Source organism: Lonchura striata, chromosome 2 (assembly GCF_050655825.1).
Source record: "Lonchura striata isolate lonStrDom1 chromosome 2, ASM5065582v1, whole genome shotgun sequence".
NCBI lineage: Eukaryota > Metazoa > Chordata > Aves > Passeriformes > Estrildidae > Lonchura > Lonchura striata.
This window is the reverse complement of record NC_140704.1, coordinates 4816925-5103313: the sequence shown is the minus strand read 5'-3', so window position 1 is coordinate 5103313 and position 286389 is coordinate 4816925. Positions and strand designations below refer to the sequence as shown.

The 286389-nt window shown below is 46.0% G+C and overlaps 7 protein-coding genes and 2 long non-coding RNA genes across 15 annotated transcripts; 4 read left to right on the top strand and 5 right to left on the bottom strand.

Annotated features, from left to right (window-relative positions):
• The first annotated feature begins 70687 nt into the window (after positions 1-70687).
• LOC146768098 (uncharacterized) lies at positions 70688-74322 on the top strand. The gene is made up of 3 exons (XR_014950461.1): positions 70688-70795; positions 71634-71695; positions 72425-74322. It is a non-coding gene; the product is annotated as an uncharacterized LOC146768098 (long non-coding RNA).
• A 4237-nt stretch (positions 74323-78559) lies between these two features.
• On the top strand, positions 78560-114617 carry XIRP1 (xin actin binding repeat containing 1). Of its 3 annotated transcripts, XM_085563172.1 has the most exons (7): positions 78560-78702; positions 79909-79963; positions 81930-82337; positions 83092-83173; positions 100891-101036; positions 102269-102322; positions 103920-114617. In XM_085563172.1, the coding sequence occupies exons 1-7, from the start codon at positions 78575-78577 to the stop codon at positions 111594-111596; spliced, it is 8550 nt and encodes a 2849-aa protein (XP_085419298.1). In that variant the 5' UTR covers positions 78560-78574; the 3' UTR covers positions 111597-114617. The 3 variants fall into 3 exon arrangements, with proteins under 3 accessions (XP_085419298.1, XP_021410956.1, XP_085419289.1); XM_021555281.2 differs by lacking the exons at positions 78560-78702; positions 79909-79963; positions 81930-82337; positions 83092-83173 and adding an exon at positions 91127-91306; XM_085563163.1 differs by lacking the exons at positions 78560-78702; positions 79909-79963; positions 81930-82337; positions 83092-83173 and adding an exon at positions 91336-96665.
• A 3685-nt stretch (positions 114618-118302) lies between these two features.
• On the top strand, positions 118303-122316 carry LOC146768097 (uncharacterized). The gene has a single exon (XM_085563186.1). The coding sequence runs from the start codon at positions 119221-119223 to the stop codon at positions 122308-122310; it is 3090 nt and encodes a 1029-aa protein (XP_085419312.1). The 5' UTR covers positions 118303-119220; the 3' UTR covers positions 122311-122316.
• Positions 122317-125524: 3208 nt separating this feature from the next.
• LOC110484544 (solute carrier family 22 member 13) lies at positions 125525-137953 on the top strand. The gene is made up of 10 exons (XM_085563264.1): positions 125525-125906; positions 127211-127314; positions 127754-127908; positions 128018-128186; positions 128612-128732; positions 129304-129398; positions 129897-130111; positions 130864-130972; positions 131092-131302; positions 131433-137953. Exons 1-10 carry the CDS (start codon positions 125535-125537, stop codon positions 131457-131459), a joined length of 1578 nt encoding a protein of 525 aa, XP_085419390.1. The 5' UTR covers positions 125525-125534; the 3' UTR covers positions 131460-137953.
• LOC110484537 (solute carrier family 22 member 13) lies at positions 137951-146298 on the bottom strand. 2 transcript variants are annotated; one of them, XM_021555269.2, is made up of 10 exons: positions 144691-146298; positions 143623-143726; positions 143131-143285; positions 142628-142796; positions 142083-142203; positions 141417-141511; positions 140892-141106; positions 140317-140425; positions 139990-140200; positions 137951-139520 (listed from the first exon to the last, which is right to left on the bottom strand). In XM_021555269.2, exons 1-10 carry the CDS (start codon positions 145060-145062, stop codon positions 139425-139427), a joined length of 1647 nt encoding a protein of 548 aa, XP_021410944.1. In that variant the 5' UTR covers positions 145063-146298; the 3' UTR covers positions 137951-139424. The 2 variants fall into 2 exon arrangements, with proteins under 2 accessions (XP_021410944.1, XP_085419350.1); XM_085563224.1 differs by having other exon boundaries at positions 137951-140200.
• Positions 146299-146437: 139 nt separating this feature from the next.
• OXSR1 (oxidative stress responsive kinase 1) lies at positions 146438-233832 on the bottom strand. Of its 3 annotated transcripts, XM_021555329.4 has the most exons (18): positions 233485-233761; positions 214521-214633; positions 205356-205464; positions 194599-194740; positions 180333-180388; positions 171138-171247; positions 167702-167803; positions 164919-165052; positions 163016-163064; positions 160357-160422; positions 159994-160116; positions 155504-155539; positions 153740-153913; positions 152197-152273; positions 151263-151315; positions 150876-150944; positions 149940-150004; positions 146438-149104 (listed from the first exon to the last, which is right to left on the bottom strand). In XM_021555329.4, exons 1-18 carry the CDS (start codon positions 233552-233554, stop codon positions 149030-149032), a joined length of 1623 nt encoding a protein of 540 aa, XP_021411004.1. In that variant the 5' UTR covers positions 233555-233761; the 3' UTR covers positions 146438-149029. The 3 variants fall into 3 exon arrangements, 2 of the variants coding, with proteins under 2 accessions (XP_021411004.1, XP_077645647.2); XR_014950457.1 differs by lacking the exon at positions 214521-214633 and having other exon boundaries at positions 149855-150004; positions 233485-233832; XM_077789521.2 differs by lacking the exon at positions 214521-214633 and having other exon boundaries at positions 233485-233832.
• Positions 206917-214514, bottom strand: LOC146768096 (uncharacterized). Its single transcript, XR_014950462.1, has 2 exons — positions 211787-214514; positions 206917-207029 (listed from the first exon to the last, which is right to left on the bottom strand). It is a non-coding gene; the product is annotated as an uncharacterized LOC146768096 (long non-coding RNA).
• A 9450-nt stretch (positions 233833-243282) lies between the features above and the next one.
• On the bottom strand, positions 243283-255073 carry MYD88 (MYD88 innate immune signal transduction adaptor). The gene is made up of 5 exons (XM_021555302.2): positions 254684-255073; positions 250276-250407; positions 248499-248679; positions 247904-247995; positions 243283-246324 (listed from the first exon to the last, which is right to left on the bottom strand). Exons 1-5 carry the CDS (start codon positions 255018-255020, stop codon positions 246170-246172), a joined length of 897 nt encoding a protein of 298 aa, XP_021410977.1. The 5' UTR covers positions 255021-255073; the 3' UTR covers positions 243283-246169.
• A 2009-nt stretch (positions 255074-257082) lies between these two features.
• LOC110484556 (cryptochrome DASH) lies at positions 257083-275775 on the bottom strand. 2 transcript variants are annotated; one of them, XM_031504158.3, is made up of 14 exons: positions 275657-275775; positions 275374-275546; positions 274239-274332; positions 273828-273958; positions 272678-272826; positions 271642-271730; positions 269562-269635; positions 267859-267948; positions 265783-265862; positions 264413-264472; positions 263220-263377; positions 260289-260408; positions 259183-259359; positions 257083-257999 (listed from the first exon to the last, which is right to left on the bottom strand). In XM_031504158.3, exons 1-14 carry the CDS (start codon positions 275720-275722, stop codon positions 257904-257906), a joined length of 1557 nt encoding a protein of 518 aa, XP_031360018.1. In that variant the 5' UTR covers positions 275723-275775; the 3' UTR covers positions 257083-257903. The 2 variants fall into 2 exon arrangements, with proteins under 2 accessions (XP_031360018.1, XP_085419374.1); XM_085563248.1 differs by lacking the exon at positions 260289-260408 and having other exon boundaries at positions 257597-257999.
• Between the last annotated feature and the right edge of the window lie 10614 nt (positions 275776-286389).

Below are 286389 nucleotides of genomic sequence, written 5' to 3'. Positions count from 1 at the left end.
GAAATGAGCAAATGAGCTGCTTCAATAAATCCTCAGAGCCTGGAGGAGGGTTTCCTTAGTTTGTAGATTTTTCTAACAGTTTTGGTCTAATAAAACAATTTTGGTCTTATAAAAATTAACATCTTGACATGCAAGAGTTGCCTCACTTGTTTCTCTTGACCAGCAGTGTTCCAAACCCACCAGATGAGATGCACCAGCTCTCCAGAAACCAGGTGTGTCTCAGACTGCTGGAAACACTCCACTTCCTGAATTCAGAGCAGTTGTAATAGGAGGTTTTACCCACTACAGGGGTCACTTCTCATCCTTGGTTCAAATCACCTTTAATTCTGATGATTGTTGGTCAGGCTTTTACTCTAATTTATGTATACATAAAGCTTAATGAAAAGCCCTTGTCCAAAAGTGGTCCAAAATGTGTGTTTATGATACAAAGGTGGATCGTGATGGTTTTTACTTGATCTTAAGTACAGTATGTGGCTTTATTTCCTGACCTCGTGCACATTGTTATAATGTGCAGCTACTCCACCACCAGCTCATTAGCCCGTTGTAAAAATCTCTGAGATAATTTAAGGGTGAATATAGTGAGGGGGAAAAAAAAAAGAAAAAAAAAGAAAAAAAAAAAAAAAAAAAAGCTTTGCATGTGAAAAGGAAAATAGTGGGAGGAGGGTAAAATCACCAGGGTGAAGTACAACATGTTCAGCAGACTCCCGTCCCTTGGCTGCCTGCCCGGTGACTTTCCCGAGCGGAGCTCTCCTAGCAACCGGTCCCCAGCCACTTGAATTTTTATGTATCGCTATGTCGGCGGTGATGTCACAGTTTCCATAGCTACTATCAGTTGGAGGAACGATGACACTTGTGCTGCTCAGTAACTGAGAGGGGAAAAAAAAAAAAAAATCAGAAAAAATAAAAATTGTCCTGACTGAAATATTCCGCGGAACTCTGGGAGCCGGCGAACGCGGAGCGCGCGGCCGAGCGTTTTGCTGATGGAGCTTCTCGCTCCTCGCGCTTTGGGCAGGCACATCGCAGCTGCTGCAATATTCATCCTCTCCTAAGTGCTCCATTGTAGAAATTAAATATTGTTATTAATTAAACTCCCCCATCCCACAGGCTGCCCAGCCCTGTCTGGTTAGAGCACGCTTGTGAGAAGAGAGCAGGCAATCCATTTGTCATGCGGTGACAACTTCTGGCATCGGGAATGGAGTGTTTCAATAAGAGAAGGCTTTGATCCTATTCATAACAGAGTATTTAAATAATTGCTAACCAGGCAGAGACTTCAGGCATTATCCCAGGGAGTGTTGCATTATTGCAAAAGGTTAAACTGAGCCATTGGTGCTCAGGCAAAAAAAAAAAAATAATAATAGGAGGGCTCAAGAAATTTGGTCAAGGGATTAAGTTTAAGGCATGGCTTTGATGATGTGAAATAGAGCAGAGACCAGGAGATGGTCTGGACACAGCGTTCCCTGAGAATGAGCCTGGAACATGGCACAGAGGAAAAAAAACACAGCACTTGCGATGTCACAGCCAATTGTTTGGATTGAAGTAACCTCCAGACTCAAGTCAGGGAGCTTTTGACAGTACTTGGAATTTTACAAAAGTACAAAATACTGAATGTTCCCTACAATGACAATGTTGTTCTCCTCCACATTACCAAACCTTGCTCACTGTTTTGGGGGGGCTTCACATATATTAAGTGATTAAATGCTACTAATCAATCTCTCAGGTATTGACAGCAAAACTTTGAAGAAGAGGCAGCTCCCTTTTCACTCAGTCAAGCCACATCTTTCCCACTAGGATTAGTCTTAGCATCATCTATCAAGAAAATCCTCCAGAAACAATACTGGGAAAAAAAAATCCTGAGAATAAATAATACTGAGAAATAACATTTTGGCCAGTGTTTGACAATGTGTGGTTCTCACATGGGATGTTGAAGGGACGAAATAAGCTGAGGGAACCCTCCCTGTGGTTTGTGTTTGTAACTCTTTGGGATATGCCTGTGAAGGGAGTGAGCTGATCAGCACATGCTCTTCCCCAGCCTCACAATGCAAGTCACTTCCCCCAGAGATCATGTCCACCCTGGTGCTGTGACCACCTCTGCAGTCTGTCTCACAGCTCTTCATGGAGCTAGGACCAACAGCAATTCCCTGGGATTAAGATACAATTTAGGCACTTGCAGGTAAATGTCTGACATCTAAATGCCCCTTGCAGTGGGAAAAGAGCAGTTAATAGAGCTGAGACTCTAGGGTGCTGCTCAGGTTCCCAGGGTAGACACACCTGCAGAGCAAGAGAGAGAAGTTTCCATTACAATACAATAAATCTTCTTCTGTGCTAAATATTCTAATTTTCACTAAGCAATCTAGAACAAGATACAAATCCTATAGTATTTACATGCAGCCTATAAGAATCATTACATTGCCATACTGTGTAGCATTTTAAACCCTCTTCAGACCCCTTCTGTTGAGCTAGTAGGTTCTGCTCTGACACTTGGACCTGTCTGCAAGCTGAGGGTATTGTTTCATCAAAAGGGGATTACTTTCAGTTGGCCATACTATTGTTTTCCAGTTATTCAGTAACCAAGGCTTGGTATCTCAAAGCTTACTTTCATTTCAATCTCGCCTAGAGTTTCCATATTCTCAAAATCTTTTGCCAAGCAATCATTTATATAAGACTTTCCTGTTTCATCTTCCCCAACAATCAGGTATTTCAAATTTCTCCAGAATCTTCTTTCCTAGTTCTCCACATGCTTGTGGACATCTTCATGCAGCTGTCATAGCCTCTGAGGTGCTTTCCAATTGTGTTTTCTACGATAGCTGTGGCCAGATTCAGTTCTCATGTGTTGTCATGCACCGTCCCCTCAGGTGCCCTACACGTCCTCTCTGGTCTCCAGCTGCTGCTCCAAAACATCATAGGTCTCCTGTAAACCCTTTGTTCTCATCTCTCATCCCTTATGGCTTTCCCTGTGTTGTTCCCACATTGGAGAGCTTCCCACAGAGATTTCCAGAATACAGGCCATGCCCTTGGTCCCTAATTCAATGCTCACCATCCAGGCTTTGCTGCAGTGCCTGAGCAGCCTCAGTGATGCTGCTCCACCTGTGTAAGACATCCCCATGTGTCCTTTAGGCCTGTGTCCCACCCTCCAGCCAGCTGTGCATGGCACCAGCCTTCCTCTGCCAACCTGGGGACAGATAGACACCTTCCAGACAAGTCAAAGGAGAAGGAAGGTGGAAATTGCACCCATCAGTATCAGAGGTGCTGAAACAACCACGTTCAGCCAGATGAGTCATTTCACCCGTGTAACACTGTCCCTCTCTGAGCAGTGAGTTGGGAAATCAGGACATGAATTCCATGAATTCTCACTGTGTCGCCCTTCCTTGTTTTATTTGAGATCCCTCACAGGCCAAGGCAGAGCAAGGTGGGTGATCTTCACACGATCAGACAACTGCACACTTGGCAAGGGCACTGTGATTCCACAACCTACAGGAGTCACAAATCCACATATCATTCCCCTGAACGGTGGGACAATGCCTACACTCACCTCTGAGCCTTTCACACAGGCACTGGTGCTTTATTTCCCAGGAGATAATTAGATTTGCTTGCAACCGTGTGCCTGCTTCCAAGTAATGCTGGATATGCTATTTTCAGGCATGATTCAGAGTAACCTACAGCAGCAGCTCAGGGTTTTTTTGGCAAGTGTTTTGCAACAGCACAGTAAAGTTTTTAATGTGCCATCATTTCATTTCAGTTGTTAACACAGATGTCTGTTGAAAGATAATGTTGCACATTACAATCTTTCAGGCACCAGCACAAGGCCACTTTCTCCGAAAGGCAAGTCCTTGGCAGGATTAATCCCTGAAACTCCCTCTGAAAATGTGTGGGAGCATTTCTCACAGTCCTGATGACTGCCTAGATAAGACCAGGCTTGTTAAAAGTGTGAATGTACACATCTGTACATTACACAGGCGATTTTTTCGAGGAATCTCTGTAATTGCACTCTTCCTGCTACGATCTGCACGTGGGAATGACTCCCTGCATATTCACTTTGGTCATTTGCAGAGGTCCTTATGAGGAGCATATGTAGAACTGTGATTGCTTTTGTGATCCAGAGACGTGACCAGCAAATGCAATCACCAGACAGTCCAAGGCTCATTCAGGAGGAATTAACCATTGATGGAGGATGTGAATGAAGGAATAAACCAAAGTGAGCATGTGCACCTTCAGGCTTTAATGATCAGGCCACCCTGGCTCAGGCATGGAGAAGAAAGCCTTCCTCTGGCTTGGTGCCACATAGAGGGCCATCAAATGTCCCCTGCACATTACCCTGAAGCCCAACATTGTGATTTTCTACTGTCACCAGTCAACTCCTCTGTCCTTATGCATAGGAACAACAAAAGAGAGCAGTGGGCAGCAGAAGCAGCTGGAGAAAATTCATCCTGGAGCTGGTGACTGCAGAAGAGAAGCCACAGGAGTTAGCTAGTGAGGCTCTAGTGCCCCTCGTAGGGTCTGTGTGCTGATGTCTGCCCCTCAATGGCACAGCATGGCCGGCAAGACTTCATGCCCATCTCCCTACCCTGATTCTCCATCACCTTTCACCACAGCTGTATTGTGCTCCCAGTCCTTGGTCTCCTGCATCAGTGCACAGAGGACGACCCTATCCACATCCCTCAGGCATCTTTTCTCCTCTGGGACAGCCCCTTGTCTGAGCCGAGAGTGAGAACAACACTTGCAAAGTGAGACACTCCTGGGTGAGAAAATATCCTGGACCTCCCCATCATTCTCACTCCGTGCCCTCTCTGGGTGTCTCCAGCTATCCCAGCCGGCAGCCCAGCCCCTCCATCCCTGGGAAGCAGGATTTCCCCTCGGTGCTGCGGCATCCCGAGCCTCCCGGCGGATTCCCCGGGGGCAGCGTGCCCGGGGGGCTGCCCGGGGCTGGCACCGCCCCGAAGGAAACGCTGCTGCCATTGTCACCCGGTGATGAATGGGCCATCAGCGAGCCGCAATTCTCTATTTGTTTTAGAGGTCAGTGTCACACTGAAGGGTATTCTTCACACACCCAACCGGGGGGTTGGCGCTGACGTGACCGGAGTGGTAAGTGCACCGGAGCCCCCGGTAGCTCCCATTGTCCCGAATAGGAACAGAGCTCTTTTGAAGAATTTGCCCATAAATTATGCGATACCCCCACTCCCGTGCTTCCCCCACTCTCTGCCAGCTCCCCACTCGTGCTCTGATTCAAACCCCGGCTCAGAGGTGATGGGCTTGTGGGGTTTTTTGGGTTTGCTGTGCAGCACCTGGTGTGAGCCCCCAGCCCTAGTGAGAGGATATCATCAGCTGGGTGGTGAAATTCTTTCTTTGTCTCTCTTTTCTCCCCCTCCTACATCTAAGCATCATCTAACCTGATCTGACAGCCCACGGGGGAATGCACAGTGCAGGGGCAGGGAACAGCTGCTGGGAAGTCAGCATCAAACAGGACAGGAGACCATCATTTTGCCTGGCTTTGGAAAAAAAGGCTGTTTAGATGTTTCTTTATTTTCCTTTTGCTGCTGCTTTTGAGATTCCCACAGGAGCTACAGTCTGAGAGACCACATGTTGGGCTGGTATTTCCAGACAGGGCACACATGGGACTGGCTTGGTACAGGTATGTTTAAATCCTCACCTCTTTCCCTTCACAGGCACAGGGAGGACCTACATGCTGAGCTCCACCTGTCCAGCCAAATTTTGAAGAGGTTCTATTTTCCCCAGTCTTTGTCTGTCCTGGCTGCAAGGGAATACATCGACCAGGGACCATGTAAAGCAGAGAAGGGGACGTTCCTCCTCATTTGGCCTGAATGTAACAAATCAGACACACAAAATGGATGCAGAAGTCAATATTTTTGAGGACTAAGTTGAGACATAAAGCTTTCCAGTTGCCAGACCCACATTAGTTTGTTTAAATTTAGGATGATGCAATGCCAAGTCCAGATGCCCATGATGCCTGAGCAGGAATGCCTACAGATGGAGAAGGCTCCCGTAGGCTTAAACCTGATTCCAGTACATATTTCTTAGCATTGAGCATACCAATCACTTGTCATGGCTCTGCTGTGCAGAAAGTCATGGGCCTTTGCAGTCAGACAGGTTAGAGCCAATGGATTTCCCTGGATTTTTCTGTATATCCCATTCTTGGAGAAGAAATGACCTTGATTGCCAGCAGGACATCCATGGTTCCAGAACATCTTCCCCATTTGGCATAGCACGCCAGAGTTGTTGGAGCTTTCTGCTCCTTTGCACAGTAACATTTGCTGCCATGTTTCTTATTGAGAGTCAGGAATTTGTGACCTTTTGCAATGCAAAGATCTGGAGATTACTTAGCAAAAATAGTCTATAAACTCCAAAACTGCTGCATGTGCATTGCTGATAGAGAAGAACAGCGAGGCACCTCTCAGTCCAGCCCGATAGGATCTGTGGTTGGGGAGGGAGTGTGTGTGTTGCACAGCAGATACTCAGTGTGGGGACCATGAAAAGCCTTTTTTCTTTTCTCTCTGGTGGCTTGTGTTGCTTCAAAGGAGTATTTCTGTCAAAACAACCTGGCCTGGTGGAAGTGTGATTAGATATGGCACCTACCCCAGTGAAGATATCTGCACGAGGGGTACAGGCTGTGGTGGGAAGGGTAGGGTGTGTGCTAATCCTTCCATTGCTGGTCTCCTCTTTGAGGCCTCAAGGCTGGCAGAAAGCATGGAGTAATCAAGTCCATGTCACAATCAAGTCCTTTCTCATGTGCCTAGCTTGTCCAGAAGAAGTAAAATGTCAATGAAAATACAATCATGGGTTTTTTCCAGTACAAGAATTGGGGGCATCAGAGTGGAAGGAACAGAAGATCTGTTCAAAACAAGCAGCAAAAAGTTCTTCAGTCTGTGCAGAGCTGCAGGTCACCCAAACCCATGCAGTCAGCATACCCCTGTTCAACTAAGGAAGTAACTTATGATACATTGCAGCAATTTATTTAAAGTGGGGGTTTCTCATCCCCCAGGACTAATTCCAGGAGATAGGACACGTCCTTGGGTCCATGCTCTCGGTGATTTTAGCTAGAATGCAACAAAAAATGAAAATTAAATCACTCCAGATAGCCTGTGTTGACAACATCAATCAAACAGATGAAACAGGGAGAGAGGAGCAGGTAATTAGACAAATGAAGAGCTCATGGCCCACTGAGGCTCACGGGGACAATTCTTTGCAGAGTCAGTAAAGGGATGTAGGTGATCACAACTTCCCCAGATGATGTCAAGGCTGAATGAATTTCCAGTGCTGTTCACTGCTCAGAAAGCAAATATTAACACCGGGTGTGTAAAAAGGGGGAAAGATATGACAGGTACAACAGTGAGCATTGTCTTACCTGCACATGAGCAGGTCTGGGAACCCAGGAGATCAGGGAAAAGCTCCAGTGATAAGAAATCTGGAAAACACTCAGAAATATCAATCCCTTTATCTTATCCAGGATAGTAAAAAGTAACTTGAGGGTCCCTTCTGTTTCTGTGGGGGGCTGCAGGTGAATGCCAAAGCAAGAGCTGGCAGCAGCCAGAGGTTAGAGAGATGTGTCAGGCAACATTTGCCTAAGTGTAGGCAAACACATCTCACTTTAGTTAGCCCTGGTATTGCAAACAGATCCCCAGCCAAGAGTGAGATTCCTTCCAGCCTAAAGCAAACAGGTGAAACAGGGAAGATGGAAACCACGACCAAGTGGTTTTTTTCCCCCTTTGAATCAGAAAGGACTCTCAGGCAATCAGTCCAGCTGTGGACATCTACACTGTAAACACCCAGATTTAGGTAAGATGAATCCCACCAATTCAGGCTAGAAATGATGTACACACCTTCTGATGGCAAAGGCAATGAACCATTGTGACAACAATGGATTTTCCATCATCCAGGGATTTTAAATGAAGACTGAGCATGATCTTACAGAAAATGCTGTAGTTCAATCCGATGATGAAAACCAGACACAAAGTGGCCCTGGACCATAAACCTTTCCCCTGTGTTGCGTGGGGGTCTGGCAAGAGCCATCTTTTCCAGTCTTAAAAAGATTTTGAATCAATGTCACAAAGAAATACTAAATATTTTACCAGTTTAAGATCTATGGATCATGTTTGGTATTCAAATACACCTTGTACAAGGCCACTTGGAAAATTAGTATTTTCAGCCTCTCACACACTCCTTTTCCTTTTCTAAATAAGAAAGCAAAGAAAGCAAGAGGACTACTCTGCCTAACTATGGCTTGGGTTTTTGCTAGAGTTGAAATTATTTGTGTCTTGTCAAAGGTGCAGCAAAAAAAGTAGCAGTGGTCTTGTAAAAACCAACATGAAAAGAGCATTTGGTTCTGTCAGGTTTTTCCTGTGGTGCTTTGTTTTCAAAAGTTGCCTTGTTTGACAGAGGGAAGCTGTTTGGCCACAAAATGCAACTGTCACGTCTTGCAACCCTGAGACTTTGAGCTAAAAACATCAGTGGGAAGAGGGGGAGGGGAAAGGATAGTACAGCCTGATCTTGAAAAGTGGTCTATTTAAATTCTCCTCCAAAACCACAGGGGAAGGGGGCAGCCATCTCCATCCCAACAGCCAGAATTGTGCAGAAATGCTCTTGGCACAAAGGACTTTTCTCATTTCTGGAGTGTCCTGTTGTGGGAATCACACCCACACTGTGCCTGGATGCGGATTATCTGCTAAATTTTTTTACTTAAAAAGTGCCAGTTAATTGCACCTCTGGCTTTCAAGGAAGTATCTTAATAAGCATGTCCTCTCTGCCAGCATGGCTTGTGCCACAGGTGTCCCTTCAGCCACTCCTCTTGGAACTGCTCCACTGTGCTGATGGCTCAAAGCCCACTGGAGATTGGACTGGGATCTGCCACACACCGTGCATGAAGGAAAGAGGAGCTGACACACGCTCCAGCTTTCACAACAAAACTGTCCTCTCCTCCCAAGTTTATTTGTATTTTTCTGAGGTCAAAACCCCAACATATTCAGATTAAGCAAACTCAGAGGGCTTTTTAGTGTAGCATCAGCTCCTGGCTTACAGATAATGTGATTGCATGTAAGAATCGTGCTTGGCTCACCACATCTTTCTTGCAAGCATAACAACAACATGATGGTGAGGAGTGACCACAGTTGGATCCAGAGCAGCAGTGCTGTGGTGAACAGTCCTGGATGCAGTTATCTTTTGAGTCACTCTTCCTGTCAATATTTATAGAGAAATAAAAGGCTCTGGCTGGAAATGAAGAAGGTTATTTTACTGGAACAACAGGCACATTTTGGCTGCTAAAATCATCCACAAAGCCTTTTAAAAATGATTGCAGGCTGTGAATTTAGCACTGGGCATGGTGACTTAGAAACAACCTCCACAGCTTGAAACACTGAAATGTGGATGGAAGGCTTTTTTCCATATTAGTGGGGAAATCTCACTCAAGAGGAACAGTCAGTTCTACACCACTTTTTCTCTCAGTTTTCTGGTCTGTCACTGGCTTTCCAAGGTATGATTTTCCATGCAGGTTTCAGACAAGACTAGCAGACCTGAAAGCTGACTGCAAACCTGAATACCATGGAATAATAGAACCATCAAATTATTTGGGTCAAGGGACCTTAAATATCACCCTGTTCCAGCCCCTCTGGCATGGGCAGGGACACCTTCCACTAGACCAGGTTTCTCAGAGCCCCATCAAACCTGGCCTTGACCACTTCCAGGCATGGGGCATAATATATCTCTTTTCCTCATGTCAAGGGGTTCAAGAAGCCCTGAAGCGGGAGGAGGGAGCTATTAAGATACTTGGCTGTGACCTTGCATCTTTTCTGCACTGATTGCACACCTTGGCTGGAGGTTCTTCTAAGGTGGTTTCTCAGTCTTTTTTAAGGACAGTTTCACTTTGTCTGACCATACAAACATTTTGCATTCAAGAGTTCCTCACAGAAACAAGGATATAAGATGGTAGAAGATGAATATTCTACCATACCATGTGAGAGACCAAAGTGAACAGAAGAATACAAACAATTCCTCCATAGATATTAAGTGGAGAACACACCTCTCTTACCAAGTAAGGAGAGGAGCAAAATATGGGGTTCTTGCTATTTCTGGCCTGATCTGTGGTAGTAAAACAGGCAGTGCCAGGAAATGTTCCCTGCGTGTGGAACTCGATGAGCCATACTTTTAGATCATCAGCACAGTCCCTGGCTGGTTTATGCTCATGTAAACAACACTGTCCCAAACAATTCCTGGAAAGACCCATTTCCAACAGTCAGCTGTGAACTCCCTTTTCTTCGAATGCTAAACCAAGATTACTAAAATAAAAATGGGATGTTCCAGGCTGGTAAATTTTGCTATCTGGGTTTGACTCAATAGTACAGGCAAGCTGCTACGGTCTTTTGGTTTCTTGCCCAGATTCATCCCCTTGTGTCAGGAGTGAAGAAAGCACAAGACCCAGGTAATTCTGGAGCTGCTCACACCAAGGGAATTCCTTCCAGAAGTTGGGTATGGGTTGTACCCTCAGCATATTTTAGGGTCAGGAAAAAATAGAGCAGGACAGACTATCTTTCCCCAAAGTCTAGTAAATAGTGTCATCAAGGCCTGGGAGATGTTCAGCTCATCAAATATGGGCAGCTGTGGGCTCAATGGAATTGCTCACATACAATGTGTAGATGTCCAGGGGCACAAACACCATGTTGGTTCCAAAGGTGGATGGAGAAGTTTCTCAGTGTTGGATCCCAAGCAGAGCCAATGCAGTGGAAGGCTCTTAGCACTCATCTGTTTGTGCTGTTGTATCTCTAAAACATACAGGAATTTAAACTCTTCCAGTTACCATCTTGATTTCTTTTGTGTATAAATATCCTCATTTATTAAAAAAAAAAAAAAAAAAAAAGACAGTTTGTTTATTCTTGGGATAAATCTGTACTGGTATAACCAGTATTGCATAAGGGAGTGCTACTGGCAAAACAAGAGCATTCTAATTAAACCAGCATATAAGAAAAACTAAACTAAACAAACAAAAAAAAAAAAAACACAAAAAACAAACAAAAAAAAAACAACAACACACTACGCTCATCAGCTGTGGAAGCAAGAGATAACAGCTGCTCTCTGCTCTCCTAACCAGAGTGGAATGAATCATGGCACTCAACCTGGATTTACATCTAATTCAACTCTCCTTGTCTTCTCGCCCAGTGACTGGGTTGAAGCCCATCCTGCTCTACACAGTGAGAACATTTTACCTTCACCCAGCAATTCCCCAAGCTAGCATTAAACTTCCCACTACTACAGAGGGCTTTAATATGTTTTTTAAATGACGAGCAAAGCTCTGCAGAGCAGCAGCAGCAGCAGCATGACATCTGCAAGCAGCCAGTCTTATCCCTCCAGCTCATTTTTCAGCTCTAGTATGGTTCTTGGCAAAATCAACTCAGCAAATGTCCAGATTTATAGAGTTCAGCCACACAGCAACCTTTTTCAGGGCCGCATGAACAGCTATTATTTAAAGCCTTTTACTGTGTTCGTAGAAAGGAACAAAGTGCACTTTCCCTTCAAAGATTTAGAGCCTTTTTGTGGCAAAGCACATGTCATCCTGAAGGACATCTTGGGTCTTGCATATAGATGCATCCTGTGCAACTTCTACTGCAGGACCAATGGTTTGGTTCCTGGTAGTGGGAATATTTGGGAATTCTGATCTTACCATTAGGTTGTAGGACAAGATCTTTCTCAGGGCATTAGGAAGTGTCTCCCACACTTGTGTAAAAGGGGGTTTTATTCTGCATTGCAGAGGAAAGCAAAAGCACAATAAATATATTGGGGACATGAAACAATTCCCCATGTCAATGCAGTGCAAGGCATAGACAGACATTTCTGGGCACATATAGTTAGGGGGCATTAATGTGCTGTCACTTCTTCAGCAGTTTGCAACACCCTCTGCTGAAGGGCACTGCTCCCCACCCCTGAGACCTGTGAGCATCTTTAGCATCTCCTGGATTATCCTGGCTGAACAACCTTTACCTAGGCCAGGCCAAGGCAAATGAAAGAAAATGGGAGAAAATGCAGTTTTTCTGCTTTTCTGGGACTATAACCAGAGCTTGAGCCTGCAAACTTGGCCTCACAGATATTTTCAGCTCACCTGGGCTTGAGGAGCCTGTCAAGGTGTGCTCTGGGGGAGGATCCAGGGTGGATTCTATGCTTGCTACAGAGAGCATCCCCCTTAGGAGCAGAGCTGACTTAACCTGGGAAAGAGAAAGGGGAGGAAAAGGGTTTGGGGCAAGAATAGGTTCTGCTCATCCTTGTGTTTTGTCCCTCTCTGTGTACAAGCATTCCTATGGTCTCTTCATTCCAGAGGAAGTTGCTGGCAAAGGGAAAATCTTCCCTGCAGTCTGCTTCCTCCCAAAGGCATAGATAGAAGCAAACCACCCCCCCACCCCCCCACACTCTACTCTTTATCCTTTCCACCTCCCATTCCACAGCATTTCCTAGGAAAGCTCGATGGGAAGGTGGGGGGAATGTTTTCGTAGGGCTTTTTCCTTAAACACAGCTCAATCCCCATTTATCTGCATCCCCTGGGCTTTACTGCACACAGTGCTAATGGAATGCTTCCATGAGGAGCTTATTCCCAGCTCTGCACGGTGTGCACAGTGGGGCAGCAGGAGCAGGCACTGGGTCAGCACCTTGACTGATCACCCCTCTCCCCATTCCCTGCCCGGATGGGAGGGTGGGGGGGAGAAGAACAGATTCCCTGCCATGACAGTAGTGATGCCAGTAGGAGAGCTTTAGTGACTTAAATGATGTACGTGATGGGGAACAGCTTGATTAATTCATGTGAATTGTAACTACTTAGGGCTCCATTCATCTGGAATGATCTGTGGTCCTGTCTGCTGGCAGAAGTCACAAAAGGTGCCCAGCTCCAGCTGCAGGTGATGCATCAGTCACCCCCTCCCCAGGACAGAGGGCACAGAGAGGTGTTTTGTTGCTAAATCAGTCACTGAGAGCAAGACAAGCACCAGGGATCTGCTCCACAGCAGAGAAGGATGGTGAGCCCCACCAAGCTCCTCTTCAGGGCTTCAGGGGGCTTCAGTCTAGGGATGTCTAAGCCCAGGTGGATCCTTCAGGGTGAATGGCTTTTCAGAAACGCTGCTGACTATCTGAAAAATCAGCTGGCAGCAGGTACATCCTGTGTGAGGACATCTGGCTGAGGCTGAGCCCTGGCCAGACACGGCTTCAACACTGTGCTCATGGCATCATTGAGTTGGGTCTCATTCCTCCCACTCTGGAGGGAAGAGTTTGGCCACAGGCCCCAAGTGAAGGATGAAGGATGGGTCCCTTTGGTGGCAGCTGCTCTGGGTGGAGAAGCCAAGGTCACACACACACCCTCACCTCTAACCAGAAGCTGCTTGGCCTTCTGGTTATGTAGAGGAGACAGGGTCTTCCTCCTTAAATATAAATATCTTATCAGCAGCAGAAGCAGCAGTGGGCACGTCCTGGCCAGCTGCTGAATCCAGCGTGTCCCTCGCGTCACCTGCAGCATGAGGAAGACGTGGCTCCCGCTGGCAGCGCTGCTGCAGACAAAGCCAAGCCCTGGCGGAGCTGGTGCCCTGGCGGAGCTGGTGCCCTGGTGGAAGGTGTGGCCGGGGCTCTGGCTCCCGGCAGGGCCCGAGGCTCTCCCAGCCAGGCCGAAGCCGTCGCACAGCGTTGCGGAAGGGCTCGTACCGCCCTGCGGCGGCGGTCGCCGCTGTCCCCGCAGACAGCAGCGGCGGCAGCCCGGCCGCTGGGGCGCAGTGCCACCGTGTGGGCTCCGCCAGCCCCCCGAGCACCGAGACAGCCCCGGGGCTGCTCTGGCCTGGGGCTGGGCACCGCCAGCCGCTGCCCCGGGGACCAGCGAAACAAAGATCCCAAAGCCCGGCCTCCCGCGGGATGCAGCGCTCCTTGATTGGGATCGCTTTTCCCCACTCAAATCCTGCGTGCTAAGGGCAAACATTTGCTTTTCTTGCAGGTTTCTTTAGTCAATCCTTGAGGCAGGATCCTCATCAAGGTCTCCCAAAATGTTACCACCCCTCTGCTGGGCTCGGTGTTGAGGGGCAAAGCCCTTCATCACCTGTAGATCAGCTGTAGGAAGCTGTACAGATGTAGGGCTGGGCTAAAAGGAAGCACAAAGCCCCTCACACCCTTCAGTGTTTGGGACTCTTCTGTCACCACCCCATCTGCATAAACCCCATGCGTGCTCTCAGGCAAAAACACCCTTCCCTTGTGTATTTTAATACCAGCCAAGTAAAACCATGTGGCAACGCTTTTGAGCTATTCTGCTGCTACCTAAGGGACCTGCACTGGGAGCAGTTTTCCTCCCAAACCTTCCAACCCTGTGCACATGCCTGGTGAAATCCTGCTGCAAAGCTCAGCATCTCTGGGTGGGCCCCAAGCACTCTTCAGAGCTGGCACTCATCTTTAAAGCCAGCACAAGACCTGGGTCTGCAGCAACTGGGAATCAAAGCAGCAAAATTTAACAAAACAGAACTGAGCAAAAGAGATCAATTTCTTTAGGTCTTTTTTGGAGGGCAAAGAATTGCTCTCCACTGACCATTGCCTTTGTAATGGATGGCCCTTCCCTTCTTCTTAGCCCCCGCTGTCAGGACAGGCTGCAGAGTGCCCTGGTCTGCAGCTTTCCAAGGACCTGTGTTCCCTCTTTGGAGCCACAACAACATCAAAGTGTCCAGCCTGCCCCCTGAGATAGCTGCAGAAAGCCTTCAGCCTTGGTGATGGTGGCCTTGGTGAAGGGAAATGACAGAAGGTGCCTGGTCCTGGCCAGGAGGGTCTGCTGTTGGATCTCCTGCCACTCTACTCATCCTTGGTGCAACAGCTCTCTCTGAGCCTGTCATCACCAGGATTTTGCTGCAGGGAGTCTCTGGAGAGAGCAGCAACACTTCCCATGCCACAGTGCTGAGTCACCAGCAGGATTCCCAGCCAGGGCCTTCCAGGGGACATGAAGCTTTCCTTCTCCAGGCATTCCAAATGTGTCAGCTTCTTGGAGACTCTCAGGCCTGGAGCTTCCCCAGGAATTTCCCAAGGAGCCTGGCTGGGCTGGGACTCAGCACCTTCAGATGATACTGACAGCAGAAGAGGCTCTGCAGCCCCCAAAAACACCACTTGCCCTCATTGCCGCAGGTACCTGACCAGCCTCAATGCAGCCATCAGTGAGGAAGGAGACAGCAAAGGCAGCTTTTACCTCCAACCCATCCCACTCCTGCAAGAATTAAATAAAAGTTGAGTGCTCCGTGGCTGGCACAGCTTGTGTCTGAGCTGCACCTCTGGGAGATGCCCCCTGGAAGTTCTCCAGGGCACAGCTCCAGCTGTGGGGTGTGTCTGGCCAGGTAGCACAGGGAGGATGTTCTGGGCTTTCAGAGCTGCAAGGACCTGCCTGGTGCTGTCCCTCTGCTCTCATGGACAAGCTGGGCAGACCCTGTGGAGGAGTAGAGAAGTGGAATTGGAGATGTGTCAGTAATTTGCCTTCTCACTGCAGAACAGGCCAGTGAGTGACAAGGATGAGCATTCCTTGGAAGTTTTGATGCAGGTGGTGTGAGGTGGGGCAGAAAGTGAAGGGCAGGAGGACACTGAACTGGGAAATTGGGGGCTTATGCTAATATTGGCTGGGAGCGGAGTGTCCAGACTGGTGACCCCATGAAACTCAGGGTTGAGGCTGAGCTGTCCAACATGCCTGGGGCTACCAGCATCAAACACAGCACTCAGAACAGCTCCCCTGTGCCCATTTTCTCATATTTTGGCATCCATCAGAAAATTCCCCACTAGGGAACATAGTAGGGTGGTTTTTAAATCATGAAAAATATATAGTGGTTACAACAACCATGACTTAAGACCTCAGCTCTCCCCCCTGGGGCCCTGTGGTGAGCAGCCCCCACAGCTGCCTTGCAAAGTTGTGACACACAATGTGAGCTCTCATGAGCAAAGAGGTGGCCTTGAGGTTCTTGTGGCCAAGTTAAACTCAGCAGCTGCCAAAGCCCTTGGCATGCACAGCCACAGGTGAGTCTGCCCTGCAGCAAGCCCAGAGAGCTCTTCTGGAGAGCAAGCAAGCCAAGTGTGGGATGTGGCAGAAGGCACAGCACAGACACAAACTGCACCAGTCCAGCAGGAATGAGAACAGGCTTCACTTGACATTTGCATTCATCCAGCTCTCCTTCCCAGGAACTGTCCCTGGAGAGCTCCACACACAGAGACCAGAGCACTGTGGCTTTTTTCCCCCTCGTTCTCTCTGCTCTGGAGTTCTGTCCCTTTCTCACCTGCTCACAACATGAAGCATCAGGAATTCTTGTTGGAAAGGGTCACAGCCTGAACAACGGATCCAAGATTATTTTCCCCACACTTTCTGGCAACAGCTCTCACTGAACTCATCCTTTAAACCTATCCATTCTTACAGTCTTTGCTACTTAGCCCTTAATCAGGCTAAACATCAGATCCCATCCTCACCCCAAGACTTTATCTCCCAACTTTTCCTGCCTATTTCCCTACCTTGTGTCCACCTTGTTGCAAGGGTTACTGACAGCTGTAGCTGTGTAGAACTCACCAGCACAGAATTCAGGTGCTTCTTCTGCAAAAATATGGGTGAATAATTATTTTTCAAGTTACTGTCTTGTTATCACGTTTACAGCAGGCCAATAAACTTCAGAGTGAAGCACAAATAGGCTTGAAGGTGTTTACAAGCTTCTCCAGGCATCCACCACTCTGGCTTCTGTATGTCACCTCCTCCTGCTGGGGACAGGATTTGTAGGGAGGTTTTTCACCAGTTTGGATGGTATTTCCTTATGGAACAGAGCAGTTGCACTGAATTAGGGCTGTGCAAGGAAGTACTGCTGCAATAACACCTTTAAAATCCCCTCTCTCTGGGACCTCCTGACAGATTATTCCATGTTTTGTGGTGACTTGCAGGCCAGGATTAAGGAGGCATCACACATGGCTGGATCCACTGGCCCTGCTACCATCTAGGGCTCCTGGCATCCCTGTCTCCCTCTAGCAGTGCAGACAGGAGTCCTGATGCAGTATTTTATTAGTAGAAAGGAAATACACCTCCAAAAAGCTTCCAAAGAACTTAAGGATTTAAGATGCTAAAGAAACCATAATTCATAGGCAACAAATGCTGGCAGACTGAGTGCCAGAAGTGCCATCTAACAAGAGAATGATGGAGCAACTGCTCCCATTCCTCATCTCCAGCACCCAGGGGCTGTTGTGTGCTCTAATTGAAAATGTGAGTGTAGAGGATTATGCTCTGTACAACCTTCTCAAGAAAAGGCCTATTAAGTTTAATAGATCTCAAGTGTTCCCAAAATCTATAAACAATGAGTCCTCAGGGAGCAGAGGGAGAAAGGGTCCTTTAAAGCATTGATCACTGGAACTGTAAACCACAAAACACAAATAGTGAGTGCTCTATTTAATTTAATTCAACTATTTGGTAGAAGGAAACTTCACTAAAGAGTTGTGCCCACAAACCTACCTGGTTTTCCCAATAGTATCAGATGGTGTGGGAAAAACTCATCACTTCTGTCCCTGTTGTGTGCTTTATCAGGAACAGCACAAACCAGTGCTGTGCTTTCTTAACTGCACCCCCACATCCTTGTGTCATAGCCTGAGAGCTGAATCCTCCAGGGAATCAGGATCCTGTGCACTCCCTGTGGATACTGCAAACCTGAGAGCATCCCAGCAGCTCTGCAGCCCATGCTTAAAGCTCCCACAAAGTGCTAATTTTTCCAAGGTTAGGGATGATGTTGTGAGTAGCAGTGATCAGAGATGAGAAGGTTGAAAATGCTGAGCTGCCCATAGTGTAGAATCTAGAGCAGCTCATGATAGATGCAGCCCTGATGCATCCAGGGGTTTTGCTTTCCTCCAGAGGTTGCATCATAGATGAGGTTGTTCCAGGCTGTGAGTTTTGCTGGAGCTGTAGCTCTCTTCAAGGACAACTGAGGAGTGCTCTGGGTCACATGATGGAAGAGTTAAAGGAGCTGCTCTGTAGAGCTGGTTCAAAAGAATCCTTTTCCTTGCCTCATTTGGGAAAATGAGCATTTGTTCTACTTTAAATTTCCCATTAATTAAAAAAAAAAAAAGTCCTCTCATTTAATTTACAGGACAATGTTCACAACTCTTCAATGGGAGGGCAAAAAATGCACAGAGAAAATTGATAACAAATGGGCTGTGTTGCATGTGTTATCACTGTGATTCTGTGATCCCTGTTCTCCATAGCTCTACCAGCACATGGATACCTACAGATCAACCTCAGGGGCTCACACCTTGGGCAAAGGTGTGAGCTTTTTACTTAGCCTGACAGAGGTGAGAGGTTTTCACAGCTGGAACCAGGGGTGAGCAAACAGAAGGGCAGGAACACCATGATTTGGGAGAAGACAGCTGTCCCCAGCCTTTTATACTGGGACATTTTTCACTAGCATGTACAGCCAATCCTTTTATCAACTGGGAAGCCAAAGCTGACTCAGTCCTTGGGAGTCCCTCCTGCATTATTATTACACTGCAGGCTACTGTTTGAAGCAGAAGTTTGATCAAAGGGTGGGGAAATGAAGAATAGTGGGAAATTGCCATATTCAGAGACTTTTAAAAGAAATAGGTGCTGACACACAAAGCATTGTACGGGAGCTTTCAGTGTCACCTTGGCAGAGCAGGCTGGGCAGGGAGAGCTCTGCCTGGGGCAAGTCAGGTACCAGCTGCAGAGACTCTCCTCACTCTTCCCAGCACCAGGAACCACGCAGGGCTGCTGTCTCCAGCCCTGATGCCACAGTGCTGGGCACAGCATGGATGGAAAACAAATGGCAAGATCATTTATTCTGAAAAGACCTCCCAGTCTAAATGCCCGGAGACACAACAGGGAAAAAATTCCTTGACTGAGCTGTAATCCTGTGCACAGGATCTGGCCACACAAATGCACTCCATGTGGCAGTGCTGCTTGTGAAAATGATGGATGTTGCATCCTCTCCTTTGCAGCACACCAGAAACAAAGCTCAGGTGGACTTCTGTGCTGGGAAATCTGTGCCTGCTGCCCAGGCAGGAGCTGTACCTGAGCAGATGTGCTCCTGCCATCCCTCACTGTCAGACCACAGGGAGCTGAGCTCTGGCTGAAGTGCATTTGCAGGAGGACTTTGCAGCTTGTTCCCAAGGCCCTCCCTCGTGCCTTTGTGGCTTTTCCAGGGTGGGACATCATTGTTCCTTACAGAAAGGCGTTTCACATCTCTGAGTTCACATATGTGCCATATATTTGCTCGGTGAGCAAGGACTTCAGCTTCCCAAGGCCACAACTGTGTTGAACACAGGCAGCTGGCAGGGAGGGGCAGAGGGCTATGTGAAATATGGCCATGGTGGGAAACAGTCTTCACTTCACCAGAGCAAACCCAGAAAGGCTTCTCAGGCACCCAGGCAGTGCTGGGCATTTTCAGAGCCTGGGGACACCACACCAAGACTCTGCTTGGAGTCCACAGCATCAATGTCTTCCACAGGAGGAAAAGCCTCTTGGGTTTTCACCCTCTTGCTTAAAAGTCTATGGAGAGGGAATTTCCAAAGAACTGATCATGTTCCTGTGCTATCACATATTGTAGCCAGTGTGCAGCACTACACTTTTTTTTGTCCTATGCTGGAACTTGTGGCTCTTTCCCTAGTATTTCTTCCAAATTTTCATTCTAAAATCCCTTCACTGAAAGGACTGGAATCTGTTAGTCAGGCAAGGTTATGTATACCCAGCAATCCTCTCTTTCATAAGCATCCTTGCCCTGGTGCAGCTACTTGGACCATCACCAGGAATAAGTCCCTGTCTATTTGGATCATGAGGGAATGTGATCTTTCATGTTGTAGGAGATTTACATATGGCATTTTCTCTACAGCAACATAACAAAACCCCACCCAAAGTCTCAAAGCTTCCAGGCAGTTCAGATACAAATTTTACAACTTGGGACCTATTTTTGTTTGGCTTTGTTTTTAAAAACCCTTTATTTTCTCCCTTTGATGATTTTCCCGGCTGTTGAGGACAGATGAAAAGCCATCAGAGACAGCACTTTGTGGTCTGGAATTGCTCTCCAGTGCCCTGGTCCAGCTCTGCACCCCCTCCCCACCCCAGCTGTGTGCTGGGAGGAGGCAGGGAGTGGCATGTCCCCTTCCCCAGGCCACAGTGGTGAGGTGAAATGTGTCCTCACGTCTGGATGATCAGGGGACCACAATTGCACTTAATCTACACTCTGGATGCCACCACTTCAGATGGGAAAGCAGGAGGGAAATGATGGCATTTGCAGGAGAAAAGTATCCTCTACCCTGGCAGGGTAGCACAGGTCTGAGCTCATTTTCAAAATATGCAAGACACAGAGAAAACCCTCAGGATTTCTGTGTCAACAGCTTCATCTCCAGAGCTCTCCAGAGAGGAAAAGCCTTGGTGTGAGAATGTTGTGACAGCACTTCACAGGAGTTAGGCCAAGATCAAGCCGTGTGTCCTAAAGCCATCCCACCTGCAGCTCGCCCTGGCTCAGCATCACCTGGGGCTGTGCAGGACCCTCCAGGCTGGGGTGCAGGTGTGTGGGCAGCCAGCAGGAGATGCACCCCTGCCTCAAGCTGCTTCCTCCCCCATTTCCCACCTCCTGGCACAGGAACATCTGTCACAGGGAGAGCAGCTAATTTGTCACAGATGAAAGCAAACAGAGAGGTGTTCTCTCCCATCTCCTCCTCCCTGGGGACCCTCACGGACAGGGACTGTCTGCAGAGGTGCTGAGAAAAGGAGCTGCTCCCTCACTGTCTCAATGAGAGCATCCCCAGGAGAAAAAGAGGTGAGGAGTCCAGATATCTGAAACTTGGTGTGACTTGGCTGTTCCCCTGTGGCCTAGACACCAAGAAGACTCTTTGCCCCATGCAGCTGGTGTCCACAGGTGTCTATTCATAAAAACTATAAAAATTATTCACAGGGATTTGTCAACAGTCTATGAAATCTCAAACAAGCCCAAACCTTGGAGACCTGATGACTTCATGCAATTTCCCTCCTCTCACAGAATCACTAGGATGAGCTCAATACAGGCTGAACCAAACCAGAGCTCTGCCTGGGCTCTATGTAAGCACAACTGTAGAGCAAGTGTCATAAAGTGCCATAAATGCACCCATAAAGTAGAGCCATCTATCTAAACACATGCACACACACCCACAAAAGATTTTTTTCTTCTGACATTGTATCTGCACATCATCAGCATTTGGCTTATAACATGATTTCTGTTATCAGAATCTCACTTGTAAAGTAATTTGTCTGACCGTCGGGTTTCTGTGGAGAATAAAAATGCAACTTGGGGAAATGAGAGGGAGGAGGCAAAGTGTTTTCCAAGTGATCTCAGTGGCTGATTTTTTTTTTTTTTTCCCAAACTCAGTAATGGGTACTGCTAGGGAGAAACCTTCAAGAGCACATGAAAACATTAATGAAGGCTGGAATGATGTCTAGTATCCAACCCAATAATTCTCCTCCCAGTAATTTCTTTGAGCCTCATACTTGGAGTTCAGTGGGTCATAAATTTTGCCTACTCTGAAGTTAACTGGATCCACAAGATGCAAATATATTACTCATACACTGGTTAATTTGTATGCTCATTGCTTTCCAACCTCTCCACAAATTGATTTTTAGATTCGTTATTTAAGCCAGGAAAATATTTCCTGCCTCGTCCCTCAGAAGGTCACAGCACAAAGTGGTGCTGCTGGCTGCCAAGGGGAAGCAGAAAGTCAAGCAGAGGGCTGGAGAACAAGTTTCCCCATCTCAGGCTCGGGCAAAAGTCAGTCAGGATGCAAACTGCACCTGGGAGATGCCTGTTTGGAGCTGTGCTGGGGCAGGGAAGCAGAACTGCTGGGCAGAAGGGAAGCAGGGCAGTAAAACAGCTGGGCAGCACAGGCCTGGCTGAGAGGGGGCAAGCTGACAGCTCCAGGTGCCTCCTTTCCTCTCACTTTCATCTCTCTGGATTCATCTGCCACCTTCAACCCCACTGGTGGCTTCTCTCTCTTAGTAGGGATATACCGACTTTTTAACCCATTTGAAGGGTGTTGTGCAGGCTGTAAATGTCCTTGCTGGCATGCTGCTGTCTCCATAAGTTGTCCATAGTCCCCCTCTGCACATTTAAAAGCTGGCTTGAGATGCTGCCAGGCACTGAGGTGAGATGTCAGTGCTTTCCTCAGGCAGGGACTGGGATCCAGGACCGTGGTCTGACCACGGGGTCAGCTCCAGTGCTGCCAGCTTCCAGTGCCTCTCTGGGAAAAGCTGTCAGCACTTGGAAATGTGCAAGTCCTCCAGCTTGGAAGCAAGGCTGGAATATGGCTCCATTCCAGGCCTAACCTCTCTGGCTCTTTGGGATGATTAACCTTCACCTGGAAGCAGAAGATTGTAACAAAAGGGCACAAAGGTCCAGAGTATCTTCAGACTTAATGAACTGAGTCATTAGCAGAGATTCACCTCTGATTTGCCTCAGACACAGACTAAAAAGCCCTGGAAAGCTCTCCTGCATCTCCCTACGTATTCCTATTAAAGAAGTTCCTCAAATACTTTAAGGAGTGAGTTTCACCTTCTCACAGGTTCTCATTACTTTCCTCCCTCACCCTCTCTGGGCTGTCACATCCATGTCTTGGTCTCTGCTTTTGCTTTCTTTTCTCATCTGATTACATTTTCACAGTGATTCTGCAGCCTCTATGCACTGGCTCCTGCTCTGTTTGTATTCTAGGAAACATTTACTGCCTGTGTGCCTTGCCAGCACTAGGATTGCTCACCATCCCTTGGGAGCAATGAGAAATGATGTGTCAGGACTCACCCGCTTCCCAGCACTCCCTGTTTACTACGAGGACCCCATGGGCAAGAGAACAAATAGATTACTACAATTTATATCTCTCTGGATAATGTCTTGCAGCTTATCTTCCCAATTGGGATATTGTTCACCCTGTTGGGCCCCTTTCAGCTATGGAATTGTGTGGTAGTGGCATCCACAGTGGTGAAAAATTGCTGGCCTGAGAGCAACAACATTGTGGGAAAACCAAGATTTCCCCCTTTTTCTATACTCAGAGGTGCTTGTTATAATATGGTGTAAATTAGGGCTTGCTGGGAAAAGGTTTCTGGGTCCCATTAAACCTTCTAATTTTTTCCAAAGGTTCCCCATTCTTCAGTGAGACAAAGCACAGACTTCCACTCTAAGATGGAAATTAAATTATTCTCTTGGCCAGGACCCAGCATAGTGACAGGTTGTTTCTGCCCCACTCTGGGATGCTGGGACTCAAGTCCCTGTTGCTGATATGTCCAGAACAAATGGTGAATGGACCAGGGTGGTTTTTGGTTGTCCTGAAGTGGCTCTGCCTCTTAAACTGCCTGCTGGAGGTGCTTCATTGTATATTCAAATGTCCTTTTGAAACCATGACTTGATGCTGGGATTTTCACATCCCTTGTCACTGAAGTTTTGGAAAAAATATAGACTGGTCAGTGGTATGCAGATCTGAGTAAGGTCCTGCCTGTCCCAAAAATAATTTCCAAGACTGCATAAATTTGTAGTTGGCCTCAATGTTCTTAAACGCCTTTTCCAACCTAAACGATTCTATGGATAAATGTTTATAAATCTCGTGAAAAGTGGTTTATGACCACCATAATTTTCTACAGAAAATAGATTTGTCTGAAAAATTCTCAACCCACTCTAGCAACAGTATAACTCAGCATGTATTGAGTGATTAGTGAAAGTCCTCCTCCCCTTCATCTTTTACCTGCTGTCTTTATTTTCCAAAATCTTCCTAAAACTAAATCAACAGTCACTCTCAGGGTCCCCTTCACCTCTCAAAATACCTTCAAGTTCACCAAGTGACCATGTCATCATGTTCTGCCCTAAGCCACCATCGTGGTGGTCTCAGGTGATGTCACAAGCCAGGTGGCCTCATCTCTCTTCCTCTCAGACCTCAGCTGGGTCTTTGGCTATTGCTGCCTCCACGGTAACTGGAGTTGGGAGTTCTTTGACTGACGACATTTTAATTAAACCCATTGTGCTCTGCCCTGTCAAGATGGGTGGTTTGAAGGAAACAGTGAGAAAGGAGGTGGCTCTTCATGCCCACAGAAACCTCTGCTGCTTGTTTAGCCTGCGAATTCCATAAAGAAATTTCACTGGGAGAGCTCAGACTCCCATTGTCGCTCAGCCTGCCCTCAGTGAACACCAACACCCTCTGCACCTCCCAGCCTGCACAGCACAACTCATCCCTCCCCACACTCACCTGGAAAGGCCTGAGCATCCTTGTCTGAAGGCTCCTGATGCAATCAGTTGGCTGGAAGCCCTCATTTAGCATTGCCCTTCCTGCTGACAGGGGCAGCCTGCCAGGCCGACAGCCCTTTGCGTCCCTGAGGGGCAGCGCTGACACGAGGAACCCTCTCTCCCACAGAAGCCATCTCCTCTGGCAACCTCATCCACTCTGCCCAATCAATCCCAACCCCCTTCCCAGCAAGGAGGCCTCATTAATCCTGCCAGGATGGAGAAGAAGGTTTGTGGTCCAGAAGGTTTTCCCGTAGGAGCAGGAGCGAGACCACCAAGCCTTGCCCAGTGACCACCCAGGTGGAAATAACCTTTGGCCAGCGTTGGCATGGGCTGGGCTGGATGTTGGATGTTGGACACGGTGCTGCTGAATAGAGGGTTTGAAGCTGTCTGGGGGTGAGGATGCAGGGAGACTGTGGGGAATTGTTTAGGAGAGCTCTGAGAAATATTGGTTGAGTGCTTCCATTTAATTATTCACTCTGCTTAATTTGCTCTTGGACAAGATGAATCGTTCATTGACTGCGCAGTCTGGAAGCAAGTCCTTCCTGACTAGAGAGACTCAGCATTAAATGGTAAAATAAATGAAGGCTGAGCAAAGAAAATTCCTCTTCTGTGATTGATCATGTCAGAGCAAGATTTTTTTAGGGAATCCAGAGGTGATAGAAATATAAACACAAATTCTACCACTTGGCAGAATAACTTTCTCCAGTTTTTCCTTTATTCCAGTAATAGATTTTTTTCAGGCAATTTTGTTTTTTCAGAAAACACTGCACTGACAGTGTTTTCAATGTCACTACAGATGATGTCAGCTGGATGTCTAGGTGGCTGAGTAGCAAAGGCAGAGCCAATCTAAAAATGTTGGGATTTATTTTGGCTGGGGTGTCAGGAAGCATGTTGGGAATCACCTTTACCTGCTTCAAAAACCTGGAAAGTAGAATTTTCATACTGTCTTCAGAAATTCTTTCAGAATTTTCCTCCTGTCTTTATAGTCTTCATCATCTCTGTTTACAGAGAAGTAGCAGCCCTGTGGGGCACCTCATCTGACACTTCCACCTCAGGGGTCTGTCTGAGGACAGGAGAAATCACCTTCTGGCTCATCTCAATGATCTTGGCTGCAACCACACAGCTGCAAATTTCTGGTCCTGTCAGCTCTATTTTGGGGCTCCCCTCCTGGATCAGGCACTGGCCACCCACTGGCAGGACATGGGCAAGTTGATTCCACCTTCTGCTCCATCCTATGGAGCTATGAAATATTTCAGGGCATTTGCTAAATAGCTGCAGGTACTTATGGGCTCTCCAGCCCAGCAGGATTCCCCTCTACATTTGGCTTCAAAGCAGTAATTATATAAATAATGGATGGGTGGATTTACACAGGAGTAACACAGCAACATCTTCAGCCCTTGATTTTTAACCACTGACTACCAACAAAGACTTTCTGGCAAACTGGAATTATTCATTTGCTAACCTCAACCCTTGAACTAAATGACTGGCAATCATAACTCCAGTGTGAAATCATTCAACCCTCATTTTCAGGTTTTTAAAATAAACAGGACCAAGCTTCATACAATACAGATGTGAAAATTCTTCCAACACAAATGTCTGAGCCCAGCACATGCTACATTAATTTTATTTTCTTTCTTTCATTCTGATTAAACTGTCCACTAGTAATTCTTTGCCTCTGGCCAAATGCAAACACAACTCTGCCACTAATAGGAATTGAGTATGTCTGCATAAAAATACAATTAAAGTAACAGTACACTTCACATTTCATGCCAGTCAAATTCTCAAGTAGGTCTGTTATTACAGGATTTCTCATGCATTGTTAGATTTTTTTTTTTTTTTTGCATTACACTCTAAGCAACCAATTTTCTCCTCCGGTCAATCAGCATTAAATATAATGTCATGCCTTATCTTGGCTTGAAATAATAACAATTAAAAAATGCTCTCCCAGATGTTTAAGATGTTTTTTCCTCTTCTGAGAAGGGTTTAGACAAGTGAAAGATTTTCCCACCCAGCATTTCAAGAGACCCATGGATTTTTATATTTTCTGGCAAAACCCAGAATGACTCAGACAGTTACACATTAAGGAAGCTCTGATGAGGGGAGTGAAGGCTGATTTTCAAATCGCTGCTCTGAGCAAGACAGAGAGGAGGTTTGATCCCAGCATCTGTAACTGGAGAGAAGACTGCTTTCAGCACTGACCCAGTTATCTCACCACAAGAAGGGAAAGGGATGAGCCTTTTCCTCTAGCTTTAATTCCTACTCTGTCCCCAAAGCCATTTGGACTTGGGAGCCAAAGCTTTGGCTTTGAAAATTATCATTTTGTAATGAAAAAAGGGCTGCTCAGAAAACTCTTACCCAGCAGTACTGGCATCTGAACTGGGCCTGGCAACACCAGCACAGCCAACCCAAGGGTCAGGCCTGTCCTTCAAAGAAAACTTCTCCATCCCAGGGAGGAGAGCTCAGCCTTCAGAGCTCTTCTTCCTGCGCCCATCTCTCTAATTCAGCACTCCCCGGTGCCTTTCCATCACAAAACATTTTGCACCCTACTAAAGTGCTGCCACTTGGGATGGGGACAACCCTGCATTCACACGTTGCAGCAGGGGCAGGTCCATGTACTGTGGACAGTGCAGAAAAAGCTGCATTTATTGAGGTTTGGAAAGGTCTTTCTTCTAAGAGCCTTTCAGACATGACACTGAACAGCTGTGAAGGAAGAGAAAGAGCTGGACAACCAAGAAAAGGCTGGGTGAATGAGCTAAGTTGTAAGAAATCTTTGGCTCACGTGCATGAGGTTAAAGGCCAGAACCTCTGCAATGTTTATGTCAGCCAGGTGTTGTTTAAACACTTGTGGAAAATTGTAGGTTTATCTGTACTGGGTGCATTAAAAAAAAAGCCTCGATGCAGCAACTCATCTCACAGCTCCCTCTAAACAACCTCTGAACCTCATTCTATAGCAAATTAATTCAATTGCTTCTTTTATATCTGCTGGAACCAAACTTGAGCAAAAAAAGCTCAGCCACCCTTTTTATCTTCTGCCAGCACACAGCAGTCATCAGAGAAGGTTCCAGTAGGTCATAATTTAGTCAATATTTTACTTTGCAGAACAGATGAAAACCCTTTGACATCAAAAGCAGTAGATTTACAGATGCTGGGCATTTACAGATATGGCTGTTCTGCCAAACTATGAGCATGATCAGATTAAAGGTCTGGTTTTGCCTCAGAGTGGAAATTGGCTCTCGTCCATCGGTTCCCCAAATTCAATTCCACAGCTCCTACAGATTGCAACCATGCTTCCTCTCTGGCTGGCCTGTGCCAGGGTCAGGGGTACAGATGCAGGGGTCAGATACCTGCCAGCCCTCAGCATCACCCAGAGCTGTGTCTTGTCCTTAGCTGCTTCACAAATGCATTTGTCTGTAAGTTCACATGTCATGGAGTAGTTGGGTAGGATGCCTTAACTGGAAGCAGATGCACAATTAAATGTCCTCACGTCCCCAAGGACAGACTCCCCCCAGGTGTCTGGTGGTGCTGGAGAAGACTCAAGGGATCAGGACAGTGGAAAAATATTCCTCACCACATCAGGAGCTTTTTGTCAGTGCATTTTACAAAATGACAGTGAATAGGGTGGGGAGGGATACGGATGGCCCATCTAGCACAGCCCTTTACTTACTGCATTTCCATTAAGGCATGCAATCGAAGAGTTTTAATTTTATGGTGTCTGCATTGGGGGCAGAAAAGCTTTTCATTTCCCCTTCTCCATTGATACTTTGTGAACCAAGCATTAATAAGTAAGTTTTGCTGAAGATGCACCCACCAGTAAATTGCTCTGATAGTGGGACTAGAGTGGATGGATTTCAATTTGCAGAACTCCTGGCTTCTGTTTCAAAATCTGCATTAACTCCTGAGTTGACCCTTGGCCTATCATGAGCTGAAATCTTCTTACCTTATTGAAGTGGCAAAGAAGAGAGTGCCAGTCTCATTAGACCCTTTCTGAAGTAATTTACTTTGGGTTCTACCTGCAATATTTCTCTCAAGTCTCTATTTTTACTATATTAAATTTGTCTTGGAAGGGAAGAGCTCCTTTAATACCTCACTTGGCCCAGTGCCACTGGGCTTCCTTCCCTCAACAAGGACAGGTGATACTCCAGGTCTTTGCCCTGCTCTTCAGCAGTCTCACCTGTCAGCTTTGTTTGAGGAATTATCTCAGAAGATGCAGCTCTGTCAGTGGCAGCCCAGCACCACTCTTTGCCCAAGCAGGTTTTTAATGATGCTTCTCTGAGCCTATCATCTTTTCTTCATGGAAGCAGAGACCCCACCAACCCACCAGCAACACCCCAAAGTACCTTTTTGGGTGACTGCTCCTGGCATTTAATGAAGAAAGGCAGCATGTTTCTCCTTCAAACACTTAAAGGGTACAGAAAATCTTGCTCCACCAAGCCCTGCAAAGCTAAAGGTCTCATGTTTCACCTGCAGGTGCTACCCCAACCAAATCCCCTCTGCCACTATTTTGTGAGAGCTGAGATGCTGTTTTCCAGAGGTGCATCATGGTGAGGTGCAGATCTGCTCTGCCTGGTGTTCAGTGGCTCACAAGTATTGTAAATGCAGGTGAACTCGGTGGGAAGAAATGCTGATGTCTGACTCCAGTTCGGAAGGCTGAATGATTTCTTTATTATAACTATACTATAATACATTAATATACTATTTAAAGGAGATACTAAAACTACATACGTACTTCTTCTAACTACCAACTCTAACCAGCTAACAACTCGTGACCCTCTCTCGAGAGTACAGCCCCAAGTGGGTTGGATTGGCCATCATGCTCAAACAATCCTCACCAGAACCCAGTCAAGCAATCACCCCAGGTAAACAATTCTCCAAACACATTCCACATGGGAAAAACAAGGAGCAGAAAAAAAAATTGTTTTCTCTTTCTTCTCTCTGTGTTCCTCTATGAAAATTCCTGAGAGAGAGATGAATGTGCCTGCCACATACAAAGGCTCGTGCAATGCTGCTACAGGATTTATTCTGCCCCGAGTTTGTTCTCAAAGTCCCTCAGCCACACCAAGCAGGTGACTTCACACCTTCATGCCTCTCCTAAACTTCATGCATCCATTTCCTAGACACCCTCTGTCTTTATTGCTGTCCAGATCCCACCCAACCCACCAGAAGACCCCCTCCACCCCTTGAAAACCTCCCGGTCCTTTAGCAATCAGTTCAAAGCACAAGGCGCCGCTGAAAGCCCAGTGATGGAGCGCGGTGCCGGCAGAGCAGATGTGCCGGGAGGCAGCGGGGCAGGGGGCCCTGGCAGAGGAGGGGATGGCAGCTGGAAGACAGACGGCCTCTCCACAGCCTCGTGCCAGGGATGGGGGAGCCTCTTCCAGCCTGTCCGTGCTGCCGCTGCACGCTCGCGTCCTCGTTAATAACATCCAGCGGATGTGATGGATGGGTAGCGCTCGGGGACGAACCACGGCCAGCTGCCTGGAACTGCCCTGAGAAAACCCTATTTAGCCAAAAGGCTGGCGGGATATTGTCCTCATCCTGCCAGGTTTGGAAATACAAGGGATATCTTGGATGATGTTGTCCCCATCCTGCCAGGTTTAGAAGTACAAGGGACATCTTTGCTGATATTGTCCCCATCCTGCCACGTTTGGAAGTACAAGGGAGATCTTCAATGATATTGTCCCCATCCTGCCACGTTTGGAAGTACAGGGGCATCTTGGATGATGTTGTCCCCATCCTGCCACGTGTGGAAGTATAAGGGATATCTTGGATGATGTTGTCCCCATTCTGCCACGTTTGGAAGTACAAGGGACATCTTGGATGATGTTGTCCCCATCCTGCCACGTTTGGAAGTACAAGGGACATCTTGGATGATGTCTTCCCCATCCTGCCAAGTTTTTAAGTACAAGGGACATCTCTGATGATATCTTTCCCATCCTGCCAGGTTTGGAAGTACAAGGGACATCTTGGATGATGTCTTCCCCATCTTGCCAAGTTTTTAAGTACAAGGGACATCTCTGATGATATCTTCCCCATCTTGCCAGATTTGGAAGTACAAGGGACATCTCTGATGGTATTTTCCCCATCCTTCCAGGTTTGGAAGTACAAGGGACATCTTTGATTCCCTCGCTGAGATGAAGTTATTTGAACCGCCTCGTGTTTCCCATGGGGTGATGCTGTACTCCAGAGAGCAGACAGGGTTGCAGCTGGATCTCTTTGTGCCAGAAAATAAGGAATAGCTTCTCCTGAGTGGCTATGCTGCTGTTAGCAAGGTGTTTTGCTTCTCAGTACACAAAAACACCTCTTAACTGGGGAAATAACCCCCAAATTTAAATATTGCTGTTTCAAGATGTTTGTACCTCTGATTTTTGAGCTGCAGATGCGTTGGTGAAGATCAGAAAATAAAAGCAAACCAAGCAACTAAAAACCCACACAGACACACAAACTGGAAGATGCAGGCATGAAAATTATAGAAAATTAAATCCATGAAGTCCTCCATGGTCTCAACCAAGTGTGCTATATCATGGGTAAGCATCATCCTCCTATGGGTCTTCTTAACAGGAATGTTTGTAAAGTTCACAGTTTCACACAGGAACTGGATATGATGCCAATACCATGTCAAATTGAAAAGATTCATTGAAACAGCTTTAAAAGTTTATTTGCTTCTCTGAAGCAACTCTGAGGATATGCAGAGTTATTTCTGACATGAGAGTATCATGGATTCAAGCAAGTATAGTCCTGCTATCAAAAAATAAAGAAATAAAAAAATAAACACAAGTGCATCAAAGTTCCCCTAAAATAAGATATTTTAGAGGAAATGGGATAGATCTGCCAGTGGTGTAAATGAGTGCCTGCACACTGAAGCAAACCAGCCTGTGCTGATTCACCTTATCTGAGCATCTGGTTCTAATTTCAATATATTTTATATATGAGAGTGGCAGACACTGAAAATAGCTGTCTGTCTTTAACAAGGGGTTGTCATTGACCTGAGCAGATGGGAAGATGCCAAACAGTGCTGCAGAGCTCATTGCTCCTACCTGGGACAGGCACAGTCAGACACAGATCTTGGCATCAGCTGGGGTGTTTTGGCATGCAGGGGCTTGGGTGGGAGCCCTGGAAGGTTTATTAAATAAAATGGATATGTGAGTGACATTGGCAATGCCATCATATAAATCACCCTCCTAGCAAAGCTGATTTTAATGCTGCTCTCTCTGTATTCCCACAGCCCCTCACCAAGGGGCTACGACAACCTTAGCACCTCCTCTGTGGAGTAAGAAATAGTGGACATAAGGACATGAATCCCAGAGCTGGAAACAGATCCCTCATGTCAGGGTAATTATAGGACCCTTTTGGGAAGGAGATAGTCTGTCCACTCTGAAGTTTGGGAAACTGAGGCAGGGATGTTACATCTTGCAGGTCCATCCACCAGAAACTATTCCTTCCATTTCCCAGGGACTCTCTTCCTCTGCCAGGAAAGTTATTTCTTTTAATGTCATCCCTGCCAGACCTTGAGAGAGAGGCCAAGGGGTCATGATCACATGGGGTTTGATTTCATGGGAACATAGGATAAAAACACACCGAGATTTGTATTTGATTCTTTCATTTGCAACTGATTTTGAAACCTTTGGAGTTTTATTTCCAAGCTTTTCATGCAGAGAGCAAAGCTGTGAGTTTTCTTAAAATATATATTGCACAAAGCAAGGAAACAGATAGTCCTCAAAAATCTCAAGACTCCAGGAGGTGGTGATTGAAAAAAGAAACACTCGTTCCTGCTGCTCTCTGAAACCACACTGTAACCACCACATCTACCAAAACAAGCAGCCCTGCAGCACACGCTCCCACCGCCCCATCTCGGGGATGGGGATGGTGCTGGGGGATGAATGCTGTCCCTAAACCCAGCTGGCAACTTTGGGACACTCACTTTATCCAGACAGATGCTCCCAAGGGTGACAGGTTTAGTGACAGCCCACACTGGGTCAATCCCTTTCTTCCTTCCCCGTCCAGCTGTGTGGGATCACACACCTACACCTACCCCACCTCTCTAGCACAGCATTGTGCAGAGAGTGAGCTAAAATTAGCTGGGTGGATTTGATGTCACACAGCTTCCCTCTGCTTTCGAGTGCTCGGCTTCCTGCTAAATTTAAATCAAAGGCAACTGGTAAACAAAGGTTTGGTGCGCTCGGCTCTGACAGAAATAGGCACTGCAGCTATTTTTATCCTGCAGCCTACACACAATGTGTGTCCAAGTTACAACCAGCAGCAGTAAAAATATCCCAAAGACAGTCAAGACACCACTGTGAGCAGTGAACAGCAATGAAACCACTCTGCTCTCTGAATGCCAGCGAGGAAGCCTTATCTAAACCCTAATTTCTCTCTTTGAGGCTCATCACACAAAAACCTCACAGGAAGGAGATGAGGTTGTATGTCATGCTTTGTATGTTTGAGGGTTTTTTTTTTCCCTCAGGTTTTGTATTTTAGCTTAAACTGAATGGTGGACTGGAAATATTAAAGCATTTGATCATAGGCTGGATCCACAAGGGCTATTTCAGCTCTGTGCAGTGCTGACACACATGGATGAGATGCTCAAGATGAAGAAAGAGGTTTTACCTTTCAGGTGACTTTCAGGAGAGGCTGAGGCTCAGATGGCCAAGGCAAAGGCAGGAAGTGGTGTTTATAGCACTCTTAGGGTTGATGGTGTTTATTCTGCTCACCCTGGGGTGGCTGCCCTCGTGGGACATCACAGGCAGCGCTGAGCAGGACAGAGTGCACTGACCTGGGAAGTCACACGCAGTCACCTGGACACCTGTGACAGGAATGGACATTGGATTCAGACCCTCTGGGAGAGGGTACAGAGCACTGATCAGCTGGCCAGGACTTCCCATCCTGTCTGGCAGGAGAGTCTGCCCTCCTGTCTCAGTCCCCACAAGGTCTTAATGTCATGCCAAGGTCAGGCACATCCCTGGCCTTCAGCAGGGCTTTGTGGAGCATTGCAAAGGGGTCAGACCAGACAGTGCTGTGTAAAGATTTTTAATTTTCTTCCTAGTAGCTGGTGTAGGACTGTGGTTTTGATTTAGGATGAGAATAATTTTGATAACACACTGATGTATTGGTTGTTGCTAAGCTGTGCTCCTGAATCACAGACTTTTCAGTGCACAAGAAGCTGGGAGGGAGCATGGCCAGGACACTGACCTGAATTCCTGAATGGACCAGAGGGACATTCCATACCACAGAACATCCTGCTCAGTGCATAAACTGGGGGCAGCTGGCTGGGAGACCCTGATTGCTGCTCAGGGTCAGGCTGGCACCAGGCACTGGGTGGTGGGAAATTGTGTTGTGCACCATTTGTCTTTCTTGGGTTTTATTTCTCTCTCTCTTTTTTGTTGTCTGCCTTTTCACTACAATTACAATTTTTATATTTTATTTTTTTTATGCTTTTTTTTAATTTCAGTTATTAAACAGTCTTATACCAACACATGGATTTCACCTTTTTTTGCTCCAATTCTTCTGCCCTTACCAGCAGTGGGGAATGTGAGCAAGCAGCTGTGTGGTACTTTTAGTTGCCAGCTGGAACTAAATCTCAGCACCACCTTGATTTGGACTTGCCTCTGGAGATTCCAGGCCAGCTGTCCCCAGGCAGCAAGCCCACATCAGAGCAGAGATGGCTTCTTCCTTTCTCAGCCCTTTCTTCCCACCCTGGAGACCAACCCTGTGCCTGCCAGGGGGGAGCAGGCGGTGATGGAGGGGTTGCCACCTCTGGCAGCAGCTGGGAGGGCAGTGCCCCACAGCTGGCACAGCGGGCACAGCTCAGGGCTTGGGAAAGGACAGACCTGGGTCACCCACCAGCCCTGGCTTCTCCCTTGGCTCTCATTTATCACCAGTACAGGCACAGCAGGGTCCTTTTATTTTATGCAGCAAATCATTAAGAAGAAAAGAGGGAGAAAAAAAAAAAAACTTTTAGTAACAACTGTAAAAAAAAAAAAAAAAAAAAAAAAAAAAAAAAGGGGGAGCAGGAGGGAGGCAAGCATGGAACCACAGACAGATAAATGGAGTCTGGTTACAGAAGGCTGGAAGTTCAGCTGGGAAAGGGGACCATAAGGAGGGTGAAGCTTAACAAAACCCCCCTGGGGCAGGGCTGGTCTGGAGCCAGCAAAGAGACCCAGTCTCCTCCTGGGGCCCAGCATCAGCGATCACAGACACACGTGAGCCATTCTGTGTGACCCTTCAAAGGACATCTGAGCTCATCAAGACCTGCTGAAGGCACACAGGGAGTAGACAGAGTGACCCACTGAGGATGGCTGGGGCAGCATCACTGTGAGGCATTTGGAGAGGCTTGGCTTGCTGCACCAGGCTTAAGGTAGGGCTGTGGGAACCTGTGTGAGTTTGTGGGGTACCAAAGAAATAGATCCAGGTCTGTTTGCAGCAGAAGATTCTCACCCATCTGCAGCAGGCTCCTTGCACAGAGCCACGTGTCTTGTTCACCCTCCCAAATATTTAGCAAAGTCAATGCCCTGAGAAGGGCTTGCTGGGTTGGCTTTTACAACCACTTGGGACTAAAGGCTGGGGTAGGCAACTCTCAGGATCTGTCATTACCCTCTTTCCTGCTCCTTACCAGCTTTATTTTATACAAATTTTTATTCCTCAGTGTAAAAGCTTCCCTAACTAGTCATTAACCTCAGTCACGGGACACAACCATTAAACATTATTGTGGCTGTAACATGGTACATTGCTTGCAAGCATTTCCTCCAGCAAGGGAGAATAAAGAGACCAGCATTAAGGTCAGAATTCTCCTGCACATGTATTAAATCAGCATCTGGCACCATAGACCTGTTGCAAGGAGTGTGTTTGAATGGGAAGGACATTTCATGGGAAGAATGCATCTTTCTTAATTAAACACACAAGTGAAGAAACCCATCTTCAGTTTCATCTCAGAGAGCAACCCAGGCATTCAGATCCCATACTCAGCTTTCCCCATGACACCACAGCCCACTGCTACGTGGGTGATATGTCCTCGTGGAGAGATCGTCCTTAAGTTGCTCAAAACCTGTACTCACAACCCTTCCTGGGCTCTGGAAATAGCAGCTGCTACAGGAATCAATTTTGTGAATGGGACGTAGAGGGGTCCTCTGTGGCACACACTGCTTGTAGACAGCAACTGAGGGATTAAAAGTTGCTTTGAAGCTTACAGTAGACACAGCTTTTGCTGCCCACCAGCTCTGCAAAACCCCTGGGGGGGATCTCACAGTCCTGAAACACGAAAAGAAGGAGGGATGGTCGCTACAGCCATTCCTTCACGTAGCATTCTGTGCCAGCTGGTGCAGCAATCAGCTGTCTGGGAACGTCCTGCATTGTCCAGGGAGCCTTCCTGAGAGGAAGACAGCCCTCCTGTGTCTCGGTGCAGGAGGGAGCACAGTACATGCCCTCCTGAAGTGAAATCTCTGCAGACACAGCCCCGGGTTGACGGGGAGCGGTTGCGATGGGTCCTGCCCGTTCCCATCCGTCAGAGGACCCAACGAGACATGACTGATGTGAGCGGAGCTGACAGAGGCTGAAGACCACTTCCCCATCTGGGGACGTGCCACCAGGCTAGGGGGGAAAGGCTGCCTTTTCCCACGTGGGGGCTGTTCCATCCAGCAGCTCCCTCTTGATCCTGCTGCAACAGGAACAGCTGCAACACCTGCCTCACAGGCTTGGTACGTGCTCCCCTTCCGCCCCGCTGCCTCCAAGAGCACATCCTAAATTGGAAGTGGCATGACATGAATGGTTCCCCCCTCCAAAGCAGCCTCCTATGGCAGGCTGGGGATCCCCCTGTGCTCCTTGTCACACATGGATGCCCATCAGGGAACACGGCCCGTGACTGACAGGGTTTAATGAAGACCTTTGATGTTCAAGGGAAGCAATGGCTGCTTGGCAGGGTCGGTTGAGTCAGAAGAAAGGGGGAGGCTGAGGCTGGCCAAGCTGAGCCCCTTGTGCTGGCAGGGCCCCATCTGGAACACTTAAGAGCTGTCTGGTAAGAGCCAGGCAGGTTGGAGGTGGGAGTTTTGGGGGGTGGTTTGCCACTAAATGCCGGCTCCTCCCCGAGTTACCATCCCTGTCACTCACCTGGTGCCAGCACCACTGCCTTCAGGTCAAAGCCTGGAGTCCTCTCTCCTTCCTTGTACCCCACAGCTGAACTCACACCTGCTTTACAGAGAGTATTTAATATCAGTATTTAATCAGGGAAGTTGTTAACAAGAAATCTCATCAAGAAAGACCTGGGAATTCCAGTTAATGACCCCACAGTTTCAACCTCTCACTGGGGTCATTGATGTGGTGAGGGAAGCACTTATCTTTCTGCAGGCCCAAAATATGACTCTGTCCAGTGAAACTGTTCACATTCAGAAACACACATAATCATGGGATATGATTATATGCAGGTGCTTTTATTAAGAGCTCTGGGAGTCGGGGTACAAACCCAAATCTGACTCCGACACGGCTTTCGAGCTGAACGTATTTTATATTCTATCGTTATATAACTTACACATTAATTATTAAACTTATATTGTTCTATTGTATACATTGACATGAGCTTCTCGTGATCTTTCTTAGGTCCCTGACCACAGTTTCTCATGATTATTCTTATGATTAAATAGTAATTATATTTAATTACTAAATGATCATCACATCTAACAATTATATCATTTATCATGTACTAGCTACATAGTGCAGTTCTAGCAAGTACTAGTTCTTCATGTGCTTAAGGTATTTATTTTTCCAGGGCCTACTAAGCTTATTTTCCCGTTAACCCTAAATCCCCATGATTTTAAAATCCTTTTACTATCAAAACGAAAGAGCATCGCCCATCCCTGTGGCTGAGCACGCTCCGTGCAGGTGTCCAGCTCAGTGTCCATGCTCCCACACACGTGCCCCATCCCTGGAAGTGTTTAAGGCTGGGTTTGTTGTGGCCCTGGGCAAACTGATCTAATGGGTGCCACCCTTGCCCATGGTGGGGGAGCTGGAACTAGATGGTCTTTAAGATCCATTCCAACCCAAACCACTCTAGGATTCTATGATACCTTTCTATGATTCTATGAGTTTAAGGCTCTTACACAGCTGCAGCAGCTTTGGTGGGAAAATGAAGAAAAGCCCTTGTTTTGCCCAGCAGTCTGGGAGTTTTCCTGGAGATGAGAGGGTAGATGAAAAATTCCTTTAAACAACAGGGAATTTTGCTTCCTTAGAGCACGAAGACCAAGTCCATTCAGAAGTTTGAATTAGTAGCTGTAGAAAGAGCCATCTGGATGTTTCAGAAGTATGTAATTTTTGTCTATCATAAATATTTTTTGACAAGAACAAAGGAAAATTAACAAAAGACACAACAGCAGTTTTTTGTCCAACTCTGGTGGTGACATATTTCAAATTTTTCCCCTGACAGAGTGTGTTTTAGCTACTAATTACATTCCCATGTCCTTTCTAAGTGCCTTTTTCTTGTCAGCCATGATACAAAGGCAGGAGATTAAGGCAGAAGAGCAGGCCAGTTTTACCATGATGGCCAAATCTACAGGAACTGCACATCAGGAGAACAGGATCTTCTCAGAAATAGCAATGTTTGCAAACAGATAAATATTTTCAGCAAAAGGAGAGGAGCTGAGACAAGTTTGAGCAGGACTCCAGGCATGACATGGTAAAGCCAGCAATTGTGGGTTTGCATGTCCAGAGCAGGAGAAGGGCACAGATGGAGATTTGTGAGTAGTGAGCTTTGTGAGATTTGTGAGTAGTGAGCTTTGTAGGTTTTTCCAAGATTTTCTGCCCAAGTCCACCACGTGGACAAAGTACAGGCGGAGAGACCCAGCCCCACCAAACTGCAAAGGACCTTGACTTTCCCTGTTAAACCCCACACGACTCCTGTGAACAGTTCATTTATCACTCAGAAGGAAGTTAAAATATTCCTAAAACTCCTGGTGTGGTTCAGGCAGTGTCTGAGCACCCTTTTCTATACAGGCTGTGGAGGAAGGTGGTCACTGCTCACACTGGTCCTGTGGAAGAGGCAGGTTGGGGTTCTTCTCTGAGTCAAACACTGAGACTGTGTTTGGGGGAATGACATGGACATCCCCTGCTCCAGGGGAAAGGGCTGAGTGCTGCAAAGGGTCAGGGAATTCCTCTGCTCTTGTCACCAACCTCATGAGGTGGAAGAAGGTGCTGATGACAATTTGTCTTGTAATTTCTGCTTTGGGAAGTCATGTCAGGGTAGCATTGCATTAAAACCACCTCCAAGACATTTCTGAAGGCTTTATTACAATTTAGAAAGAATTTTGGCCTAGTTCTCTGGGAGAGTGAGGCTTCTATGACTCTACTACCTGTCTGTGCATATCTCAGACATGGCTTTTCCAAAATCTCCCAAAACCTTTGAGCAATATTGGCCACTTCACCACCAGTCCACAAAGACATGAAGTTGCCACCAGCTCATGAATGCAGGTGGGCAGGGAGAGGAGGGAGGCACAAGAAGCAACACAAGCCCAGAGGCACCAGCAAAGAGCAGAGAAGCCTCCTGGGTGACAGACAAATGCTCTGGAGATGTTCCAGTCAGAGCTGGTACCCCATGAGAGGTGGGACACTCCCTCCACAAGGCAAAAAGCCATGGGAAGACTACACGAGACCTGAATAAACATCTTCCTTGCTGAAGAAGAAGGAACCTGGCTGGCTGCTCATGATGGTTTGGGTCTGAGTCCTTCAGACTGGCCCCACAGGCTGAGGCAGGAATTCTGCTCTCCTCCCTGCACAGGCTGGTGGACAAGTGATTCATGTCACGAGAGGGGAAATGCAAGAGCAGAGCAGAAATGAATCACCCTCCGCCGCAGGTCACTTAATTCATTCTCCCTCCAGGAGGCAAGTGCTTCTGCACACTAATTAGATAGTTCATCCTAATGGCAGCTACATGATCTTTTTCCTTCCTTCTTTATAACTTTCAGCAAAATGGCAAAAAAACCTGATGGGTGTTTAAAAGGAAAAGAGGCAGTGCTACCCTGAACAATCCCCGTGTGCCATGTGGCTGAGACAGGACAGCTGAAAAATCCCACAACGTGCTTGCTCCATGGGTTGTCTACACTGTAGTGCTCTTCTCTTCTCACTGCATCCTCTGCCCTAGTTCCCAGACTTTGGGGTATAATTATAGAAAAACAGCAACTGAAGCTGGTTTAAAAAAGATGGCCTTTTTCCATGGAAAAAAAAAAAAATACAAGAAAAAGCTCTGAAGAAAATAACAAAAAAAAAATCCTGGCAATGTGTTAATTTCTTTCTCTCTTTTTTTTTTTTTTCTTTCCTGAGATTAAGAAAACAGAACTGTTCTATCTTCTTCCCCCTCCCTGCCCACCTGTTTTTGGGAGAAAGTGAGAGAGAAGGGAAAATCCCTATGTTTTAAAGCTTGTTGTTTTCAAAAGCATTAGAACATTTCTACTGAAGCTGACACTTTCTGCGGAAATTCTCATTTTACCTGAAAACCCCACTTTGAATTCAGGAAAGCACAACTGCTTGTCAGAAGAAAAAGAAGAAGAAGAAAAAAAAAGCCTGTTTTTTAACTTTCCTCCCCAAAGCTATTGCAAGGTGGCACTGAAAACACAGACACTTCTGGATGAGGAGCCTTAGAATGCAGATTGTGCAGCCTGGCAGGTGAGGAGTATTTTCCCTATGGATAAGATCTGCTGAAACTTTACCATCATGGGGAGACTTCTGTATGGGGGCTGGCAAGGCTTAGTCTTTATTATTTCAACCACATTTTGTTGAATTAAGCACAGGATTTGGGGCAGAATCAGGGTTCTCATGACTGTTTGAATCTCAGTTTGGGAGGTTGCAGAGCCAGCAGGGTCCATCCAGAAACTCACTGGGGATGCAGAGGCTTCAGGTCCTCATTCCTGCTGAAAGACACCAAGAAATGCCTGGGTGTAGATCTGGTGGGAAGAAGGCAGGTATGGCCCCACAGGGATAAAAATCACCTTTATTTCCCCCAATAAAGGATGCCTGAGCAGCGCTGTATGATCCATACAAGGCTTTGAGACCCCTTCAAGGAGGGTTCAACGCTGCAGAAGGGATCAGTCACCTCAGGCTTGGGTCTGCTCACTGCTGGGTGCCAATCCATCCCATAGCAAGCAAAGCCATGGGCTGCAGTGCCTGCCTCTTTCTCTCTCATCTGCACCTTTCCCTTCCCAGCAGAACACTGAGGATTCCTGCTGGTGCTGCCCCTCATGGAGGACATCTCAGACCACCCCTGGGCTATATTTGCGTTTCTACCCAAGTGATGAATTTATTGCGGGATAAACAGAGGAACGCAGGGAAATGGAAACCAAATTTCTCATGCATGAGCCATTCCCTTGCAGAAGAGGACACAGCCTTTCCCCACACCTTCAGAAGGGAAACAGGTGAGTGTCCAAGCCTAAACCCACCAGCACCAAGCCCTACTGCTTGGAGGCCCTGTCCCCTCCATCCAGGTGTGGGCTGGGAGGACAAGAGCATTGCAGTGAAAGCAAGGCTTCTTGCAAAGGTTTCCCCCAGCAGCTCCCACACTTGGAAGCACAGTCCCAGCCCCAGTGCCCTCATCCATCTGCCTGGAGCCCTGCCCTGCCTTTGATGGATGACTTTCATTAACATTTCCCTGCCGAGGCTCCCGCCGCCACTGCCGTGCCAGTGACACTGCGCGAGAACTCGCAGAGGGGTGGGTGACAAGTGATGAAATGTTGCTGGTCAGGCAGAGAAACACATTTTTTGGGACTGCCCAGTGCTGTCCTGTGCGTGCTTGGGTGGGACTAATATCAGCCAGTCTGTCAGAATCTGAGGTATTGATGATTCTGAGATTGTAGAGTCTCTGTCTGTCAGCCCCGCTGCCAAAGCAGAAGCCATAATTGGTCTGTGCTGGTTTCCAGGTTGTTTATTCTGTTTATCTCTCACATGTTCTGCTGCCCTGCCCAGCTCTGTCCTGCAGGGCAGCGTGTGGGGCTCTGCCCTCAGTGGGATGTGACAAACATTAAATACCAGAAACTCCCTGGGCTGCATTTACAAGAACGTGCCAATATCTGTCACCTACGTTGGACAGTGTGTCCCCAGCCTGAACCAACAGAAAAATGCCAACACCACAGTGAGACATGGAGGGCATGAAGAAGGAGAAAAAGGACAAGACACACCCAATTTCCTCCATCTTGTCCCCCTTTGGACCCCTAATCTAGAACCCTAAAATTTTACTTTTGCACCCGTGTCACACTTAATTATTACTTATATCAACCACTCAGAGCTTGCAATTAATCCTGTAAGATTGCAAACTCTTTTCCATGGACAGAGATCACAGCCAGTGTCTCTGGGGGCTCTGTCCAGGGGGGTTCCTGACCCCTGCCAGGGTCCCAGACCTGCCAGGGCAGCCAGAGGGAAGCTCTGGATTCCCACACCAGTCCACAGAGCAGTCTCTGATGGGAGAGGGAGGGGTGATGCTACTCCAGCTCCAGCTGTGTCCTGCCTCAACCCTTCCCTGGTTGATCTGATGCCTCTTCTTCACCATGGGGATTGTCTGTAAATCCCCTGGGGACAATTAAAGCCCTGCTGCCTGCACATGCCCTGCATTTCTAATGTCCTTCTGCCCTCCACCGACAGAGGATGTACAGCTGCCTCTGGGTCACTTGGAGGGATTGTTGCTCCCTGAGGAATAGAGTGGTTTACAGCATTTTATTTGGTTTATTCTCTGGTTTTGTATCACCAATTCATCCCATTCCAATGAGAACAATCAGCCATTGGAATAATCTCCCCAGGGAAGAGTTGGATTCCCCAGTGCTGGACATATTTAAGATTCAGCTGGGCCATCTTTTACAAAGAAAGATTGAACCAGCTCATCCTTTAAGTCCCTTCCAACCTGATATCCTGTGATTCTATAAAATTGTCCTCTTAGGAATAAAGCAGTAGGTTAAACATTGCATCAAAATTTACTTCTTCTTCTTTTACTTTTTTTTTCTTTACTTTTTTTTTCCTCAAGGGAGTGCCAAGGAAAGCTTATATTTATGCATAAAAACTTTTCAGCCAATACATTTGGAAGTCAAAAGAACCTTGCCAAAAAGGTGCAGAGAATGTGTTTAGGAAATGTCAGAGCCTGAGAGGTCACAAAAGGCCCCTGAGCCACACCAAGCCACACAGGAGGCATAAAGGAAGTGCAACAGCAAAACCCCGGCGTGTTTTACAACACCCTCTTCAATTGCTTAGCACCCAGGTCTGACATTTCACACCTGAGCCCTCCAGCTGCACGGGAGGAAAAAGCTTTTCAGTGGGATTACAGCTCCTAAAAGGCTGATTATCACACACCCCAGGCTTTGATCCAGACTTTCCCCAGCCTCTCAGGGGACAACCTCTCATCTCTGCCCTGATGGGCACCTTGCAGGTGTCTTGTCTGGTGTCACCAGCACTGCTGTGCCCACGCTGTGCCTCCCCAAGCAGGAACCCCAGGAATCCCAGCACAAAGGCAGGACCCCATAGGCTGAAACAAATCCATTTGGGAATGTGCACCTGGATTGAGCACGAGCTGTGCTGATCACAGGAGGGACCCCTGCTCCATCCATGGTGAACACTCCCAGCTGACAGCCCCAGCCTCACACCTCCCCCACAGAGAGCCATCCCAAAACTTAAAAGGCTAAAGCTCTTTCTTCAGCCTGGGAAGTTTTGTTTCGGAAACTTTCAAAAGTGGCATCAGTTCACATAACACCCAGATTTTTTTCCATTTCTCTGCTACAGCAGAATCTTGGCAGCATAGCAAAGAGCCCCTGAATCCCCCTGGGAAAGCAAAAGGAGAGAAATGGGAGTAAAAGATGGGCTGGTGGTAGGGCAGGAGGGTCTGACATTTTTCCCTGATCCAGAAAACTCAGATTCCCTATGCCTTGTTAGGAGGCTGGAAGCTGCTGTTCAGTCAGAGCTGCCAGCCAGCAGTGCTGGCAGGAGATGGATGAGCTGCAGCGTGGCTCTGCAGAAGGTGCTGTGGAGCCAGGCTGCCCTGAGGAGCAGCTTGGGCAAAAGGCAGCAGGAGAAGGCTGAGGCAGGACTGAAATGTCAGGGAAGGGACTGTGTGACACAGCTGTGTACAAGAGCCACATGCTCCTCAAATAGCCAGAGACAGCAGAGCTCTGGGATATCTTCAGGCTGAGCTGACAGCTTGGCTCTGGGGGGTCTAGGTCCCACCCTTGGTGCCTCAGGATCTTGGTCCTGTCTCCTGCAAGGTGCTGATGGGCCCTTGGTTATAGTCTCCAGTAATCCATTTTTGAAGAGAAGGGAGATGTGTCCTCCAGCATGTCCCAGCAGGACCCCAGCACACTTCCTGCTGCCAAACCTTTATCCCAAACACAGCATCTCAAGGCAAACCCACAAGACAAAGATGCTGAAAGTTCTGCTTTATTTTTTAGAGCGTAACATTAATTAGGAATTCACTTTGACATTCACTGCACTCCTAGGGTCAAGGATGTGATTTCTCCCTGCCCTGGACTTGGGTACAATGCTGTCACTGCTCTGATGCAAATCTGGAGGTTGCTTTATTGCTTCCCTGTGATCACTCTCAAGACATCTGACCCTGCCTTTCTCAGCTCTGCAATGATGCCCTTGTCACACTGCTGGTCTTTGCAGGACATCTGCAGCTGCCCTGATGCAAGCCCAAAGGAGTCAGTGATCAGTGGCAGTGTAATTGTGCTCCATGAATTGTCACTGAAGCGCCTGGGCTCTTTTGTGTGGCTGTTTCTGAAGCAGAGGCTTGACTTTGTTTACACCAGATGTTCAGAGGCTTTGCCCTGTCAGTGTCCCCAATCTGTTCTGGCCAGGAGAAGACCTCCTGCATGGACACTTCTAGGTGGGAGAGCAAGTGCTGACAGAAGTGTGCTTTGGGAAACAAGAAAAATATTTGCCTCTTTTGTATTCAGGGCACACACAGCCCCTTCCCACCCCCAGGACCTCCTGCTGCAGAGAGAGCCCTCAGTCCACATCTGAGGCAGCCTTTAAAGCTGCAGCTGTGCTCCTGCACCAGGTCCTCTGCTGGAACATTGGTGGGGTAGACACTCCAGCTGAGAAGTAAGAGAAATCTCTGGCTAACACCTGCCCTGGGATTTGAGAGATTTTTTTTTTCTCTGATGTGCCAAAAGTTCCCAGTGACTTAACCCATCAGCTCCTGGTCTGTAAGAGAGGTATTGATGTGCCCATCCCTCTCTGCCTGGAGACCTGTGTGAGATGTTGAGGCAGCAGCCACAGAGGCAACCTGAGCAGTCTGGCAGAAAGAGACAACCCATGCCCAAGCCTTTGATCCTGCAATGGTCTCTGAGAGTAAAATTCAGCCCCAAACTGCTCAGGAGTGATCTAGCCATGGCTTGATCTGATCTGATCCCCGCAGCATGGTTTGTTTTCTGTTTGGCTCCTGCCAGATGTTTTTCGTTGGGAAGCTGCATTTCCATGAGGGTGGGATGTGTGGTTCCTCAGTTTCACAGTCAGGGTTTTGCTGAACAAGGAGACCATGTCTGTACCAGTAAATAAATGGGGCTAAGAGTAGTTGTGCAGCCAGATGGCACAGCACAGTCCTACAAACCAAACCCTCTTCTCCTCTCCAAACCCTAACCAGGGTGGCCTCAGCCATGCTGACAGCTGGGGCTGGTCCCTGCCCCATGAAGAGTCCCCAGGCCCTCTCTGGGAGAGGAGGACACCGTGCCAAGGAGCTTGATGACAATTTAACAGTGTGGACCATTGTGAATGCCTGGTGCCTGGCTTAGTGCAGAATTATGCATCTTGCCTCAGAGCTTTGGGGTTCCCCATTGATGCCTGTCCTTTTGTGACATGGAGGTCTTCAGGTGGGCAAACCCAAGCATGAACCAAGCTTTGGGGTCCCACCTTTAAACCCCCTTTGTGGGCCTGCACAGAATTCCTGCATCATGGAGCAGCAGGATGCAAACCTTTTACCCTGACACAGTGCAAAGGGATGGGGCATCCCACTCCCAGCAGGTTAAGACTACGGGCCCAGAGGCTGTCACACACAGAGTTTGGCAAACACTTCCACAAAAACCTGCCTCTAGCTCTGCTCCACAGCTCCACTTCTCTCCTGCTTTGAATCTTCTCTCCTTTCTACTTGAGAGGTGTTATTTTTCCCTGCTCAGGGTATCCAGGATGGGGTCTGGAGGGGTTACTCAGGATACCCAGGATGTACAGTCAGTGTATCAATTGCCTTACTCACAGAATCACAAAAGGGTTTGGGTTTAAAAAAGGGATCTTAAAGATCATCTCGTTCTCAGTCCCTGCTGTGAGCAGGGACACCTCCTGCCAGGCCAGGCTGCTCAAATATGTGCAAACTTGCCCAAAATGCATCTCCTCTCTCAGGGGCATGGCACGTGCACTTTGCTGTTCATCTCCATTCACCCAGTGACTGTTTTTTCCAGAAGAATCCTGGGTGAATGTGGCCAGGAAAATCCAGATGCAGCAAAATCTAAAGCAAGACAGGCACCTCTTGGAGTGCTTTACAACCCATTTGCTCAGCTCAGAGGGGCACGAGCTGCAGCACAGCAAAGAACAGGGATCTTGGTGTCTCTCTTGGATCAGATGCAGACAGTAGCCCGTCTGGTTACAGAGAGCACTTCCTTTGATTAAAAGCTAATAAATATTCATCCCTTTTCTCTCCTGCCATCCCTCCCAAATCCCCAGAGACAAAACTTAGACAAGCAAAACTGGTGCATTTGTGATGTATTCCAGTGCATTGCTCCAAAACACTTGGAATCCTTCCAGATAACAGTGCGTGGCTGCAAGGGCTGTGGATCACCAAGGAAAGGTCCAATACTTTGCATCCACTTACAACAAGGCCCAGGTCATAAAGGACATGCTCATTATTAATGGTGTTGGGAAGCAAAGTATAAAGCGTACACAGATCCTTATCCACAGCTAATTCCTCAGTAAATTGGCAGAGATACATCACTGCCTGCAGAGCCAGAGACAGAGAGAAATTGGATGTTAAGGACAGCTCAGTTTCCTGGGAATACAGATGTGCCATCAGCTGATGAAAACTACGGTGAGGAGGAAGGGGAGAAGATATATCAGTGGTGAAAGCTGTCTCCTTTTAAGGCAAGGAGAACTAAACTCTCACCAGGAAAGAACAGATGCAAACAGATGGAGAGATCGTGGCTGGTGTGACAGCGCAGCGCCCGCTGAGCCCATCCTGGTGAAACACAGACTGCCAAACCAAGCCACTGTCACCCAAGAGGAGACCAGAGCAGCCAAGGGCTTATTCAGCACAGAGATACTGCTGGAGAAAACCAGCCCCAGCATAGAAATATGGAATAGATGCAAGACTCTGCTGTCTCAATGGAGATTTAAGCCACAGCCCTGCAGGGAAAGTCCCCTGAGGGCACCAGAGTGTGGATGGAGAAGAGCTTCCCATCTCTGCATGGAAGCCTATCCTGTAGTTATCTCTGAAGCTGCCATAAACCTCTGTTTTTCCACTTCTTGACTTCCAGTCAGAGTACGGAGCAATTATTTCTTGGGGAAGGGCTGCCTTCACCCCATATTGGTCAGTGGGTCCAGAAGAGATCAAACAATTATTAGTAAAATAGTATTATTAGGATAATAATTGATATATAAATAGTAATAGTATATATCAGTTATAATAATCTATAACTATAATTCTATTTCTTATTATAATTACATCCAAGCATCTGAATCATGGGAATGTGGTGCTGGAACCCCAGGCTTGGTCTGTGCTCAGAGTGAGCAGTGCCATGTTATCCATGTGCTTCTGCAACCCACCAGCCCCCAGCTCTGCACAGCACTGGGCTGGATGCAGCCCCACCAGAACCCTCAGCAGCCCAGAGACAAACCTCCATCCCATGATCTCCGTGCTGTTTAGGCACAAGTAAACCTGTGTCCACTGCCTGGCCTTGTAGAAAACAATCACTTGTGCCTTTCTTGCTCAGGCTTCAAGCTAGAGACTGACAGCAGAAGTGGGTGGAAGATGAAGTGTTGCAATTTTCCAGCAATTTTCCAACTTTGTGGGGGCTGTTGGGCAAACAAGAAGCAAGCATCTTCATGGTTGGGTTTCAGCTGGCACGAGCTCTGCAAAGCCCATACCATGGGCCATTTTCTCTGCTGAGCTAAGATTTGCTTGGCACATCCCTGTGGTGGGTCCTGAGGGAGCCCAGGGCTGCTCTCTGATCCTCCAGCTGGGTCCCAGCCAGGCTCTGCCAAGACATCCCTGGTGTGGGGTCAAGCCTTGTCTCAAAACTGATCAAAGCAATAGAGCAGGGAAAAAATAGTGGTAAACTGAGGATCCTCATCACTGAATGGAAAGTCACTCCCCAAGGATAGTATCCAAACACCCAGGTGATACTATGTGGCAAGCACATTTCTCTCCCTCTCAGGATTTTTCATAGAGGTGCACAGAGAGAAATGAAAGAGAAAACAATTTCTATTTCTGCTCCTTGTTTTTCCCGTGTGGAATGTGTTTGGAGAATTGTTTACCTGGGGTGATTGCTTGGTTGGATTCTATTGAGGATTGTTTGAGCCTGATGGCCAATCCAACCCACCTGGGGCTGGACTCTAGGGAGAGGGTCACAAGTTGTGTTAGAGTCAGAGAAAGCAGTATGTAGTTTTAGTATCCTCCTTTTATATAGTATATTAATGTACTTTAGCATAGTTATAATAAAGAAATAATTCAGCCTTCTGAATTGAGTCAGACATCATCATTTCTTCCCATTGGGTTTGCCTGCATTTACAATAGTACTGGAGAACACAAAGGCACCACACGCATGGCAAAGGGACTCTGGTCCTCAGTTTGCAGAGATCCAGGCTCTGGGGTAAGAGCAGGAAGCTTCTTTAAAAAAAAAAAAAGCAAACTCTGCCCTTTCAAAGAGCTTCCCAAGGAAATGGGATGCTTGCAGTGATACCCACATAAATAATCCCTTTTTCAGAGCCTTCATGTTCCCTTTGCCCATATGAGCTGAAAGAGCTCTCAAGGACAGAACAGCCCCATGAAATACATGGCCATGCCATCATTTTGGAATTTAAAATGATCAGGGGGAGAAAATATAAACTTTTTTAAAATTTTGCTACAGTCACTGTTCACTTTTTCAAAGCCTTTTTGACATTAGCTTCCCCTTCCTGTATGGGATTAGTCAGATTTCAGCACTTTTAGACCTCTGGTAGGATCTCTTCATAGGGGTGTCCTACAGCACAGACCTCAGGACTCTTGGAGATGCTCTGTGTGTTTCTGGGACTCAAGGGTGGGACAGATCTTCTGTACCAGGGAGTCAGTCAGCTACACTGGGAAATCTGTGCTTTTCATTTCTTCTGTGTACCCCAAGTTAACAGGCTGGCAAAATTCTTTACTCCTTTGCAGGACTCTCCTTGATGTCACAGAAGAAAATCTTGGAGCAACTCAAAGAAAAGCACTCAAGGCTCCTCTAGGGCTGCCAAAATCAGTACAGTTAAACATCATGCTTGACTTCATCTTCAAGGTCCTCAGCTCAGCAGGGCATAACAAGGAAATTCCTTCACTAAATCTGGCAGGGGAAAAGTAGATTTGGAGGGGTTGGGGGGAAATGCTGTATCATCTCCTAGCTAACATCTTTTTTGTGTAGTCTGTATATGCACATATGTAGTTGTGCATGTATATATTTACATCTATATATATATTATATATATGTCATATTCAAGGCTGTTAGGCAGGTCAGATTAGTTCATATGAGTAATTTGCACAGCTTTGCTTAACAGAAAATATTGTGTCCATCCACACGCTTAAGAAAAAAACCCATGGCTTTAGACTGGCAAAAATTAATCTTGGATGGGGACAATTTGCTGAAATATTCTCTAAAAGGTCCCAGATGTATTTTTGCATTTGTTTGCTGTTTTGCAAGACCCTGGCTATGGTCCTTTTGTGTTCAGAAGATTCAGACTTCACAAATGGTGTGGTTTAATGCATGATTGTTAATGAACTTATTCAGGATTTAAACCAGCACCAGAATCTGACCCACTGCATCTATATGCAAATACACTCTCAAAAGTACTGTGCAGAAAGTGACCTGCTTCCACTAATGCCCAGATAATGAGGAAATGAGGATTTATGCCACCAGAGACACTCCCCCTTGGAGCACATCTTCTGAGACATTCAGTCAAGGAATCACTTCAGCACAGCCTCCAGAGGGAAGCTTGATCATTAAAAAATGACATTTCTGCACTGTGTGTTGAATGACAATTGGGCTGGCAGCTCAGCTTTCATCCAGGCTGAGGATTCATCCCACCAGAGCACTGATGGCAAGAGAAACAATCCCTTCCATTTAGTGTTTGGGCCAGGCTTTAAATACAGTGAAGAAGGGCGAGAGCTTGGTTTCCTGGGAGTCCCAGGCTCTGTTGCAGCACATCCTGAAAACCCTTCCACAAACTGCTTTGAGTCTCTTTTCACAGCTCCCAAAGCAGGCATGTCCCAGGACATCACAGCTCATACAGCCCCAGCAGTGTCAAATTCCAAACCACAAACCACTGTCCCTTTGCACCCTAACCAAGACTCTTGAAGGTGGACACTGGGGTCAGGGCACCTGGCTCAAAATCTGTGTGTCCCTCACAGCAGGCATGACACATCCAGAAGGGCAGTGGTTTGATACAGATCCCAGCTAGGAAACACAACCATTCCCCAAACCCAGATTGCCTGGGACAGGAGGACAAGTTTATCCTTTGCAAGGTGTCAAAATTCAAAATGCCACTCAGACTTTTTTGGAAGTTCTGGGTCCAGGTCAGAAGCATTTGAGACCCTGGCAGGCAGCTGGAAACAGCTGTGATTTTGGGTTTGAACAATGGAACAATTTACCAACCTTACAGGAAGAACAAGAAGTCACAAAAGTTTAGATATTATAACAGAAGTAGTCACAAAGTAAAGGGAAGAATTTTTGAGTGCTGTACAGGGGGGTTTTGGTCTTGTACATGGAGGTCAGAAGTTTTAAGATGGAGGGATTTGGGCCTGTCCTGTCCTTCCTCTTTCTTCTTCCTTACCTCCATGTTCTTGGTGATGTTGGCACTCACAGATTGGTTTAGAGTAGAAAAGCACCATTTAATATAGGTAATAGGCATTGGGAAAAACTGTAACCATGTAACACGTAATGTACCATATAAAAGATAGAAAAGCACCATTTAATATAGGTAATAGGCATTGGGGAAAACTGTAACCATGTAACACGTAATGTACCATATAAAAGACAGCAGCAGCCCTGGGTGGGGAGAGAAGAAGCAGTCGGGGTCAGAGAGGATGTCAGGGTGTGTGTGTGCCTCTGCCTGAGCTGTGAGCAAACCACAGCAGCCCGAGGAGAAAATCTTTTAGATAACTTGCAATAAACAACCATGAGACTGGACAACAAGAGGCTGCTGAGTTTTCTTTGGAAGCATGGGTTGGAGGAGAGACTTTTCCACCACACAGAGCCACTCCTGAACTAGGGGTGAGCTCCAGTAGCAAGGGAAAAATTGGGGCACTGTTGTGTTGGTGTTTCCCTTCAGTGGCAGAGCTGGGGTTCTGGTGAGCTCAGACATGATGAGTTGGGAGCCAGGGTGGGACAGGCGTCACCCAGTGAAAGTCATATGGGCTGATATTGTCTTTCTGAACACCTCACATGGGACTCCCACTGGAGACAATGGAGAAAACCAGATCCCTGCAAAGATCCCCCCACTTTCTTCTGCTTTGGTGCCATTTTAGATGAGAAGAGTCACACTCTGGGATGGACTTTCACATAAAAAGGACTGAGGGCACCAAATCCAATGCAGACCCTGTACCTATCCCAGAGGTGACTCTGCCTGCACATCCCACCTCAGGCTCTGAGCTCTGGAGGTCCTTGTCCTGTTTTGGAGGCCTGTCTAAATTCCCCACCAAAACCAAGAGCCAGCTCATTCTCTTCTTGTGCTTCAGCACAGCTGGGGCCCACCAAACTTGCTTTTCATCCCACCAATTCCTCTTCATGATCCTGCACATCGAACAGCACTGAGCTGCCACCAGACACTCCAGATGCTGAGATGTCATAACCAGCCTTGTGTCACATCCTAGGCAGGACCATTCCATCCCTCTAAAGAGGAAGACACTTAAAAGTGTGAGGAAAGAAGAAAATCCAGCTGTGGTAATCCTGAAGTGCCTGCAAAAAAAAAAAAAAAAAAAACTGAAACCAATATAATTGGATTATTTAAGACATTCTTAACCATTTTTTTCTGCTTTCCTTCCATTGCAGCTGGAGGTGCCAGATCCCATCACATTTGGTAGTGTGCAGAGCAAGTTCTGCATGGTCCCAGGAAATTTCTTTATTGTCAGTACATTGCAGACCCCTTTGGAGATTCCTGGGCTGCTTAACTCAGATGAAGAGTGATATATTGAAGAGTTCTACATTTTTTAATTGCCGGTCATCTGGAAAAAAAAAAAAAAATGTCTGTAGCCACCAAAGCTCTCAGACACTTTGAAATGGAAAGTTTTCCCCTTTGCACAATCTTCCAAGTATTGCATGTGGCCTAATTCTATAATTACGAAATAGATCTGAATTGCTTCAAAGGAGCTGTTGTGTTCCAGCAGGTACATAACAAGTTTATAGGATCAGCTAACTGCACTGTTATATAAGGGTTCAAATGACTTTTGAAACCAACAGACAGACCTTCCAGGTATCAAACATATATTTGTTTTGTTTGGGGAGTTTTTTATTAATACCTCATTATGAAGGTAACCTGTGCTTTCTCCATCCTTTCCAGAGAGGATGTAAAGGTTAATACTGTGCAGAAAGCATTTGTCTTGATGGATATCATCAAGCTGGTGCACATCATCTCCATTGACCTCAGTGGTTAATTTTAGACACCAGCAAAATCCAAATAATGCATGTATGTCAACTGCTCAGAGCCCACGTTCACCAGAGCTGTGGTGGCACCATCAAATGGGAATTACAATGGTTTAAGCATCTACTGCCAACTGCTGTCCATCTGGAGTCAGGCTGGTTTGAGCTCATGTCTTGAGCCTCAGGTGGGAGCACCCAGCTGAAGGGGACAGCTGGTCTGTCACAGCAGCTCAGTCATACCCAGCTGTGACCCCGTCCCCTCACCCAAAGAGGACATGGGAATAAAGGTGGGGTTTGCCACAAAGAAACTCTTGCAGTTAACCTCTCTCATGGGTGAGACTCTTGAGAGCTCTGGGTCTCACAGTTATGAAAAAAAACAGTTTTTTATAAAGACCATCAGGGCCAGGCACCACTTCATCACACAGCCTCAAGGATAAATGGCCAGAGTGGATCAAACCAATACAGAAGGCCCTGGGAGGAGTCACAATACTTAGCAAATGAGGGACAGCATCCTGATTTTCTGCCTGGCTATCCACACATAGAAAGTTCCCTATCCAGCAGGTACCTGGGCATTACGTTCAAAGGAACTTGAATTCCTTCCCAAGCCTGAATTCCCCATTAGCCCCCATCCCTTAATATCTCCTTAGAGGGCACTTCCCTGCTACAACTACTGCCTGTCCTGGCTGTAAAGGAAGGTGAAATCAGGAGTCACCCCATCCACCTCCTCAAAGCTGCTGTGATGTGAATCCAGCACAGCGTGGAGGGGACCCTCTGGCCCAGAGCACACATTTGCACCTTGTTATCAGCTGCTCACCCTCCAGAGAGCAGCTGGGATTCCCCAGTTGCAATGGGATATCTGTGGAGTTATAACTTTTTAAACTCAGCTCAGCCTTTCAGGAAGTGATTTCTAATTTTAATTTTATCCGGGCCATTCATCCACCCTTAATTTGCAACAAAAAAAAAAAAAAAAAAAAAAGAAAAAAAAAAAAAAAAGGAAAAAGGAAAAAGAAGCTGTTGCAGGGTTATTATTAACTATTGGCCAAGACAGAATGAACTCCAGGCTTGGCTGATTCCCTCTTTGGTACAGAGCAATTGCACAGACAGCAGCCACATTGCTGGTTTGCTTCCCAAACGTTTCTGCTCCTGAGTGAGGATGTCTGAAAGCCAAAGCAGAAGGAGAACCTTCATTTCACAGGTGTAGCTGTGTTGTCCAGGCTCTACTTCTGCCAGCTGGGTTTGGAAACTTCAGCCAGCCTGGAAACGTTGGCTCAGCCTTGCTCCCCTTCCACATGTTTATAATGCCCTTGCCCTGCAGAAATGAGTGGGAAAAGTCCCCACTGACCTCACTCAGGCTCTGAGATCAGATCTCAGACACAGGGAGTGGATTTTTACCATCAGCTTGTGAGGGTCATGTGTCCCCACTCCCCTCTGAACGTTCACTGAGAGCTCAGCTCCTTGTAGTACAGGAGGACAAGTTCAAACTACTCCATCAAACACACAAGATAATCCTGGGCCTTGGTAGCAATGTTTTAGTCTTCCCCAGCACTGTTTGCCAGGGCAGAGATGTAAAATTCCCTAACCTGGATACCTAGAACCAGCCAGGAGAGGATCTCCAGCCATACCCCTCATATGCCATTAGTCTGTATGCTTGTGACAGGTTGGCAAGAAGTGATTAATGTGTTAGTGTTCAGCTGTGAGAAGTCTTTTTAATAAAACAGCTAAAGTAACAAATAATAGCAGAAAGAAAAGTCAAGAAATCCACATCCTTTTTAGCTGAGGTGGTAGCCCAAAGAGCCAAGAAAACCCACACAGTCTTAACCAGAAATATTACAAAGGTTGTTACCTTTTCCCTGGAGTATCCCAAAAAAACCCTAGCTATTCTTATGTCCATTTTGTGGGATTTGCCACTTGCTTCATTTTTTTTACTTTGATGAGATAGAAGTTTTATCTAGATTCAGCTTTTAGAACATAAGGAATTCTCAGAGAGAGCCTACAATGTAACATTTTAAAAGCACTGATACAGGGCACAACAATTTATCTTGAAGAAATTACTGCACAGCTCCTTTGATTTTACGTATTTTTGTAATTCAGGTTGCCCTCAGCTGATTATCACAAGTCAGGTAATGTGTATCTATTTATTGTAAACATAAAGCCCAACACAATTGTAAGTTATTCTTTCCATACAGCTGCAAGAGTTTGTGATGAAATATTTTTGCTAATGCTACTTTTCCCCAAATTCACCCTAGAAAAATGTTCTTGCTAACACAGCAGGTAATCCCATAGCTCCAGCTGCTCTTGCTTGCGTCAAGAGAGGATCCACACAGCACCCAGGAAATCCTTCACCTCAGACATAAATCAGTTTGCATCCCACATCCATCTGAGAACCTCACCCCAGAACTTCCTACCAAAATCTCACCAAAGTGAGAGGGGAGACAAATCAGGTCCAAGAAAAATGCACCCTGGATATGTGAGTTTGCAAAGCTGTGGGACCTGGGGACTTCCATGGTAACTCTGTGTATAAACAGGACCAAACAGCTTGAAGTAGCTGCTTTCCTTGCAAGGCCAATGAACAAAATATCTCTGTAGCTTGGCCAACGCAGCAAGCTCCAGCCAAATGTAAATAGCCCGTGGGGCTTTTTGGCACTTTGCTCTCTATTTTGCATACAGCTGGTAATGTTTTAAAGGCCAGGCCCAGCCAAGGGTAATGCTTCCAAGAACAGAGCAGGAAACATTTTGTGTACAGAAAAGAGTCCCAGGAGAAATCAGTCAAATCTTAAGGCCTTTTGTCTTTCTTTCTCCCTCCCCAAATCAATCAAATAATTTTTATGTTTAAAATTTCCAGAGCTCCAGGTAGATGCGGCCGCCTCGCTCCATGTTGAGGTTTTTGGTGGGAAAAGGAATATTTTGGCTCCTGCAGGCACATAAACATTTGCTGTGTGTAGGCAAGTCCTGCAGGGCACATCCATGACATCCTTCAGGGCAGAATTTCTGGAGCTGGCTGGCAGGAATGCCAAGGATGAGAGACAGCATCAAGGGAGGAGCAAGGCTGTAATAAACATCTGGTGACACTCCTTGAGTCTTCCACAGGAACAACACCAAGGAAATACCACAGTGTGGGAATCTGAGGTATTGATGATTCTGAGATTGTAGAAAGTCTCTGTCTTTCAGCCCCACTGCCAAAGAAGAAGCCATAATTGGTCTGTGCTGGTTTCCAGGTTGTTTATTCTGTTTATCTCTCACATGTTCTGCTGCCCTGCCCAGCTCTGTCCTGCAGGGCAGCGTGTGGGGCTCTGCCCTCAGTGGGATGTGACAAACATTAAATACCAGAAACTCCCTGGGCTGGATTGACAATAACGTGCCAATATCTGTCACCTACGTTGGACAGTGTGTCCCCAGCCTGAACCAACAGAAAAATGCCAACACCACAGTGAAACATGGAGGGCATGAAGAAGGAGAAAAAAGACAAGACACACCCAATTTCCTCCATCTTGTCCCCTTTGAACCCCTAATCTAGAATCCTAAAATTTTACTTTTGCACCCGTGCCACACTTAATTATTACTTATATCAAACACTCAGAGCTGGTAATTCATGCTGTAAGATTGAAAACTCTTTTCCATGGACAGAGATCACAGCCAGTGTCTCTGGGGGCTCTGTCCAGGGGGGTTCCTGACCCCAGCCAGGGTCCCAGACTTTTCAGGGCAGCCAGAGGGATGCCCTGGATTCCCACACCACAGTATTTCCAATTATCTGGATATCACTCAGCATTTTGGTAAAAATTAGCAGGAGCTAGGACTCAGCACGGGTTAGTGTGATAAAGTGAGGCAATCACTATTGAAATGCTACTAAACATTTGCTCTCCAGGGGCTTATCTTTGCAGGTGGGATGGGATTTCCCTCTTGATAGAATGCTGAAGAACTGGGATTCCACTAATTTTTTTTTTGTCTAGCACCACTATGTAGGGCATGGAAAGGACAAATCTGGCTCTCCTGCAGCCTCTCCTGTGTGCAGAGGGCTGGGGAGGGGATGCAGATGAATTGAGCAGAACCACACTGAGCATGCAAGGCTTAAACAGGCATGATATTGCAGCAGAAATTTTGTTATCATGTGCTTAAAATCACGGTGTACCATCACACACATTTTGCCCACCTGGTCCTCTCCTTTTCAACCTCATTTTGTGTGAACACATTTGAACATCAGGACCATTGTGTCCTAGAGGGAGACTGTCCTTCTGTTAGCTGTCCCAGTCACTTCATTATTCAGGTTTGAGAGATGAGTGCTGGCAGATTTAGCAGCAGCCATCAAAGCTGGCAGCAAAAGGAAATATATGTCAATAACTCAGAAAAGGGAAGCAGAGACAACTTGGAGAAGAGTCATTGCTACACCCACATGAAGTGAAATAGAAAGCCCTGTTTATCAGAATTTAGTGTCCTTTACATTGCACCTTACAGATGTCTGTCCTTCCACAGGTAATTCATATCTGCAAAGCCAAATCACTGCCCTGCAGATGTGGCTGGGGCACAATGGGAGTGTCACACTGCAGAGGGACCCCAGGGGACAGATGGCACAGAGGGCTGTGCTTTCATGTCTTTGTGTTGGGGCTGCACATGGTGGGCCAGCCAGGGAACAGAGAAATGGGGGGAAACAGAGCTGAGATCCATAATGAAAACCATGCATTTGACCCCTCTGGCTGGGGACATGGCCAAAATCTCATTGTTGGCTTTCAAGATGACAGAATCATGTCCTCTACCCTCAGTGCTTTTCCCTCTGACTGCATTTGACAGATGGGTGCTGGACCTTCCACAGGATGCAGAAACTCTGGTACTGCCAGATCTCCAGGAACCAAAGTGTCCTTGGCCGTGGGGACACAGTGAAACACAAACATTCAGCCAACACCTCCTTTCCAGAGCTGGTACCCACAGGCTGCCCAGAAAAGGTTCAAGATCTCATCAGGCTGCTGAGCAGGTCCTATCCCAAACTGCTGAGAGAGGCCGGGCTCAGCTCAGCAAGGGCCTGCAGAGCTGCTTGGCTTGAACCTATAGGAAGCCAGCATTAAACTCAGTTGTCCTTTACTGATGCCAGAAGAATTTTTGCCTGGATGTGTCAAAGCCCACCCTAGGTCAGGGGTGGCTTTGTGTGGTGGAAAACTTTTCCTCCAACCTGTGCTTCCAAAGAAAGGCTCAGCAGTCTCTGTTGTTCAATCTTAAGGGAGTTTATTGCAAATTATCTAAAAGATTTTCTTCTGGGGCTGCTGTGGTTTGCTCACAGCTCAGGCAGAGGCACACACACACCCTGACATCCTCTCTGACCCCGACTGCTTCTTCTCTCCCTGCCCAGGGCTGCTGCTCTCTTTTATATGGTACATTACGTGTGACATGGTTACAGTTTTCCCCAATGCCTATTACCTATATTAAATGGTGTTTTTCTATCTTTTATATGGTACATTACGTGTGACATGGTTACAGTTTTTCCCCAATGCCCATTACCTATATTAAATGGTGCTTTTCTATCTTTTATATGGTACATTACATGTTACATGGTTACAGTTTTTCCCCAATGCCTATTACCTATATTAAATGGTGCTTTTCTGCTCTAAACCAATCTGGGAGTGCCAACATCACCAAGAACATGGAGGGAAGGAAGAAGAAAGAGGAAGGACAGGACAGGCCCAAATCCCTCCATCTTAAAACCTCTGACCCCCATGTGCAAAACAGAAACCCCCCTGTACAGCATAAAAAATTCTTCCCTCTACTTTGTGACTACTTCTACTCTAATATCTAAACTTTTGTGACTTCTTGTTCTTCCTGCAAGGTTGGTAAATCATTCCATGGTTCAAACCCAAAATCCCAGCTGTTTCCATCTGCCTGCCAGGGTCTCAAATGCTTCTGACCTGGACCTGGAACCTCCAAAAATGTCTGAGTGGCATTTTGGGTTCTGACATGTAAGTCTCCAGGGAGCTCCAGGGCTGCCCAGCACAAGCTACAGTATCAGAATTCATCCCTTTGCTGGTCTCAGGGAATGGAGGTGAGATGGCCTTGCAAGACAAACAAGCACATACAGCTAAAAAAACCAAGATAAATATGGGACATAAATATGTGATGGTACAGGAGGAGGTACCATAAACTTATTTTATTGCCACTTGTCTGCAAAGGCCAACATAACTCACTCCCTTTGCCTCACTCTGTCACTCCTGAATAATGAGATAGCCCAAACACACGCCAAGAAATACTTCCTCACACCCTGCACCTGGGTGAGGAAACAAAGGAATGGGGATTTTTAATAATGATCAGTGCCCTGCTCTCCACGTCCTGCATATCTGATGTGGTTTGTATTGATTCCCAGTACAATCTCAGGCTCCTCTCAGGCTGCCCCCTGACTTACCCCTATCTCAGGAGTTCTTCAGGGGTGATCCAAGGACAGCAGAGCCCAGGTTCTGCAGGCAGAGGATCACAGTGTCTCATAAACAGCTCTCAGCAAGCACTGCCCATGCACTGGTCTGTGCAAAGACAGCCAGCACAGTGGCAATACCTGTCCTGAGGCTGAATTAACCTCTCCTGCCTCTCTGTGGGGCTTCTGGTTCACCACAAGCCATGCAGGAGTGCTCACAGAGCCAGGCTGTGCCCAGAGGTGCTGACAGGTGCTGACCTGTGCCTCCAGCAGGAGCAGGGAATCTGCCTCGTGGTTTTGGAGAACTGCAAACACTGTGCTAGCCATACTGGCAGATGAGAAATTCATATTTACTACACTTCAGCTGAAAATCATCTCCTTCCTACCTGCCCCAGAGGACTGTGAACACGGGTGGTGTTCTCCTCCCTCCTGCCCTGGCCAGCCACAACCCACAGCCTGCTCCAACCAACATAACATACTTCCCTGCATAAACCAACACACAGCAGGAAACGTGTCAGGATGTGTGGGATCAGCTGTGCCAGAGCCAGAGGGGACAAGGATGGATGAGGTTTGCAGATCTGCAAAGGCACAGGGGGGCTCTTGGTGACTGTGGTGGGGCTGCCCACCCAGCCCATTGCCCTGGCACTTGGGTGTGGGGCATGGCAGAGCCCACATCCACCCCCAGCCTCTGCCCAAGGGCACAGCAGAGATGGAACATCTCCGTGCTCACAGCCTCACAAGCAGGAGGACTCTGAGTCCCTCTCCTCTGCCAAAGGGCAAAGCAAGAACAAGACAGGGACAGGGGTCAGCAAAGGGAGCAGGGCTTTTTTCCAGAGCCCACAAGGGAAAATGGCTGTGCCACCACGCACAGGGCATCAGTGTGCAGGAGGTGCCTGCTGGATGGGGCACAGGCACAGGCTGGTCCCCAGCACCAATCCTCTTTCCTTGTGGATTCCTCTCACGGGGTTTCTGAGGGTCAGGGTGACCCCAAGAGAGATCCAAAAAGAGTCTTTCTTTCCCTAGCCCAAACGCAGTTAAATGAGGAGTCTTGGAATGCTTCCAGTTGTGCTTTCAAGGTTGTTTATTTCTACTTATCTATAATATTTTCTCTCTGGGCTGCTGTGCTCCACCTAGTACAGAAGCCATGGCAGTCATTGCCTTGAGTCCTGGGCGGCTCCCACATGATATACTCAAAATTATGTGTACCATATTTACAGTTCCCATACCAATACCTAAAATCTATGTTGGACAGTGTGTCTCTATCTTAAACCAACAGAAAAGTGTCACTATCACACCAAGACATGAAGGACAATAAGGAGAAAAAAGGCTGGGACACACCCAAATTCCTTCATCTTGTACCCCTCAATTACATTCTAAAAACCCCAAAATTCTACTTTTTCACCCTGTGTTAGTTTAAATATCACACTACTAAAATGCTTGTGACTTGTAATTCCTCATTCAGCGTTGACAGCTTTCCATGGGCTAAAATTGAAGCCACAGATGTTTTTTGACTTCTTGCCAGGGTCTCCAAGACCCCTGCTATGGTCTTGAGACATCCAGGCCAGCCAGAGGGATGCCCTGGATTCCAACATTTCCAACATTCCAGCACTTCTGAGCCACCTCAGTCCCAGGGACAAAGGAAAGCAGGCAATTCTTGCTGCCTTCCCACAGGTGGGTGACAGCAGCATTTCCCCAGCTTGCTGGGGCTGCGTCCCCTCCTCTCTCTGGGCTGAGAGCTGGAAGCTGTAAATCAAGTGTCCAGTGGAGATTGTAAGGGGATTAAGCATCCCCAGTAAAATTTCTCTGACTAGTCACAGCTGAGATATCACTTGATGAATGGCAGCAGAATTCCCAGTGCAAGGTGATGGATTCTCCATGGCTGTGAGCAGACTGAGCTCTGGTGAGGCTGACAGGGCTTTAGGACATCTGTCACTTGAGCAGGTACAGGTGAGGATGTACCCAGCCACACACCCCTGGGGTGTCCCCCTACACCCCTCAGCAGGAGCAGCACAGGTAGCTTTTCTCTCCCAGTCACCCCCAGCTAGGGAGAGCTGACTCTGTCATTGAGCCATCAAAATAGAATCATTAGCTTTGCTCCTGTCTGGAGTACTTTTCTCTGCCCCACTTCATGGTCCATGTAGATAAAAAAGAAATAAGTAATTGCCTCATCTATCAAGGGTGGTTTCTCCAGGGCGGAGCCAACAAGAAGTGACAATCAAAATGGGCACCTCAAAATGGTTTGATCTCTTTTAGACTGAAAAAGTGTTAAAAAGTGGAGCTACATGGACCATGACACCCACACCAAGTGCCAGGACATGGGGCTCACAATTTATCAGATTATGTCCCTAGAACTGGACCCAACACCACAGCTGAGCTCTGCTGTGATGGGAAGGTTCCCAGGGGTGAGTTCAAGAGATACAGGAGAAAGTTCATGTCCTGATTAAAACCAAGAACCCCAAGGGTTATTTTGAGCATGGTGAGAATGTCCTTGGTCTCATGGAACAAGCTCCAGCCAAATCAGGATGTACAGCCACCCTGCAATAAATCCTCATCCCTGTTTATGACATGATTATAAATGCTATAGCAGGAACTGTAATAGAGAAAATAATCCCAGATATGGCTTGGAAAAAAAATAATCAGAGCAGGGCTTTCCATTTCTTTTTGCTTTCCTGGAGATACCAGGAATTTCAATAGATGTGCTACATCTCTGAGATATTCTGATTCTCAGAATATCCTGAGAATTGAGCAAGAGTCTTAAGAATTATTTAGGCTATAAAGAAGTGAGGTTGTCATAGGCATCTTCTCAGAACTAAAGAATTGCATTTCAACTTCAAAACCATTTACAGCATCTCAAAAATAAAATACAGGTGCCTAAATTCACCCAGCTGGAGCACATATTGGGTGGGGTTTACTTTGTCTGTCTTCTACCTTCACATTTTTTCTCTGCCACCTTCATGTGCCTCAGTGTCCTGACTTTTTATCTTCCCTCTGGGGACATGTACCTGGCACTGCCTGCACAGAGAGGTCCCACTAAGAGCCAGCTCTCACCCAAAGAACAATATCATGGCCCTGATCTGCTCATAGCACCAATATGCCCACGTTGCTCTTATCAGACCCAGCAAAGAATTATCTTATACATTGGGAAAGATTTCTGAGAGTCCCATTTTTCAGCTCATGACTTCAGTGCTCAGCAGATGTGCTTGGTGGAATAAGAATTCAGGCAAAAACACTTGATTCTCACTAAAAAAGAGGTATTTTATTTTTGGGAAAGGTCCAGTGTCAGTTTGTGACTGGCTGTGGATGATGCATAACTCCAGCATGCTGGAAAACCAGTCTGGTTTGCACCAAGGGACAAAAATGTGCATTACAGCTGAGGACTTTCCATCCATATTTCTTTTCTGCCAGGGCCAGCCACAGAAGCTTGTTCAGCTGAGAAGGAGAGTGGTAGAGCAGCTTTGACGAGTGTCTGGCATCCAGTCAGGGTCAACACACTGCAACATGCTACAGTGATGCTCCAGCTACAACCTGCACTCAGCAAAAGTCCATAATAAACACCACTGCAAGGCAATCCCTCTAATTTCAGTGAGAGTCTTCTCAAAGAAAGCAAAAAATTTAAAATCCAGAGGTGCATGAAGATATCCACAGACTAGGATGACACTTGGATCAGGTCCTGGGTTAGGTTCTATTGGTTGGAGCAGAGATCCAGCTGTGCTGTGGGATGTCCAGACCCCCCAGGTGAGGGACTTCTGAAAGTGCCATGAGCTGCTGAGCAGCATCTGGGAGCTACAGAAAGTTACCAAGCCTCCTAAACTCTCTTCTTTCTTCCTTTTCTGGGTGATGAGGAACTTTTTGGAGGACTGAACAGACCTTGTACTTCCCTCCCTTATCCTTCCACTCTCACTGTGCTCTTCCCTGGGTTTGGTACCAATTTACAGTGGCAGCACATAACTTAAGTGAGGGGAAGGGTGACATTTCCTAAGCACTGGGACTTTCTGAGGTTTGATAGAGATGACAAACTTCATCAGGATGAAGATCTGGGCTTTCTTGTGTGTGACCCTAAAACATCTTTGACAGAGAGGGACACCAAGGTGAAATTTCTATCTGGCACCAAGTCCCCAAATAATCTCCACTGGTGTGAAAACCACCTCCTTGGTGAGCACCAGGGTCTGCTGAGGGGGCTGAGATGTATAAGCATCTCAAACAGGGGTCAGCTCAGGCACTCAGGAGGATCTCAGCTGTGCTTCCTAGCAGATGATGTTCAAGAATTACCTTCTTCTGACAGACATTGAGTTGGAGATGTAATCTGAAATCTGTCACTGCTACAGAAGCTGCTGCGCAGGGGAAAAAATCTCATGTGGCTCTTACCCTTTAGCACTTTGGCTTTATCTTCACAGTAGCTTGCCTTGCTGCTAATATGGATTAGATTAACACTGACAAGGAACATGATGGAGTCCAACCACGTCAGGCAGCTGGAGAGATGCTCTGATGATGTTTAAATCAACCAGCACATTTTGGGGGGGGATGTTGGTTTTGGTTTATTGTGGAGGACAGGGACAACCCAAGGCAATGGGAATAATGGGGAGATGACAGTTTTTTACAGGCATCTTTGCCTATATCTGTATTTTTTTCCATGCATTTATACGCCCTTAAATACTTTAGCCAAAGTGGGAAATTCCTAGAAATACCTCTTCCCTTTTAAGATACCCTCTGTCTCCAGGGTCACATCATCAACTGGAGTACATAGAGCTACTCTGAGAAACTCTACACTGAGGGTGGGGAGGCACTGGAGCAGGGTGCCCAGAGAAGCTGTGGCTGCCCCTGGATCCCTGGAAGTGTCCAAGGTCAGGCTGGATGGGGCTTGGAGCAACCAGGGGTAGTGGAAGGTGTCCCTGCCATGGCACGAGATTGGAATTAGATGACCTTTGAAGTCCCTTCCCACCCAAACCATTCCATGATTCTGTGGTTCTATTGCAGAGGCAGCTTGGAGTCTCTGAGATGACAGAGATTGGTGTGGAGCATCTAAGTTGTGCCAGCTGGATACCAAAGAGGAAGAGTGATTATTCCTGTGGGGCATGAAAAGGTCCTGGGCTCTTTGATGGGATCTGTCTATCCCACATTAGATCAAAACACCTAAGGAATCTAAACAGCTGTTTTCAGAGGGAGTGACTGCAGTAACCAGCCTTACAGACTCAGCTGCCACTTCCCAGCTGCTGGAAGAGGTTATCAGAGATGGTCAACTTTAAGAGTCTGGGATTTGTCTGAAGCAACATCTGAAAATCCTTCAGTGCTTTCCTTGGACTTTGGCCACTCCAGGCAAGATCCAGGTTGGCACTGCTGCACTGCTTTCTGCATTGTTTTGATGTCTGGCTACAGTCTGCTTTGAATAAGTGAAAGATGCAGCCCTGATCATATGTTGTAGTCATTTAGGTGTTGGCCAGGGGACAAAGGATTAGGACTGGCCTTGGAAGTGCTACTTTTTTATCCCTTTTACTCTTCCTGTGCCAGGTGGCCTTGGTAAACTCACTCAACACTTCTTTTGCAGCATCTCATTCATAAGAGGAGCATTGCCCTACTCCATCTTTCCAAAATTTGTCCTCTTTCAGTGTTAGGCTTTATTATTGATATTTTTCCTGTGTTTGGGTAAAATACTAAAAGGTTACATCTTTTAAAGTACTAAAAGGTTGAGGAACCTCTTCTCCTTGCTGCATACTCAGGGATTGGTGTAATTTAAATAAAAAAGGGGGTTGGATGAGAATTCCAACCTAATTACACATTACAATGGTGTTGTGCTGCTTCTGGGAGACCAGCCAGGCATTTGGAAAGAGGTTCAGCTCCCAGCGGGGGTGAACTGACAGGACAAAGGAGAGAAGGCTGGAGAGTAATCAGACATAAAATACAACCAGAGGAGGGTGGCCCAGCTTCAGCCAGGAGCTGGCAATATTGCCCACACCAGGCAGCATGGACACAGCAGGCACGTGGCCAACCTTAGAGGTAAATCTGGGTCACAGTGGTTTGAATTCTGGTGCCCTCACCTCGCTGAAAGCCTGGCACCAGGAGCACCCTCGAGTCACAGCTGAGCCTCTCCCTTGCCAGGGGCCACCTCAGAAGTTGTTTCAGTCACCCCAGCACTGTTCCTAAGAGCTCTGCTCCCTTTGGAACACCTCAGAGGTTGTTTCAAACAGTCATCCCAACACAGTGCCAGAGTTTTGCTCCCTCTGGAACATCTTGGAGAACCTTTCAAAGTACCACCCTAACACAGTGCCCGAGACCTCTGGTTCCTCTCTCATCGACGCAGCAGCTCTGCACGTTCTGGCAGAACCTCACACACTTCCAAGATGCTGTTAAAATCATCTCCCAGCTTATCCCTCTTGCACAAATTCCCAGGGCAGAGATAGGACTACAGGACCACCTTCCTCATATTTTCCCTATATCCACAAGGTTTCCCAGGCTGAAACCAGCTGCTGAGGATGGTTTATAGGCACTGAAATCGTGTCCCTTGCAGGTCTGGACCTTCTCAGCATACAAAGCACAGAAGAGGGGTGTCCTGCAGCTGCATCTGAAAGCTCTGCTTAAGTGACTGTGAAGGGCCAGATGGATTCCAACCCTGAAGACCTGAGTGCCCTGTTTAGTGGGGATGCAGTGAGTTTTTGTGTGCAGGCTGTCTCAGTATTATTCTCCAGCCCTGGTTAGGAGCACTCCATCCAGGCTGGATCTCCAGATCCACTCAGCCAACACACTGCAGGAACAAGTCTGGTGAGCTGAGCAGAGAGGAGCCAACCTATTTCACCAGCCCTTCAGATGGTAACAATCCTTTCCAGCCAAGACCATGAGCAGAAGAGGGGAAAAACTCCAGATTCTATCCTTAATTCTGAAAGTTATCCATACTACCCCTGTTACCCAGCATTAGGAAGGACAATGTTCCCTTATATGGTGAAGAAGAATTGGGGAATATCTGCAGTACATTCTCACATCTGGGCTCAGCTGAGCCTGGCAGCACATCCTTGGGAATGCAGAGGTTGGAACCGCCAAGAGCTGTGGAGCAAAATGCCTCCACCCTGCTGTGAAGAGGGGGATGAGCAGATATGGGTGGAAACGCTGCAAAATGGGTCACGTTGAGCAACGCTGCTCCATGGGTCTCTGGTATCTGACCTGGGATGTTTTCCCCTGCAAGTCTGGAGCCCAATGAAAAAGGAAAAAAGTCTGGAAAAGGAGACTTGCAAATGTGAAAACAACTATAAAAACCTACTGCAGGGCCAACTCTTGGAGAAGTCACTAAAATGTGGCATGTAGATCTTCAAAAGACCCAGAAGGAAACTGGTCCTTACTGAAACAAATAGATGTGGGTTCCCCTGTGGCAAGCACATTTCTCTCCCTCTCAGAATTTTTCACAGAGAGAAATGAAAGAGAAAACAATTTCTAGTTCTGCTCCTTGTTTTTCCCATGTGGAATGTGTTTGGAGAATTGTTTACCTGGGGTGATTGCTTGGTTGGATTCTGGTGAGGATTGTTTGAGCCTGATGGTCAATCCAACCCACCTGGGGCTGGACTCTCAGAGAGGGTCACGAGTTGTGTTAGAGTTAGAGAAAGTAGTATGTAGTTTTAGTAGCTTCCTTTTTATATAGTATATTAATGTACTTTAGCCATAGTAATAACAAAGAAATAATTCAGCCTTCTGAATTGAGTCAGACATCGTCATTTCTTCCCATTGGGTTCACCTGCATTTACAATATTCCCCTAATGAAATCCTTCAACATCTTCTTGTCTGACAGGAAGGTCAAGGTTTGAAATTGTGGAGGCTTAGGAGGAAGAAGAAGGGTTCATAAAACTTCTCCAGGGAAAAATGGACAAGACCTTTGGGGAAATCCTTCAAGCAGATAGCATTAGGGATATAAACAGGGAGATGTTGCCACATTTCTCTGCTGACTGAGAATTTTGGAGTTTTAAATACCAATACCTCATGCATGAGACACATCTGAAGGGTTGCCCAGGCAGTTTTTGCCCAGTTATTGACAAAGCTCTTCACCATATTGATTTCTCACACCCAGATGTCCAACCCTCTTTCAGAAAGGATCAGCTATTCAGTAGAAGGGTTTAGGCTTTGCAGGACCCTTGTATGTACATTAAAAAGACTTAAACATATTTTTAAGTGCAGACCACGAGTCTGAGAGTCCACTGAGACAGCAGAGAGGAATGTTCTGTTTAAGTCTCTTGCAGCTGGCTGAAAGAGGCACACACAGTTTCAGAACCCAGCAATGCTGCTCAGAAGCCGTTCACCACCTCTGCCCCCAAGGATCTACAGATACTCTGGAAATCAGAGCCTGTGTCAAGCTCCATATTTAAAAAACTAAACAGAGACATTCTGATTTTCAAAGATGCCAAACACTTTCAGTTCCTTTTTCTCCTAATGGCTTTTGTTGCTTTTTTAAAAGTAGAACACTTGAAAAAAACCCTTTAACATGTAACTAGTGTTTGGGGAACATCCTGTTCCAGAACACAGCTCCACACATCAGAAAATGGTCCCACTTTCAGGAAAGACCTTTCCTCCCATAAAGCAGTTTTTGAAAGGCAAGCATCTTAAAAGTATCTGGATTCAATAGTCTTTAAAAAAAAGCTAATACCAGGCAGTGACCCATCCAATCTCACCCAGCACAAAAGCTCACCACCTCCACATCCTGCAGAGTATGCAGCCCCAGGAAATCCTAAAGCCCCAGTATTGTGATGAAAGCACCCCAGCACTCTGATTTTCTCCTGCAGGTTGTATGAGGAGATGTGTCTGGCAGCACACTCTGTGCCTTCTCCAGGTCAGCCCTCTCGGGCTGGAAAAACTTTGTCCCTTTCTGCCAGCTCTGTAGCAAAAACATCCCAGTCCAAACACCTGGAGGGAAAACTGCTTTCCCTGTGTTGCGACAGAAGTTATAGGACAAGGGTGCAGAAGAAAAGTTGGGTGCTGGCTAATTAGGCTTTATTTACAAGCAGGTAATTAGGTGCAGCTGTATGTTGCAATGTATTCCTATTTCATGGATTTCCCTCAACTCTGTAATTCTCTAGGAACAGCCCTGAAGGATGATGGAGGAGGGAAAGCAAATTCCAAGGCCCAGGAGTGAGCTAGCACAGGAAGGAATTCTGAGACTGCCTGTGTACAGCCCCTGCTCTGCAGCCTGGACTTTCAGTCTGTTGTTCAGACTCCAGGTATGGAGCTCTTGGACACAGCAGCAAATAAAAAGTTCTTTTCACTGCCAGTGCCATGGTGTGTGTGTGTGTGTGTGCACTGCAGGTCAGCCTGGGGCTCAGGGGTGCTGTGCTTTTCATCTCCTGAGCATGGCTGGGTCCAGCCACCAGCAGGAAAAGAACACTGGGGAGGAAATGGCCTGGGTTAAATTCATTCAGGCAGGTTCCCCAACCTTTGGCAGTTTTCTTACCTGTTCTGCCTCCTCCTTGGTGGGGGATGTCACATGTGTGATGTGCTCACTGCACATCCTCTGCTGCCACACCCAGCAAAATCCATTCCCTCTCCCTTCAAAGGCTCCCAACTCTTGTTTTTAAACCAAATTTCTTCTGGATCTGTCAGTTCTGTTACAGTCAGAGAGGATGCCAGCAGTGATGCCTTGACATGTCTGTGTTTCTCACAGTGAATAATCAAAACCAATGACATGTCTCAGTGCCAAGATCCTCTGAGACATCCTCTGAAAATCCACCAGATCCTGAAGTGGAACAATCCCTGTTTCATGCACAAAAATACGATTTCATTTGCTCTGTGTGAGGCTCTGGGGATGCTGCAAGGATGGAGCTCCTCTCAGCCTTGCAAACACATCCAGAGACAAGTTCCCTGCTCCAAGGACCTTCACCCAACCTTCCCCAGCTGATGGGGTGAAGGCGAGGGGAAATCCTGCTGAAGAAATGCTCCCAAAAAATGAGGTGGAAGCGCCCTCTTGTGTTATTGGAGGAGCTGCGTGGGATCTCTATCCAAAAAATAGGTGGGTGGGTGCGCGTTCTCTCTCCTCAGATCGTTTTGCAGAAGTGGGAAACCTTGGCTACCTAAAGGAGAGAAGGTGGAGGACAGGGAGTGCTCCCAGTGTGACACCGTGTGATGGAACAGAAGCAGTAAAGGCAGTGGAAAGGACCTTGCAGAGGTAGAATGGAAATGGGCTCTGTCACATCAACACACCCAGCAAAGAGCCCACCACACTCAGGCAGAGAATGTGGGCAGGAAAATGCCAGATGGGGGACAGCAGCGAGGGGGTTTGTGAAAACAAACTGCACAGAAAGTTAAATTAAACTACAATTATGTTTTCAGAGTATTTTTACCTTCTAAATCCTTTCCAGAGTGGGATGTGGTTGGGAGGCTGGCTCGGGGTATCTGCCAAGGAAGATTTTATGCCCTGAACCAAGCAAGCTGCTCCAGTACCTCCCACTGCCCCATCCCTGCTTGGCATAGTTCTCCTTCAAGTACAGGGAGAGCAGGGAGGTGTGGAACACTGATGCTCAGGGGGAAAGGCCCTGAGCAAGGCTCTGCCTGGTCCCTGGACACCTTTGCAAGCAGGACACCAGTGGAGGAGCCAAGTTCTGGGCTCTGTGCCCTGTGCTCACACAGCTGAGATGCATCAGGGGGAGCAGCTGGGTGCAGGTCTCCATGCAAAGGCAGCAGCAAACCCTGGGCAGGTGGTTCAGGACAATCCCCACTGTAAAAAATCTATTTGGGAAAAGACCCACCTGGAAGCAACACTTTGACAGCCCCAAAAACCTACCATTTTCAATTGTCTGAATGGACAAACTTCCCGAATGCACTTTGGGGCACCCTTGGCTCTTTTCCAATGGAGCCTCTAAAGTCAGGGGAGCAGTGAGCAGCAGTCCTTCGAGGTGAAGAAACTGTAACAACCCAATATTGATTATGGAAAAGGTGTGCAAATCTCATGACAAGCACCCTGTTTAGAGGATTTGCCTCTGCAGGCATGAAGACAAGCCAGAGAGCAGGGCTGTAAACAGAGAAACAAAGCTCAGAAATGCAAGCAAGGAGAAGGGAGAATGAATCAGGGCTTTGAGCCTCTGCAGCTGGGGGTTTATCCACAGCATCTGTGCACAGGTAACTCTGAGTTTCCCATGCTGACAGCAGAAATGTGTGGTTGAGCAGAAGGAAAAACCCAACCTTGCCCCTGCTGTTTGTGCTCTGGGCTCTCTGACCCCTCTCCATCAACAGCCCAAACGTCCCAGAGGGTTTTTGTCCTGGCAGAGGCTGCACAGCCTGCCAGCACACTCCTGCCTGTGTCCCCACCTGGCTGCAGACAGACTCTCTCTCCTGATGGGGACATGCCCAGAAAAAAGGAAGAGCTAGAAGCAATCTCTTATTTTTACCTTTTCTGCCTTCCAGAGACTCGCAGAAGCACGCCACTGTTAATAATAACAATAATAATAATAAAAATGCTGAATAAATCTCTCTTGAAGCCTACTTTGGTATGCAAATGCTCACTCCTTATTTGCATCTTTCCAAAGATGAATGCAGATATGAAACCAGATCTATTCCTTAAAACTTGCATAAGGTTGGCATGTGAAGACCTTCAAGATAATTATGTAGGATTCAAGAGTTCAGCTCTTCAGTGATGACTTGCAGGCATTAAAGTGAAATAAAACTGATACCCAGCCAGTTCATCTACGGTCTGCAAGCCCTTGCAGCAAAAAACCCCAACCATTTGCACCTTTCAACCTTACAGTTCCATCTGATATCTGATCTTGAAGGTCAAACTAGGCTTGATGGAAGAAAAAAAAAAATTTTTTTTAAATTTAGAAGGCTGGTTTTTAGGCTAACAACAGCAGTTTGGAGTGCTGGCACATGGAAGACTGATGCAATTCAGCCCCATTCCCCATCCCCTGGCCCAAACCCCTTTTTCTGCTCCTAACCATGCACCAGGAGGGAACTGAGCAAGAGGAGCAAGGGGATTGAGGCAGGGACAGATGCCAGGAGCCCTGGCCAGCTGGGGAGAGGCTGAGGATGGAGCAGGGCTGTGAGCTGGGCCCTGGGGAGGTGCCCCAGCACCCCTGGGAGCTGTGCTCAGATGCACTCAGGGTCAGCCCAGCTGAGAGCGATGGAGCAGCACAAAATCTTCCTCCTCCTGAGACCAGGGACTCAGGTTTGCTGCCAGGCTTTCAGCAGCAGGGCAGTGATGCAGGGCTTGGGCTGCTCCTTGGCTCCCTGCCCACCCTGCTGAGCCTGGAGTGGGCAGCAGCTCCTTCCCACCCAGATCCAGCCTGGCTCACGTTGCCCAGGCAGATCTTCACTGATTTCTCACCTCTTTTCTGCAAGGCTCGTGGTCAGGGCTGGCAGGCAGCAGTTGTTCAGCCAGATCTCCCAGAGTTGCTCCCTTTCTTCTGAGTCTGCACTTTCAGGTACAAGAGTTTGGGCTGCCAAAAGTTTCTAGTGCAGGCACAGGGAAAAAAAAAAATACACAGTCATGGTCACCAAACCTTTGCACTCTTTTCAAACCTAAAAATGCACTGCAAACTGTGCACAAGGACATGTGTACCAGGGATGCTGAGAGGCTGCTGTTGCCTTTCCCCTTCCTTTATCATCAATCAGGGCAGTGTGTATGCTCCAGGCCCTTAAACAAAACAGGGATAAGCCTTATATTGTGTGGCTTTTGCCTCATATTTGCCCAAAGAGTACAAAAGCACAGGGTATGCACACTGAGCAGTTTGCAGACACACACACACACACACACACAGAGCCCCCATGGTGTCTTAGAGGCAGCCAGGAAATATTTCCTCCTCACAAGAAATGTATTTTTGCTGGTTTTAATTTTCAGAGCTTCCCAGGGGGGAAGTAAAAAAAGATACTTTTCAATGAGAAGCTGAAGCCTGAACAATCTGTGGTTTCTCATTTTGCTGGGTGGAAAGAGGGTGGAAGGAACATCCACCTCCATAAAACCATCACAGGCAATCACCCCTTTTCACAGGGAAAGGCCTGTGAAATAAAAACATGATCAGCCTGAAGGGACACTGCAGCCCCACACAGTCAGAGTATGATGGGTTATACACTAAAGATTGAAAAAATGAGGTTTTCCCTTGAGGAAAAGCAGTGCCTGGGATGAGCAGAGCACTCAGCATAGGAGACTTACCCAGCTTTTAGCTGCGTGGGCTTATTGTGTTCAGAATTAAAGGTAGCTCTGGTTCTTCCTTTCTGTCCTCATTTTCTTCCTTCTTTCCTTCCTTACTTCCATATAAACAGGAGTTTCCCTGCTGTGATAAGTGAGTGAAGACTTAGGGGATGTGACCTGTGCCAATGGAAAGGTATGGGAGAAATTAAGGGGATTTGGGGGATGGTGATTTGACTCAGAGCAGCTCAGGAAAGGGTGGGGAGCTGATCCACAGGCATGGTTGCAGCAGTGTGTCCTGCTGTGTGGGGGAAAGCTGATGCTCCCCTTCCCAACATCAGCATGGCAGATCCATGGTCAATCAGTGGATCCAGGTGGGGTGGATTCAGCTCAGGATTCTCCCAGACTGACACAGCCCTGGGGGTGGGCATAGAATCCACCTGGGAGCAGGGCAAAGAAAGGTTTAAGCAGCACCATTTTGGGGAGATGAGTCATGTTCTACAAATTCATGTTCTAAGAAAGAGATCTCATACCCCTGGGATTAAATTGCACCTGAAGAGGTGCTGGGCACTGAGAGGAGCCCATCAAGGTGCAACATCTGGCCATGGCTGACCTGCAGCTGCCTGGCAGGAGCACTAGAGAGGCAGGGATTGGTCTCTTCTCTCAGGTAACAGGGACAGGATGAGAGGAAATGGCCTCAAGTCGCACTAGGAGAGGTTGTGGTTGGGACAATTTCTTCACCAAAAGGACTATCAGGCTCTGAAAGAAGCTGGCCTGGGAAGTGGTGGGGTCAGCATCCCTGGAGGGATTTAAAAAGTGTGTAGATGTGACATCTGGGGACTTGGCAGTTCTGGATTGATGACTGGATTTGCTGCTCTCAAGGTCTTTTCCAACCTAAATGATTCTCTAATTCTCTTTCATTCAGACAAGGTGAGACATCATCAGGTGTTGCTCGAGGCCAGTTCTGCTCCTCAGGGAGGTGGAAGCTGTGTGAGAGCAACCCCACACCATCAAAACCAACACCAAAACCCATCAAACACCAAACAGACCTGCTGCTGCCCCACAGCTTGGTCCTGTGCACCACGAGACAGTCATATTTGGGCAGCATTTTAGACTGCTATCTACTCACAAACCCATTTTAGGATTCCATCTACTCACAAACCCATTTTAGGCTGCTATCTACTCACAAACCCATTTTAGGATTCCATCTACTCACAAACCCTGTCAGGTCCTCCAGGCTGTGCCAGTGCTGTTCTCAAAATCAGAACCTAAAACCCTAAACTAAGGGCACCAGAAGCCTTCTCCTTCAGTGTTTCATTTCTTACAGTTCAGAATGAACTTTATTTCACACACCCTGTGGTGGTGAGTGGATCTATCACTGATTTCCTGAGAGCCACATCTTGGCTCCACTGAAGTCCAAGATTTGCTGCATTTCACTGACTCCAGGAGCTGGAGTTGCTCTGGGATGTCTCCATACCCCAAGCCCTACATCCTTGGCCATCTCTGCAACTCAACCACCACCTGAACTTGAGAGCATGAAGTCCAAAAAGCTTCAAGATTTGTATATTTTCATTACCCTGGAGAAGCCAGGGGCTTCTTGAAGTAGAAACTGCCACCACAAAACCCAACAACTAAAAAGATCCCCCCAAAAAGTCCAAGTTTTCCACCCTGCATTAAAGAAAAACCTGGCAACCAGGGAATATTGAAAGGGAACGTGCATTCATGAAGGTTCTTGTAGCAGTTTCCCCATGATTCCCACAATAAGGCATTTGTGTTCCTAAATCTTGGGATGAAACTGGAGCCCCACAGTCCCAGGGGCACAGGGAGAGCACACGTGGGGTCCCTCCCCAGCACGTGCCAGGGCTGTGGAAGCTCATTAAAATGGACCAAGAAATGTGCCAGCTGCAAATGCAGAGACAAGCCTTTTCAAATAAGCCCAATTAGTTCCACATGTGCATTTGATAGATAATTTTTTTTTTCTTTTTTTGGTTATGTAACATGAAACCAATAATTATGGAAATGAGTGTGAGGATCCAGATAGTCTCCAGAAAAAGAAGGCAGAGACAGGGAGAGTGAACAATACCAGAGACTTTGCAGGGATTTTTTTCCTCCCTTAATGCACCCATCCTTAGCAAACTGCTGGTGCAGAGCCCTGCTCAACAGACCAAAGGAGAGGAATTGGCTCTGGGAGCTTCATCTCCCTGGAGCAGCACAGGGCCTTCAACTGCAGGATTAAAATCTGGCTGTGCAGTCACATACCCAGCCCTGAGGCAAATGGCTCTCCTCACCCCCAAAAAATGTGGAGAATGTGCTGGAAAGAGTGCAAAATCTGCTGCTTCCCTCAACTGCTTGTAGCTAGTTTGCTGTGAATTCCTCAGTTGGGGATTAAATCTGGAGGAAACAAACATCACAATCAGTATTTTTCAGAAAACCATTTATGCATCAATCTGTTTATAACAAATAGCAGATCTCTATTCACACCCAAACTGATTTATTCTCCCATGCTTGCTCACACTCCTCTGACAAGCAGAGTACAAATCTGCGTGCAGCAAAGCTGGGCACATGGGGAGGAAAGAAAGAGGAACACGCAGGTTTTTAGTGGGAATACAGCTATCAAAACAATGTTATACAATTGGGGGGGGGGGGAGTTAAGAAGGAAAAAAAAAAAAAAAAGTAGAGGTGATTATGTAAACTGCTGTCCCTGTCTGGTCAGCACAAATCTCGGGTGGGCTTAGGTCAGTCTGTTTGACACAGTTGTCTGTGTTAACCATGAGCAGATGCCAGCTCAAAGTTCCCTGTGAGCTGCCTCTGCTCCCTGCCAGCATTCCCTGTGTGCCTCAGGCAAGGTGAAGCAGCACTGCCCACCCCTGTCCATGTCCATGGCCATGGAATGAGGCACCAAACCTCCCCTCCCAGCTGGATGCTCCCCACAGAGCAAAAAAACCAAAAAGCAGAGCTTGTTGTTCTGAGTGCAGTGGCCAGGAGATGTCCTGGGCAGGCAGCGAGGCCTCAGAGTATAAATAAAATACTGGAATAAAACTCCAGCCCCCCTGGAAAAGTCTTGGGATGCAACCACAGCACAAGGAAAGGTGGGTAACAGGCAAAGGTGTGATCCAGAGGAGAAGCATGGAAGTGGCATCAGCTGCTGCCTGTGGAAACATCTGGAGGACTTTTTACCACCCTTCTCATATTTTGCAGAGAAACCCTCACTGTTTGAGGGGAAAGGGTGGCTGTTTGTCACTAGAGGAGAGAAAAACTGGAATTCTTGAACCCTCTCAGCTGCCTTTTCTGTCCAGGTGTCATCAGGATAGAGACACACAGAGGTAACGTGGTTGTTCCCACCTTTCTGCAGGAAACTGAGGAGGTATTTGAGCTTGGCTGCTATGTCTATCTCAGCCATCAGTTTTTAATTAGAGTTAAGGACATCTGGAAAGGACCTTCCAGAGGTACAGTCAGTGCTGAACTGTTTGTTCCCCTTGGAGACCAGAGCAGTGTCTGGTCAATCTGTGTCCCAAATATGTCAAAGGTTGCTGGAAAGAGCATTTGGGGACCACAGAGGTGCTGAATGATCCTCACAGCACCTCTTTACCCCTTGTCCTCCACCTGGGGTAACTGCTGAAACTCAAAAAAAAATCACATCCCAGCAAAGTTTCTTCAGTGTATCACTTCCAACTTCTCACAAGGCAAGACACAAACCCAGGAGTCTTCAAGAGTGATTGTTTCCCTCCCTTGGTTGTTGGAAGAAAAGTTGTTTTGGGGACTGCTACATCCAGTCCCTCCATCCTCCTGACTAGTCCCCCAGTGCCTTGATTTGCTACTTGGAGACAGATCAGTGTGATTCAGGCCCCTCTTCCTGGCAACATCTCAGCATCATGAATTCCTCCCCATCTTCCCACAGATCCAAAGCCAGAGCACCACTAATGGTGAAGGCCATGAGATGAGCAAGACCCCAGCAGAGACAGTAGCTGAGGAATCCTCCTGAGGCTCTGTAATCCTGGCAAAAGCAGTTTCAAAACACACTTTATCTAGTGAGGGTGCCTCAGAGCAGGGAATTGTTTCCTGCAGCCCTTTCATGGAGAGAGGAGCTGGAGAGCAGTAGTCCCTGAAATAATTTTAGCAGCCTCTATTGCTCACTGTTGGAAGGACTGAAGTGCTCATTGTTTCATTCTGGCAGCCAAATCCTCCTCCACTAAAATAAATAATATCAAGGCTGCATCCCAGCTTCAGAACTTTGGGTTGCCCACAAAATTAAAATCCTTCTATCCTCCATCAGGTTTGTCTCTTGATAATCCAGCAGCTGCTACAGTCACTGGAATGTTCCCATTGCCACGCAGGGCATCCTGCACAGTGCTCCAAGAATTGTCCATCAATTCAGGGAAACCCTGGGAGAATGTCTGGCACTGACCTGAGCATGCACAAAGCCAGGGCTCAGCTCCAGGCTGGTCTCAGGCCCTGCTGAAAGGAACACAAGTGACACCATGACCAGAGTCCACCATGTGGAACCAAACCTGTTTCTGTCCACAGGACAGAGAATTAAAACCATTCGTGCTTCTCAGTTGTTTTAGATGCTGAAATAAAAGTTCAGGAAGGAGGCTGGTTCCAGTAAGAGCTGAATCAGAACAGATGGAGAAGTGCAAGCTATTATTTCCTATAGCAGTGACACGGACACTCTGTTTGTTTATCCAGATCTCTGCCTTGCCCTGACTCACTGGCTTCCCATCTCAAAGGTTTCTTGCTTAGCTTAGTCATTTCTGGGTAAATTATTTTCCAACTTTTGATGTCAAATGAAGCTTTCTTGTTCATTATAAACCAACACAGTGATTGTCTCTTATTTGTGCACTGGCTTTGCTGCTTGGTCAACTTTCCAGCGTGAGCAGAATAAATCTCAGGGAGAATTTTGCAGTAACCCAGTTATTGTTAGGTGAAAAGCATCTCTTTTTGTGCCATGGTTGAGGAGGCAACTTTTGCCCAATTCTGACTTTATTCCAACTTAGATTTTGGCTAAATCAAATCTCCTCAGATGGTCCTGCCTCTGTTTCCCCTAATGGTGAATTATTTCAATTCATTTCATCTGGACCCTGGCCTGCCTTTCATTTTTGCCAGGAGGAGCAGTGTGTTCCCTGGAGCTGTTAACACCCCAGAGAGAAGCCTTCTCCTGCAGCTCCTGCAGAACCTCCCCAGCAAAGCCATAAGCCCAGGGGAACAGGAATTGAACTAAAACATTCTCTGGTTTGGAGTATGAGTGTATGACCCGTGCCAGAAACATCCATTTAAAAAATCCCCTTATTACAGTGGAGCTTACTCTGAGACAAGGTGGAGACAAAGATCCCAGCAGCTTCCCACCTAAATCAGACACCAGCTTTGGGTCTAAATGGCTGTGAGTGCCCAGCCAGGGTCTGGTGATTTTATTGGGAGGAAGGAGACCTCAATAATTGGCAAAAACCTGACAGGAGGAGGGAGGAGGCTCCATCTCCTCTGTTCTTCAGTGTCAGCTCTCCAATTCAACACCATCCCCATTTGCACATCAGCTTTTAATATTTAATTGCAGCTCTGCCAAGGGACTTTGCCTCCTCTCCTGCACAGGAGGGGGAGAGGAAGGAGGCAGCAGCGTGGTGCTGGGGAGCCCCAAGGAGAATATCAAATGGCAGATCTCAGGCAGAGGGAAGCGCTCTAGCATGTAAGTGATTTTACACAAAAAAAAAAAATCCCTCCCAGATCACAGGAGATGGAATGAATTAATATCAGAAAAATCCTGTAAACCCTTAGCAACTGGGGGGGTGCTGTGCTGGCTGTGGGAACTGCTCAGGGTGGGCTGAGAGAAGGGTATTTTCAACGACTGCCTGTATTTAAAGGAAAGGAGGGATAGGGAATACTGCTCCCTAACAGGCTCATTTTGGCACAGAGTAAATCCCTGGCGGGCCCTTAACCTGGAATTGTTTAATGTTAGACACCGCCACAAAAATGGAAAACAACCCCTTAACTGTGGGAGGTGGGAGCCTGTGATCTGACAGATCTGTCTCTCCTCTAACACCATGGGAAATGGCCTGGAAAACAAAAAATAGAACAAAAAAAAAAAATTTAAAGCAACTAGTGAGAGAGGTATTTCCCTCCCTCTGGTCTTTATTTTAGATGTCTTAACAGGCATAAGAAGGGTAGCAGATATTCACAAGTTGCTGAATTATATCCTTATCTCCCCTAAAATCTGTCTCTTTTGACTTCGTCTGGAAGTGGACACCCAAACATGGGTGGACAATGACTGCACACTGAATAATATTCAGGCCAGAGCCACAGAAACTGCTGATGAAACATTTTTTTACGAGCAACATGGCTTTTAGAACAAATACTTTCAAAATGTAAATACAAGTACTTCATAATCCCATAGTTCAAATGTCTGTGTCAGTAATTAAAAAGCAATTACATATAACTTGTAGGTCCCCAGAGCTCTGTCTACATTCAGAAAATGAACCCCAGATGACCTAATGTACTTCCAAGTGTCAAATCAGTCACTGCAAATACAATGCCTGAGACTTCTGCCACACATTTTTGAAGTCTGGAAAACAAGAACATTTTTGGCAGAAGAGGCCAAGGGGTTCTTAAGTCTCCAGTAACTGTCTGAATCCAGAGCTGCTTCAGGTCTATGTGACACTGGAAACATCAGAAAATTTTAACTGGTGATGCATATGCAAATTACATTAAATAACTTTTAAATTATTTAAAGCTAATTTTCTTCACGTCTTTTCCTCCTTCACATCTCTCACTGTCACAGACATGATCTTGGGGTTCTAAGAGAATGAGATAAGTGGTAGACAGAGTAGAAAAGACAATTTCCCTGCATTAAATGTGATTTAGTTTGACTTGTGTCTGCTTTAACCCCATTTTTTTTTCCTAAAGTGAATTTCAGTGGTGAGGTTTGCAGATGGATCCGTGAAGGCAGCATTTGTTCCACAGCCTTTTACTGATGCCCTGCTCCCTTGAGTGGAAATGGACACACCAATTTTTTGCCTCTTTTCCCTGAGTCTTCACATCCAGCACCATAACCTTTGCTCTCTTGTTTCAATGGCAGCAGACAGAAAACATGGAAAAAGCTGAGAAGCTGAGGCCAGCTCAGTCCTTCCCTTCCCTGAGCCATTCTCCAAGGAGCAATCCAGAGCTCAGGGCACTTCTGCTGAGGAAAGCTGTGTCCGTCTCAGAACTGGTTGCCAGGTGGGTGATGTTTAACCTGTGGTTGAAGTTCACCTCAGGTCTGAGGGGTTCCAGGGAGGATTCTCAAAATCTCACTCAGATAAGACCTTTCCCAAGCACAGCATCCCAAATTGTCAGGTCTCAAGCGAGAGGCGTGTGCTTTCTGTCACAAGTGCTTCAATCTGTTCCATATTTCCAAATTGTGTCTTGAAAGGCAAGTCCTGATTTAAAATCCAGACACGCTCGACAATCTTCACTAAATAAAATGACACAGAGGAATTTGCCCTTAACCCCAAGGACTGGAGCATTCCCAAGTGGACAATTAAAGTTTTTAATATTGGTGGTTTGTAAGGTGCCACAAGGGAAAAGAGGAAATGCTGGCGAGATGAGCTGATGGGGAGGAAAGAGGGGTATGGGCACTGCATCCCCTCCTGGTTTCCCTCAACTGCCTCTTACCAAAAGGCTCCAGGGAGAGTCACATTTCAGCCCAAGCCTCTTAAGGGCTGATTTCTGTTTTGTTACAACCCATAACTGAGATCAGACCAAAACGCTGCCAAGCGTGAGACAAGATTAGGAACAGAACCCGAAGTGCATCTCCCTCTCTGTAAGAGTGACAGAGCAGCTGTCAAGTCTGTCTCTTGAACTTCCCCGTGGGACAGCTTGGTTCCAAATATCCCAAAATTGGTTAGCTTCCACTGCAAATAGCCATCTCTCTGACAGGGTCTTTGGAGAAAGCTGAGAGTGCACTCCCCAGAGCACAGGAAGGTGTTTTATTCTTCAAAGGTCTCACTCACCACTGGTGTAATATTAGGTCAGGCATCAACTTGATAAATCCTTTTACATTAGGTTAAAGCTGAATAAATCGACCTTCTGGAAAGCCTGGCTTCAGCTCCAAGCTATAAATCAGCAAAGTGCAATAATACACCACGTTCAGGCAATGTAAACCCCCTACACATCCCCCACCAGTGGGGACATGGAGGCTCCAGGGACACTTCTGCATGGAGCTTGAGAGGACAGGGCTCACAATGGCTCTGGCAGTACAGCCCTGAGCTAAAACCAGTCCTCTTTGGGACATTTCTCACCTCTCTGTCACTCTTCCCCTTGGAGTCTGTTGGCTTTGATATTTTCCAGAGGGTAGGGGAAGGCAGAACAAGCCAGTCCACAATATGCAAAAACATATTCAGGCTCAAAAAGGGACTAAGGTGCCACCTCCTGTCTTCCCTGCAGGTACCAGCGCATCCTGAACGGTGAAAAAAACATGACCAAGCAAGAACATGCCAAGGTGAGAGCCAAAGGCTCAGAAATGTTGGTGTGGGTTGTCCTCACAACATAAAGCTGCAGTCCTTGGCAATGAGGGACAAACAAAAACCCAGCATTTTCTGCAAAAAACAGTCCTGACAAACAGGACAGGTCAGACCCAACTGCCTCTTAGTATGTACAGATGGACTGGCATACATAAGATGCCCCAGGATGGAAATTTAATGTCTAATATTCAGATTGCTGTGGAGTGAAAAAAATGGTGGAATTAGAGAATAAGAGAAGACAATCAGGAAGTGAAAGACCTGACAGAGGATTTAGTGCTGGCTTGAAAGTCATTAAGGCAGCCAGAGAGCCACACTGGGCTGGCAGGGATGATGCTGGGGCATCTCTGCCCTTCTGCACCACCAACTAGAGGTTTTTTGATGCTGCCCTCTGTGCTTGTTTCACTTCTGCCATTCTACAACACCATTCTAGCACTTTCTTGGTGTTTTTTACTGTAATGGGACTTACACATCAAGTTCATGGGTAGATTTTACATTTAGGGGTCTGCAGTTCAGGATCTTAAATGGAATTTCCCCCAGCCAGAAGCTGTGACTACTGTTCTCACATCGTGGCAAGGGACACCTCCCACCTGCCAGTGTTCCTCATATTTTGAGTGCAAATTCACTGGCATAATGTGCAGTTCTCAGCTCTGTGTTTGCTCATTTGACCCTGCTTTGTGATAAGGGGCCTCTTACAACCTGGAATAAAAAGGAGAAGATAACACACCGGAAGCCAGATATTCTGGACTTTATCCAGCTTTTCTGCCAAAAATTGGAGTGATTCCCACTGGCTACAGAAAGATGAATTCCACCTAATTAAACAAAAGGCAGAATCTGAAAATTTTTATTTTCAGTTCAGGTTTCTAAGAAGAAGCTGCAAATTTCTTATTAAATAATAGAGAAGGGGATTTTCTCCTGTTTGGAAACACATTTTCATAGAGTAGGAGGATGGATATGGGAATAAAGCAATGATCCAAGAGAAGAGACAATCACTGTCCATATTTTTTTTACACCAAGGCTCTCTTGAATGTTCATGGACAAGTCAGGAAGGTCCACCAGAAACAGGCAGGACAGAAAATTCAACACTTCAAAAACAAGCTATTGTGTCCTTAACATTCATTTCAGAGAACATAGAAAGTGGTGGGGTACTCTTTCATTCCACAAAGTTAGAAAATCAACTAGAAAATCAATAAGAAATCAATTATAAAATCAAGATATGATGCTTGAAGTAGAAGAGCAGGAAGGAAAAAATTCACATGGTTTATTATTGAAATTATATAAGAACCTATTTCAATGGTTTGGGGTTTGTGGGAATCCAGGGCTTCCCTCTGGCTGCCCTGGCAGGTCTGGGACCCTGGCAGGGGTCAGGAACCCCCCTGGACAGAGCCCCCAGAGACACTGTCTGTGATCTCTGTCCATGCAAAAGAGTTTTCAATCTTACAGGGTGAATTACCAGCTCTAAGTGTTTGATATAAGTAATAATTAAGTGTGGCATGGGTACAAAAGTAAAATTTTAGGTTTCTAGATAAGAGGTCCAAAGGGGACAAGATGGAGGAAATTGGGTGTGCCTTGTCCTTTTCCTCCTTCTTCATGCCCTCCATGTGTCACTGTGGTGTTGGCATTTTTCTGTTGGTTCAGGCTGGGGACACACTGTCCAACGTAGGTGACAGATATTGGCACGTTACTGTAAATCCAGCCCAGGGAGTTTCTGGTATTTAATGTTTGTCACATCCCACTGAGGGCAGAGCCCCACACGCTGCCCTGCAGGACAGAGCTGGCCAGGGCAGCAGAACATGTTAGAGATAAACAGAATAAACAACCTTGAAACCAGCACAGACCAATTATGGCTTCTGCTTTGGCAGGGGGCTGACAGACAGAGACTTTCTACAATCCTGGGATCATCAATACCTCATATTCCAACAGGGTTGTTGTTTTTTTGTTTTTTAGCTCATGGAAGCAAGATATCCATCACACAACGATGCCATTCCAGTGGGGAAAAACTGTGCCTTTCCTCAAAGTCATCCCTGTGCTATGTGCCCAAGCAAGCCCATGGAGGGTGTTCCCATCCCTAAGACTGGTGCTCCAGCAAGGAATTTCCGAGGACTCCTGGCCAGCTCTGCCACCCCTAAAATCACCCCACGCTGTGAGAGCTCACCCTGTGCTCCACTGGAGGCACCATCTCCCAAAGGCCCTTTGAGGAAGAGGGATCACAGCAGCATCCTGACAACAATCCAGCCCCTGAGCTTGGAGAGCAAACCCCTCCAAGCCCCAGCCTTCCTGTCCCCTCTCCAGAGCATCCAGAGGAAGGCACGATGGAGTCCTGCCACCACCACAGGGAGGGAATCTGCTGCAAAGGTCAGTAGATGCTCTTCTTCAAAAGGTCCTGGAAATACTTTTTATCCTGATAAATTCCTGGACTTCGTGGTGGTGATTCATCACCCACTGATGTCAATTCCTAGGCACAAGGGACAGGTTTCCCTGTGGATGTTTATGTCTAGTGCCATCCAGCCCTGGGTGATTTAGTGCCACCAGGGGTAGAGTCAGATGTTAATAAACTGTTCCTCGTGATCTTCCTCTTCCTGGAGGGAAGGAGTTGATAGGAATTGTCAGCCTGGAGAGAGACCTACATCCAGAAAACACAGGAAAGTCTATCAACCGTGTTGTATAATGTGGAATATTAATTATGGATGAGATGCTATCAGAAATTATCTTGTCCATCTCTTTGCTGTATGATATCAGCCCATGTGAGGGACTGGTCCTTCATTGGGGATACAGCAAAGGGCAACACCTGCCACTACTGGGTTTGAGACACAAAAGTCATTGTGGGAGTTGGTAAAGGAAATGGATGGATAATTCTGTCTCAGAAATAAAAGCCAAGTAAGGAAAATACCACTTAGCTCTGGAAATGAGGCAGAGCATCAAGAAACTGTGAAGCACTGCCTTAGGAGAGGATAGAGCAAATCCAAGGCTGGGTATTGCAGGAACAAAAAGCCACCTTTGTCTCTGGAAAGACTCTGGTACTGTCACTTTCCCCACACTGGGTCTTTGTGCAGTTCTTCTCCTCTATTTATGGGAATTTACCTGTTTCCCTGCTGTTGTTCCCACACAGGAAGGGAAGCAGTCCTGGGACAGCAAGGGGATCATCTCCTCAGTGCCAGATCCAGCTGATGACTCAGCCACGAGCAGAAGCTGTGAGTTGGATTTATTTTGGTTTCCAGGAATCATTGCTAACCTGTTTCCCCCTCCTGAGATGCAGCTGGGAAGGCTCTGCTTGGTCCTTACATGGAGCTTTGTCTCCCACAGCAGACACTTGTAGGAACCGAGGACTTCCCTCTGGCTGCCATGGAAGGTCTGGGACCCTGGCAGGGGTCAGGAACCCCCCTGGACAGAGCCCCCAGAGACACTGGCTGTGATCTCTGTCCATGGAAAAGAGTTTGCAATCTTACAGCATGAATTACCAGCTCTGAGTGTTTGATATACGTAATAATTAAGTGTGGCATGGGTGCAAAAGTAAAATTTTAGGATTCTAGATAAGGGTTCCAAAGGGGACAAGATGGAGGAAATTGGGTGTGTCTTGTCCTTTTCCTCCTTCTTCATGCCCCCCATGTTTCACTGTGGTGTTGGCATTTTTCTGTTGGTTCAGGCTGGGGACACACTGTCCAACGTAGGTGACAGATATTGGCACGTTACTGTAAATCCAGCCCAGGGAGTTTCTGGTATTGAATGTTTGTCACATCCCACTGAGGGCAGAGCCCCACACGCTGCCCTGCAGGACAGAGCTGGGCAGGGCAGCAGAACATGTTAGAGATAAACAGAATAAACAACCTGGAAACCAGCACAGACCAATTATGGCTTCTGCTTTGGCAGCGGGGCTGAAAGACAGAGACTTTCTACAATCTCAGGATCATCAATACCACAGATTCTGACAGACACTGACCTGGTGACACTGGCTGGGGACACGTGGGTCCTGCCAGGAGTGGGCATTCAGGGATGTGTCCAAGGATAGGGAGCACAGAGAGCAGAGAAGCCCTTGACTTCAGCCCTGATCATTCCCACTGCACGGAGCTGGCAAATCCCAGCTCAGACAGGCTCTGGGCCAGTGATGAGCCCACAGAGCCCTGCTGGCTCTGCCTGTGCTGCTATCCCAGCACTTAAAAATAGCTGCTATTAAATACCAAGGAAGAAATACATCCATGTTTAGTTTGGGATGAGTAATATCCCCCTGCACCTCAGCCTCGAGGAGAGGAAGAGGGAGAGGTTCCTTTGTACCTAACTAAGGAGCCTTGGCTGGGCTCCTTTTTGAATTTGGCAGCAGTGGTGTATCAGAGAGAGTCATCCTTGGCTTAAGATAGGGCATGTAAGTGATCCCTAATGTTATGATATCATCGGGACAAAGCAGGTCAGGGATATTTCAAGGCAAGAGGCATCTGTCAAGAGTGAAAAATCCAAGCATGGGAAAGAGTAGAATTTTACCAAACTTTGCTGTTTGACTTGGTGCTGAAAAAAAAACAGGTCTCCAAAAAAATCCCATCATGTCTGGATTAGAAACCATTGGACCATTCCAGGATTTTTGGCCCTGGATCAGGAATCTAGGGACCCCTTAAACCATGTATTTAGGATTTGTTCTTTTTTCTTTCCATTTCTTTCTTGCCTTTCACACAAGAGGGGGAAAAAGGATCACACACTGCCTGGATTTGAGACCCTGTATTTAATTACCCAACTGCATGGGAAAAGAAGTCTCACATGAGCACACAATGATGGAGTTTTCCACAGCATTGCTGGGTTTCCACAGCATTGATGGGATTTTTTTTTAGTACCAGAGCACATGATGTCACCAGGCTATCTAGCTCAACGCTGTCACAGATTTGTGTGCTTTTTCCAGTGCCAGGAATGTTTTTTCCCTGGCTGGCCAGGGGTGAATCATGGCCTATCTTAGAGCCTTACACCACTCCCCAGCCCCTGACTCAAAGGCCTGGTAATAGCCATGGCTTTGTGTGGTCGTGCTTCATTGGAAGGGTTTTGTGTGAGTTCCTTCTGGGGAGGCAATTCCATCCAGGGAGCTGGGAATGCCACTGAGGTGGGTGCTGGATTTGCTCAGAGACAGGAGTTGTAATGCATCCTAAAAAAGTCCAGGAGACAGCTGTCCCAAATCTCTCCAGGACAAGACACATCCAGTGTCAGAATCTGAGGTATTGATGATCCTGAGATTGTAGAAAGTCTCTGTCTTTCAGCCCTGCTGCCAAAGCAGAAGCCATAATGGGTCTGTGCTGGTTTCCAGGTTGTTTATTCTGTTTATCTCTAACATGTTCTGCTGCCCTGCCCAGCTCTGTCCTGCAGGGCAGCGTGTGGGGCTCTGCCCTCAGTGGGATGTGACAAACATTAAATACCAGAAACTCCCTGGGCTGGATTTACAAGAACGTGCCAATATCTGTCACCTACGTTGGACAGTGTGTCCCCAGCCTGAACCAACAGAAAAATGCCAACACCACAGTGAGACATGGAGGGCATGAAGAAGGAGAAAAAGGACAAGACACACCCAATTTCCTTCATCTTGTCCCCTTTGGACCCCTCATCTAGAATCCTAAAATTTTACTTTTGCACCCGTGCCACACTTAATTATTACTTATATCAAACCCTCAGAGCTTGTAATTCATCCTGTAAGATTGAAAACTCTTTTGCATGGACAGAGATCACAGACAGTGTCTCTGGGGGCTCTGTCCAGGGGGGTTCCTGACTCCTGCCAGGGTCCCAGACCTGCCAGGGCAGCCAGAGGAAAGCCCTGGATTCCCACAGTCCAAGGCTGTACTTGTGCTCTGTCATTCCCATGGAGCCAGAGGTGCTGGAGTTCCACGAGCCCCAGCAGTGACCAGGGCAGATCTTCCATGGCAGCCTCCTCACCACCCAACAGGGACAGCCCCATTCCTGAGGGATGAGGAGGGGACACCCCTGATTTGGGATGGGGAAAGCAGTGTTGAGTGGTTTGAATCCACACAACAACACAAGCTAAGCACAAACTACAGTTCTCAGGGGCTGGGGTGTCTGGTATGGAGGGCAACAGCTTGGCAGTGTGTGAGTTTGAGGGTTCCACACTGAGCAACTCCCTGAGGGCTCCCCTGGCAGGAGGAAACTCTCCTGAAGAAGTTTTTTGCCAGGAAAAGCAGACACACAGGACTTTCTTGGTCTTCAAGCTCTTGTTTTATTGTTAGATTTCAGCACACTGTCTGCATCCAGACATTGTATGCAGGAAAACAGCCCAAAAATGGCCATCAACCTCATGTTGCAAGGGCTTTTAAGTCTAGTCAAAAACTAGACTATCCAATTAAGAAGTGACACCTAGATTATTTCCCTTTCTTACCCAATAACTGACCCCTAAAGACCTGCAATGCGGATTTTTCTGCCCAATTACAAGATACCACCCAAACCCAAGAAGAAAGAAGAGAGAAGAAAGGAACTCGAGACAACACCCTATATCCTCCATTTTGTACCCATCTATAACATACTAAAAATCCTAAAACCTAAATTTCTCACCCATGTGACATACTCCAGTACTCTCTACAATCTCTACAATCTATTTCATGCTTTTGTGGTCTCTAGTTTACTTTGAGGCTTAGGAGGCCTTGTCCATGAATGAGGGTCAAAGTCAGTGTTTTCCTGGGAGTCAGAGCACCCCAGGGCAGACAGGGGGATATTCCTCTTGCCCCAGGTTCCCAGAGCAGTGCTCAGGACAGCTCTGCTGGCTGGAGCTGGGATTATCAGCAATCACACCTCAGTCTGGAGCTGAATATCTGCACAGTCAAAGCATCAGTGGCTGCATCTCTTTCCAGGCACAGCCACTCCTGAGACACTGCTGCAGGCCTGAGCAGTGCTCTGGGGGATGGTTTTTACACCCCTTGGAAAAGTACATTCCCAGGCAGCCAAACCAGCTGGGCTGTGTGCCCCTGGTCACGCTGGTGATATCAGATGATCTGGAGGAAGCTGCCACCAAGGACGTCACCAAGTCACTGATTAAAGAGGTCCAAGTGGCCACAGTCTGCAAGAATGAGATTAAACTGAGCACTGGACGACTTACACAGCAGAACAAAATTCTTCCCAGGAAGGAAGACAGCAAACCAAGGAACCATTTTTCCCAAAGGGAAATAATTGAAAGCTTGAGTCCTTTAATATTCGAAAGGAGAAGGCAGCAGCTAATTTTATTGCAGGTAGAAACTTTTGAGTACTCTGGATTTAAAAACCAACAACTTCTAGATGAATTTTGGCAATCAGAGAGAGGGAATTGTGGCCAGGGAAGAGAGGATAGGGACATGCACACAGGTTTGTGTGTGTGTGTATTAACACTGCTCCATTATCCAGGGCTGAAGGGCACACAGGGATGTTACCTCGGTGCAGAGCAAAGATGAAACAGGAGCCCGAGGTGGCTGCAAATTACAGAGCATCCAGGCAGCCTCAAAACCACCTGCAAACCCCTGCTCCTGATTCTATTCTATTCTATTCTATTCTATTCTATTCTATTCTATTCTATTCTATTCTATTCTATTCTATTCTATTCTATTCTATTCATTTCGACCTCTACACGAGGGGAATTTTCAAAGCAAGGAGAGGAGGCGCGGGAGAGGACAGGAAGCAGGGGGGCTCCCCCATCCCGCCCGCAGGGAGACTCGGGTTTGGTTCAAGGGTTTGCTGAACAGGGGAGGCTTCATCCCCTGCTGGCTGCAGCACCCGCACGCTCTGCTGCGAGGGGGTGCGGTGCCATCTAGCGACACTTCCATCCCAAAATCCGGCTCCGCAAGGATGCTCCGGACACTGCGTCCCTTCCCTCCCAAAATCCGGCTCCGCAAGGATACTCCGGACACTGCGTCCCTTCCCTCCCAAAATCCGGCTCCGCAAGGATGCTCCGGACACTGCGTTCCTTCCCTCCCAAACTCAGACTCCTCAAGGATGCTCCGGACACTGCGTCCCTTCCCTCCCAAAATCCGGCTCCTCAAGGATGCTCCGGACACTGCGTCCCTTCCCTCCCAAAATCCGGCTCCTCAAGGATGCTCCGGACACTGCGTCCCTTCCCTCCCAAAATCCGGCTCCGCAAGGATGCTCCGGACGCTGCGTCCCAGCCCCAGCGCTGGGGGAGGCTGCCACCCTCCCTCTCGCCGTGCCCCGGGGCTTTGAGCCATCATTCTGCCGTCCCCACCATGCTGCTCAGCAGATGGGCTCGGCAGAACATCGCCAGTGAACTGGAAAGGTCTGAAAGGCGGGGGGGGAAATGCTGATTTAAGGTAAAAGGATGTGCTCGTGGCAGAGACGGCTCCGAGTTCAAGGAAGCGCCGGCACTTGCCGTGATAGAGGCTCGTACAATCAAAATTATCCGTAAAAGCTCATTTCCCTTCCAGCAGGTGCTTTTCATGGGCATGAGAAGCAGGAGCTGAATGTCAGGACTCCTGTAAGTGGCCAATGTGTGCAGCCCTCGCTGCTTTGTGCCTCTGCAACTCAGGCAGGAGGGAAATTTGGGGTTTAAGCATCTTGTGCCCCGACTCAAACAGCTCATGTCACAGAAAGAAGGGGCAGCAGGACGTGTCACCCATCCCCTGTCAGCTCTCCCAGCCCCTGTGATCAACTGGGAAGCAGGGATCACAGGCATTTTTTGGGCAGGCTGCCATGGGAGCACAGAGTAGTTCCCAGGGATTCTTGGAGGGCAGGGCAGGAATCAGCCTCTGCTGATCAGCCCGGCTGAGATCTGCCAACAATCAAAGCAGACAAGCTTGTGCCTCCTAATTGGCTTTTCCTGCAAGCCCCGGGCTCTGCTTTCACTCAGTCTAACCTAAGGAGCCTTTCCCTTGCTAAGACCCTCCTGCCTTCTTCACTGGGCTTCCAGCAAGAGCCACCCCATCTCAGCCAAGAGCTCAGGGCTGCCCTCTGCTCCACACCCTGGGGCTGCTGATCTGCCCCCTGACACACTCAGTGCCTCCCAGAAAACCCCAGTGCCTCCATGATTTATTTTTTCTCATTTCCTGCCTTCTAATTAGCTGCTGTCTTTCAGACAGGAGGACAAAACCCTTTCCCCAGGAGCTGTGCAGAGCTGCCAGGTAGCTCAGATCTCTCAGGGCTGCAGGAGAGGCTTGCAGGGGCACTGATGGAGGTCCCAGCCCAGAGCAGAGCAGGTCCCTCACCCAGGGATGGAGAGGGACAGCAGAGTGTGAACAGGCAGCCATGTGTGCAGACAGGACACACAGATGTTGCAGATGAGAGCAGAGCTCCCCACAAATACACCCTGTGTGCTCCTGCCAGGCCCAGGCAGCCCCTGACACACAAATACCCACTGCCAGCTGCTGACTGAGCTGATCTGCTCTGCCCTTTGCCTCCTGCATTTATGTCCCTCCATCCACACGGAATAAATAAGATATCTGAGTTCCCAGCATGCTGCTGTGTTTGCAGACACCACTGCCACCCCCTTGGTGCTACCTGGTGCTTGCTGACAGCCCCTGCCATCCCCATCACCTGGCTGGCCATCAAGGAGCTGCCTATCACCCTCCTGGCAGCTCTTTTTCTCATCCTTATTTATGGAAGGAAGCAACAAAGAAGCCAGAGAACATCAGAAGGAGGGGTGATGATCTGCAGAGGCACAAGGGGTAACACAGACAGCAGGAGAGCAACTCATGGCCCTGCAGGATGGGTAAAGAAACTGGGCTGTGGTAGAGAGGAGCTGGGCTCTGCCAGGAGCCTCAGTGGAAACAGATGTTCATCTGCAGCTGGACAGGCAGGGATGGGGTGGGATGTTGGCAAGGAAACCACACCTCACGCTGAGCTGCAGCCTGGGTGCTGTGTGCTATCCTCTCCTGGTACCTGCAGACCCACAGGGACAAGAGAGGGACAGCAGCCCCTCCAAACACCCCAGGAAAAGTCCAGCAAAACTACTCAGAAGTGCATGGAAAAACTTAAACATCTCAGTGCTTAAAGTGTGCATATAAAATGAGGGAAAGGAACCTTTTACATGGGAACATAGTGAGAGGATAAGGGGGAATTATTTAAAACTAAAAGAGGAGAGACTTAGATTAGATGTTAGGGGAAAAAACCTTTACTCAGAGGGTAGGGAGGCATTGAAATGGATTGCCCAGAGAAGTTGTAGATGGTCTAGTGGAAGATGTCTCAGTCCATGGCAGGGAACTGGATGATTTTTAATGTCCCTTCCAACACAAACCACTCTGGGATTCTGTGAAACTGGAAAATCAGCATCAGTTGCTTGGCCCTTGGCAACAAAGAGCAAGGAGTGTTTTATCTCAGGTGATGGGGACTTCTGGAATGGCACAGCCAACCCACATCTTCCATTGCCATGGGGTGGTGTTCTCAGATATGCACTCTCTAAAGGTGCCAGAAAAACAAACCCAAGAGAGAACAGCTGGGCACATCAGTCAAATTATATCCCAGCCTCCTAAAGCTGGACTCTGAGAGCCACCCCCAGAGCCTTTGGTTATGTTTGTATTTGTGAATTAGGCAGGATCACCAGCTCTGGCACAGAGTTTTACCCACTATTAACATGCTAAAATAGTACCTTTTGCCCAGCTGAACTTTCAGGGCATCGAGAGTCCTCCAGATTTGAGTGCTTTATTATTTGAGTGCTTTATTATCCCTCTCCAAACTCTTCCCAGAGCAGTTTCTTGTGACACCACATTGCTGCAATGATAGGAGCAATTCCCAGCTTCCCATAAAGCAGGCAGAGTGGCTGCCCTTCTTTAGTCACTTTCCCAGAGAAATTTTTTTCATTCTTACCTCTAAAATACTGGAACTGATGAGGAAATAGGGAACCAGAAAATGGAGGTATTACCTCTCACCTTCCCAGCATTTCTCTCAAAACTTTGGCTGTGGCCAGAGGTGACAGGGGGGCCTGGCTGTGAGGATCACAGCCTGAGGACATGACAGTGAGTCAGGGAAATGCCTCTTCCCCATGGCACCACTGCCTGGATGCATCCCCACCCCGTGCCAGCTTACACCAGGGGTATTTTGAATGAATAAATTCTGAAAAGAAGCCAGGCCCCAGCCTTTCCTAACCCCTGTAGGATTGCTGGGACTCATGATTGACTCAGCCTGGTGGAAGAGCAATTCCACTGTTCCCTAAAAATAGACCAAGTGGTTCATCCTCTCAACATAGCCCAGCACCCTGAGATAAAACCAGCTGCCAGAGACCACTGGGAGGCAGTGAACAGGACTGAGGGTGTGGGGTGTGGAGCAGGGCTCCTTTTGGGATACACAAAGGGCTGCCTGGCCCTGGGTTTCACACAGATTTTCCTCTGGGGCTGTCTGAGACGTGACTCACCTGCTGGGACTACAGAGACCTCCCTGTAAGTAATTTTGGGGTAGATTAAAATGGGGTAAAGTGTTGCATGAATATAAACCTCAGACTGATCCTAAAAGGCAGGGCAAAGGAGGATGCTTAGTGTTTCATGCTATGAAAGCCATGGATTTTATCCTGTTCTGTGGCAGGTGTGTTCCATGTAGACTGACTTTGCTTTGGTTCAATACCATGGTTTGGGGCACCTGGGTGTGTTCTAGACAGAACTAGAGCATTGTAGTGCTTTTCTGTAGCTGTTTTCTATAGTTCTTTTCACTGCTTTTCTTCTGTCCTAAAATACTGAAAATCCCAGCTTTGAACTTAAATTCATGGGGATAGATCTTAATGTCTACTCTCTCCCCCCAAAAATACTGTTATTTATGATTACTCTGACCACTCTGAGCACAAATAGGGGAAAGAATCTGTATGGGATCCAGTTGAGCCAGAGGGATACTGGGGGTGGAAGGGACACCTTCCAGACCCGAATCCTGTTCAGGACTAGTAGTGGGTAGGCAGCAAAATGTGAATATTCAGAAGGAAATGGGCTTTGCTTCATCTGACATCCCTATGGAAAAGGAGACAGGGGGGATTGGTTAAGAAGGGAATTTCTTTCCCTCTTTCTTCAATCCCCATCTCCACAGAGGGTTGAAAAATGTGTTTGTGACCCTAAGCCAAACAAAGGGCTTCAGGAGCCTGTGGGGTCAGCAGCATTAATGTGGCCATACCCCACTCCCTGTTTGTGCTCACATGTGTGGAAGGACACTCCAAAATTCTGTGTCACTCTAAGATGGAGCAGAAATGTTCCCCTGTGTGTGCATGTGTGTGTCTCCCACCCAATTATCCATTTTCCTTTTGGCTCTAAGGGCTGTCTCGTGCTCACCAGGAGAGCCAGGACTTCAGGTCCAGCCCTGGGGAGGCCCTCAGTCACTGTGGCAAGGGCCTGACCTCAGCTGAAAGCAGCATTTTTCTCAGCTCATGTGTTTGTCCATGGCCAATATTTCCTTCTGAGATTCATGTCTGGCTGATGGCTGTGAGAATAACAGAAATTCTGTAGCTTTCCCCACATCCCTCCAGGCCTCCAGTTAACATCCAAATCTTTGTATTTAAAAAAAAAATAAAAAAAAAAAAGTGAAGTACCTTCAGATTTTTGTTAGAAAGAAGGGATTTAGGGAAAGAAAGGTAGAGTTGTCTTCATTTCCCTAAGCCTCAGGTACAGATATCACTTTGTGAGAAGAGGCAAAATATAAAAACCCATACTCTTGTCCATGCAAAGTGGTAAATTATTCACTAGTGGCAAGTAAGGGATTCAGCATGGGTGGAAATTTGTAGGAACATCTTGCAAAGGCAGTTTTCAGCCCTTGAATAGACTCAGTATTTTACAGGATACAAAAGCTTCTTTTTGGGGGGAATCCAGCAAGGATGCCCTGAACCTATAACTAAGAGGGAGAAAATCCTTCTTTAGCACTGGTGAAAGTCCCAGGACTGGGTCTGAACAGAGTAGTAGGAATCTTTCCTTGAAGTACTCTGCCTTACTGGTATCTTCCACTTTCAAGCAAACCATATCTCTTCCACACCCTTGCTGGCAATTTGCCTCACTCAGAAACAAATGGAAATTCCTGGGAATCTCAGTAGCTACAAGTGATTTTGGGGTTTTCTCTGTAAAGGATACTGCCAGATTGGTTTGGAGTGGGACTCTTTGGCCCAAACCAGTATTCAGTTTGCTTGGCTGCGATACAGAGCCAACAGCAGCATGGAAACACCAGGACAGGAATAGAAAGGCAAGGCAGGGCCTTGCAGCTCCCCAGGGCACGTGGCATCCCTGCAATGCCCCCACGTAAACACCGTGGCATGGCACAGAAATGCTGAGACAGGCACAGCCCCCATCCCAGCTGGGCCCTGCATCCCAGGCAGGGTCTGCGCCTGGGGATGCTCACGGGGCTCTGCACACACATTCCCAAAGTTTCTCTTCAGAGGGCTTCCCTTAAAAGGTCTGGTATTTGTGGCATGCCAAGAAGCCCTCTCCCCAGGCTGAGGCTATTCCAGTGGGGAGCTGGGTGTTGCTTTTCCTGGGGAAAGGGGGTTTAGAGGGAGGGAAGTGCTGTTGTGAATGGCCATCTGAACTCCGGGCTGTAGAGGCTGAGATGCTGTGCTGCAGGAGGGAAAAGATCCCAGGAGAGGGGTTAGGGATAAAAGTGCTGATGATGGGATGGAGGAGACAGAGAAGCAGGGGAATGGATGTCAAGCAGGGGTGTTTATCACCATTCCAGTGGAAAAGCCCCTCTGTGAATAGCAGATCAAGAGTCACTGGAGGGTACAAGAATGAGCAGGGCGTGATCCATGATGTGCTGGACACCCGCAGTGACACACAGCCAGGGACAGTCACTAAACATCCACTCGGCCTTGATTAACCCTTTATTAACTTAATAGAGGGACACAGGGAACGAGGCAATGCCCGAGGCACAGTTGGGGCTGCACCCACCTCCTCCAGGCCCGTAGTACCCAAACCTTGGGGTGATGCTGGAGCCCTCCCTAGGGAAAGACAAGCTGGCAGCAGTTGGCCCACGTCCCCAAACAGCAATGCCACTCACAGCTGTCTCTCAGCAGAGCTTCTTGGCATTTTTTTGGTGCCCAGAATAGGGTCCTCCACATTCCTGGATTTTTGCAAAGCCCAGAAATAGCCCTGAGCTGCCTTGGGGCAGATACTCAGCTCCGCCTGAGGCTAAATTTTCCCGACTCTTCTCAGAAGCTCTTTAAATTGCCTGGCAGGTCATGGTGCTGCTCCTGCAAAGGACATTCCAGCTGATACCAAAGAGCCAAAAACATTTGCAGAAGTGACCAAATATCATGAACCTTCAATTTGGAGGTGCTGGAAATTGAAAGAGATCTGATTTTGCAAATCAAGGGCAGGAAACAAAACATTGCTCAATAGATGTTTTTCCCTTCACCCCCTCCCACCCACTCAGATTTGCAAATGCAACTTTATACAAATGCAAAACATTAATTATTTTACTAAAATTAGTGGACAATTCCTAGAAGTGTGAAATTATAATTTATATCTTATTTCCTCTTCAACACAGCTGGTCTTTAGTTACATTATTTTATTTTACCTCTTTGCCTAGCACCTTCTGTTTCTGGTGCTTTTCTTTTCAGCCCATTTCCTGCCCCAGAAATCACCTATTAACTTTCTGTACCAGAGCCTCTAATAATTGCAAGATACATCTTGCAAGCAGGGAAAAGTCTCTCTTAAACCCTTTCAAAGGGGAATAATTTCTATTTATTTGTTATGTGGTTAGTCATTACATTTATGTTCTATACCAGCAGGGCTCCCAACCTCCAAATCAGGGATCTATTGTATGTGATGCTGGACAAATTTATTTGAAAGGACAAGGTGGGCTCATGAAAGTTTGGAATCAGAAAAAAAAACCTTGTTAGGTTGTATTATTTTTATTAATCATCCAGCTGTAACCAGTGCTGTTGTAATATCTGAGTTGGTGGGTGAGCATGAGAAAATCTCAGTAATTTACTTTTAGAGGTCAATTCCTAGCCCATATAGTTATAACAGGTACTCTTTTACCAAAACAGTAAAAAAACACATGAATTCTATGTAAAAAAGAACACGTTTACAATTGCCACTCTAGCACACAATGGGCTGATCCACGGCAGAAAGAAAAAGCTTGAATTTCAAACATTCACAGTCCTTTGTAGGAGTGAAAATGAGAGAAAGCACTGTGGTTTGAAAAGAGAACAAAGTGTGATCCGGGCATCAGGAGGGATCACCCGTGAGGGTGTGCAGAGTGTTTGGAGCATGACTGGTCCTCAGTCTTTGCTAGATTCTAAAATCCCATCCATGCTCCCTGTTGCATCTTTGTCCCACCTTTGTTTCCCCTTCCTTCAGAAAAAAACAGATGGCATTTTAACATTCCCCAAAGCCTCATGAGGGCAATGAGGAACAGATGCCCACATCCTTTCTGTCCCAGAGCTATCCTTCCCTGCCCACCCATCACTGAAGCATCCCAGAACCACTCACCACTTCAGCAGCCTCCAAAGTGGGGCAGCAGGGAGCCTGTCCTGCTTCCCACACCTCCCTCAGAATGTGTCCCCTCTGGCAGAGCTTCTCTGGGGACCAGGGCTGATGGCAGAGGGGTTAGGGCAGAGATTTAAACCTTTCCCCACTGGCTGAGCACCCCCAATGGGCTGCCTGGCTTCTGGATTAAGCAGCAGCACTGATTTCCCTGCCAGCTTTTATGGGTGCTCACCCATCTGTGCAAATTCCCCCAGCCCAGCCACGGAGCTATGCTGGTATTTAGGAGTCACTTGTGTCAGGGAACTGATTCCCTGGGGGGAAAACCTAGGAGATGTGATTCTGCACATGGAGCTGCCACCTCCAAGGGCAGAGGCACTTAGAAATGGGGCCACATCTGCTGGGATGTGCTTCCAGCTTTGGGACAGCTCAGTGAGCTGCTAATGTTTCACTGGGATGGACAGCAGGGACAAGCAGGGGGTACTGGGGACATGTCCAGTCACACAGGGGTGTCACACACTCTTGGGTCAGGAGGCTGAATTGCTAGTGACTGTCTGATGGGAGTAACTCATGGCTGATCCCAGGCAGGGGGGAATACCTGCCCCAAATTCCCAGAGAGCCACAAAGCAGCACTTCCTTGTCAGTTCACCTCCATCCCCTTGGAATGGAAAGTTGCTTTCACAATCTGAGGAAATCACTTTTTTTCCTGTGCTAAGGAACTCCAGGACAGGAGTCCCTTTGCTCCCACTTTCCTCTGAGAATTGGCTTTGGTTCCTGCTCCACGGCATGCACCAAATGTCTCGTGGCACTGGAGGCACGGTGTGGCCAAGGCATGAGGCCACAACACATCAGTGCTGCATGGCACAGGACAGGCCAGGCCCAGCAGCCAGCACAGCAAACCCAAAATCGACCTGCAGAGCAGCCAAGTCAAGCAGACACTGAGCAGAGGATGGAAGATGCCAGATTCGGGAGCAAATGCTCTCTGCAGCACTGCTCCCATCAGTGAGCAATGCAGAGGGGCAGGACCCTGGCAGAACTTGCCCCACAGGTCCATCCCTCTCCCTCTGACCCCCACCAGCCCCGTGCAAGCCCCTCTGACCCCGTTACACAAGCCCCAGCTCCCGGGGCGGCACAAAGGGCTTTGCTTAGCAGCTGTGTTTGCTCAGGGCGGCTGATTTTGGGAGCACAGCTGATGACATGTGGTTGGCCAGGCGACCCAGGAGACTGGTGCTGAGCTTGCAGCTTCCTTTTTTAAGAGGTGACTCAGGCACTGGGTAGCTCAGTGGGGCTGGTGGTGGGAGCCAGGCTGGGCAGGAGTGCCAGCAGCAGAGGTGGTGGACACCGACAGGTGGGTAGCGTTGTTTGTTCCTTGGATAAAGTGGTTTAAATAGAAAGTAGAGTGAGCCAGAGCTGCCCTGGTACTGGTGAGATGGGGTTTTCTCAGGGGAGGAAGGGCTCAGAGGTTTTGTTGGTGATTTGTTTTCCTCTCGTTAGGAGTTGGCTGCCAGGTGTAAGATGATTCTGATTCAAGAGACCTGCATTATCTCCAGCAGGAGACAAAGCAGTTGAGTGATTTATGGGCAATAATTGGAGAGGAAGTGAGTGAACTTTTAGATGAACATTTATTCATCTTCCCCCCCCACCCCCCCGCCATTGCCTTGCCTACTCCCCCTGTGATTAGAAATATCAGTGAGTACAAACGAATACAAGGAATTATTTTCCCCTGTTGCAAATTCCCCTGCCTGCCTGGGGTGTGATTTACGGGGCAGAGGCTGTAAACGAAGCCCGACCTGCACATACACGGGGCACGGGAAGAACTCAAGAAGCCCGACAGCTGCTCCTTATGGGCAGTCCGACCATTGCAACCCCTCACACAAAATGTGCAGATTCATCCGGCGCCAGGCAGTGACACGAAGGACATTTTGCCGACAAACGCCAGCCGGGAGGAGCGCTCCCTGTATCCTTCCCTTGGACAGCAGCGCCGTCGGCCGCGGTGCCAGCCACAGCGTGGGACGGGAGGAGGGGAGCTTCAGGAGATCTTTTCCTCCTATTTTAGCTCGCAGGGGATGCTTTATCGCCCGGGTATCGCGTTTAACACCCCGGGGCGCAGTGGCGCAGTCAATCAGCGCGGGATGCGCCGCTCAGCGCCGCAGCGGAGCCGAGCGCGCCGGCGGAGCCCTTCGGCTCGGCCAGGCAGAAATGCGGAGCCCGGCACCGCTTTCAGACCCGGCTTCCACCCCATACACAACAAATATCACCCGAAGCCCGGCGTGTACAGCGACCTTTAGCTGGGCTCCAGCACCTCCGGCTGGCAACTCCCCGCTCCCTCCCAGGGGATGCTGTGAAGCCGCACCTCGCTCCCGGCTCCCGAGGTGTCCTCGGTGCCACTCGGATGTCGCTATCCGTGCACACATGACAGCTCAGCCCTCTCATTAGCAGAACGAAGTGCTGTTCTTCGGCTCTTATCTATAATTAGCGATTTAGAGGGAGGCAGCAGCCTGTTTCGCCAGGAAGGGAGCAGATTTTTGTGCAAACGCGGAGCCAGCACAGAGGGTTGGAGCAGCCCTTCTCCAAGGCAGGAGGCTTTGTGAGAAGTGATAAGCAAACACAGGGCTGTGCACAGCCTGTGCACTGAAGAAAAAAAAAAAATCAAAAATTAGAAGGGAAGAATAAAAAAAAAATCAAAGAAAACAAGGACAGCCATAAGGGGATGCCTTTGACAAAAGCTTTGTGTCTAATTATATCTATCATTAAAACAAGCCCTGTGGCCTTTCATCCATCCAAGCTAAAGGGTGAAGGAACGGGCAGCACTGACCCTGTGCCACTTCCCACTGCCTGAACTGGAAATCTTCCTTCAGCTGCACTATTTGTTCATGGCTGGAGGGGCACGTTGCTTTTCTTTGTGCAGTATGTGAACCTACAGATAAATTATATCATCTCAGCAGTAATGCCCATAGCCTGGAGTGGGAGGAGACCATCAAACACCACCAGCCCAGCTCATGGACACAGGGATGCTTTTGCTGAGCACTTCTCACCAAAATGGTCAAGCACAGGAACACTTGTGTTAGCCTAGGCAGGGTCCCTGCCTTGCCATGAGGTGCTCCCACCTCCTAGATGTGGTTTTCAAGACAGCCAAGGTCTTGTGTTCATTTTCCCAGCCAGAAAGGCTGAAAATGTGTGCTTGGTTTCCTTTCTACCTTGATGGTTCACTGTGCCCAGTTCTCCCCATTGCTCTTCCTGCGGGACTTAGCCAAATCTCATTACCGTGCAAAGAAGAAACTTGCTGTTTGCCAGAGTGATTTGACTCCTTTTTGCCTTTCCAGTAGGTAACTCAGCAATGTAGGATGAAAGAAAGACAGTCCCAGACAAGATTTTTCAAATTCCTCAAAAAGGAATTTTCTCAAATTCCCCAGAGGTTTCTGCAGTTACTGCAAGGACCCTCCTGATGTCCCTACAACAAAATGGAACACTTTTAAACTAAAAGAGGAGAGATTGAAATCAGATATCAGGAAAAAATCCTTTACTGTGAGGGTAGTGAGAATGGGTTGCCCAAAGAAGTTATGGATGTCCCATTCCTGGAAGTGTTTAACACCACTTGGACAGGGCTCAGAGTAACCTGATTTAGTGAGTGGCATCCCTGCCCATGGCAGGGGGGTTGGAACGAGATTTTCTCCAAAGTTCCTCCCAACACAGACCATTCTAAGATTTCCTAGATGCTGCTCATCTCAAAAATACAGGATCTAGTCAAAGTTTGGGGTGTTTTGAGCAGATTGGAGGAAAATGGTGTAACCAGAGGGTGGCTGCAAACTCACAGCCGATCTCAGGATGCATCAGGTCTGCCCCAGCCTTGTCACTGTCTGCAGATAATTCCCTTTTATTCAGTGTTTAAGCTGTGGACAGCAGAAATCAGGGAGAGAGGTGCCATATTTATATGGAGATTTTTTGGGGGAAAGAAAGCATTATGGAAATACCTTCTGTTTCCTCCTCTTGAGTCCTAGTGACCTCCAGCAGCACTGGGAAGCTAAATCTCTATTGCATCCCACTGCTTCCCCATGTATCCAGCTTTGGTTCTGCATTGAAATGCCTGCACACCTGCAGGAGCAGCTGGAATAAAGGGCAACAGAAACCCTGAGGTTTGGCACCTTCCAGCAGCACAGCTGGCAGGGTCTGACAACTCACTGAGGTCCCTCTGCTCTTATCATCATGGCTTTTTGGTGCACAGTTGTGCCTATAGAAACAGGTATTTCATTTGAAGCACATTTTTAGTGCCTGGAGTTGTTTCACATCAAATTAAAATAGAAACAGAGTAAGTTTCCTTCAGTATTTTAGAGAAAAACTTCAAAATCTGAACTTAAAATTCAGAACACAAAGAAGAAGAGTCATTAGGTTTGTTGTTTTCTAATTCTCATGATTTGGGGACTGAGGCTTTAGGGCAAAGAATGCTGGAATGGCTGCAGTGCCTTTAGTGTGCACATATTAAAAAGTACATCAGCCCTTTCCTGCCTGTGCAATAGCTGGATTTGTGGAGAAAGAGCCCATTGTTCAAACCAAAAGCATTGCGAATACCTCACTAAATCTGAATGCAGCAGTGCAATCCCTGCAGAGAACAGGAGAACCTTCTCGTGTTTTCACAGTGGGAACAGAGAAATTACAGCCCTGACTAACCTGGAGGGCTGAGATGCACCCTATAGGTGTAAAGCTCTACATATTATGTATGTCTGTGATGGGAGGTGGAGATAACCATCCTCACACCTGGCAGATTAATGCCAAAAGAAATTATTTGCTACAGTTTGGAGTTGCTTCTTTGGAAACTGAAGCTCCAGTGGGGGGGACCCCACGAAACCTCGTGTAGCTCAAAATATCTAAATTCAGAGCAGGGTTTGAAGGCTCTACCAAGTGCTCCTTGGTACATACTGTGGCAGATCTCACCCTCCTCATCTCTCTTGCAATGATCACCCAGGGGAGAGGCAAAGATAAGTGGATGTAACTCTTGTGAGGCACACCCATAGGAGAGTGGTGTGGCCATGGAGTAAAAATTGGCTCAAGTTGGATATGGATACGGATATGGATATGGATATGGATATGGATATGGATATGGGTATGGATATGGATATGGATATGGATATGGATATGGATATGGATGTGGATGTGGATATGGATGTGGATATGGATATGGATGTGGATATGGATGTGGATATGGATGTGGATGTGGATATGGATATGGATATGGATATGGATATGGATATGGATATGGATATGGATATGGATATAAGCTCCTCCATGTCCTCTGAGTCACTCCTGTTTGGTGATGGCCTTGCCCAGGGAAGCAGGAATGGGACCCTCAGGTCACTGCCAAAGTGTCACTCCCACCCAGGCTCAACAATCCACCTCAGCCACGAGGGAGATGGGAATGTCCATGTTTTTCCCTGAGCCAGAAGGGTGTGATGCTAAGTTTTGGGGGACCAGGGAGGGGGTTGTGGGGGGCCTCGGTGGGCAGTGCCAGAAGCCCAGCAGAGCCCGTGGTAAGCGATGCCCTCCTGCCCGTGGCTCACACACCTCTGTCCCTGTTTCAGATGATCGGGCACGGTCATTTTTAGACCCATCAGGCAGCAGCAGCCACACACTCCAGCGAGGACGAGGGAGGTTCTCTGTGCCCTCCGTGAAGGAGCTGTCGGCTCTGTATCTCTCGCAGACAGCTGCTGCCAGCCCCGCACAGCCGGTAAGGACCGGGTCCTCCCCATCCCCAGCCACCCAGCAATGTCCCCTCGGCACGTGGCTGTGAGAGGGTGACAGAGAAAACGTGCCTGCTTTTGTAAATCTGGAGAAACACCACGTTTGGTTTCCCAAAAGTGACCATTTTCCCCTTGCTGCTTGCAAATGTAGGATAAATGCATACAAACACATGCGTGTGTCGCATATTTATTAAATTCACACATGCACACACACATCCACTAGCCTGTACAGTTTACTTATAATAAGATTTCCTCTTTATTTGCACATTTATATTCACATACATCCATGGAGGAGGTAATCAGTACAGAGCAACACATATGTCTCTGTGCTATCCCCATTCTGGCACACACACACACACATATATATAAAAACATATATATATATATATATATATATATATATATATATGTCCATATATGCCACATTCAAGTATAACTTTGCAGTGCAACCTCCCTGTGCTTCCCTGTTTATATTCCTTAGTCTGGGACCCAGAGATTTAATCCCCCACTCCAGGCTGATCATCAGGATAACAGAGGTTATAAGGGTTATGGGGCATATTTTTTCCCATTTCCCCACTTCCACTGGTGATCCAGGAGTGACATGGGATGGGATTTCACATCTGGACCCTTCCTGCAGGCACGTTCAGGTTTCCCCACATTCTGAACCTTTTATGGGGCCCCTGTTCAGAGATGCAGTCTCTCGAGTGTTTATCAGAGAGAGGTCCAGATGAAGCAGTCTCAGTTGAAAATAAATAAGTGGACACTGCAATTGTAATTTGGAAAATTACAGCTGATTAGAGAATCAATAATTTTTTTAAAAATTTCAAAGCAATAAATTACACAATTCATAATGCAATTACAAATGTAGATCAGATTCATTTTTTTAAATATTTAAGTATAAGAAAAAATATAGGCTAAATCAAACTTTAGAGAAATCAGTGCTAGTTTTGTTTTTCCCCTAAATTTAAAAAAAAAATACGTTTGGGGTTTTGCTTGTTGACTGAGACATTAGGAAACATATATCTGATCAACCTGGAATAAGTCTGCTTTCTCAACTGTTCAGAATTGCCAATGAACCAAACGAGAAAATCACACCTGCATGGTTTTCAGCTTTCTGTAATTGATATACACATTAGTACACATAAGTATATAAAAATATATATACAGATATAGTGTCTTGCTGTGTAGTTTATGGCATTTCTCCTCATATCTTTTCCAGAGTACTGTGAAGGACAACTCCATTCACTCTCCCCACAGACAGAAAAAAAGCAAGGTAGGAAATGTTTAAGATAAGCACTGTTATCTAACCAAATATTTGTGGCCTGTGAGTGTGATCTAAATACCCACACAAGGCAGCCAGGAGCACTTACATGCTGAATATAGCTATCAGCTGCTCGCCTGCCCTTCCCCACATTCTGAAGTTCTTCACAGATTTAAAAAAAAAAAAAAAAAAAAAAAAACAAAAAAAAAAAACCTTATTTTAAAAAGTGCATTCCAACTACATTGGCTCATGCAAAAGATTTGCATTTTTCACTTGCTGCAAAATATGCTGATTTTGGTGTTCTGAGTGTGGGTTTCTTTTACTAATGTTTGAGATTTATTTTTAGACAGTACAATCTGTGTGTAACAGAGTGAAATAACACCGTGCACCATTGCTTTGAGCAACAACTAATAATATTCCAGGCATAACTTTGTAGATGTAACTGCACAGGCATGCCAAGGGTCAGCAGATCTGTTTACTGAAAGGAAAGCCACCAGGATTGCAGTCTCTTTTAGACAATGATTAAAGGCTTTAGCTACCTTCCCTGTGGATAAATGACCAAGCAGTGCAGGTTGCATATGTTCAGTTCAGTGTTCAGTGCCCAGGATGCACAAACTGAGGAAAAAAATAGCAAAAATGGAGACTCAGAGGGAGACTGGACAACCACAGCCCACTCTGTTCACTTCTGTATCAACACTGCTGTGAATTTGAGATGAGCTCAGCCTGACTGAGTATAAACTACAGGCTCTGAGTCTAACTTTCCTGGCCCCCAGCTATAGGTGTTACCCCCAGTCTCTGGTCTCTCAGCCTTGTTTTTCCTCCTCAGGCATCTGGTGTACAGATTCCAGCAGTTTGCAAACCTTAGTTAGCCTCGTGCCTGTACAAGTCTGCAAGTCAGAAGGGCTTTACTTAAATCTCCAACAGTGTAAATGTTCATCTATTCTTGTGCAAATGGGGCACGCTTCTGAGTGCAACAGAAGAAATCATTAATCAGATGAACATCCTCCCCCAAGTCCTCCCTCCTGAGCAGTGAGTGGGTACCCATAGTGCTACCAAAGCTCATCATGTTACCTCACCAGCCAACCTCATCAGCTCTGTGTGACACTTTGGTTCCTTCTCCCTGTTTTCTTCTTGAGACCCTTTCACAAATAGAGGCTTTCTCCTGCACCCAGATCTTTTGTTCCCTGCAGGTCCTCAGCCAGGGACACAAACATCTCTGGACACTGGCCAGAAGGAGAGAGAAGTTAACTTTTCACTGACTTTCCTAAGTCAGACTTATCCTTCTTGTGGTCATTCTCTCTTGGTCACATAGCCCAAACTGGGCACCTGTGTTGTGCTCTAGCTGGACTGAATCCTGGGAATTGTAGACTAACCACCTCACCTGGATTAGAGACCTCACTTTGCTGTGGAACCAGGGCTAACACCAAGCCTGGAGCGTGTGCAGTGATGTGATGTTTTGGAGTGCTGTGTGCTACTGAACCAAAGGTATGGAGCTTACTGGGTGCACGGATTTCCCCTGCTGGCTTTTCCCTTTGCCATTCACTCCATTAACAGCCACGGGCATGGGGGGTGAGAGGTGATGCTGACGTTTAAAACTGTTTCCCCAAAGATGTCAGAGGCTCAGAAGTCATCTAAAGTTGCCATCCAGAAAATGGAAGATGACTTGCCTCCCCCTCCAGCCGTTGGCTCAGTGCAGGTCGTCGCTCCAGGGGGCCAGGATCTCAATGCACTCCCTGTGCCTCCTCCAAAGCAAGCCTTCTCCAAGTTCTACCAGCAGCGCCAGGTGAATGAGCTGAAGAGGCTCTACAGGCACATGCACCCCGAGCTCAGGAAGAACCTGGAAGAAGCTGTGACTGAGGACCTGGCAGAGATGCTTAACACTGAGGATCCCAATGCACAGGCCTCCGTGAACCTGGATAAAGTTCTCCCAGGAGAGGTTCAGTCCATGCGCTGGATTTTTGAGAACTGGGCACTTGACTCCATTGGGGACCATCAAGCCACGAAGAAGCTGACAGAAGAAGAGATCATTCCCAGTGGGGATGTGAAAAGCACATCCTTGAGGTTTGAAAGCCAGTCCATAAATGGATACAACCTGTCAGCATCAGCCAAGGTGTCGGAAACAGACCTTGCCAGAGGGGATGTTCGCACTGCCCGGTGGCTGTTTGAAACCCAACCACTGGACACATTAAATAAACTGTATTCAGATGAAACCGAGGTGCAGGAGGCAGTCCTCAAGGAGCCTGTCCAGGGAGGGGACGTGAAAGGAGCCAAACAGCTCTTTGAAGCACAGTCCTTGGATGCCATAGGACACTGCTCCTCAGTGGAGGAGAAGAGCATCCTACAACTCAAGTCAGAAATCCAGGAGCTAAAAGGTGATGTTAAGAAGACTGTCAGGCTCTTCCAAACAGAGCCCCTCTGTGCCATCAGGGACAAAAGTGGGACTATCCATGAAATCAAGTCCGTCTGCCGAGAAGAAATTCAGACCAATGCAGTCAGGACGGCTCGCTGGCTCTTTGAGACCCAGCCCCTTGACACCATCAACAAGGACACTTCCAAAGTGCAGATAATCCGTGGGATTTCACTGGAAGAAATTGGAAGGCCGGATGTCAGTGGTGCAAGGTGGATATTTGAAACTCAGCCTCTGGATGCCATCAGAGAAATCACAGTTGAAGAACAGGGCTTCAAGGCTTCAACAGATTTTGTCACAGGAGCAGACGTCACTAAACAACGATTGCTCTTTGAGACTCAGACTCTTGACTCCTTGAAAGGAGAAGCTTCAGAAAGTGTTGTAGCCAAAGAACAAGTCATTGGAGGTGACGTGAAGTCTACACTTTGGCTCTTCGAAACACAGCCAATGGAAACCCTGAAAGACAATTTTGAGGTGGGACGTTTGAAGAAAGTAGAGCTTTCAGCAGAGGAGAAGGGAGATGTGAAGCAAAGAAAACATGTCTTTGAGACCTGTCCCCTTGGCAGTATCTCCAAGGCATTTGAGGAAGAAGTTCCAGCCACCAGCATGGAAGAGGTAGTGAAAGGGGATGTGAAATCTTTCAAGACCCTGTTTGAGACTCTCCCCTTAGACAGCATTAAGCAGGCTGATGCTGAGCCAAACACCAAAGAAGAGGAGGAGAAGATTCCAGCTGGCAACGTCAAAGCCAACCAAATCCTGTTTGAGACAACACCCCTGTATGCCATCAAGGATAGCTTTGGCAATTTCCACGAAGTCACCTCTGTAAGCAGAGAGCAGATCATCAGCGGTGACGTCAAGAACTACAAGTGGATGTTTGAAACCAGGCCTCTGGACCAGTTTGATGAAAGCATCAAGAAAGTGGACATAATACGGGGGATCACAAAGCAAGAGGTGGTGGCTGGTGATGTCAGGACAGCCAAGTGGCTCTTTGAAACTCAGCCCATGGATGTCATTCATCTCCAAGCCACGGAAGGGGAGAAGCATCCCTCAGTAAAGCGGGAGATCTCCCAGAAGGGGGATGTGAAGACCTGCCGGTGGCTGTTTGAGACCCAGCCCATGCACACCCTGTATGAGAAGGCTGAGAAGAAGCAGGAGGAGGAGGAGGGCAGCACGCCCCAGGCTGATGTGAAGTCCTACACATGGATGTTTGAGACTCAGCCCCTGGACTCCCTGAAAGGCCAGGAGGAGCAGTATTTGCAAGTCAGTAAGGCCTACAGTCAGGAGGAATTACAGGGAGTGGACGTCAAAACTGTCCGACACCTGTTTGAGACTGAACCCTTGGGCAGCAGCACTGCTAGTGAAGCCGACCGGAAAAAAACCATGCGGTACTCTAGTCGTGTGGAGTTCCAGTCTGGAGAGGTGTCCAGAGTGAAAGAGTTCTTTGAAGCCAAGCCCTTGGACACAGTCACCAAGTCAAAATCCCAGAAGGATGCTGGAACAATTGAAGCTGGGTCTGTGCACAAGTTCACGTGGCTCTTTGAGAACTACCCCATGGACACCCTGAAGGACAACTCTGAGGGCATCCAGGAAATACCTCCTGAAAAGGATGCCAAGGGGGGAGATGTTGGAGGGAAAAGGTTCGTATTTGAGACCTATTCCCTTGACCAAATCCATGACAAAGTGGACGAGACAGAACTCCAGAAGATCCAGAAAGACACCATGAGCAAAGCTAATGTCAAGTCCTGCACAATGCTCTTTGAAAGCCAACCTTTATACGCTATCCAGGATAAAGAGGGAGGATACCATGAGGTCACTTCAGTGCAGAAAGAAGAAATCATGAAAGGTGACATGAAAGGTGCCCGGTGGTTGTTTGAAACTAAGCCCCTGGATCAGATCAAGAAGGAAGAAGAAGTGTTTGTGATTAGGGCTGTCACCCAAGAGGACATCAAGAAAGGAGATGTCCAAACTGCACGGTGGAGGTTTGAGACAGAGCCTCTTGACTCTTTCTCAGGGGGAAAGTTGTCTGTGCCCAGAACAGTGGATGATGTGCAGAAGGGAGATGTTCAGTCAAACAAGCAGCTCTTTGAGTCCCAGCAAGTGGGCCAGAAGAAGTACGTGAGGATGGTCAGTGTCAGTGACGTGCAGCGGGGTGACGTGAGGACATCCACTTGGCTCTTTGAGAACCATCCCGTGGACTCCCTGTACGGGGATGCAGAGAGAAGCTCATCCATGAGCACAGTGCAGAGAGAGGACAGCCAGAAAGGGGATGTAAAACGCTGCACCTGGTTGTTTGAAACCCAGCCCATGGACACCCTTAAGGACACAGAGGTGACGGCCAGCACTGGGGCCCAAGAAGAGATCCCTCGTGCAGACGTGAAAAGCACAACATGGCTCTTTGAGAGCACGCCTCTAGATAAATTTAGTGCTTCTGAAGGTAACATAGAAATAGAACTGAAAGAAAGAACCATGAAGGAGACTTTAGAGACTCTCTGCACTTGCCAGGCTATCCAGCATGATGGGATCCTCATTGAAGCTAATGATATGGAGAGTGTGAAGATGGTGAAGTACCAGCTCAGCAGCCCAGGGGCTCCAGAGATCCTGAAAGAGGAGATTGTGGGTGGCCACTTGCAAAGGATTATGCTGCAGCTCCTGCACAGGACCAATGTGGAAGCACAGAGTATGCTGGTGGAGGAGGACAGAGAGGGCAAGATCAAAGTAAGCCCATTGCAGCTGCTGGACCAGAGTGAAGCTGTTAAAGGCAAAGAGGACTTGAGTGGAGACGTAGCCAAGGCCTTGCAGGGTCTCCTCAGTCAAGATGCTTCCATCAAAAAGGGGATAGTCCTACAAGAGACAAAGTCGGGATCACTGAAGATGACTCTCTACTCCCTCCTGTTCCGTTCTGTCCAGCAGAAAGTCGTCAAGGGAGATGTGAAGTCAACAATTGGGAATTTGTTGGCTTCTTCTCAGGAGCAGAAAGCAGCAGCCACCGTCAAGCGTGAGGACAATGAAAAAGGAAATGTCCAACTTTTTGCGAGCTGCATTGAGAAGGGAGACCTCAGCTATCTGAAGAATCTCCAGGAGGAGTCAGAGATACAATCCCTCATCTCTTCCCAAGCAGAGGAGGAGGGTGCAGATGAGAGCAGCCCACGGGTTGTGCAGGGGCCTAATGTGCATGTCTTGACAAATAAAGAACAAATGGAGAAAGTAATTGCAGGAGGGGAGCCAGGGGCTATGGAGGGAGCAAAAAAGGGATTTGCATGTGAAAGCATGGGCAGAGAGGGTGTGTTAGAGAGAGAGGCTGTGCATGCAGCAGGTGTAGCAGGCACCACTGTGCAATGTCTTGGAAAACCCCTGCCCACAGCGATGGGAAAGGAAGAAGTTCTTTCCGGAGGGCTTAAGGTGACTACAAAATCCATCCAAAGGGTTGCTGATGCCAGCAAGAAGGCAGAGAAAGAAGAAGCCTCCACTGCCCATTTGAAGGAACCAAAATCTATGATACAAGGCACATTTCCAACACAAGTGACAGCTCAGAGGGCAGAAGTGGATGGGAAACAGCAGAGTGTAGTGCCTGGGGAAGCCAGCCAGACTCAGCCAGAAGAAAAGGCTCTGGGGACTGATCTCCAAGCTGCAATGCAAAGCCTGAGGCTGGCAACAGCAGAAGCAAAAAACATTCAGCACCACGTTCAGAGCAAGTTCCAGAGGAACAGGGAGGAGGTGCACACAGCCTGCAGGCAGCAGACAGTCAGCTCACAGGGGACCACGACCCTTCAATCGACCGTACACCAACAGGACTCTTCATCCACCAAGCAGGAGAGCAGCAGCACTGCCACCAGGACCACCACCACTAGAGTCCAGGAGGCATCCAAGACCCACACAAGCGTGTCTCAGAAGAGCATAGCATCACACAAAAAGGTCAGTGCTTCTGAGGAAGTACAGGGACGACAACTATTGAGCCAGGAAATCCAAGTTGTGCCCAGTAGAGATTTTAGCATTAAGGATGGCCTTTATACTGCCACACCCGTGAAAACCTATATAAACCCTTGTGTTGAGTCTGATTACAAAGAGCAATCAGAGCAAGAAGAAAGAGATGTTGGTGTCAGAGGGGATGTGCAGACAGCTATCAGAGCACTGCAAAGTGCCGCCACAGAACAGCGCCTGGTAGAAAAGGAGGATGTTGTCCGAGGTAATTTAAAAGCCACACTTCAGTCGCTGGAAAAGTCTAATGTTAATGTCTCCAGAGGGGATTTTAAAGCTGCTATGATATACAGAAATGCAGGGCAGTCCTATTCTGTGTGTAAAAAGAAAAATGAGACTCAACTCGCTAGTAACAAGACTGCTGTAGTGGCTTCAGGGTCACAGGCTGATAATGACTTTCCTCCTCCTCCCTCAGTTGCTGTGATGAAAGCAGATCATTGCCCACCCTCAACTAAAGCAGCAAGAGAAGGTGTCCTTCCACTACCAACCAGCAAAGATGAAACCCCAGGATGTTCTGCACTACTCCAGACCCCTCTTCCTCCTATCCCTTCTCTGTCCTGTAAACCCAGTGACCAGAGTCCTGCAGAGAAGCCCAAGACTCCTCCAAAACCAGAAACTACTGTCCCACCCAGGAAAAAACCTGTTCCCCCTCCAAAACCTGAACACCTCTTACATGAGGCACATTCTGCCTCTGCAAATTACAGCACAAGCAGATCAACAAAACCCATCCCTCCACCCCTGCCTCCAAAACCTTCAGGCTTGAGGGAGATCAACAAGCCAAAGCCTTCCCCCACAGCGCTGGGATTAAGCTGCATGGAAGTTCATGAACAATCAGGTTATGAGGAGGTTCAAGCAAAATGCTGCAATTTAGAGACATCGGTGAAGAAGTCTGTCACAGTTCAGGGTATAAACCCAGAGAGAAAGCTGCCAAAATACACTGCCAAAACCCCTCTCCAAATAGCAGAAGAAAGGTACAAGGCCAGCAAAGGAGGACAAGGAAAGGTAGAACCAGACAGTGCTATGGCCTCAAAGCCAATGAAAAATGGAGTGGTTGGTTTTGAAGTCAAGCAGGGAATGATGAGTGATAAAGCAGCTGCTCCAGGGAGATGCCCAGGCGAGGTGGCTCAAAGGCAGATGGAGTTGTGCCGAGAGAAGAATGGGTGCTCTTCGCTGACATCTCCAGCCTGTCCTGGCAGATCACAGACACAGGATGTGCCAGGACAAACTGAGCCAAGCACCTCCCCTGTGGGTCACAACAGCCCTCCAAAAATAGGAGATGGCACTGCACAAAACGCCTCATCCAAGGTGGAAAGGGAAAGTGTATCTAATTCTTATGGATTGTGGGATAGTCAGAGAGTTGTGCAGCAGGTGCATGAGAGGAGGCAAATGTCTCATTCAATGTCCTTCCATCAGCAGTCAATTAACTCCTTTGAGGAGCACCAGCAGGGAAACAGCAGGCAAGTGAAATGTCCTGACAGGGAGCCAGAGACACCTGCCCAGGAGAAGCCAGAGGTTGTTATGAGAGAGAAAAAAAAGAGAGAAACGGAAGATGAGCGTCGGAAGAGGTTGTCAGTACACAAGGAGGAGATCATGAAAGGCAATGTCAAGGAGGCGATGGAGATCTTTGAGAACCTCAGGAGGCAGGAGCAGCTGCAAGAGATCTTGACCCGAGTGAGGGAGTTTGAGGAGGAGACAAGCAAAGTGGATGTGAAAGCTCTCAAGAGCTTCTTTGAGAAGGTCCCCGAGTGGGTTGTGCGCCAGAAGGCCAAGCAACAGGACAAGGCTGAGGCAAAGGAGGACGCTGACAGTGTCTCCTCAGTGGATCTGGTTTTTGAGGACCTGGAGCGAGCAAGTGCTGAGATTCTCCACCTGAAGGAGCAGACACTTGCCCGCATCCAGGACATCGAGGAGGCCATCAAGAAAGCTATTTATTCAGTTTCTAATCTCAAGTCTGAGTCAGACATTGCAGGGCTCTCAGGGCTGTTCAAGGAGTCTCTGGGGAGCGCCCAAAGCTCCGTGAGCAGTAGCAATATCCGTAAGATCAGCATTGTTTCAAGCAAAGCCAGGCAAGAGGAAGTCATGGTGGAGACAGGGGAAGCAGCATCTGTGGAAAGTGCAAAGGTGGCAGAAAAGACAGAGGCAGCCAAGAGAGAGCTAGGGGTCCCCCGCCTCATTCAGTCTCGTGTCAACTCTCCCTCCTCACCTTCCTACATCTCCATTGAGTCTGCTGCCAGGAAGCCAGCAGAATCACCCAGGACAGCACATTCCCCCCAGGATGGCCCTTCACCAGACTGTCTTGACTCTCCAGCAAAGAGGGAGGCTTTTGCTCAGAACAGCCTTGGCTCCTATAACCACCCCTCAGCAGGGTCTGCTGGGCACGACACAAAACCCTTAGAGAAGAGATCAGACCCCGTCCAAACAAAACCTGGGCTGAGCTCCATGAAACAGCACACGCTTGGCAATGCCAACCATGCAAGCAGCGACAAAGAGAAGTGTTCTCCAGACACCTCCAAAGACAGCTGCCACTGTGGGAAGAAAGGCAGCTTTTCGGAATACCGCTCCAGCCCACAAAATCCACGGAGGCAGAAAAGCATCTTGGAGCTGCAGACAGGGCCCGATGGGTCCAAGCTCTACGGAGCCACCCGGACTGTCATGGAGCAGTATGAGGAAATGGACCAGTTTGGAAACAAAATCATCACTTCATCCACCACGGTCACCAAGCAATCCGAGACACAAACGTCTTCCACACGCGATGTGGTTTCTCATCCCCGGTATGAGGCATCTGCTTCACCTGTGTTTCGGAGGTACTCAAAGAGCCCAGGTGAAGACTTCCACACCAATGGGAATTTTCAGGAGCCAGGAGTGGTCTTTGTCACCTTTGGCAACTCCAAGCCAAAGAAATAGGAGATTCTGGAGAACAAGAGTGGACTGTATATGACAAAAGAGAAAGGCCACGATAAACATTTCTCCTGTTTTATCCACATTACATACAGGGTTTTACCTACACCCTAAGGACTTCTCAGGGTCATCGTCTTGGTGTTTGAACACTGACAGGACAAGTGCAGCCTGCCTTGACACTGGAGAACAGCCCTCATCTGGCCAACCCAACAGACTTGGTGCTGCACCACAACTCAGAGTCCTGGCACTGTTAGAAGCACAAGGGAAAAATCCATCCATGAGCACCTTAGGGTACTTCCTCTAGAATGCTTGGTGGGGGTGGTTGGAGGTGTTGGATCAGGCTTCTCTGAACTAATGCAGAAGGAAGGATAGGTAGGATCAATTAAAGAACAAATCAATCTGGTCATAGGCAAACAAACACCTTTATGGTACCTTGTTTATCTAAGGAGGGCATCCTACACACACACACACATACACATATATATACACAAGCTCATATTGATGGGTAGGTTGGATAGGTTTTCTCTTAGCCAGTAAGAAAAGAAAAGGAAAAAAAAAAATCTTGAGTTGTTGTCACTCTTGGACTTGGGGGAGTTATTTATCAGTTTGTTTTTCAGTTCCTAGAAAGTGTTTGATGATACTGGAAATTGTAAAGGCAAGACCTACAGCTACTATCAATGCCATTCCCCCAAAGAAAGAGGCTATAAAAGATTCTCAAGTCAGAATGGTTACTGCTTTCTTTTATTTCTTTCTAGAATTGTAATTTATTACTCAGTATACACAAAACCCTTAGTTTAGATTTTCCATGCTTTCCTACGTGTTTACTGTTTAAATTCATTTGGAGACTTTGTAAAGCAATTTTTCTTATTACGACTTTGTTTTGTACATTCTCAACTCAAGATTTTAGATCTTTTGTGGTTTTTTTTTAACTTCTATTGCTGCGTTCTGATGGTAAACTTTACCTTTAAAAATAATTTGGTTTGGTTGAGTTTCTTTTGTTCAGTGCTTGTTTCCTCTGAAAATACCTAAAAATCATCTCTTGATGGACATCACTGGAGGGACTTGGTCTACATCTGCTTTACACCGTGGGTGGATCATCAGCCCTGCAGCAAAGTGTTCATACTCTTATCTGAAAAATGAGTCCAGGGTGATACAGACCCCCCACTCCAGGACTCTGGGTAGGATCAGGAAAGGTCTGGTCCATGTCCCTAACCCCCATGGGAGAAGGCAGCTAAGGTGTTGGACCCCCACAAGCTTTACAAGGAGGAGCAGCTGATGACCAGCCCTTCCTCACTGCCATGCCTCAACTTACCTCACACTGAGCTCAGAGGTGGGAGGGTGGCAAGGAGTTCACTCCAGGCGTGGGGGAATGTGAGGAGCCCATGGAGAGACTGGACTGTTTCTCACAGAATCACAGCATATTCAGAGTTGGAGGGTATCCTCAAGGACCATTGAGTCCAGTTCCAGGCCCTGCACAAGAAATCCCCAAAAATCCCACCATGTGGCTGACAGCATTGTCCAAACACTTCTTGAGCTCAGGCTGGTGCTGTGACCACTCCCCTGGGCACCTTCTCCAGTGCCCAACCACCCTCTGGGGAAAGAACATTTTCCTGACATCCAACATAAATCTCCCCTGACACAATTTCAGGGCATTCCCTCAGTTCCTGTCACTGGTCACACAGGGGGGAGATCAGTGTCTGCCCCTCCTCCTCACGAGGAAGTTGTAAATGCAATGAATCTCCCTTCAGTCTCCTCTTCTTCAGGCTGAACAGACCAAGTGTCCTCAGCTGTTCCTCCCACAGCTTCTCCTCAAGGCCCTTCACCTTCTTTGCTGCCCTCCCTTGTCCCTCTTGTATTGTGGTGACCAAAACTGCCCACAGGACTCGCAGTCACTGAGTGACTCTGGCTCACACTTAGACTGCCAACCTCTGGGTCTGACTGTACCTCTTCTGATTGACCTACAGGCAGACATCTGATTGCTCAGTCCATAAGTTTATCTGAGAATGGGACAGTAATTTCATTTAAAAAAAATAAGTAAGTTATCACAGTTAATGTTTGCATTTTTTGCTCTGAGGAGAAAGAGCCCACACTAAGGAATTAGGAGCAGGACACTGGAGAGGAAGGGACAGTTCAGAGTCTACCACTCCATGTCCCTAAGCCCATAGTTAGGTTTTAAATAGCAGCTGTCATCTTGCCTTATAAGCACCTTGTTCAAGGTGTTCTAGACCATGCTGGAGTTCTGCTTCCTCCCCAGAAAAGAGGTACATTACCAGAGTGCATTGATTTGTATCTCAAAACCCCATGAATTTGAAAGACATGCCAAAAGAAGAATAGGGACATCATTTTCAATTCCACAGTGAAGGCTGAACTGGAACAGCAGATCATAATAAAGTGAGCAGATCTATTTTCAGGCAATCAGAAAAAAAAAAAAAAACCTACTTAGACCTTCCCAATTCCTTTAGTAGGACCAGTCACAAAAATTAGGGAGACTTAGTTATCTGGAGATCATCTTCAAAATTTTTTCAACACTCCTTTCTTCTCCCTGTCTGTTTCTATCTCAGCTTCCATCACACGTTTGTTTTATTTCTCTTGAAGGACTGTGAAACAATTTTAGTAAGCTGCATCCAGGTTATTTGGGCAATGAAAATTATTCCACATAAACTCAAATAAACCCAAATATCCTGCACTGCCACTGCTTTAAAATGCCAATCTTATTGTTTGTGTTTCTGGTTTTACAGAATTTTTAAATGTCTCAAAGAGCCATTTATGAGGCTACGATCATTTAAGACATGTTTCTTTCATGGTATTACCATCAGCTAGAAACTGAAATATGATGAGGAGACAGATGCTGCATTATTTCAGCACCATACATGGCTCCTTGAGACACCGAAAGAGCTGGAGAGAAAAAACAAATGCAAAAATTTGAAACTCAAACACAAGCTGAAGGATCAGTTCACATTCCCCGCACTTCAGACTTTGCAATAATAAACCAGCAATAATAAAACATACAAACTTTCAGATCCCAAATGAGCTGTCACAGATTTTCTGTGATTTTGGGGTACAAGACATGACATTGTTCACTGTTCTTTGCCCTGGTGGGTCTCTGCATTCTCACACAGCAGATGTTTTCAAAAGTAAGCAGGATGGGAGAGTTATCTGGACCAGGAGGCAGAGGACAGGAGGTTTTGTCAGAACTTTACCTCCTTGAGGGATCAAAGGACAAGTCCAGCTACAGGTTTGGTTCTTTTGCAGCAGTGAACAGGAAACAGGCTTCATTTGAAGTGCCCACAAACAGTACTGCCCTTCCCAGCTCTGTCAGTCCCTGGCCTCCCTGAGGACACAGTCTTCAGTTTGAAAGATTCATGCTCACCACGGAATCACAGAATCATCAAGGTTGGGAAAGCTAAGACCATCAAATCCAGCCATCAACCCAGCACTACCAACATGCAACCAAACCCTGTCCCCAGGTGCCACATCTACACAACTTCTAAATCCCTCCAGGCATGGTGACTCCACCACTGCCCTGGACAGCCTGCTCCAAAGCCTGACAAACCCTTCTGTGAGGAAATATTTTCCAACACCAAATCAAAACCTCCCCTGGCACAACTTGAGGCCATTTCCTTTGGTCCTATAACTTTCTACGTGGGAGAAGAGACAACCCCCACTGGGCTGCACCCTCCTGTCAGGGAGCTGAAGAGAATGAGAAGGTGCCCCTTGAGCCTCCCCAGCTCCCTCAGCTGCTCCTCACAAACCCTGTGCTCCTCACCCTTCCCCAGCTTCTCTGCTTATCAATAACACAGGCATTTTCAGGCTGACCTCCCCTGCTATATAAAGGTTTTCATTCACACAAGGGAAAAAAGGCAGCACCTGATAAGCCATAATCCAGCTGCAGCTTTCAGCACTGCAGTAATCAGCAGTGTGCTGGAAGAGCCTTCCAGGAACACCCTGTAACTGCTTTCCACAGAAGCCTTAGGATAATTTCCTTGCCCACGGTGCCATTCAATTGCTTCTAATCACCTCTCTATCTTCCAGACCATTGACAGCTACACCTCTGAAGAGCAGGAGTGTTTGTCATGTGCCAGACAAGGATCATTGAAAATAAATCCCCTATGAAAGAGACCAATATCACCTATAAAAGGTTACCCCGCACTCCAGGAGTTCAGACATTCATTCCCAGCTCAGAGGAGAGATCCTGCTTGTTTGCTAAACAGCTCTTCTTCCTTCTTTGCTCATGATTAAAGGAAATAATTTTTTTTCTTATATAACACAGACATGTTAAGTTACTCTCTTCTCTGCCAGGACACAGACCTCTGTGCTGGGTGAGAGCTCTTCACCATCAGAGGAAGTTCTGCAGTCACACTGGTGAAACCTTGCAGACAGATTGATTTTGTACAACTACACGGGCCTGTTTCAGAGTAGATGTTTTAGATTCTTTAGAACCTTTAGACTGCCTTAACAGGACCTCCACTGAAAATACTGGGAGTTTAGATACACATTACTGCTGTAGTCACAGACCTATGGTTTGCTCTCTGCAAAGGACTGGAAGAGCAGAGGGGTGCTGGGATCATTTCAGACTGAATGAAAGACAGGGATTTTGCTTACATGCTTCCCTCTAGAAAGAAAGAAAGAAACCTCAAGATGTTAAACTCATCTTCTTGAAAGTCTTCACAGGAAAACAGAGATGACTTGGCCTTAATGGTATGTTCAGAAAAATGGAAGTTAAAAGTTAAAAAGTTAAGAAGTTAAAAATTGGTTCCCCCAGTGTCTGTTGCAAGCAAAAGACAAGGTTTCATTCCCTGTCTTGTTCTTGTTCATGTCCGCTCATCTCTTGAGATACAGAAACATCTTTTCTGTTTCATTGAAACACAGCCAGAGAATGTTTTGGTTTGGAAGGGACCTTAAAGATCATCTAATTTCAAAGCCATGGGCAGGGACACCTTCCACTAGATCAGGTTGCTCAGGCTCCACCCAATCTGGTCTTGAACATTTCCAGGGAAGGGGCATCCACAGCTTCTCTGGATGCCAACTTGTTTACTCTGGTCACAGCTAAAATCTGGCCATCAGCCTCTCCACATAAAAGCAGAAAGTGAACTTGCCTTTTCTTTGAGCTGAAAATGCTGCAAACCAGCGTAGGAACATATGGGGGAAAGCCAGAGGGATCAGAGAGCCCCAGCAAAACTGTGGCAAATAAGCTCCATACAAAGAGGCAGAGTTGCCCTGATGTGAGGGTGAGCACTGATCTGTCAGAGTTGGGCTGGGCCCAGCTGTGCTGGTTCTGGGGCTTTGGAAAGACCTGCATTTCAGCTGAACTCACCAGCTGAGCCCCTGCTTTGCACCACAGGGAGGGGAGCACAGAGACATCCTCGCTGCCACCTGCATGCTCTGGGTCACTTGGCCATGCAGAATACCTGCAGCTATTTCTACAGCTCGGCTGATAGCCAAGATTCTTTCCCCCACTGCTCTCTCCACTACTGTGGCTGGTGCTGGCAATGAGTTCCAGAGAGATTCTCTGGGCTTTCCACACAAAGAGATGTTTGGGGAATCAGGTTGTGGCACACAGCACAATCCAGAGAGTAAAGACAGTGGAGTAAACTACCAGATCCATGAAGCTGTGGAAGCTTTACGCTGATATGAGCTGCCTTTCCAGGGTTTGGACTATATCTGTGTGAGCAGCCATAAGATACCAGTGATTCCAGGAGTTTTTGAGTCAGAGCAACATTTCTCACCTCACTGAATTCAACTGAATGAATCATTTACTCTCAGTCAAATGAACATTATTTTTCTCATCAGAGATCCAAGGGTGTTCTGTCTTTCTATGCTGACTAAAAATTAACACTGACCCATCCAAGATGACAGGCAATTTGAGTCAGACAGGAATCTGAACTCTCCCAATAGATCTGCAAGAGAACAACAAGAAAAAGCAACGCAAGCAGGAGATTCAGTAAACTACCTTGCAGATGTGCTTCCAGGTGGTGATGGTTCAGTTATTTAACCTCAGTCTCTCCTTCTTCAGCCCATGTTGGAAGAAATGTGTGCCTCCTGCCTGAAGCCTGTCTACCCCATGGAGCGTGTGGCCACTGACAAGGTCTGCATGCACCGCTCGTGTTTCTGCTGCCGGGTCTGCGGGAGGAAGCTGAGGTGAGTGGTCAGGCTCAGGTGCATTTATTTTTAAGGGATGCCCAAGTATTTTCCATCAGATTTGTCCAAGGGTAATTCTGACAGAGCAGGACCCAAGAAATGAGAGAAAGGGCAGGCGTTTCCCTGATTTCATCTGCTTCTCCCTCACTGGAGGATGAAGTCTGCCCACCTCAAGCCTGCAGACACCTCTGGATCAGGAATTTGCATGGATGGTGGTGCAGGGTAAGCTGAAGTTACAATAAATATTTGCAGTTTGGGAATACTGATAGGAGACGCTGTTGGAGGAGTCATTTGGGTGCCTCCTATGTTCATAAAATCATTAAGGCTGGAAAAGGCTTCTAAGATCATTGAGTCCGACCATTTACCCAGCACTGTCCAGCACCAAATCATGTTCCCAAGAATCTCATCAAGCCAGGTAGGTTGGAAAACACCTCTGGAAGCCTGCACCCATCCTTCTCAGGCCCAAGGAGGGCAGGAGTTCAGGAACATGTCCAGGAGAGGTGTGAATGGCTTCAAGGCTGCAGGTTACACAATCTCACTTGGGGCCCCCATTTGAACATCTGACCACCAGTGAAAATGGCTTTTCTTGCCTCTCATCACAATTCCCTGTGCCACAGCTTGTTCCCACCATCTCTCGTCCTGTCACTGCCCATCTCCAAGAGCACTCCAGCCCTGTCTTCTCTATAACCTCCCATAAAATAGACACACAGAGCTGTGAGTTTCTAACTCCTAACCTTCTCCTGGCTAACCCAGCTCTCAGCCTCTCCTCAGATGACACAGGTCTCTCACCACTTTAGTGGCTTTTTGCTGAATTCCTTCCAGTACAGAAATGTCTTTTTTGCCATGAAGAGCCCAAAACTGGATTAAGTACTCCGCATGGAATCCTAAAAAAGTCAAACATAGAGGAACATTCACTTCTCTTTGCCATGCAGCTCAGGACATAGTTGGCTTCCCTGTCCCCAGGGCACAATGCTGACTTGTTTTAGTTTGTCAGTGCCAGAGACAGGCACCCCCTGTGAGCCTGCTTGAAATCCTGTTGCCTCCAGCTCTGCAGACACTTCCTCCCATCCTGCAGTTGTTGTATCATGGGAGCCCTGGTCACTTTTACCCATAAGGTTCACGCTGTGCATACAGGGGCAGAGATGAAGTGCTGGTATGCCCTGGCCTGTAAATGAGAAGGGGTTTGCACATAATCTGGGCTACAGCCCCCAGAGGTATTGCAAGGAAATGTTTAATTTTTCAAGTTGTTTTGGTGTTTGAAAGAAAAATCAAACATATTCTGAGAAAGCCAACACTACTTTTGAAAGGTTTCATTCTTCAAACCCCCTCCCTCCCTTCTCCACTGAGAAATGATTTTGCTGAAAGCCTGTGCATCAGTGCCACAGCTCCCCTCCCACACAGCCACTGACAGCCTTGCCAATGTGTGTTTTCCAGCTTGCAAAACTATGCTGCCCTCCACGGGGTGTTTTACTGCCAACTCCACTGCAAGCTGATGGCTGGGGCTGGAAGCAGAAGTGAAATGGAAAGGCTGGAGCACCACCAGGTTCAGCATGGACCACAGCCCTGGGACGAGTGTAACAGGGCCAAAAAGACTGAAACAAGAGAGAAACCCACATCCTACAATGTACAGTGTGATCTGCAGCTGGCGGAGCACAGGAACAACAGGGCTGTCCTCGCAGGGAACAAGCTCAGAACGGTCTGGCCACCTTCAGAACCAGCCTTGGCTGTAGATAGGAAAGCTGGAAATGGAGTGTGCTCCTGGAAAAAGCCTGCACTGAGCCTGCAAACCTACCAGGCTGCAGGCAGCAGGGCAGGCAGGATGGTGCTCAGGGGTCAGGAGGGAGCAGTGGAAAAGGGAAGATTCTTACCTGGAATCCCCTACACCAAGGAAAGAGAGCAGGCGTGTTCCTGGCCCAGGAGCAGAGAGCAGAGAGGCTGTGAAGAGACTGGGGATGTGCCTGAAGGGAAGCAGGGTGGGAAGGTGTCCCAGAGAGTGGCTGCAATCCAGCAGGGCCAAGCCCAGCTGAAGGCTGGACCTGCCTGTGCCTCCCTCCCTCCCGTCCTGGAGCCCGTGAAAGCCCTGCCTCGTGCCTCACTTGCTCCCCAGCCCGCACACCAAAGCTCCAAACCCACCCCCAGGATGTACCCGGGGGGCACAGGGGGCTGCCCTCTCACTGCCACAGAGGTCCCAGTGACACAAAACAAGGTCTGTGGGTCGCTGAGCACACCCAGTGAAGGAGGCACAACCACAGATGACAAGCCTGAGCTGATCGCAGCCACCCCAGATACTGCAGGGGCCAAGCATCACCTTGGACAGGGAATGAACAGCACACAGACCATTCATGTGCCAGGAGAGCCCAAAGCCAGAAACACCACAAATATAGAGTTGAAATGTATAGCTGAGGATGTTGATCTGTCTGAAGATGAAGCTGAACAAACCCATTCGCCCTCTGGAGTGTTGAGGACCTCTTCTGTATCTTCTGGTTCCCTGGAGCCAGGAGGGCCGGGTGTGTCACCTGAGATCACTGAAATGTCAAATGAGAAATCAAAGGCAAACACCAGAGAATTCCCTGGCAAACAAATGCCATTAACTCTGGGGGAAGCTATGCAGCCATCCAGCAGAAGTGATTTGCCTGGAACTGAGAGCGAAGGGGCAGAATTTGAGAAGACAAAAGAAGAGAAACCAGTAACTATGTCAGCTACTCTGGAAGAGCCCAGTTCTGAGCATACATCTCAGGAAAATGAAGCTGAAAAGAGCAGAGTCTCTTCAGCTGGTTGTCCAGACAGGACAGATGGTCACAATGTGTCCTCTTTAGAAGACACAGAACCTCAGGACACAAGTGGCCCACTGAAAAGTAACGCTCATGAGGGTATTTGGAGACACGATACTAAATCATCTGGCAAGGATTTTCTAGTACCAAGAGACACAACTCTGAAAGGAACTTGTGCCCCTTGCCCCTCACATGATGAAGTCAACAACCCCAAGTCAAAGGAATCCAGGGAAGTTCTTAGTGAAAACACCTTGCACATTTCTGAGCAACCAGCCAAGACATCAGAATATTCCAAACCAAATACATCATTGGACAAATGCAGAGGCCATCCAGAAGAAAAAAAAGTGGATCTGAAACTTCCAGGGGAAAGCACTATGCCACAGACTGGGACCCAGAGCAAGGAGGCCAGAAGCAGCCAAGCCTGTAGAGAGATATCAGGTAAAGGTTTCAGGCTTGGGAAAAACCCCTTCATTACCCTTTTTGGCTCTGAAGACAAAGGCAGAACTCCCAGGAAAGAAGCAACAACCCAGAGGAAACCCACAAAACCCCAGTCAGCCCTTGCCACTTTGTTTGGTCACTCCTCAGAGAAGAAGCGGAGTCCAGCAGAAACACCTGCAGGATCCTCGGAACAAGCAAATATTGATGGCAGGACAGAAAAGACCCAGGGCCTCCTCAGCTCCTGCAACCAAGCAAAGCAAAATGCCTCGAAGAACGATCAGCTGCCACAGCCTGGAAAGGTGGAGGTGTTCTCTAAACACATCCAGAACAGCTCTGGAGGAGTCTCAGGCTCTGCTGAGGGCAAGGAGACTGATGTCCTGCTGCCAGCTCCCAGCACAGCCCTGTCACATGATGATAAATATAAGAGAACTGAACTTGACATTCATGACCAAGAGTCTTTAAATAGTCAGATTTGGCAGCAACACGACAGCTGTTGGCCCCCTCTCATGCCAGCACAGAAAAGTCAGAAAGAAACTGCAGGAAGCTCAAATCATGGAACAAACCCTCTACAGCTTCCTCCAGAGCTTGTGCCTGCAGCTGACAACAGCACAAATCTTGCCAAGGAAGGGAATCACCATGATGCTCATCTGCCAGGAACCCAGAACCTGTTGAGCCTGGATGCCCAGGACACAGTGGCACAGGATGGGATACTTTTTTCACCAGGCAATTCAGAAGAGTTACCCAAGGATGCCGAGATTCAGTTCAGCAACATGGATTTTCTGGGGGACAGTAACTTGTTCTTTTCTGGACGACAAGATTTCCCCAGTGTAGCAAATGAAACTCCAAATTCAGATTTGCAAAACTCAGAGGTAGAAACTCCACCTTTCTTTGATCCAAATCCTTCAGCTTTATTCCAGGAAATCTCATCAGAAACAAACATCTCCCTAGAGCTGTGGGACACCTCCAGCCTCTCACTTCTTGATGGGCAGGATGAGATTAATATGAGAGACCTGGAAGGGATTCAGAGCTGTGAACTCCTGCAGCAGGTGGATGCACAAGGCCAGGCTCCAAAGGCAGCAGAAGAAATGTTTGGAATGGGGCTCAGTGCTGAAGGCTCCACAAAAAAGCATCTCCCTACACAGGATGACAATTGTCCCTTAACATACATGTTCAGCAGCTGTGTTTCTGAAACCTCTAATCAGGGTGTCTTTGATCATTTTCATGTTGATTCAAGCAAAATGGGCCAGGAGGCTTCTGAAAAAAGGAACAGGAGCAGAAAAACATCAGGAGAGAAAGAAGATTATGATAGTCTGTCTTCCGAAGACCTGGAGATGTTAAATTATGACCTTTCAGAGAAGGAGTTCTTTATATAGGTTAAAAAAATATATTAAATAAAAACACACAACCCTCCCTTCAGCACAAGTTTGCTGATACAGGATCAAAAGTGATTCTTGAAATCAGCTGTACAATGATAAGCTAAGAAAAGTGAAATGAGATTGCCAAGATCAGAAGGGCAGAGGAGGGAAATGAACCCTGGTGTCTTGAAGTCTTGGGGTGTGGGGACATTGCTAAATCTGCTCTCCCTGTGCCACTGCTCTCTGCTCCTCCCTGAGTGCCCTTTGCATATGTATTACATAAGTTACATAACATAAATGCTATAGGAGTTAACAATTATACTCATGATAAACAAGCTCAAGAGAAAGCCCAGAGGGTGAAAGCATGAACATGTGCACTCTGAAGAGGGTCATAGAGCATATCAATTCACATGTTTTAATCAGCTGCCTGTAAAAAAAAACAAAGATAAAGGTGTTAAAATGATTAAGTTTTGAAATAGAATGAAATGAAATGAAATGAAATGAAATATAAAATGAAATGAAGTATAAAATAAAATAATACAATAATAAATAAAATAAATAATTAAATTAAATTAAATAGTACCCCAACAATCTCTTTGCCTCACCAGTGCCAAAATAACCCTGGCTCTGTCAGATCTGCTGGAGGAATAAAGCTGCTTAATGACTGCATCTACTGCAAAGCAGTATCTGTGCTCTGTGCAGGGAAACTGCTCAATCAGCATAAATCAAGGAAAAAAGGGATACCATTGAAATTTATATGATTCCTCAAATGCTGAAGTCAGTCTCACCTTGGGGTGGGTCAAGGAGCTCAGGGTAAAGGAACTGGTGGCTCAGAGCTGTGCCTGAAACCTGGCCAGGCAGCACTTGGTGGTGGAGAGGAGGCTCAGAGATCAGACACCTCTCCCTGGAGCTGTGGGAAGTGGGTGGCCCTGGCACCTGTGCAAAGGGGCTCAGAGTGGTGGTCCAGATGAGATGTCACTACCAGATGACACCCATAAACCCACACACCACAGTCAGTGGGTAGGAATCCATTTCCCCACCATTCAGCCCAAAACAGAGGTGTCCAAAGGGGTCTCCAGCCACTGCCACTCCTGATGTAAGAAAAGCCAAGTCATGAATGAATGCATCAATGCTCTATTTCCTGCACTAGGCCTCATTCCCAGAATGGTTTCTCTTCCTGAAATTCTCTCTAGGACGCTCCCCCTCCCCTGTCCTTGACATGGATGTACAGGTTTCCAGCTGTCCAGTCCTGGCCTTCCCTGAGGCCTGCTGGTCTCTGATGCCCCTGACAGAGGCTTCTCCATTTTCAGGAGGCTTTGCAAGCCTTCCTGATCCACCTGGGCAGAGCTGCTGGACAGAGAGCATCCCCACAAGTGGGGCTGCAGCAAAGAGCAGTTGCAGGACTGTCCCAGCCTTCCTCCCTGAGAGATCTCCACCATGTGGGATTGCCCCGCTCAGCCCTAGATGATGGAGACAGTTATGAAGACATCTTTCCATGAGAAATGTCATCTGAGGGTGACAAAGGACTGAAGCTTTCCCAGGGCTTCAGAAGAGCCTGTCTGGTCATGGCTGGAAGAAGAGCTTTAAGGAAGGAGTCACATCTGCATTAGCACTCACTCGGGTCTGGGTCATTCTCAAGGAGGTTTTATAGACATAAATTGGACCTCTGCCACAGAAAATTCCTCAGCTGGGGGCTGAGAAATGGCAGGGAAGACCATGAGCCACACACAACAGGGTGAGCCTGAAGACTTGAGCTTGTTGCACGCTGATAGAGAAGGCAGGACAGGGACAAAATGTCTCTGCCAGAGCAGATCTCCTTGGCCAAGTCATCCCACCAAAAGGCCAGAGATGCATTTGGGGTAAAAGGAATCTCAGGAAATCATGTAGCTCAGGCCCCTGTTCAGGGATTTTCTCTGAATAACAGCAAGTCCACTCATCCAAGGATGAGGATGCAGAGCTGAGTGATGTTTGGCTGTGTGGTGTGTGTGCAGGTGATAAATGCACAGCACTGGTGTGAATTTACACAACTCTAAGTAACATTTACTCCTCCCTTCCTTTACTCTGAACAGCACTAACCAGTATCATCTCACTCTCCCACTCCAGCTTAGGGAGGGGTGATGCTTTGAAATAAAATATTCTTCTGCTCTACTGACTTCATAAGCACAACAGTGCTATTCCCACTCATGAAACACCAGACCAGGTTGTGTGACCTAGGAGTGACTTTGTAAGAGGCTTACATATACTATGGGCATTGAGAGTGAAAAACAAAGCATTGGAGAGGAGATTTGAAATGAGCACATCAGTGATGTGCTCATGGCTCTGGTAAAAGCAGCTAGGAGCTCTGGTAAAACCAACTTTTGACAAATTACACACAAAATGTCACACACTGAGGGCAATCCAGCTAGCCAGGAATAAAGACACAAGCCACTCAGGGATTCTACCCAGGAAGCAGCTCAGATGTGCAGCAGAAATCAGGTCAATCTGCTTTTCAAGTGACATCAGAACCTCAGGCAAAGCCAAGCTGGTGTCATTTTCCAAATCCTGTGTGCTCTGAGTGCGTGTAACCTGCTGCTTTCCCTGAGGGTACTCTCTAAACTAGGTCTATTTTAGGATTATCACACAGAAACTGTAGTTTAGATCTAGTTTTATGACTAACCAGGGTTTCTACAAATGAAAACAGAGAGCTTGGGACACAGCTGTCAAGAGCAAGTCTATTAGACTACCAGATATATTTCCAGGTCCAGAGGAGAAGTGCTCTTCTGCTTCTCTCATATACTCTCTTACATATCTCTGTCTCCAGGATGCTCTATATAGTCATTAAACCATTAATGGGAACAGCAAATTTACTCTCTTTGCATCCCCACCCCCAGCAAAATTAACCCTCATTTGTAGAATCCCAACTTCATACCTCAGACAAAATCCTTGTGCTGCAGCACAGATGCCTTCAGGAGGCCTTGTGACACTTGTCAGGCTGGAGAAGGACAAGATGTCACTATACTGTCTCCAAGAGTGGCAGTGCTCTGGCACCTTTGTTCTATTCCCAAGAGCAGGGAGGGAAAGGCTGGTGACAAAGTGCAGCCTGGAGCACTGCACTGTATCATCATAATATGGACTGGTGTGCCAGTCCAGGTGCTCATTTTATCACACTGGATTAGGGCTTTAGTGCTCACACAGTTTAAACATTAATATTTGCCTATTTAAGCCATAGGCACCAGTGCAGCCTGGCCACAGAGGCACTGGCCATGGCTGAGTTTGGGGATCTTTTATGTGCTCTGGGGGAGTGTGGGCTCTATCAGAAACTGCTGATCCTGCTCCTCTCCCTCCCGCTACTTCTCAATCCTTTCCAAATGGTTGGCCAAGTGTTCATGGTTGTGGAAGTGCCTCACCACTGTGACACCAGCTGGATCCGCGCCGTGGGCCCCAACCTGACGGAGGAAGAGCAGCTGAACCTCACCCTGCCCCGCGGCGCGGACGGGGAGTTCCAGCAGTGCTCCATGTTCTCCCCGGTGGACTGGGAGCTCGATGCCATCCTGGCCTACGGACTGAACGACACGCAGAAGTGCAGCAGTGGCTGGGTGTACCCCTCAGAACAGCCACCCTCCCTGCTGACCGAGGTCTGTACTTGCTGCTTGTTGTGCTGGGATGGGATAGGGAGGGGATGGGAATATCCCAGCTTGTGGTTTGGTCAGCCAGGGTCAGCTGTGGTGGGAGGGGGTGGAATATCCTGACTTGTGGCTTGGTCAGTCAATGCCAGCTGTGGTGCAGTCAGGTTGAGATTTACTGCAGGATTTTGCCTACATCACACAGATGGCAGCTGGAATCCCTGGGAGCTTGTCACAGGAAGGCCATGATGAAGTGACCATGGGGCTGTGAGTCCAGCACATGTTCTGTCCACCATCCGTCCCCTTTCCACTATCCAGACCTTTGACTTTATGATGTAATTGCCTGGAGAGACCTTTTGGGCATCCCTGCCACAGTATCCCCTGTTCTTCAGCCTGGTTCTACTCACATCATCTTCTCTGTGAAAGACATTTGCCTTCCAAGTGCTGGTCATTGATATTTTTTGGGCCTCCAGAAACCTTCAATGCTGCAACAAGACATGCCAGGGCCCATGCAGTTGAGCAAAAGCCTTGTTTATCAGCATCCTCAACTTCTCCATTCTGCCTTATCTCCCACCTTCTAGTTTACAGGATAGTGGTCTGTCAAAGTTTGTACTTGATGTTATTGGAGGTATTTTCCATACTAAATTATTCCATTATTCTGTGATTCTCTCTCTGAGGACCTTTGGTCTTTTCTCACTTTCCCTCATGCCTTCTCCCTCCTTTCCTACCTGCCAGCTCCAACACTTTCTCACACATACCTTCCACAGAGCTGGGACAGAGGAGAAAGTCCAGCCTCTGGCATTTTCAAAAGCTCTTTGGTGTCCCTGAAGCACCAAGTCCATTTCAGACAAGGCTTCTCTGGAGGTGTCAGCAGCTGCATCCCTTCCCCTTCCAGTCCTCCTTTATTAGTAAAAAACACTGCTCTCCTCTTTCTGCCCTGCCTTTTCAGCCAGAGAAGAAAGCTGATACAGATCTCACCCCAAGGCCACATTTTAAATAAAACTTGACAGCCAGGTCGCTCCCTCAGGGACCTTTGGGCTGGAGGGGAATCCTGCATATCCCAGTATCCAGTGGATGGGCACCAGCATGCAGAGGTATGCTGAGGACCTCATGTGCCCATCCCATCACTGACTGGTGTCCTAAGTGCTCACCATGAAGGGCTCAAGCCCATGTGAGGGGTTCTCTGCTCCCAGGGGCTGCAGCAAGAGCTCAGGCACCCAAATCCTGGATCCACCATCAACCAGAAAGGCTGCCCAACCCCAGACAGCAGCTGGAGTCTGTCAAAAGCAACAGCATCTGTGTTTTCCTTCCTCCAGTTTGACCTGGTGTGTGACAGGGCAGTCCTGAATGATGTCTCCCAGTCCATCTACATGGCTGGGCTTCTCATTGGAGCCATGATCTTTGGGATGCTAAGTGACAGGTGAGGAAACACAGTTCATTCCCAGAGACACTGCCCAGCACCCAGGGACAGCCCAGATCCGGGTGCAGACTGTAAATGCATTGCTCCCTTCACAGGATGCAATCCCCTTGCCTGAGATAGGGCATCTGGACCCACCTGAGAGGTCTGGAAATGTCTGAGGGTTGAAAAGAGAGGCAGATACAGCCTTGTTGGGGGGGTTCTTCAGGAATCACAAGTTTAGCCCCTGCTGGTGTCTCAGTCTTTGCCAGAACCATGATGGGTCAACACTGGAGACATTGATTTTTCTGCACATTATTTCTTGGGGTGTATAGAAGAGCTATGTTCAACAGGATGTCAAATCTCCTCTGGGTCTCAAATCACTTTGCATCCCTCCTGGGCTCTTTCCTCTCCCCTTGGGGTCTCTCCAGGTACTAACTGGGTCTTCCCTCTTCTTCCACAGGATAGGCAGGCGTCCAGTCTTTCTCATCTCCATCCTCATCCAGGGGGTATTTGGCCTGGGAATTGCCTTTGTGCCCCATTTCTATGTGTTCATGGCCTTCAGGTGTGTCGTGGGAGCTGCATTGTCAGGAATTATGATTACAGTTGTATCCCTGGGTGAGTGGGAGGCCCTTGCCCTGAGGCAGCAGATGTGGCCTCACAAGATACAATAACAAAAGAGAGCCTAAAAAATAAAAAAAGCCTGAACCTTTGTTTTTCCTTTCAGCTACAGAATGGGTTGGTATCTCCTACCGGACAAAGGCACTGTTGATTACTCACACGGCTTTCGCCATCGGGCAGATGTTGGTGGCTGCCTTAAGTTATGGAATTCGCAACTGGAGGCTGCTGGAGATTGCAGGATCTGCTCCTATGTTTGCCCTTGTCTTCTACATCTGGTAAGGAGGGATAGGGCAGAGCTTCACAAGGACAGAACACTGATGTGAGGGGTGTGAGTGAGGAGGAGGCAGCAGCTCAGAACCAAGCTGGGTCTTTCCCCTTGGAGTGCGGGTGCTGGAGGAGCTGCTGCAGAGCTCAGCACATCTCCCTGGGCACTGGGCTGCTGAGAGCAGCAGCTGCTTTCCTTCAGGTCTCCAAATGTGGCCTTGGGAGCCTAAATTTAGGGTGTTTAGACCCATTAATCCCATGGGCCCTTCACTTTAGAGTAGGGCTTGATGATCCTTGTGGGTCCCTTCCATTGCAGACGATTCTGTGGTTCCGGGGTGTGATTGTGTGGTGGCCTTGCTGGACGTGCTCCCAGAGAAAGGGGCTGTGGGCAGCTCAGCAGGACACAGCAGCATGTCCTGGCCTCCTCTCCTGGCAGGGTGCTCCCAGAGTCAGCTCGCTGGCTGGTGACCAAGGGCAGGATCGAGGAAGCCAAGAAGGTGCTGCAGAAGGCGGCCGCCACCAACAAGCGCAGCCTCCCCCCAGAGCTCCTGGAGCAGGTACTGGGGGTTCCTGTGCTCAGACACTGCCCTGGGCCTTGCAGCACCTCTGGAGCTCAGCTCATCCCAGAAACATCTCTCCATTCCCACTGGGGGTGGTCTGGGCATGGCCTGGGGGTGACTCCAGCTTCAGCTGAGCTCCACAGGGATGAGGTCAGGGAAGAGGCCCAGCTTCTGCTGAGGCTCAGCCTGGAGCTTGCCGGGGCACACCTGGGGATGTGGGAGGGACTGAAATGCTTGCCTGGCTTTTCTCCCATAAGGATTCTGGGAGTGTGACTGATGAGCACAGAGTCTGTTTAGTCTGTGGGTTTCCACACAGAAATGTCTGAAGGGGAGTTCCCTCCTTGCTGATCACAAAGTTCCTACACTGGGCAGATGTTCATCCTGAGGAACCTCTCAGTCACCACCCCTGTGCTGGGCACCCAGAGCACAGTGGGGCTGCCCTCCCTCCCAGAGCACTGGGGGTCACAGACCTGCCCCTCCGTGGCTTTCCATGGACTGCGGGTGGAAAAGGAGCTGGACATGGGCTTCCTTTTCCTGCTCTGACTCTTTGATTTTCTGTGTTTGGAAGTTGAAGCCTGAGAAAGAGGTCAAGTCTGGAAGTTTCCTGGATCTCTTTAGGAAGAAGCACATGCGGAACGTGACTTTAATCATGTCGTGTGCCTGGTAAGACATTCCCTGGTCTCCCCTGTCAAAACTTGTAAGTGAAAGAAAATAAGTTGATGGTTGAAAAGAACAGTAAATTAAAGTAATTTTTCTGGTAACATACATGTGTATGTCTTTATCTGCTCTCATTCTACCTCCACAAACTGGACCAGATTTACCATGTTCTGGCATGGGAAGATCATTATCCATGATACTGTGGGTTTTGTTAGAAAAGCTTGAGTAATTCCAGCTTGGGTAATCCCTGGCCCCTGGAGGAGTTTTGCACCTATCTAAAAGCTTTGGGTTCAGTCTAGAATTTTCTGACCATATGGAGATCCATTCTGCTTTTTCTCTGGCAACTATGTCTCACACAACGGTCAAAGGTGCTGACTAGAACCAAAACAGAGATTGTTAGGAATTTAAATAAGTTGCATGTGTTCTAACCTTTCTAATTTTTGGTTACAAACCCCCAGAAAACCATCTGGTGACATATTCTATTCCACTTTCCTTGAATTTCAGGTTTGCAGACAGCATTGTCTACTATGGGCTGAGCCTCAGCGTGACAGATTTTGGTCTGGACATCTACCTGACACAGCTGGCCTTTGGGGCAGTGGAGCTTCCAGCTCGAATTTCCTGCATTTTCCTGCTGGAGTGGTTTGGGAGGAAGAAAGTGCAGGGCATTCTCCTGCTGCTGGCTGGCCTGATATGTCTCATCCTCACTGGCATCCCTGAAGGTGAACCTTCCCAGCCTGTGGGCAGAGCGGGGCAGTGCTCTCCACATCCCTTCCCTTGTTCAGAGCCATCCTCCCATCCTGGCAGACCCACAATCACTCCCACAGGCTCAGCTGCCCCCACTGTCACAGCCCAGGCTGCTTCATCCCCAACATTCTGGCTTGGATTCCTTCTTGGATTCCTTCTCCCTCAGGGCTGTGTCTGGTTCTTCCACAGCTCCTGGTCCTTGGCTGGCAGTGTCCATTAGACAGCACCCACCCACTAGACACCACCACCATCTGGCAGAAAGCTATAGCAGAAGAAGTGCTTTAAAAGCCACCATATCTCCCTTTCTTAGATGAAGAGAAAAAGCAAATGCTCACTCCCTTTCATCTGTTTGCATCTGTTTGTGCCCCAGTCCATACCCCACTCCTGCGACTGTGCCAGGGCTGTGAGTGAGACTGAAGGTAACAGAGGGGCTTCCCAGTACTTTCCAGGTCAGGGACATGGCATTTCCAACCAAGCACTCCCCAGACACCTGTACTGGCTCAGCAGCTCACTTCAGTTGCAGAGCTAGAAAATGCCCAAGGCCTCAGGAGAAATCTGGGTTCCCTTTGCCAGAGGGTATTTTACAGGTAAGGGTATGCTGGGGATCATTTGCAATTAGCAAGTCTATTAGAAAGGGCCATCCCAAGAAATCCCACTGCAGAGAGTTCTGGTCCCAAATGAACCATCCCCTGGAGGTTACAGTGGTGGTTTCTCCTCCTCCCCTCAGACCAGCCCGTGGTAATCACCGTCCTGGCCATCATCGGCAAGTTCACAGCCACGGCCGCTTTCTCCACCTCCTACGTCTACGCCGCTGAGCTCTTCCCCACCATCCTCAGGTGAGATGTCCCCACACATTAGAGCTTCCTTCTGCCATGGCTGGAGGTGGCCATGGGGCCACATCCAGTGCAGGAGTGGATGTGGCCTCCACACCTCCCTCTGCCCCTCTCTCCCCCAGGCAGACGGGCGTGGGGCTGTGCTCCACCATGGCGAGGGTGGCCGGGATCCTGGCCCCGCTGATCATTCCCCTGGACCAGTACCACCGGGCCATCCCCAAAGCCATCTTTGGGAGCATCCCTGTGGTGGTGGCCCTGTTCTGCATCCTGCTGCCCGAGACCCGCGGCATTGACCTGGCAGATGACACAGGGAACGAACAACCTCTAGATGAGGTGGGTACAAGGAACTCTGAACTTCAGGAAAAAAAATATCCAAAACCACAAATTTAAGACAAAAAAAAAAAAAAGTCAGAATCAGGGATGAATACAGTCTCATCTCCTCCTCTTTCCATCTTATCTTCAGGAGCAGGAAACTGAAGTGACTCTCTGAGACACCAGAGATGATGACAGACTTGGAGAAGGACATCTGCAGATGCTCAGAGAGGAAGCAATGATTGGAAAGGCATCTACCAACAGTCTATCTGATTCCATCATTCTTGAAGCAGACCAGGGAGGCATTGCTGCCTGTAAACTGGTCTTTCAGATGCTGAACACAATATCCATGGTCACAGGGAGAGGACATCTATGTCACTCTGCCTTTGGAACAGATGCACTTCCAAGTGTCCCTGAAACCCAGTTTGGTCATGCCTGGCTGGTCTCCCAACATGTTCCCCAGTCCTTTGCAAGCTGGTACCCATGGAACCATCCCTGTCGTGTTTTACAGCAATATAGAATCACTGTTGCAGTAAAGACACATTTCTTCAGCCACCATAGCCAATCTTTATTATTCACAGATCATATTTATATGGTTTCCTAAAGGTATTGTGTTTAATTCTAATTGATTAGTAACTTATTGCAACTCAGTTCACTGGTTTGTAGTTGCTCATGTCCGTGCATGCTAAAGGCTTTCTTCTTTACAAATGTTTACTTTTGTTCTTCACAGATTCTCACGAGTACAGGCTTCTTATTTTCACAGGTGTCGGATGGTTCTCACGGGTAAAGGCTGCCAGGCTGATTCTCACAGATACCTGTCAGGTCAGGTGTTAGCTGTACCCAGCCAAAGCAGAAGGCCTGAACTGTGATTTTAAAGGCCTTTCTTTGTAAGGTGTTACCTGTATGCAACAAACCACCAGTGGTGTGGCTGTGCTGGGCAAAAGCGGGCACTGGGTTTGTCCCTCCTGCACTCAGTCCCTTGGGTCGTCGGGCTGCACGTCAGCCCAAGCCTCGGTGTTTGATCAGGATGTCACTGCACCCCTGTCACACACGTATTTAGCTTTTCTTTCCATGTGCTGTTGATGTTGAGTTTCTACATGAATAATATAAATTATGTTCTGAGTTTTATAAGAGACACTTGTAATGCAATATGTGAATAATAAATAGTGTTGACTCTTTTTTTTTTCCTACTGTTTCACAGTTGGCCTTTGTAGCTGCTCTTGGCTCTGGAGTGTTTTCTACACAGAAGTTGTAAGTCTGTAATTTAACATGCAGATGGAAACGAGCTTTGTTTCCATCAGACACAAACAATACAGAAATAGAGTGTTAAAACAGAGTGGCTGAGTTCAAGAAGGACTTTTTTCTTTTTTCAAAGTCTTCCAATGAACAGTCTGCATTTATTTTCTTTACTGGCAGCTGCAGAAGTTTTCTGAGTTGCATGGGAATGCTGCAATTCAATACCAAACTGTGTGGGCATTTGGACAGTTTTCCTCAGTCACGGTGAGCCTTTTACAGTGACCTTCTGTTGGCTGCTGCCAGCACAGTCGTGACATTTTAGTGTCATCTAGTGTCATGCAAAAGGATGAGAAGGGTGGGCTCTTTTCTGCTAATTTGTTTGCCAGCAGAGGATGTATTTCAGTGCCCTCTGATGAATCTATCTCCTCAAGCACATCAAAGAAGGAGAAGGCTGCTCACTCAGATTTGCTGCACCTTTGGTTTCCAATCTCTTTGTGCTCTAGTAAATGGTGGTTTGAGAGCTGGGGTGTCCCAAGTCCAGGCCAGATGTTCCTGGAGCTGATACTCATTTTGTGCTTTGGCTTTAGTGCACAAAATCACCCCAGTCATGGGGAACTTGGCCATGTCTGGAGATGGGATAGGGAGTTTGCAAGGTCTGGGCTTTGGCACTGGAGGGAACGGAACTGGGAAAGGGGCTGGAGCACCTGGAGCAGCTGAGGGAACTGGGAGAGCTCAGCCTGGAGAAAAGGAGGCTCAGGGGGACCTTCTCACTCTACAAATCTCTGACAGGAGGATGCAGTCAGCTGGGGCTCAGTATCTTCTCCCGAATAACAAATGACAGGACAAGTGGAAATGGTCCCAAGTTGCACCACGGGAAGTTTAAATTGGATAATAGAGAAAATTTCTTCTCCACAGGGTTGTCCAAGACTGGAACAGGCTTCCCAGGCCACTGGTGGAGTCACCATCCTCGGGGGTATGTAAAAGACACAGCTGTGTCATTTAGGGATGTGGTTTCATGGTGGATCTGGCAGTGCTGGGATGATGGCTGGAGCTAGAGGTCTTAGAGATCTTCTCCACCCTAAATGAACCAATATTTCTATAGCTTCTTGCACAGTCAGGAGAGCAACTTTAATGCTCATCTCCTCACCTCCTCAGCAATTCCCTGCTGGGTCCCTTTTTGCAAGCTTTGCTCTTCTCATGGACCTGGGGCTTCCCAGCATGGGCTCAGGTGAAAGGAGAGGGTGATGTCCTCTAGGTAAAGGGGAAGGTCCAGGATCCTGACACCTCTGCCCCACAGCACAGTTTGTTGGTGTCACTGACACTGAAATTGTGCTGATTATCTCAGTGGTCCCTGTGGGGCTCCTCTGACAACAGGAGCTGTTTTGGCCCTGCTTCTGTGTCTTTGGGTTATTTTATGATGATACTCTATTCCTGATAATCTCATTTATGTTCAGAAATGGCTGCTGTACTTCACGGTTGGCCTGGGGGATGGGTGTGAGCCCTGGGGGCTCCTGCACAGGTTTTGTTCAAAGACTCACTCCAGGGTGTGCTGGGTGCAGTACAGACTGGAGGTTACTTTGCTGCTGTCTCGGTTTAGAGATAAATTTAGGAGAAAACAGCCTGGGATTAATGTTTCCTCCGAGAGAAGGGCTGCAGTAATGCCTTTTGACAATGGGAGAAATGAATACTAGTGGGTGAAAGTGGAAAAAAAATCCTGATTATTAACAAAGCAAGGTGCCTGCAAGGCACAGAAAAAGACTGAATAAATGCTAGATATTTATTTTCAGAACCTTACCCCCTACCCAATGAAAAAAACCTCAAAATGCTCAGAGAAGAAATGAACAGGCTGGCTGGCCACATGGTCAGGAAGGCACAAATGGCAGTGACCCCTTTGTCTCAAGGAAGGGGAAAAAGAGTTAATGTAGCAGCCAGATGGGAGCCTGCTGAACCTCTGGCATTGGTCTCCACTGCAGAAGAAGTTGATGGATTTTGGTGTCCTTTGTCTTGTTGGTTCAGCTGTTTTTTCTGAGGCCTCAGGCTTGAAGCGGCTCCCACCAGTCTCCTGCAGGTCCTGGCCCATCTCAGCGACTGTCTGATTTCAGACCAAAAACCAAGCTGAAAGAGTTCAAGAAAAAAAAAAAAAAAAAAAAAAGGAGGATCAGTGCTGCAGGTCAGGGAAAAGGGTGGGGAAAGAGAAAAAAAAAAAAAAAAAAAGCAAAACAACTTCTTGCTTAAGCTACCAAAAAAAAAAGTTAGCTAAGCAACACAGTACCTGCTAATGTCCACCACAGGGCACCGAGTGGGCACACCTGGAACTGGAAGTGAGTCTTAAATTTCAATGCAAGACATGGCTGGGGGTGTATATTCCACTGCCATCTGTTAAAACCAGGTGGGGCAGTTTTCTTTATCTCTCCCACAGCCAATCCTCCCTCCAGGAGATCTCTGCCCTTCATGTCCACTGAGTGTCCCTGCATGGCTGAGAAAATTCCATCATCCCATGGGGAGATGCTCCACCCAGGGGAGGAGCTGAGCATTCCTACCTGGATACAATCTGACCTGGGAACAGCACAGCAGCCTTTGCCCCCTGCATTCCCAGAGGAGCAGCTTCCTTCCCCCTGCATTCCCAGTGGAGCAGCTTCCTTCCCCCTGCATTCCCAGTGGAGCAGCTTTCTTCCCCCTGCATTCCCAGAGGAGCAGCTTTCTTCCCCTGCATTCCCAGAGGAGCAGCTTTCTTCCCCCTGCATTCCCAGAGGAGCAGCTTTCTTCCCCCTGCATTCCCAGAGGAGCCCAGGCCCATCTCCCCCAGCCCTGGAGCTCCAAGGAAAACTCCCCCCTTGTGCAGGATCCTGCTCCAGCAGAAGCACAGCTGGCACTGCAGGAGGGCTGAGCCCCCCTGGGATGGGGCTGCTGCCACCTCCCTGACCCACAGGCTGCCAGGGCCTGCTCTGACTCTGCCAGTGGTGTTCTGCATTACTGCATTTTAATTTTCCTAATAAAGAACTGTTATTCCTACTCCCACATCTTTGCCTGAGAGTCCCCTCATTTCACAATTATAATAATTCAGACAGAAGGGGTTTATTTACATTTGCCATTTCAAGGGAGGCTCCTGCCTTCCTTAGTAGACACCTGTCTTTTCCAACCAAGACAGTCTTTGAACTAAGCCCCCACTGGCGCTCTCAGGCTCCCAGTGCTTTCCCCAGATCCATCTTAAAAGCTACAGCAGCCATTTCTGGGCATAAAACAGACATGGAATAGAGAATAATCAAAAAATCACCTCAAGACAGTTGTTCAGCTGGTGTCATTTCTTGTTAGCTTAAGCAAGAAGGGTTTTTTTCTTCCCTTTTCACGTCCTGAAGAGACTGCAGCAGCAATCCTTTGGTGGCTTTTGGTTTTTTTCTTGAATTGTTTGTCTTGATTTTGGTCCAAGATCAGACAATAGGCAGGAGCCAATCAGTCAGTAGCGATCCACTAAAATCCACGAGCTTCATTTGCTGTGTGGAGGAGACCAGTGCCAGAGGTTCCACAGGTTCCCATATGTTTTGCCTGAACTACTGAACTACTGCATGATTTTTTTTCCCCTACCCTGAGACAAAAAATCTGGTGCCATTTTGTTCCTCCTGCCACACAGCTGGACTGTTTCTTTCCCTGGCATTTTGGGTATTTTTGATCTGCTGTGGGGTGTGTGTTGAGGTTCTGATGGTCCAATATGTAACATTTGTTCAATTTTTTTCCTTTGCCATGTGAGCTCTTTGTCAATAAACAGCTGGGTTTTTTCACTTTCACCCACTGGTATCCATTTTCCATTGACAGGAAAATGGATTACTGAAGCCTTTTTTCTTTAGCAGAAACACTCATTCCAGAGCACTTTCTCCTAAATTTGTCTCTAAAATTAAAAAACCTGCTCTTCCCAGCTAAACCTCTCTACCCCATTTTGTCCTCATCACTTTGTCAAATTTCTGGCTCCCTCCCTTCACTATGGAATCATCCTCTTTGCTTTAGTTACTCCTTAGGTCACATTTTACCCTTTGTCCATGGCCTCACAATCATGAGAGCCCAGAACACCCCACTGTGTGCATGCAAAAGTGTATTTGCATTCCCACAGGTTTATGTTTGCATTCCCACATGCTGTTCCAGCACTCCTGCCTCCACTTTGTGCTGTCACCTCTACTCATTGCAGTGCAAGGCCATGTGTGGGCTGGCTAGGAGTGACATTAAGGCGTTGCAAAAACATTGGACACCCTCCCACTTGTGCTGAGCTGGGCAAAACATGAGTCAAGCTATTCAGGTGCTCTTCAAGTGCACAGTCCAGGGGTATTCAAACTCACAAGATTAAGTGAACCAGAGAAGAGCAGATAAAATATAACACAGAACTGTTGGAGTGAGTCCAGAGGAGGCCAAAAAGATGATTACAGGCATTGAAGAACCTCTTCTCTGAGGAAAGACTGAGAGAGTTTGCATTGTTCTGCCTGAAGAAGAGAAGGTCTCTAAGGGAGACCTTAGAACCCCTTCTATTGCCTAGAGGGGCTCCAAGATAGCTGGAGAGGGACTTGGGACAAGGGCATGGAGTGACAGGATAAGGTGGAATGGCTTAAAACTGACAGAGGGGAGATACAGATTGAATGTTAGGAAGAAATTCTTCCTAACAAATGCGAGGGTGATGATGCCCTGGCACAGGTTGCCCACAGAGAAGCTGCAGTTTCCTGTCCTAGAGTGGCTTTATGTTGTTTGTACCCCAACCATCTCTTCTGTTTATGCTGGATATTAAGTTCTGCACCTTTAGACTGGTTCTGAGAGCAAAGGAGGGAAGAAGAAGCTCTTCTTTTTTTTTTTTTTTTTTTTTTGTTTTTTTTTTTTTGGAACTGTTCTGTCTTTCCCTGGACTAAAAACCCAGAAGAACACCAGGAGCTCACACCTATAGCCCACCGGGGCCCGGGATATGGCATTTTCCAGAGCAGGAAGGACTGATAAGAGACTGAGCGAGCCAAGCTACACCCCACAAAAAGTTCTTTCTAAATTTGCCATCTCTTCAGAACAGCAAGAGGTTTTACTGTTTAAAATTATTCACTTTTTATGCTTGAGAATACTTTGTTTGTTAAAAAACCAGGTTTTTTCCCCTTTTCACCAAGGAAATATTTTCCTAAACCAATTGGGGGACAGATCACTTGAATCTGCTTTCTAGAGGGATCCCTTTGGAAGTTTCCTCCCAAATTTGCCACAAACCATGACATTGCCCCATCCCTGGAAGTGTCCAAGGCCAGGCTGGATGTGGCTTGGAGCAACCTGGGATAGTGAAGGGTGTCCCCTGCATGTGGCAGGGAGGAATTGGAACGAGATAATCTTTAAGGTCCCTTCCCACCCAAACCACTCCAAGATTCCATGAAATGGATCTTCAGTCCACCGAAAGCATAAATGAGCTGGAAGAAGTACATCAGCTGTGCTTGGATGCCTTTATTTATGAAATGAGCTAAAACAGAGTCTCAAAGTACAATTTCCAAAGAAGTTCCTTCAGTAACTGTACATTTGGCTCCAAGCTCTTCCCTCAGCCTTTACCTTCAAGGCCTCGTTTTCCATAAAAGCCTGAAGGAAGCACTCCCCAGCTTTTTCCAAGGAAAGGACAAAGGACTGACCTCCCTTGTTCTCAGGGTGCTGAAGATGAGCACCACAGAAAATCCTCTGAAAAGCAGTGCCAGAGAGAAAATGGCCCCACAGCCAGTCCCTCCTGGCAGGACAATGTCACGTGGCACTGGCTTTATCCAAAACTCTGTCTTGATCAAACTGAATATCCAAGAGGTACTTTGGTCCATGGAAAATGGTTCTCTCCATTTAGGCATGACAATGGAGAGAAGAAATACTCTGGTTAAACTTTTCTTGACACTACCAGAAAAAAAAAGCTTTGAGCTATACAGTCAAAGATGAAGAACCACCATGTGCAACTCCCAGGCTTCTTCTGTACCTATCCAGTGGGAAAAGAAAGTTGGACTGAGAGGCATGAGATAATATGAAGGGAAGCACAGGAAAAACACATTTTTTTCTTCACAGTATAAGACAAAAGCAGTCCTAAATCTTCTAAAGACAAAATGAATCCAGCAAAACAGGAATAGATTAGAACAGAGTAGAAAAGATTTAACACTTCCCGGAAAGATTTTAACTTTTTTCTAAGAGACCAACTTCCACAACATCCCTCAGTTTCCTGGAATGGGCAAATCAATTTGGCCCCACACTGCAGCCCAAGAGAACCATTTTCCATGTCCAAACCATCATGACAGGCATCAAATCAAAGCCATTAGCACTGAAGGGAAAATTCTGCTGCCTGTTAAACGTCCGTGCTCTCTGCATTCTGTTTCTTCCATCACTTTTTTTTTTTTTCTCAGCTGAATATCCCAAAAAAAAAAAAAAAAAAAAAAAAAAAAAAGGAGTGTTTTTATGAGAGAACGGGATGATCTTGCTAGACAGTCATAATAAATCACTCCTTGCAAGTGTGAGATTATTTTCAATGTTGCATCTGCTTCAGCTCTCCGGTTAGTGAGCCCAGTTCTCTCTTGCAAGTTTAGTCAATGCTCTAGTGTGTGCCTTGCTGGACAAAGTTTAGTCTCACCTTCTTGGAGACATAACAGGAAAAACAAAGAGGAAGTTTCTCCATTCTAATTCTTGATTCCTTCCTTTTTTCCCTCAAGTAAAAAGCAGCTAATTTTCTCTGGCGAGAGCACTGTTGGACAGCAGTAATAGCCTGCAGTGCCTGAGGACAAGCTACAGAGGGAGATACAGGAAGGCAAAAAAGACAAGGAAACCCAAGAATTGGCAGTGATGGCCTAAGCAAAGGTGGTGTCCTGTGGTGGAGAGACCCTGCCTGTCCTCAGTGCCCACACAGCACTAGGCTGCATTTATCCACAGCCACCTGCAGCCCCAGCTAGAAGTATGTGGTCTTCGTGCTCTCATTGTCCTGGCCACCACCTTTTCCTTTCACTTGCCCATTCTGAGAGCCGATGGTGGCATTTTCGCAGACCTGATGGAAGGGAAAAGGGTGTGAAAGCAAGGAAAGGTGTGCGAAGAGCTGATGGCAGCTGTCCCTGAGACAAGCAGCCTTCAGCAACTTTCTGACTGCTCCTGTGGACAACCTTCTCCCAGCAAGACAACAAACTGGGATGCAATTCCACCTGGTCCCACGGGCAATGAGGGCTGGGAGCTATGAGAGGGTGAAAGCCAGAGGATGTGGCTACAAGGCACCGGTGTTTCCCTGAGGAGGGCAGAGGGAGGAAGCACTGGCTGTTCTACCCCATGGACAGAAATGAAGGGATGACCTCCACATGCAGGATTATGGGGTCTCCTCCCCTGCTTCCACAGTGGGACAGCCCCACTCCGTGCCCTCCCACCACTGTAATTCCTACAGAAACCCCCAGCACGTGCAACGCCAAGGGGCTCCCCCAGCGCTGGCTGCCCACACCCCTACCCCACAGGCAGTACCAGGGACCCACCTGAGCCGTGGGGTGGCCGTCCCCTGTGCCATCTGCCAGGTCGGTGCTGCAGGTCTCAGGCAGCAGGACACAGAGCAGCCCCCCCAGCACGGGGCCGCTCCCGAAGATGGCCATGGGGATGGCCCGGTGGTACTGCCCCAGGAGACGGACCAGCGGGGCCAGGATCCCGGCCACCCGCGCCGACATGGAGCACAGCCCCAAGCCCGTCTGCCTGTGGGAGCATGGGCAGGGTCAGCACCCCCGGGCCACCACGGGGATGAGCGTGGCTGTGGGGACAAGCGGGCTCCTGCTCGATCACCACTGCTCTGATTTGTGGGGAGAGCTCACCTGACAACCGTGGGGAAGAGCTCGGCAGCATAGACGTAGGAGGTGGAGAAGGAGGCTGAGGCAGCAAACTTGCCAATGGTGGCCAGCACGGTGGTTGCCACGGGCTGGTCTGAGGGGAGGAGAGACACAGCTGCTATGGGATGGGGGAAGGCTCAGCACCACCCACAGATGGAGGTTGGGGATTGCAGGGACAACTCTTGTCACCTGCAGGGAGCCATCAGCTCTGACAGGGTCTGAGCATGGACCAGGCTGCTCTGGCCTGGTGGCCACTTTCAGTGAACTCTGCATCCATCATCTCACTTCCCCAGGGATTAATTTTCCCAGAGCACAGCTCTGTTGACAGAGAGCCCACTGGACTCGGCTCTGCCCTCTGCTATCACCATCAGCAAGAAAAATTTTGATTTTTTGGAATGGGCCCTGTGGGTTCAACCTGTTAAATGCGGCCACAGTCAGCTCAGGCCTAGAGGGATGTGAACCACCCTGGCTGGGAGGACAGAACCAACAAGGGAAAGGTTGGGGCTCTGTGCCTCCCTGTCCCAGAGGATGTCCTCTCTGTGTGGGATGAGGTCATTCACCTTCAGGGATGCTGGTGATGATCAGACACACCAGGCCACTCAGCACCAGGAGAACAGCCTGCGTTTTCCTCCTCCCGAATCTCTGCAGAATGAAGATACAACCAACACGGGCTGGGATTTCCACTGCTCCAAAGGCCAGCTGAGTCAGGTAGATGTCCAGGCCAAAATTTGTCACGTTCAGACTCAGCCCATAGTAGACAAAGCTGTTCACAAACCTGAAAGCCAGGCAGGATGGCACTGAGCAGGTATCAGTTATGAGGATCAATGCAATATTATTGATCTCCAGTGACATTTTGACCAAGCCACAGCATTTCCAAGGAGATGTAAAACCAGAGGAAGACCACAGGTCTGTCAAAGCTGGAAATGCTATAACCTTTCCCACAAGGCATCTTAAACAGCCAGGAAGAAGAAGCACCCTTCAAATAACACACAAAACCCACAAGATGAATTTCTTGATACTAATTGTCAATCCCTTCTTTTCTTTCACCTAAAAGTTTGGGAAGAATGCACCAGGGAATGTCTTACCAGGCAAACAACATGATTGAAGTCATGTTCCGCATGTGCTTCTTCCTAAAGAGATCCAGGAAACTTCCAGACTTGACCTCTTTCTCAGGCTTCAACTTCCAAACACAGAAAATCAAAGAGTCAGAGCAGGAAAAGGAAGCCCATGTCCAGCTCCTTTTCCACCCGCAGTCCATGGAAAGCCACGGAGGGGCAGGTCTGTGACCCCCAGTGCTCTGGGAGGGAGGGCAGCCCCACTGTGCTCTGGGTGCCCAGCACAGGGGTGGTGACTGAGAGGTTCCTCAGGATGAACATCTGCCCAGTGTAGGAACTTTGTGATCAGCAAGGAGGGAACTCCCCTTCAGGCATTTCTGTGTGGAAACCCACAGACTAAACAGACTCTGTGCTCATCAGTCACACTCCCAGAATCCTTATGGGAGAAAAGCCAGGCAAGCATTTCAGTCCCTCCCACATCCCCAGGTGTGCCCCGGCAAGCTCCAGGCTGAGCCTCAGCAGAAGCTGGGCCTCTTCCCTGACCTCATCCCTGTGGAGCTCAGCTGAAGCTGGAGTCACCCCCAGGCCATGCCCAGACCACCCCCAGTGGGAATGGAGAGATGTTTCTGGGATGAGCTGAGCTCCAGAGGTGCTGCAAGGCCCAGGGCAGTGTCTGAGCACAGGAACCCCCAGTACCTGCTCCAGGAGCTCTGGGGGGAGGCTGCGCTTGTTGGTGGCGGCCGCCTTCTGCAGCACCTTCTTGGCTTCCTCGATCCTGCCCTTGGTCACCAGCCAGCGAGCTGACTCTGGGAGCACCCTGCCAGGAGAGGAGGCCAGGACATGCTGCTGTGTCCTGCTGAGCTCCCCACAGCCCCTTTCTCTGGGAGCACGTCCAGCAAGGCCACCACACAATCACACCCCGGAACCACAGAATCGTCTGCAATGGAAGGGACCCACAAGGATCATCAAGCCCTACTCTAAAGTGAAGGGCCCATGGGATTAATGGGTCTAAACACCCTAAATTTAGGCTCCCAAGGCCACATTTGGAGACCTGAAGGAAAGCAGCTGCTGCTCTCAGCAGCCCAGTGCCCAGGGAGACGTGCTGAGCTCTGCAGTAGCTCCTCCAGCACCCGCACTCCAAGGGGAAAGACCCAGCTTGGTTCTGAGCTGCTGCCTCCTCCTCACTCACACCCCTCACACTGCTGTCATTTCTGCAGGAGCTCTGTCCACATCCTACTTACCCAATGCAGAAGAAAAAAACAAATATAGGAGCAGATCCTGCAATCTCCAGCAGCCTCCAGTTGCGAATCCCGTAACTCAAACCAGCCAAAATCATCTGCCCAATGGCAAAACAGCAGTGAGAAGTGAGCACTGCCTTTGGCCGGGAGGAGACACCGATCCATTCTGTAGCTGAAAGGAAGAAGGAAGGCTCAGAGTCATCGAAATTATTTCCCCTGAGGCAAACTGGTGTTTCCATGGAGAAGAATTATTCTGGAGGTGAGGATTAGACTGACCTCCTGTGCTGGAACACTGTCCCCTTGCCCTCCTCTGAGCACTGGCTGGAGAGAGACGCTCCCCAGAGCTCTGACTGAGGGCTGAGAAGTTGCCAAAGTACCAAAGGACAGTGAAAATCAAAACCTGTCCTCACGGTGGTGTTTTTCTAGCCAAACACTAATATTTTTATTTTTTTGAAGACTTTTGTATTGCATCTTGAGATGCCCCAGGGCAAGGGCATCCTACTCACCTAAGGCCAGTACTGTCATGGTGATTCCTGACACGGAGGCCCCCACAACACACCTGAAGGCCATGTACACATAGAAATGGGGCACAAAGGCAATTCCCAGCCCAAACAAGCCCTGGAGGAAGATGGAGATCAGAATGACTGGGCGGCGGCCGATCCTGGGGAGAAACAGGGAAGACACAATCGATGTCTGGAGAGACCCCATGGAGATGGCAAGGAGCCCAGCAGGTTATACAGTGATTTTTATCATCCTGATAAGGCTCAGAGTAGACTGTGGGATGACAAGCAAAGCACTGTACACACATGCTGTATCTGTCTCCCTTCCCCTCCCTGTGTGGCCATGTCCTCATGGGACCTGAGGACTTTGGTCAGGGTCCAGGTAGTGAGAAGTGGTAACAAAATGCAGAGGGTGCACAGTCCAGGCAGGCTCACACTACCTGGTCAGTGCTGTGCTGGCTTTGCACAGAGCCTAGGAAGAGGGCTGTGGCTCCTCACCTGTCACTCAGAGGCCCAAAGATCATGGATCCCAGGAGCATCCCTGCCATGTAGATGGCCTGGGCAATGTCATTGAGGTCCTTCCTGTCACACACCAGGTCAAACTGGAGAAAGGAGAAACAGATGCTTTGGTATTCTCTCTTCCAAGGATGTGAATCCCCACAGCACTCACAGGGCATGCAAGTCAGAGGTGGGACAAACCCTTGGGGCACTCAGTGAGGTCCCTCTCCCATGCACTGAGACTGCAGGAGTCCCCCTTGTCTAGTCCAGCCAACCCAGGGGAGCCTCCTGGTCAGCAAATTTTGCTTTAGGTGGGCCTGGGGACAGAAGTAGCAGCTTGCTTCCTGCCAGACCCCAGAGGAGAAAGGATGCAGTGCTGATTCCTGGGACAAGCAGTTTCTGTTAAAGAGATGTCCTGCAACTGCCAGCCTCCAGAGGACATCAGTGGAAACAGTGACATAGGAAGGATCATAGAACCATAAAATGGTTTGGCTGGAAGGGACATTAAAGACCATCTAATCTGAACTCTCTTGCCATGGGCAGGGCACCTTACACTAGACCTGGCCTTGGACACTTCCAGGGATGGGACAGTCAGAGCTTCTCTGGGAAACCTGTGCCAGGGCTTTACCACCCTCACAGAGAAGAATTTCTTCCTAATATTAAATCTAAACCTACTCTCCTTTATCTTAATTTAGCATATTTCACAGCTAATGATTGTGATATTGTGGGCTGGACTAGATGACTTTTAAAGGATCCTTCTGAGCCAAACCATTCCATGATATTAAAGTGGAAATCTTAACCCCTGTATGCAGAGGGTGGGGAAACCCAGGAGCAGGAGGAGCAGGAGGTCCCTCCAGGAGTGATTCATCCCCCCACTGGCACCTCTGTCACAGCCCACACCCTCTCCAGGACCACCCCTGGGGCCTGCATGCTGGAGCCAAGGTCCCCAACCCACACCTGCTGTAAATCCCAACTGCACCACGGTCAGGCACCAGCTCTGGGGGAACTGTGGCCATTTGGGTGCCTCGTCCCTTCCCCATCCCATCCCAGCAAGCAGCAAGTACAGACCTCGGTCAGCAGGGAGGGTGGCTGTTCTGAGGGGTACACCCAGCCACTGCTGCACTTCTGCGTGTCGTTCAGTCCGTAGGCCAGGATGGCATCGAGCTCCCAGTCCACCGGGGAGAACATGGAGCACTGCTGGAACTCCCCGTCCGCGCCGCGGGGCAGGGTGAGGTTCAGCTGCTCTTCCTCCGTCAGGTTGGGGCCCACGGCGCGGATCCAGCTGGTGTCACAGTGGTGAGGCACTTCCACAACCATGAAAAGCTGGCAGAACTGGTGGAAAGCCACACTGAGGCAAGGGATCACGGAGAGCAGCACCAGGCATTTCTGGAATCGCCCAAAATCACCAACTGCTTTCAAAATATCCCCGACACCTGACATTGGTGGCTGTGTCTGGGACAGGACAGTGCCGGGACAGACTTCTCAGAGGGCTGGAATTAATGTTTAAACCTCAGATAAGTTCTGCAGTCATAGGCAGTCACTAGAAGTACACCATGTAATATATTAATCATCCCTGTGGCACCCACAAACACCCAGTGCTGGCTGGAGCAGAAAGACCCCTGCTCCAGGGAACCTGGGCCACCTCCTCTGCCAGGGCTAGGTGGCATGGACAGGGAACAGACTCTTCTCCACAGGGACTACAAGAGCTGCAATTGATAAACCACTCAGAAAAGCCAGGTTCAGAGGGGCCAAAATGAGCCCAGCAGTGAGGCAGAGCTGAGAGCAGCCCAGAATAAAGGTAATTATGTTAATACATGGGCAGAACCAGAGATGAGGAAGAGCAGCCAGTTCATTTTAATTCCAGGGGATGGGAGATGCCATCTCTTTCATCTTTTGCAGCTTCCCTGTGCAACACAAGTAAGCCAGGCACAGGATGTCCCTTCCCACCAGCTCTGGGCCACCCTGCAGGCTGCTGGGGGCTAAATACGGGGAGGGCTGGGGAGAGGGTAAAGAAAGGATGGAGAAATTTGACACAGGGCAATGGTACTTGAGGCCAAAATGCCTAAAATGATCACTGAGAATGTTGAGTTCAGCACTGCTCAGCTCATCCCTCATGTAGGTAAAGCATTTGCCTGGGATTCCTTTGAGATGTCCAGGAGGTGCCCAAAAGCCACTTGGATACTCCTGCTGCCCACAGATCCACGAGAAGGGCATTGTAAAGCATGCTGGAAAACAGACCATGGGTTTGTTGCATCATGCCCCACTGGGGTTCACCAGGGCACCCACAAAGAACAATTACTGTGGAGGAGAGCAGGGAGTGCACTTCATGCTTTCACCACTTGTCAGGGTATAAATCCTCTCAGTTTATAAATCCACACCAGCCTGTGTCATCCTAAGGCATTCCTAGACAGGGGAAGCTCATTCCCAGTTGCACAGGGCATGCAGAGCTTGGAGCAAACCTCTCAGCTGCAGACAAGCTCTCAGGGCAGCATCCTGCATGCCTTCCTGGCTCCATTTCTGCACACAACTCCTGCAGAGATGCCCTTGTGGAATGGTTTGGGTCAGAAGACACCTTAAAACTCATCCAGTTCCACCCCTGCCATGGACAGGGACACCTCCCACCAGATCACGTTACTCAGAGCTCCATCCAGCCTGGACTTGATCTCCCTTTCCCCACCGAGTCTTCCTGAGGCTGTCAAACCTCCCACCACCCCAAACAGAAACATCCCAGGGGTTGCAGGCACCACTGACAAACCCCTTCCTGAAGACACACCAACCAACCCAGTGACAAGGAAACCACACATCAAACACTTGGCAATGGACAATTTGTTCTTTATTGATTAAAAATTAGACACATGCAGTAAAATACAAAGTCCAAAAAAGGAAAAAAAGCCTGACTATTTTACATCTTTCATTATAATCTACAATACACCAAAGTTGTGAAGAGGATCCATTTTCATTAACAGAGCATTGTCCTTAAAAGTAGGAACTAACTTAAAATTTCCACCTGCTTCCAGGTGCAGATCAGAAATTTGCACAAAAACCAAATTCTTAATGACACTGGAAAACAATTATGAACAGCATTGGCACTTACTGGAACAACATCAGAAAAGACAGTTGTCTAGCACTGTAATAGCCCAAGTAAATATTCCGGACCCCTACCCAAAAGATCTGGAGATCCATAGAGCAAACCCCAGCAGCTTCTTCCTCACTTATTTTCTCCATTAAAGAACTACGGAACCTTGGGTTAGCGTGAGCTCAAGCTCTCTAAGTCCTGGCTTTGGGAAAATGGGGAATAACAATAAATAGATGCTGCATTGTTCCATTTGAGCAGTTTGAGTCCTAACCTTCCTCAGCACCATACACAAATGAATGAGGAGGTCCCCAGGGCATGCAGGCAGAGGGAAAATAATACTGTACCACAACTACCTTGTCTCTGTATCCTAAAGGCTCCCAACACATCCACACTGAGCACAGGGTGACTGGAAAATCAAGGTGCCAGCCTGCTCTTCCCAAGCCGACAAGCTCAATGGGGGACACTGTAGGGAGTGCTTTGTGTCAGGCAACAGGGAATGGTGCCAACAAACAGTTGCCAACCCAGCCACCACCAACTCCCTGCTATCGGGCACTTGCTTCCTGGGCTGTAGAGAGCATCAGCTCAGCACCCCAGGATGATCTCACTCCCCAGTTCTCATCTTCCTCTCCCTCCCCTTCACACTCGCCAGCCATAGGGCTACAAACAGCCCACGGGGACACACCCAATATCCACCCAGAGGCTACAAGCAACAGGGGCGGTCAAAAAAGAACATGCACAATTCAGGAAGCTTCCACAGCTGTTCATAGAGAACGAAATATAAATACAGATTGTTCATCTGAAGACTTGGACGTTTAAAAAAAAAAAAAAAGGAAACAGAACAAAAATCCTAATTGAACCTAGTCATTCCGCTCTGTTTCTGCATTGTTTGTGTCTGATGGAAACAAAGCTCGTTTCCATCTGCATGTTAAATTACAGACTTACAACTTCTGTGTAGAAAACACTCCAGAGCCAAGAGCAGTTACAAAGGCCAACTGTGAAACAGTAGGAAAAAAAAAAAACAAGAGTCAACACCATTTATTATTCACATATTGCATTACAAGTGTCTCTTATCAAACTCAGAACATAATTTATATTATTCATGTAGAAACTCAACATCAACAGCACATGGAAAGAAAAGCTAAATACGTGTGTGACAGGGGTGCAGTGACATCCTGATCAAACACCGAGGCTTGGGCTGACGTGCAGCCCGACGACCCAAGGGACTGAGTGCAGGAGGGACAAACCCAGTGCCCGCTTTTGCCCAGCACAGCCACTCTACTGGTGATTCTTTATTGCTGTAAAACACAACAGGGATGGTTCCACGGGTACCAGCTTGCAAAGGACTGGGGAACATGTTGGGAGACCAGCTAGGCATGACCAAACTGGGTTTCAGGGACACTTGGAAGTGCATCTGTTCAAAAGGCAGAGTGACATAGATGTCCTCTCCCTGTGACCATGGATATTGTGTTCAGCATCTGAAAGACCAGTTTACAGGCAGCAATGCCTCCCTGGTCTGCTTCAAGAACAGACTATGTCTAAGATGCAGAATGAAAGCAGCATGAAGGACTGCTGAATGTAAATTAAAAGGTTCAGCCCTCATGCCATGCCTGGCACTCATGTGGAGAGAACCAAAATGATAAAGAAAAAAGAAAAAAATTAAGGCAGTTTACATAGGGAAGCTGACTTCTAACACCTCAAAGTCAAAGAACTTCTCCAAAACACAAACACAAGGGAAGGAAGTTCTCCCTCCTGTGGGTTAAGACTTTGCTTGCTTTCTCAGGTGCAAGCATTCAAACCAGCAGTTTTAAAACACACAGCCAAAGAGAAGCAGATTTCTCAGCACTCCAGGTGACCCAAACAACATGTACATTGGTGTTTCAGATAGAAGGAGAAGCAGGTAAAGAACAAACAAAAAAAAAATCCGTTCAGTATTAAAACTTGTGCAAAAACAGCAAGTGAAAAAGAATGAAACCACATGTAAGCAAACACTTAGGCAAGATCATCAGAGCAGTGGAACCCCCTGCTTCGTACTCAGTAGTATTTTTCTTTAAAGTAAGGCAATAATAAAATGAACATGCAGGCAATGACGTGTTGGGTCTGCATGTTTGAGATGACAGATACAAAAACATGAGAGTTGTTTACAAAAGGTGTAAACGTCATCGGTAATTTCAGGAAGGTTTGTGATCCTATTAAGGAAAATGTTAAAGCTTCTAGGAAGGGGGCTGGAGTTCAATTCTTTGGCAGTAGTGGTTTTTTTTTTTAGGCTAACAGAAGCATTACGAATATGCACATGTGGGTTCTCTGTTGGGAAACATCTCCTGGATCCAATGTTTAGCTGATGCTGAGCTGTGCAAATCCTATAAGTTTGCCATCATCCGGAATTTCTGAGCCATCGACACCAGATGCCTGAAACAGGGAACAGAGATCCAAATAGCAACACACATGTTCTACCTTCCAGCAGAAACCACAAGCAGGTGTATCAGACATGGTGGGGGGAAGCAGACACAGGACAACTTTGCACTGTATTCAGTAGTTTGCACTACCCAAAGTTAAAATTGAGTGCTTTTGTATTTTTGCCTTTTTCTTTTTTTTAAGATATGAAGGGCTGGGACTGAAGTTTTACCATGTCCACTCCAACTAGACATTATACATACAGTAACTGGGATAAAACCAAGTGAAAACTCCTTACAGGAAGAGTAAAAAATAAGAGCACTTACTCCAAATAACCTGATTAAGCCTTTGCTTTGCCACTGGAACTCCCCCCTGAATTTCACCACCTCAAAGATTTACCTGCTCTGCTTCTAGTTTTGGCTCTCTTCTTTGACCCACCACTCTTCTATTTTCCTTTTTTCTTCTTCATTTCCCCATTTCCTCCAGAGGGACAATGTATCTGGACCCTCCCTCATTCTCTTCCTCCAAGAAAGGAGTCTGTGGCAATTCTTAGCCCATCCACCTGCCTTGAAATATTTCTGCAAGTGCACATCCCAAGCCCCAAAAATACCCCTCTGCAACATTTACATATATTAATTAGCACATCATATCATGCTTATTTATCCCAGGTGCTGCTCAGAGGATACAAGCAGGGAGCCTGCAGTGCCTACAGTTATACAACCAGTAAGAAGCTTTGGAAAAGAAGGGAGGATTTAGAGTGCATACATCAGATGCCTGCAGTAAACATCTACATGCAATGCCTTCTCCTTGCAAGGGACAACTTGATCAATTAGGGAACAGGAATAAATACCAGTCTGAAAGTGATGGATCTGTTTGCCTGGGGCTCTTCCACAATTTTCTGCAAATTAGCTGCAACTGAAATCACACAGACACAAAGAAAATGGGCAGATATTAGGACAGGCTGGAGAAAAACATCCCAAACTCATTAGTCCTCTTTCTATTACTTCACAAACTTTGAATTCTTACACTGATAAGGACAAGTTTAGGTCTCAATTAGACTCAGTGTACTTAAACCTAAAGCTTTGAACTGTGAAAATGCTGTTATTGTTCCTACATTACTCTTTCAGGGGTAGTTATTTTCCCCGGGATGTGATGGGATCAATAGTAATAAATGCTCAAGGCACCTGGCAATCCAGGTAATTTTGCACTAGCAGCTTTCCTGTGTACAAGGAACAGCTTTGCTTGCTGCAGTTGGAATACACAGGCAGTGCTGACAGTTTCAAACTCCCACTTGCTGCACAGGAGGATTCATTTATTTAGCAAACTGACGTTTGAAGCAGCTGTTCCCCCCCATACAACTCATGCTGCTGCCCCAGAGCACATGCAACTCACACTTCCTTCCCCAGCCTTAATTAACCCAAAAAAGTCTGGCTGATTCCCATTCCAGCTCTCCTGCACAGGACCTGTGAGCAGGACAGGCTTGTGCAGCAGTTTGGCGACGCATCTCTGTCAGATGATAGTGATTTGGTTAATGCATCAATTAGACTTCATTCTGCATTACAAGGAACATTCGCCTCACAGTGTTACCAGCTAAATCATCTTCTTGTGAACTGGGGTGACCTACATGTTGGCACTGAACTGTCACCAGAATTGACAGCAGTTGTGCAGGGCCACTGGGGTAGAGACAAGGCCAGAGGAAATTTTCCTATCACTCACTAACCAGGTCATTTTTAACATGCAAAAAATGACTGAAATGGTTAGAGCAGAAAAAATAATTTGTAATTACCTATTACCAGATCTCTGCCATCAACAAGACCTGCTGAAATGAGCTCCTGAGACACACCATCTGCAGTATCTGTTGGGGAAAAACCCAAGAGCCATCACCACTGAGCAGAAATTGGCCAGCTGGTGAAGGCACCACACAGAAACCTAAAGGTGCTTGTACAAACCAAATAGCAGAGGTGCCCTTTACAAAAGACATAGATCAGGGTGCACACCAGGTGCTGTGAGCTCACTAAAGGACTGCACTTTAGCCATATCCATGAGTTTGACAGCAGTGCTCCAAGCCCAACTACAACAAGCCCTTCAGGAAGGCACTGTGGCCAGACACAGAACAGCACAACACCAAATACAAAACCTCCCCTTCACTCACTGGAATTTCCCACCAGCTCACCTTTCCCTGGGGTGAATTCAAAACGAATATCATGGAGCTCTTTATTTGAATTCCTGTGGAAAGAAGAGAATTTTATATAAAAAAGAAACCATTTCACGGCTTAAAAGCTGGCCAAAAGATAGTGTTGTCATTGAATAATCAGCCTGTGAATTCATTGCATTCTACCCCCTCAAAGGCAGAAACTCATCCCCTGGATGTGCATGTGGAAGCAGCACAGTCTGTGTCCCTGCCTGACAGGGCCTGGGCCAGTCCAGGACAGGTGAGTGTCAACTCTCTGCTACAAGGCCATGCTGTTCCACTGTCTCAACAACTCATACCCCTCAGCAAATATCCTTGGAGCACATGTTTCAGAGGAGGGAAGTGCTCACTGCTGCAGATACACACACATTATGGAAGTGATGCTCAGAATCCCCACTCCAATGCCTATCAACAACCAGGATGCCTCCAGAGATAAGAGGCAGGCTGTTTTAATGAGAAACAGCAGTGTGTGTAATGAGTGTAGAAAGATTCTTTTTTCTGCCTGTTTCCAGTGACAGAGCAGAATCCACTCCCTGAACTGAGTAAAAGCTCTTCACCCTCAACTGGCTGAAGTCTGAAGTTGTGCATGAAGATTAATATGGTCCAGCACAAGGCCAGAACCTCTGGATCCCTGAATCCTTTTAGGGAACCCAGCTAGCTCTTCTTTCCCACTCCATGAGAGTTTAGCAATGTTTACACAAATATCAAAACCTCTTTCAATACAGGATTTGCCAAACTGAAGTGGATGTGATAAATTGCTTTTCCAAGTTGCAGTTTCAGAAGAGTGGGTGAAATCCAAGCTGACACACACTTCACCACCACCCTGTTAATTAGCAGGTATTTTAATTAGAAGAGTGCCAGTGGGCCTCTCTACAAAGGCTGATGTTAACAGAATAGGTCAGTTTTGTGCCCTTACCTTAACCTTAATACAAGGTTGATGGGGACTCTCACATCTTCCTGTACCAGAGCTGCAGCAGGGGCTGCAGGTGGGGCCTGCAACAGGATTACATCATTTTAAGGCAGGTTAATAATACCTTGCTCTGGTTTTAAAATTAGAGCTAACCTTGATCAACTACAGATATAAGTAAAAGTTGACTCATCATTGGAATCATGGCACTACATTGAGAAAGATAACAGGCCAATGAACCAGGAAAAGTTCACAATTAAACAGGAGGGTCTCTGCAATTGCCTTGGAAAGAGTAAAAGCTACACAACTTTGAGAAATGCCAAAATGTCAGGAGACTTCAGAAGTGCTAAATGTAAAAAGACTACTTGCTTTGCATTAAAAGTTTTTGGATATTCCTCACAGCTTCAAGACCTCCTGTTTTAATCCCTGCCCCAAACATCTGATCTAAAAACCTGATACAACTGTATCAGGAAAAAATTGAATTGGCAGATCAGCATGTACTCTCAGTTACCATTTTTTCCCATGAAATCAAAGGCTTTAAGAACATCTAGCAGCAATTTCATAGCTGCCTATTTTCAATACTAAATTACTTCTGAATAACTACTGAAACATGTAATCAAATAATTTCATATTGGTTAGTACCAGATTTCCAATAGGGATGATCCAGGAGTTGTCCTGCACTTGTTACAGCACTTGTGATATTTCCAGTACAGAGCCAAGTGTTATTCAATTTCCAGCAAAAAGACCCAAATAAAATGGAGAGGGGTCAGTCACCTGCACTGCCCATGCAAAGGCAAGGGTTTCATACTTGCAGGAACAAGACAGACACAACACCAGGCTGATAATTTAAGCACAGAAGTCTTGACCAAGTGTTTTTTATCTAGATTACTTGCTTTTTCACAAGAGAAAAGGAAAATAACACTTTGTTAAACACTTTGTAAAACTAGCATTTTATTCCAAGGTGCTTTTGGCTAAGCAATGCAGCTCAGGGCTTCTGATCACAACATGGTTTCTGTTGAAACTGAAAACCACCAGGTCACTGAAAACAAACATGGGTTTATGGAGACACCCAGAGCTCTCAAAACAGTCACCACTGAGCAACAAGAGCCAGAGGACAGCCATAAAGAATAACACACTGACACAGAGAGCTGTGAGGAAGAACATATGTAGGGTTATAGAAAAGAGCATATTGACACTAAGAGCTATAGAGAAGAACACACTGACACAAGTTCATGAAGTTCAGCTTATGACAGGCTACCAAAAAATAAGACCTTGGGCAACGGATATGCTGCTAGTGCATATCCCAACTGTCACTGACACCAACACTGCTCCAGCCTTCACTGCTGCTGGTGTTTCAATTGCTGCATAAAATTCAGGGATTAAATACTAGCCTTTTTAAGGAGATTTGAAGGGTGTTGATTTAAGTATCCAATCTATTTTAATGTTGCCAATAATATGTCAAACTTCCACTGTTTCAGATTGTTCTGGCACACCTGGAATGGAACAGCTAAGGCCAAACCTGAAAGCTGGCAGGAAGGGTGTCTGCTCTTACCTGGGCTGCTGCTGCTGCTGGGGCTGCTGCTGGGGCTGCTGGAGGAGCCTGGCTGGGTGGAGGTACAGCAGTTGGAGGTTGTGCAGGTGCTTGTCCTGCAGCCTGAGGTAGTTCAGTAGGTGCCTGTGCTGGAGCATTGAGTGAAGGACCTGGAGGCTCAGCTGATGGAAACAGCTGCAAGCAAAAAGGAGTTCTAGTGAGAAAGGGAACTCAAGAGTTGTGATTCAAGCACCAGCTTTTCCCAGAAGTGCTTGTGTGCCACATAAATCACTTAGAGAAATTCAGTGCCAAGGGCATTCCCGAGCCTCCAGGACATTAATGCTGATCCCAAGTTGGTGTTCAGGGGTTTAAGGTGCCCTTATGTCCAGGGACCCATTCTGTCCTGACATTTGCAAGTTTTAATCACCAGGAAACCAAGACACCAGCACAGCTGTGGATCTTGGACAAAAATTACACTCTGTGGCAAGGCTGCATGTACACAGATATATCCAGCTGGGATGAGAGCACCCTCTCAGTCTCCCTCTTCCCTGGAATCTGAGTGCTACTTGTATTTTGAAGTAGCCATGCCCTCAGAGCAGAGCAGCCCTGCTTTGACTTGTAGTTCCTTTCAGAGAACAAACCCCAGCAAAGCAGTGAGATAACTATTGACAACTGAGCCTTTCACCAAGCAAATGTCAGAGTAATTTGGATATCAATGGAAAGTGAATTCAGAGTTCTTCAAATCATGCTAGAGAAGATCTAGGATTGGACTTTAGTCTCTTGCAAAAAAAAAACAAATCCAACCAATCAAACAAAAAAAAAAATCCATATGAAATTAACTGGAGGGTGGGGAAAAGAGCTAAATGGAAATTTAATCTCTTTTTTACCTCTTGTTATTCAGTACAGAGAAACTAATTTTGGCATGGGAGTCAAGGAACTGTCAGCTTGATGGCACTTCAGTGTGCCCTCCAGCTTACTCTGGCAGGTTGTAGGAAATATAAATCACCTTCAATGCTGGAAACCTGGACAAGAGACTTCCAATGGGAAAATTAATCCCAAAAGGATTCTGGTTTTTAGCTTTTTTTTTTTTTTAATTTAGCGTTTATGTCAAATTACAGTGCCAGAACTGTAGTCTTTCTCAAAATTCCCGTTTAGAAACACTTATTGAAAACAAATTAAGGAAGAACAGGACAGCCCAACCCAAGACTAATTTCTAGGAGACAGTTCTGTTTATCTTTCAACACAGGTAGGGAAAAGACAGACATAGAACAGTCTCTGGCAGATAAACTGTCCCTATCACTGAAAGATGAGACATACTAATATTCCTAATGTAACAAACAGTTCAGAACTGAAGAAAGACAATAAATTGCAATTGAAGTTGTGTTTGCTATCAAATACTACTACAGAATTCCTTCACAGTTCTGAGCACAGGTTCCGAACCAGAGAATCAGACAATGCAAACTAGACATCCTAAAGTTGTGTTCTGTTGGGTTTGTGTAGTTTGGGTTTTTTTTTTAAGGAGGAAATGAGAACACAGTTGTTTTGCTCAGATTATTCTTGTGACCAATTCATTATCTTGCAACAAACAGACTTTTGCCACAGCAAGCTGACAAGACATACAACAAACTTACCTCAAGAAGAGCTCTTGGCATTGCACAGCCAAGGATTCCTTTTATAGCGAGTTCTTCAAACAGAACTCAGCTAGATACTGGCTTCTACTTCACACATATTGCTTTCAAAGGCTAATAAAGCAAGTTCTTTGAAACATTTGCAATTATAACTTACCTCGGAATTCTGTACAGGTTCTTTCACTCTGGGAGACTAAAAAAAAAGAGAAAAATATGTCATTGCCTAGACCACAATGAAGCTTACTGACTAGGAGGACTTGTCAGAACCATATCTAAACATGATAAACCTATGTAATTGTTTGAAGTTACACATGTGTATTAAGATGCATGATAAAAGGGACACTACTTTGTTGTCACATTGTACCACCCAGAAACACAGCCACGTTTCAGATGCTGCAGTCAGTATTTCCACAGTGGCACACAACACCCTAAGCTGCTATCACTTAGCAAAATCCAGGACTCCTCACACTGGATCAAATTACTTAAGCATCGAGATAGGAAAATCCATTTTAAGCTACTCAAGTCTGGCAGAAAAAGAAACACAGATCTGCCTGGCAGAATTCTGCTAGAAAACAAGTTCCCTTCACTTACTCAGGGTGGTAGTTTCCAAACCAACTTGCTTAAAACATACAGAACTTCTGTAGGGTGGGAGGGAAGAATCAGCCTTGCTTGTGCTGCTTTTTAGAAGGAAATCCCTGGCCTGCTCCCCCTGCCTTGGACCCTGCATTCTGCTGTGCTCTTTGTGAGAGAAAGCAGGGAACTGACAGGTAGGCGCACACTCAGCAGTGAGACAAAGACACCAGTGGAACAATGGGGAAAATGCAGGCAAAGCAACGTGACCAGCTTTTGCTTATCAGTAAAACAAAGATAACAGTCCACTAGCTGTTTCACATGAGCAGGGGGAAATTGCCAAGTACTCCTGGAAAGCCCTGCAATTAAGAGAGCCTGCAACTTTGATTTCCAACAAGTCCAATTAGTGGAGATAGGTGGAATGGTTTGGTCCATGCTGGGAATAAAAAAACCCTGCTCCTTGTCCACATAATGGTCTAACAGGTTGCTGTTTGGACAGTACAAGCTGGACAGCAGAACACTGAAGCTCATCATGCCCTTACTCTGAGAGAGTTTCTCCACTAATAGAGGTTTAATGAGTGCAGATCCGAGCAATTTGTAACATATGACTCAGAAGCTTCTTGTGATAAAAGGTTAAGAAGTCTTACTCTCAGAACAGCAAGTTTCAAAAAGGCCTCTGGACAGGGGGAAAAGGAACAGTTCTCTCAGTATGACTATGTGTAGGCAGTGTCAGGGTAAAACTCACACAGCCAGAAAGGTAAAGCCTGAAATCCATCTCAGTGTGCTCAGCCTTTACTTGACAGTTACCGGTGGGATGAAAAACATGGCATTCCTCCCAGAGAAATAGCCCTGCTCCACATCTGCAGTCCACAGCTGCTGCAGTGCCCTTCCAGGAACAAAGCTCCTACCCAAGAGTACCCAGATGCCCCAAGGAATTACAAAAAAGGAAAGATCAGTGTGCTAAGCACTGTACAGATGAGTATGGAAACACTGGCCCTGCCCCTCAGCTGACAACTGATCCAGATAAATGACCAACAGAAGTGGTGAGAGCCATTTCAGTATGATCCAGCAAGTGCCCAGGTGGCCAAGAAGGCCAATAGCACCTGGCCTGTATCAGGAATAGCGTGGCCAGCAGGACTAGGGCAAGGACTGTCCCTTGTACTCAGCACTGCTGAGGCACCTTGAGTGTTGTGTTCAATTTTGGGCCCCTCACTACCAGAAAGAGCAAGTCCAGAGAAGGGCAACAGAGCTGGGAATGGCTCTGGAACACCAGGAGCAGCTGAGAGAGGTGAGGGGGGCTCAGCCTGGAGGAAAGGAGGCTCAGGGGAGACCTTCTAAGTCTCCACAACTCCCTGACAAGAGGGTGCAGCCAGGTGGGGATCAGGCTCTTCCCAGGTAGCAAGTGAAAAGAAGAAATGACTTCATGTTGCACCAGGAGAGGTTTAGATTGGATATTGGCAAAGATTTCTTTACTGAAAGGGTGCCCAGGGAAGTGGTAGAGTCACCACCTCTGGAGGTGTTCAGAAAATATGAAGAGGTGGCACTTGGGAACAGGGTTAGTGGTGAACACAGTGGCTCTGGGCTAACAGTTGGACTCAACAATCCTGGAGGTCTTTTCCAACCTTAAAAATTCTCTGATTTTATTAAACACATAGACAGAAAGAAAACAGGACAAACATTAAAAAACATTTACCTAAGGCACAAATAGAATGACCATATAAATCACCACTGCACAGATTTATCAGGTAACAGAAAGTACACAATTTAAAAGCCCACAGAGCACAACTGCTTTAATTTTAATTCAAGGTTTTAAATGCAGAGAGGAAGTTCAGAAGGTCTTTATATCCAAAAAGTAATGTTGACCCAGCAAGGCACCATTTTCAGTGAACTGAGGAGGTATTTTTGGCTTTGGGTATAATAAATATTTGCTTGCTTTCAGGTGCAGTCCTAGGAAGAGACTTATAAAATACATGTTTGCACATATTAAATTCACCCTATTTTTTCTGTGAAGTGGAAACAAGTGAAAAATACCAACACTTTCCATTTATGTAGATGATTTTGTGCAGGTTAATACTTCAGTGTTTTGGTACATTAAGTCAACCTGTAGGGCCTCCTTTTACTTTTACTGCAGTAAAATGCAGGTACAGACGGAATCACAGAATCACAAATTGTTTTGGGTTAGAAAGGACCTTTAAAAATCCTCTACTCCACCCCCACTGCAAGGGGCAAGAAAAAGAGGTGCCACCTAGTTATTCTATCCAATAACCTGGTTAAAATTGCAGAGGGATTTACGAACAGGTAGAATTTATGCCAAGTGTTTGAAATATGACCAAAAACACAGGATAAACACTAATTCTCAATAACACCACTGTATTCATGGCAAAATATTGGCAGTTTGTATACAAGTCTTAGGACTGCTTGAAAAGGAATCAAATTCAAGTAGCCAGGCAGACATGTAGAGTGGTCTGAGGCTCCACAGTGCCCTTCCTGACATCCAGGAACATACAGGTGCCCCAGAGTGCTGTGATACACAGGAGTAACACAAAATGATAGTATACATCTACAGGGAGGTGACTGAATTGAGACCTGCTACTCCAACATCCTTCCTAAAGCTTTGCTGAATGGGAGACCTACAAGGGCCAAGCACAGCCCAAATGAGAGCGATCAGGACAGGCAGCAGTACAAGAAAAATATATCAAAGCATCAAGAAAAAGCTGTCTTGAAAAGGAGCTTGTAAACATGCGTGTCAATCTGCTTTTTCCGGTCTAAGAGGAATGAAACAAGTAAGTACTGTTCAAAACACAGTAAACAGTGTTAAGTCATGTTAGCCTGAGCTTTGAGACAAGATACAAGGAGTTCTAGATAATCTCTGGAACAGAATTAAGGTCTTTTACAATACTGCCTCCTAAAATTTGATGGTATTCTAGCCTACAAAAGGAATTTAGAAGAATTCAGCTTACATCTAGTAGCTTATTCATCAAAGAATTTCACTAGTAGCTACCTGGTACCAGGAAATTTTTCTTGATCATGTATAATACAAAGCTGGACACAATAAGCTTTTTAAGAAGTCACAAGAGCTGCTGTCACAAATAATACATTTACTGTATCAAATGGCTTTTAAAAACTCAAGCATTTCAGAAGATGCTGAAAATCTTGCATTTAATACTGAAGTGTCTATTCACAACAGCAACAGATGCCAGACTAATGAAAGAGAAATGAGAGAAGTTGTAAAGGGATAACTACTTCAAACCAATACTCCATTTTTCCCTTTCATACTGAAAAGCTTCCCCTAAACATCCTTCACTGTCTCACTAATTCAATTACAGGATGATTAAAACACAATCCATTTCCAGCCACCTGCTGCAGTGAAAAGAGACCAGTCAAACCCACAGTCAAAACCACAGTCAAAACCCACACGGGTGACTGCTGGGGGAAAACAACCTGAAAATTCATTGTAATCTTTCAGCTGATCATCATACATTACTCCTCTGAGCTGTTGCTGGGGGGGTTTGTATATGTGTTGGGAGAGGGGAAAGTGGTGTTTTCTTGAGGATTTTCAAGCACAAGACTAATCACTCCTGTGACTTCAGGGATGCTGTGAGGTTTTCTACCAGGATTAATCAATTTCAGTCTAACTGGGGGGCAGAACCAAGCCCTGCATGTTTCAGAATCAGCCATAAGAACAGGCCCTATTGATTTCAGCTCCATCCTGGAGAGGGCAGTAGGATAAAACCTCTCCTGACACTTCCAGGAGAAAGCATCTCAAGCAGTCAGCACCCTTAAAGGGAATATCCTAGCTGCAGTGTATTAGTATGCTGAGCTGGGAGCAGGCTGTCTGAATTAACATTTCCAATTATACTGAACATTCCTGAATGAGACCAGCTGTGCCCCACAATGACAGAAAAGATCAATACAATTTCTTCAACCTTCAGTCTGCTTTCTTTGCTTCAGCTTCCAACTCGAGGGAAGGGATTACAGCTTGCTGTGTATCATGCTGAAGGCTATGTGCTTCCGAAATATTTTCAGACCTACCACAATTGGACAACAAAACAGAGACAGTGGAGTTTGAGGACCCACCCTGAGCTGTGAAATTGCTGCTCTGCCTTCCTCACTTTCTTCATCAAGCTCATCATCACTCCATTCCCAGCCACCATCTTCAGTCTTATGAAGACGCCCACTGGAGCCTGGGACTCTCCGGACCTGCCCAGCACAAGAACACAGAATTTACATCTCAAGCAAACAGTTTCTACAGTTGATTTTAGAAGAAATAGCACCAGAACATCTTTGTGCTCCATCACCTGCCATGGTGTCTGATTATTTTATTGAAACTAACAGCTCTACCTAGAAAACTTGTACTGCAGTAGTTATTATTAAAAATGTGACTACAAGCACAAAAAATAGCACAACTGTAACAGCAAGAGCCCAGGAGATTTTCAGTACCTTTTTGGATCTTTCAGTGATTGTTGGTGCTCTCTGCAACATCTTCTCTTGTAAAAACTCTTTATTCTGCAAAGAAAAAAATACCAAACATTTGCATTGCTGAAAATGTCTTTTGATGCCTTCACTGTCTCTGATAAAGTAACTTAAGCTGTTTCTAGCAGAAAGTGGTTTACATGTTTCATCCCTATTACCCAAGGATATTAACCACTCCCCTACTTTGGGCTGCAATATGTGATGTTTCATCCCAAATACCTTTTCAGTTAACAGTGGCACTCTCCTTATGCAAAGTGACATGGAATTAACAACAGAGGAGCTGGATATTATTCTGATTTATTTGGAAATATACATATTATACTGCAGTATCTGGTACTCTGCTGAGGCATTTGGCATTCTTCCACTTGCAGCTACAACACCATCTGGATTCAACCCCTTCGCTTTATCTTACTCCTAATTTATGCCTGTCCAACTGTCAAAGACAAACCTCAGACAGGTTGGGATATGGGAATCCCTCTGTGCTGGAGCAAACAGAAATTGGGACAGCAAGATTTAAAGTGGCTGAAAAAATGTACAGCATTTATGTTTAGAGAGGAAGTAAATACAGTGATCACAACTAATACTGGGGAACTGCTGTGATGTTTTATTGTATTCAATTTCCTCTTCAGCAAGCTGCTCCATACTGGCCAATGTGGGCTCCTGAGAATACAATTTTCTCACTGCTGAACTGTGAGGCCAAACTTGTGGCAGCAGGGGAAGTAGGGCAGTTCAGGCCAGCACTCTGGCATTTGGCTGGGTATTCCACACCACACCAGTGCAACTGGAAAGCTCTGCTGTCTCTGCCCACACAGAGCTCCCAGAACTCCCCCAGGATGGTTGCTTGCAGAGAGGATGGAGAGTCTCAGGACACACTCTGTCATTCCTGATAAGTGGCTCCCAGCATTATCAAACCATACTTTTACATAACCTAGATGGTATTTACTTATATGACTCAATATAGATGTATAGAAGTTGCACTCTTCAGCCCTCAAGTTCCAGCTGTCAGATTGGCAGTGGCTGATGTGTGACAATAATTTAACCCAAAGTGTGAACTGGCTCATGTTTGCACTCCAGATGCCAGGTAAGCAGTGCCTCATTTACAGTAATGTTAATTTTCTATCACCATCCTGCTAATATGTCTCCAGCAGCTTAATGAAAGCATGGACGAGATTTAACACACAATGAAGTGTAACATGAACTAGAACTTGCAGAACCAAATGGAGAAAGGTCAGCAATGTGTAAACTATCTTGTCACTCTGAACATCCAGCATACAGATGCATGAAGTGTGCATCCAGCATACAGACGCAGACTAATCAGCTTGAAATCCCACTACGGACAGTGAAACCCCAGTTAATACTGTCAAGAACCCAGACATCAATTAAATTTGCCCTAAAGCAAACTTCTGCATTTCATCAACTGGATCACCCTCCAGACTTCTCGGCTTCATAGAATTATCAAATCACTCAATACCCTGAGTCAGAAGGGACCCACATGGATTGAGTCTAACTCCTGGCCCTGCACAGGACATCCCAACAATCCCACCTGAGAGTATTGTCCAAATGCTCCTGGAGCTCTGGCAGCCTTCAGGTCGTGACCATGTACTGTTAATACCCCACCACCCTCTGGGAGAAAAACCTTCCCCTAATATCCAAACTAAACATCCCCTGACACAGCTTCAGGCCATTCCCTCAGGTCCTGCCACTGGTCACCAAAGAGATCAGCACCTGTCCCTGTGCTTCTCCTCATGAAGAGGAAGTGCAACTCTCCCTGGGCTGTACCTGTAAAGATTCCTGTCAGCTTTAATAGGGCATCCAGCTCCTACACAGACACATGGCATGGCCAATTCCATTTAAGCATCTTAATCTGGGAGTTGAAAACTACTCTGATTAACTGGTGATGCTGCTGTGCTATCCCAAGTATGCAGTCTCTTTTTGACAGTTTAATCTGTATTCTGCTATAAATCCTGTGCACTTTGATCACAAAAAAAAAAAAAAGCAAACAGAAAACATTCCCCATGCTCATGGAAATGCAAATCCTGCCCTGTGCTACTGCTGTCTGTCTCACACAGTAAGACCTTGCACGTTGCATATGCACTAATCTCCAGGCAGTAATTACATAATGCTCGCTGGCAGCTCACTCCAAGGCTACAAATGGGAGTTTCCCACTGTTTTGTATCACAGGATCTTCACTTTCCATAAGGCAACACAGGGTGAAATACCTTTAGGTAGCTCTTGCACAGTGGGCCTCATTCAGCCCCTCACACAAAGACTGGTTAGAGTTTACTAAAATCTAAGTTACACTCACTGCAGCAGAGACCTTTATGATTGGACAGGCAGCCAGAATGGCACCATTACAAAGGAAGAACAAACCCAAAAGGCACTGAGAGACATTTAAATGCCCAAGAATTTCTAGAAAATTTCTGTTAACAACAGCATACACAGGAGATACACAAGGAGGATTTTATTCTGCTCCTTCACAATGACCCATTCAACTCACTCAGCTCTGCTGGCTCCAAGTGAAAGAGCCCACACTCCTGCCAGTAAAGCTGTCACCCACACCTATGGTGCTTCTGAAAAGTCCTTTCCACAGCCTCTGCACAAATCAGTTTAGGAAGTGTTTTCTTACCTTTGCTTTTGTGAAAAATTTGTGTCTTAGGAGTTCTGCTGCTGTTGGTCTGTCAATAAAAACAGATGTAGAAAAGACAATTATAAATGCTCCCTTTCAACCCAATGGTCTTCCAGGCTGCTGCAGCTTGTTGGCATCTTGTGAAGGCATCAGCTTCTCCTGTATAATTCCCCTAAAATTAATGTATTCCAAGTAAATTTTACACCAGCAATCTTTTAAATTAATCAGTGTATTCTGAACAAGGCCTATTCTGTTCAAAAGCAATTAATAACTTGGGACTGGTGGGGAGAATTTGCTCCCATTTTGATGCTGAACTTGAGACTCTTAGATAACAACAGAATCACAGAAAACATTTGCTCAAAATGGAAATCACAGAATCATCACTGGAGTGCAGTACTCACCCTATGCAAGTAACAGTTATTTCAGAGATACATGATTAAATGTGTGCAATTAATTGTATTAAACATAGGCAGAATGATCAATCTTGGTCTAAAAGAACATGAACAAGTATAAACTATCTTCCCCTTTAAGTCAGACTTCAGAATAAATACTGGAAAGTGAGAGACATCCCTTGGTCAGTTTAGGAGGAATTTGCTAAAGACTCAAGCCTGCATGAGAAAGGAGCAGCTTACAGCATTTTCCACACTGCAAACAGTGCTTAAATAGTAACAGAGTTTAATCAGTGACTTGCAAAGGCCATTCATCACAGGATTTATTTCATCACAGGGTTTAATTCATCACAGAGTACTCCAACAAAAGGCATCCACCTCAGAGCAAGGGAGCCCCTAAAATAATGAAAAAGGAATTGCACTAAATTCTTCAACATGCCAACCTCCTGCTTCCACAGTCAAGACAATGCCAGTGGCTGTCAGAAGTGCTTGACTCACTGTGATGAATTCAGTGATTATGTATAACCTGATCAGCACACATCCTAACCTGCAAGGATAGGATATGCTTTAGAAAGGAGAAAAAAATGTCATGCTGGGGAAAAAAACCCCAGCTTTCAACTTTTATCAAGCACTCCACTGGATTCATTATGCATTTCAAGTGTAATGCTTGTTAGAAGAGAGAGACTCATTGCACAGTGCGTGAGAAGCTTGTGTTCCTGGATCTGACACAAGAGGGAACTGGAAAGTGTCTTCATTATTATTATTTTATGAAAGCACATTTTCCTTTCCAAAATTAAGTCTGCTTACTGAGGAGGAAAAAAAAAAACAACCTAAGAGGTATTAAAAAATGGCACAGCACACACAGCATCCCCTTGGTAATATTTCCTACGTCACTGAGTAGTCATGATACTGTTTAAGAAAGACTGAAAGTGTCATCAGGTCACTTAAGCAATCTGTATTGATGAAAACATGTTGGTAAAATTTGTCAGTATTTTCCCTGATTTCCCATCCAAACCAAGTATTACATACAATTAAACAAGTCAAAACTACACTGAAAGCCTTCTCTGCACTGCTAAATTTTTAAAAAGTTTATTTATGTAGTTTTGCAAGTAAACACATATTCCCCAACCTGTAATTTCTGATTTGTAAACACAAAGCAGTTTTGACTGGGAACAAAACATGAACTGAAGTCACCTGCTGGAGGTGGCCAAGGGAGAATGGCCCTACCCAGGCAGTGGACTGGGATGCACTCTCATTAACTCAAATGGAAAATGTGTGCCCTGGCCAGGCACAGTGCCAGACATTTATCCATAAAAATAAAGACAGCCAAGAGAATTTTTTGCCACCCAGCAAGATTGCTGTGTTCCTTGTGACTGAAAGTTTGGAGGGACATAGAGTAAACCAATTTCAAAAAATAGGGAACATAATGATGTTTGTGAGTTAGGGTTTTTTTTGTTGTTGTTGTTGCTGTTTGCTTGTTTGTTTTAATTTATTTTGGTGTGATTGATTCTTACCTTTTTTCAGGGTCTTTTTGTAGGCACAATGAAATCATCTTCCTAAATGATTTCCCATATTTCTTCAGCATCTCCTTATCTTGCACACCAGTTTCCAAAGATGGAGGATCATTTTGTAGTGTCAGCATTAAAACCTGAAATAATTATTGGCAATGAGATTTTCCTTGGGTTTTGTCAGAGACAAATCTTGGAAAAAATGTATTTTAGACAAGCACTTTCATCAAGCATCTGAGTCAACAAGGATGTGTTAACAACAAAGACCCAATTAAGTTATTGCTTTCCATCCCATCTCTTGGCCCACACTGCAGTCTGTGGGCCAAACACAAGGCTGGAATGTGCTTTCAGGTTTGTTTTGTGGGATTAAAACTGCAAGCAGAGAAGAACTTCTACCAGTTTTCCTCATTCGAGATGAGCAGTTCTGCAAAGCTTTTGATTCAATGTGCCTCCCTGAGGTATTTCTTAGCTAGAAATCAAATTAAAGACAGAGAGGCAACATAAAAAAATACGTGAGTTCATTTCCATGTACCAATGTGACAGCAGGTGAAGACACTCCTCACATAAGAAGCTATCAAGCCAAACTGGTTCTTTCCCTCATATCACTTAAATATTCTGAAGGAAAGGAAGAAAAGTACTCATTTCCATTTCCACTTGTCACCTACATACAGATGAATATCTATTTTTAGAAAAGGAAACAGCACATACCACATTTAAATAGCTTTCAACAGCTATATTGCTTAGGGCAGCAAAAGCCCATCAATCTAGCTGAAATTACACAGCCCATGACAGAATTCTCTGCTTTCTTCCCCACACCTTGAAGGGTCACTTAATGCATGAGTAATTTTGCTGCATAACAAAATTAATCTGCCATGCAATAAAATTACATTCAATAAATAAAACAGAGAAGTCTTCTTGCAGGCTGCATGACTGAAACCCAAACCTCACAGAACTGGGGACTCAATTCTGTCTAGCATATGACAGCACTGAGTAGGTGCTATAGATACTAAATAGGTGATGTTGGTATTCAAGGCTTCATCCCATGCATTCAAACCACAATAAACTGAAGTAATATTTGCAGAAGCTGCTGTAAAATGATACCAATAATCACAACCCAGAAGGAAATATCAGTGAAACCAGCAGCATCTAAATCAGCAGCATTTTCCCCTTAACTGCCCTTTGCTCTGGCACAGCCACTGATATTGTAGGAAATTTAATGGCATTTCTGAACTAGTGAGCCTCTCAACAGTCCCTGCACATAGATGACAATTCTTAAAAGTAATTCTGTTCCACAAAAGTTAAACCTGTGCAAAATCCATCCATTTGGTATGGATGTGCCTGTTCTGAGTTAGGAGTAGCTGGATTTCCAAATGCCATTGTGATTGTGGTGTGGAAGGGGAAGCACTCCAGGCCCTGAAGAAGTGATGCCCAACTCCCACAGCACTTCAGCAGATAAGACTGAAAAAATGGGAGTTTCCCCACAGTGTCACTGAATGGTTTGGGTTGGAAGGGGCCTTAAAGCTCATTTAATTCCAATCCCCCTGCCATGCACAGGGACACCTTCCACTAGCTCGGGCTGCTCCAATTCCCACACAGTCTAGACTTGAACACCTCCTGGGATGGTGCATCCACAGCTTCTCTGGGTAACATGTTCCAGTGCCTAACCACCCTCATAGTAAAGAATTCCTTACTCACATCTAATCTAAATCTGTCTTTCAGTTTACAGCTACTCCCCTTTGTCCTATCACTATCTGCCTGTGTAAAACATCACTCTCCCAATGCCAACAATGGAGGGACCTGACATCCACAGGCCTCATACCCCAGGTCACTGCTCTAACCATGAGCCTTGGGGGTAGAACAGGCTCTCCACATGTTTGTGTTTGATCCAAAGGACCAGATGTCCCAGGAGGGGAACCAAAGTGGCCTTCGAGAGCATGGGCCAAAGGGGCTTAAAGTTTTATGATCAAGACAAGGTCTCATCAGATATCACAAAGGAGATAAGGAAAACGATCTCAAAGTTCAGTAGAAGGACAGGATTCTTCAGACCACAGCTGATGGGTGTCAACCCTTAACTTTGAGACGCTTCATCCCCCTGAAAGAGCAGCATGTTAGAAGCAGCTCCTGGTTCAAGAGTCAGGAAACAGAGAGTTAGCCAAACTTATAAGGTGATCTACGGCTCAAGATATTTGAAAAAATAATTTTGGTGTGTCACAGTTTAAATTGGAACATTTCTTTCATTTCAACCTTAATAAAACACTATTGTTGACAATACCACACTTTCATAGTGATGTGGTACTTTGAACTGGATCACTGATTGACAGGATTGTCAGTGTTAAACAAAATTAAACATTCTTTCAGATAACTGATAACAGGAGAGGTATCAAGAGAATGTCTGACAGGCATTATCAGTGCAAGAGAAAGAATGGCTAGCCAAGTGTCACTGGGTGCCCATAAGGCATTCTGGATCATTATTTATAACCCTAAAAACATCTGCTGACTTCAGAGGTTTAAAACACACACCACTATCCTTAAGAATGGTGGTACTGAGGATGTAAATAAAAACTGAAGTTTCAGATAATGCTGATGAAGTGGCGTATTTTTAAAAGGTGACTCGATGCATCCAAGAACATCGTGATCCACAAGTGCAGGTTGAAAGGACAAACTCTTCTATGCAACGTACTTAGTTGAGAGGACAAACTCTTCTGTGCAACATGCTAGCCAAATTCTTGAGAACATCCACAGAACACAGTGATCCCTTATCTTCCACAAATATCTGGAGATGTGCTCACCTTCATGGGCGGGTATTTATGGTAAGGAGCTGCTCCGGTGGCCAGTTCAATAGCAGTGATCCCAAAGCTCCAGATGTCTGCCTTGAAATCATATCCTCTGACCTGAAAAATATGAGAGGATGTTATCATGTGACTCTTGCTGTCCTACACTACCATCCCTTCCCTACAAATTTGGAAAGACCAGCACTACAGAGATGGAAACAACACTTCCTCCATTCTCTCCCCTCAGCTCCTCATACCTTCCAGGAGGTGCTGCAAAAGTCACAGTCTGGTGAAAATCATGGCTGTGCACTGTACAATCAGGACTGCTCTGCCATAAACTCCACTGCAGAACATAAAGGCTCTGACTTCTACACACAGACACAACGAGTCATTGCACAGTGCAATAAAACTCTCACAGTTAATAGATGGTCTGCTACCCCTTGGGACACCCGCCTCACTACACTTTTAATCAACCTGACTGCAAATATGCTTTATCCTGGAACTTCATGACGCACCAGCCCAGTAAAAGCCCCTCATTCCTGCCTGCAGACTAATGTTTCCCTCCACTAATTATCAGTAGCTTCTGCACTTGACATTAAACACAGGCTTGTTCAGGAAAATTTATAGCATTTACTTCCCCTTCTGCACAGGAAAAAATATTTCATATGCCAAAGCAGTTACTTCCTCATTATCATTAGGTAATATTTTGGCACTTGCTTTCTCCGCTGCAGGGGAGAGACATTATGTACTAACTTCAAGAGCAGCTCCAAAAATCAAAGCATTTTGGTTGCTTAGGATGGTTTGTGTTTCTTCTCAGTACACTATGGAAAAATGAAAATTGAATCAGAGCAGAGCTAACAGAGGTACTGTGCTCAGCTAACCTAACAAACTTCAGAAAGACACTCCTTGTGATGCAACCAAAAAGCATTCCCCAAGCTACCTTAAAGATAGTCTTGAATCTTGGCAAACTGACAAAAACCCCTCCTGCGCTATTTGTCATTTAATACTAGAGTTGGACTGAGACTTGTTATAGAGACAGGAATTTATATCCTGCACTGATTTCTTCCACTTTGTGAGCACAATTTTCATGAGCCCTAAAAGTCTGAAATGTTTCTTGAAGTGCCTCAGTTTATGGATGCCATGACTTTGAACAGATTTCAAGTCAGTTAAATAAACAAGAAGATATCTAGTAACACTTAAAAGAGCACAGGACAAGAAGAAATACACTGTAAGGGTGGGTTTTTGTCTTCTCACACTATTTTTAGGTTTTGAGAATAACTTCTGGGCATTTCTTAGCTCCATCTTTCAGTTACTCTTGCAGCACACCATTACACTGCACATCTCTCCATTTCCTGACAAGATTTTAACAGTTTAATGTGAGGGTTTTTTTCATTATTTCACATAATTCTGCCTGCAAGTGAAAGCTACAAAGCTCAAAACTGCAGTAGTTCATCTTGATATCTGTCCAATACATTAGTCACCACCCTGCTGTCAGTTTATATCAACAACATTTATTTTTCTCATCAATTTAATTTTTTTTGCCATAAATTCGTCGAGTGACCGACCATACATTAAAAGATGATGTTGAGCAATCACATATTAACATTCTGAAGGAATTTAATGGTGCTGAAGTAATCCAGATGGAAGTGGTCGATAACATCTACATGTGAAAGGCTAACTTAGAGCAAGCCCTCTGTCCCTCTTCCCCGCCGGATCCAGCGGCTCAGAGTGACACCTGCTGGAAGGCAGCAAGATCATCTAATGGACATTGAAGGATTTCACATCAGCATCATCAGCACCCCAAATACTGCTTTAACTTGATATTTGCAACTGGTTAGATGCGTACAACCTTGGTGGAGGTACTACACTCAGTAAAAATCTTGCCTCCTTTGGAAACACATTTGTGGGGAACCACCCCTTACTTTGTCACTGAAACCTTTCTTTCCCATTTTTAGCTCCCTCCTTAAGGTACTTTTCCTTTTGTCCTGAGACTGCAGCTGCAAAGAGCCTGGAGCAGCACTGGCCAGGCTGCTGAGGCCTGGGCACAACACACAGGACAGAAAAGCAAGGGACAGCACTGATCTAGCTTCAGAAGCACCAAATACTCTGTTTTTATTTACTTTTAACTCAGCCTTATGAGTTGAACATGACAGTGAGGTAGTTCAGAATCAAGTTTGCAAAGACAACCCTGACTTGGGATGTGTGGCATTTTCCTGCCCTGTTAGACCTGCACTCTGAGGAGGCTGCAGCAGTGCTGGAATGCACTGGCCACTCAGTCCCACCACGGGGAGCCACTGAAAAGGCCAAACACTGAACAAGCCTTTCATCAATAATATATTTAAACTACTCCAAAATTATCTCCATTCCTCAGGGAGTTTCAGATATTGGAAAAAATGCACTTGTGTTTAGCTGCATTTGATTTTAGATACAGATATACATGGGGGTCTTATTCAAGATCCTCCCAAGCTTCAAAATATTTTACTGGAAACACCAGCAAGGAGAAGTGTATCAAGATGGATTTACTTCCATAAAACAAATCCTTAAATATTTTTGTTTAAAAATTTTCAAAAGAAATATGGAAACCCATTTATAGTCAGTTACATTTCTGCTTAGCACACCTCTCAGAAACCCAGGCCTCTGTCAAACTGATTTTAAGGGGATGAGGGATAATTTTCAGATTGCTCGTGGCAGTGTACATCAATGCCATCGACAGCTACTGCAAATGCCTTGGTAAGAGTGTGGTGTAATTTTCTCTGTGACTCTTACTCAGAAATGGGCAGCAATTTTACATTAAACAAAGTTTCCAGGTGTCCTTCATCAGAAGTCACAAAGACAAAGCTTTTGTAGTTTAGTCTAGAAGCAGCGGTGGACAGAAAGTGGCATTTCTCCATGCAAGGGGAAGAAGTATGACAACCTTCAGTGAGCCAAAAGAGCAGAGGAAGAAGGGGAAGATGTAAGCATTCCTCAGCATTTAGATACTTCACAAGCCAAGAGAAGTTAAAAACCTGAAGTCAAATGTATGTTATTATACTGAATTAACTCCCCACTCTGACATATCACAACAAACTACCCCAAATCTTATGTTTGCAGATGCAGAGGAGCACATTACTGAGCTGTGTATGCATTTTTACCACATGTAAAACTATTTATATTCTACCTCATCTTCATGCAAAAGGGAGGGGCAAGTTTATCTTCTTTATGCAACAAGTGAGCTGTCTCACCCTCACCTGAGGCAGCAGCCTGGAGAGAAGCAATGGGGCAAAAATGTGCTGAACACCTAACATTCCCCAGCATGAGTCTGGCTGCAATAGGCAAGTCAAAGAAAATCCTGTGTTTAAGAAAACCCTTCAGGATGTCAAATTATCATATTAGCTAGAAATAAATATAGTAATTGCTGATAACAGGGAATTCCAGGTGCAGATCAGCTCAGAGGACACTGGGAAAAACAATTTACCTGTTCCATAACTTCTGGTGCCATCCAGCAAGGTGTGCCCACAAAGGTTTTCCTGACTTTATTCCTGGTAATGTCACCACCAGTGGCCAGGAACGCACTAACACCGAAGTCTGAAAAGAAAACAAAAGCAGAATTTATTAAGAACACATCCTGAGCAAATTAAAGGGCTGTCCCTTCTTTCCCCTCATATTCCCAGGCACTTATTAAGTACCAGACCATGCAGTCATGCATGAGGGGTTTCCTAATAAAGGAGGAATGATCAACAGTTAGCTCAGAGTGCTGGTACATGAACTGCCATTCAGCAGTTCATTCAATTGCTGGGGACAGCAGAGCTTTCAGCCCTGGCTGGCAGAGAGGAAAATTCCACTTTCCATTACAGCCCACTGGTCACATTAGAGCCTGCCCACACTCCTCCAGCAGCCCTGCTGCTGTACAAACCTGCCCTGCCAGCCAGAGCTGTATTTACATTTACATTACACATAACTGCACTGACCCTCAAGCAGCATCCTGTAACATCCACAGCAATCATGCCGGGTGCACAAAAAGTCTCTTGAAAACATTTAACTGTCCTGAGTTACCAGCCCTTTATTCTGGATTTTTTTTTTTTTACCAGAACATGCTTTATTTGATAATTCTCCATGGCTGAAATGCTCAGTGCTTTAACAGGACCTCAGTCTGGTTCCTGATGATTCTGAACGTGCCACAAACCAGCCTGAGCATCCCAGGGAAGCCTCACAGACACTGATTCACACCCTGCACTGCATCACCCACCTGAAACACCTTTCACAAACCAGGATGCTCATGGATGCCCTTTGTGCTCACTGGTAATTGCATTTCCTGGAAAATCACTCTTTTATGTGAAAATTATGCTGTAACCTCATGTTTTATGCAATTAAGAATGGCATAGAAAACAAAATCTGTAACCAGCAGCAGCATAAAGGCATAGCAATAAAGTATGTTTGTTGAGAGAAGAGCATTACCAAAGATCTGGCAACAAAGTTATTCAAGAGAGGATGGCAGTTTGTTTGGAGAAAAAGAAAAAAGCCAAGTGACAGGAACACTGTTAACATAGAACTGCTCCAAACCACACTATTTATGTATTGCTGAATTACAGGCCTGCAATGGGCCTATAAGTCAATATGGAACTCAATTCCTCATAACTTCATTCACACACACTTGTTATTTAAACACAGTACAAGCAATCAAAATCTCAAATGCCATTTTTGAGATTGATGACTTGGAGGGCAAATCTCTGAAATTCCAGGGCTATTTAACATAAAACCAGAACAGTATTGATCACAACTGATTTGAAAATTTTTGAAACTGTTGACAATGCAAAATGTAAAAGCCTTTGCCTCTGTGGCCAGAGGAGCCAGAGTTACTCCATGGCTTAAGGATGTTAAATTGGAGAATTAACTGCAACATAAGATCCCTCCTTACAATGTATAAGGTATCCATATGAGGACTGTCCCAAGTTCCCTCTGCATCACACCAGCAGTGCAATGAGTCACTTCTCATTAGAATTTCAGTATTTGAGAAACACCTCTGAAGTTATCACTCAGAAGATGCTGAAAGCTTCCAGCTCACTTCAGTTAGAGACTTCCAGGAGAGGAACTTAGTGCTCACTGAAGTACTGAATGTGGGTAACTGCAAGGTGACATTAAATAAAGTTGCATAGAAATCACAGGGCTAAAATAAGCACTAACAAAAGCCTATCATTAGGATTCAGCTCTTCCAGATGTGCTGACCTGTTCTTTTCCTGTTCCCAAAGGCATTTTGGCTTCCTGCTATGCTTGAAGTTTTAGCATTCCTAGATGGATCAATGTCCCCATCAGTACTGCAATTTGAAGCTTCTAGAAACCCACTTTTTGCCAAAGTGACTTTTGTTTTGAGATTTTCCATGCGAGTATCCATCATTTCTGCTTTTCTCAGGAACTGCAGGAGCTCCCTAAAAGATTCAGAGTAAAGTTGCCTTTCACTCCTCATTACAGGAAGTCTCCCAAGATCTATTGTTCTAAACACAAGAGCAATCAGAAGTTCTTTTAAATAAGATAATACTAACAGAAACTTGTCCAAGTGCCATCAGCATTTTATTGTGATGTGCTGTATTTGAACTTGCAAATATTATCTTACCTCAAGTTTCCATGCAGTCATTTTGAGGGGAAAGGAAATACCATTCAAAGCAAAAGCATTCCAGCAGTAAAAACACAAGTCCTTCACACAGTATTCACCACATCTCACATCAAACCCGCATTTATAAATTCCAGATGGAAATCAGACCCTTACATCTGAAGAAAGCTTAAATGGAATTAAAGTTTATTTCATTACATGGTTGATTTATTTAATGTTTTCCCAATTAATTCCCCACATTTCCAGTGGGCTAAAACAGGCTCAAACAGCCTGTGCTACTCCCCTGTAAGGAATGACTTTGGGACCATCTTCTCAAATGTCATCTTACTAACTTTATCCAAGCCCCAGCCATTTAGATAAGAATGTGCCTGCTCTCAGGAATTATCTGCAAAGTCATAAAACACAACTACAACCACAAGTTCAGGTTCAGTTCCTACTTCTGAGTAGTTGGGACCATCTGCCTCAGTCTCTCTGCCCCCAGAAAGGTTAAAACAGAACTAGGTTATTGCAAATGAATTGAAATCTAGAAAATGGGGAAATCCATGAAATTCAGGATAGCTCTGAAGTGTTTACACATTTGTACTCTTCCTTGGCAGCTCATAGTTTATATTGGCTCAGTACAGTGATAACTGGCAAGGACTGAATCACCACAGACAGGAAGGAATTGGAAACGCTTGGACCTGGCTTGCAATACCAGTAACCAACCGCCACTGCTGGGGATCCACCGACTGTCAGATATCCTAAAGGAGCCCAAAAACTGCAGACTTCCAGCAATCTGATAGCAAATCACAATCTCCAGGGTGTCTGGATGGAAGTGGTGAGATCTATCTTTTTTTTTTTTTCCCACTTTTCTGAAGCAACGTAGAAAAGATTCATCTGTTGAAGCTGTTTCAGTCATTTAAACCAAAGATTGCAAAAAAAAAAAAAATCCATAAATATGTATATCTCCAAACTTGCATATCACAGCAAAACCAGCCCAGGATGGGAATTCAATTCTGCTGATGCAGGCTCTGCACAAAATATGGCCAGTTTTGTCTCTTCCAGCAGAAACGTGTTGCAAACCACATATCCGACACTCTACAGAGGCATTGAAGTTCCAGAGTAGTGTTTGAAAAAGCATGCCATGAGGCAACAATTCTTGGTACTATGGTATCCAAATTGTCAAACTTAAAAACCACTCTGGCCACTCAGGAAATGTAGAAGTTGAAAAAGGAGACCCAGTACAAACAACTCAGAAACATAAAAATGCTGTGGCAGGACCACATCACAGCAGGTACCACTGCAGGTGTGTCTCTCAGGAAGATACATTTCTACCACATTCTATATTGTTTTATCCAAATCTAGAAGTCAGCTGTTAAAATCAATCTCTCCTTGGCCCTCTCATATTGTAACATTACCTTAATCCTAAAAAGCCCAAGTACCTGCTACTGCATGTAGTTTCCTACAAGGTAGAAAGGAAAGAAGGAAGAATGTGCGCTGAGAGCCAGGACCAAAACCTGCTGATATCAGAGGGGATCCTACAGAGTTTGATGTGCTTGAATCAGACCCTAAAGTAGTTTGCAACTTCAACAGGGGCAGAAAAGCAGAATAATTCAATCTTGACTTCAAAATCACTTTGTGTTTAAACAAAAAGCATCTCAGAAGACAGCACTAGATGTTATTTTCACTGGTCACCTTCCTTCTTGTTCAGTTGTTCACCATCAGAAAATATCTGCAGTTGTACTCTACTGCTTTGCTGCAAACCTTAAAGCTTTCAGAGCACTGAAGATGAATGAACCTGGCAGCAAGAGGCAGGCAGTGATAAACAGCAATTTTGTGCTGAGAACGCAGCAGGTGGTAGGATACCAGATAAAAGCAAGCTTACTGGAGAACAAGAATCAAAGGCTTCTTTCCTTTTAAAGTCTAGATTGATGCACAGTGGTATTGGATCTGTAAATGCACTTGTCCTCCTACTTCACAAAGTAACTTCAGAATGATAAAGCCCAGGCTGGGTGACGCCACCCACTGCCCTCGGAGACGTTCACAAGTGGTTTCAACAATCAAACAGTGCAACATCTCTTCAGGAAACACAGATAGTTCCACTGACACAAAGAAAAAGCTATTTCACAACTCGCTGCTGCAGGAAAGGCCCTAGAAGTCTTCTACCAATCATAGAGAAAAATACTTTTGGCCCTTTTTTTTGAAAGGCAGAAGAGGCTCCAAGGTGTTCGTGATACAACACAGGCTCCTCCAGCGAGCCCTGCAATCAACACTCCCCTCCCGAGTTAGATTTGTGTCTTGCCCCTTGTTCAGGCAATTTAATCTCCCAAAGTTAGAGTTTCCTAAGGGAAAGTGGGGAATGACACTGCTGCATCATAGCTCTATGTTTATGTAGAGCGCTATTTTAGTGCCATGAATTAAGAGCAGTCAGGAACACAGCGAACCGGTGACAAGCTGGCATGGATTTGTGGAAAGTTACACAAATTCAGTTACACAAGTTTTGCCTGGCCTTAACTATCCCCGTTTTATAAATAGATAAAGAGAGAGGGGTTAGGCAATTTGCCCAGGATCAATTAGCAAGTCCTGAACAACTTAGTGAAATCTCAGTCTACTTCAACTGCTTGGCAACACGGCCTGTCCAGGCCAGCTGACGCTGCAGGCACCTCTCAGGAGTGCCTGTTCAGGATTCTCTAGTTTTAAATCCTGAAGAGATCATGTTATTGTCTCCAGAACCAAAAAATCCACACATGGAGGGATGTGTGCCTCTCAGCCTTCAGCAGACACTTGTATCATCACATTCAATCTCAGAGGGGTGGGTGACAGCATTATTTAATATCTCAATGGATAAAATCAGGGGAAAACAAAGATACAGTCTGAATTCAGTCTCAGTAGGATGCTCACATCATGCCATGGCTGAAGCGTGGCTCATACTGAGCAAGTCTCACGCACCCTGGGAGAGTTTCTCCTCAACCTCTCGCATCCCTTCCCAGTCTATCAAGATGTTCATTTCACAGTAATTTATAGGTCCTACATAATTAAATAAACTGACAAATGCAAAGCCTTGCTTACTGTGAGAAGCCATCTCCTGGTTTATGCATCAATACTGATGCCGATGCAGTTTTATGTTGACAGAGTGTTTTTATCCGTGCACTTTTAGACTCCAGGGAGCTGATAAATGCCAGAGCAAAGAGGTTTTATGGTCTGATTAAAAGAAATGAAGTAATTGCCATGGAGAGGCTGGAACACAAAAGAACTTGGCTATCTCCATTTACATTGCAACCGATGTCAGCACAGCCCAGAACAATGGTATCTGGAAAAGAGTCCTGCTCTCTCCAGAAGACAGATTAATCCAGTGTGAAGGAGAACACTTCAAACTGAGAAAGTGATACTGTGAATTGTAACAGGCTCCAAAAACTTGGTGCCAAACCACAAGGCCCAAGTGCCCTTGGGAGAAAAAAAAGATAAATGTTAAGATAGAAGCAAACTGCCCCACTTTAGGTCTTGCTGGTCAGCTGGATCTGTTAAAGGCAATTTTCTCCAGGTTCAGTGGATGCACTTTTTGAAAGCCAAAGGAGCGACACAGTTAAAAATAGAGTCATGAGTAAAAATAAGACTTGGGGAGGAGTTTCAAGCTGGGAATTTGTGCAAGTCATTAGAGGAATTTTTAGAATTCCCACTTCCAGCAGATGCCCTCAAGCCCACAGATCTCTCCATCTCTTTACCTGCAGCAACCTCAACTCACAGTGCTCCCACAGTGGCTTTCCCCATATGCACAAACACCAACTCAGGGTTACAAACAGAACCTGAGAAATGTCTGAGACACCTTCATCAAGTTGCTTTTTCTGTTCATCTTTAACAGAATTGCACAGCCCAAAATTCACAAAAGAGGCTTTAATTTTCACTGGTCAGAACCGTGTAATACTGCAGCAAAATTACTGCCTTGAATTCCACACAGTGAAAGATTCAAGCAATTAAATTCACTGACACGTTGTGGAGGTGCAGTCCAGCAGTGAGATTTCCACCACTCAATCTCAAATGCAGCTTTGCTTTTTTCTCATCAAAGGATTTCCAGATTGAGATGTACATTCCTCATTTACATTTGAGAATTACATTTCATCTGGGACAAGGAACAGGAATTGTGTCAAGCAGGAGGAAATGCACAGGAACACAAGGTCATAAGGCCAAAGATTGAATGAGACCTTAACAACTGTTCACAGGCAGTTTGGATAGAGGAGTGGCAGAAGGGAAGGAGTCATTATACAAGAATGGAAGTCTTTCTTCCCTGCTACATGATTTAAATTTTTCATGTACACCAAACCAGCTCCTTGCAGGGAGGTGCCCCATTCACTCCAACCCTCAAGGCTACATTCCACAGCTGATCAATCTTTTGTTTTTTATCTTGTGGTGTAACTTTCCAGAGAAACTTAAGAGCGTTTGTTTCATGGGAATAAAGTGATGTCATCCAGCCCATAATTGAAGCATTCAACAATCAACAGAATTATTCAGAATATGCATTAATATTATTGTCAAAGGCAAGTGCTTTGATCTCACTGAAACAAATCTCATTTTATTTGGATTGGTTTGCTTCCAGCATTTTTTTCCTCCTCAAAAAATTCCCCAGAAATTCTGCTACTTCATCCTGGGTCAGAAGGCAAGGAAGCTTAAGTGTCAGAAATTCCCACAGAAACTAAATCTCATGTTATGACCAGGTCAGGCTCTTCTCTATTATTCATTAATTTATTTTCATTTCTTTCAAGTCATCAGCTGCCTCCACAGAAACTAAAGTGCTTCCTGCCATTGCAGTGAACCCTCTGACCTTGGTTTAGTGGCCCTGCTGTGGCTGATGAAAGGTGGCAGGGTTGGTCCTTCTGCATATTCGAAGAAAGAATTTGTAAAAAAGGAACTTTGCACATCTCTAAATGCTGCTTTCACAGGATATGCAGAGAGATGAATTTCATCATTTAGGTGTTGCACATATAAACCACCAGTAGTTCAGTATAGGGAATTGTGTACAGTCACAGACAAATGTAAATCCTCTGAAATGCACAAAGCTAAGACCAGTCTACCTTAAATCTTTTTATCAACGGAAAATTACTCAGCAGAAAAAAATACACAAATACCTATTGCTAGTGAGCCTTAATACAAAAAAGCCAAGCCCTTACAGCCTTGTGGAAGAGACACACAAGCAGCTCTCTCTAGGCTGGCAGAAACACTCAGTTACACCTTTTTGGAGCCTCTCCCAAAACAGCATCAAAAGCTCTGTGCAATTACAAATTCAACATGTTATATCTTGGTCCTATTATGGAAAAAATTGTAGGATTTCACAGTATAAAGTTTGCTTCTTTGAGCATTTTAGAAGCCACTCCCTACCTTCCATCAGCTGCCACATAACTGAATTATTTTCACCTCATTAAAGACACCAAGAGACTTAAAAAAGAAAACAAAGGTATTTCAGATTTTTAAACAGAAATAGGTGTTATGTCCTGTAAAAGGGCTTATTGTCCTCTGCAGAGAGGACAGCTACCTAGAAAAAGCTGCATTGCAACATGTTCTACTTCCAGGTGGAAAATCTATGCCTTTCATTCCAAGATGCAAAGCCAAGCACAGATATTCCAAAGGAATAAACAATGCTACAGGAACTTCTCCCTCACAAAACTGTCACTGCCTCATCCTTAAAACTCCCACCACACTGGCCTGACCACTGCTGTGACTCTACCAGCAGGACAGGGTTAGGGTACTAAAGAGACCTTGTCAGACACAGATATGGCTCTTCCCAATTAAATTAAATATGGGATTGAAAATGTTACATATGTACAGGGATGTTTGCCAAGCTGGCAGGAGGGGACAGAGCTCTGCTCCCCAGCTAGAGCTGGCACTAGGACTGGAAAGGCACTACAAGATCCATGGGAAAGGCACTACAAGATCTACAGGAAGAACACACTACTGAGGAAAGGAGAATTGGAGAAAAACAGTACTCAGGATAGGAAAACATAATGCTGGGAAGAGAAGGAAAAACAAATATCACAGGTTCTAAATGTACTCTCCAAAAATCTTGGCTTACTTAATAGTCTGTAATAATAATAATCAAAAACACAGAATAGTTTGGGTTGGAAGGGACCTTTAATGGTCATCTTGTCCAGGCCCCTGCCATGGGCAGGGACACCTTCAACCAGAACAGGTTGCTCAGCTCTTCAATCTTGAATTCCATTCAATTGAATTCAATCTTGAATGTTTTCAGGAATGGGGCATAATTCTTGATTTCTGAGAAGAAGAGTGAAGTCTGTAGGAACATGTATGAAACCAAATACCAGAAGAGGATCAGGGGGGCAAAACACCCCACACAGTACCCTTTTCCACATGGTCTATCCCCACCCAGGACTGTTTCCAGCACAGCTCTGTTGCTGCAGCTCCTGTCAGCAGTGCCTGCAGCAGACATCTCCAGACACATCTGTGTTAGCTAAAGCAACTGTCTTCACAGTTTTGCTTTGCATGACTGCCTCCAAGACTTCCAGCTCACCCCAGTTTGGGCTGGGCCAGGGCAGCCACTTAAACACCCTCTCTGCCATCCAGCTCAACTGAAGCAGAGCAGGGAGCATTCACAGGAGCAGTTTGACTGGCTGATCTTTCCTTAAATGACTTTTACCATCAGATATGTCCATTTCCTTCTGATGGATCTGTGAACCCTTCACCAGAGACCTGTGGAAAACCACCTCACACGTCAATGATAAATCAGTGAGGTCTCTGCACTCCACTTCCAAGCCTATAAACTTGCTGATGTAACAACCTGACTAGCTTATGCCAAGAACTTTATCTAATCTATTGATTCTGTGGACTTCACAATCAAATGATTTGTATCTGCTGATTGTCATTATTCTGAGTAATAGTATTTTAAGATAACAAGACGTTATAAACTCTGGGTTGGGTTTTTGTTTTGGTTTGTTTTTTGTTGGGTTTTTTTTGTTGTTTTATGAAGTGTGGGGCTTTTGGATGCTAACAATTTTATGCAGGTTTCTCCTCAATCATTAAACTATTTCCTTGGATATTCAGTTATGCCTAAAGTTTACACAAAGCTACCAGGGAAGTTACCTGCAATTTGCACTGAGCCATCTTCTCCAAGAAGAATATTTCCTGCTTTCACATCCCTGCAGAAAGATAAAGAAACAATAAGTCATTAAATCTTTACTTCAACCAAGAAAAATACATTAAAAGGTTATTATTTCTTATATTTTGTTTCTTATATTAGCATTTCTTGCCTCAAATCATGCAGAAATTGTAACTTCAGTAGACAGGCATTAAGTAGTATTTGTATGATTTGTATTTTAGGTACTATACACAGAGAAGGAAAATTAAAACTTTGCAGAAGGTATTCTTAAAAATGCAAGGAAAGTTGTTTGTCACAGGTTCTTAGAGTTAGATAAAAAGGTGAAAAGTGAACCTAGCACTGGTCAGATGCTTATGTACCCCTTTAGGGGGAGTGACTTCAAGACAGTGAGTTGATGTGGTTCTCACCCAGCCCCACATCTCACTGCTCTCCAGTCCTGCAGAAGTTATTGTGCTTCCTCAAAAAATCAGTTTAGCCCCATACACTGGTGAAAATCCAGAGAGCTGAAAAATGTTGTTTGCTTATGGCTTAATGAGCCTGGTCAGTGAAAAAAATCCCCCTGCTATCTTTTTATTTTCTTTTAATGAACAAACACACAAGAACATCCAGCATGTGCTATGAATATTTTGTACTTTCCTTTTCTAGCCAAAAGCTCTGGTTTTCAGGTTAACAGCAACACTTCTCCATTCTTGAGGGGAACACTGCTTTCACTGCAAACACTTTGAAGTTTTCCAGTTTATTTTCACAGGCTGCTCCACATGTCAAGCCAAGAGAAGCACTTCATAGCTGACACCCCTGTTCATCAGCACAGGTTGCTAAGCTTGCACTGCCCAGGAACCCACATGGAATGGGTGCAAAAAGAGGAAAACAACCCCAAAACAAGCAGATTTTCCCTTCACTGCCTTTGGCAAATATTCCAAATCCTTTCACATACAGAAAGAAGTCCAAAGCTATTTTTTTCTCTTCTCCCTAGTGCATCATGAGAACAGAACTGGTGTGGTGGCCTGGCCAAAGAGCCCCAGTCAGGCCCTGGAAATCTCCTCCTTCCTGGCTTTTCTGAAGAGGAGCCTGGGCCACTGCCAGTTACAGGCCAGCCTAATTTTAAATACATCCTCTCCAGCGCTAGCATTTATCAGACTCTTCCCAATGCCCAGTCTAGGACAGTGGCACGGCAAGGGTTTTCCTCAGCACAAGGCAGAAAAAAGACTGTCCATAAGACAGTCCCACTAAAGATGAACAGCAAACTGCAGCTGACAGCACCTTTAGCCTTCAAACTGGTATTTCAAGTCATGCCAAATGTACATGTCTTGCTAGCAGTGCCCATCCTGGAGCCTAACCCCAGTTTGAAGCACTGGTGTGAGAGCAAGTACAGGAAAAATTCTTATTTGTTTTAATAATGAAGATGTGTCACATAACTTCAGAGTTTCATACAGATCTGATAGCCTCAAGAAGCTGACTTTCCCTTCCAGAAGCATGATTTTTGTTTTCTTCCTGCAACCAGCATCTGGTAGCCATTGCAGACAATACAGCACCAATGGATGCTCTTAACTACATGAAGGACCTGAAGGGATTAAATGCAGAATAAAGCAGGTGGCTACACTACCCCGCTTAGCACCCATTGGCCAAACCCAATATAATTGGTGCTGTTGAGCTAATTGCCATGTGAGACACAAACCTGACTGAGCCCTGCACTCCCACAAACTGCTCATGGTCCATAAAAAGGAGGAATGGAAAAGCTCCCTGCTAATAGTTAGGTAGAAGATGCCTTTGGGATCCAGCCCCAGGAGCACAGGGAGCCATGAGAGCACAGTACTGAAGTCTGCTATGTCCTAGGTGAGGAGCTGGCTCACACAGTGTGAAATGTGCTTGGCACAGGCACAGCCACCTCCAGGAATCCCCCTGCACACCAGCACTAATTCAGAGGGAACACAGGGTGTTCAGGAAATTCTCCAATCCTACTGGAAATGTTTACTCACAGCTGATTCTCCTGTGACAGCCAGGATGCACCAGGCCCTGCCAGTTCCAGCTCATGGGGAAAGGAATAGCATGCACAAGGTTACCTGTTGAAGTTATTAATTCTCTTACTGGAGTAAGAGTAATTTCCTCTTCCAACTGTACTCCAAGGCAGCCCAGGATGCTGCAGCATTTCCCCAGTAAGCTGGGCCATGCACTATTGTGCAGCCTTTCCAAACTTCCCCTCTGGCAGAACTGCACATGTGGCTCAGCAAGCCCCCATAACAGACCACACTCAGCCATGAAGGAAGTGCCAGGAAAGATTTTAAGCAAAACTAAGGATGACATCTCAACTATCACACACTTCACAGTCCAAAACAACTCAGGCAGGTTTCATTGCTGTAGCATCAGCAGTCAGAAACCAGCAGGCATTCCCTATCACCAAACCATCCCACCACAGCAGAGAAGCTGGGCAGGTTTGGAATGCAAGAAACTAGCAAAATAAGCACTTAGATCGAATCCCGTAGAAAATTGAGCCAAAGGACTCCAGGCCCTTAACCCCCTCAAATCAAGAGGCTTGCTTTTTAACTTCAGCTTGGATTAATTAAAATTTACATATTTTCTCATTGGAAACAAAAGTCAGCAAACATAATTCTTAAAGCTGGTTTAAGAAATTAAAACAAGTCATGGCCACAATATGAATTCCAGGAGGCCAAAACAACCACTGCCTAATATCCAAGTCAAACTACAGAATTACATCACCACTTCATGTGGCACTTCCTCACAGTGGTCAGCCCTCTGCAAAGGGTCACTCACCCCAGCCTGGCACACTCACTCCCAACCAGAGCAACAAAACTGATAGGGCAGCAAGATGTTTGAAGAGTCACTGTTTCCACTGAGGAGTCACTGCTCCATAGAAGCATTTTCCAGCTTCCCCATTCCCTGCCCCAGTTTAACAGCACTGCAGCAGCATCAGGTGAACACAGAGCAGCCTTAACACTGAGTGAGTACTCACTCACTCCTTCCTTTTAGCATACACTGGTGCAGTAGCAGCATATTTGAAGCAGGCTCTCCTCTAAAATCATATTTAAACTTAAGTGCATTTGAAGCAATGGGGCAGCAGAAAGACGATCAGTGCTTTCCTGTTTATTTTCATCAGGAGATCTTATAAACTTGTGAGCTGAATGGTGAGAAAAGTTTGTTACTCCAGGATATAGCTATTGCCAAGTGTAACAATTTGAAGGCACTTCCCATTAATGTGGTAATGACCATATCCTGGGCTGATACACTGGGAATAAATTGTATGCCTCTGGCATAATTGCTATAGTGGAAACAGGAAGCAGCTTTAGCATAAACAATAATTATATCACATTTTAAATGAAGTTACAGAAGGCTATAGTAAACTTTGTCAATAGTTTAACAAATGCTACAGTACTTCTGGACACTCCTGCTCTACAGCTGTCATCTTCCTCTCTTTTAAAGTCTTCAAGAGCCTTTCCACAAAATAAGAACTATGTTTTTATTTACCTTGTACTTCACAACCAGAGTGGGAAGAGAGGCTTGGACTCACTCCAGTGCAAAGCTGGATTCTCCACGTCAGCCTCGAAAGGTTTCACAGCGAGGCAGAAACCCTTCTTCATCCGCATTCCAAACTGGTTTAACTTCCCAGTTTGACCAGACAAGAGTGTCATCACATTAATGCCTTCAGGATGGGGCTGGGCCCCAGGTATGAGGTGCTATATGAACAAATCTCATCCCAACAACAAAATTACGGCCGAACTCCAGCTACAGGAGATTTGGGAGCACAGGAAGGCAATGAGATGATCCTTCTCAGTTTTAAGTGCCGTGTTCCCACACTCCCCTCAATTAATTTTTCAGTGGGGCACAGGGAAACTACATGAACTATATCCTGGTGGCTTGTTCCCATGACAAAGAGTCCTTAAAATCCTGCTAAATTATCAGATCCACCTTCAATCCTTGGCCTAACTCCACAGTGGTTGTTACAGCCACTGCAACCACAACAGAAGGGACCTGAGCAAAGATTGTCACCCCAGGAGATCTGCAGCCCAGTAGTGAGAAGAAAACTGTCACAGGAGAGGGGAAACAGATAAGCCCTGTTTACTCTGCCTCTGCTTCCAACCTGCTGGCATGTGCCTTTCGAACACAAAGCTGGCTGTAACACAAAGCACAGCCGTGAGTCATTTGCCCATTAGATGCAATTTACATCAACTGCAACAATAAATTTTCATGGACTGAACTCTATAGTGCATAATTTGGCATGAGGAAGGAGTGGTTGGTCCTGCCAAGTTTAATTTAAAAAAAGAGAAGGTGCAATATGCAACAATTACTATTTTCTTTTAATGGTAATGAATAACTCAAAATATTTATGCTGAATGCAACCAATTACTGGAGTTGACATTGTTCTGAATAATTTGTAAAATACTTCCAGGACAATATTGCTACATACAGTTAAATATGAGGCAATCTCTGACATTTTACACCAAATGAGTGCTATTGTCCCTCTACCATCAAACATTTCTCTCCCTTCAATAACATGCTGTTACCTGTGTCACCTCTTCCCTTTGCCTTATAAGCCAAGATATAAAAAGCTGGTGACAGGTAAGAGCTTTACCATTTAGAGCTGAAAATTGTAAACTAGGCTTGCAGTGTGCAGGCAGATCAGTATTTTTACCCCTTCAAATGTCAGCACATTCAACACGGCATAAGGAGAAGGCATTCAAGACAATTGTATTGGAAATGCTATACATGAGCATGCCCCTGTTCCTGCTCAGAAAAGCTGTGTGCCCTAATATTTTCATGCCACAGGGTTGAACCTGAAGTCCCAAACTCTTGGGTGAGGTGCAATTACTGCCTGTTACAGTGCTGTACTCAACTGCAGAGCCAGACTCTCAAACATCTCCCAGAGCTTGAAGGTTTTCCAATGGCAGAGAGCTGGCAAAGCAGCTCCCATGCTCCCTGCTGAGCCCAGCATAAGGGGATGGAAGAGAGGGCCAAGTCCACAGCTTGCTTCATCCCTGCTCATCCACAGCCCTCTCAGCAGGTCCTTGTGGCCACTGGCAGCCGGGCCCAGTGGCAGCAGCCAGGCTGCCATAAATTCCAGCAGGGGACCAGCCCAGTGACATGCTTTATTGCCCAGGATCAGGCAAGCACAGCAACTGCAGCTTCCCTCTTCTCCAAGCTGCTCTGTCAGCTGCTGGGCTGTGGTAAAAGACCACGGCCTCCACACGGGAGCTGAGCCAGCAGCACAAGGCAACTCATAATTAACTCCAAGACTCAAAACAGTGGAAGCATTTTTAAAGCTACACCTTCATGAGGGTTACCTAGGTGGGAATAATTAAAGGCCTTTGAATTATCATTTTAATGGCTGGAGAAAGTTAGATGAATAATCCAATGTTACCAGGAACTTTAAAAGCTTTTCTCTTTTTTTTTTTTTTTTAAGATGTCTTTGAAAGGCAGAAGTGACTGACAGACTGTGGCTTTGCAAACAGAGCCATGTGAAGACAAAGCCCACTGGAAAAGACTGTCAGCTTCCATCACACAGAGCTTTAAGAGTACAGCAAGTATTTGTTTTCTGCCTACCCTACCCATAAGATCCAGGCAGATTACTTTGAGTGCAGCAAAGACTTCTTGGGAGAGATAACTGCATTCTGTCACTTGGCACAGGCAAACAGAAACCCCAGTCAGAGCTGCATGAGAAATTAATCTCCCATTTCACTTCATTGTAAAAAAATAAAATATCTTTCAGAGGTTCACAATGCACTTACTAGGTACAGTCCCTCTCAATTTTCTGCCCTCCAGTGCTGCAGAAGTGGACTGCTGCTTTAAGTAGAAGGTTGGGGCCCAAGAAACCATGATTCAAATTTGATTTCTTTTAGGTCAAGTCGCTCTGGCAGCTCAGACAAGGGACGACTCACTAAAGAAAGCTGCAGGAGATCTGCCTGAAATTCACTGTCATCTTGGCTGTGTGAATAGCTCCAGGGTTTGGGAAGATGCTGAAGTGGTTCAGAAAGAGTTGCAGACCTTGGGCTAACTCGATGCAAGCCTCTATTATGAAGTGAGACAGGCAGCAGTGTGTCAATCCCTCACTGTGCCCCTGTCTGTCACACAGCCACTGTTATCGCAGCGCCTGCAATTTTCCTTTATCTCAGCAAATTATGTCCAGCTCACACTTCTCACTCCTGTGCCAGCTTCGTCTCTGATGGTTTGGTGCTCTCATTAATTCCTTCTCTCCCCACGTGGTTCAAGCCTAACAGAGGATTAAAGGAAGGTTCAAGGACGGATCCTGCCTGCCTGCCTGCCTTGGTCTCCCACCTCCCATCCATGGCCAAGCCTCCAGCCCAGCAGCAGTGCTCAAGTAACCTCAACTGCACATCAATGTGGGGCAAGTTGCTTCAGCTAAATCCAAACCCTTAAAAAGCAATTTTCAGACACATCAGGTCCTTCAGCCAGGAAACAGTGCTAGACCTAGGCTGCCTCCCAACATGGAGATGATCTAACCATACCAATACTTACAGCCCCATTTCTTCCTCCTGCAAATAAGGCCTTTGCTTCACACATTCACCCCAAAGCACATCACTGCTGTGGCATCAGCTCATGGCAAAGAGGATTTGCCAAACAGCCCACGCTTCTAACAATCTTCAGCAGTTACTGCAAGAGAGAAGCTTCATCTCCAATTTCACGCACCACTTTTAAAGTTTACCCTATTCTGTGAGAAGTTCAGTTTTTTTCTCTTGTATAAGGAAAGGATTCTGCACAGCAGGTTTTAAAATCAAGCTTCCATATGCTGAACAGCAGCTAAAAACAACAATTTCTTCCACAAATGCATTTATTCAGCTCGTCCATTTCCTGATCCTACTTCCTAAGGACTGCAGTGAGGACAAAGCACAACGACCCTTTAAAACCTGCTGCATGAAAAGCAATACACGGAACGAGCTGTGGAGTCACAAGGTCTCTTCCTACCCCTGGAGGCCCAGACATTTTTGGGACACCCTGCCTTAGTCATTGATAACAGAGGGAAATTGTCTAGTTATAACATGATCTTATTTCAGTATTTCATGTCAAATTCTTTCAGGTGGAAGGAGGCGAGTTTGCTTCACGTGGCAACACCAGTGACTCCACCATTCTGCAGTATCTCCTGCATGTCAGAGTATGTTCCTAATGGGCCCAGAAATAGGAATTTCCAAAAAATTACCACTTGTGCATCACCCCAGTTTGAGTACAAGCTGCACCAGGTAGCAGAAGGAACAGGAATGTCAGTGATTCATACAGCTCCCTGCCTGCCATGGTGGAAAGATGAAAGGCATTCAGGCAAATACAGAACCAATTTGGCTCAAATTAGGCCACAAAAAATTGACATAGGTGAGCTCAAAAAGGTCTGAATTTCCCAAAGGCAATAAGCATCCTGTTCTGAAAAAGTAGTAAGTCTCTCTATACACACAAGGCCCAAGGCATTCCCCATGCAGCCAAGAGCTGTCCCTATCTACAAAGCCACCCACAGCTCCTGCTCAGCCATGGCTGCAACATGACACAACAGGGGAAAGTCAAGACAGCCAGAGCTCACAAGAAACCTGTCCAAAAACTTCCTTATCCAAAAATCTGTAAGATGACAGTTTTAAGTATAGGAAGACCAGCATAGGAAGAAAGACCTCTATTTCATCCAGTTATTCCCATAAAATGGAGAAAGTAGTTATAAAATCAGGTATCTGTACAATGGAAAGTGTAGTTTCCATTGTACAAATAGTCCTGAAAATTGTTCTGAAGTCCTCACTGCACTCCCAATCTCACCTGGTGATGCTTTCCAGGGTACCATCAAGGGATAGATTTCTCTGAGGCAGTTCTTTGTTTGTTATCCTAAATGTGTGTGGATTTTGTCTCACTTTTCTTCTTGAAAGTATTCACTTTATGTTGTGAATGTGTTTACTACAACTTTACTTTTTAGTATCAAAATTTTATAAGAACTCTACTAGGCAAGATATAATTCAATTTAGTAAACAATAAAAAATAATTTCTGATGCAGCCTTGCAAACTTTTCAAGTGTGTTTAATATGTTATCACACAAATTTAGCAAGTGACCCTTTTCTTCTACTTTAGCATAAGACATGAATGAAAAGACTGCAGTGGTCTGAATAAATATTTAAAGAACCTCTACCTATGCAGATTTTAGGATCTATAAAGGCCAGAAATTCTGCTGCACCAAAACAGGGAACAATATCTCAAGCCATCTTTTTGAAGTGAGTTATATTCACATCATGCATCACCCCTGTCGAACAGATGAACAAGACAATTTAAACAATTACTTTGCTGCTGGAGAGATGTTGCAAGAGCTTATATTGGGTGACCTGGTCTCAGCAATCTACACCAGATAAAGGCAGTGACATGAGGGAGATGTCACAAACAGTGTTTTACACGTGCGCATGGCACTGGGTTTCTTCAGAGTAAAGCTAAGAGTCTGTTACATTTTCACTTGATACATTTAATGCTGCAGTGAATGATTATTCCCCCTGGAAACACATCAAATTCAAATACTCTTGACAATTTGAGAATTGCTAGAAACCACCATTATTTGAGTGTACAATTCAGTCATGGATCACTGACCAAAACATGTCACTGCTGTAGAACCTTTAGGTGATCACCCAACCTCTATTTTCCCACTCCGAATCATATTTTATCTGCTTCTCATCTCCATGTAGCAAAGCAGAGAGAAAAACCTAAAAACTCCTCTCCCTTCTATAAAAAGCCAGAGTCATTCTACCAAACAGCTGGGCTTTCCTTTGGACTAAACCAAAGTTACTTTGAATAACTGCAGGACACTCAGTGACAAAGTTCAGAGGTAGCTCCTGGGTGTGAGGGACATGACAGGGGCACAAACACCTGACTGCAGCAGCCACACCTTCAGGTATCACCCTGGAGCCCACCTGCACCACAGGACTGCAGGGAGTTCCCAAGAGCTGGGGCATCACCTGGAGCTGCTGCAGAGCCCCCAGTACCCCTGTGATTTCAGCAGCAATGGTATTTTACCATCAGAGGTTGAAATCTCATGTTTTTAGATTTCAGAGCAAAGACTGTCTTTACTCACTTTGAGGAAAACTGTCTCCACAGGAGTCATTGTTTCTGGCTGTCTGCAGATTTGGGATTACATCTGGTTTATATTATCTCTCCCCAACCACAAGGAAGTTTCTTTTTTTTTTTTTTTTTAAACAATGAATTTCTGGATGATGCAGTGGAAGAAACAGCCACCAGGAAAGCGTGCTGGTTTGCCAAACCACCACAATACAGCCCAGTCTGACTGTACAGAGACTGGGGGTTCAGTGGTCCTTGGGCCCTAGACACTGTTTGTTTGGGGAACAAAGTACCCAGTACAATCCAGAGCAGCTTCTTCTCCTTCTTCCTACTGAGACACAGAAGATAACAATTCTATTCTTCTGGCTTCTGAATTGTTTAAAAATTAAAGCTCTAGAATTTCTATTAACTACCAGCTCTAAAGGTTATTTCTACCTATACTATAAGAGACAAGAGACCAAATACACCTCTCTGAATAAAAAATTGCACTTCCCACAGCTAAGCAATAGCCAACTTTCAAATTACTGCTGTCCTGACTGAAAATCAAACTGACAAGTAGAGGTGGAAAGGCTCTGCATCCTGTTATCCATTCCTCAATCCTCCCCTACCAAAGTTCACATCCAAAACAGACTCCCCAAAGCAAGATCTCAGCCCTGCAGAGAGGAGGCCTGAAGTTCTCCCACAGTATTCCTACAGAAACATGAAAGGACACTATTTCAGAGGCATACTGGAATCCAGTTGAACAACAATACCCACCAGCATGGCTATCAATGCATTAATCAGCTACATGAAAATTAAACTTGAATACTGTAGGACAGCCAAGTTCTGCCAAAATACATCCATCAGCTCCTTCATCTTCAATCAAAAACTTGCTACTGGACGTGAGCTCCTGCAAAATCCCACATGCAAGTATTGGTGATGTGTATGTGCAGATAAATAGATGCCCAGTTTTCAGAAGTTATTTACTCTTAGTATGGGTAAAGAGGCAAAGAATTAAACTTTGATTCCCTGTCAAAACCATCCTAAGGTCCCAAAAAAAATTGAAAAGTGAACTTATCTGGCATAAAAGCACAGCAAGGATATTGTTTCTAGGGTCTCTTCAAAGCCACAGTCAAACAGCTGTCCCAGCACCCTGCTGCCCACATTCTGATTTTGAAAAGACACCAAAAATGCCCCAAACATTTTGTATGGCAGCACAGGCTGATCTAATTCAGCATATAAAATGTTGCTGCTCCTCTTACCCTGCAAGAAGTAGAGCTGCAAACAAACTAATAGTTGGATTGCTGTCATGCCAATAGTTCAAGTGCATGCAACTCTAAACCAGGCTTTTTTTGTTTTTACAAAAAAACAGTACAGTATCACATTTATTGTGCTGCAATAGGAGAATCTGGTTATATTTAAGCAGTGTATTATTTCACCTGGACTAACTAAAATATTCAGTTACACAACAGCTAATCATGAACAGAAGATAAGCTCAGAGATAAAAATAGGGAGAAAGACAGAGAGACCTTGTAACAGTTAATCAGCATGATTCATTTGTCAGCCTGCCATACGCAGCACCACCTGAAAAATAAAGCCTTGAAGTTTCCTCCAATAAATCTTTTTAAGCAATAAAATCTCTTGGGTTGGTTTTGCTTTAGTTTTATTTCCAAGTCATTCATCAAACTCCTGCTAATCTCCAAATACACAGAGAAGAATCAGAACCTAAATGGGGAAGAGGTACAACATACCCTGAGTGTCACCCAGCCCAGATTAGCCTGGCAACGACCCCTCAGAGCACGTCAGTCTTGTTTGATTCCCATAAAGAAATGTGCCTGAGCAGATTCCTGCAGGACAGCTTCATCCGAGGGCTTCCGAGTCCGGCCCTCTGTCCCCAGCGCTCTGGCTGGTGCCCAGCTCCTGAACTCACTGAACATGAGCCGGATCACTGGGATTTCAAATCCTCCCTGGGATCACCGTGCTACGCAGGAAACCACAACAGGGACAGTAGCAGCTGGCATGGCACTGGGGGACAGGGACAGGCACAGTGAAGGCAGGGAGCTGCCAACTCCCAGATAAGGCTGGCACTGGTGATTCTGGAGGAAGGTGGGGACCATTTGTAATCAGTTGTTACTGTGGTATAGAGTGTTCATGAAAATAAAACTGATTTTGTCTTCTCCTTTGTCTTTGCCATAAGGCCTCAGACACTTCCCATCAGCCCTTGCAAGATGAAAGCAAAAAAAACATCACTTTGGGCTATGTGGGAGACTTCAGCATTTATTCCTGAACAATGGCATCTATTCAAGTTTCAGACTCACTCTGGCTGTTAATTAGGAAAGTAAACAAGAAAAAAAAATATAATTTAAGCCTTCAATAGATATTTGGCTTTCTAATCTCCTCTAGAGAATACTGTCAAACTCCTCTCCTGTCCAAAGCAGGGATTTGCACTTCCACACCAAGACAGCTCCCTAAACCTCAACTGGAACTGGCATTAAGTTCAAGGCAGGCGTAGGCATAGCAAGATTCAGCAGCAGCAAAATTTCATTAAGCTAGTTTTTCATGTGTTAACTTCATTTACCCATTTAAGATTATGCATAATTTAGAAGTATTGAGTAGCTTCACTGACGGAAATATGTTCTCTGATCTCACCAGTGATTTACAGCCCCACTTCTGGTCTACAGTGCCCACAAAATTACATTTGGGACCCATATTCATCATTTGGGCTGTACCACTGGCCTGCCTGTCCAACTTCAGATGTGCTAATTACAGTCATTCACTCACAATGTGTCTCTAATTTTATCAAGTTGTTTTCTCCAAGGCGTAATATAAGCAGAGTTTGGATATTTAGTGTAACCAGCTGAACATATTTTCTGCTGGATGGCTGCTTGCTTTGGGCTTGCTGTTCCAGGTCTTAAACCCTTCAGTTTTGACCCTTCACAGCTGATCTTGCTCTGGCCTAAAGTTCACCCCAAGTACAGCTGCCCCACACTACAGACAGAATATTTACAGTTCAGCCATCACTTGATGTGCTTTCCTTTAGAGCCAGATACTTTAAGCTGACCCAGGGGACTAAAGTTCAGTTATTTTAAACACTTCCTTTGAGAGCATCTCAGGCATGGCTGCAAGATTTCCACCTGCCTTTCCCATCAGGCATGACCAGTATTATGACCCCTAGCATTAAGCAAAATGGGAAAACCATACAGATATTCCAAGGGATGAGGAAAGGTCTCAGCTGCGCTACAACTTTAAACTGTGTTTTCCTCAGCAGCACACAGACATCTGGATAAAATGGAACACAGTATGATGAACTCCATTAAGGAAACCTGTTTCACCTCTCAAAGTCATGTCACCTTGTCTTCTGCCAACAGCCAAAACAGCTTTGCATCACAGGTAGGAAACCACACAACTTTCCTTCTATATCCTGCTTCTCCAAATTTCCCAGACCACTGTGCCCAGCACAATGAGATAATCCAAATCCTTTTCTATGATAAATTACACAATTTTTGCAGCAGCCTCAAAATTTAGGGATGAAACACATGCAAAGGGACTGCTGCATAACCACAACCTTAAGCTGCAGCAATGACACAACTCTGATTTCTTTGCTGAAAATTTGTGCAAAATGCTTCAATGAGCAGGATGAGAATGGTCACAGCAGGTTTGATCCAGTTCACTTCCAAATGATTCAATATGAATCATATTTTCTTCAGGCCAGCAGTCTGAATTTTGTGAACATGATATTTTTGCTGAGTACATGAAAGAACCCCCACACTGCATTCATATTATCTCTAATCTTTACCACATTTACTAGTTTTGCTTTTCCACTCCAGCCAGCCAAATGGAGAGCCACCTCTCTTCAATACATGAAACATTATGCAATATCTTCCAAGAAACTGAGATTTAACAGGTTTCTGCTGCTTTAACATATATATTTCAATTTCACTAGACCAGAAGATAACTAAATCAGTCAAGCAAACCTACTCCAGGTTACAGATGAACACAGTTCTGTCAATTACTTATGGCAAAGTGAAAACTTACTGCCATGTAATTGGCAAGTAAGTTGGTTTATTACTTTACTCTAAATTCCCAGAGCTGCCTCAAGTCTTATCTCAAAAAACAAACTTAAGCAACAAGCAACCAGCTATGAAATCAAAACTGTCTCAAATGAAGACAATGATTCTTGTTAAATCAGAATTTTAGTTGGGACTGGAAACAGATTTAAGACTTCTTTCAGGGACAAGAATTTCACCTCAATCATTTCCACTGTTTCTTTCCTTTTAATCTAAAATAACTTACAAAAGCCAGTCAGTTTGATTGAACTTATGAATACTTCTTGTATTTTCTAATTAAAATAACATTTTTGCAAAAAAATTACCTCTTCTTGTGCAGCTATAAGAGGACAGAAACTTACTCCAGCATAGCAGCAGCAATGCTTATAATGGCATTGTACCAGAAGAGAGCCAAGCTCACAGAATTCCCAAGAAAGAAGAGGCTGTTCCAGTAGCAGTCTGTGGCTGGGATTGTGTATATTACCCACAAGCAGTATATTCTATTTTCAGCACATATTTAGGATTGCTAACTCAGTCTTTTTAACACAGAACAGACCAGCTTAGCATCTTCTCCTACTGAACTACACCACACCTTGACACCAGGAGAAAGGAAAATGTGATTTAAAAACACATCTCAGACAAACACCAGAAACCCATGAATTTCAGTGATCTGTCAAATCACAGGCCATTAGTTAACTGGGCTTTGCCTACAGAAGAAGTTTTTCCATTATTTTTATTTCCTTTTTATTTGTAAATGAAATTACTCAAATTCAAATTTCATGATGTTGATCTTGCAGCTAACCTCAAAAAAAATCAGAGCTGGAAGGACTTTTTATTAAATTGCTCAACTCTGCCTACGCAGTGCTCTTGGTAATTTGTAGCTCTGCAAGAAACAAAACCAGTGGAAGTTTTCCAGCTTTCCATCAACTACACTTAGCAGCTGAATGTTGACATTTAGAAAGAGATTCCCTGTATTAGAACTTTCAACACCCCAAAATTTACCCAAATTTGGCCTGGTCATTGAATATAGACGTAGCATATAGAATATAAACATTTGAATTCTACATTTTAATAAAGCTCTCACCTTTACTTTCCTCTCTTGATGCCCTCAGCAAGTTATGGGATGAGACTCTGTGCTCAGCTACTCTGCTTCAATAACATTTTATGACAAAGTGAGAAAAACATAAAATACCTGTGGATTTGCCCGTTTTTATGCAGGTAGTCCAGTCCTTCCAGCACCTCCTTAAGGATTGTGGCTATACAGGGTTCATCCAGGACACCAGTCTTGTGCTCTCCTTTGGCCACAATGTGCTTGATAATATCCAAAACAGAGCCTACAGAAGAGTTAAATATCTTAGTTTAAACTAGATATACGGATTCACAGTTAATTTATGTAATTCATCATTGTTTAATAGACAAGAAATTCACTGATGATGGTCAGGATCAGAGTCAGAAGATGAAGCTTTTGCTGCAGGAAAGCAGAAACAACAATGCACCCCTGGGGGCAGAGCCTCAAGGTGGGCTGTAAAACCCCTGTGAATAGAAGCAACTGAGAAGTTATTTGAACAAGACAAAATGTAAAATGAACACACACATGACACTAGGAAGGTTTTTAAGTAGATACTGATGCTACAGCTGGCTAAGTGCTGAGTACTGGAGAAGCTGAAGGGGGAAATGGAAAAAGCAGGGGGCTGCCAGGACTCACAAGCTGAAGGCAACAAGCTTGATAAAATTAGGCACTCTTTTTCAGCTCCTACCAATTCTGTGCAGAGGAATATCAGGAAAAATCTCATCTGTTAAGGGCTGGTACAACCCTAACAGGAAAAAAAAGTGGAAATTGTTAAATAGAGATGAAATTAAGCTGAATTCTGACAGTAGGTCCCTTCTTCACTCTGTACAAAACTGGAATAGCTTAGATCCTTCCCTAGAAGCATGTTTAGTCTCTCTCCCAAGCATGGTGTGAATTACATCATCTTCCATGACAAACCAGGCTTTAGAGAGCAAACCACTTCTTCAAAGTGTACCCAGGAATAAACGGAACCAGTGACTCGCACCAGGACTCTTGTGCAAGGCCCTGCTTTTCGTAGACACTGGGTACTACCCTCTTTGTATTTGCATCTGGACTGAAGAGACTTCTCAGAATTTTTTATTGCTCCAGAACGGGATGGCTAAGCCTCTTTTCCACAGCCTGTGCCATTTAGACCCTTCAAACTTGGGTTTCTATGGTTTAATGGCTGGATAGGGACTAGTAGGGTTTTTACAGCTATGGGCACAGAGCAATGTCAGCAGGGCTGGGAAGTTCTTAAAGAATGAGAAAAGCAGGCACAACTGAAGAGCACAAATTGCTCCTTTGTTTGTCTTAGAACCGGAAATTTACAGGGAAAGAACATCCCAGTACTAAGTCAGCTAGTTTAGAAAAGCTAGGCTCAGATTTAGAAAAGTTTAGAGAAGATAGTTCTTAACTCACAATCAAAAACATAAGAGAAAAGTATTTTTTGATCTGAAGAACAGAAGCTCTCATGAATTTGGCCCATGGGAGAATTAGAAGTTTCACCTTGTAAATTCCTGAAGCAAGTGAAAAATACAAAAGAGGTATTTAGTTTGATTTTCTTTTCACCTTTCAGGTTCAGGTAGGCAGAAAACTCCTTCCTCTTTAACATTTATTTTATTAACTATCCCAATTGAATTTCTAGGCCAAAACAATTGTGTAGATCAGTTTTCACTTAGAATAGTATTTTCCTTTTGGCCTCTTCCTATGAAAGAAGAAGCTGCAAGGTTTGAATACAAACACCATGTGGAAAGGCTCATTTTGCACAATTCAAACTGCACAGGAAACAATTACATGGGTGTACAGTGTCCCTTAGTTGGTGTAAAGCAGTATATGCTGAGCTCATCTAAAAGCTTGCTGCAGCCAGCAGAACTATTATTTCTCACTTTCCATCTTCTCTGGTCCCCTGGCACCAGCTTCACCTAGACACTAAGACAACCAGTAAACCCAGTGGAAATACATTGAGGAATAAACTGGTTGCCCTGAACAGCACCCTCAGCTTCCTCTTACCAAAAAAAATCTTTTGTTAGTTCAAGATATTTGCAGAGGACATGATCTTAACATACATGCCTCTAACAAAAATAGAAAAAAAGCCTAGAGAAAAACAAAAAAAATACGTAAATGAAGTTACATAACATTGTCCAAACATTTTATGCAAGAATACTCAGTTTTCAGCCTTCCTTTACCCCACCCAAGCATAGAAACACACTCATGTTTAGTGAATTTTGACATGGGTCCTACCCAGTGGTTTCACCCAGATGTAACTCAGGTTGTTTTGACATATGTTGGACTTCCTGCATCCCAGCAAGGATATCTTTACTGAAGAAAGGTAGATGTGGGAGGGGACTTGGGAGACAGTCAGAATTTCAGATGTTGGAGATTAACCCCTTCACTGAAATCTCACCTTTATGTTCTGAGAAAAGCATCTTCTGCTGTGTGTCAGAAGGAGTCACTTGGCCTTCAGCCTATCATATTTTCACATTTAAAGAGTACACGCTTACTAACTTTGAGGCTTCTTATCCTGGACAAGAATTTCTGTGACATCAACAAAACCCCACCAAACAAGCCCCTCCACGTCCACTGTTCAGGTTTTTCCTCTGAAATGAGCCTTAATCTGGAGAACAAACTGTCACTTGTTTTAGAAGTCCAGTGAAAATATGTGGTTCTTCACGTACTCATTTTGTCCTCTTTCCACCCACGACTCTCTTAGCAGACTTAGTTCACAAACATTTCCCTTCTCCTGCAAAGGGCTCAGGGAACATGAGGAGGCAGATCATACGGTGCTCAAATTCATTTGGTCAAAAAATCCTCTATTTAGCCAAGTTAGAGGTTGTATTTAACCCTGAAAGAGGGGTGGAGGGTAGTCAGACAAGAGGGCATGCACAGAGCCAGCCCTCGTTGTGAAAAGGCTGATTCACACACAGGCTATATCTGCTCCCAGTCCTGCCTGACACTTTTTAAGCACATTTATTTTAAAACCACTTTGACATTGAGATGTTCATAGAAGTGAGGGAATTTGCCAGTCCTCTACAGAAAGAAGAGCAGCAAAAAGGGATCAGCAAAATGCCCACTGCAGGAAACATCAGAGAAGCAACCCAAGAGCCACCCTTCTGCAGGAAAAAGTGTTCTTAGGACCGTCCCCCTTTGTCTGCTCAGGGTTTGGTCACTGGCACCACAGCACCATGAAACTGATTTTTCCAATTCACAAATCAGTAAGTCTGGGAGTTGGCTCTGACTCACAACTCAACTGCAACTTCATTAAGCACAGCACCAGGGAATACACAGAACAAAGCCAAGCTGCATTTCCCAGCACTGCTCCATGCGGTGTTCCAGTGCTCTGGCTCAGGAAGCCTGGCATGGGGCAACAGAATAACCAACCAAACAGAAACCCACAGCCAAGGTAGGAGCTACTTTGAAAAGTGAAGTCATGGGAATTTCACTGTCCAGGAAAACACCTCCTGCTAGAAGGCCAGGATTGGATTGCAGCATGAGGCTGATAAATTCAATGCAAAGTTGATGCCAGAGGTCTCAGTTACATGTGTGACACACTGACTAGGGTAAGACCTCCAATGCCTCAGGATACAGACAAACTCCCACACCAACTCCATTCTATTGGACCAAGAGATGAGGGAATCAGAATCTAAAAGGGGAAATGACTGTTTTGCACAGTGGCCTGTTCCCAATCCAGCAATACAATAACTGCTAAAATTAACTGGAAACTACTCCAGCTGAAGTGGAACCAGGGCCTAAACCACACCAGAGGATGTGCTTAACAAACTGACCACACTGCTGAGAAACACCAGCACAACTGCAGAGACTGCCAGCTTCTGAGCCAGCTTCAAACCAGTTCAGGAGTAACTGGGAAGAGAGAGCACATCCAAACACAGCTGGAGCTCTGTTTAAATGCAATTTCACTATGGATTTGTACTCCATGTGCAAACTGCTCAATCTCACTTTAAGACAGAACCTAGTGACCAGAGGATGAGGTTCACACTGGAAATAAGGTACTCTGCTCTGTGTTAACACTTACAAGATTTTCAAGGAGAAAACAAATGCACTACAATGTCTCCAGAAAAGAAAAAAATATCTTTGACTTCTCCCTAAAATAAAACCTCTATTTTAGATAATGCTATGAAGCACTCCTGTGTGTATTATACATGGCATTAGGTTTGATTACAATTCCCCCATTATTTTTCTCATTAAAAATTCACAAGTAGCAAGTATGGACTCAAAGTACAGGGAGGTGAACCCTCAGTCAGAGAAAGGGGAAAAAAAAGTAATTAAGTTTGGCTGAGTCCAACTGGAAAGCTCTTCCAAGCCCAGAAGGGCCACATACCAAGAAAAGACAAAACAAGACACAGAGAAAAGGGTCAGAACTGGAGTCTAACCATAAATATAAATAATGCTGTCATTAACAAGGATGTTTAAAGAAAGCTGGTGATGAGCAACTGATCTCGAAGCCCAAAGGAAGACAAAGGAAAGAAGACAACATTTAGTGATTGATATGGAAAAAATGCAGCTAAAACAAATTCCTGCCCATCAAATATACACTGTGCAGCACATCAACAGGAAGCCTACAGAGATACTGTGCAATCTGATAAAGCATTTAGCATGACTTGTCATTCATCATCCAAGTGTCTCAGTGCACTCTGACACCAATGGTCACGGAAATGCACCGACTTAGTGAAGAGCAAGCTCTCAGTGCAAACTATACAGCAGTTGAGAGGAAAGTGGTTTTCTGCTCAAACTCACAAGCTTTCCAGTTTGCTCCAAAAGCTGCTAATGCAGTAGCTCCTAAGGACAGCACGAGTCAGAAGGAACCTGTACACAGACTCACCCTCAGCTGAGAGAGCCCAACCTGTAACTACTCGTAAGAGAAAGATATTCAGGTTTTGAATATTGACACCAGGCAGATCACTTGCAATGGACAGTCCTGGATCCCAGCAAAAGCAGTCCTGACTTGCACCCCACACATATCCAACAAAACTGACTCTTCCAACAACATGAATTATGTGAATTACTAAAGATTATCTATGGTGACAAAATGAGATTGAAGTTCCACAGTTCACCACCTCACTGTTGTGCCCCTGCATCACTTACAAAGCCCTACTATAAAATGGGATCACTGCAGTAACTGGAAATTCAGTTTTCCAGGCAGGGTGGAGACCAAAGAGCCCGGAACTCCTTAAACCAGCTTTGCTGCTGAAGAAAACTGTGTAATCACACCCTCGGGGCAAGAAGTCCTAATTGTTCCACTGCTTCGCTTTCAACAGCAAACCATCACAAACACTGAGGCTTCCTGTTCCAAATCCAGAGCATGATTCCTTGACCTCACCTACACCAGCAAGCCTGTGGAATGGCATTTAGGAAGCCTGTTTCTGACGTTTCTCCTCTGCAGAGGAAGAAAACATCCACAGTCACCAGTGACACTTCTTAGTGCTTCAGCACACTGGGGCTGAAGCAGAGAAGGGCATGAAAACCTGAGCAGAAAGGAAAGCTTGTTTGGAACATGATTATAGATAAATACAGGAATATTCCAGCTGGAATTTTACATGCCCCCAGAGGAACAAAAAAATGTACAACAGAGCTGGTTGCTATGGGAACCATATCTTGCATGTTATAATATAACTTAAGTGACAGAACCAAGATATACTTTAAGTTGAATGCAAAGAAAACTTCTCATTTAACTTTGTTTGGGAAGCAAAACGGGAAAATTTAATTCTCTAACTTGCAAAAAAAAAAAAATAAATAAAAGGCAGGTAACAGTACCTGCATTGATTGGCCATTTAGAGGTGTGGCACAAATAGGCCTGAAAACAGTGCTGAGGAATCACCACACAACTTTGTGAGAACCAAAATCTGCCCCAAACCTGACAAAAGCTAATGCTGAACAGGCTGAACCTTTGAGAAGGGGGAATTGGCAGATTCACTGCTGCTTCTTTCAAGACATCTCAGCATTGGCTAGTGGTTTCAGTGAGCCAGGTTGTCATTAGAGCCAAGAATTAAATCTGCACCTTGTCAGTCTCTGGCAAACAGATGAAGAAAATGCATTAGCAGGAGGAACTGCTTGGATTCAGTACTTCTGGGACTGAGGAATACAGATACAGCTAGAGAGTAGCAAAGTAAAGGAAACAACAAGTTATACAAAACAAAGGAAAAGACGTTAACTCTGGTTAAATATCCTCAGAGGGAAAGCTAAGGAAACATCCACTTTTTGCCTCCTTCCCCCCAGGGCATGTGCATGGATGCAGAAGAAATATGGAAAGATTAAGGCAGAAAACAAGATAATACAATAATGGGAGCAAAACAGCCTATTGCTGTTGTGATCAAGACATTTATAGGAGAAAATCTGAAGACAAGCTTATTTTTCATGCTTTTCTTATTACAGTGAGGAGTGGCAATGTATCTACACAGTTTGCATTCTGCAATCATGTACAGTCCCTGCCATCCCATTTCTGACTTATCCCATCCTGAATTGTTTGAAATTAAATTGTGTTTCTACAAATAAAATCAAAACACCTCCAGATGAATTAAAAATAGTGTTCTCTCTCCTAAGAAAATAATTCAATATAAACATGAAGTTTTCTAAGGACCTGTGGTTTATGCTTTGATCATAACTCTCTGTTGGAATTGGGAGGAGCCAGATCAGAGATTAACACAGCAGAAGCAGGACAAGATGTCCTAACTCTTTGGTAGAGAACTAGGATTTGCCTACCTCTTTTGGTCTGGCATTCTGAGCTTCAGAGCAAAGGCTGAAGTAAGAAGTTGATTAGCTAATCTTAAAAACTTTCAAAAAATAGAAGGTTTAACTATTTCTATACAGCAATCTCCTTAGCAGATTTCATCAGCAGCCTTCAGGAGGGCAGAATATCCAAGAGCCGTATCTGGAAATGTTTCAGTATTTAAAGGATTTGCACAGTTTAAAAATATTTTGGAGGTTTCATCTGCTGCAGGCTAGGACAGGAAAAATGGTTTTGTGATGTAACAAGTCACCAGGGCCAGCTGTTTCATAGGAGCAACTGTTCTATAGAGCTATCTACAGCCATGGGTCACCTGTGAAATGAGAGCTCTTGTTAAAAGCACTGAGAATTTAGAAGAGCAAGCAGGTCACAATCAGTAAAAGCACAAGAACAAAAGCACAGCTGCTCCTCTTCCTACTAAAAAGCCACAGGAGTTTGAGAGCAGGATTTGGCTTCAGCAGGCTTTAAAAAGGCATGAGTAAAATTCATGACAGGAGAATGCCAGGGAGGCAAAGAGCAGGTCAGCAGCTGTCTAGAAATAGCCATTGGATTTTAGTTTGGAGTAACACTGGACTCAAAAGGCTGGGGTGTCAAGTTCACACTGCTAAGCTTAGAACCCTACAGAACTTCCAGCATTAGAGAAAAGGGTCTGTAATGTCTAATGAAGGGAACAGAATCAGCAAACAGTTCACAAACCTGACACAGACAGACATCACCAGAGCTGAAAGAGGCTGTCAGTAATTGGAAACACCAGCACCCCTAGTCTCTACCAGCTGCACCTCATCACTGCCACGTTTCTGCCATCAGCAACTCCACACCTGCTTTGGGCTCAGGGCTGCCAGCTCAGAGGGCTCTGAGCAGTGGCTCTCACCAGCCTGGCTGGGCTCTGATGCACATCAGCTCCCCAACGCTACCTCCTGGCTGCTGACAACTTTCAAATATAGACATCTCCCGTCAACAGAGTACTTGTGGAGACAAATAGTTCTGTTTCAGTGACAATGTCAGTCAGGTAATTAAGGATCTTTGAGTCCACCCTCTGGTTGTCAGAGGAGCAAGGCACTGTTAGACAACAGCAATTTGTAGATTTATAGTATTTTCCCTTAGAGACTTTTCTAAAACATTTGCATGTATGACCAGGTTAGGATTTTAACAAAAGACTGCAGCCAGAAAATAAATTAAATTGTGCTTAAAACAACAACAAAAAAGACCTGCATTACAGATTGGGCTGTTTGTCAAATTAATAAGGTCAGTATTTGTAGGCTGAAATTAAAACTAGTTTCAGCCTGAAATCACACCAGCATACACTAACAGAAAAGAGACAATAAAATTCTGAACTTTACCCAGAATACATGAACATGAACAAAAGCCATGATCAAAACACAGAATGGACATCAGAATGTATTTCATATGTACTTATTGGGATGTACAAATCTTTCTGAACAGCTAAACAAAATTACCTCTGTTGTTTTGTACTCTGTTTTGGGTTTGTTTTGGTGGAGGACTTTTTTTTCCTTGTTTGTTTTTGGTTTTGTTTTGGGGTTTTTTTCTTTGCTTTTGTTTTCTGGTTTAAAAACCAGCTCAAAGGTTTTTCCTGTTGAGAAATCCAGATCATTATTTTTCCCACTGGATGACAGATGACTGCAAAACGAGCCACTTTATTACTGATAAGAACTAAGCTCAAAGGAATGAGAGGCAGTTTTAGAAGTGTCTCTTGTTACATAAATCACTGAGCCCAAGACCAACTGAAAATAGGCTCATTAAATGTGAACGAAAAAGCTCTTCAGTCAGAAAGCTCCAATCACAAGTTTCTTCCCCCATCCTTAAGATTATGCTGTAGAATCTACCTATGAGATCTAATACGAGATTCCTGAAGCACAGATATAAAAAAAGTGTGAAGTAAAAAGTACATGGAAGAAAACAGCTGAAAAATACCTCGCAAGATATTGCCCTGCTTAGAAAGGTCATTCTCAAAGTCTTTCTATTTACTTTAGCAATTCCTTCAGCCTTCAAATGATGCTTTTTAAGTGAGAAAATTTAACACTGAGTCACAGAAATGCTGGGGGGAGGGAGAAATTAGACTCTTACTGGTCTGTCTTCCACTATATGACCCTACTTTTTAACAAATGCAACAGAATAAGAAGCAGGAAGATTTCCTAGCACTCCTTTACTGCAAGTGCCCCACTAAATGCCAGAGCTGCACAAGGGTCAATTATCAGGCTGAAGAACATAAAAGCCCATTCAAAGGGAATATTAAATGAGAAGCAGGTCATCATTCACACCAGCAAGAGGCTGGTTCTGAAGCAATAATTATTTTTTCCAGAAATTTTCCAGTGTAATTGTTACATCTGTGTTGCCCTGATAATGATGGTCTGACTTCTCCCCAGCTTTATTAAAAAACCACCACACAACCAAAAAAACCTCCACACAAAATTGAGAACAAACAGAGACAACACTTGGGGGTTCAAGGATGAGCCTCATCGTGACTCGATTGTGACAGAAACCTGCTGTGAAGTGATGGAGCAGCTGTGCATTTTCTTCAAAAAGAGGTTGTGTACTCTCCTGGAAAAGGCCAAACCCATTGCTGCTGCCTCTCCAGCACCCCTGAAATGCCATTTCCTCGTGTTGTGGAAACTTTCCCATAGATACACTTTCTATACACACAGCAATATTGCTTGCTCTAAGCTGGCAGAGGATTCTTTTCCACTCACAGTCATCACATCTTTAATGACCTGTTACACATCTAAGAAAACAGAGGGTATTGCTTCATGACACATGAGCACGTGAGATATTAAAAACCCGTTAAGACAGACTTAAGGCTGGCATGAAATCTTATTTCTCCCAAGAGAACTGCTAAAATTCTCTAAAGAACACCTTCAAAGAGACATGTTTTATGGTCATTGTTGAGCTCTTGTAAAAAATGCAAACAGGTTTAGCCAGATTTTTCCACATCATCTCCTGGCATTTTACAGTCCACAAAATTAAGCCAAGAATAGAGAAGCCAGGTTGGGTTTTTTTCAAAATAGGGTTTTGGGTTTTTTTTCAGTTTTCAATTCCTGTTTGCTGCAGTGCCAGGAAAATGAAGTCTTCTTAAAGACAGGCCCAAGATTTAGCAACAGCTCTTTGTGTTAACATCCAGAACTTGATTCCATTTTTTGTCTCAGCTGTAACTTAAACAGGGATCCTGGAAAATATTATGACTCAAAGTAAAACATTACTGATACAAAATTTTCAAACTCAACTCTTTCAAAAAAAGTTATTTCTCCAGCCTCTAAGAGAACAAATCCAGAAAAGGGAGGTTTCCCTGGTTCTGTGTTAACCAGGCAGTGATTTTTCAAAAGCCAGTCAGGTGCTACTACTGATAGACATAACATGAGAAGCTACTTCTGAGCTGAATGGGTTGACATCAAATATTATTCATACAGAATGGCTGGAAAGAGGCCTGGTGGGAAGGGACCTGGGGGGTGCTGGTTGACAGTTACTGAACATGAGCCAGAGCGCCCAGGTGGCCAAGAAGGCCACTGGCACCTGGCCTGGGTCAGCAATATGTGGCAGCAGGGCCAGGGCAGGGACTGTCCCCTCTACTCAGCACTGCTGAGGCCACACCTGTAGTCACTTTCAGGCTCCTCATGACAAGAAGGACATTGAGGTGCTGGATTATGTCCAGAGGAGGGAATAGTGCTGGGGATGGGTCTGGAGCACCAGGAGTGTCTGAGGGAGCTGGAAAAGGGTTCAGCCTGGAGAAAAGGAGGCTCTGGCGGGACCTTTAGGCTCTGCACAACTCCCTGACAGGAGGGGGCAGCCAGGTGGAGGTCAAGCTCTGCTCCCAGGGAGTAGGATATTAGGAGACATTTCTTCATGGAAAGGATTGTTCAGCATTGGAACAGGCTGTTTGGGAGGTGGTGGAGTCTCCACCCCCCAAGGTGTTTAAAAGACATGCGGATGTGACACTTGGGGACAGGGTTTAGTGGTGAACTTGAACCCCCAGTGCTGGGGTAATCATTGACTTTCTGATCCTAGAGATCTTTTGCAACCTAAACAACTCTACAATTTATGAAATGTCTTAATTCACAAGTGAGAACCTTAAGAGGTAAAGAAGGGCGAGAGGAAGGAGGGAGGACAGGTTTTTATGCTGCCTTTAGGGTAAAAAAATTGGACCACTCACCTCCACTAAGTAACTTCATCACCAGCCAAAGCTCATCTTTCACCACAAACGATGTGTAGTAAGATACAATGTTAGGGTGATGGCACTGACTCATGGCTTGAATTTCTTTCTGTAGAGAAAAATAAAACATTAGCAGTTGGACACAGTGGTAATTACTCCTCAGGCACAGAAGTTATATTCTTAAGACACAGCAAGGGTGCAAAGAAAAAGGATACCTAGAAGGTAAATGTAGAAAATCCAGAAATACTCTAAACACTCCGGTTGCATTATACTAGAGCCAAAAGGTATTTTAGGGTGTTCTTCCTGCCTGTCTACAGGAAGGAAAAGTTAACCAAAAAAACCCATATTAAGGACATCAAAGTGGTGGCAATCAAAATACCTCCACGCAGCTACAACAGAATATTCCCAAAAACTCCCTCCAGTTTGTGACCTAGGAAGTTCATGCTGACTTCTCCTTTCAGTAAAACACTATGCAGCAGATGTTTAATCTGTTGAAGACTATCATTTGGATGAGAAAGGGAAATATTGGTCTCTGGGGGGAAAAGGCCTCTTATTCCTCATGTTTCTTCCCAGCAGGAAAGCAGATGGCTTAGCTCACTTAGGTTGAAGGCACAAAGGACAGCTGTATACTTTGTCACACTGGAAGAAGAGAGAGATCACTTTGAGATTAGGAAATCAGTAGCTACTACCAGTTGAGGACAATATGAAAATATGTTGAGACATTAAATTGTTTTGAGTTTTGACTGTGCTTAATCTTAATTTTAGTGATGGGTTCAGAGCTGAGGTTTTCCAGGTTATGGAGGGAACAACACCACAGAAAACATTGATTTCATTATGCAAGCACAAATTACCACTTTGGACAGAAAGACTCAGTTTCTTAGCTGTCCATACACAAAAGCCATCCACTAAGCCAAGCCTGGCACTCTGCACTGCACCCAGCTAAGCCTTTGTGCTTCAGCCAAGTCCCCTAACCTGACAAATTGTACCCACCCCAGACACTCATCCTCTCATACCCTGAACTTCTGCTCTCAACTACAGCATTCCTCCATAGGACACAGGGAAGGAGGAGAGCAAGGGCCCTTCACTCCTGATCCTTCTCTCCCTCTAAGCACAAGACTTCCCTGGAACTGAAATACAAGAAAGAGCTCTGAGAAGAATTCACTCGTGCCCAGGACACCCCACAAATGCAGCACATTTTCCTCCTGCTCCTGTACAAAGCTCTGCTTTTGACTGAGTTCAGAGTAAAGCCACTGCTTCCCCTTGGCAAGGCCTGAGCTGGCAATCACAGCTCCAAAGGAACAGGCTCATGTTGATTTATCCACTTAGCACTGCTTTTCAGGGAGTAGGTGCCTTTGAGGAATCCAAAGCAATTGGTTCCTCTTTCTGCTTCCCCAGGAGAGGCACCAACTTTCCAGGAAACTTAACAAGAAGATTAAAGAAGAATCCTTCTAAACAGGAAAGGATATTTGAAGAGGAATAAGCTATTCATCTCCATGTAGCATACTCTGACTAAAAAACACTGTGAAAATAAATACAGCCTAAAACAATATATTTTGCTTACTCCAACAGCTCCAGCTCCCTTCCTTGCAAACTTTCACTTGTGTCAAGTCATTTTTCACAAAGAAAATAAATCAGCAACTTTGGAGTTTTCTTTGGTCCTCTGTAGTTCTCTCTCTGAAAATTAAAATATACTACACAAGATCAATTGGCACCAGAGGAAAGCAGCAAGCAAGGACTGGTAATCCATCCCGTCAGACAGACCCACCCCAAATCCAACACTCTCAGAAAGTATTAGAGTTGGCTTTATATTTTCTCAGCTAGACTGCTCAAAATATTTTGAAGAAGTTTCCTGGGAGTTTGAGAGAGTAATATGAGAAATGTATACAAACATTGCATATTTAATATATATTTGTATATGATACTGTAGTTCAGGAGGTAATGAGACAAAGTCTGGACCAAGTTTACTTAAGATCCTAGACCTAGATCAGATTTTTGCTACTTAAGCAGCCCCATACTACAGAATTTTTCAGGCATTTGGTGGCAGTTAACATTTTATTAATATTTTTTAAGAACTTCCTCTCTCATTCGCTACCACAATCTGCTCCCCAGGCTGGGAAACACAGCTAAAAAAAAATAGCTGAAGTCTGTCATGTGCACCAAAGCATAAAGAAGGAAAATAAATAATCACAAACCTGATCTGTGCAATTAAACACCTCTGTCAGCCAGTGGATGTAAAATACAGGCAGATTAATCCATTTCTCAAACAGTGTAGCACAGCTCTGAATAATTAATTGAATCACAGCCCACGATTTTCAGTGTTTTTACATTATTACCAATCAGAAGGAGCAGCAGCCAGGCAGACTTTCCCTCCCACCCACAAACCCCCATTTCATTTTCAGCAGTTTTCTAGGCTAATCTCACACTGGCTACATCAAAGCTTGGTTTCTCTTTTCCCCCAAAGAGGGTACCAACATCCTGAAAGCTCAACCCATACAACTGTTTAAAGTGATAGTAGCAAATCACAGGGGCTTTGTGGTTAAAATGCTTCCTGGCATAACTGAAACCAAGCCAATTCTGTCATCTATCCACCGCCTGCTCCAGCAGTACAAATGCAGGGGCTGAATGGCTGTAGCTAAAGCAGGGATCCCACTCAAAGATCACTGGGCAGCTCTGCTCAAAAACAGAGTAGGAAGGGATAAAATGCAGCAAAGCAGCTATTTTGTGTGTAGTAAGCTCAGTTTAATACTATTTCCAAAGCTTTTGGGAGAGTTTGCTACTCTTCAAATACAACAAAGTCACAGCAGGTAAAGGCTTCCTCTTCCCAATTCCTCTCCCTAATGAGATTGCCATCCCCAGATAACAGAGTTACAACCGTGCTTCCCGTATTTTCCCCAGAATAAAAACTATATTGGAAGACTGCTAATAAAAATCTCAGTGATTTCCACACCTCTGTAATAATTTATTTGGGCTGCTCTATACAAGGTTGCTTTATTCCCTCTCTGCCAACAGCCATGGGTCACTTGATAGATGCAGTGGGTGATAAGCAGTTCTTCCATCCAATACCCCTGACACTCCATGGCTTCAGTGACAGCCTTTCTGCCAATTCCCATCAATTCCTCTGCTTTCTGCTCAGCTATGGAGAATGAATTCCCGACAAAAACATGTCTAGACACAGGCAATGGTTTGGAAATGGTTACATGCTCACCCTGAGCGAGATATTAAAAATATCTGTATTGTCAAATACCAAAAGCAAATAGACTGGGATTAGCTCTAAATGCCTCCATGGCTTCCATTAAGAGTTCTGACAAATGTTTTCAGTACTTCTACAGGCAATAAAAGAAACATTTCAAGGCTTGCAAAACAGTCATAAAAATGCAGTGAAGTATAATGTAGAATCATAAGCAAACTATTAGTCTCCTGTAAGCCAGACGTACTTCTGGAGATCAGCTATTTCGGAGGAGGGTTTATTTGCCCAGTGACACACAATTGAAGTTTGAATTAATAGGAACAGGTAAGGCTGTGTTTTAGCTACCAGCTCAAGTTTCTTAATGGTATTTTCTTTTTACACCACCTTTTACTCTGTGTTTACCTGTTCCTGAGGCTTGCTTCAGAGGCACTTGCTCTCAAATACCAGGATAAAAATTATGCTTTATTTAGTTTTACTTCCTACATGTTGACATGAACTCCAGAGATACAGCACAGCAGCGGAGTGCTTTCATGTGGCTACCTGCAACTTCAGAGGAGTCCAGAGAGCTGCCAGCATGGCTGTTTGAAGAGAATCACAACCATAAGAGAAGTGGGGAGGGAAAGCATGGCTGGGACAGAAATCAAAGCAGATCAGATGTGATCACCCCTTGAAAACACCAATGCTTCAACTATGGCTGGCAAAGATGTTATACCATGAGATTTCAGCTGAGAGATAAGGCATTAAAGCTGGTCTTCATCCTTTTAAAGCAGGATTTAGAGTTCCAGTCCTACAGGCAGCCATTACAATTCACATTCTGCTCCAAATGAAATTTTAAGTTTAGCTAAAAGCTTGTAAAACTGACAATAATAATCCATTTGCCTTTTGAGGTGGCAGCACAACTAAAAATAAAAAACAAACTCAAATATGTTCTTCTATCAAAATTAACTCGAGAGACATTTTTTAAGAAGGTGGGGGAAAAGCACAAAATCAGATTCTGATTCAACTCTCACTCCTTGGATTATCCAGTTCAACTCCTTGCGTTAAGTTGCTACAAGAGCTAAACTGGCATGAGTAAAGGGGGGTTAGATTTGCCCTAGAACAACAGTGGAAAAGAAACAATTCTGAAAGGGATAAACACAGTTCATCCATTAAGTAATCTTCAGTGACGGGAACAAAATAGTCCCATGGCAAGTCATTCAGCAGTTGTCCATTTCAATGGCTACTCTTCAGCCTCATTCAATGGTCAGTCCCTCTTTCAAAGTTTTCAGCATTAGTGAAAATGTACTGAAGGAAACAGGTGCTTCTAAACTGTTGTGGTGCAGCAATTCCTACACGGCCATTTTTTATTGGTTTCAGCCAAAAAGAAAATGTGTGACTGCCTCCACTCACAGATACAAGCCAGCTTTACCCACATCCCCAGCTAACCTATCATTGATCCTTATAGTTGTTCAGATCAATACCCAGTGCTTACAGCTCAACAATGCTTTCAATGTGCTTAGTGCCCACAGACAGCTGCAAACTCTCTGAATTTCTTTACATGCACCATCTCATGCTTGTCCAGTCCAAGACATTGGATGTTCAGGATCTCACTCACTATTAAGTCTGATGTTCACAGAACAGCAATCTGCTGCTTTGTCCCAACAACCTTATAGTCTGGTTAAACTACTTGTAGGAAGTGCTCCATCAGATCAAAGGCAGTTCAATATCCTGTCCAAGTCTTCAAAAGAAGGTGTAAAAACTCTATAAAAAGCAGTTACACAATTATCTGCCCAGAGGGCAGACTTCTGACTAAGCCTGGGCAGTTAACACTTGGCTTATGATTTAAACCAGGGGAGTTCATAATCCTTTTTTTAAATCCTATCTAATTTAACCTTCTCAACTATAGGTTGATTTATTTAATCTCACACAATGTTTGATCTCCATGCTATTGGCAGCAAGTTCCCTGGGTTATTTCCATGAAATTCTAAAGGACATTTCTGTTTAACTGCAGTTCAGCTTGTTCCCTCAGCCTCCTTAACTGCCCTCTGGCCATAGCACTGAAAGAGTAGTACATTCACCTCTTGTGTGCAACCTGTCAGGCCCAGGGCAATCTGTCTCTGGAGTAGGAAGAATTTGGAATCTTTCTAAGAACAGCAACACCACATCTCCCATGCTCTTTCCTGAGCATGTCTCCTGTTGAATCATCTTAGGGAATAAACAGACAGCACTTCCCCCTAGCTGGGAAAGCCCAATGTGAAATATCCCATAGCTAATGTTTCCCTCTCTGCTGTTCAACATTCCTGGAAACTGCTAAGCTGACAACCCACGTCATCTGCTACTCATGGAGAAAGTCTCCATCTGGATGAAAGAAAACTCAGCTTTAATTGCATGAAAATGAAGTAGAGTTTGTAGAACAGAGGGGGATTTAAGGCCTTTTAGATCTGTAATTCTTTAAAACAAGAAAACACTTTTACAAGAAAAAAGGCTGGAAGCATGGCTATTTTGAGGCAGATGTTCACCACTGTTTCAAGGCTTAGCAGAAGTAGGAAAGCAACCAGCATCCCCCAATGGAAAAGAGTCAGAGCAAAACACAGCTCTGAATGGTGTGCAGCTGTGAAATACAGCACATGAGCAAGCAGACTGTTTGCAAACCCACACCGGTGTGGTTGTTAATTACTGTGGGTTGCAAGACAAATAAGAAGTGGAACTTCAGCAATAAATCAAAAAGTCCAAGAGCATTTGTAGACAACACTGTATTTGACCACCTCTCCCAGCACTCCACTCCCAGTCACACCCCTGAGCAAGAACCTCTCCCTACAAGGTAAATTGTACTTCTCTGTCAGCTGACTCCCAAAGGCAGCCTAGGAATGGTCTGTGAGTACTCAAAAATGTACAGGAAAAAAGATGAAAATGAAGCATGGAAATAAATTCCTGACAAACATCACCTAATTCAGTAGCTGGGTTAGAAAGAGGCACATCTCTGAACACTATTACTCCTGCTGTCTACTTTCTTTACAGCAATTAGCACTTCAGCTGAAGAGCTGAATGTCCTTGACTTGGCCTGCTCATGATTCAACAAAGCTGGCCCTTCCTGCATTTTCCATAGCCCACAGCAGCAATAAATACATTTAGTGCATTAACCTAGAATGTCATACAATATATGCAAAGTGTGCAGTTTATTCCTGACCACCCACACGGCTCAAATGTATATTGAGATAAAAGGATCAAGATCAATACCTTTAATGAGCCAAGTCATAGCACTTACTCTAAGCACAGCATCTCCAAAGCAAGGATGTGATCCCAGACTTCCTGGCCTCTGGACACCTGCTAGGCTTAAACGAAGCTCAAGGCCACTCATCCATCCAGCTGGTGATAGAGCCACTTACTCTGCATTTCCCACTCCAAATTAATCTTTCTCTTCTCCTCCATCCCAAGAACTACAAGTGCAAACCACAAAGCAGCACATACATTGAAGAGGTATACAAGAACCAAATAATCTTTTTAAGAATGGCAGTATGGTTTGCTGGTCTCCCCACCCCCTCCCAAGCAACATGAGACTGCTCTACCCTCATGGCCATGCAGCTTCTGGGAATAAGGAAGCTTGCTTCAACAGAGAAATCTACAAGTGTGAGGCACTGCAGAAAAATAATTATAAATTAATTTAAGCACAATTTTCCATTTGCTATGACACTGCCCAATGAGTGGGCAGTGCTGTAACCCAAGAGCACCCTCCTGACCCCAGGCAGGAAACCAGAGCTCACCAAAAGCTGACTGCTGTGCCCAAATGCCTTAAGTGCAATAGGAGCCCCAGTCTGTGATTTTAACTGCACTGGAGGAGAGGAGAAAGCAAGGCAGGGGCATAACACACCCCAGTGTGAACTAATCATATTTGTCTTTTTATATGTTTCTTAAAACAACTGTAACCTACAAAAATCTCAACCACCTACAGTTAACTTTTTTTTTTTTTTTTTTTTTGTGGGGAAGGTGCAATCCTGCAATACAAAGCAATTGCTCAGAAAAGTTAAACTAATTGGGAAAACTGTCATGAAGGGAGACTACAAGACTGTAAAACTTGAGAATATTTAACTTAGGATAGAAGCAGATATGGAAACAAGATAAAAATAAGTGAAGCACACAGAGTTGGGAAATCAGGAACTTCCTTTCTTTTGGGTCTTGCACTGAGCAACAACACTGGTGATCCAACAGACGGAGAAATTCAGAACAAACCAAGGAAAACACTTTTTCACACAACACAGCTACCTCAGCAACCCCTGATCCTGGAAGCTGCCACAGCTCAGAACCATCTTCATGCCCTTCAACCCCTCCATGCCTTTTAAATTCAAGAACACTTACAACTGCATACTCAAGCCCAGAGAAGGACCCACACCAGATTGGTCACAAAACTGGAAGCTCTGGAGAGCTGACAACAGCAATACATTGCGGGCCCACCCATAACAGGAAAAGTCATTGTGAGGAACAGGTCAGCCAGAGACCTAAATATGCAATTAGAAGTACTTATCTAAAATTACACATCAAGTCTCTGCAGTGTCCCTTTCTGAACCTAATGTTTTTAGTCAGAAATGGCAATTTCTCAAAGAATCAGTCTCAATTACGACATCTTGATAATGCAATCAGGAATACCACTGAGGCAGGGTAGTATGGGCAAGTCACACAAAAGGCTTGAAAAGGATACCCAGGGTTGGCACAAGGTCAAAAAGACCAACTGTGAGAAGAGATCTTGAACTCCTACATTAACACGAGCCATAAGAGGATTTGAACACAGGCCATCTTGAGTCCTACATGCAATCCTCCACAGGACCACTGGCAGCCTGAATGGGGCCTTTCCTCTTAACCAGGGCTGATTTGCAGATACCCATAATGACAAAAAATACCGTTAGATACTTGATGGGAACTGGAACTGTGGTTCAGGTGATTTGCTGAAGATTGTACAAATGTAGAGGTAGCAGGACTCCCAGGTTCTGTTTCTGTTCTACCATCTAATTGCAAGCACCAAAACAAGTGCCTGAGGTAAACTACAGAAGTTGTTGAGGGGGGACAGAAAGACCAAGGCAGGATTATAAAAATCCTAGAGAGGTGTTTCAGAAGAAAAGATGGTACCAAGCCTCATCTCCATAATGCAAATATTTACTGTGGAAAATTTTGCTCCAAAGAGCTTTCTCATTCTAGTGGAGATGCCTCAATGTTCACAGGAATGTCTGTGTCTGCCTGGCTTAAATTCAGGGACCTTCCAGATGTGAGGTGAATGAGACAACAACTGCACTGCAGAGGCACTAGCTCACACACAGAGAAGAAAACCAAGCCCATCAACACAGGAGCCAGATAAGAAAAGGGAAATTTCAGTTACCACAGCTACTGCAAAATTCTGTATTTCTTTGAGACAACCTTGGGAAAAGAGGCACAGAACAGCAGAAAATTACAGTGCTGCAGCTCCAAAGGACTCTGTCTCCTGTCCTGAACTCAGAATTACGGGGTTTCCATATGGCAGCCTGAAATATGTCAGTGATCCCTTTAGCTGGCATCAGTACCAGAAAGAGATTAGGAACAACAGCTAATTCACTCAGTTTTTCTCTTTACAGGTGAATGGAAAAAACTGCAAAGAACTGCAGGAAAGGAAAAGAAAGCAAAGCCATTCCCTTAAATTTTAAATGTTCTGAAAGCATGTAGCTCTGAATCCCCCTCAAACTTCAGAGCTCTTGTGGATACAGCAGAGCTTCACACTTGCACATTAACTCAGTTCAAAACAAAGGGATTATACAAAGTGCTGAGCTCTAAACAAGCAGTCTGAAGTTTTGCAACAGTTGATCTTTTTAACATTTTAAGTTCCATGCGCCATAGCCAGGACTACTGAGCTGCCTCTAATGAAGTCAGTCGAGTTCCCTCACCTTCACCCTACCTCAAGAAAGGTTTTAAGATGCTTGGCAAATAGATATCTCAGAAATCACTGAAATACAACTTCCCAGACAATTCTGATTGCATACCAGGAGTTCATCCATGCTCGTCTGACACTTCTCAAGATTGATCCGTTTAATCGCCACCTTCTCCTTCTTCGGAGCGCAGAAGGCTGCCTGGACCACCGCAGTCGCTCCGCTCCCTGGGGGAAAAGAGAGAGTTACCAACACCTTACAGACTTCAGCAGGGAGGGAGGGAGGCCAGACAGCAAAATTCCCAGTGCCTGATAGCTCAGACAGCAGAGCCAGGTAAAAACCCAGCAAAAGCGCTCCAGGCACTCCCCACTGTGCTCTCCACGGGCTGGCTCAGCCATCACATCCAAGTGTTGGGCAAACTGAAGGAAAACAAGTGGATCTTTATGATCCCTTCAAGGGATCATTACAGCTCTGCAGACCAAAAACTCTCCAGACTCCAGCTTCCTTATAAAAGAGTGATTCTACTAATGTACTTTAAAAAGATATGTCACTGAGGTCACACAGACTTTTAGGCTGATGTGTTCACCCAAAGTGTCAAAACTACCAACACTAATGAGATTTTTCAAATATTTTTATGCACTAACTGCTGTTCTCATCTCTCCTCATTTTATGCAAAGACACGAGGTAAGTTTCATTCAAGCAGGTTCAGCTCCAGCTCTTACACTGCCTCATTTCTGGGTTGAAAACCACAGCCCCAGAATATTTAAATTCCAATAGGGAAAAAATACCATGTTTTAACATACTGTTTTTCAAACTGCTACAAGTAGGGAGTTCTGGATTTAAAGTACCCAGGACCATCATATCCTCTGACATGCAAGGGAGTTTGCAATAGTGAGACTTAAAATCTATTTGATGTTAAGTTCATTTTTGTTGGCTTCCAGAAGCTATTGCAACATTTACATCTCATCAATAGGACACCTTGTTGTTTTACTTTCTACCTCTATCATGGTTCCCCACATTTACACACTTCACTGGAAAGGAGTAAATCCACAGTAGTAGGATATGTGGAAAATAGTTCAAGTGTTCCTATTGCGAATACCTAAAATGCTAATAACAATAAAGATAAATGAAAACAGCTATTCTGTATTTTGGTGTAACACACCTATTTTAGCAGATTCTTCTATTTTTAACACTATAAAAACTACTTCCAGATTCTGCAACTCAGGTAAAGCACATTTTTGCAAGCTTTGTGATTTTTTTCTAGTACATTCACATGAACAGGGGGCAAAAACTTTCATTTTCAAACAAAGGGTACTCAAGCTTCCTACAATCAAGAGTCTTCTCACCAAGTTCCAGGTAAGGGAAAGAGCTTGAAACACAACCCTGAAAGACAGGAAAACTGTTCTATTCTGAGTCACACTGAAATAAATTGAAAAGCCCTGAACTGTGGGACTCTGCTCCTCTAATCTTCAACCAGCACCTGCTACAGTGGGAACTACAGGACTTTGACTTCACTTTATATGGCATGGCCAGTGCACCCTGGACATCAGCTTGCCAGGACTCCCTGTACTCAGGAGTTTACATTTTAATGGCAGAAGGCATAAGTGTGCAGAACACAGAATGCTAATGCTGCTAAAGCTTTATTATTTCCCAAAGCAAATGGGTTTTTAAGAAGGTCAAGACTTAGGCCACTTATTACTTGCACATATTGTTTTTCAGAGACTATTCATAGCACAAGGCAAAACAAAGTTATTAGGAAAAGGACAGCAATAACAGCAAGACTATTTTAAAAGGGCTTTGAAAACAAAGTTTGAGTGCTGTAAGCAGGTTCTAGAGCAAATAACAGATGATGGAAAGGTCTATGCAGATATTTAATAGAAAGTGCTCAGAAAGAGCAAGGAGGGGAGTTTTGACAGAATTTGGTTAGACTGCCAGGAACATGGCTGAAATACACAATGTTAAGCACAGGACAAACACCCCAAAAGCAAACCTCCATATGCACTCCCAGTAGTCACTCTGCCCAGCAGGTGCAGGAATCCAGCATGGAAGCAGCAGTCCCAGCATAAACGAATTCCCACTCACTGGGAATCCTGGGTGGCCCTGACCTACTCCTCTTCACCCAGTATCTGCTTCTCTTGGTTTGTTTCTGCTGCTTCTTTGATGAGGGGAAAAATGTAAGAACACAAGGGCTCAAGACAAAGAGAGCAGCACACACAGAAGTGGTGACAAAAGGCAGAAGTGAGTTTGCACTTCCTAGCACTGCTGGTCTCCCTACAGCAATAGCCTTTTGGAAGTCAGAACAAAAAACAAACACTGTATCAGTTCTTTGGAAAGGGTTAGATCCCAGAAGAAATGTTGCTACTGACATATTCAAAGAGCCAGTATTACCATTTCTTTCTTTGGATGTCTTAGTGCATAGTAATAGAGGCTGAAAACACAAGCCAGACGCTGGAAGAATATATGACTGCACCTCAGAGGATTGTCTTGTCACACAATCCTTTTCACTCTCCAGTTGATTTCTCAGTGTGTATTTATACCTCTAAAGCTACCTGTCCTCATAAGCACAGGTATCTATGTTCAAAGACTCTTCCTGGATATCTCAGACACTCAGTAGTGTCAGCATATGCCTGCTTCCCCCTACATGACATCCCAGGATTTCCATGCCAGTTAAACCCAGTTTGTGTAAGCACAACTGGCAGAAGTGCTTCTTACAATCCAGATGCAACATCATTACTGTGAACCAAGTCCTACACAAGATGAAGTCCAGGGCTTTAAAGAAGTCACCACACAAAGAATAGCTTTGTGTTTTATTCTTTTAGGATGTTCCTACCAGAAACAATAGATGCAGCCTAATTAAAAGCAGGACCACTCATGCTACAGCTCCTTTCCAGTCCTCGAGTCTGCAGGATCAATGCTCACTAGGACTTCAGGGTAAAAACTGCTTTTCACTAAGTGCTGGACAATGCCCCGGCCTACAGGGACCCGATCTGTGATGAGTGTATGGCATTATTTGAACAGTAATGAAATCCCAAACTAAATCCTTCTGGGCACATGGCAGGCAATCATCTGAACTCGAGACTCCTCCCATTTAATTCCCTGCTGCTCCTACTTTTCTGGCAGCTCTCTTTAGTTCGATCACCACCTGCTCTCCCCACTCCCCCCTCTCCCGCTAATTCGTCATTTCTTTCAGCTCCTCTGTAGCACTAATTATAGAGAAACAATGAAATCTCAAAAGCGTATCAAGCGAGGATTAAGCCAAGCTGCAGCACGATGTGCCACAAGCAAGCTGCTCTTTGGTGGCAGCAGCAGCGTGCCATGCTTCTGGGACCAAACAAAGACTGGTTTCCATGCTTCTTTGGAGAGTTCAGAAAACATGGCAATGTGGGCACTTTAGGCTTTGCAGCCACAGACGTTGTTTATTAAATGCCAGGGTGGCAAGAGAAAGGAGAGAAACTGCAGCAAGGATGCTGAACACATTGCTAAGTGAAACCAAGCATAGAGAGAGATGACACCAACAGAGAGAAAAAGAAAAAGCTCATTGAGGAAGTTATGTAAAGTTTGGGAGCAGGTAACAAATATGTGGGCAACAGCAAGAAGAGAAGAGATTTCCTGGGCTGCTATGAACAACCTTCAATGAGGAAAAACCCCAAGGGCAGTTTGTGCCAGGGTAGCACAACTTGGACAAACCAATTCTCCCAGCAGTCACAGATCTGCTGCAATCAGAGCCCACTGAAGTCCCGATGACATGGGCAGCACAGGGTTAATGCTCCTGTGCTGGGCTCCTGCTCACTCCCCACCTCAAGACACTCTGATCAAGGTCAGTGCTGAAGCTCTTCCCACTGCCTCTCTCAAGATCAGCTTTCGGAGAAAATTTACTCCCTGGTTAATCTCTTCCAACATAAGGGCTTAGCAAAACAATGAAAACCAGGCACAGCCAAATGCTTGCTGCTTTATTCCTGAAAAGCAGGAGATCATTTTGTTGAAGGATGATGGGGAGGAAGGAGACCTTCCTATTGCGTATTAGGATCTGCTTAATGCCCCCTGCTTTTGCCTCTGTAAGGCTCTCAGATATAGTTCCAACTCTTAGGATAGCAGCTGCAAAATTCCTACATAAGAGGGTCATGACCTACTTTAGAAAACACCGCCTTAAGAGGAAAACATACCCTTTCTAACCCCTGCTTCTTTCATGTTTCTACGATTAAATGGCTCTTTCTGAAATAAAACCAACCTCTGAAAGGATTAAAATAACCCAAATAAAAAAGTCCCCAAGCACTCAGTTACTGAAGCCTGATTTTCCAGGTTATCTCCTCTGGATCCCTGGATCCGTGGTCCCTGTACCTTCAGCATCCCCAGCTCCAGCCAGAAACTTCTTAAGTTGAGACAAACTCCCCATGAAAGCCCAGCATCAGCTTTCAAAGGAGGCTGGATACCTTCTATGGTTCCACAATTTACATGAAGCTTCTTTTTTTTAAATAAAGACAAACCTGCTGAGATCTCAGCTGAAGTTAATGGAAACCAATTATTTCAAGGCTAATTGGAAGAGTGGATAGCAGCAGACTGACCAGAGGACACAGCATGTACCTACACACTTTGTCTCCAATTTAACTGAATCTCTGCAGCCACATAAGGCCACTGCAGCTCTCCCAGTAACACTGGGATGAATTGCACCGATGCCTCTTCCCAGGCAAATGCAATGGAGGCCAGAGATCCTCTTGGCAGAGAGATCTGCTTAAGCAATGAACAGTCATGCCAAAGGGTCACAAGACAAGCATCAAATCCTGGCTCCAGGATAGTATTCTCCTACCACATGCAATAGCACTTTGGAGTAGTTACATGGAAGGAAGACTCACAAAACAGTGTTGTCCAAGCTTTACCTGTATTTCAGACACCCTCAGAGATGTGAAAGCTTCCCTTCAATGTAACTTATGTCCCCTGTTGATTGTAACAGCTTTGTGAGAAACTGTTCCATAACAGTCTTGGGGAATCAGTCCTTATCCTACTGCAGTATCAAATCCCCTCTGTAGAGGAAATATTCTTTCCCAGGGTCAAATGAACTTTATGAACCATTTAAGTTTGAAGGTACCTCTAGTCCACCCTCCTGCTGAAAGCAGGATCAAATCCCAGCTTTGATCAGATTCCTCAGCATTGAATACAGTCTAGCTTGGATTTTCTTTAACAAGAGATATTTCTACAATCTTTTTGGCCATTTCTGTGTTTGACCCCCCACATGGTAAACTTTTCCCCTTGCTAACTAATCAGATCTCCCAGTTTTTCTCCCAACCCTGGCCTTTCACCATGCACCTCTGTACAATTCAGCTTCATCTCCTCTAGAACTTCCCACTAGATAGCTGAAGACCGCAACAGCTCTTCTAAGGCTGGGGAAATCCAGCTCTCCACACCTGCCCCGTAAGTCACATTCCCAAGTCTCTTTCAGCATGGGGCAATGCTCAGTCGAACACCTCCGCACAGCCCTGCCCAGCGCTTCCACCCTCCCTGCACACACACGACCTCTCTATTTTTAAGCGAGATCTGGAATCCATCCTCCACTATCTGGAGTGCGGTGCCAGAAAGCCGCTCGTGACGCAGGCTCTGTTTATAATTGTGCCCCTGGGTTTTCCTCTTATGAACAATGCACTCAAAACACTTCCCTGCAAGGCTGCTCTGGACCAAGCAACAATTTTCAAGTTCCAGGTACCCCAAAGCCCAGGAAACCTTTAATGCTTTACAACCCTGGCTTGGTATTCATGTCTCTGCAGGCTCACTCCATCTCTGGATGCTTCAACTCTTTGACAGCCTTATGCCAAAGAGTTGTGGGAGCCCTGCTCTGATTACTCATTCCAAGGACAATACAGCAATAAAACAAGAAGCTATAAGACTGGGAATAGAACTTCTTATGTGTTGTTACAGAGCACAGGGCAAATACACATCTAATTAAATACTGGATTGCAAATTCAGACCCATCTTGTATTGTTTGGTCCATTTCATGTGAAGACAGAATGATGCCTCTATTTTCTGCTCCTCATTTGAGGCTTCTGGTGAGAAGAGTCTTCTTGCAAAGAATGAACTGCTTCTAAAAACAAGCTAGCAAAAAAAAAAAAGCCTACTCTCGAATTTCCAGCCAACTCAGCATGGGGTGGGAATACTCCTTTCCCCAAGCAGGACTTGGTAACAAGAGTCCATTGGATGTCAAAGTCTTGCTGGCACAAGCCCCACGATTCAGGAAGAGTGAAGTAATGCAATGTTAATGGTCTTTGAATATGTTTTTCAAGCCCTCTCCCCACTACACACCAACTTCTCACTACAAAATGGAAGATATCATCTACAATAACAGTTACAGATGGCATTAATAAAACCAAAGGGAATTCATAACAGGACTTGGACATACTCCTAGTATTGCCACAAAAGTCTGCTTACCTGTGGAGAGGAAAAAGCTTTCACAGCAAAGTATCATCTACTCAGCACGGGACTGCAGGAAGAGTGTTAACAATTCTAGAAGTTGAGTTAAAGCCCTATTCAGCAGGAGGATCACTTGGGTGCTTCTAGCACTGGTTAGAGTGAGCTCAAACAGCAAGCTGGCTCTGAGTACTGCTGTTAGAGACACTGGGAACAGCAGCAAAACCAGTAAGGAAGAATTCAGCTGGCTTTGCTCTGTGCCTAGTTGGGAGGCCTGTGATAAACTGAAACAGCAGCAGAGCAATAATCCATGGAGAAGACACAAAAAAGTTACAAAAGACAGAAATGAGCACAGCTCCCCTCCAACAGCAACGTGGGAGTACAGACATGCTCCTACCACCAGGAAGCTCACAGACCTGCACCAACACAACCACACTTACTCCCAAACACCTCTCCACGATTAATTCCCAATACAACTTGACTGTGAATAGTACTGCCTAATTGAGAGAAGAACCAGGGCTTTACATTTCTTTACAAGCTGAAGGATGACACATCCACAGCACAAGCACCTATTTAGAACACTGGCAGAGGTAGTAAGAGGCCAGGTTTAACCTGGTGCACCTTCTCTCAACTCTCTCAACTCAAGTTATGCTGTGTTTGATCAACAGCAGAGATGGAAAATGCTGTGTAGAGAAGAGGGAGAGAAACACTTGCTAATACAGTGCAGGGAAGAAATAAATCAGAGAAGCATAAGCAAAGGCAGAAAGTGAAAGCCCATTTAACTGGAAAGTTGTGAGGGAGCCAAATTTAAAGCCAATATGGGGGGGTAGAGGAAAACCAGCGATCCCCATGGACTACATATCACAGCACAAGCATACACTACATGTGAAGATGCCTGCACTACGTGCATGCTACAATCCTGTAGGCAGCTTAAGAGCTGAACTCTCACATTTACAAGGCAGTGGCTACCCTCGTATTTCTGATGAAAAGGCTTTAGGAACAACAGCTCAACCCTGATTAAAAGAAATAATTTTAAAACGTTGCATTTCCACGTGGTCAATGTCAAAATGTCGCCCTGCCCTTCAGCCCAGCCTAACTCACATCACTGAATGCAGCAGGTTCATTCAGGCTCACCTTGAGCACAGCCCAGCACTGGGAACACTCAGCTGGGTTCAAGCCAAAAGTGGCTGCAGGTACAGTGAGACACAGAGCATGTGCTGGACAACACCCTGAGAAAGGACAAGGATGGGGAGGTAAGAAGTCCAGGAATTAAGACTTAAATACAAGTGGCTTCCATTTCACACCAGCGCATCTAATGACTACAATCTAGACCTTTTACTGAAGAATTGGAAGGAGAAATAGGAAAAAGCAGTTTTCACTCCTGAATTCCTGTTTGTTTCATTTAAATTTCAGGTGTATCTCTTTGCAATGCTCTCTGATCATTTATTGGAGTACATCCAGAGCTCAAGTAGTTTGAGATTCTGTGCAAGTTGTGAGGCCAAAGATTTCAAACAGTACTCACCATACAAGGGATTTCTGTTATTAAGACACCATTATGTGTCTTTCTCAAAACCTGAGAGTCTTTGCTCAATTTATGTCAGCACCTGCAGTGTCAACAGACAACTGATATTCCAGCCTTAATCAAGCATGCTCAAAGAATTTCAGAGAATAAGGAGAAGCATATTCTGAAAGTCTGCTGTCCAATTAGAAATAGAGCCAAAACATTTGAATAGCACAAAAACTTGCTGACAGTGAGTTATTCAACATCTTGACAAGAGCTCTCACAGCTGAGAATACCACTGAAAACCACACAGAATGTCCAGAGCTCAGAGGTTTCTGCCCATGTAAGAAGATGTATTTCTCAAGATTCCTAGTGCTCCATGTACAGTGGAGAAGGATGATAAGCCAGCAAAGATCACACAGTGCTGCCAGCACTTGTTAAAACATGTTTCCCCTCCAGTGGTCCATCAATACAGAAACGCTCGATGCTGCAGACTTGTTGCCCAAGTCTTTAATTCATGTCTCAGACTCAGAGGAAGGAATATAAACCCAAATCAAATTACTTGTAAGAAGTGCAGTATTATTTTCATAGCCATCAGCAACTGATGGGCAATACCCCAAGCTAGGTACATCTCCCTATGGCCCCACTGAACTCTAAATTATAAATAAATAAATAACATTGATTTCTAAGCTGTAGAGGTTAGCTACTGTAATCTAAATGTCTCAATACCAAGGTTTCTGCAGAAAGGAATGGGAGTCTCATGGAAATTTTCAACCCACCCCATACAGCATTGTTCTCTCAAAAATCTTTCAGTATCTCTTAGGCCCTGAACACAGAAAAATGTCATCTGTTTTCCACCTTCGGCAAACATTCAGGTTGAGAAACCTCATAGACTAAGCAGGGAAGTGACAGGCTTGGAGAGAAAATGGTCAGCCTGTCAATATAAAACAGGCTAGGACTGGAATAGAGGGAGAGGAATAGTGCTGGCCATGCAAAGCATGTCAGCAAGATACGTGACAAAGTTGTCACTGGTCACTTTGCTGTTTGATTTCATCTGCAGTCACCAGTCCACACACATGCAGCCAAGGTGAGCTTTCCACTGCCTCTCTATGACAAAGAGCTGCAGCCCCTCAGCATCAGACTCCACACCAGAGCACGATAAGCAAGGAAAACAAGTCCAGACAAAAAGCAACTGGCCACAGAAGGTATCAGCAGAGAGAAAGATTGCCAGAGTGGAGCATCAGCCTATCTGACATTCGTGCAAAATTTCCACTGCAAACACCAAAGCACAAAAGAGAGGGTGGCAGAGGGTGCTGCACTTGGCTGTATGCCTAACTCCCTGCAACCCTCAGGCTATCCCAAGTAAGTCCAGACTAGCAGACATTCCCATCATGCCTTCAATAAAACACCCTCCAGCTGTCCAAGGTAGCCAGGTGATTTGGGGAACACCTCGGAGACCATTTTCCCCAGGGCAGTAACTACAGTAAGCTCCAAGGGCCAGTTACACAAGTCCTGCGTGACCTGCCACATTTACTTAAGATGCTATTAGCATGCCTAAATTAGATTTTTAGTTTGAAACCAATTATATTTATTTGATTTTGTGCCAATATCTCTGGCTAATTTAAAGTGCACTGCAGCTATGCAGTGTTAATTCTACACGATGGAAAGCAGGCTCAAACATCTCATTTCCAAACACAGCAACTTTAGTGGAGAAAGTTCATCTTTCCCTTTTAATCACTGTCAGTTGCCTTTATGGTATATGCAGCAATGTAAATATCATGCTAGCTGTCATCAGGTATTACCAAGTCTCAAAACACAGCACTGGTACAGTAGCCAAGCCAGTGTTCTCCTTTCTTCCCTCCCAATTTTTATCTCTGAACTCTGTCTCAAATGTAATTGTCAGCTGTAGAGGATATTTTATTTGGCCAGGTTTCCACTTCACAGAACAATCTGTCTGCTTACAGTGCAGATGTTTGATAGTACCATGGTTATTTTAGGTAAATAAGCTTTTAAGTATCAGATATATCCTCTCTCAAAGGCTATTATCCTCTCTTTTCAGCAAATATCTTGATCTAGTAAAGATTTTTCTGCGTCTATTAGTCCATTCAGCACAAAAGATTAGCCCACTTGTTAAAAATTACATTCTTTAACCAAGAGTATCAAGAACCATCCTGAGCATTAGGATCTAGACAAATAACTGAGCTGAGGTTGCCAGTTCATCAGGCCTCTCAGCTGTTGAAATAAGATTTGCATTGGGGAATCGTTCAACAGGAAACCTGTTCATGCTCAAGATGCTTTTTCCAGTGAAGTACAGTTTGCTGCAAGTCAATACGAAAGTATTTATTAGCTGTTAATACCAAGCTATTTATTAGACAGCAATTGGCATCCTCAATGACTATTTTTACTTCAGTGCAAGCTGGAACTTATGGCTTCACCTTTCAACTTGTTTGCTGCTCCTGGGGGGACCTTATTGCCCTCTACAACTCCCTGAAAGGAGGCTGTAGCAAGGTGGGAGTCAGTCTCTTCTCCCAGGTAACAAGTGACAGGATGAGAGGAAATAGCCTCAAGTTGCACCATGGGAGGTTCATATCAGATATTAGGAAAACCACCTTCATTGAAAGGGCAGTCAGGCGTTGGAACAGGCTGCCCAGCAAAGTGGTGGAATCACCGTGCCTGGAAGTGCTCAAAAAACACTGGATGCAGTACCTGGGGACAGGGTTTAGCAGTGACCACAGTGGTGCAGGGTAATTGACTGGAGTTGATGATCTAAAAGGTTTTCTCCAATTTTAATGATCCCATGACTCTAAGATTTTATGACTACTTCACATGGTGAGAGACAGAAATGGTCACAAAAAAGTGGCCTAAAAAGTAAAGACATAACACATCAAGTTTCCAAAGAACTCCATTTCCATTGGTAGAGCTTGAGGAATCACAAACTGGAGGCATTTGTATCAACACCTTTAAGGCTTGCAGACAGCACAAACAGCAAGATTCAGCTTCCCTGCACCTTCATAGGGAATTGTCCTTGCAGCCTGAACATAAAGCAAGTAGTGTAAGAAAACCACCAAGCCTCAGCCACATGCTATGAAAGACAAGGCATCGTTACTTCCCACTGTGGTGGGGAATCCATTAAGCAGCTGCTCCATCCAGCAATGACAGGGTCTCAGGGAGGTTTGAGTGTTTAATAGAACGTGTGTCAGTAATTCCCCCATGTGCCATTTCCAGCACAAGCATTCATTAATTTGCTATAGTGATTATACAATTTGGCATCAGCCAGAGCAGGGGACTGAACTCCACGACCCAGGGAGTATTCACTAGCTGTGCCTCAGCAAAGTAAGTGACAGGAGCTTTCTGTTTTTTTTCTGAAAATTGACATCATTAAATCCATCTCTGTAGATTTTGCAGCAAAGCTACTCTACAACAAGAAGCATTGTCTTTAATTGACAAATTTTCAAGACAGCAAGATAACCTAATACTATGTTGCCTGCCTGAAGCTGGAGACAGCCTGAAATTCCCAACTGCAGTTTCAGCTGCCCCACTTACCTCAACAGGTATCAGCTCAGAGCACAGCCAAGCTGATAATTTTGTTAAGAAAAATATTCTGTAAGTGCTCTCATCCCACAGCCATTATTGTGCTCTCTCACTTTTCAAACACCATCGTTTTCCAATACCTTCTGCACTGTTTTCAAGGCTTCCTTTTCAGAAAAGCTGGAATGAACCCCAGAACTTAAGGAAATGGACTTAAAATCCCCTGAAGACTGAAAATGAACAAGAGCTCAGAGAGAATCAAAATTGAAAATGCACAACCTGTCCAACAGTAACTATGGAGCTTTCATCCAATATTTAGTAAGCCAGCAGCTTTACAAAACATGTTGAACTGCCCCAAGTTCAATCTCACACCCTGCCACAAGTACCTCAAGACAATTCCACATTCACAAATAGTTTTTTTCAGACATTTTCCTACCCAACAGCAACCTCCCCTGTAATAAACTGTAAAATTTGACAATTAGCTCTGCTCTAAGACAAAAGTCAACTTCAATTCTTCCACATAACAAGGCAGCAGAGGATACCACTGGACAAGCCATGTGCTCAGTCAGATCTCACCAGAAGCAAGGTGGGTACTCAAGGTCAAATTTTCACTCTGCAGTTTTAACTTAATTCAACTCTGTGGATGGATGAAATGGGAACAGCACCTTCCCACACAGTTTTATTAATAGCAAGGTGCTAGCAATAAGAGTAAAGTTTGTCCTTAAATTACCATTCATGACTATAAAACAGTAAAACTCTGGCAAAACCCAAGGAGGGTTTACTACAGTAAAAGATGATCACTGAACTATTTCAATTCACACTATTTCTTAACAGCTGCTTGTACCTTTTCTTTCCAGAATGAATTTACATAGTCTCATTTCCTGCCTAAAGGAAATATCCATTGGGAGAATGCTATAAAGTCAGTCTAGCATGGAACAGTGAAATGAAAGAAAACACTAATTTTTTCTCTCCCTGCCCAAAACTCTCAAGACAAGGCAGTTGGAGCAGAAAATTGAAATCTGGCAAAAAATTAAAACCTCATTCAGATAAACTTTTTTGTATTCCCTCACAAATGCATTTTAATTTGACTGAGTTATCAGACTTTGAAGGTGTCATTTCACAAGCATGCAGTACAAGCTGTATAAAACTGTAAGGGATGGGAGGTGAAAAGAAGATTTGCCTAATATGGTAATTTGGTGAGAAAGCGAACCAGTGCTCTGAATTTACACTATGGTTTGTTCACAGATGGATCTTGAAGCCTTTAAGGGTGGAAGAGAATAACCCCCTGCAGACTGACCAGTGTGTAGAACCAAGGCGGTCTCAGAAATCCTGGCAAGGTACATTAGGCTCCAGTTTGATGGAGGTTGATACATAACCAAATATTTTTTTCCAGGATGGAATTTGTCTTAATTACAAGAAAATTCACATTAAACAAGAATTCTGTGTGCAGGTGCACACCAGGAAATAACCTGGGAAATAAGAACCAGGTTTAAGAACCTCGGGGAGTGGCGAGAGAAAGGACTTGGGAAAAAAACCTTTGCTGGTTGTTGCAGCTGTTGAGCAGTTGTGAAAAGAAGTACTGGATTTTTCATTTGTGCATTTGTATCACAACAAATCTTCACCTGCTTTTACAGTGTAACAGGACCACCTAATACAGTTAAAACCAAGAAATATGCAGGCTGTGATGATTAACATGAAAACCCCACTCATGAGAGTGTTTCAAGGCAAACACCATGCTCACACAAGTTAAGGGATGAAACTTAGGGCTGACAGAACCCCACATTAAGGTCAATCTCTCAATTTATGTTCATACACATGAGGGACATGAGAAATTCTCACTCAGCACCATGAACCCAGTCAGGCACTTGTATCCCTGCTGCCATTCAGCTGTAGTTACACCATTTGCTAAAGTCATCTTGTCTCACTCAAGCCAGACAAGCTGGATTTTGCCCTTAGTCTGGCTCCCTTCATTAGTATATGCATTGTTTTGCCTACCAGAGGTACCCCATCTCTTCTCACACACCAGGAGCTATGACCTTCTGATTCAGGGCCTGGACTGCCTGTCAGCCAGGGACCTAACCCTGTCTCCAAGACTTTCCCGTGTGGCTGCCAGGAAGAGACGGAGTTCCACGTGTTTTTTAGAAATGTCAAGGCTGAACTCCCTTAGGTGAAGTCACAGGAAACTGCAGAAACTTTGAGAGCCAAGTCCTTCATATCTGCATCTTAGTTGTTTGATTCTAAAGGCAACGCAGGATAATAGGCTGAACTTGTCTGGAAAGCCCCAGCATCCTGATATTTCAAAGATTTTGCAATGCCAAATTCCACTGCTCCAACAGCTATTCTTCTACACCCACAAAGCCCTCAAGTCTGTCTCTTCCTATTAAGAAAGTTTAATAACACCAAGTTTACAAGCACTCCATTAGCATGTCCACAGCTAAATTTATTGCTTCAGGGATTTACGATGGATATTGTCCATTTTTGGGGAAATCTTCCACGAAAATTTGACCAAGACACAGTTTGTTGCAATGCACTAATACAATTAGCAATAAGTGTTATTGCCATCATTTTAAAGAGCTCCATTTTTTATTAAAAGATTACATCTCTACACTCTGGCTTAGTGGGCAAGCTGCTAACACTCAAAGAAAAAAGATGCTGCCAAGTTTAAAAAGACAAATGTTCTGGGATTCTCTTCAAGATTTCATCAGCTGCAGAAGCAAGAAGCCTCCTAGGCATGCATTTGTCAGGCAGCATGTATACCCCTCAGGTGTGCTCAGGAGCACAGCACAGCCACACTCCCCAGAACTAGCCACGATATTTGCATTGAACTGAAACTATTTAAATGGATTCTTGAGAAATTGAAGTGTTAAACATTAATCAGTCCAGGTACCTAACAGTACTGGATGCAACTGCCACATAGAAACCAACCCCAGGAAAGTGTGAACTCTTCCACATTAAACACCCTGCATGCTGTTTTTTTTTTTTTTCCTTAATACCCTGGAGTAGCTGAAAGCAGCAGGATCTGTCTGCTTTCCCCTCCAACCAGCAGGCAAGGCTAACAACCATATATCTTCCCAGCCAGCCTCCATCATTGCTTAGCTTTGTAAGCCCTCGTTTTGCTGCCTTCCCATCAGAACACAGACAACAGAGGCACTAAAAAAAGGCACGTGCACAACCAAACACCTTTTGCTTTCACTTCCCCAGAGGTGAAAAGTGACTTAGCTCAGCTCTAATTCTAGCAGGGCAATGGTATCAAAGGTCTTAAAGAAATTAGATGTTCCAAGTATCCAGAGGAAAGGTAGCTTGGATGCAGGAGCAGCTTGGCTATTCTGTTGCACTCAGGATCACACAAAATATATTTGTGCAGCAGAGAAACCGGTATTGAGCATCTCCCACTTCAATTCTCAAGCAGAACAAGTACTATGAATGACCACTCATTTTTTAACTTATCTACAATTGCCCAAAGTTAATTTAATGTAAGTTTTAACATAATATAAAACAACTAAGGCTTTTCCACCAACTTCATGTGGAAAAAATGAGCACACAAAGGAAGTCTTCAAATGAATTAACCAGCCTGAGTACTGGGAATACAGTATAGGAATCAATTTTGCTCAGCAAAGCTGGGGGGGAGGAGTGGGAATCCATGAGGAAATGCTAAAACAAAACATATGGCACCAAGACTGAATCCTAAACACTTCATTTAGAGCTCAGGCAGTTCTATTTTGTACAGTGTAACATTTTTCTTGAATGGATTTTAAATATCAGGCGTGTGAAACTGGCTGCAGCCAGCACACAGGCACCACAGCTAGCAATGAACACCATGCTCCAAAAAAACCCCAACCCCTAAAGTTATCATTGGACAAGAGCCTCCCATTCCAGCCTGGTTTTTACATCCTAAGACCCCAATTGCTCCTGCTCAGCACCTCCAGGATGCTCCTTTTTAACAGCCATGATTTCTCAGCACAAGTCTCCTACACAAGCACCAGACAGATTACCATGGACATCTTGATAAAATTTGGGAGAGCAGATACCTTAATTCTAAGAAGTTCCTCTCTACCCAAAAAAAAAGTTCTCCCACACAGGGCTGGGATAAACACAGACAGAAATGTAGTTTTCAGCCCCAAAAGACCAACATGATCACATGCAAAACCCAACTCCAAAGCCACTTGAGCCACAGTCATTAAAAAAACTAATCATTCCTAAAATGGTGACTTCAATTTTCAATTTAGCCTTGATTTCTGATGGGATAAGAAACTCCCACCACATCTGTTCATGCAGCCTGCACTGTCCTCATCGCTGCAAAGGAATCTGTCAGGGGAGAGAGGGCACAGGAACAGAGCCTGGGAGCACTCCCACCACTAATTTATCTCCTGTTTCTGGCATGGGCTGTTTGTAGCAAAGGGGATGCTCCTAAATCAAACAGCCACAGTCAGCACAGCTCTAATCTTTCCAAAAAAGTAGCAAAATGAGAATGACCCAGTTCCAAGCAACTTTATTCCTGCTACCAGCATTTCCAAGAGGAATTATGAGATCCAGGGAAACCTGAATGTGTGAGTATCTGATCAGCACAAGCAGCATGAGGTCGAATTTTTTTCAGGCTTCAAAAAGAAGACTGCAGTAATTTATATGCAATCCATGCTCAGAAGATCAACCACCTTCAGAACCACAGCACAGACTATATTCTGCTTTTTAGATAAAAATTGCAGCATCTCCAAAGGCCCTATTCACCTGCAGAACTCTTGCTACTCTGGGGGTACAATTCACTGAAATGCTTTTTAAATTGCTTCTTCTACCCCACCTGCATTTCATCCTTTTTTAAAAATGAAATCAGGTTCTCATCTGATCGAAGTTCCTTGATTCAGTGTACCAAAAGTTATTTAAGCCTAAGGAGGCTACTCAGCAGTTATTAATATTAACCAAGCATAATCAACATGGATTTTAATCCACACCTTTATAATGGCATGAGTCATCCCCAGTGCTGAATAATCCTTTTTTATTTATATATAGTATTAGCCAGAATCAGGGGAGCACTTTTACAGTAGAAGTTCTCTTTGCAGATCGGAAACTTGCTTTTTCTATTCCTGCACTTGAGTGGTATGGAACCATCCACATCCAATAAAAGCCAGACATGGCTATTTTCAAGCAAAAACAAATTCAAGTACAAGTACAAATTAAAGAACTGGACTACAAACAGATTTCCATTATTCCAAAAAACAGCTGAGTTGCTAATCTCAAAATTTACTGTAAATTTTAAGACTAATGTTTTGGTTTGGTTTTTTTTATTTCATCAGGAAGCAAGTTAAATCCTTTAAAACCACTGGTACAAGGTTCATCTCTTTCCACACCAGAACGTCTCTTAGTTCCGTGCTGAAGAACCTTTACAGCTCTTCAGTTATAAAGAGAGCTCAAAAAAAAAAAAAAAACCCAACCAAAAAACCCTTGAGGTTTACAGGAGACATGAAGCAGGAGGCAAGGCAGTCCAGCTCAGTTAACACAGTGACATTTTGTCCCACAAATCATATACGTGCTAGGAAACTTGCGTCACATCTCCATCCAGGCCGCTGGCAGACACACCAGTGTTTGAAAAGAGTAAAGGGGGGGCAGGGGACAGGAAAGTTAAAAAGAGAAACCATATGTTTGCAATATACACATCTCAGTGTACACTCCATCACGTGCCAAAATGCCAACACAACCTTTCAGTGAGCAGGCGACATCCAGAAACTCAGTCTGCAGAGGGACAGGGAAAAGATAAGTAATTAAACACTTTTTCCAGATTTCTTCCCAAGACCTGTCAGTTAACATGAGACAACACATCTCTGTGTGTCTCCCAGTACTCCGAGGCTGTGGGATGTGTGTCTCCAGCAGCAAGTTCTCCCAAGAGCAGAAGTGTATTTACATTCCCTTTTGTTCCATCCCTCCCTGCTCCCCAGCTACAAAGAGGCATTCACTCCTATCCTTGATTACTCAAGTCCAAATCCTTGCTTTTGCCATCAAAACACACCCCTTTGCAGGCTCTCAAAAGAAAAGGAAATATTTCCTCTGAAAAATTCAGTTTTCTTTCCCCAGGAAACTGGTGGCATTTTCTCCCCCTTCCTCCTCACACCTGTATCTCCTGCTCCTTGGGGAGGCTGAACATCCTCCTCCCCGGGGCACATTTTCCAGAGCTTTAAAAGGTTGGTCTGCAGGATTACATCTTCCCTGTCTTTACAGGGAGCTGGTCTTCTTCCTACAGCGCTGCTGGTCTCTCAAGGCAGAGGGAGAGGACAAAGCCTGATCCCACAGAGCAAAAGGGATTTCCAGAAGGATCTCCCCCTCTCCACAGCTTTAGTTCCTTCCTACTTTTAAACAATGGTAAGAATTTAATCTCTTAAAACAGCATTTTCACAAACTCTCCCACCCTCAACAGAAAACAAGCCTCCCCACGAGGCACAGTGGAAAGCCTGGGCATGACAGTGCTACGTCATCCAGAAACTTCAAATAAAAGCACTCCACAAAGATTACCCAAAGAATTAATCTCCTTCCTAAAACCCTTTGGCCTGGAGCCTGCCCTGCCACTCTCCTGCTTCATTCCAAGTCTCCGGAGGGTGAGACGGGAGGCACCGACCTTAGTCACCTGTGGCACCACCTCCGATAATGTCACACACTCACCCTAGAGCAATATATCCCTCAAACACACCCTGACAAAATGGTCGAGACAGCCAATAAATCAGTACAGCGGGAGGCCTTTGGTAACTGGGCAGTTTAACGCCAAGAGAGAGTGAAAAAAAAAAAATAATAATTTAATGGAGAGAGCAAGGACTGGGGCCTCGAGCTGAGGACAATGAATGAAAACGCACGGCAGCAGCAAAATCCCAGGGTAAAAGGTTCATTCGGCGGCTCTACCAAAGCCTCCGCGCAGGGACCAAAGCAGCGCGGGGCTCCGAAGCTGCTGAGAGATGTGATCGCCCCAAAATGAACCGGGCTGCCCTGGAAGGAGAGTCCACGCAAGCTCTGGATTAACTCCCGCTGAGCACCTCAAGCCCAGCACATCCCAGACCACACCGTGATGGGAAGCGAAGCCCCCCAGAGCGGATCCCGTCCCTCTCCCCCCGACACCAGGAGACACAAACCCTGCCCAGGGAGGAGCCCCTGCCAGGGGGGCATCCCCGCGACCACCACAATCCTCTCCTGGGATGGGGCAGCCCCACATCCCCTCCCGTGGGCCACACACACAGATGAGGAGGGGCAGCAGCCTCAGCAGAGGGGTCCCACAGACCCTCAGAGTCCCCCGCAAGGCGGGGGGACAGAACCTCTCACATCCTTCCTACATACGTGGCTGGAGGAGGGGGGTGGTCACACAGCCCCAGTCCGTGACCGGGTGTGTGCGACGGGACCCCTCCAACCGAGAGACACCCCAGACCCTCATACCCCTCAGAGTGGGGAGACAGACATCCCCCTCAGTTGAGGGGTCCCACAGACCTTCACACAGCGTGGAGGAACGGACCCTTCACACCCTCACATGGCTGAGGGAGGGGGAAGCCGCACAGTCCCACTCCTTTGCGCGGTGTGTGACAGGATACCCCTCAGCCGAGGGGATCGGACCCCCGCTTCCCTCAGCGAACCCACACTCCCACATCCGCGGGGCACCCTGCACCGCCCCAAACCCCAGTGACCGCTCACCGATGACCTCCTGCAGCTCGTAGTCATCCTTGTTGATGGACCAGGGCAGCGCGCTGGGCTCCTCGGCCATGGCCGCGCCGCGCCCGCCGCCCTCCGCGCCGCGAGGGGGAGCGTCCCCGAGGGCTGAGGGAGCGGAGAGGAGGCGCTGCGGTGTCCCGGCTGTCCCCGAACCGCGGCCGAGTCCGAGCCCCCTCCTCCTCCGCCTCCTCCTCTCCCGCCGCTACCGCCGGCCCAACTCCGGCCGCCGCCACCTCCTGCACCTGCCCATGCCCGGAGCGCGAACGTCACCCGCGCGCGCCCCGCCCGCCGCGGCGGGGCGCCGCCCGCCGCCATCTTGAGCGTGGCGCGGCGACACCCCGCCCGCCGCCAGAAGGCGACTACGCCACGGTTTTCTCGGTTATCACCACCGGCCTCAGGGGACGGGCCGGTAAAGGAGGACCGCAAAGCGAAGGATAGAGGAGGAGCCCCTAAGGAAAGGGCGGGAGATGCCACACACAAGATGGCGGCTGGGAGCACCGTCCCCGCCCTCAGGCACAGGGCGGGAGCGGGTGTCTGTTTAAGAGGAGTGAGGGCAGCGATTGGCTGCCCGCTGCGGATCCGCTGCTCCTATTGGTCGAGCGGCTGTCAATCATGTGCTGGCGTTTCCCGGGTCCCTGTGCCCGAGGGGCCGGGCCCCGCTCCTGCCGTGAGGGGATCCAGAGCGGGGCCCGGCCCGGGCGCTGCAGGGATGCACATTCCGTGTTTAAAAATAGCGTGTGGGTGTGGGGGATCTGGAGGCCTGGTATGCTCGCAGCCCCCGAGGATGGGCAATTCTCTGCTCCACACCGCAGTTCCAGCGTTCGTGGATATGTCCGACACTCTGATGGAGATGTCCTGCACGCTCATCCTATGGTTTAAGGCTCCACACCCGGAGCTTTTTTATCTGGATGCACTCAGGAGTACATCTGGTCATCGAGGAAAAGAAATTAAAATTTAAGAGTGAGGAATACAAGGCTGAGTGGCACCATGCACTCAGGAAGGCTGATGTCGCTCTCTAATATATATACATTTAAATGGTTCATAGTTTGAGGATTATTTGCATTCCCCAACATGAAAAGAAATAAAAGAGCATCTCACTATTGCAATGCAGGACTGTAACCATCAGGAGAACTGACTTGGAATCTGAGTATCAGGTTTCATCCTTTGCTGGTCACTGTTCTTCTTGTGGCTTGATGTCAGGCCCTTCTGTGGGTCAAAGAACATCAGTTACATGTATTTTTAGTTTATTAGGACAAATTCCTGAGATGCCTCTGGTGAACCAGGCTTTGTGGAGGGCCACTGCCAAAGGCAGGGTCTGACCACAGTGCTTTCACTCGTGCTCTAATGGAGGACACCAGCTCCTTCCTTCACTCTTTTTTGTCTTTACAAAAGCCCCCAGCCCCATCTCGCTCACTGCTGTATGGGCACTCCACAGCTCTGTCATAAGGCAGAAGCTCCAAGTGAAAAGCTGTTTGTTTTCCTGCTTGTCTGTGTTAAACATTCCCCTGCTGAGCCGTTTTTAATATTTGCTAAATATGCCTTAATTACTGCTCGGAACTGTCTCTGTGATCTTTTAACCATGTTATAGAAGGAGTTTATATAGCAATTAAAAACAGGTTTTACCCCAGAGCAGGCACCCGGGTAGCCAGTGTCATATTTCTGATAGCTAACAGCATGTTAAAAATGGATCTGAGCCAGGCACCAACTACAAAAAGAGGCTTTTACACTTAATTTTACCACATGCATTTAAATTCAGAACCATCTTTTGGATTCTCTTATTCTGGGCTGAAAATCCTCTCCCTGAAGGCAATGCTAAAACTCTTACTGCTTTAGACCACTGGGGTAGGATTAGGTCCACAATGTGCCTTGTTCTTTAAGAATAACCACAGGCTCTGATCAGAATTAAAATTTAACATGTTCACTGGCAAGACCACTAGTGGCCACGTGAGCATAGAGAGAGGAGTACTACATTTTAATTTTCCAGTTCTGCCATGAAAAATGCATTTCCATATTTTTAAACCCAGATCTCTCATTCACTAATAGTCTCCAGGTCTCATAAATTTGGCATTATTTTTTTCTTTTAATGAACTCAGCATTTTGAGTCTCTCAAACGACAGAGATTACTGTTGCACTCATTCATTTGGTGGGTTGTTCCAACCTGAATCTGCTGAGGGATGAAAACATGGAGCTGGATTCCACAAAGCTTTCATTCCTTAGCCAGCTACAGACCTCCAAGCAACTTCTCTTCTTTCATCACTTCTGCTCATCCTCTTTTTCCTGATTTGCTGAATTTTGCCTGTCTCGTGTAGGCTGTGAGCTCCTCAGGGCAGAGGCAATGCATCTATTTATAAAAGAGCTGTGAAGTGGTGCTGCTGAATCAAGTGCTCTTTTGTAATAACAAGAAATTTTAGTGGAAATATGAAGTGGAAAAGCAGCTTCCTGGTGTATCCACCTCTGCTCTGGACCGGGCTTTAGCAGAGATTGAGAAGTGGAAAAACTTCAGACGTCTTTCAGATGGGAAGGCTGCAGCCTGAGAAAAAAAAAATTCCCTGTTGGAAAAAAAAAAATCCAGAGCTGGGTTTCCTGCATTTTTTGACTTCCAGTAAAACACCATGGATCAGGGCAGGCGGGGCCCTCCTCCTCCATCAATTCTGCAGCAGAATGGAGGCTTTCTCCTGGCTCCTGCATTTCACTGATATCCTGGGGCTGGTGTTCCACTGCCAAAGCCTTGGCACACCAGGCACACAACGCATGCTCACACAAAATGCTCCCCTTCTCGTAAGGCACATGGTTTCCTGCCTTTCTGGGCCAATTGCTTATTGTTTCAGTGAAACTTACTGGCACTGTCCAGCTCTTAGCTTGGTTTTTCCATCCATGTAATATTGCAAAAATGATGTTTAATACCCAGGTTGGTTTTTGATGCTCAGCACACAGGCATTGCTACCTTTAGTACCTGGAAGGAGTTCTTGACGGTTTTTCTCAACAGGTCAAGGGAGGTGATTCTGCCCCTCTGCTGCAGTCTGGTGAGACCCCACCTGCAGATCTGCATCCAGCTCCAGGGTCCCAGCACGGGAAGGACATGGAGCTGTTGGAATAAATCCAGAGGAGACCACAAAGATGCTGGAGCACCCCTGCTGTAAGAAAAATGGAACAAACTTTTTAGCAGGGCCTGTTGCATTAGCACAAGGGGCAATGACTTTAAACTGAAGGACTGTCAGTTTGGATGAGATATCAGAAAGAAGTTTTTTACCATAAGGGTGGTGAGGCACTGGCACAGGTTGCCCAGAGAGGTGGTGACACCCTATTCCTGCAAATATTAAAGGTCAGGTTGGATGGGGCTCTGAGCAACCTGGCCTGGTTGAAGGTGTCATTGCAGAGGGGTTGGGCTGGATTGCCTTTAAAAGTCCCTTCCAACCCAAACTATTTTATGATTCTATGGTCATCATCACAACTGTGAACATAAACTAACTTCATTTATGCGTGGGTCGCAGAAAACCAATTTAAACTCCAGTTTGTGTATTGAAATCTGTCCTGCAGATTTAATCTTTCTAGCCATGTAGCCTCTCAGATATATAATTTCCTTCTTGTTAGAGTTTAAGCCGAAGTAGCTCTTTCAGCATGGCCATGCAGAGACATTTGCTGTCACAGTTCAGCGGTGTTTGGGCCGTGGCATTTGTTGCTGTGTTTATGGTTTAAGGCTCTTTAAGGCACCATAAACCTCTGTGTGTGAGTGCAGTGGCCCCCAGGGCTGGTGCAAACAATGGCAGTTCATGTGCCTGTGGAGCTGCCTGGTACAGGCCTGGGCTGAGGGAAGCCCATCAATGCCTGTTTTATTGCCTTCGGAGCTGGACAAACCCATGTCCTCGAGCAGAATGCCTGACCTTGTTCCCTGCAGAATTTGCCTGCTGTTCTCTCTTCATGGAAACACTTCCAGGTTTATTGAAGGGACCTTACTCTATCAAACTGCAGCTGATTACTTAACTAAGTGCAAGGCAGTTTCCTCTCCAACAAACAAAGGCAGGCACTGCACTTGATCTCCAGGGGTTTCTCCTGGCAGCTTTGCTTTGGAGAAATGATATGAAGACCCTGCAGCGGAGGAAGGAGCAGTGATTTCAAGCCCTCCAACTGGAGCAAGCTTTTAATAATAGTTGTTTTTAAACCACAAGCTAAATTCCAGTCTAAACCACACCAGCAGGTTTTCCTAAGTGATCTTGTGTGCTACCCTGTATCTCCACCCCGTCACAGAGCCATTTTAAATTCAGCTCTGAGGTCACTTTGAAGTCAAGTAGCTGAAGGCCCAGTTTTAACAGGTGAATTCTGGTTCTCACAGGGTGTTTACTGAAAACAGCTTTTGCTCTGCAAACACACTTCTCATCCCAGCACCCTGCCTCTCAACAGAAACTCTGTACTGCTCTCTAACTTTCTTCACGGATAATATCCCCAGATTGTAAGCTCCAGAAAACAAGAGTTTATCTCCAAGACAAGTTTTTTTCTTCTTACTCGTTTCTTCTAAGTTTATGATTTTTTTTTTTAATATATAAATTGAAAGCCATTTAACCCTCTCTGTAACAAATTAAAGCTTTGCTGCCTCCTTCCAATCTAATCTAAAATCAATGCTGGGCTTGAGAAATAATTATAACAAGATCTTGATGAGCACATACCTGAACCACTATTTAATCATCAGCCCTTGCTCTGCTCTGGTTTACAATAATGCTGTCTTAATACTTCTTTGTCTTTAGAGAAGCCAGTGAAAGACACTTCACATGCCTGTACCTCTTTTCACCCTGGGAATGTCACAGCTTCTGAGGACAGAAAGGTTTTCCCACCAGCCTCTTCTGTGGAGGGTAAATCTCCATCATAAAGAATTTTTTAAGCAGCTGACCAGGACAGGGATGAGAATGTGTTTCAGAGCTTTTTCCCTGGTTCCTAAAAGTGAAAAATAAGCCTGGTGGAAGCAGCCAGACCCTGATGGACAAGTGGATACATCTGGCCTGACCCTTCTGCAGCTGATGAAGGGTGGCCAAGGACTTAAATACACTGTGTGTATTTAAGACCATTCTGACATATTCAGCAAAACTCTACTGGAAAAAAGTCAGTCTGGACATAACCTCTGACAGACCCTCAGAAGGAGATTGAAATACCCAGGGACACCTGGGCCTTGTATGCTGCAACAGCAAGTGGCAGGGAGGGTTGGCCATGGCAGGACTGAGCACAGAAAGCAGCTTTTGGAAGTGCTCCCAGGTGGTACAGCATGGATATTCTCTCAGCTGGGAGTGCTTGGACCCAATTTACAGTTGGCAGACTTGGAAGAAATCAAATAAAACTTCTTTTGTAATGTTACAGTGAAGTTAAGAGAAGTTCTCTTAAAAGGCAATGAGAAAAGAAACCCTAGGAAAGAAAGATAGGATTGAATAAGATTTCATTCATTTCTTGCCATCTGGGAATAAAATTTGTGAGGGAATACTGTTCTTATCATTATAAATGGCTAATATCTTCTCAAACCCAGCAACGTGGAGGGTAGGCAAGGTTTATGGTTCACATTAGCAGATTCTAGTGACATGAGTTTACCATAATGGTCTAATAGTTCAGTGTAACAGTGACTCATGGCTTATTACTGTGGTGATAGGAATGTAAAGAGATCTCATTTAAAAAAAATATATATTTGGATAGTTCACATCCTTTCCTCCCTACTCATGAATTCCTGTGCCATTGACTGCTAGCTGCTAAAAATAGGATCCTTTTTGTGTATCTAAAGGAAAACCTAGAATCAGAGAGACAGTGGGAGGGGACCAAGGTCCTTCCACACAAGGCCTTCAGAAAACATTTGCAATGAAATCCCTCTGAGAGTACAGGAATGTTTTTAAAAGATGGGAACAATCTCAGAAGGTATCTGGAAAGAAGAAGGAGAGGAATTAATTAATCACAGCAGTTCCCAGCTTTGGTATTTTGCACCATAGGAGTGGGACGTACAGGACCAAGCTGCAGCTTTGTCTTGGAGAAGCTGTTCCACTTCAGCAGCAGGAAACTCCAGGGAACAGCCCAGGAACAGCCCTGTGGGCTGATGAGGAGCCACAAGAGGAGACTCACTAGTAGTCATTTGAAGTTGTACAGGAAAGAGGATCTGGGAAGACATGAGTAAGGTATCTGCAAACAAAATGGATTATCACCACCACCCCTTCAAAAAAGAAAAAAACCCACGTGGCACCTCAGAAACAAACTGCTGAAGTGTGAAATCATACAGCAGAGAAAGCTGCCACAGAGAATCAGAAATTTATTTAATAGGCACAAATTGAGTGCTGCATGATTTGTACAGATTGCTGCTTGCTGAGAGGGAGAGAGATCCACAGCTCTGGAGAGCTGAGTGCAGGCAATGCCTGGCAAAAGGTGTGGAAAGCAAAAATTTTGTCATTGGTAATTGTACGTGTACTGAATGCTTTCTCTTCAGTAGGGAACAATTAAAATCGATGGCAGGATGCAAGGTAACAAAAGGAAATGACTGATCAATATGCATGTCTTGGAGCTGAAGACAAGCCCGTCTGCCAAGAGCAGCATGCTGATGAGGCGAGATTCTGAGAGGGAAAAGCTTCCACTCCTGATGCTCAAAAACACAACACAGCTGAGCAGATGCCAGGAGAGAGGTGAGGGCACCAAGGAGGCTAGAGAATAACTGTTAGGAAAAGCAGGCAATATTAATTTTAAGACTAAATAGATTTAAAGTAAAAAATGTGATGCTTCTCTTCTTTGCCTTTCTAAAAATCTCAAAAGCCCTTTACTGATATTGAAAAATTATAGTCTTTACATACCTGTGCAAGGTTTTAGAGCTACTGAGACAGTGATATTTTAAGGCCAATGTCCAGTTTATTCCTTGGCTCAAAGCACTTGAAATCTCATTTCCCTGTATATTCACTGGGTAGGTCTCTATCAAGTGCTACCAAAAATCAAACACTAAATCTTCTATGAATTGGTAGTTTTAAATCTGTCACCCAGATTTCTGAATACTTTAGAAAATTTTGCTGTAAAGCTGACTGGAGGCTCTACCATGGCCCCAGTGGGACAGGGAAGAGCACATGGAACTCCAAGTTTGCTTTCCCAGTTCTTCCCCTCCTGACTGTTATTTGTTTCTGAGTCAACAGCCTCAGAAATGACACATGAGCAGTTAAACACCTCAGGTCTTGCAGCTCACAGATCTCATTCTGCTGACACAGACAGAAGGTGGACAGAGCTGAAGATCAGAGCCAGAAAAATGCTGCAAAAACTTTGTGAAATTTCACTTCAAGGTAACCCCACATTTGCCTGAACATATTCCCCATTAATTCCTCACTAACATCCTAAACAGTGGATAAAGACCTATTTTATCACCTCATGACTTTGATTTCATTGGGAAACCACAGAAGATTGGTAGCATTGAGCCTTCATGTTCTCGCTGGGCTTGAAGCAAAGGTTCTCCTCGTGGTCCTACATCATGTCACCCACTGCCTCCTCTGCAAAACCCTCCTGTTCACCCTCAGGTGAATAAGCAGCAACTCCCCTGAGGAGCCAGCAGGACCCAGTGCATCTTTCCCTGGAGGCTGGCACCCAGCCAGACACTCCTTTACTCTTTCCTTGTGGGAATGCATGGAAGGACTGAGAGCTGTGCAAAATCTGTCTGGTCAGGCACAGTTTGGACTGTTGAGAAAATGCTGGCATTTTCCTCCCAGTGCCTCTGTGCTCCAAGCCATCTGCCACCTGCCTCCTCACTGGGGGTTCTCTGTGTTTGCTGGGAAGGGGATGCTTGGAAGCACAGGATGGAACAGCTGTGCTGTCCTTGGGCTCAGCTGCACACGCTGCACATTGTCCTGCTCTCCAAGGCAGTGGGAAAATGTGTGGAAGCAGGAGGAAAAAGTTCCAAGTAACCTTTTATAGAGAGCCACAGTTAAGTTTAAGATACGTTCATTTTGCCTTCCAGTCCAGCCCTGCCAAAACCTACCCTAAGCAAGACTAGGAACTGGGGAAATGGGAATCAAAACCCCTCCACTGGCTGTGAGGCAGGAGAAACTCCATGAGCAACTGATACAAACTTCATGATCTGAACTGCAGGGATGCATCCCCTGCCTTTGTGGAAACAATCTACCCAGCTGAGATAGAAGGATCAGGGTGGGCAAGGACAGCCCCAAGCTCTGCCATGGCATGAGCAGCTTTATAATGGCAACAGGATGAGGAAAAGGCACTGCTAAGCTGGATTCCGATGCAGAACAGAAAATGCATTGTTAGTAAATCAGACTTTGGAACTGCTTAAAACTTAAACACAGCTTCAATTAATTAACCTTTCACAGTGCAACGCAGCCCCAGAGTGAATACAACACTATTCAGTCCCCTGACTGCAGATTTTGTTGCAAAATAAACAAGTTTTTCCAGGGCTGGGCTTGATAGTGCTGATCAAGAGGTTGGGCTGGGTTCAAAGTCATCTCAAAGTCCTAGTGGGGATACGAAAATGGTTGTAACACCTAGAGAAAATTACCTTTAGCGAAATATTTGTACACAGCACATGTTGTAAAGCCCCAAATGGTGTGACAGAGGTGCTCTTGAATAAATTCTATGAGCATGTTTCCCAGCAGTGTGAACCTTGTGGGATTTGGTTTTTATTGCCTTATTAAAATCTGTTTCCAGGATGCTCAAGTAACATTTTTCCAGCTATTTTTTATGCATAATTACTCTTTCTTCCCTATGCTAATTTTATTCCTGTAAATGTGCCCTCTGGACCAAGCAGTGCCTCCCCCATGGTAACACAACTCTTGACACATTGGTGAAAATGAAGGATGGAATTTGATCCAGCGAGGTCAATACTTGACCTCTCACCCTTTCTTTCTGAAGCTGAGAACATTCTGCAGCAGTTTCACCAGGTAAATGCTGTCCCCTCCAGTAAATGAGGAAATGGCAGCAACATTTTTGCACCAAAGTAAATCAGAGGATTGGGAATAGTTATTCAGCACAAGGGGAGTGACAGCTGGAAAAGAGCCACTGCTGCTGGACTCCTCAACCTGCCCTAAATCAGAGCTCAGGCTGAAATACAGACAAAAATCATTAACTGCTCCACACCACAGAACAGGGCAGTGCATGAAGCTGCACTGGGAATGATGGGATACCAGCACTTCCAGGGAATGGGACCCTCCTGGCAGGCTGCTCTTGCCAGCAGTGTCCATCTAGAATAATCCATGCAGGGATGGTTTCCATACTGCTGTCCATATGTTCATAGTAGCCATAGCAGAGACACAACCTCATATGCTTTATATGGCCCTGCAAGTGGCTTAGGGTATGGCCCCTCCCAAGGGGAAAAGGAGCTCAGCCTCGACCTCCAGGAATTCCTTCACTTCTGTGATGCAGTGATCCTTCATCTTCCCCTGTGGCAGGGCCTTGGCCTGACAGCTGCTGGGTTTCTGAATTACTTCTCTGGCTTGGACTGACTGCAAGCCAAAGGAAATAAAACTGGCAGAATCCCCCGGATCACTGCCCTGTCATAATCCCTGTTGAAAGGGTGTGGACCAGGAGCAGCATCCCAACAGAGCCCTGGCTCCATCCCTTCCAGCCTGATGGACACCAGGGCTGAAGAAATCCAGCATGGCAACACAGATAGCTAAACAAAAAAATGAGACCTGGAGAGAAACCACATGTCTGAAGTATAATTCCTTGACGCATTTTCCTCCTAACAGGGCATAACTCTATTTCTCTCTCTCCCAGGCACAGCCAATTATCCCCTCTGATGAAGTTACTTAGCCAAAATATGAAAAGAAAATAACTATCCCATATCATTCCTCACTTAAAACTTTATTTTGAGACACAGTTTTGTTCTTGGATGCCCACAAAGCAGATTCAGCCTGCTGGGTTTTCATCCTTTATTTTAAAAGGTTTTCACAAGTAGCAAAAGTTTGGATTTTTGAGGAGAAAAACAGAAACATTTTCTATTTTCAGAATGCCTATAAAAACAGATGCTTCCCCCCTTTGTATCAGGACACAAAATTATTATAAATATAAATGTCTGTATATAAAAATAAATGATTTGGCACTAACAGACTCAACTAAGACAATTTCAATGAGGGACAGAGACAAAATAAACCCTGTAACAACACAGTTTTATAAATCCCTTTTTTAAACATGCTCAAAAATTTTCCCCTTCCACTGAACATGAGGGGAGGAACACCCAAAATGCCACTGAAATGGGCAAATGGTTCACAACAACTACATTTTGTATCATTCAAAATGTCACACTTCAAGTTATTGTGACAAGGCAGATATATATGGAAGTGTCAGAAGTGCATAATCTCTGGGGTTTACATAGAAAAGGATAGATATTTAAGGCATATTTTATGTTTCTTTACCCCAAAATAATTGTTTTATGTTTCTTTACCCCAAAATCATTATTTTAGCCTATGACATAAGTAGTAACTTGTAATAAAGCAACAGCCCCGTAACAGTAAGACCTTCCCAGCATCCAAGCCAAGCAGAGAAGAGCCAGGGCACCACAAGCAGGGTGGTAACAAGATCCCAACATCTTTCACCACTAACTGGAATATGGTATTTATCTATTTGAACTCAAAAAATTTAGAAAGTCAGCTCCACTGTTTGCTTTCCCTTCCAGAACCAGTACTTTCCCTGTTGGGTGATCACCAAATGATCTATTACAAAACTCCTAATTTTTCCTGCTCATATGCAACACCAAGTCCCAAACCATCAGGACTCTGAAGACACCGCACAAGGTTCAAACTGCCGAAATTCTCGCTGGTTTTGGTATCCCTTGCTCAGAAGAGGGAGGAAGGGGAAGAGGAGGAGAACCCACTTGTGGTTCTTCATGTCGGTGGTGCTGGCCCATCCCGGCCGTGTCTCCCCATCCCTCCCGCATTCCCTCGCAGGGTGCAGCGTGGGCCATGGCCTCCCTCTAGCGTCCACAGCACGGGCTCCCCTCTGATGGAGCCACCGCAGCCCTTCCAGCTCTGCAGGCAGGAGGAATCTGCGAGTAATGACCCATAATTGATGTTTATAGGCTCTCCAGGGTATGAGAATTCACTGAGTCCCCGGAGCGCCTGGGGATCAAGCAGCCTCCTGAACCTCTTCTGTAATTAACATTTCACGATTATGCAGAAAGCCCGAGGCAAGCAGCTGTCTCCACTTCTGCAGGAGAGGCCCCCAAGGCAATAAAACAAACTATTCAGAAACCCCTCATCTGCTTAACTTTCCTCCTCCCGTGCCCACAGACTTCTCACTTGTTCTAGCAAGACAGGAAGGTGCAAAAGTCACCTTGGCACGATGGCAGCAGTTACTTTTGCAGAAGAAACACCCAGCTCTTGGGTCTATCCAAAAATGGCTCCTGATGCCAACATGATGTGTGTGAATGAACTTCACCATGCTCAGGCCAAGGGCTGCTGCTGTCAGCCGGGAGGAACCAGCAGCAGCACCTGGACAGGATTTGGCAGCATCCCTGCTAAGGGTTCGTTCACTGACAGCGAGTGTGCAGGAGCCCATTTCTGCCTCAGCCCTGGTAATGCTTTAAAACAAAGCTGAAATTGAAAAAATAAAATCACATCCAGATGCAACCTTAAAAATGTAAACTAGTCAAACATTAAGCTGTAAAATCAACATTAGTCAGTGGCTGAAGTAATGAACAAGGGGGCAGAGTTCAAGCAACTGTAGACACATAAGCAAGATTCCTCTCTTCCCCAATTTAAAAAGTCAATATTTACTGTAAATCTGTTTAATACACCAATGGATTGCTTTAAACACTCCTTTGGGTAGAACTCCTGACCTCCACCCTGGAGCACTGATGAGATCCAGTAGTCACAGGCAGGATTCAAGGCCAAGTCTAACAAGCAGAGCAGTTTTGACATTGCTCCGAGCCTTAGTCACAGAAATACAGTAATTATTGTGGCAGTTAATTAAATTAGACTCTTTCCTATTGTAACATTCGCTTCCATGTTTTAAACAGCCCAAATGTCAATTTAGTACACTCATTCAGTGTTTAGCCCTGTGCCTTTGAGACATCCCAAAAGCTGCTGTGTTTTAGAAGGTTTTTAAAGGTGAAAGAATTTGAGATCTGGACCCACTGATATGCAGACCTTGGTCAAGTCAATGAGCAACAGCAGCCCCTGATTTGTGCAGTAAAGTCTGTCACTGAAAAGATGTATTTTAAGACTCTGAATTTCTCCTGAAGGAGAAGTAAAAATGTAGTAGTATCTGGGAATATTAAATGCTGGTATAAGGTCACTGAATGAAATGTGACCTGAATAGAGAGAGACCTGTCCAATATGGTAAAACTCTCACAAGCCTCGATGTTACTGTAGCTTTAAAACATTGACAAAACCTGTAGTTTGAGGCTCTGAGGTCTTGCTAATTCTTACAACAGAGTCTTCCTGTATCAGACACTCTTTAGATGTGTATTTTCAGTAGTTTTAGTGAAAGTGCTTACTCAACAAATGCTGGATGCTGCTGCTCGCTGACTTAACCCAGAACACCCACACAGTTGCTTTATTTCCTCTCATAGTTGTGAAGAAGTGCTGGACAGAGTTCTTTGTTCCCAATCTCAGGCTCCAAGCAAGGATCCAGGTTCTGAAGTGGTGGAAGAGCCTGTGTCAAGGACACCCCTGGTCCGAAGGCACAGCCAGGACAGGTTACAAGGGCACCCAGCTCTCAGGACTTTGCATCAGGGCAGCATGAGGGATTTTGCCAGTCTCGTCCAGAACCATTTTTTGGTGCAAGGATTGGTGTAGTCACAAATGGTAATGAACCGTAAGATACTCGGAAACTCGTTCTTCATGGATTTGTACTTGACTGGAATCAGCCGTTTGTGACGAGCACCTAAAGAGAGGTCACACAGAGAGGGTTACAGAGCCCACATCCATCCCTCCCCACCACAGCACAAACATCACAAGATCCAGGTGTGCTCCTGATTGAGCATCATCTGAATATACTGCAACCTGCTCTCACTCTGGAGAGCAAGTCTCTGAGTCCTGATTTACTCAGGCTGCAGATGTTCCCCAGTGAATCCCTCTGCTAACATGGACTGCTGGTTTTGAGACACCATGAGGTGAAAGCACCCTCCCTGTGACTGCTGCTGCTTGAAGGAGCAGCTCTTCCACAGAGGAGCTTGTCCCCTTGTAACTCTCCACAGGGACACCTGCCACCACCTGCACTGTGCACCACAGCACAAGTGATGACACTGAGACCAGGATGAGGCAAATAACCAAGATTTCATAACTGCAGCAGATGCTGGAGTAATCCCAGAGCCTGCCACCAAACCCTTTTGTGCATTACTAACACTCCAAACAAACAGGTAAACACTGTGACTTTTCTAAGCCTGTTACTTTCACCTGTGTTCTCACTGGCAGAGCTCAGGGCATTCCATACAGATGGAACTTCTTTTCTTCTTCTAATGTAAGGTGTGATGCCCACAAAAAACTGGTGAAGAACTAAAAGGACTTTTCTACAAATCTTGATGACTGAGGGCTGATACAAAGTGCTGGGAGTGTTCAATGGATTAACTGATACCATATGAAATTAATGTGTCAAGGAAGATGAAGTGAATTCCTGACTCTGCCACCAGCTTCCAGTTGAACCTCTGGCATGTCCTTTATACTAGCATGTCAGATGCCTCATCTAGAAAAAAAACTTTATATGCAGATACTCTTACCAGTTCTACATATCCTCAATACTATTAGGCTGGGCTGCACTTATTCCCCAGCAACACACACAACTGTAGAATGACTACTGGCTAGAAAAGAGCAATCACAATAGACTTGGCAGAAGTAAATTGGTGGCTTTTCAATTCGGAACAAAATATGTAAAAAATTTCCCGACCTAAATTTTTGAACATTCATTCCATATTTTGTTTACCTATCCACAATACTCAAGGATCCCTGCAAGAATCATAAAATGGAAGGGGTTGGATTGGAGATCCAATGATGATTGAAGATCATCCAGTTCCAACCTCCCTGCTATGGGCAGGGACACCTTCTAGACCAGGTTACTCAGAGCCCCACCTAGCCTGGCCCTGAAATCTGCATGTTCATTACCTGTCACCTAGTTCCCAGCTTTACTCACATCCTGGATTTATTATACTACTTGTCTCTTTAGCAGCAATTTTTCCTGTGGATCTGGAAGCCCTTCACAAGCCTGACATGCAGCTCTGACATTTCTGGAGCAGGCAGCATTATCCCACTGACAGCTGGAGCAGTGCAGCACAGGCAGCTTCTTGCTCGTGGGGAAGGTAAAGAGCAGGGCAAGGGACCCAGCCCAAGCCTCTGCCTGCACAACCAAATTATTGAAGCCCTTGTTAGTTCCAGTGGTACAGTGCCCACTGACCTCAGCTGAGGGTTTGGATGTCACTGTAATAAAAGGATAATGTGCAGTTGTAAATGGGATATTTGTGTGATCTTACCCGGGGAAAGACTAAGAGCAAATTTGGTCTGGAAATCACATTCATCACTTTCCAGGTAGTCATCTGAAACAACAACCACCATCCTTCGACACCTGGAGATTAAACAGGGGAGATAACAAATAAAATGTCAAATGAGATGGTTTTCATTCCCACAAGCAGAAGCATGTACTGCTCTGAATTGCTCCGGTGGAGAAGGACCTGTCTGTGTTCCAGCAGGAATTAACTGCAGAGCAGGAACGACTGACAGACACATACAGAAAAACTTGATTAGCGATACACACATACCAAAAAATGAGTCCAGAGTGTCTGTGCAACCTTTATGTGATCTTGTATCTATATATGACACACAAGGCAAAGAAAAGAGATTGAACATAAGCAGCATCACCACGGTGGCACCTTCCTCATGAACACAATGAAATGACACACTGGGGAAAGCCCGAATCATCCTTCTTGAGCCAAGAGCATAAAGCAAACCCCATTAAGACATTCTTGTGGATTTGTGCTGTTTCACTGGCACCACACTGCAGACATCACTGTAAAATGAATGTGATGTTCCACTCCTCACAGCTGGCCCCAACAGCCATGGTTCACTTACCTCCTCTCTATAAGTTCTCCGCTGATGGACCACACACAGGCTCCTGGCAAGACATCCCGATCAAATACACAGAGCTTCAGTTTGAACTCTGTCTGCTCCAGCTCCCTGATCATCTCCTGGACAAACTGGAGGTCTTTCTGACAGTAGCAGATGAAGGCATCAAATATCTCTGTTCCACTCCCTGAAACCATTAAAAATGTAGCTGTCATCTTCTACTATAAATGAAGTTCACTCCTGTAGTGAACTTTCAAGAGCTCCCACAGACTTTAACTCAGAGAATCATGAGTCTGACAAAAAAGCTTTGGCCAAACTTGCGAAGGTAATTTAGCCTTTTATTAGATGAGCTGCCCTTCAGCCCAGACTCCTGTCCTTAACAGGGCTGGCAGGAGGTAACACTCATCAGTGCCCTGACTGCTTTCACTGGCCAGGCTGTTCATACACAACCATATTGCCTGGCAGGGGTCAGGGAAAGGAGCTGCAGACAGGCAAAAACTGCAGAGGCGGTAACATCCAGCTACAGGGAGTCTAAGTGGAGCTGGAGGGAGCAGAGTACCCCAAGGGATGCAACTCAGAGCCCTGACACTCTGGGATTTCCCTGAGAGTTTCACATCTATAACATCCTTGTGGCTCTGAGTTCTTTTTTCCTAGATCAGGTCACAGAGATTCAAACTTCCCAAGCAAAACAGCATTCAGCAATGTCCTGCCATCTGCTGTCGATGGAGCTGTGGGGTGAGCCTTGAAATTTGGAACCTGTCATTTTTATGGCTAAGATGTCAAACCTGGGTACCTGAAGTCATATCTAATGGGCCTGTTTTGCAATTACATTAATGGCTGGCAACTCTTGTTTGTTCAGCAGTTATCCAAATATTAAAGTGCTGCATTTTAAGGACAATGTTTCTCATAATTAAGTGCCTTAATACTGCTGGATAGTTTCCAACTGTGTTAGTTTTTTTTTCATATCAATGTCACTACAGATATATTCAATTTTTTAATGCCAGTTAAAGCCTACCACAGCGAAAAAAATAGGTCAGGCTCTAAAAGATGCTGAGGAAAGTATCAACCCAGCAGGCAGATTCAGCCCAAGAAGCATGCAGTGAAGCAGAAGGGGAATGTCTGCCAGGTCAGTCAAACTGAGGGTACTGCTGCAGGGGCACAGTGCTAACCTGGGGGTCACGTCAGGCAAAGCTGCCGTGTACAAACGCCAGAATATTGCTCTGTGGACATTTGGGGATGGTTAGTGATGCCCACACATGCAGCAAAGGTGGCCACTCAAACTCTGGCCAGCACACACATGTGCACACACCTGGCTGCACATGCAGGGCTGCACACACAGCAGTGCACACACACAGAACCCATTTCCTCTCTCCACCCACTGCACACCCAGTCCTACTTCAAACCCACTTCCTTTTCATTCAAGGTGGTTCCACCCGCCAAAGACAGGCAGGGAAATCACCTCTGTCACCATTCCCCCTGGGCTCCAACCCCTTGAGCTTTCAGCAGCTGCTGCTCTGGGCCAGGCTGGGCTAAGGGACATATTTCTGTGAAGTCTCCTGCCATGTGTGTCCACTGGCTCTGTGCCAGCCTGCTCCTGGGCGAAGTGTTTCCCAGGGCTGCTTTCCCTCTCTGCTCTAAGAAACAGGAAAAATGAAGGAAGCATTCTGGCCTGGGGTATGCAGAGTTGTGGGAATGATGAAAGCAAACAGTTTTTCTGCACTTCCCATGGGGAAAGTGATTCCAACAGGAGGTACCAGGCAGCAGTGGAAGCAGGGGCTCTTACCATATGGGTCATCCCTGATGGTGATGCCCATCAGTTCCGACGTCTTCGGCACACTGCTGTCCACTGCTGGCACTTGGAGAGGCTGGTTGGCCTCTTCCTGCTTCCTCTGCAAATACTTCTTACAGTCCTCCTCTGCAAAAACACACAACCAGGGCAAGAGGCTCCTGTGACATGGGTTTACACTGCTGGAGTTCATTAGAACAGGAATAGTTATTTCATGGATCAGGGATGCTGGAGGGAAACCCCCTGTGTGGTTTTTTCAGTATGTAGAATTTCTCTCACCTCTTTCTGAACATCTTGATGCTGCCTTCACCACCTCCTCTAGCAATTAATTCCTGAAAATCACTCTTGATGTTTTAAGTACTTTCTTTTACTTGCTTTATTCTTCCTCCTCCCCTTAGCTCTACTATGTCCCAGTACACCTTCAATACCAGGAATAAGGTACAGAGCAAGCCCCAAGTCTGCTATCTGCTCTCACTGTTCTGCACTTTGGAGTATTTGAAATCACAAAATAGCTGGGGAGGTTTTCATGGTGTCAGTCTTTCTGCCCATGTAAAAAGCCACAAGACAAGACAAAATGGCCTCCAGTTGTACCGGGGGGGGCTTATATTGGATATTAGGGAACATATTAGGATTAATTTTTGTCTGAAAGGTGGTCAGGCATAGGAACAGGCTGCCCAGGGCAGTGGTGGAGTCAGCATCCCTGGAGGGATCTAAAAGATGTGGAGATGTGGCCCTTATGGACAGGGTTTAGAGGTGGCCTTGGCAGTGCTGAGTTAATGATCCTGTAGGTCTTTTCTAACCTTAGAAATTCTCTGCAGACACACAAGAGCTGATTCACACCCCAGCCTTGGCCAGCCAGGACAACTGCAGGTGACAATGAGTATCCACACTCACCACATACAGCAGGACCATGTAAAATTTTTAGGAGCCCCTGAAGCAGCTTTTATGTTTTGCAACAGGAACAGGGATCCTCTTATCCCAATCAGAGTAGACATGAACCCCACTCTGAAATAACTGAGGGGCAAAGACCTGTCATAGTCACTGCTGTGAACTTCCCAATCAGGTCAGTGATGGGCACAGATCTATTATAAACAGATTTTGTTTAAAACTAAATCATAAATCTAAATGGAAGGCCTTTGGAGAACCAGCAAGAAACTCTGCAGCCTCTGCTACTCTGTAATTGCAGAAGAAATGAAAGTAAAAGGAGATTTGAAAACAGGAATTATGGAAAATATGAAACTCGCTAGAGACTCTGCCTTTACTTAAAATTTAAAAAAAAAATCCAGCAAGTGTTAATCAATACTGATCAGCTGGCACAGCTGACTTATCCAAGAGCAGAGTAAAAGATCCCTTGGAAGTGCAGGATGCTGTTGGGAGCCCAATGAGTCCTCCTGTACCACAACCTAGCACAAGCAGGTCTGCAGGAGCCCCAGCTTGAGCCCCCATCCCCTGCTTCTATCTCAGTTTTGCATCTTGTTACTGGATTATCTCTAATCTAATGAGGCTCAGGTCTGATCAAAGCTTTTCCTGAGGCTGAGGCATTCCCAATCTGCCTTTCTCTTCCCCTCAGCCTCCCTAGTCCTGCAGAGGGGAGAATCAGCCACATTCTTTACCAGCCAGAAGGTTCAGATTTCACGTCTCTCCTCACTAAAGCCCTAACTCAGGTCCCACCTCTCTGCCAGCTGCCTGTTGGGCGAGGTGTGTCAGCTAAGTCAGTATCTTTGAAATCATGATTAAAGTCACTTTGAAGTTGCCAGCGGGTTCAGCAGTCTCAGAGGAAGGACTGGCACACAGCCACCACCTCAAGTGTGCCTTGCTTCCCTTGGGAGCTGGTTTCACAATCCAAAATACTGCTGAATAGGCAAGAAGAGGCAATTATTTAACAGCATTGCATAGTGCTCAATACAGAAATGTTCATTTTTGGTGTATTTGCTCTAAGTCTTCACTCCTTTCCTCTGATTTGGGATGGATCAGTCCCCATCTGGAAACAGCACCTGATTGTGCAGGTTAATGAGAGTGAAAAAAGATCATAGATGACTTTGGGACCATAAAGTGAAACTCCTCCAAGCTGTCTTCTTCCACCAAGCACCTAACGAGGCTTTACGTTCCTCTGGCAGTCAAACAGGAATTGGAAAAAAAAAAAGAATAGAAACATGAAATCTAAAGCACAAAATCAGTAGCATGATGAGAACACAGAGAAGACAGATCCAGGAACTTTCAGGCAGGAAAGGTAGCACTTTTGTAACAGGTCATGGAAGAAACAAAAATCTGTGTGTTTCAGCAGGAAAGAGCACAAATGTATCAAAGCAAAAAGCTTCACCTCCCTGAAGATGATTCTACAGAGAAATAAACTGCTGAGGAAGTTCACAGTTAGAGCAAAGCTGCTGGGACATCAATACTGGTATTTTCTGATTCTGATATGGATCCATCTGAAGAAATTCCAGTGGTATATAAAGACACCCCTGGCATCAGGAAATACCATGCACAGGAGTACATGAAACCTCTTCCTTTTTCTCCTCTCCTTTCTTTTCCTTTGAAATATCCACCTCTGTAAATATCTCTGATCTGCAAGAGCTCCCAGCAACAGGTCACAGCCTCTCAGTGCAGTTCTCAGCCAAAAATCATAAAAGAGGAACAGTTACACTGCTCAGGCCCCAAGCTTCATCCTGTTTCAAGCACTGCACAAAGCCAGGTGTCCATGGGGGAACCTAAGAATAAAATAAGCTTACAGATATATTTCCTTAATATATATGTATGCATTTCCCTACAATCTATCTTTTAATCTACAATCTATTTTTATAATCTATCTTTTGGACTATTCAGAGTTAAGGAATTTCCTGAGCCATGGAGAGAATTTTTGTTGAACAGCCCTTAGTGGGCCCCTCTTCCAAGAATTTACCTGTCTCCTCTTATCAGCACAACCCAACTCTGGGTAAAACTTGTGATTTTCCTGCAGCCCAGGCTCTTCCCACTCTTTCTGCTGGAGTCTATTCCAGTTCTGACAAAGCCCATCCACAGCATTCCCTTCCAGTGGGACAGACAGATCCTGAGCTCAGGGCTAGAACCAGCCTGGGTGATCCCAACATTTTTGTGAAGCCCCCCAGATTTGTTAGGAACCTCTGATAAGCAGATCACAAAGCACAGTGATGCTTTTGTCTTTCCCAAAACCTGGCCTCCTTCAGACTGTGATCTTAAGTAGGAAGAACCACAGGATCCTCCACTGCTTTTTGGTCCGGTTCTCAAGAGAGATGGATTTCTACATCTTCCTTTATCTCCATGAGTAACAGGAAGTGACATTTATTACTTCCTCATTGCTAACTCGGTAAGCTCTATTATACAACACAGACCTTCTGGGAATTCTCTGGCTTTGGAAATACTTCGGCAAAATATTTCACCTTCTGATGACAGTTGGGTTCCCTGAACTTCTCTGATCACAAAGAAAACAAAGAGCCCAGAAAGAAGATATCAGAACAGTACAAGTACCTTCATTCTTCTCAATGACCTCCCTTGATTTTTTTCAGTATACATGGAATTTTTTTCCATGACATTATCCAGTCCCACACATCCCTCATCTCCCCCAGCAAACATCTTCCTATCACACTATACCCACAAATCACAGTTTTCACACTGTCTCCTGGCTGACCTGGCTAAGAGCATCTTCTGACACACAAACTTTTTAATTGTGATGAGACAGGGCTCCAGGTTACTAAGCTCATGCTTAGCAGAAACACATCACACATCTCTCCTGGAAGCCAGGTCAGCCTTCTGTGAATCACTGAATGGTTTGGGTTGGAAGGGACCTTACAGGTCCCCTCATTCCACCCCCTGCCATGGGCAGGGACACCTTCCACTGCCCCAGGTTGCTCAAAGCTGCATCCAACCTGGCCTTGGGCACTTCCAGGGATGGAGGAGCCACAGCTTCTCTGGAAACCTGTGCCAGGGCCTCACCACACTTACAGGGAATAATTTCTTCCTAATAGCTAATGTAATATTATATATTCTAATATCTAATCTAAATCTCTGTTCTTTTAGTTCAAAACCATTCTCTCTCATCCTCTCACCCTTCACCCACGAAGCAAGTCCCTCTGTCTCCTTTATGAGCCCCTTTAGGCGCTGGAAGGGGCTCTGAGCTCTCCCCGGAGCCTCCTCTTGTCCAGCTCTCCCAGCACAGGTGCTCCGACAACAGAGAGGATGTCACTCCATCATCTGTAAAATACTTTTCCTCTCGAGCGGGAATTTTCTTTTTTTTAACCTCACCTCCGCGGACAGAGCAGCGAAGAGCGACACGAACATCAAAGATCAAGGACCGACAGGAGCAGAAAGCCCAACGCGAAGAGCATCCCCTCCCTCCCAGGCATCAAGCAGAGGATTCCCTTCCGTTCCCCGGCATTCCCCAGCGCCTCACCCACGCTGCCGGCCAGGTCGCTCAGCACATCGTCGCGGCCCAGGCGGCGCAGCACAGCGAGCAGCCGCCCCACGGTGGCCCCGCCGGGGCAGCGCCCCGGCCACTCCTCCAGCAGCGCGGCCGTGGGGTCGGGCAGCCTCTCCAGCCGCCGGATCTCCAGGAAGCTGCAGCCCAGCGCCTCGGCCAGCGCCGTCCAGTCCGCGGCCGCGGCCGCCCGCGGGTTGAGGTAGAGGCCGAGGCGGCGGCGGACGCCGTAGTTGAGCGCTACCATGGGCACGGCCTGCAGGTCGGGCGGCGGGCCGGGGCTGGCAGCGGGCTGCGACGGGGCCGCGGCCATCGTGCGCGCTGCGGCTTCCCCTTCCCGGCGCTTTCGCTGCCGCCCGCCTCGGCTCCGCCCCGCAGGGCCGCTCCGCCCTCACCGCCGGCGGGGCGCGGGAGGATGTCCCCAACAGCCCTCGGTGGGACCCTGCTCCAGGGACTCACCTGCCTCCTCTCATCAGCGTGGCACAGCTCTGCGTAAAACCTGTGATTTCCCGCAGCCCAGGCTCCCTCTGGGTAAAACCTGTGATCTCCGGCAGCCCAGGCTCCCTCTGGGTAAAACCTGCGATTTCCCACAGTTCAGGCTCTTTCTGGGTAAAACCTGTGATTTCCCGCAGCCCAGGCTCTCTCTGCGTAAAACCTGTGATTTCCCGCAGCCCAGGCTCTCTCTGGGTAAAACCTGCGATTTCCCACAGTTCAGGCTCTTTCTGGGTAAAACCTGCGATTTCCCGCAGCCCAGGCTCCCTCTGGGTAAAATTTGTGATCTCCTGCAGCCCAGGCTCTCTCTGGGTAAAACCTGTGATCTCCTGCAGCCCAGGCTCTCTCTGGGTAAAACCTGCGATTTCCCACAGTTCAGGCTCTCTCTGGGTAAAACTTGTGATCTCCCGCAGCCCAGGCTCTCTCTGGGTAAAACCTGCGATCTCCCGCAGCCCAGGCTCTCTCTGGGTAAAATTTGTGATTTCCCACAGTTCAGGCTCTCTCTGGGTAAAATTTGTGATTTCCCGCAGCCCAGGCTCTCTCTGGGTAAAACCTGCGATTTCCCGCAGCCCAGGCTCTCTCTGGGTAAAATTTGTGATTTCCCGCAGCCCAGGCTATCTCTGGGTAAAACCTGTGATCTCCCACAGCCCAGGCTCTCTCTGGGTAAAACCTGTGATCTCCTGCAGCCCAGGCTCTCTCTGGGTAAAATTTGTGATCTCCTGCAGCCCAGGCTCCCTCTGGGTAAAATTTGTGATCTCCCACAGCTCAGGCTCTTTCTGGTTAAAACCTGCGATCTCCCACAGCCCAAGCTCTCTCTGGTTAAAATTTGTGATCTCCCGCAGCCCAGGCTCTCTCTGGGTAAAACTTGTGATCTCCTGCAGCCCAGGCCCTCTCTGGGTAAAATTTGTGATTTCCCGCAGCCCAGGCTCTCTCTGGGTAAAACCTGTGATTTCCCACAGTTCAGGCTCTCTCTGGGTAGAATTTGTGATTTCCCGCAGCCCAGGCTCTCTCTGGGTAGAATTTGTGATCTCCTGCAGCCCAGGTTCATCCCACTCTCCCTGCTGGAGCTCTGACCAAGCCCATCCCCAACACTCACTGCCAGTGGGACACACAGGTCCCACCTCCAGTGCTGGGCCCGGCTCCGGGCTCCAGTCAGGAAGGGCATTCAGGGACTGGAGAGGGTCCAGAGCAGGGAATGGAGCTGGAGAATCCCAGCTGAAGCACACACCCTACACGGAGCGGCCGAGGGAGCTGAGGGTGTTTGATCTGGAGAAAAAGAAGCCAGGGGATACATTATCTCTCTCTAAAACTCCCTCCTGACAGGAGGTTGTAGGCAGGTGTGGTCTGGTCTCTTGTCCAAGGCAATAAATGATAGGGCAAGATGACAAACTCATAAACTGTGCTGGGAACATCTAGGTTGGACATCAGGAAGAATTTTTTTTCACAGAAAGGATGATTACATTGGAATGGGCTTCCCCAGAGAGGTGGTGGAATCACCATTCCTGGAGCTGTTTAAAGAAAGACTGGATGTGGCACTCAGTTGAGATGGTGATGTTGGGTGACAGGTTGGACTCGATGATCTCAGAGGACTTTTCCAACCTAACTGATTCTGTGATTCTCCTGCTGGGCTTTGTCCAAATGTAGTGCCCTGCCCTCTGGAGTGGCCTGGACAGGGATCTGCTGTGTGACAGGAGACACTTATGCCAGAGAGAACAGTGCTGTCACTAAATCTGTTTCATTCTGTTCCTCACAAATCACCCCCTGATGGCTACATTCCTGCCCAGGTCCCTAATACAACAAATGGTAGAATTGTTCATGTGGCCCTGACAGGGCTTATCTTCAAAATCACTTGTTTTTTCTACTTTTGGCAGAACAACTTGCTCTTGTGTTCAGTGTCTGTTTATTTCTCATCCAGACTTGAACCCATCAACCCAATCACAGAGTGTTCAAATACTTTACAGTATTGCAGTTATTCTTTACAGAGCAGGCTCAGTGGGTCTCTAGTAGCAATAAATCCAGAACTACATCCCATCTTTGGTGGTCAAAGTGTTCAGATCTGGGCTCCCCTCAGATGACAATACTCCATGACAGCACAAATATGGCCATCTCCAAATTCCCAAACTTGTCCAGCAAGTACAAAATTCTGAATAAAAATAAAATCCTAAAACTTAAGGGATCCATTTTGAACTGCTTTTGATGCTGAGTACAAAACACAATTCTTGGCTATGAACTGAACATTTTTCAGCTTCCAGGACGGTACCCAAAACAACAGGGTACTGCAAGGAAATTTTCAGGAGGAACACACTGCTTCTCCAAAATACTGCAAGATACACAGTAAAAGAACATCCTCTGCAGTCTCTATCTGTGGAGCTCTGTAAAAGCGAGGAAGATAAAATATTCCAGTAGCAAAACTTTTAATTGCACAACGATTGGTGGGTTTGAAACTTTAAAAAATAAGCATAAGAAGTTTCAGTTCTGACTGAAAACACCTGCCACATAAACCACTGGCTCCAGATAGTAAGGAGAGGTGCTAATACACAACCTCCAAACACCCACATCCAGCGACTGTCCCTGGGAACACCAGCCAGGCAGATCCCCTGTTATTTTACCATGCCCAAAGTGTATCTTTGGCTTGTTCAAGGTGGTTAACCGTTATCCAGGCACCATCAGCAGCAAAACCTCCTGCTGAGCACTCCTTCAGCCTTCAGCAAGCATCCTTCTTGTGAGAGAAGTAAAAATCTATCCCTCTGTCCTTGCGCTGCGCTGGTCCCCTCCTGCCCCTGGGATGGGGACTTCCTCCCTGTGGCAAATGACAAGGAACAGTGAGATATTTACTGATGCTGCAGAGTGGGTTTGGTCACAAAGCAGTGCTGACATCCAGGAGAATGTGCACATGAAACTTCTGACTCCCAAGTTCACTCAAAAAGGCAGGAAGGCCTGACAGGCACTGATGTAGGCTGGGATTTAGGAAATCAGGGTTTCTGGTAAGGTGAGCTGGGAAAGTTGATCAAAATTGATCTTTTGCCTGATTGAGAAGCTTTTTGGCTTCAAGACTCATCACTGCCTCAAACTAGTGTCTCACTAATGTGCTCCTGTGCAGTCCTTTCTCTCATCTCAGGTACTAATCCAGGCCCTCCAACAACACAGGTGAAGCAGAAGGCTTTGCTTCCACAAAACTTTCCACTCATGGCAAAGGAATCTGGCCTAAAAACTTGGCACTCTACCTTGGGATTAAAACCTGAAATGGGGACATGCTTCATTCTCCACTGTCTTGGTGCAATACCTAAATTTGAGCCTCCACAAAGTATCTTCACTCAGGAGAAGGCAGGGTAGATGAATGGGGGAAAGGCAAAATGCTGAACACTCTTATAATACACAACCCTTGGTTACATCCATTTCCTTCCATACCCATCTCCTCCAAGAACAGCATCCCAGGCAGCAGATAAAAGCCTTGACATGTTGCATGATCAAGAACTCATTCTGCCCTTATTTTAAAGGGAAGATACACTCAAAAAGCAAAGTGCAAGGAGCAGTCTCATATTTTCAGGTCTTGCTGACTCCAGTTTGGATGCACTCAAGCAGGAAGTTGGTTGCTTTTACTTCCACCTCTTGAACAGAAAGGACACTGGGTTGTTTCTTTTCTGTCCACCTGTATTGGGAGGTGGTCCTGGAGAAACCCCATCCCTCTGGTGGGGCTGCCAGGGCATGGAAGGATGCTCAGAAGGATATGCTGTGGCTAAGCCTTCCTGACTATACAAGGGACAGAGAAGCAGCAAAAATTTACATCCTTCACCACTATGGGTAGGACAGACAGCTAAATAATCCTGGCTGCACAGTCCCTGTTGTGATGTAATGTGAGCTTGCATTAAAACAACTTTTTTTTTTCCCTTTACACCTGGGAAAGAAGAGCAGAACTCACAGAGACTGAGGTAGAGCAGCCCCTGGAGCCCTCCCACCCCCATCCCAGCCCTCCCAGTACTCACAGGCCTCTGGTGGATGTGGCGGCTCCACTCTGGGGCTGTCACCACTGGCTGTGGGTAGGTCTCACCTAGAGTTACTCCTGCCTGGGAGAGAGCAGCACTGCTCAGTGCCCAGGGGGTGTGGATGTCTGCTCCCTTTATGCCCTGCAGTTCTGGCACCCACAGCCGGACATAATCCCCCTGCAAACAGAACCAATGGACAGGATCCATTCAGTGACAATCTCTAAGTGCTTCCAAGCAAGGCTTTTTCTCAATGGGAAAGAGAAGAGCCAGATTTCCAGGTAGAAAAGCTGGTGCTGTACAGCATCAGTTTCCTCTAACAAGCCTTAGCCCCTCTTGCTAAATCCTCCACCCAGAATTAGTGCCTAAAGAGAGAGCTGGATGCTGGAGCTCTTCTCCCATGCTCACACTGCAGGCACAGGAGGGAGGCAGAGGTGCATTTTCAGCACTGCTCACCTGTCCTGTTTAGGACATCCTGAAATGAAGTCACCCCCAAGAAGTTTCCCATGACTGAAGGAAAAAAGGATGGCTAACTCATCTGCACACTTGTGTTCCTGAATCTCTCCTATTAACTCTACTGCTGCATCCTCTACTAGGATTAATTTCTGATTTCTTGTTAAATCCTGCCAGCTACAGTGCCAAAAGGCAACAGCACAGCCTGACGTGAAGCTAAGGAATAGTATGGAAACAGGTATGTCAGTACTGGCTAAGCACAGGGAAAGGGCAATTTATCTGCTCCTACCATTTCACAGAGAGTCAGAGGAGTCACAGGTTTAACCTACTCTTCAGCACCTCTCAAGGAATGGTTCTCTCTCTCAGGTAACTCCTGAGTTCTCCAAGAAGCTGCTCTGTGCTCAGGGAAGCATCTGACGTTCTGATGGGATGTGGCTGTGACTTGGAAGAAATGGTGACAAAACACTGACCAGGGAGTGTGTGGGGACATCCCTGGGGACAGCAGCAGGTTGTTAAATTACATTGTTCTGTACACACCAAGGAACCTGCCCGACTGCTGGCCAGGAAACACAAGAACTGGTTTTGATCTCCTCTGCTCCCTGAAAACACATGTCCTTCATGCACTCATCCCTGTAAAACAGCCACACAAGACTTACATTCCCATCATAATCCAGGCCTTGTTTGATCATGTTAAACTTCCTGTTCTCCCGTGGGTCGTTGCCAATGCCAGCACTGTACAACCAGTTGCCATAATTGCTACAAACATCATAATCCACCTTGAGAACAGAGGGAGAAAACTGTCAGAAGAGCTGGGCTGGCCCTTGGTCAATCTTCTCATCCATTCTTTAGCTCAGAGGGAAATTTCCTTGAATGGGATTCACTCCAGCCAGACTGGGGTGGTCAGAGCTCCCCCATGTTGGTACAGGCATCTAGCTCAGAAAAGGACCTGCATGGCTGCTTTTTAGTCTGGCATCAGCTTCCCAGACTACTTCAGTTCATGATCTTTATGTCAGAAAACAGGTAAAAGTCCAACCAAAGCCCTTCTCAGTTTCCTTCCTTTTAAAGGAAAATCCTTCTCTTTCTGCCATCATTTAGCAGACTTCACAAGTCTGCTAAATGAGCATTTGAATGATCATATCCCAAAATAAAGTATTCAAATATGAGAGAAAATTCTTTCTGACCAGTTACCCAGACACCACACACTGGCAAAATCATCTCTGCAGATCCTACTAGGCAGTTTGGAGAGAAGTCTAACTCAGACTGTGCAGAAAAACCACACCGTGTATATGAGGATGCAAACAATACAAACACTGCAGTTTTTTCCCATTGTCAAGTTATTCCTTCTCTAAACAAACAAAAAGCTCTCAAGGATGCTTATATACAATGGAGCAGGGCTTTTGGAACAAGCACAACTGAGAGCAGAACATGATCCCATCTGAGTGCTCTTCAGCTGGGCAAGGTGGCCTAAATCCAACACCAGAAGTTTTCCAGTTGTAGGACAATTCAAACCCTGCTCAGGAGGGAAGTGGAAGTGATAGCAAGGAGGGTTTGTGATCAGGGAGCATTCCTAGGGATGTCTGTGCTGCAAAAGCAGCAGCTGTGGCAGAAAGAGCTGGTTCAGTGCTGTTCTCTTCTTTTACTGCAGCCACAGCAGCAACCAGTCCACAAAGGGATGTTTCCAAGATCTCAGCCACTCCTGGCAGTGAGGAGCTCAATGCTCCAGGATGGCAGAAGACTCAAGGAATGGGCTCTGTCAGGCTGCCCTTTCTCTGCAGAGCCAGTGAGTGCTGGGGTCGGGTGAGCAGCAGCCAGCTCTGCTCCCTGTGCACCAGGCTTCCCCTTCCCAGCTCACTTCCTCCAGCTGGTGAGATAAGGAGGGAAGAAAGATGCCACTGGAGGCCTGACTGTGTGATTAACATGCAGGAAAGCACGTGTGGGAGGTGAGGGCAAATCCAAGGGGGCCTGGAGGAGGCAGGCTCATTTCCCCCCCAGCCTTGCCCCTTCCTGGCATTCTCTTCTGTTTGTTTCTCTGCCTTTCCCTGGGGCCTGACCCTGGGAATGAAATCAGTGAAGTCACAGCTGAGATATTCTCAGTTCAGGACACCAGTGGTCGCTGGACTTTCCCCTGGCTCCAGCGGGTTGCAGAGAGCTTGTGCCTCAGTTTCCCTGCCTGTCTGGTGTGGATGGCACACACAAACACTTGGTGGGCCTTTGCTGGCAGTACTGGAGATGAAATGGGCATTGCTTTCCTTTTTTTAGAGGCAAGTGAGATCAGTTTCAGTTCTGTACTGGCCTCTACACTTCTACAGCCACGTCTTCCCCACCAAGCTGATGTCTCCTGTGTTCTGCAGAGCTGTGTGACACAAGATGGGACCACAGGGCACAAGGATCAGCCTGTGCCACACCAACCTACAGTGGCCATCAGCATCTGGGTCTTCCCGAGGTGAAAGGGACAGTGCTAAGTTCTGCTTCCAGCAAGGCTGGTATTCATATTCCTTAGGAATAAATGTAGATAACACAGGCAGCATCTTTCTAGTGTGAGACTTTCCAGGTCTTCCTCACTTGTGGAACAGGACACACTTGTGGCAGGCTCTTGCTCTTATTTGTAAAAGCATCACTTTATGGAGCTCCCCAAACCCCTTTCTGAGGTATCCTGATGTCCTGCACTGTGTTGTTGTCCAAGCCCACTGCTGCTCCCAGCACTGGCATGGGAGAGCACCCAGATTTTCTTCCTGCAGCCAAAGCCATATCAGAGCCCAGCTCCAAAGAAGTTAAAAAAAATTACATTAAAAAAAAAGTCTCTTTTAATTGCAGATATTGGCAAGGCAACTGACCTTCTCTGCCCATCCAGCATTCCAAGTGAGTGGAAAGTTTTCTGATTGTCAGTAGACTCCTGTATCCCACAGATAAGACCTTTAATGTGAGGTTGATGTGAGTATTTGGCTTTTTTTAGTCAGTACCATGAGAATCCATGGGGACTGAGGTCAGAAATGTGACGCACCTATTTAACAGAGCTCACACAGCTGCTGATTGATATATGAGAGAGGAATTGGTGCTCCAGTTGGCAGGGAGGCCTGTAGCAGCCCCGAATGAAGAAGGATGCCTCCAGCCAGGGTGGAGCTCTGTGGAAGCTGATCCAGCCATTGTCCCTACTTGCCTGTGCTTGACTAGCTGGCTTCCCAGTCCACAGCCATCAATGCACAGACACTGTGCCAGCACACACTTCTTTTTATATTCTGTTTCTGGGCTGCCCTCCTCCCCAACCTCTGGGGTAAGCAAATCAGAGCATTGGCAGCATAATTCATGTTTCAAAGTTTTGTCAAGTGCAACAGATCTCTGGCTAAAACCCTGCACAGAGGATCTAAGTTTCCTGCAAACTTCCTAGCTGCATCTTTGTTGGTGGCAGCTCCACTGTGGCAAAATTCCTTTTACTTGTGTGAACTTTGAGAAGCTCACACACTGCAAAAAGTATCTACACAGTCTTGCAGCAACCTGAAAATTACTGATCATCACCTGTACCCTTTCTTATAAAGGGCTGTCCTCCTGCCTGTCATCAAACTTCAGGCACACAAAGGGCCCAGTCTTACCAGCAGGTATTCAAACCATTCTGCCCCCATCCTCCAGTCCAGCCCCAGGTCCTTGGTGAGGAAGCTGGCGACGTTCTGCCGCCCTCTGTTCGACATGAAGCCCGTGGCACTCAGCTCCCTCATGTTGGCATCCACAAAAGGAACCCCAGTTTTGCCCTCTGCAGAGACAAAACACAACACTGGAGTATCAGGATGCTTTTGGGCACTCATAAAACCAGCCTGTGGTCATGTATTCACAGCCATTTCCCAGGCAGTGCCAGTGCACAGCAGCAGGGAGAGATTTTGGTGTGGTTTAGCTGGAGTGCAGCCACTAAGATCCACTGGAAATTAAGCTGGGGAGAAGTTTTGGCAAGAAGTAAATATATTAAAAAAAAAAAAGTACAGAAAAATCTCAGACTGGAAAAACAATCAGGTGGGTTGCAGGGAATTTTGCAGAGTAAAATAAATATGCAGACTACAGTGAGATGGGCCAGGAACAGAAAGATTCTTGACAGGTGACTAACAGAGGGATGTACTGGACAAATCCCCCCATGGTTAGTACCTGAAAAGTAGCGTTTGTCTATTGTTAAGGAAAAGATTTACTGTGCCTGGATGATTTGTTTTATCCTGTGTGCAAATGGGTACACGTGGCATTAACACACACACACACACAAAAAAAAAAAACATACAGGGGTGTGTATTACACTGATTATAATACTTTAATCTGTTAGTCCCTCCAAGTTTTGAGATATTATGCTTGCTATTCATGTTACAACAAAGTTAAAACAGCTTAAGAAAAGGCTGTGGGATTACAAAAGATGTGATTTAGTCTAAATCTGTTGTAACCTTGTAACCAAAAGCAAACAGAACCAAATACAGCAGGCATGGAAATCTAATATTGATAAGAAGGGCTGGTCAGCCTCTGTGTGACTAAACACAAGGGACCAGCAGGTCACAAACCCTCCCTCCTGGGCAGGAAAATCTGCCTGCAGTGCACCTCAGAAAGCAGGTAACCCTGTGGGCTGCTCCTGGATGGCCTCAGGCTGGGAAGGGCAGCCACACACACTCTTACCCTGCTGATGCCAGTTTAAATGCCAGCCCTCACCATGCTGGCAGCTCCCCTCCAGAGACTGAGTCAGTGTTGGGCACATGTGAGCCCCAGCGGGCACGTGGGGAACAAAACACAGCCAGCCAAACCTGCAGCTCCTACTGACCTTTCCAACAGCTGAAGAGCTGAAGGTCCTTTTTCCAGGGGATGTCTTTACTTTGAAGCCCTGTGGAGGAAAATAATGACCTGCTGATGAAGAAATACTGACAGAGGCATTTACTCAAACCACAACACAGCCAGGGGAGCTTGGTTGACACAAGGAGTAAGGGTGAAACTTGGCCTCTCAGGGCCATTACAAACAAACCTTATGCACAGGTTTAGAGATGATCCATTCCTCCCCTCAACTGTTGCAAAAGGGTGTCTTTTGCACACAGAGGGTGCTCAAGCCCTAATGGATTTTGTCTATTTGTTTTGCTGATGTTTTCTCTTATTTTTTTTCCTTTTTTAATTAAAAATGACTCAGACCTCACAAGTAGACAGAGGCCCACGCTGGTATTTTCTTTTTCAGTTTACTCCAGTACAAAGTTTATGTGAAATGTGTTTCTGTAGCAGGTACTACACCCAGAATTACCTGGCAGAAGCCCTGGGCAACACTTTGCCCCTGCAAATGGGATAGAAACAGATGAGGGGGATGATTTAATGTTTGCAGGATCCATTGGCAATTACAGCCTTCTGTGCAATGGAGCAGAGGCAGCAGGGACAACTCAGCTCTAGCTGCAAACATTCAAGATCAGGCCCACCACTGGCATCCAGTGCCATCAGAGCAGCCACACAGGCCTGGCAGATGTGACACAGGGCCTGAAGGAGACGTGTCCCTCTGCAGCCACAGCTGGATGCCAGGTAGGCTGTCCTGGAGCATCTAAGCCAGTGCTGCTTCGCCTGCAGAGCAGCTCACCCAGCACAGGCATCACCTGCAGGGCCTCCTGACACATGGACTGGGTATTTGTTGTTGCACTGAGTGCTCAGACCCCCATTTCACAGGCACATTCCTGTCACTGGGGCTGGAGCCAAATTTTTCTCTATTCCTACATAGTGCAGTATCTGGTTTCTTGGGATTCACCCTGCTGGGTCAGTTCCTGCTCTGTCCCAGGTTCTCTGGAGAACTCAGGCAAGCTTGAAGCCTGGATTCTGCTGAAAGGTGGAATGTCTCTGGGAACACGACCTCCACTCTTCTTGTGCTGCTGTTTCCCACAGAAATGTGTCAATATATACTATATATATTATATATTATATATTGACACATATATATATGTGTGTCAATAATACTCCCTGTATCTAATCAGACTTGGGGATCACTGTCCAGCACCGTGGTGCTGAGGCACTTCTGTTCTATCAGAGTTCCCAGCAGCATCCCAGGGTGGTGACACAAGCACCATTTGTATAACTTAATACAACTTAATGCCAACAGCCTCTTCTCTTACTTTCCCTGTTGTAAGAGAGTCCCTTTCCCCTCTAAATGTGGTGATCCATACACACCTCTTAATGAGAAAATCCTTCTGCCATACTTCAGGGCCACAAACCGAAAATAATCCCTCCACAGCAGTTCAAACAGGACCCTGAAACACAAAGGCATCTCAGCATTCCACTGTGGCTCACTTATGATTACTGAACAAGGATTTTGCTTCCCTACAACCCACCATTACCACTGTGAAGTTTATTCACAACCAGCCATTTCAGGCACCTTCCCCATGACAGCAGTTCTTTCCCCAGGCCTGCTTACCTGTCTTACAGGAAAAGCAAACTCTGCATCAATCACCTGGGAAGCTTTCCTTAGCTCACATGCAGGAGCAGAGTTTCAGGAAACATGTTCCTCCTCCATCCCTGCTGGGATGTAATTCTCCACAGAGCAGGGCAAGGCCCTGACTGAGCTTCACACTTTGGCAGGAGCGAGCACATCAGCACATTCCTGAGAGCTTTCTGTTGATTTATTTGTGTTGATTTAAGCAATAACCTTTGCAAGGGACTCTAAGACACCTTTCAAAACTGATTTACAGTGCTCCAACCCATTAGATCAGGTGCTAGGCCCACCAAAAAAAAAAAAAAAGGACAGTTTTATATTAAAAACATATATAAAAAGAGTTTCTTCTAAAATTATGGCACATCAGCCTCAGAGACCTGCTTCAACTCTATGCCATATGTGAAGCACTCTACTCAGCTGATTTTTAGGCTGACAAGATCCTTCTAGATAATCTGGTTATGGAACAAAATCACAGAATTAGGGAATCAGATTGGTTAGAAAAGACTTCTGAGACCATCCAGGCCCATCTATGACCAAACACCACGGTGTCAACCAGACCATGGCACCTTTCTTTAAATACCTTCAAGGACAGTGACTCCACCATGTCCCTGGGAAATCCACTCCCATGTCTAATCACCCCTCCAGTGAAGAAATTCCTCCTAATGTCCAACCTGAACAGGACACTGTCCACATCCTAAAAAGTAGTGTCATAACACTGAGGTTCAATGAGTCTCTCATGTGCAGCCACCATGACCTGTACTTCATTGTACAAGAGCTTGACAGCTTATCTTTTATAATTACTGAACACTTTAAAATGCTAAAATCACCATGGCATGCCAGCTGCCAGCAGGCTGTCTGACTGTTAGATGGAAAACAGGATATGTTCATTTCTTGAAATCTTTCCTCTCTTAACTGTCTTTGAAGTAAAAAAAACTCCAAACATACACTTCATGGGTGTTGATATTTTATCTGTCTTTTGAATTTTAATGAAACTGAGCATTTTGGCCAGAATGGTTGGCAATGTTCTGCCTGTTCCTCACCAACCACTGTGCTGTTTGACATGTTGCAAATGTAACAAACCAAAATGAATATTTAGTTCTAGCATTTGGACAGACGTTACGGTTTGGGATTTTTCCCATCCAGGTCTAGTGTTAGGCCAGGCTCTAACATGAACCTGTTTCTCTATCAGAACTCCAGGTTCTGATTGACAGTGTCTGGGCAGAGCTGAACAAGTTCAAGGCCAGCCCAGGGATGGATAAACTGATGGATGCATTAAACCCAATTCCCAGTGCCCTCTTCCCCTCTGCTCTGACATAGTGGGCATGGCCAGGCAGCTGAGCAAACACAGAGCCACTTGCTGGACTTGTGGCCATGGGACCCTCAAACACAATGAGATTTGCACGAGTCACACAGTCACTGAGACTTCTGGGCTCATATCCTCAGTCTGAGAAACCCTTTGGCTTTTATTTGTAAACTATTCCTCCTTCTCATTAAGCCCATAAGAACACAGAGATGGATGGTGCTGATTTGCTGAGATTGTTTTCAAAAATCATGAGCCACACTTTCCCAGCAATTATAATGACAACTGGCATTGATAATCTTTACTTACAAAGTGCCTAAAGCCCCTGGGTGTCAAAGACAGACTAATAAATCTGTGCTGAAAGAGAACTACAGTGCAAGCCAGAGGAACAGCAGGCAGGCACAGGAAAAACAAACATTAATTACAAAGAGAGTTAACAAATCACTCTCCTGTGCATGAAATGCCAGGTTCCTTTTCAGAGGAAATAAGCCATGCTGATGGTGCAAAGACATACCAGTATGTGCTCTCATTTGCTGTTCTCTCCCTCTCATACTTCTGGATCTGCTCATAGATGTATCGAGGTGAGATGCAGCCCAGTGCCAGCCTGAAAGCAGAGCAATAATGTCCTGAATGCCACGCAGGACTGACAGCTTCATGTCAGCTCAGGGGGAGGAGAAGGGCAGTTTTGTGGCTAGAGTTGTTGTATAAAAATTTTAGTTGGCTTCCAGTTCTCACCCTGACTTCCTAAATGGCTTTAGTCGGGTTGTAACTTCTCTGCAACTCTTCAAGAGTGAAAATTCTCTTCCAAGAATCAAGATCCCCTCCCTCCTGGGGTATGATTGTTACAGGAGTCTCCAAGCTATAGAGACAAATCATTTTACTCAAGTTGAACAAGTTTTGTCTAAATGATTTAACAAAGCAAATGACACACCCAGAAAAGAATCTCAAATGTCAACCTCTGCATCACATGTCCTACCTGTCCTTTTACCACAAACCTCCTTATCCTATGCCCAGGGCTCCTTTTCCTGCAGAGCCTCAGTGGCTCCTTTGAGCAACCACAGAGGCAAGTGACTGCTGAAAATCTGAGCCCTGGCAGGAAAACTAGGGAATCAAACCATGCTCTGGCATTTCAACCCACTGGGCTCCTTCCATTTTTTCCAAATCAGTGCTGTTGCAAGACAGGAAAGAACTTGCAGACTCCAACCCTATCATACAGAGTAATAAAGAACAACTTTTACTTTGCTTTCCCTAGAAATGCATTTTACAATTCCACTACAGCTTGTGGAAACACTGGATGTTTTAATGAATTGTGGAAAACAGAAAGAACTACTTTGAAGAGTTTTTCCTTAATTCCTGATGAGCTCTAAAGGCCAGTATGAGATGGGAATGACTGGCTGCAACATGAACTGCTCTGATTTTGATTATGTGACAGGGGAACATTTTGGGGCAGATAGATCAGGACTGCTTGCTCTGAGCAAATGGTCAGCTTGGAAAAACTCAAGTGGAGGCCACAAATAACAAACTTCCACAGAGCCAGCAGTCCTGGGATCCCAAAGTGCCACCAGATGGAGCCAACCCACTGCAACCATCACAGCACAAAGCTCGCTGGAAACAAATCCTGACCTGCAACAGCCTCAGAAATTTGGTTCTCATTGCAATTCTGTTGGGAGAATCCAGATGCTCTCAGCTTAGGCTGAACTGGGTTCTGCTGCTGCTTCAGTTCCAGTCTGGAATTAACTCTGCCTCTTCCAGCACCAGGAACTAAAGCCCCTAATTAAAAACCAAAATATTTAGCTGGACAAAAGATCTTTCCCAACAGGAATAATCAGAAGTGTCTCTTCACCCCGCAGAATGGCAGTGAGGTGGGGTGACCTGCCCCAGACTATGCAGGAAACCAGGATTAGGCTGAGTTCTGCTACAGCCCTACCAACACACTGAAGCTGTGTTGCTTCCCTGCCTTTCCCTTCCCACACAAAGCAGCACGAAGCCAAAGGCAAATGGTGAGTCCCTCCTGCTCCCTGTCAACACTTGGCACAGTTCTGCCTCACTGCAGCAGTTCCAGGGAAGTTCAGCCTCAGAGCTGCTCTACCACAATAAAAAGGGCCAAAGGAAGCACACCTAGACCCCTACCCATGCCCACCAGCACTCAGCAGACAGGTAACACCTCTTTGGGATGGAAGCAGAAAAGGATTTTCAAGTCTCAACAAAAATCTTTACCATGGTGCGAATTTCGTTGAGTAATCCATTCCCACCAGCCCATTCCGAGTCTCCTTGTAAGAAGCAACCAGATTCTGTGAGAGCAAAAGAAAAAGTTTCAATACTTTACAAGCAACCTGCTAAATGTTCTTTCCTTCTGGAGCCAGAGCAACCTGGCAGGGCTGGGTTCCCTCTCATGGCTGCCTGCAAGGATTGCACAGCTGCCCAATTCCTGCCTCCAGCACACAGGCATGAATCAGGCCAGCAGTTTCATTATAGCTCTGGGGTGTGTCACAAGCTGTGCTCCCTGCTTCAGCCTACAGCTCCTTTCTCTCTACAAGCACTGTGCACCTGGCCGTGCTGCTCCCTGCCCGTTCCCATCTGATCCTGGATCAAAAACCCACTGAAAAGCACCAGTGGAACTGGTTGCATGGGGGTTATAGAATCAGTGTGACAGCCCCCAATGCTCAGCTGCAGGAACTCTGACCACCGTTGCTTCTGTGCCCCACACATTTACAGCAGCAGGCAGATCTTCCATATTCTGAGCATTCCATGGACAATGCAAATGTCATAGGGAAGACAAGTCTCTCCTTGATCACCTTCACTGCACAGGTTACAATTGCTAAAGGGTTGTTGTAGGTCACTGGGAAAGACAGTATTTGCATGACAATAAAAGAAGGAACAGGTTTTCCAGCTCTGGTTATATTAATGCTTCACCAAGATCAAAAGCTACACACACTTGTACTCATTTTGGTTGGGATGGAGTTAATTTTCTTCACTGCAGCTAATCTGGGGTTGTTTTGGATTTGTGCTGAAAACAGTGCAGAGAGCACACCAGTGTTTTCCTTACTGCTGAGCAGAGCTCAAACAGCCTCAAGGCCTTTTCTGCTTCTCTCACCACCCCACCCTGAGTAGGCTGGGGGTACACGAGGATTTGGAAGAGGACACAGCTGGGACAGCTGACCCCAACGGTATTCTAGACCACATGATGTCATGCTCAGCATATAAAGCTGGAAGTCAGGATGTTTGGAGTGATGCCATTTGTATTCCCAAGTAACTGTGATGGAGCCCTGCTTTCCTGGGGATGGCTGAACACCTACCCACTGGTGGGAAGAATTAAGTGAATCCTTACCTTGCTTTGCCTGGGCAAACAGCTTTTGCTTTCCCCATTAAATGGTCTTTAACTCAACACGTGACTTTTCTCACTTTAATCCTTCTGAATCTCTCCTCCATCTCACTGGCAGGAACTGAGGGAGCAGCTGCTGTAGGGCTGAGCTGCCTTATGGGGTTAAACCAGGACAACGCTACCCAAAAGCAAAGCAATGCAGGAAGTTGGGAAATACAGCTGAAAGGATGCCCTGGGGGCTGCCCCAGTGAGGCACTGGGAACATCACACTTTTAACCCATCTCAGCTGGAGAGGTGCTCCTTCCTTACCCAGAAAACTGCTTGGGGTCTGATGCTGCTGGAAATCAGCACATGTACCCTTGAATTCAGACATGGCAAATTGAAGACAGTTCCTCAAACTAGACCATAAAAAAGTTCAAAAACTGTGTGACAAAATGCAGTCAGCGGGAGCTTCACTCCACCAAAGCAAGGAAACAAATAGTTGCTGTCATTATTGGCTGCAAGATTCTAAACCAGACTACAGAAACCTCCTACTATTTATAACTGCAGGCAGAACTTGGGTTGGTTGCTCCTCACCCCAGTAGCAATTCCAGCCCTTTAGGCCACTTTTCACTCCTCCAAAACAGAGGAGCTACATTGCTGATGATGTGGGACATGAGCATAGAAGGAGCAAATCAAGGTAAAGCAGCTAAAAAGTTTTGTCCCAAGTCCCAGAAGTTAATGGAAAAAAATACTTCAGAGAGATGGCCAGTAAACTAGGTTCCTAAGTATTTGGCTTACATTTCCCAGACCCAGAGGACTTCTTTTTGGTCTAGTTTGTCTCTCTGAAAAACTGAAATAATGCTAATTCCCTCATTTGTGAAATTTTATATGGGAGCTAAGGAAATATTATTAGGAAGTGAAATTCCAGCCTCACCCACTTGCACGGCCATGTGTACAAGGGAGAGGATGTAGGCGAGGAAATGTACGAGTTACCGTGTCCCAAAAATAATATTGCAGCCTCATTAAAGCCTGGGTCTCTCCTCCACTGCACGGGAAGGCAGTTCTGGGGTCAGCCACGGGATCTGCCACAGAAAACACCAACACCTTGTTACCCCTGGGAAAGCACCTCAAAGGCAGGGAGCTTAAAATCTAGGCATGCTCAGCAGTGGGGATGTCTGCTCTGGGGGCATAAAAGATTATGTGGTCTTCCTTTAAAATAAGGGTCATTTGAAACATATTAAAAATCACTAAGGATGTTTCCTACCTGGGTGCAGGGTAGGAAATTCCCATACAAGGATTTTACCTGCATTTGCAGGGTGAGTGAACTGAGGCTTAATGACAGCTTGAAGGATAACCACTGCTTCTGTGTTTTGACTCTCAGCAAGAGATGTATCATAGAATCACAGAATGGTTTGGGTTGGAAGGGACATTAAAGATCATCCAGATCCAACCTCCTGCCATGGGCAGGGACACCTTCCTCTATCCCAAGTTGCTCCAAGCCCTGTTCAGCCTGGACTTGAACACTTCCAGGGATACCACATCCACAATTTTTCTGGGCAGCTTGTGCCAGGGCCTCACCAGCCTCACAGGGAAGAATTTCTTTCTCACATCTAATCTAAATCTACTCTCTTTAATTTGAAGGCAAATATCTGCCTATTCCTGCAACTAAAGACAGATGCTTCTACAGCACCTCCCAGACTGAAAGAGCCATGATAATCCAGTCATCCTTAGGGACATTTTATGTATCTCTCAAGCACTAGTTGCCTCTGCATTTTTACAGAACAATATTTTTTTCTGTGACAATATAATAAGCCCTGCAAGATGTTTGGTTTGTATTAACCATCAGAGCTCAAGTGCAACCAGTACAGGTGCCTGAATCAGCCTGGCTGAACATCTGTGAATCTGGAGCAGCGGGAAATTATTTACTTTGTAAACCACATTTTTTCCAAACAGACCTAAGTAGGATATTTTGAAGAACAGAATCTAAGCAGGATTTCAGTAGAGCAACTTCCAAATTAAGTTTCCTTACCCTTCTGCCCAAAATCCTCCATTGTAGGGATGCTCCCTTCTTCCAGCCCTGGAGCCAGGGGCTTTAGCTGAGCTGCCATCCGCAGGGTGGGCCGGACCTTGGCCCCGGATTCGAGCCCTTTTCTGAAGTGGGTGTAGACATCAGGTAACCTGCACAGAGGGGAGCAGCCAGGTCACTGCCCCAGCCCTCCACACACCACTCACCCCTTCCTCAGGAGCAGGATTAGCATTCCAGGCTGTCCTCTCACCCTGTTTGAACACTGCCAGGCACAACAGGGGCAGATGCCCCCGGGGATAACAGCCACCAGAAGCTCAGCCCTTTGCCCAATTTCTTTTTACTTCTGATGCAAATTGTGCCTTTTCAATTTGAGGTGTGCCCTGGTGGGGAAATCCATGAGAGCCAGGTTTATCTCACCTAATTTCTGATTAGCACAGCTGATGTCAGTGTAAAAATCTACATCCTCCAGGTGCCTTTTCAGTCAAAGGAGAAAAACAGGCATTTTCATGGCCTGACTTGTCTGCCCTTATTATACACATTTTCTACAGAACACCATGAATCACTCAACTCCATCAACCACACTTCAGGTGACTGCTGAGGGAGCAGTGCAGAGTACACACACCAAAGAGGGGCTGGAAATAAATAATCTCAAATCCCCTCCAACCCAAACCATTTAGTGGTTCTATAAAGTTGCTTCAGGTGAAGTTTAGATTGGATATGATATCAAGAATATCTTCTTCAGAGAAAGGATGGTCAGGCTGGAACAAGCTGTCCAGCTGTCCAGGGAAGGGGCGGAGTCACTGTCCCTGGTGGATGTAATAGATGTGCAGATGTGGCATTAAAGGATGTGGTTTACTAGTGGGGTTGGATTAGTTAATGGCTTGATTTTATGATCTTAGAGGTCTTTTCCAGTTCTTTAATGAATGGTCAAATACACACCTTGGCTTTATACACAGAGAAGCATAAATCCTACTAATGCAGAGGGCTGAATGTGCCGCTTCCCCTTCGTGTGCCTGAGCATGATGGCACTGCTCCATAAAAGCACAAACAGATTAAATAATAGCTCCTTTCCCTGTGGGACCAGGGCACTGGGAGCCCTCCTGAGTGAGAAACACATGGCACAGTGGAGGGGTGACACCACGGAGCAGCCCACCTGTCAATAGGCCTGAAGGGAAGATCATCCCGATGATAGAGCGTGGAGCCCCAAAATGTCTGAATCTTCACCCCGTGCTGCCTGCACACCTGGCACAGCCCCTTCTCCACATCCAGCTCCTCCTGCGTGGCCTAAGGAGAACACAAAAGTGAGGCCAGGGCTGCACAAATGCAGCTCCCACATGCACAAAAACCCTGGTCCCTGGTTTTGCCCTCCTCATGATTCTCCACATTGCCTTCCTCCCACTCAGGGAGTCCCCATCCCAGGAACTACCCAGTTCCCCCAAGGTTAACAACACCACAGCCAAGAAAGGCTCTGAACACACAGGATCTGCATCACCACTTGGTCGTGGAAGAAACCTTCACAGCATGATTTTACTTTTTAACTGTGTCACTCGAGTATTTCCCTTACCTCTTCATGGAAAACCACAGCAGTGACAGAGCCCAGCTGAGTAATCAGATCACAGACCACATCTTCTGGCTTCCCCTTCCTCACAACCAGAGTACTAAAATACAAAATATTAGCCTGAAACAGGTTTTTTTATTGTTATTTATGTGCACAAGAGGCCATCATCCCAGCCCAGGCAGGCACTCGTGTCCTAGTTTTCTATGGAGCACAAACAGTGTGTGGAGGCAGGCAGACAGGATTTGACCAGCCTGCATTTTTTAGGAGCCCCTGAACAGAGTTTGTAAGCCTCTGGGGCTTAGTTTGTGTCAAACACATTTCTGCCACTCTGGATGCCTTAGAAAGGATGCCTGGGCACAACGCCAGGCTGTTACCTAAAAGTGAATCTGTTCATCCTCACACACTAAAGAGATTCAAGAGCTGGCTGATCCACCTTGTCCACGTTTCTCAGAGAGGTCGTCCCATCCCTGGAAATATTCAAAGTCAGACTGAACAGGCCTCTGAACCTGATCTGGTTGAAGATGTCCCCTACTCATTGCAGGGGGACTGGACTAGATGGCCCTTAAAGTTCCCTTCCAAGCCAATCTATTCTATGACTCCATGCTCTTTTGCTCTGCAAAGTCAGATATTATCTGGTAGTAGATTCTTCAGGCCATGGTCTACCCCAATGATGTTTCTAAAAGCATCGTAAACAAGGATATCTGAGTTCAGAGCCTGGTTTAGTGGGACAGGGCATAAGGAAATGTTACTCTCCAGTCTCAGAAGCCAGGCTCCTTGTTGGTCTGTCTCCAGCCAGTTCCCAGGGAAAGCTCTCCAGGAAGGCTCCTGGCCACAGTGGCTACTGTAATTGCCCACATCTCAAAATTCTGCCGTTCACGTTTCCCACTGTCAGCACTCTGGGCAAAGCACTCAAGGCTGACACTCATCTGAGTTACCTGAGACAGCAAAATCCACGGCACAGAGCCTGGATGGCTCTTTGTCCCCCTGCAGGTGACCACAGCAGGGGCTACCCACGGGACCCCGCTGTGGCTCTCTGAAATCAGCCACCACCGGAGCCCAGAGCACCCGACACGGGTATGTGCTGAAAGGGATTAGGAAAATAGGAATGTATGTGGTGTTTACATGGTGCTTCCTCAACTACCTTCCTTTTTTCTTGAGCGTTTCCCTCAGATCCTTCACACTTTCCAGCAAAAACCTGAGCCTGTGGGGCCCCGTCTTCGGCAGGCGGTAGCAGTGGGTGCCCAGGTAGTGCCGCGGGTCGAAGCAGTAGAGGGGAATCACGAAATCTGCGTTGTGCTGAGCCCAGTGGAGCACCTGGAAACACGGAGCGGGCCGTGAGAGCTGCCGGGGCGGGATGCAGGAGAATCCCTCCCCATCCTGCCCACCAGCAGGGCTGTCCCTGCACAACCCGCGGCGGTCCCTACCTGGTTGTCGTGGGCGCGCAGGTCGCAGCGCAGCAGGCAGATGGCCGTGCCCGCTGTCCCCGACATTCTCACTCGCTGTGGCCTCTCCCAGCTCGCCCGGGCCGGCTCCGTGCCCCTCTGCCCGGCCTCTCATCCCGCCCCGCCGGGGAGGAGCCGTCCTGCCCCGGATCCCCGCGTCCGCCCCCAGCGCATCCCGTGGTTCGGGCGCGCCCGTCCCGCATCCCGGGAGGGACCGCGGGGAGTTCGCTTCCCTCGCTCCGCGGTCCCCCTGGTCCCCCTGCCTCTTACTGCTGCGTGGTTTTTTAACCTCTTTCTCTTTTAAGATCTCTTTATCTTTCACAGCGCCAGCGAATCGCCTCGCTCCGCGCTGCTGAGGTGACAGCGACCCTGTGCTGAGGTCGGTGACATGCTTGGACAGTGCTGATGCTTTAAATGCCACCGCTGCGATGTGATGGCCACTAGCGCAGGAACCAGCTTTGCAGAGAGCTTGTCACCTGCCGGCCGACAGAAGGCAAACTGTGGATGAGCAATATTTAATGTACTTGGTTCTCAGCGCTGACAAAAGTGGCTGAAATGAAAAGGCTTGGCCTCATCCTATTGCTTCCATCAGCTGACATTGGGCACCAGTGGTCACACATCCCTTACTCACTGAATTGTCCCTCAGGATTCTTTTAGTTTTTCATTCAGCTACTCTTGTAAGAGGAAACCAAGCACAGGAACTGCCTGCTCAAGGAAGCAGTGGAGTCACCATCCTTAGGAACACAGCTTAGTGGCGGATGTGGCAGCGCTGGGTTAATGGTTTTACTCTAAGTCTTTTCCAACTTGAACGATTCTGTGATTCTATGAAATGCTTGGTTTATGAGTTCTCCAGCCACCTGTTTCCCTTGTGTAACTCCACTGATTGTCCTGGGATGGGAGAGAAATGGAGAAGGGGTTAACATGTTGCAGCAAGGAGCTGGTGATGATTCAGGATCCAGGTTTGCAGCAATGAGTTGCTGCAGCTCATTTAAGTACCTGAATTGCTGAAGTGGAGTTTTTGGTGAAGCCACATGGACTCTGACCAGCTGACTAGAGATTAAATGTGGGTCCTGGGGAGTCCTGGCTTCGTGTCCATCTCCTCCAAGCCTGGTGCATGCAGCCTGGCTGTGGGAAGTGATGTGGTTCCCTGTGTAACCCCCATGACACATCATCTCCAGATCCCTTTCTCTGTGCACCAAGGGCTCCTCTTCCTGGCTCAGCAGCTGCAGCCCATTGAGAACCAGTGACTCATCCCAGAGGGCTCATGTTTGGTAAAAGAAAAGAGGAGCCAAAACTTTGGCTCATGCCCAAGGAAAACACTGCTGTGGGATTGCAGTGCTTAGAAGACAACATGTCTCTTTATCATATTAGAAATAATGGAAAAAACACAGTTTATAAATCTTCCCTGTTTGCCTTTGCCTTCATTTGGATGAGGACAAACAGTGCAGTTGGCTTTGCTTTTGTTTGCAGTCAGGCTTCCCCCACAGTGTCTTGGTTGACATGAAGCTGGGCCAAGTCTGGCAGTGCTGACATCCTCTTGCAGCTTACTCAGAGCTGCGGGAGAGCCACCCACGTGCACTGCAACACCAAGAGCCTCATCAAAAGGGTGTGCAAGAAAGGGGTGCCCTGCTGCCTGCAAAGGGGGTACTTCCCACTGGCAAGGCAGGCTGGTTTCCACTAAACACACACCTCTGCAACATAACACTAAGAGAAGATTTGAAACTCTTGGTGTGACAGCGAGGAAAAAAAAGTGAGTTTAACAGCGAGTCTCTGCCAGCTTTGGATTTGTGTTGGTAGAAAAGGTGTGAGGTGTCCAACACTGGCAGCAAGAGCAGCACAACAGACTCTGCAACCACACAGATCTTGGATGTGGTGATCACAGCAAGAGTGGGCAGGAAAAACAGATGCCTGTGACAGTCACATTCTCTGGACAGAGAGACATAATTCTGTCTCTCAGGATTTCTTCGAGAAGCACAGAGAGAAGAGAAAGCAATCTTTATCTCTGCTCCTTTGTTCTCCCCATGTGGAATGTGGTGTGGAGATTGTTTACCTGCAGTGATTTCTGGGTTGGGTTCTGGTGAAGGTTCTGGGTTCAGTGACCAATGGATCCAGCTGTGGCTTGGGGTCTCAGCAGAGAGTCACAAGTTTGTTTGTTAGATTGGTAAGTAAGAAGTAATTATGTAGAATAGTATAGTATCTCTTTAAATAGTATATTAATATAATATAGTATAGTTTTAATAAAGCTATCCTTCAGCCTGCTGATCTGGAGCCAGACATCATCATTTCTTCCTGGACCAGGGTTCACTGCATTTTACTATAGATGCCCATAAGGGATAGGCAGTTTGCTCAGGCTCAGAACCCAGATTTGTACCCAAAACCATACTCTTTCTGTCACATGGCTGGAGGTTTGTTTCATGTCTTTTGCACTCTTATAGAAGAGTACAAATCCTGTTGCACACTTAAGCCTATGCTTCCTAAAACAGTGCTGATCACACCCACTCTGGATTCTACCCTGAGAAAAAGGATAGGTTTTTTTTACTTACACAGTTTCTTCTCTTCACATTCTGCAAGTACATCTGCCTAATCCCTGCTTCTGTGAGACCTTATGAAATCATCCTCTGAAAATAAGTGTAACAGGGGTGTTTGGGAAAGGCAGTGTGGGCAGGAGTACTTTGCTCTAAAATTAGAAACCAGGAGACCTGGCATTGTGAACTGCAGGCCTGCCAGTCTCCTTGCCTGGATTTTCCATTCAGATGAACACAGTCAATGAGAACAAAAGCTTTCTTTTTTTCCCTACTGACACCTGTCTCTTTACTCCAGGATGGTGTTCCAGCTTTCCATTCTCCCTTTGGGAAGCAGGGAAGCATTAATTGCTTGCAATTCCAGCAATCTCTATGTCAATATGAGGGAACAAGCTGTCCACTGTCATTTTTGTTCTTCTAAGCATCCACCAAGAACCAGTTCCTTTCCTGGTGTCCTTAAGTTAGGCACTTCATGGGGCTTGGGAGGAAGTCTGTGAGCTTTGACAAAGTTACACAAGGGACCTATAATAGAAGAATTGGATATCAATGTGAACAGCAGCATGTGAGCTCTTTGTTTCTCAGAGAAAACCCTCTGGGATAACAGGTCATGGACAGACCCCAACTTCCAAGTCAATAATCATTCATTAGTCCTTTTCCCCTGGCTTCTTTTGGTGTCATTTTTCACTCATTAAAACCATTTATGGTCTCTTGTTTATTCCTGGTGTTAAGTGTGACAATCAGAACTGCCTGTCATACCCATCCTGGCTAACAGAGTCAGAGCATTGTACCTCATCACCCCTGCAGTAAGGTCACCTTTTATGGCTTTTGTTGAACAAATACAGAAATATCTTAGAAATATAGCCAGTTTTGTCACGTTTCTCTTTTCCTTTCCTCTCCTTCCCTCCCCTCCCATGTTCACAAGCAACTGTGCCCAATTTCATTCACAATATGTACCCACCATCTTAATTCAGATGGTGTTTCACCTGTCAAAAGCACAAATTGGCCTAAAAATTTTCCTTTTTCATTTTGGAAGCAAATCCCAACTGTTGATCCTTTCAAGTCTCTGCGGGAACGACGCTTTTGCATTTAGCTGGTCGTGCATGAGAAGTCTGACATCGTTATTTGATGTTTTACTGATTCTCCCTCCGAGCCCTTCACACAATCTTGAATCGTGTCATCGTTAGCTGTGTTCATAAAAGCATAAAAGCTCTAGGATCAACACAGAGTGCAGGGACAGAGCAGAGATTCTGTTACCAGTCCTGTTGCATCCAAGCGTGTGCTCCAAAGGCTCCTTGACTATGACAAGCACAGTTTGAGGAGCATGATAAATCCTATCTACCAAACACCTCTCTCTTTTCATGCATGCCTGATACTGCACCTAGATCTATCTTTCAGCTTTTGGAACAATTAGTAACAGTGACAATCTGCTTTTAATGCCAGTTTCCTTCCAGAGACAATGCTTTGATGTTAGGACTGCAAAAGGCTTGGCACTCTCTTCCCTGGTGGAAGCAGAAGGACATTGCCCTGCTCCAAGGGTTCAGTTCTCTGCCTGCAGAAATGCAGCCACTCTTTCTAAGGGTCAAAGGCTTTTCCCTGATGCCATTTGTCATTCTGGTTTGGAGGGGTCTTGCAGGGACTGTCTGGCCTTGGTTCTGCTATGATTGTCCTTGTAGGAAAACATAGACACCAACTGCTCTTTGTAGTGCAGCTTGTGACCACTACTCATTAAATCTGTCATTTCCTCTTCTGCCTTTCAGCAGTGTTTCCTCCATCAGGAACCTAATGACCCTCTGCAAGCTCTCATCCACCTACAATGACTGGACCTGTGTAAGCTTTGCCAAGTGGCTTAAATACTGTTTAGTCTCGGGTGTCAGCTGCTGCTCATAGCTGGCACACAGGTTTGCAACACACTCTCACCTGGCTTTTATTATATCCTCAAAATACCAAAAAAAAATATCTACCCAGGCAAAGGATCAGACATTTCCCACTGCAGCTGAAGGAGCTTAATATCAGTGGAGTGTACTCACATCCTTGGCTGATGGAATTCAATGGAGCTAACCAAGGATTTACTTCAACCCTCAGCTGACAAAAAAAAAAGAAAATAAATCTCTGTTCAAGAGGCTTTTAAAGTTAAAAAAAAAAAAAAAAAAAAAGCAGCTGTGGTTTTTGTGGTCACAACTAGACCTGGGAACATAGGATGTCTGTGTTGTTTTCTGTTCCATGCTTCTCCCTGTGTTCTTGGAATGGATCATTTCAACCCTGTGCCTACAGAATAATTACTTCTGCTGTAAAATGGATGTAACATCACTTCCCTATTGCACAGGGCAGTTTGAGTGGTGACTGTCTTCAGGTCAGATACCCAACCCTAGTGGTGCTATTAAAAGCACAGAAAAATCTAAGAAAATATATATATATATATATAGGGTTACAGTAAAATCACCTTAGATATTTAAAAACATCCAAATGTTCCTGTCCACTGGGTTGAAAATCAAGAGTCACCAGGCAATTTCAAACATGCAGGCTGTGACACAAGGACAAGGACTGCAGCTCTGTGTCTGCCCAGCTCAGTGGGATATCTACAGCAGAAAATGGGCATTACCAGGGACAGAGGAAGAGGTTACAGTCCTGCCATGGGTGCTGAGGATCTGCTGTCCTACACACCCCTTTCTTCTTCACACCCCCACTGGACAGAGGGTTCATGTTGAGTTTTGTTTAAAGTGGGCAGTAGTTCAGTAGACAATAATTCTGGGGATCACATAAACACTTGTGCAGGGTAACCATTATTAGAAGGAAATGCTATTTTAAGGTGTCACACCTATTGGAATTTTCTCTTGGAGACAAACCCCAAGGGGAGCAGGGTCCTGCAGCCATGTCCTGCAGAAAGTGAGGCTCCTTGCTGGAGATGGGAAAAGCCAACATTGACCAGGGATGTCAATCACTGGCCTGCAGGCTCAGTATGGAGAGCTTAGTGGTGCTCCTGCAGGTGACACTGGAATTATGGCTTAGTTGAGGAGAAGAATGGCAAAGGAATGGAAACAAATTTAAAAAAGACTTGAAAAGAAAGCCCTCACTTTCTCCACTCCTCCCCAGTTCATATTTTCTGTAGTCCCCACCAAACTACACCTAAAATAGCTTTTGTCAGTTGCTATTTAGCCATTTAGGTTGGATCTACCAGCTGCATGAGCTTGCCTCTATTGTACTACTGCAGTTGGACTGTTGCCATCCTCCCCCCATGGGTTTGCTACAGATCTATATTTCAAAGTTATGGCTCTTGCAAAACTCTGCTCTGTGAGTTCAGACAAGCTAAAAAAAAATTAGTCATGTTTCCTCTAGTCGTGCTGCTTTACTAGGCTTCCTATTTGCAATCAAATTATTTTTAATTTTGACCACATTCCTATTGTTTGCCAGGAAGATAATCATCTTATCTCGCCACTGGGATATTTCTCTCCTTTCTCATGTAGTTTCAGATGGATTAAATAAATACCCCTTACACAAAGCACACCAAGCTGGGCAAAAGGGCATTTCACCATTGCTGGCTGATCTGAAATTTAGGAAATGTCTCTTTTTTGAGGGAGCAAAAAAAAAAAAAAGTTTGGAAGGACTCAGACATGCCATAACAGCAGCTGTGCTAATTCTATACTCTCAGTTAATTTTTATCCATCTCAAGAGTGGCTTTTTGAAAATTTGTGGTGAAGTTAAAAGTTAGTGAGTGATACCGGCTTGTTTTACCACTGTCAACAAGGGTCACAGGTACAGTCATCTTCAGTTTTTGGTCTGGAAAAAGCCAAAAAACTCTGCTCTGTGTGGTCCTCTGGGACCTTTCTGTTCCTTCTTTCCAGATGAAACTGTATTTTGTCCATGCAAGGAACAAGGAATCTCCCATCTGTCCATCCAAGGAGAAGGATTTTTCCAGGAATTCCAGGAAGGATTTCTCAGTGGGTGCTTTTCTCCCCCTCTCCCCACCTGGAGATCCCATCAAAGGCACTGAAATGGGTTCAGTTCACCGCCGTTTGAGCTCTGACCCGGAGTCCTTTACAAGGGAAGGATTTCTGCCCAGCAAAGGCCAGCAAGCAGGCTGCCAGCTCAGAGCAAACCAAGTGGGGATGACCAGGCACCCTCAGACCCTCCCAGTGCTCCCAGTATCCCCTCCGTGGAGGAACTGGTTTGCCAACACGTGAGCGACGGGCACGCGATGGAAAAGTTGCGCGGACGAGCGGCACGGCTCGAACCCAAACTCTTCTGCTTTGTGTTTTGCAACCTTCACCCACATCCACTTTCCTCCTGCTGGATGCTGAGTGCTTTTTACCTCCAGCTTCCTAATTATCGGCGCGCCACCGCTTGTGTTTCGCCGCAGATGAGGAAATGAGGACATATGGCTTTTGTGATAAGAGATTTATGTGAGCTGTCTGTGCAGAAGGCCTGCAACTTTCTATACAAGTCCATTTGTAAAACAAAACATGTGTAAACAGCCAGGTTTGGATTGTTTCGGCGATTTCTTCCCCCTCGTGACAGATGTAAAGGAAAAATTGGAGGTTTCCACTTGGTGCGTGCAGATAATTCTGTGGCGAACGGCAGAGATCCCACTTGCAGTAAATTGCTCAATCCTTCCTTTGATTTCTGTCACCTAAAATCCAGCTCCACGTGGGTAAATGGGAAGAAATACTAAGAAACTGGGGCTCGATGGCTGCTCATACATGATCCCCTTTCAGCTGCAGGAGCACAGATATTCCTGAAAAGCTCCTGGCAAGAGTACAGTAAATAGTGCAAAATACCAATAGAAAAGGCAGCCAAAATCCAGTGATTATAATGGGTGGCTTTGATTACACCCCTGTAGATTGGTTATCTTTCAAATCAAGAGACAGATTAGAGAAATAGAGTCATATTCTCAAGGAACAAAATCCTATTATCAGTGGGGACAAAGAGCAGGACAGTCTGGAGAAAAAAACCTTTATCCATGTCTGGGCCATGCTCTTTCACTCCTGCTCTTGTCCCTTACACCCCAGAAAAGCCACTTGCAGGGTGGACAGTCTTGGTTCTTTTCAGGGAAAGTCTCAAGGTTTTCTCTGAAGTTTCTGGGAAAGTGAGATGGAAATGCAGGATGTCCATGGCAATTTTTTTTGCTTTCCTGCAGTCTCAGCTGCAAATGCCACAAGGATAATATTTCTTGTGCAATTTTCAACAATATTCAGGTGCCAGATGAACCCATAAATATTCTGGAATAGTTCTGACCTTACCTGAGAAAGTTTAAACTGAGCCTGTTTGCAGACTAGCAGGGTAATTTTCCAGGGCTTCCAGGTTCACACTTCTCAGCAGTGTGACAGAGGCACCTTGCAAACACAGTTTGGTTTGGTTTGGTTGACATAAGTTCCAAGCAAGATCCACATGTGAAAAATCTTCACAGAAAAATGCCCTCCAACGACATTTCCTTAACAACCCACCCAGAAATCAGAACCTCTTCACTTTCACTCTGCCAGTTTTGGAGATGTTTTTCCCTCTGTTTGGGCAGAGAAGGTGAGTCATGGAACAGAGGCAGTGTGGAAATTTACATTCAGCTATGAAAGTGCATGTTATGATTACCATGAAAGAAAAAAGTCATCCACACAACTCAATCTCTGTGTAAGTCACACCCAGTTTTGAAGAAATATGAGTTTAAACCTGTTCTTTTTGGTTGATTGACACTGCTGGCTGCTGCAAGCTGCTTCCTCTGCGTGTCACATGTAGCCTTCAGCCTTTGCTCTGTCAGATCTGAAATCCTTCTCCTGGCAGCTGTGTCCAGCCAGGTGGATGGACACAAATGCTGCTCAGAGAGGGCTGGGGGTCATCTATTTCCTCTGACCCCCCCCCATGGAACAACTTCCCAACTCCTCAAGATGGGGCATTGCAATATTCCCAAGTTTTTGATGGGTGGCAGTGCATGGAGAGTGGCTCCCTGCTCTTGGGTTTTCATGCCCTGAACCTTCTCCTCCAGGATGGGCACTGAGCATTTTGGCTTCAAGTGCTGGACTCACCCTTTCTTTTAAAATATGGTGCCTGCTGCTGCCACCTACCTTTTGTGCTGGAGTGGATCCTAAAAATATTCCATATATTGAGTCTGGGATTTGAGGATTTCCTCCTCATCCCAAAAGCTAAACCCAAGCTACAAACCACGAGGTTAATTTGTTGTGTGGACAGGAGGCTTTATCTGAAAAACATTTCCTGCCTGGGAAGAGGAAAGGTTTCAAAACTCATGGAGAGATCACTTTTTGCTCTTGCCTGGTTGTGAGGGCTTTCACACAGCAGATTTTGGCATCTGCCCTGCAGAACAGGTTGTCATATGATGCAGGGAGCATTTCATGCAACTGGAGGTGCAGAGGAAGGTGGCTGGGAAGAGTGTGGCCCCACAGCAACTGAGATCTGAACCCAACTCTTATCCTTCTCAACCACTCCACAACATTGTGACAGTAAAACAGAAGCAGAGGTAGAGATGAAATGCAGGCCCCAAATATTTGTCCCCAGAAAACCTCTGCATACTTGTAGGCATTTCTGAGGAGGAGCACAAAGCCCTTAGGAATGCTGCCATGTATGGTTTGTGCTACCTTTGCCTATCAGGCAGCCTCCAGTTCGCTCAGAACATGTGGGGAATATTTAAGCAAAATAAATGTGGCTTTTCTATCAGTCCTAACAGTAAGAGGGACATAGAAGAGTTCTAAGTGTCCTTTTCCACCTGCTTTTCTGCAGCAAACAGCAGACCTGCAATTCATTTTTGGTGAGGAGGAGCTGCAGCCAATGCAGATCTGCCAAGCCCAGGTGCTGCCATGCAGAGGTTTTGGCATCACAAGCTTGGATTTATGTGCTCACATCTCTTCAGACCCATCCCCAGCTCCAGCCTTCAGCTGAGGAGCAGCTCACAATCTCTGAGTAAGTAATTGGTTCTTTTTCTTTACCCCGAGACAGCATCACTCCTGTACAGTTTGGAAACTAAGTATAGGAATGATTTCAACCACCATTCTCAGCCATCTTGATGGGAGAGGAGGCCTGGCAGACAACAGCTTTCTGCTGCAGCTCAGGGCAGGAAGCAAGAAAGGATATTATATCAAACAGAAGGCATGGGAGAATTTCGGGTTAGACGGAGCATACTTAGTCACAGAAGAATTGGGTCAGTGCTCTGGGACCTGTGTTCACTTCCTGCAGGAACCCTAACACAGCTCAAAATAGTAGCAGTTAGGTAAAAGCCAAATATCTTCCCATTTTTCTCCCCACAGCAAATAATAATGCTTACGTCATTAAAGGAGAAGCATAAATAGAACAAGTCTGGGGCTGTGATTTGCAAAGTTCTTGATCTGTGGATGAACCATCAGCTTTTCTTATAGCTCACTATTACCCACTTGTGCCATCAAACTTTTCACTGAAGATGCTATCAGGATGAAATAGGCCTTCATATCCACCTAACATCCACACCAGTCAGCCAAGAACCAGAGCATCCATCTATAGGTTTTATGTGTGATGTGGTTTTCATCTTGCTGACTGGGGCAGCACGGGACAGCATGCACCAAGGAAAGTGTCCTAGTGGCAGTTTGGGAAGTGTTTTGGAAAAGAAGGGAGAGTTTGGCTCTGTGGGTACAAGGTGTGCCACACCTGTTGTCCTCAGGGGCACAGAACAGCCCATGCCTGTTTAATGTCACTGTACAGAGCCACTGGGCTTGGCCACTGCTCTCCACCGTGGCCTGTACCCCAGGTGCTCACTCCTCCCCAGAAAGTGGCAGCCAGCATCTGTAGAACAGCTGGAACTCTGCACAGAGTCACACACCTCTGCCCATCCTCCAGGCTTTGGAAATGTTCCCAAGAGCGACTCGAGCCGGCAGAATCCAGGGGCAGGTCCTCAGCACGCCCATCAGCAGAGAGCTGTTGGAATCAGTGGAAACAGCCTTGACACACATCAGGATCCTTGTATTGTTCAGGGACACCCTAGAATTGAAATCCACCTAGCAGGATTCCTGGGCCACCAGACACATTCAGGGAAGAAGAGATGCTTGGAAGAATTTTGGCTTTGAGCAGTAATTGGTGGGTGCAGAATCAATTCCCATTAAAACCAGGTGCTTTGAAAGGAGCTGCTTGTCGCTTTAGTGCCTTGTAATACTTGAACCTCAAGTCCTGGGGTCCTGTGCCTGGTTCCCAAGGTAAACACATGTAATTTATTTCAGAAAGGCATTTGCA

Bases quoted from the DNA above. Each gene is read 5' to 3' on its own strand.
- LOC110484544 (XM_085563264.1), top strand. From the start codon at position 125,535: ATGGCTGAGTTTGGGGATCTTTTATGTGCTCTGGGGGAGTGTGGGCTC. The intron at 125,907-127,210 runs GTCTGTACTTGC...TCCTTCCTCCAG, and splicing joins CACCCTCCCTGCTGACCGAG to TTTGACCTGGTGTGTGACAG. The intron at 128,733-129,303 runs GTACTGGGGGTT...TGTGTTTGGAAG, and splicing joins CCCCAGAGCTCCTGGAGCAG to TTGAAGCCTGAGAAAGAGGT.
- LOC110484537 (XM_085563224.1), bottom strand. From the start codon at position 145,062: ATGTCAGGTGTCGGGGATATTTTGAAAGCAGTTGGTGATTTTGGGCGA. The intron at 143,727-144,690 runs GTCTGTACTTGC...TCCTTTCTCCAG, and splicing joins CACCCTCCCTGCTGACCGAG to TTTGACCTGGTGTGTGACAG. The intron at 143,286-143,622 runs GTGAGGAGCCAC...GTTTCTCCCCAG, and splicing joins TTTGGGCCTCTGAGTGACAG to GATCGGCCGCCGCCCAGTCA.
- LOC110484556 (XM_031504158.3), bottom strand. From the start codon at position 275,722: ATGTCGGGGACAGCGGGCACGGCCATCTGCCTGCTGCGCTGCGACCTG. The intron at 272,827-273,827 runs GTGGGCTGCTCC...CCCTCTGTGCAG, and splicing joins CCCTTCAGGCCTATTGACAG to GTTACCTGATGTCTACACCC. The intron at 260,409-263,219 runs GTAAGACTGGGC...TCTGTTCTCAAG, and splicing joins AATGGTTTGAATACCTGCTG to GTGGATTATGATGTTTGTAG.
- LOC146768097 (XM_085563186.1), top strand. From the start codon at position 119,221: ATGGCTGGGGCTGGAAGCAGAAGTGAAATGGAAAGGCTGGAGCACCAC.
- MYD88 (XM_021555302.2), bottom strand. From the start codon at position 255,020: ATGGCCGCGGCCCCGTCGCAGCCCGCTGCCAGCCCCGGCCCGCCGCCC. The intron at 250,408-254,683 runs GTGAGGCGCTGG...GTGTTTTTGCAG, and splicing joins CGACCTGGCCGGCAGCGTGG to AGGAGGACTGTAAGAAGTAT. The intron at 247,996-248,498 runs GTAAGTGAACCA...TTTAATCTCCAG, and splicing joins GGAGAACTTATAGAGAGGAG to GTGTCGAAGGATGGTGGTTG.
- XIRP1 (XM_085563172.1), top strand. From the start codon at position 78,575: ATGGAAAAAGCTGAGAAGCTGAGGCCAGCTCAGTCCTTCCCTTCCCTG. The intron at 79,964-81,929 runs GTGAGAGCCAAA...TTTGTTTTTTAG, and splicing joins CCAAGCAAGAACATGCCAAG to CTCATGGAAGCAAGATATCC. The intron at 102,323-103,919 runs GTAGGAAATGTT...GTTTCCCCAAAG, and splicing joins ACAGACAGAAAAAAAGCAAG to ATGTCAGAGGCTCAGAAGTC.
- OXSR1 (XM_077789521.2), bottom strand. From the start codon at position 233,817: ATGGCGGCGGGCGGCGCCCCGCCGCGGCGGGCGGGGCGCGCGCGGGTG. The intron at 194,741-205,355 runs GTGAGTGGTCCA...ACTCTTCTGTAG, and splicing joins GATGAAGTTACTTAGTGGAG to GCTCTGTTTTGGATATTATC. The intron at 150,005-150,875 runs GTAATTACAAAT...GTGTGATTTCAG, and splicing joins TGGCAGAGATCTGGTAATAG to TTGCAGCTAATTTGCAGAAA.